The sequence below is a fragment of the Eretmochelys imbricata genome, chromosome 11 (assembly GCF_965152235.1).
Source record: "Eretmochelys imbricata isolate rEreImb1 chromosome 11, rEreImb1.hap1, whole genome shotgun sequence".
In the NCBI taxonomy this organism is placed as follows: Eukaryota; Metazoa; Chordata; order Testudines; family Cheloniidae; genus Eretmochelys; species Eretmochelys imbricata.
Window position 1 is genome coordinate 18,550,783 of NC_135582.1, and position 232,191 is coordinate 18,782,973.

Below are 232,191 nucleotides of genomic sequence, written 5' to 3' on the forward strand. Positions count from 1 at the left end.
TGAACTTAAATTTGTGTCTTTATTCTGGTTCCAAGAATGTATTGTAACTAGTGATTTTTCAAGTAATGCTAATAGTCATGATGCCATGGAATATAAATCTAATTTAAGCTGTAAAAAAAGCTTTCAACCACAAAACTATAGAAGTCTGATGTCTTAACTGAAGCTGTTTTATCCATGCAGAAAATTCTTTCCAGACCTTCAACAGATTTGTTACTATAACCTTAAACAGCTGAAACAGTGCAGCTCATCCGTGTGTCCAGTCTAGTCTCACCAATTTCCATAAACCAAACTATATTGACACATGATTTAATTGACACAATGGTAAATATGCCAGAAGTTGCCAGAGCTTTGCCTACCCTAGGGCTTCCACTAGTGCAGCAGAATGGTAGTAGCACTAGATGGACTTTTTTTAAAATGTCCCTTACATAGACAAGGCCTGCTTAGACTGAAGCAATTTTTTTTCACCTGTTACACTGTAGTTAGGCCTCACTTACAATGAGTGGTCAAACTATTGTTACCCAGTTTGCCCACACTGTGTGTAAAAAAATTTTTTTGTTTTTTCCCTGTAGGTAGAACTACCCTATATGTATTATTCTGCAGCGCTTGGAGAACTATGTGAGTATATTCCTATTTGGACTATTTACATGAATACCGTGAAGAGGATTTGGCCCAAAGTATATTTCAAAGTGTACGTGGGGTAGGATATGGGGAAAAAAATGAGCTCAAAGAATATGCTGTGTGTTGATATCCAAATAAATGCACAAACTTACCCAATTCCACAGAAACAATTAGTGGTTATTTGCATGCACTATGTGCTCATTTGTATGCAATAATTTAAAAATAGTGCTGGTGTCTGTCCCATTGGGCAAACCAAGGTTTGACTGTGCTGGTGTGAGGAACAATTTCTATACTTTAAAATTCAGAATTTTGGCACGCTCTTTCTTCTTTTAGCCTGCACATCTTTTATCTGGATTGTTTGATTTATCCCAACTCTTGTGGCTCTAGAGGTCAGTATAACCTAAGGGATGAAATAAAATTAATAGTTAATCCACACTGAGTCTGAACAAATTATCTCCTTAAATATCTTCTGTAATTTGAATTGTTCCTTTTCAAAGCACTTTTTACTTTTATTCTTTCATGCCTTGTGAAATGATTCAGTATAAAATTTGTTTCTAGGTTCCTTACTGTTTCCCAGCATCAATTTATAAACAGTCTTGATATGTTTAGCACTATGAAAAGAGGTCCGTATGAAGAGAGACTGAAAAGGCTGGAACTGCTTAGTTTACAGAGCAGAAGAATAATAAAAGAGATGGTATACATATACAAAATAATGAGTGGTAAAAAAGGTAAGTCATGCTTCTCCTTACCTTTTCTCATAATAAACCAAAACAAGCAGAGAGTGAAGGAAATTGAAAGACAAATTCAAAATGATAAACAAATACTTTTAACACAATGCATAGTTTACCTGTGGAACTCATTGCCACTAAATATAATGTAAGGCCAAGAACTTTGCAGTCTTCAAAAAGGATTGGATATTTATAAGAAAAATGGAGAATAGCCACAGTGATATTCAATAGGGCTGAAATAATATTTAGAAGGGATATAACCCTTCAAGTTTCAAGGCATTAAAACCATCACTAATTGATAAGGGTTAGGAGGAAACTTTTCCCTATGGACAGCTTATTCCATAATTCTCCATTATAGGTTCTCTTGCACCTTCCTCTAAAGTATCTGGTATTGGAGTAGATGGAGCACAGGTCTGACTCAGTATGACAATTCCTATGTGGTGACTGCTATTAATGCATACACATAAACAGCAGATTCTCTTTTTCTTGGATACAGTGTACTTTATCTGTCTAAAGCATTGGAAGCTGCATGGAATGTGAATGATATGATTCCTGTCTAACAAGTAAAGTGTGGCTATGATTAGAAAAGCAAGCAAAAAATGTTTATACTATTTCCTGTTCACAATTCATCATGAATTTCCACATTAAATCCGCTTAGTAGTTTGCAAGACTTTTTTTTTCTAGTCGCTAGCACTATAAGCTCAACCAGTTATCTGAAAATCAAGATGTATTCTCCATGGTTTGCTTGCTTTCAATTTTAAATTGCTATACAAACTAGAAAAATAAGTGCTGATTCTAGAAAAAGCACCAGGTAAATTGGAGGTTTAATATCCAGCGTGTACATACTTGAAATGCTTACATACACAGCTTTTTAAAGGTTCCACACCTTTCTATGTCACAAAAAAAATCTGACATAACTTAGCTGGCAATTTTGTTTCTGCAGAAACCATTGTGTAATAGAGCTGGCAATTCTTATTATACTGGGAAAGCTGAGCAGAGAGCAGATACATGTACTGTAGTTTTTCCACGAATAGTTGCACTTTAGTTTTGTTACTGCACTGTACTGCACTTAGGTATGAGCTATCATTTCAAATTTAGAAATAATGTGAAATTTGGAAGACAGTATTCAATTTAATATTTAATGTCACATAAAATTACATCTCACCTCAGTTCTCTTGTTGTTGTGCTTTAGATCAGATCTATTTAACCCTTAATCAAAACAAATGAAATGTTAACAGGATGTTACGAACCATTAGGAAAGGGATAGATAATAAGACAGAAAATATCATAATGCCACTATATATACCCATGGAACAACCACACCTTGAATACTGCATGCAGTTCTGGTTGTCCCCATCTCAAAAAAGCAATTTTAGAATTGGAACTCTAGCCATGCCTACACCTAGGAGCCGAGGCACATGTTGTTGCTTCTAGGACCTGCGCAGAGCCAGGTAGGAAGCCTGCTGATTGGAGCCCGCCAGGGTCCCTTTTCAACCGGGTGTTCCAGTCGAAAACTGGACACCTGGCAACCCTAGTATAGAGAAGGGAAACAAAAATGATTAGGGGTAAAGAACAGCTTCCAAATGAAGAGCAATTAAAAGACTGGGACTTGTCAGCTTGGAAAAGAAATGACTAAGGGGAAAGATGATCGACCAATCAACCACACACCTCATTGGGAGCCAGAAGTACACAATCAGGCAGCAGCAGAGACCGAAGGTTTTTTAAAAAAAAAAAAGATTTGACAAGGTAAGGAAACTGTTTCTGTGTTTGTTTCACTTACACTAAGATGGTTAAAAGGAGAATTTTTTCTTCTGCATAGTAAAGTTTCAAAGCTGTATTAAGTCATATTAAGCCAATGTTCAGTTGTAAACTTTTGAAAGAATAGCCACATTGTTTTGTTCAAAGTTACGAACATTTCAAAGTTATGAACAACCTCCATTACCGAGGTGTTCGTAGCTCTGAGGTTCTACTGTAAAATCATGAATGATTTTGAGAAACTGAATAAGGAGATGTTATTTACTCTTTCACATAACACAAGAACCAGGGGTCACCCAATGCAATGAACAGGCAGCAGGTTGAAAACAAGTAAAAGGAAGTATTTCTTCATACAATACACAGTCAACCTGTGGAACTCGTTGACAGGGGATGTTGTGAGGACCAAAAATATAACTGGGTTCAAAAAAGAATTAGATAAGTTCATGGAGGATAAGTTCATCAATGGCTATTAGCCAAGATGGTCAGCGATGCAACCAGGTGTTCCTAACCTCTGACTGCCAGAAGCTGGGAGTGGATGACAGGGGATGGATCATTTGATGATGGCCTGTTCTGTTCTTTCCCTCTGGGGCACTTGGCATTGGCCACTGTCAGAAGACAGGATCCTGGGCTAGATGGATCATTGGTCTGACCCAGTAAGGCCATTGTTATGTCCTTATGTCCTTTGTTGTGGCTAAACTGACCAATTAGAATTGATAATGCAAGGGGAAATAAAACAAAGGATTTAAGTCCTGACCCCACTCAAGTCAATGGGAATTTTACTCTTGACTTCAGTAGGGCCAGGATTTCACCCAAAGATTGACCACATTGACTAAACACGAAAAAAGATGAAAAACCTAATTCTCCCTTGTTTCTTTTTTGTGTTTGACTATCATTGCTCCTCTTTGTCTCTTTCATTCACAGATACACTACCCACAAAAAGACAGAGGGATGGTGGTCTGACTAAAGAATACTGAACATGAAGAAGGCAGCAAGCAAACCGGAAGAAGACCAAATATAAATTTGACAACAAAAGGCTAATTTTGAGGCTTAGCCACTTGACTGGATCCTGTTTGTGTAGTCTATATTATAGAAATACATAACTTTACTGTAAAAGTAATAACTTTTAAAATGTAACTTACTTTGCTGAATCTGTACTTTTATTTTTTGAAGGGCAGCTAATCCTATAAGGGACTTCAAAATGTTAGATTCTGAGCAAGTTCCTTGCACCAGAAGGTTGAGCTCAAAATCATGCAGGTGTCTTATGTTTTCCTCTTTCTTCAAGAAAAAAGGTAATGACGTATACTGATTAATCTTGAATTCTGTCTTTCATTTGGAAAAGAAGCAGATTGTTCATTTGGCCGTAGTCTGGACACTGATGCTACCTGCCTAAAAGGCAAAACCAAAGTAACTGTTTAAACTCCTTAGAAAAGGGCCTTTGCCTTCATGTCTTAGCACACTCTTGGTACTGTACTAAGAACTTCACACAAAACCTCTTCCTCAATTTCCCCAATGGAGTCTTTCTGTATCTACAGAGAGATGCAATAAGTACATTGTCTGGCCACTAATTTTCATTTTCATCCAGGCATTTAGATTCGTTGGGGTGAGCTCACAAATTTTATTTCCACCAACATGTACCCCACTGCACACATTCCTTTTCTCCTATCATCTGATATCAAACAAGTCATTTCCAAACCTACTGCTGTTAGCTATATAATAGGGCAAGGCTCTTTTCTCAGCTCCACATAAAGTTAAGTATTACCTTTACAATATTCCCAAACAGAGAGGAAGGGAGAATTTTTGCAACATAGGAAAGTTCAAAGTCTTTTTTCTCTATGCACATTTCTCTGCTACCCAGATTGTCCTGTGGTCATTGTCTCCCTTCCACTCCTCTCAAAAAAAAAAAAAAAAAAAGGGGGGGGGGGACACACCTCCCACCCCTCAGACGCATCTGTGAAACAAACATAGCTATCCCTCTTGAAATATCTCTGACAACAATTTTACCAAAATTTCTGGATTCCTTCCCCCCACCCCTCTTTAAGAAATTATATTCTTGGCTAGATGTGAGGAGGATCTAATAGTATGCAATTGGGAAAAGGCACAGATTCAGATACTCTATAGATTACAGATGTTGCACAGAGTTGAAACTATGGACCAATTAGGAGAGAGATAATGATTTACTGTGCTATACCTGAATGACCTGGGATTTCTTAAAGATAAAGGCAGAACTTGACTATAGAGTGGTAACTGAATCCTGCTGAAACTGATTCTCTGCTCTCAATTGGTATACAGTGGCTTGAGACATGACATACTGGGAATATTGTGTGCAGAAAGTCTTCCCTGTTGAATACTCCTGTTTTTCCTCTGATTTTGACACCTCTGACAAGTTTTTCATTTGGCATCACAGGAAAAAGCTGGCAAGAAAAGGAATGGATCTTGCATTACACCCTGTTTCCTTTTAGGAGGAAAGAACGAAAGGCAAGTTTGTCAGTGTCTAATGGGGGCATTACAGACAGTGCCAACAGAGCTAAGAATTCCTGCGGTGAGGGACAAAAAGGAGGTTCCATGCAGTGCTATGATTCCTCTGGGTAGAATAAGATTCCATGGTAAGTGAAGCTTGTTTAACCCTGTACAAAACGAGGACGCCACTGTAAATAATAGCCAAGGCTTTAGGAAAGGATAGGTTGTAAGATTAAGAACCTTCAGGAACTTTATGTAGGGCAGTGGCTGCAGGCAAGGCCTTTTGCAGCAGTTTGGTCACAGACATTGTTGGTGTCAAATGTACCCACCATTGCATTCCCATTATTCAGGAAATTAAGAAGGACCTGACATATGGCTGGTTGCATATCCAGGTTGGATATCCCAGGTTGCATATCATCTGACCCAGGTGAGCAGGTGTTCTGTGGCACCTTTGACATGAGTTTCAGGATATACTATAAACACAGCTGTTGCTCAGCGTTATGACCGCAGCCTTCAGATGAAAGTCATAGGAAGAAGAGTTTTACTTATTTTATGTATTGTATGTATTGCAGTAGGGTCTTGAGGCCTCAGATCCATTGTGCTAGGCACTGGACATATACATAACAAAAAGACAGTCGCTACCTGGAAGAGCTTCCACCTTATAATAGAAGGGTATTTTTACAGGATAAAGGTAGGTGGTAAGATGCTGTTTTGGTCCAACAATCAGGTGGTTGATGGATATTGTGAACAAGCAGTTTGCAAAATTAAAGACTGTGAAAAAGCTGAGTCATCTTTCTATTATATGGATCTGATGATTACGTGGCCATCTATGCCCTCTGGTAATGGTTGGCAATGGTGCCAGTGGATTGGCTATTAGTAGAAGTTCATGAGGCTATGGACAAGCCACCATGGGCATGAGAGACCATACTGCCCAGGATGCACAAACAATGCATTTTCCCTTTGAATTCTGTCCATTGTCTGTGTTCCCCATCTCAGTCTCCATTTGCTGTCTCTAGCACACTTTTTTATGAACCATTGTATAAAAGCATGGAAGGGTCTGATAAAAGCCAAAGGAAAATCTGTGCCTTACAGAGTGCACCATATTCTAAAGAATTGCCACAGAGAATAGCTACTATCTGGACCAGAAAGATGCTGCTGTCATCTCACCCTGAAGAGTGAGAAATGCAAAATGATAAAAAAAAACAATGAAACCAACTGAATCTGAGTCTAGAAAAATATAGTTCTACATTAATCCCAAAGTCATATGTTGATCAATGGCATGATAGTTGTCTGTTTTCAATTGTACAGAAGGCTGAAATAAAAAGATTTTGTCATATGAGATCAAATCATTTGTCTATCCAGTGCAGTATCCTGCCTCCAACAATGTCCAATATTTGATGCTTCAGAAAGATGAAGAAACACACATAGTTGTACAATAATGCACCTGTCACTGAGTGAAAGGAATCCTTTTCTACCCAACAGACTATTAGCTAGTTCTTGCTTTACTCTCATTTTTGGTTACTTGATTATAACATAAGTATTAATACTGTAAAGAAGATTACTTGTTTGTTTCTTTCTTTCTAGAATTTTGTATGACTGATTCATTTCTTTCAGTATCTTATCTGCATTTTGAAAAGCTACAAGAGTTTCACAACTTGCAACAATACATATTTATTGTAATAATACAAAGCAATATAGTTCAGTGACCAATAATACAAAATTCATATTTATTTCTCTTTTTAAAACTGCCATTGTATAGTTGTTCACAAATTAGGACTTTATCTTTAATAAAATCACTATGAATTTATCTTTAATAGCATTGTGTTTTGTATATATATCACCTTCTAGGGATTTAAAGTGCTTGAAAAACATTTTTTCAAAACATACTATGAAAATAGTATTCCTGATTACAAGTTATGACTGTGAGACAAAACAGAATTAAAACCACTTTTCTGCTTGAATTGCCTATATAAATCTTTCATAAATTAAAAAGTCTATATTAAATTCAGAATTTAATATAACCTACCACAAAGGAAAACTCAATATATTTCTCTCCTTTTAATCAACAAATCTTTTGTACAGCAGTTAAATATCATAAAATAATGTACACTTCATAAAGTTAATGCAGACCACCTGAAAAAAGCTGACACTACAGTTATCAGAAATTACAGTACTGACATAAAGCAATACATAAAATAACTGTTGGTGCAAAAGTGTATATTTTAGACATAGAAATCAATATTTTATATGTGGGGAGTTATCTCTAGGCTTCATCGAGTCTGCCTGGTAAAGTGCTGGCAGAGACGAACATGGGGAAAAAAAACCCAAACCACAAGCCTACAGGTGTTCACTGAAAAAAATAGCCAAGTATTCAAAAACAGTCCCTTGTAAGGCGACAAAGGTATGGCAGGGGATTTAGCAGGGTGATTACAGGGCAATTATTGGGCCAACACCGAGACCAGGACTTCCCACCTAGGGAGGGGGAGGGCAGATGATTACAATAAAGGGGAAACACAAGAGAACCACTGAGCTCGATCCTCGGAATATGTGGGAAGGAAATGAGTGTGGTATAGCTATGCTTCTGCAGGGTGTAGCTGAGCTTCTGCTACAATAAACGCTACCCATAACCAAAGACTCCAGTCTCTGTGTGTGTTCCTGTGAGTGTGTTGGTTGTGCCTGAAATACATAAGGGACTCCCCAGCATTATATTTTGTCATTTCAGCATCAGAAACTAGGCTACTGCAAAAGTGTTACCCACATTTTAACAAAACATAAGTGGATGTAAAAGAGATTCCATGTAACTTAATATCTTATGGCCTGACTCTGCAAAATATGTTGGAATTCTGCACAAGGTACTGAGAATAGAACATCCTCTCCCAAACTCCAGAACCAATATTCCATGTAGTATGGAAGCCCCAATGTATGACTTGTTGAATGAGGCTATTAAAAAGTCAGTATTGTTTTGTTGGTATCCTTTTCATCTCTGGTCCAGAAATCAAAGGTTTAAATCTGTTCACGAAATGTGGTTCATACCTGTTGCTGACAGTTCAGTACAGTTCTGGGAGGAATGCTGTTATCTTTCTGATGAAACATTCAAGTCTTTGTCTATTGCTGTCTTTCCAGGTGCATGTTACTGTACAGCGATGGAAATGTTCTAAAAGAGATAACCCTGGTGCCTGATAGTCTTTAAGGTGCCACCAGACTCCCTGGTGCCTGAGCCAACACTGTCTCTCGGTAAAATAGGGTCTAAGTCCAAAACTTTATGTGAGCTGGTGCTGAACACACAATAGCTAATATACTTACTACATCATCATTTACAGCCTGATCCAAAAGCCTATTGTCATCAATAGGAGTCTTTCCTCTGGATCAGGCATTTCATTCATTGACTTTAGGAAGCAGTTTGAATACCTTGAGTAGAAAAGGATCTACAACAAGACCAATTTCTTTTTAACCATAGGTTCAAAGCTTTGTTGAGCATGTTTCATAACAGAGCAACAGATATTAAGTTAATAAACACTCAAGATGAAATCCTGGCTTCACTGAAAACAATGGTAAAACTCCCATTGACTTCAGTAGCGGCAGGATATCAACCTCCATCTACTTTATCATAAATTCACAATTTAATGATATTTTTACAAGCAGTGTTATTTTGTAACATTCCTGCTTTTGAAGATACATTCGTGGATGTAAATTCTCTGTTTATTGTGCTATTTCTTTATAAAATTGTAACTGTTCAAAAGTTACTAGTCATTATATCAGTTGCTATTTGATCTCTGACTTTGGCATTCTGTGCCCGCCATCTGTCTGAACACAATATGCCTGGTAGTTATTAATCAAGACACAGATGCCACACTCTTCCAGTCTGTTCACATACTAACAGTAAACTTTTGTTTTCCAGTGAAGGTTTGGACGGTTCAATCTATTAATTCACATATAGTATATTTACAAGAATGTTCATTTTCTGTCTGCAGTATCACAAAACGCCAAAAAAAATGCATTTCTAAAGTTTGTTCCAGACTAAAAAGAAAACAACTTAATATTAAAAAATGTATTTGCTGCTGATGCTACCTGAAATCTATTTCTTTTATTGCAATATCAAATGAAATCCCTAAGTTTCACATATAATGAATAAGTGGTACCTTTCTGTGAACATACTTAGTAACTCAGATTAAAATTCACCGTTTTAAATAATATTCAATGCTGTAATGTGTTCATAAAAACAAAACACTGTAAAGCTTGGGTTAAACTATCATTGCAATAACTCATCTATTTTTAACTCTTTTTAAATATATGGCAATATAAAGCACCACTGTAGAGCCCTGCATTGTACAGAGTACAATATAAAATTATATTTTACATTTGGAAATATCAGATAAATTAACTGAAATACATTTTAGACATACTTAAATAGCTGCTGTTGCTTGTATTCAGGTTTATGAGAAATATATTTCTATTCAATATAAAATTGATAATTTATTTTATCAAGATCATTTTATGGAAAACATAATTAATATTTGTTCTCCTGCATATACTTATTTCACTGCTGAATAAAATAATTTTGATAAAGTTAGACTGGCCTGAAAAAGTATTTTCTATCCTTTTTCTTATAACATGAACAAACTATGATGAAAAAAAGCCCTATGTTTTCATAAAGGGCAACCTGTAAAATACAGTAGCTATTTTTAAAGCTATTTCTATAATAGTTCATCAATAAATTCTTACTTTCTTGATTTTTAGAAAAAATCCTACCAAAAAATTAATCTTTAAAAGACCCAGTTTCCATTTTTCTATTCTCTTTTTTCCATTGAGATACAATTTAAGTGTGAGGCACCTTACCTCACAGCTTCTGATACTCTGACAGATTATGTTCTGTGTTTCAGTGGTGGCCAGTGTTCTGGATAAAGGAATCTTTGTATTATAACAAAAATCAATGAATGATTCAGCTTGTATTTCTGCAAAAGGAAACCCTAACTCATCTTTAATAGCTTATTAAAAGATATCAGACTTTAACTGTAAGTTAGAAAGAATAAACTCAATGATATCTAATGACCAGAAATATTTATTATATTTTATCTAAATATGTGACTAATACATAGACTAATATCTAATACAAAGTCTAGAAATACTATGCAAAGTTATGTTCTATAAAGTTTAGATGCAAACTAGCATGCTCAAAGATGCTACAAATTTCAGTTTTTCAGATTTTATTTTGCTATTACTTGGACTCTTGCATATAAAGAAAGTACAGCATCTTAAGGTACAAACAAACACCTGTTAAAATGAGAATTCAAAGTATAAGTTTGCAGCTCTTATTTTGCTAGGTTTTGCAGGTGCTCAGTACTTAACGGCCCCCATTTGCTCCCATCAAGGTCTACAGGGACATTTGACATTGTCTTAATAGGAGTAAAATTTGACATTACATTTAAGAGTCTATTCCAAAGCCCAGTGATGTCTATCAGAATTTTTCCATTGACTTCAGTGGGCTTTGGATCAAGTCCTAAGTGAATTTTTTGCTTGTGAAAGTGAGAGACAACTAGCACTAATATATAAGCTAGGCATTGTGCGAATTTCTTCATATTACTCTGACAGTGCATCTTAGTCATGATTTACAGCATGTAGCTGCTATCCCAATGCTGGCACTTGAGTGAGGAGAGATTGGCTGTTGTATGGTGGCTTTGTGAAGTGAGCAAACAGTAGCCAAGATGAGATCACCATATTTATTTTCAGTCCTCACTGAGCTAGAATTTGAGTTCTGGTCTTCAGAAAGTGTTTGTGCATTCCTCTTCCTAAAAGTAGTATAGTGGTAACAAATAATTTGTCATTAATGGGGTACATATAAGTTTGGGTCTCCAACCCCTTACCAGACAATACATGGAGCACCAAAACTTACAGCCTTGAATGACATGGAGGAAATCTTTGTCCATTGAGGTCTACGGCAAAACTGTCATTGACTTCAATAGAGCTAGGATTTCATTGCAAAATGTAGAGCAGCTGCAAAATATGGGAGCAGCAAAACCCTCCAACCACACCACAATTATATGTGCATCACTCACACTTAAACTCTGGGAGGTTTGCACTGGCCAAAATGTGTTTTTTAAAATAATATCTTTTTTATCTTATGCATTTTTAAAGAACCTCTCATATTATCTGGGTACTATGGGTTGGCTCCTGCTCCCATTCAACTCCATGGAAAAATTCTTATTGGCTTCAAGTGTGCAGGATCAGGTCCTATTAGAATAAAAAAGTACTACTACTAAATAGGGCTATTTATTTCTTTGCTTACTATTTAGAAATAGATTATTCAAAGGTTGCATAATGGAGAGAATCAACTCCTTAGCTGCAGAAAGCTCTCACCCTCTCTTTGAGTCTTTATAAACCCCATGGGGTAGACTAGTTCTCAAAAAACTTTAGTTATTCATTATTGGCAGAGCAGGTAATGCTGTCTGTTATTAAGGTTGCCTGACACTTCTCATTACACGTATGTCTGCGCTGCCAGTGGCAACGAGTCTCCAAATGCAGGTCAACAGACTCAGACTTGTGGGTCTCATGCTACCATGCTAAAAATAGCTGTGTAGCCAGTGCTTTTAGGTTGTGGACTGGGCTGGAGGTTGGGCTCTGAAGCCCACTCCCCTCCCTCAGTCCCAGAGCCTAACTCCAGATCAAACTGAAATGTCTACACAGCTATTTTTGGTGCTGTAATGTAAGACCAAGGATGTCTACCCTGCCTTGGAGGCTCGCGGTCGCTGTCTGTGTAAATGTACCCTATAAGACCCTGTTTTCAGTTACTTATAATTTTGCCAAAATTTAACTGTTTGAGCTGAAATTTTACATGATAAGTGTCTACCTCAGGCTGAAATTGTCTGAAATTTTTTAGCTAAAAAAATTCAGCCATTTCCAAAATTGGCTCAGGAAACATATGTTGTTTTGCCCATGCTAAAAAAATCTGGCAACTTTTCCGTGTAACAGCTCTTGCAACCCCATGCTTGGGAGCCTGAGCTTGGAATTTTGCAGGAGGTAGCCTTTGTGTCAGGGATGTGTCTTTTGCTATCCCTATTTGGCTAATTTATAAGCCATGCAAATTTGGCTAAACTATAAGCTATTGGAAAATCACAATTTGCACATGCTCAGGAGAGACTTGCTAGAGTTTAACAGAAAAGATTTCCAAAGATTCTGTGTACACTGAACTTGCTTCAGATTGCGTGTGTCATCTCTATAGACAGCCCAGGGCTACAGGGGCAAAGCTGGATGTTCCCTGGGATGGCTGCTCCATGTGGAAAGGCTGAGCAGTGGCACCAAAAGCAGGGAGCCTATCTTTCTTGTGCTCTCAATGATGCCCCTTATCGCATCCAAGCAACATGAAGGAAGAAGTTGTTTGATTAAAATGCAGAGGGGGTACAAGCTGGACCACGGGACAGAAAGGAGTAGATTGGGACAAGGAGTCTGGTGAGTCTGGGACTGGAGAGGGGTGGAAAGAAACTTGCACTTGTTGGGCAAAGAGACTGGATGTGGGGAAGGGGAGAGACTAGGAGTGGGAGGACAGATTAGGATTTGGACAGAGAACTTTGAAGGGGAGTCTAGGACAAGCTGGGCAAGGAGAGTGGGATTGGGATCAGAAGCCTGAGGAGTAGAGACTGGGACTGGGTAGATGAAGAAAATGGGATGGGAAAGAGACAGTACTGGTACAAGACAGATTGGGGGTGATGAAGCAAAAGGGGTCAAGCATGTGGGAAATAGGCAGAAGAGTCTGTGCCTACTACAGCCCACATCCCACATCCCACCAGAGCATGGAATGGAATCCAAGATTCCCAAGTCTCACCATTCCCATGCTGTCAGCAAACATCTGTGAAACCCACTGGTAATGTGTGTCTCAAGTCCATCTAATACTGGTCCACATAGAGGATGACACAGTTTAGCACACAGTAAATAAGATATGGAGCCACACACTGATCAGTGAAGAATATAAAAAAATAATCAATATATGCTCATTAAGTGAGCAATGTCCATTGTGTCCACTAAATGAGGCAGATGTCCTGTGGCAAAAATAAATGTGATTACATCATTAAAGACTATCATGCTGCCTACAGACACGGGCAGAATTAAGGTTGCACAGTCTGAAGTTGAATGTCACATAGGACACTCCCTACTGCCACCTCAAGTTATTGCTGAGATAATTGTACTGTGTTTTATGAGCTGTAACTTGTGCACAACTTAGCACAGTATTTGACTTAAAAAACAAAACAAAAAAACTACACTTTTCTTGGTAAGGCAGGAGGATTTATAGGAATGCACACATGGTTGGGAATCAGAACGTTCTAAATTCTTATCATAGCTTTGCTGATTCACTGTATGGTCTTTTCCAACTCACTTTACCTTTCTTAGTTTCCCTGTTTATAAAATGGAGCTAATAATACTTACTCACCTACCTTATTGCTACATTGTGAGGCTTAATTAGTTAATAGCTGCACCATGCTTTTCACTTATAAAGTGCTATAAAAATAGTAAACAATATTGTTAAACGAAACAACTGCACTATCAGCAATGGAAAGTGTAAGAAGAATACTGAGAGCTTTGGTGACAGAATAATAGCTCTGTTTTTGCAGCATTCAGCTTGTGAAAGTTTGCTAAAAGCATCACTCAGACCTGAAGAAAAATGAGATATAACAGTAGTTTAAAGAACTGAAAAACCGATCTATGTGCTAACTGTAGTCTGACTTTGTAGACCCTGGACACGGATACTGCTACCAGCAGGAGCTACAAGAGAGGGCTCAAAAGAGATTCCCCTCAGGAATCCCAAATAATAGCTCTAGATATAATTTGATATTTATAGATCTCAGTGTCACAAGCATGAGTCTTTTCATCATAAAGAGATTAAACCGCGCCTAAGCAACTGTTTCCATATTCTAATTTATGCTGTTACAGTATTTCAAAATTTCATTATGAATTTTGAAAATATGTTTCTTGGTAGGTTATATTTGTTAGTACTTATGAATGATTCGTTAGCAGTTCTTTTAGAAGTTCTACTGGTCTATGGTTTGTTCACATATCAAGATTTTCAAATATATCCACATTTCTCACAGCCAGCATTACAAAAGCCAGACCATGTTGATTTGAAAAATTTATGTCCAGAGACTTTTCAGATGCCTTTAAAACAAAAAATATTATTGTTTCTGTGTGCTTTATAAATGTATTTTCTGTATCTTATTGTACATTTTTATATAAAATTAGGAACAAAGGGCTACATGCTTGTGTAAACTGTTAACAAAGCTTTAAGTTACAGGGGACCAATGTAATGTAACTATTTTAATTACAATGGAACTTAGTACTGTAGATGATACCTCATAGTTTGCAGCAATTATGTATTTACATATTTCTACTCCTGGAACAACTATGTAACTATACTTAGGACTTGTCTACATGATGGGTGATGCGTCTACTTGGGTGTGATTTCTAAAGCACACTAGTGAGTTGCACATTAATTGGTCCATGTGGATCTGCTGGTGCACACTAAAGATTCCTTAGTGCATTTTAACCTCGTACTGTTTGAAACAGCACTATCTTAAAGCTCAACATCTCGGTCTCCTTAGATCAAACACATTCATGTGTGTTTTAGACATCACATCCCAGTAGAGCATTACCAAGCCATGTGGACAAGCCGTTTAGTAGATCCAAAAGAAATGACCAGCAGTGCAGTTTTAGGAGACAAACAAAACTCTAGATTCACAGTTCACATTTGTTACTGTGGCCTAAATGCTGCCTTCATACATGTGTATGTCATTCCCATTGCAGTCAATGCAAACTGCCTGTATGTGCATCTATATATCTGTGTTCTTATACCACAGCTGTGTATATAAAATCATCGGATTGGAAGGGACCTCGAAAGGGCATCTAGTCCAGTCCCCTGCACTCATGGCAGGATAAAATGTTATCTAGAACATATTAGCATGATGGGCTCAATCCTGCAAAGTGCTAAGCATATTGGCCACAATTTGGCAAAGCACATAAGTACACTGTTAACTTTAAGCACATGAGCAGTCTTGCTGATTCATTGAAGTCAGTAGGACTGCTCCCATACTTGAAGTTAAGCATAGGTGCTTAAATATTTTTCTGGATCAGGGCCAGCGTGTTCAGCATCTTGCAGGAGTGAACTCTAAGGTAAGAATTTGGGTTTAGCTAGGCACGACACAGTAACAGGGGAAATATTGATAGAAATCCTGGCCCCAGTGAAGTCAATGGGATTTTTGCCTGTATAAACACGTTAATTTTTGAGTGAATTATTCTGCACATTTTAAATGCCACATCCATTGTCCCTATATTGGGAGTTTCTTTATGGAGAAAATGTTGACTTTTCAATCAGAAATCAAAAGCTGAAAAATTTCATTCAAACACTGAAATATCAATCAAAACTTGGTTTAAACTGAAAATTTTGATTTAGAAATGCTGCCCCTATACCTCATGGGGATTGCAGTTTGGTGCCTCATGCCTCTGTTATTTAAGGGCTGGCTAGACTCACCTCCCATGATCCATGACAGCATAGCTCCCAGGGGCACAAAATAGTCTTAACTAAATGGAGAATCAGAGCCTGTTTTTCCATGAAGAGATATTTGACTAGGCTCATTCACAGGAAGAAAAGTACAATGAAACCTCTACTTAACTAACCAGTAAGTGCTGAAGGAGGTGTAGGTCACCTTGCCATGCTGATTACAATAACTGCATCTGGGGAATATGGACTGTTTACAGTTGACAGACATTTCTCGTGCACATGATGTTTTACCACAGGGACAGCTGTCTCATTGCTATCATTAAAAAGAATATCTGTTCCTTTTGCAAGCAAAATCCAACAATCTACAATGCCATAATAGGGATATGATTACACAAAGATCACAAAAGAAGTTAGAGTTACAAACTGTTAGAGGTGGTGTGAGGATAAATTAAAGCACAATGAAGATGTAAAACCTCATACAAGTGTCTGATTATTAAAATAAAAATAATCTTAATCACAGCAGTGCTACATGGATTTGATTGCAATAGGCTTGATGGTTTCTCTCCGTTTTATTCTCTGAATAATAAATAATTAATGGTATTTCTGTTTATTTTTTCCAAACCTGAAGGATATGGAATGAAATTAAAAGATTACAAGTTAAAATAAATAAAAGAAGATATTGATAGTATTAGTAAATATTATGGGAGTACATCCAAAGGCCCCAATTTAAGCATTATATAATTAGCCCATGGAGCTCACTGCAGCAAGATAGTGAGTCAAATGTACTAGTAAGTTTCCAACAAGTATTAGCTGTGCATAATAAAAATAGACTCCACTTTTTTAATTTTATTTTTAGCACCAACAGTGAGCAAGGTGCAGTAAAGACTAAAATGAAAAGTAATATCTTATCAGAAGAATTTATAATCTACATGGAAAATGTACAAAGAAAGGAAGAGATAAGATGCAATAAAGAACAGAGTGACTGAATAATTAATCTGAACACAGAGTTTGTTCAATTTTTTTTAAGGCTTCTTTGTTTTAAAAAAATGCTATGTTTTAGAGTTAAGAAATTCAATTGTTGGGTTACATAATGCTTGGTGAATTGAAGACTAAAATCTGCAGGCCTTTAGGAAGAGCTGAATTTTGAGGATGATATTGAAGAACATAGTTGAGGCAGGTCATGGTAGGATATACTTAAATGGTTGTAGTAAAATCCACATGCTCCATGATGGTCCGGAAAGAATTTTTCCCATAGTATAGTAATGCACCACTAAGTACATTGTTAACAAGTGTTATAATCTCCTTTGAAGCATCTAGAATTAGTCAGAGACACAAAATATTGAACCAGATTAAACCATTCATCTGTTCCAATAGAGCAACTCCTGTGTTTCTCTACCTAATTGTATAACTCTCCTCATGTATTGTGTGGCAAAACATATCCCCAGACTGTGTCTACCATAGAAAGAGGGATAAAGAAGTTTCCATTTTAACTACTCACCAGGATGAGCACTGAATGTGGAGAGGCAGGGGCACATTCATTTTATTATTGTGAGCACTGACAGTATCTTCCATGCTATACAAGACACAAAGACAACCCTTGCCATGAGGAGCTTACAATCTAAAAGACAGACACAGATAACACAAGACATGCTGGGAGACCTATAAAGAGGTGATAACTTTGGTATGTTTGTTTTTTACTGATTTATTTTGATCTCTCTCCTTTTATATAACATTGGGGAGTAGAAGGCATCTAACAAACCAGAGAAAAAGGGACCTGAATATATGCCTTGATGAAGTCAATATACATTTGCAGTATTGGGTAGTAAATACTTAACTTTAAGATTCTCTTCAGCTGCAGTGATCAGAGTTGTACTTCCAGTTTCAGGGTGCTGAAAATCTAGGTTTCGGAGAAATGATTAAACTTTAGAAATATTGCTGATGATGATCTCCACATCAATCTCTGAAGTTACCTAAAGGAAACCTTGGAATAATTTATTGTTCTCTTTTTTGTCCCATAATATTTTTTTAAGATTAAATTATTCCACTTGTGGTAGAGATTCTTAAGTGCTTGTATTGTTGGTGTTAATAAATTATAATAATAATATTCACAGTGTTCCTTATAAAGTTTTTATCACACTAACTAAGCTCTAATAATTACCTTAAATACAATACATTTTTATAGTATGTTTAAATTTTTCAGCCTAGCTATACACGCAAGAGGTGAGGTGAGGTGAGGTGAGGTGGGGTGGGGAGGACAGGGACTAACCACTAATTAACTGTAACATTGATTTTGTTTTGTTTTACATTATAGATTCCATCATACAAGGTAACACATACCTTTAGCTTAATAAATGTCAAAGTGGCAAAGTAAGAGTTCATTTTCTGCTTCATGCAACTAAGATCTTTTATACATCTCATTATTTTATCTCCCTTTATTTTATTTTCAGATGAGCTCACAGCACAACTGATGGGAATGGAAAAACTGCCTAATGTCACAACATTAAAAAACAAACAAACAACAACAACAACAAAAAAAACCACTGAGAAAATGTTGGGCCCAATCTAACTCCCATTGAATTCAATAAGAATTTTCCTACCGTGTACTGTTAAACATGAGCAGGCTCAGGCCCTTATTCTGTTAACTAACAGGAAAGCATAATTGCTAGAACAAGTGCCACAGCACCCTCTACAGACTTGTTGATAGTTATCCCCAGGGATTTATCTTAGATGAAATTCAACTTTTTATAACAAATTGCACTTTTATATAGCACCTTTCATCCAAGGATCGCATAAAATTTAAAACACAATAATATTAAGTCTCACAACAACCCTGTGGGATAGGCAGGTATTATCCCCATTTTAAACATGGCTAAACATATACCGAGAAGGTGAGTGACTTGCCCAAGGTCCCACAGTGAATCAGTGCAAAGACTGGGATAGAAGTCAAGACTCTTGATTCCCAATCCTCTATGCTAATCACTGCACAACACTTTCTCTTGGTGTACATTAGCATATGCATCCCATTAAACTGATTTATAAGATTATAACTAGATGGTGATCTCAAGATTTTGTCTTTTTACTTTATTGTAAATTACCATGCATAATTGTGGAGCTCCATAAATAATAACTGAAAATAATAGGTTCTGTAAAATATGCTGAAACACTGAGCTTACCTAGAGCTTGTATCAAAGAGCAAGTTTTGAAACAGAGACACCAATCCGAAGAGCAGCTAAATATAATTTTTTAGGTCACAGCTGTCCCTCTTTACTGGATATCAGCTAATTCACACAGTGATTCTGTGTACTTTGATTTTATTTTCTGGGTAAGCTTCAGATTGCGTAGCCAACTGTGTTCCCATTATTAAAGCAAATTCTTCTAGAATAAAATCCTTCAGGCAGCCACTGCTACAAGCAGGCTGTTTAGTTTACAGGCTGTTGCCAAGGCAACTGTCCACTGGGCATTTTGTCTGGAGAATTGTAAGTTGGAGTCTCAGCCTGCTGCTAAGTTGCTTGTAGATGCACTCAGTGACAATTAGCATCTCACTCCCTGGCCCTTTCTCCCCCCATGGCACTGCTGCCAGATTCCTGGCATGACAGTTCCTCCTTAGGCAGCACAGCAACGAGTCGGACCTCAGGTGGCTTCTATACCAAGAGCCAGGTGGGGATGATCTCCTCTTTTAATGCCCTGTGGGACAGCTCCTGCAGAGAATCCAAGCTGGCGTCCACCTCTCTGTGCCGCTGCCCTGGGTGCAGGAATAGGGCTGTCTCTGAGGAGGGGTGTGTGGGGAGGGACGGAGCGGAGGGGCAGGGCTGACTCTCAGGAGGGATGTGTGTGTAGGAATAGGGCTGTCCCTCAGGAGGGGTGTGTGGGGAGGGACGGAGCGGAGGGGCAGGGCTGTCTCTCAGGAGGGATGTGTGTGTAGGAATAGGGCTGTCTCTCAGGAGGGGTGTGTGGGGAGGGACGGAGCGGAGGGGCAGGGCTGTCTCTCAGGAGGGATGTGTGTGTAGGAATAGGGCTGTCTCTCAGGAGGGGTGTGTGGGGAGGGACGGAGCGGAGGGGCAGGGCCGTCTCTCAGGAGGGATGTGTGTGTAGGAATAGGGCTGTCTCTGAGGAGGGCTGTGTGGGGAGGGACGGAGCGGAGGGGCAGGGCCGTCTCTCAGGAAGGATGTGTGTGTTGCGGGGGGGGGGGGTCTGTGTAGGAATAGGGCTGTCCCTCAGGAGGGGTGTAAGGAGAGGGTGGTCTCGGAGCGGGGAAGGGAGGCATCGGACTGGGCTGAGAGCAGCGGGTAGCTCTGTGTGCGAGCCCCAAAGCTGGGGGCATTTCCAAGGGCTCCCTCGCTGCCCTTCCCCGCCGTCCTGCTCCCGCCCTCGCCCTCGCCCTCCTCCCGTGATCCTATGCGCGCTACTGCCCGGTGGCTGCACAAGATGGCGGCCGACAGCGAGGTGAGTCTCCCGGCCCGGTTCCCCGCCGATTCCTTGTAGCCCGTCCGTCCGTCCGCCCGCACTCACTGCCTCTCCCCCTCTCTCCCCGCAGCCCGAGTCCGAGGTGTTTGAGATCACGGACTTCACCACCGCCTCCGAGTGGGAAAGGTACGAGACCGCAGCCCCGGGCTCCGCATCTCTCACCCCTTCCCTGGCTGCGCGTCCTGCCCCCCGCCCTTCCTTGCGGTTAGCGCCCCCGCCCGGCTTTGCACGGTTAGGGGAAGGGGCCCTCGGAGCGGTACCCAGTGTAACCCCCGATGGGATGACTGCACAGCGCGGCGTCGTCCTCCCCCGCCCCGGCAAGCTGTTGCCTGCCCTCAGGAACCCCTGGGAAAGGCAGTATGGCCTCCCGAGTCCCGCTCCTTCCCCAGAGGCCCCGGCGTCGTGACTCCTGTGGTGCGGCCCCACACGCCTTAGCGTTTTTGGGACCAGTTTCCCCCTCCTGTTGTTAACTCCGGAATGGATCTACTTGTGGGTGTGCTGGCGTAGGAAGCTGACAGCATTTTAACCGTCCTGTTGCGTAGGTCTGACCGAATCAGGTCTAAATGATCCCGTGGTAAAATAGCCAGTGGCTTCCTGGAGCCTTCTCCCTCCATGCTTCTCTCAACTGCTGTCACCGCTGAAGGAGAACCAACAGTAGGGTGTCTTCCAGAAAAGCTAACGTAAAGACAGTTCTTCAGAGCAGGAACTGCATTTTTGCGATATTACTACACTGCAAACACGATGTCAGTGTTTAATGTGCACTATGGTATTTCCTGTGTTCCGTTCAGTGCAGAAAGATGTGCTTGTGTGGTTAAATACCATTATCAGTTTTGCCTGGGTAAATATTTGACAGGGAACAATTTATCTTGTTTTGGAGTGTTAGAAATTTAGTCATCTTTTGTTGTTTGCTTATTTAGAATAGTAATCTGGACAGTGCACAGAATGGATTTCTGCAAATGACACAAACTGGGAAGTTGATTGAAGTGCTGGTTTGTTTGTATGCAAATGGAATGAGCACAGAAGAAAATTGACATTTTGTAATTAAGGTTGATTGGATAGTGAGAAGGTGCTGTCCCAACCATAAGAATAATTCTGAGTTGGAATATTGAAATGTTAATAAAGCATACATGAGGCCTAATCCCATTCCCAGTTAAATCAATAGAAGTTGGATTGACCCATCACCAAGTAAAGTACCAGAAAATAGATTATAAAGAACAATCTTACATTATCTACATGATTTTATAGGCCTCTTCCATCTCTAGTTTTCATGATAGAAGCTTAGTCCTCTTTCAAAGTTTTATAGTCTGCTTATGTGTTAAAATCTAAATTTGGGTTGCTATTTGAATAATCCATGGTATGGAATTTTGTTCGTTTAAAGTGAATATTTCTAATTGATTCATAATATTTGGAGGGCTTCTGGTGATTACACTAAGGTTTCAAAGAATGAAGTCTGCCAGGGAAAAAAGTACATACCAGAATCTCTTCCCATTATTTTTAATAATTAGTTTAAGTATGCATTTTCAGCTGTTGGAGACTGAGAACATCATTGTTTGCAGCTAGTGTTGATTTATTGACTCTTGCAGTTGTTGGCTTGGTCATTTGGATTTCTGATATTTCTGAGCAGAATGAAATCAACTGGGGAAAGTGTTTGTTAGCTTGCTGTGAGTTACAAAGTATGAATTCAGTTTCTACTAAAACTCATCCAGAAAGCTCAGTAGACTTTCTAAACTGAGAATAACTTTTGCGGGGTTTATCACTGTCACCAGAATCATAAACTAAAATTACAGCTTTATATCTGTATGGTGTGTTGTGTATATTATTTGTTAATTACAACTTTGAAATACTTGAGAGAGAGAGATTTCCTGCTCAGACTCTAGCCGTCATTCTCTGTTCCATGCTTCTCCTTTTTGTTCAGATACTGGATGCTGTAAGCAGCACTGTATTGTACAGTAAGTAGGTTATTTTAAAATTAACTTTCCAAGTGTATAATTCCTGAGCTGGTCACTAAGAGAGACAAAATCATTCTGTTTACAAATTACTTAAAATTTACAATACTATTTGGGTATGTGTAGGTACATCTTTGCCTCTCTGCTCAATGGAATGTTTGTGCCTATATCCTGTAGATCGGATTGTGAGCCCCTTTATTTTACAGTGGTGGTCAGTGAAATGAAAATCTGAATGAAGTGTAATTTCCCCTGAAATAGAAATACTGAGTGGAACTATGCATGTGAGTAGTTCACCAGTGTAAATAAGAGGCTCACAATCAGGCACTCTGTGAGAGTAAGGCTTAGTATAAATGAAATAGAGAAAAAAGAATAATATAAAATCCTAAAATAAGTTAACCATTTTTTCCCCTTGTAATGAGTTGTACAGTGCTCATTTTTCAGGAATTTCACTGTATTGTACTGTCACTTTTTGCAAAATAAATTCTAATGTAAACTCCGTTTAGGAAATACTAATAATTTTTCTCCCCGCTAGATTTATTTCAAAAGTTGAAGAAGTTTTGAATGACTGGAAACTTATTGGGATTTCTTCAGGCAGGCCTCTAGAAAAGGTCAGTTTAATTGCTTCTGAATTTCTGTTTCATAATTGGAGATGGCATGTAATATATAGTGTGCATTCATATTTACACTTCAAATTTCCTTGTATTTGGCGGACTAAACTTTGAGGTTACTTACAGCAAGAACAGTTTTCAGTGGGAATTTTACTTGAAGAAATGAATCTGTGTGGTCAAAATTAATTGTAAAGTTATGGAGATACTTTTATATTGTTATATATGTTATGTTGGTAATGAGTAGACCTTTGTGTGCTCCAGTGTTCTTGTTCCTGGATTCAGAGTGGGAAGGGCGTTGTCCAGGTTCCCATTTGAGTTCTCAAGGATCTCTGTTTTCCCTTCACTCCATGGCACTTAACCTTTATGATGCACGGATAAAAGTCTCACATGACTCCTCAGAGCTAGTCAATATTTGTCCGTATTTCATTACAGAGGATGCAGTTGTGGCTCAGGCACTCCACTCCCTCAAAGTCGAAAAAATACTTAGGGTATGTCTACAAAAATAGCGGCACAGCTGAGAGCTCTCCCATTGGCATAATAAAACAACCTAGGTGAATGGCAGAAGCTATGTCAGTAAGGGAAGCTCTCCTGACAACATAGTGCTGTGCACATGAGTGCTTATATTGGTGTAACTTGTGTTGCTCAGATGGGTGGTTTATTCACATCCCTGAGCAACATAAGTTATGCCGACATAGGCTGTAGTGTAGACATTGCCATAGTCTTTGCAGCCTTCCTTCTCTGAGTCTAGTACACCAGACAGGAAACTACCCAGATATCTTGCACAGCAATGCAGAGAAATTCTTCTGTACTGAGTGGGCTGGCAGCTACATTTTCAAAGGGAGTTTTATGAAACTAAATTTGGTGTTCAGGACACTGTTTTCAGGGTTAAAACTTGGTTATCTAATCAAATACTTTCAATCTTAACTATTAATATATTCCTACACGTTAAGGTTGAACTTGTCTCTTGAGTTGTGTAGTCCAATAATCTAGTGATAGGAGCCCTATAACAAGTAAGAGGATGGTGCAAATCAAGGAATCCTCTAAATAACTTTGTTTAAGCATTACTATATAGAAAAGTAGAATTGTTGTTAATCATACATATGCAGTGTTACTTAGTGATATTTACAGTCAGCGTTATGCAGATATATTTTAAACAATGGTCTAACTACTGTTTCTTCATCTGAAACTTGATTGATGTTTGTTTTTAATACACAGAACTATTTACAGTTCTCTGAAGAATAGAATTGTGTAATTACTGAGGTCAGATTCAAGATGAATATTAGAAACAGAAAAGTATTTCACACCAAATACTGGAACCAAGCAGTATACAGTAGACATAATCTCCTAAAGGAGCTGTTTTGTCTTTCAGCACAGCACTGGTGAACACTCTGAAATATGTGATTTTGTTGGAGAGGTATACAAATGCCTTTGAATTGCCAGATAATTCTATAGGCTGTTTATTTAGAATAACCAGACCTTTGAAATGAACATGCTTGATCATAGCAAGATTTGTTTTAATATTTTAACTTTGTAAAGCGTTTTGGGACTCCTTTTTTATTAATCTATGTAAAATACGTATTGTCCACACCAGAAAGATTAATTCTGTAGGTAATACTTGCAATATACTTTATTGCTGATCTAAATGCCCTCTAAGCTGTGTGGCCACGCATCAGGCAATCAAGGGCTGCACAGGCTGGTAGAGGTGCCTTTCCCCCAGCCCTGGAGTGGCTGTGGCTGGGGAGAGGGCTGGAGGGAGTCCTCTTTTCCTGCCGCAGTCCCCGGGCAGCCTGCGCCCCTGTTGTGCTATACAAAGCACACAGGGTCTTTTATAAGAGAGAAGGCAAATATGCCATATTTATTGAAAATACAACAGTTAGCATATGCTTTTCAGTCACACAAACACATGCACACAAGTCCTGCATATGGTCTTTATAGTTACCAGTCTGTAGTAGTTCAAGTCAATCTAATAGCCAGTTAGATGGAGTACAAGTGAGGAGCTAGGCTCTGTCGGTCGCGATCTGATGCTCCGCAGGACTGAACCCAGAGTTCCATGGCAAAACACCCCATCTTTATCGTTGTAAATTCCCATTTGAGTCCATGCATTTTGCAATGTCATCCTGTAATCATTAGTCCTTAAGTGGTGTTAATCTTGAGGTTTTCTGCTGTTATCATTTGATGGTTATTGTCGGGCTTCCCATCGTTATCTCCTATTTGTTGTCTCGTCTTCGGCGGTGCCTGCCTCACCTCTGAGGTCGTCAGTGCTGCTAACATGTTTAGCCTCAGATACAATGGATATTTTCTGATGGTCTCCTGGTATTTCCAAGTCTCTCACTTTTTCTTGACCATCTGGACATTTGTGATGGCTTTCACATCTTATCTTTTCCTGATGCATGCATTCCTCATTTACACAAAAAGTCTCTCACAGAAACCTTCAAAGGTGTACAGAATACACTGTAAATTAAGTCTTGCTAAATCTTATAACTAAAACAGTTCACGTTGGGGCTTCAGGCCCTCAACATTTCTCTAACCTGTTTATTATAGACACAATACAAAATCCTGTCATTTACTTACTAAACCTTAAAACAAAGAAATGTATATTTAACTAGAGTGCCTAATTTGTAATACATATAGGAAACCATAGTAGACATTATATCTTATCCTAAAACAAAAGGGTGACCATAATCAGTCATAAGGACTGTTCTGGTCTGTCCCAGCCTTAACATCAGTACAGACACTGGCAGTCTGTCAGATGCATTCCTGCCAATGCTTTCTGCTATTCAAAAAGGGTGGCTGGTAAAATGAAATCAAGACATACATTAGTACCTCTATTCTTATAGTACAATTATAAAATCCTGCTCCTACACCCCAAACCCCGCATTCCTGGCCTCATCCCAGAGCCCGCAGCCCTGTCCAGAGCCCTTACTCCCCCACACACCCCAACCCTCTGCCTCAGCCCTGGGCCTCCTCCTGCACTCCAAACCTCTCATCCCAGCCCCACCCCAGAGCCTGCATCCCCAGCCAGAACCCTAACCCCCCACACCTCAACCCTCTGCCCCGTCCCTGAGTCCCCTCCCACACTCCAAGCCCCTCCTCCCCAGCCCCACCCCGGAGCCCGCACCTGCAGCCAGAGCCCTCACTCCCCCCACACTCCAACCCTCTGCTCAAGCCTTGGGCCTCCTCCCACATGCCGAACCCCTCAGCCCCACCCCACATCACCTCCATATTGATGCACATAAAATTCATTCCACACATGGATGTAAAAAATGGGAACGTTGTTGAAGGTTAACCTAAATCTTCATGACCGAATAATATCGTATCCCTTTTCAATATACAGGGTGTATACACCACTGGAATATGGGAGGAGAAATCAGATGAAATTTCATTTGCTGACTTCAGATTCTCCATTACTCATCATTATCTTGTGCAAGAAGCCAGTGACAAAGATGGGAAAGAGGAGTTGGTAGAAGGTAAATGATTGTTCTTTTAATTGGTATAGGTATAGGGTAGATGGCATTCAGAAATTACTCTTCACTATATCATGATAACGTAGTGTGAAATTTGCAGCACATTAATTTGACTTGTCTAGAAACGTCAGAGGTCTGCAGATTATGCTCTCAAACCACAAGGTGCATGTCTGTTTGTTCAAATATTTTGCAAACTATAGTTTCCATGTAGTATTGTTAGTTCGTTCTCCCCAAAGAACTTGAGTTGTTAGGTTATAAAATTAAAGGTCCTTAAAATTCAGCTGTCTGGCTGTTATCTTGGTATAAAAGGCAAAAATAGCAAGTGTTACAGTTTTAATAAAACTTGTGGATGTTCGGAACAGTGTTGATCACTCTCTTCTTAATATCTCTGGGAGGAAACCTGAATCTTATGTCCAGTTGGGTCTTTTTAAATCTAATGTAAATACTGAATGTTAGCATTTTGCGTTAGTGAAACATTGTGGTAGTGATGAAAGAATATATTGTAGCCTAACAAACATACCAAAGCTTTATAATGGTATGCTTTGTTCACTATAACATTTACTCTTTGACACGTTAACAAATGCTGAAGCAGAATTAAAGCTGACAAACCTACATGGTTTAATTATTTCATTATGAAAAGGACATGAATGTGTGTAAGTGCAGTTTCCAACTACACTGTCCTCTAAAGGTTTCTCATCCCTATGTAAACCTTAAAATCAAAGTACAGTAAATTTAGCTCCTCCCCATTTACCCACCAACTCTAAAATACATGCCTCAGAATTTGAAACTATCAAGAACAAGTAAATTTTCAGTCTCATTATATTAACATCTCAAAGCCCCTGAAGACTTCTCTTCTTTTTCAGACATGCAAATGATAGCCAGTATATGCTTGCATTATTTGATTGTCAATGTCCTTGCATGGACGGTCACTGTTCTAGCTCTCTTTCTGATATATCTTGACTAATGATTAGAAATGGCCATAGCAGGAGCATCTACTATTATGGTGATTTCCTTAATGATGTGTTTCAAAACTGTTACAGATTAAGGCAAGAAATATTTTTTTTCCAAAATATTTGGTAGCTATGCCTTCTCAGTAGAAGAAAGAATGGATTTGTTTCTTAAGAAAGTCCCTTTTAATTTAAAGTTACATTAGTGCTAATGAATGCGCTAGACTGACAGCTGTGAAGGTTGAGATGAGGTATGATGGAGCTGTTGAGTGATGCCATTACAGTACAAACGGGGATAAACAGTGACACCATCAACACGTTAAAATGATCACTTTGAAATATTTGCATTAGTTTCTGTTAGTTTAATGACCCTCTCTTACTATTTCAAAACATAAAGTTGGATTTCTCTGTGACCTTAAAGCATCACAATGACAATCTAAAGGGTAATAATCTAATAATAATTTTGTACAGATATTGAAACGTGATAGCACTGGTGACATTTCTAGTCAACGTTATCACCATCTTGTTCATCATTATGATCTCTGTTGAGGGTGCATGGGTTACCAAATTCTTAATTGTCTTGGCATGTACACAGTTCTCTGCAGGGAAGATTGTTTTGACTACTGACACAGTTGATTGTGCAGTAAACGCTACTGGTACAGGCACAGATAAGGTCTTGTAGAAGTTCAGATGCTGTTGGGTCCTTGAAGAATACAGGAGGTAGTTCATCACCCCCATTTTTCCATCCATGTTGCAATGGTATTCCAATATCTGTTTTACCTGTGTATGAAGACATCCAAATCTTTGTTTGCCAAGGTGCTTTTTTGACATGCTCTTCAAAACTATCCTCACATGGTGGGAGTTTGGCCAATGACTTTTGATGGCTAGATTGAAGTGCAAGCAATTCAGGTCTCTGTGGATCTCCTCTTCTTTCTCGCTGTCGTCATACAGCTCTGCTACCACCTTCTTTGCTGCAGAAATTGTGGCTTGGCCATCACACTCTGCAAATTTGTCAAGGTCTCTGAAGTGATAAGCTCCCTTTGTTTTGACAGTTCTAAACACAGATGCTTTTTTCCCCTTGTACCAAGTAGGGATGATAGTGTCATATCCTGTTAATGAGTGTACAGCACAAAGTATGCTGCAAAAGTCAGGAGTGTGTCACAAATTGCATGTACAGGTATGAAGCATGGTGCCTAATTCCAGTCCATACGTTAAATGTGTTCAATTTTTGGAAAGTAGCAAAGAGCAAGGACCAAAACATCTGTATCAGGTGACCTATTTACTGTGGTTCTTTTAAGATCACAAAACTCAAAAGCCATGTTGGCACATTTCGCATGCAGAAGCATCCTTGTATCTGTTTCCTTTTGAGTACTATACGAGTCCTTGGGCTTCCTCAGCATTTCGATTGGTGATGACTTTGCTGCTTCATCATTGGAAAAGCCTCCAGCAAGGAGGAGTGTTTGTGTTGGGTGTGCCCCTACACTCTCGGGTTCATTTTGACCCCATATATTCAGAGGAATTGTAAAAGTGACTGCTTATTGGATACCACATTTAGAAACTTTTCCATTGAGGCATAAGATGTCCACCAATCATTTGGTATTTCTTGCATCCAATCTTAGATCCTGTCTGGTGCTGTTTCTCTGCAGTTTTCACAGAGCTACTGTTGTCATATATGTCAGAAACTTTGATTACAGAATTAGCTTTGTCAAATCCCTTTAGGGCCTGCCTCATGAACTCAGCAACCAATTAATCAAATGTGTGGAATTTGTCTCCAGACATCATTTGTAAGACAGCCATAGTATCTCTGATATACATGATGGTTTCTTTGTCGCATGCTGTCATAAATATAAAGGGAAGGGTAACCACTTTTCTGTATACAGAACTATAAAATCCCTCCTGGCCAGAGGCAAAATCCCTTCACCTCTAAAGGATTAAGAAGCTAAGATAACCTTGCTGGCACCTGATCAAAATGACCAATGAGGAGACAGGTTTCAGGATACTTTCAAAGCTGGAGGGGGGGTGGGGGAAACAAATGGTCTGTCTGTCTGTGTGATTCTTTTGCTGGGACCAGGTCAGGAATGCTCTTCAGAACTTCTGTTAAGTTAGTAAGTAATCTAGCTAGAAATGTGTTAGATTTCCTTTTGTTTAAATGGCTGGTAAATAAGCTGGGCTGAATGGAATGTATATTCCTGTTTTGTGTCTTTTTGTAACTTAAGGTTTTGCCTAGAGGGATTCTTTGTTTTGAATCTGATTACCCTGTAAGGTTATTTACCATCCTGATTTTACAGAGGTGATTCTTTTACTTTTTCTTTAATTAAAATTCTTCTTTTAAGACCCTGATTGCTTTTTCATTGTTCTTAAGATCCAAGGGTTTGGGTCTGTGTTCACCTATGCAAATTGGTGACTATTTTTTATCAAGCCTTCCCCAAGAATGGGGGTGTAGGGCTTGGGGGGATATTTGGGGGGGAAGATGTCTCCAAGTGGGCTCTTCCCCTGTTCTTTGTTTAACACGCTTGGTGGTGGCAGCATAGGGTTCAAGGACAAGGCAAAGTTTGTACCTTGAGGAAGTTTTTAACCTAAGCTGGTAAGAATAAGCTTGGGGGGGGGGGTGTCTTTCATGCAGGTCCCCACATCTTTACCCTAGAGTTCAGAGTGGGGAAGGATCCTTGACACATGCTCTTAGGTCATGAATCCTTTCAGCTAGAGCTTCCAGATGATGCGCTAATTCGGCTTTGTCTGTTCTTCTCATTGTTCCATCAGCATGGAAGAGGGACATAGGCCCAGGTCCTGTTGGGTGACTTAAGAACATCATCTCTGCATCTTGTTAAGGACAGAGGCTCTGTGGAAGCCAGTTTCTGGACTTGTAGCTGCTCTGATTGTCCATCCCTTGCCAGATATTTGTTCGTTTTGGCCATGTCAGCAAATGTTTTGATGCCAGATTTCTTGATGGGGCTGAAGAAGCTATGTGTCCCATTAGAATCAAGTACACCTCTCACAAATCTTTCCATTTGTTCTTCACCAACATCTACTATTTTCAGTGGAGACTGGTACATCTGATGTTACATGCAGTCCAGTGGATATGTTGATAAGTGCCCGTGGATATGATTCAGGGTAAATGGGATTGTCTTAGTGCTGATGACATAATTGTCAAGAGCAGTAACTGCACTGAAAAGGGACGAAGAGCATGAGGCAAGGACTTGTTTGTGGACTTTGTCTTCACCACTTCTTGTTAGGTCACGTCTTTCTCTCACAGTATTTGCATATTCACAATATGAAGCTGTGTATTGTCACCTCTAACACTAATACTGGCCTGTGTATAAATTCTGAATTGAAAAACTACTTTCTAGAATATTTCAGAGGCTGGTACTGCGTGCATAGACAACTATACATGAAAACATTCTACCAGAGAGGCAAAGTGGATGAAGTTATTTCTTGACCAACTTCTGTTGGTAAAAGTGACAAGATTTTGAGCTCCACGGAGCCCTTCTTCTGGTCTGAGAAAGGTAAACAGAGTGTCACAGCTAAATACAACAGATTGTTTAGCATAAGGAGTTAACACATGTTGCAAGAAACCATTCAAAATGAAGTGGGCAATTAACACCTCTGCAGTCATAGGACAAAGAAGAATAAGGCCTTTTCTACACTACAACGTTTTGTCATCAAAAGCTGCCTTTTGCTGACAAAACGGGAGGTGTACATACTACAAAGCTACTTTTGGTGGCAAAACTCTGCTGTTTCGTCAACAAAACCACTTCAACAAGAAGCATAAAGCTTTTTGCTGCAAAATTAAAGTGTCAGAGCATCAGTGTAGACACTGCTGTTTGTTTTGTCGACAAAACTGGCTTCCACCTGTATCCCACAATACCTGCGGTGACTAGTCTACTCACTGTTTTGATTTCTGCTGCCCTGCAGGCATACGCCCCTCCCCTTTCAAAGCTCTGGGAAGCTGACAGCTGAGCGTGTTTCTCCCTTTGGGGAACAAAGAGCAAATAATTAACATGGAATGCTCCTGTTCGGCTCTGCACTAGGAACACAGTGGTGCTGCTGCGGGCAGACTGCTGCTGCTGGTGGGGGTTGCTTTTGGGTGTATGACTGCTGTGCTGCTTTGACATTCCTCAGCACAGAGAGCTCACAGAACTGGGCAGGGTGCTGCTCCCAGCAGCTGAGGCGGTTGTGGGAGAACTGGGAGGGAATCAAAGAACCGCAGGCAGAGTGGGCTGCTTTGGGAGAGACTGCTGAGCAGAGATGGGGGCTGAAGTGGTGGGGAGGGTGTCCCCCTGCTTCAGGATAGGTCGGTCAGCCTGCTGTCTTCCCTACCCCTCCACCCCCTTCAGTTGAAAAAGCATCTGACAATCTACTAGGATGCCCCTGGAATGATGGGATTGACAAACCTGCATCATGTGACACTTTACCTGCCCCATGAGACATTGCAAACCCTTACCAAAGCACCCTGCAGCCAGTTGCACAGTGGGATAGCTATGCACAGTGCACTGCTCTCTGTGTCGATACAAGACTTGTTAGTGTGGATGCACACTCCCGACACAAGGATCTAGTGTGGAGATGCAACAGCGGTTTTAATTAAAGCGGCATAACTTTTCCGACAAAACTTTTTAGTGTAGACGAGTGGGTTACAGGTTGTAACGAGACATAAAATCAATGTCTCTGTTGAGCGTGATCTTTGGTGTCTAGCAGAATTATGAATTTAAGCTCCTATGCTTGTCTTTTTAACATGTTGTGTAGGTTTCCTTTGAGGACGAGGTCTGAGAGCTCATATATGGAAGTTGTCATTTTGTGAAAAGTGTTCATCCACAGGTGATAGGGTTTTTTTGTCTTACGGTTTTTCTGTATGAGCTCATTAGAAAGTGTAGTGATTGTCTAGTTTCACCCACCTAGTTGTTGGGGTGTGATCTCATCCGGTGCATCAAATGCCCCATCACAATATGTGGTGTTAGGGCCCATGGATCACGAAAGGTATGCTGCGGGGGTACTGATTGTTGTAGCAGTGGAGATATGGCTGCAAGTTTTGCATATGTTGTTTTGGCAAGGTATGGTGCCATTTTGAGTTGGTTTGTCCTGGTCTGTGGGGAGCTTGCTTCTGATGGGGAGCTTGCTTCTGATGATGATCTTGGTGAAGTAGGGGGGTTGTTTGAAGGTCAGAAGAGAGAGTTTTGGAAAGATTTCTTTTGTCACTTTTTTTTTTGTGGAAATTCTTCCTCAAGGTGGCGCATGAAGAGGTTGGCATAAAGGAGAGCCATCCTAGTACCCACGGCTGTTCCCATGTTTTGGAAAAGCGTGTGTTTGTTTAAATGTAAGTTTTTTATGGATATGTGAGGATGAAATGGATGAGTTTGATGTGTTTGGATCGGATATCTGACTGTACATTGTTTGCTACATATGAGGTAGGTAGGTGATGTCTTTGTGACGAGGGATGGTGATGTATAGCAGTGGTTCTCAAACTTTTGTACTGGTGACCCCTTTCACATAGCTAACCTCTGAGTGCGACCTCCCTCCCCCTTATAAATTAAAAACACCTTTAAATATATTTAACACCATTATAAATGCTGGATGCAAAGTGAGGCTTGGGGTGGAGGCTGACAGCTTGTGACTCCCATGTAATAGCTTTGCGACCCCCTGAGGGGTCCTGACCCCGAGGTTAAGAACCTCTGGTATATAAGGAGTTGGTAAGGATGTTATGAGAGAGGTGGTTGATGATGTGGAAGTTGGTTGTGTCCAGGAGGAAACTTGCCCTTTGTGTGGTGAATGGTGTGAGGACGATTTCTGAGAGTCCTGCTATTCCTTAGGTGAGAGTTCTATGGCCAGGTATGATGGGTCTGCCTGGGTTTGTGTATTTTGGGAAGCATGTAGGAGGTCCCTTAGGTGGGTTTGTGGGGGATGAGGTTTGGAGTTGTTTAGGGAAGGCTGTGAATATGGTTGTGGGATCTTCTTTGAGTTCTTTATAGTTGGTGGTGTCAGAGTTGTTGTTTGGCCTCGATGTGGTTAGTTACCATGGTTGAGGATTCTGATGGTATACCCTTTGTCTGCTGGTTTGATCACTGTTGGGTGGTTGGATTTCAGAAACTGTGTAGCTGACCTTTTTGGCAGTGAAGGGATTGTGGTGGATGCAATGCTTAAGGATTTCACAGGTGATTTCCCCCCTTACCTCCACCCTCTACCCCCACCCCCTCTAAAGCAATCAGTGTAATGATCAAGTATGTGGTTTCTTGGGTTGGTGGGTATCCAATCAGATTTTTTTTTCTTATGACTGTTGGTGGGGTCATGGTAGTTGTGGTTGGTGTTGTCTTTGTTGTGAAATAACTCACTGAGGCAGAGTCAGCAAAATAATTCTTCTAGTTGTTCATATGTTAGTATGGTATCAGGTTCGGTGATGGGGCAGAAGTGCAGTCCCTTGGAGAGTAGTTTTGATAAGCTGATGATACTGGGGAGTCATGTACTGTCCATGTGGTGGGCCCTAGTGTAATGGGTTCTCCCAGAAGTGGTATTTTGTGGAGGAGGAGTTGATTCCACTCTTTGTTTTCGTGTTTGTTGTTTTGGATTTCTTGTGTGATTGCCAAGTAGGTTTCTTGAGTTCCACCCCCACCCCTTCCAGGGTGGGAGCATGTGGTGATTTCTTGTTTGAGGTGGTCCCTTCTGGAGTACATGAACTGCAGGAGATGGTTCCTCTTTTTTTTTTTTTTGGAAGTCCTTCTGCAGAACGTTGTCTCCTTACAACAGTCTGTAACATATTAATTTTCCTTTGTCCCATGACTGCAGAGATGTTAATTGCCCATTTTGTTTTGAAGTTCACCATGTGTTATGTTAACTCCTCATGCTTAACAATTTGTTCCATTTATTTAGCTGTGACACTCTGATTACCTTTCTCAGACCTGAAGATTAGCTCTGTGGATCTCAAAAGCTTATTTCTTTCACTGACAGGAATTGGTCCAATTAAAGATATTATCTCACTCACATTATCTCTCTTGTATTCTGGGACCAGCATAGCTACAACAACATTGCTTGCAATCTTCTACCAGGAAGACTAGATGCTACATTGTATGTACAAAAGCTTACAAATGGAAAAGCCGTACTTTTAGGAATTCATCTACATTTATATCTAGTCACTTTACAGCACAAACTATGGGCATGCCATATGCTGATGCACAAACTTCAGTGTGAGACTGATCTGGTCAGCAAATTTTGATTGAAAATACAGAAAACGATTATCACTTCTGAGATACTTTAGCAATTAAAAATATGTGATATGAAAATATTTCATGTAAATATATTACAAAATGTTAATATTTGCCATATACTAAACAGCTTCACCATTTTTGGAAAAAAATACTTGTCTATGCAAATCTAATACAAATCTTTTAATGCATTGTTGTTTGGTAGCTTTGACCAATAAACACCACATTAAAGTGTTGAAATTAACTTAAACAGTAAATACTGTTGTCATAGTCACATTGCAGTGTTTTTGGAACTGTGCAAAAAAAGATACTTTTTCCACTTTGGGTACCATTGTTTCACCTTGCCTACAGGCCTTATGGCACCACTTGACAGCTGCACATTATACCTCATCTAAATGTACATAAAATAAGCTTTCAAATGATTATATGGTTTGTGTAGGGTGGGTACATTAAACTCCAAAAACATGGGCCTTTTTGGACAACTGCCTCACAGCTCCAAGAAACACATACCATTGAGTAGTAACAGTGCAGAGTTGAATGCAGTGAGCTGAATTTTTTTTTTTTTTTTAAATTGAGCATTATTTTTAATGGTCATTGTCAGGGTAACACCACCTAGATTCTGTGGTGATTAGTGCTGGTCTATTTAAAATACATTGATTAATGGGGCCCAAAGTATTGCCTACTTCAAGAAACTTAAGGTTCCACTGTTCTGCCTTCTTGTATGTCTTTCCTTTGATTTTTTTAAAGGAACAAATTGTATTAAACAAACCTTAAAACCTAACATTCCTCTGGCCTTGGACACCCAAAAGGCAATAGACAGACTTTTTGCACATATCTCTTTTTACATGAAGGTATCATGTAGCATGGACAGCTACCTTCAGGAGGTCCTGTGGCTGTGAATGATGGATCCCAGAAATATGTTGGTTACAGTATAGGGCCTCAAAGAGGGAGGAAAAATATGAAAGCAGTAAAAACAGGAAGGCAAGCTCTAGGTCCTTAATAGGGATATGAAGTTTTTATTACTATACTAGGAAGTGAAAAAACATAGAGGTAAAATTGATTTTACTAGAGAAAAGTTTTCTGTTCCAAAGATTCTGTTCTAATATAATGAACCTCAAAGACTTCTTTAAAGAATAAATTCAGTTAGAGAAAATTCTCTTTACTTTCACACACAACAGATTTCCGCTTGACAAGGTAAAAATATACCGACACTTAACTTTATCAAATTGTTTCACAGATGCCCTTCCGTTATCTATGCAAGACTTGTTGTGCATGAACAATGATTTTCCTCCTAGAGCCCATTGTCTTGTGAGATGGTATGTATGCATTCTTTAGTCTGTTTTCTTCTATATTACAAGTAACATTTAAACATATATCATAATTAAGGCCCTACCAAATTCATGGTCCATTTTGGTCAATTTCATGGTCATAAGATTTTTAAAATAGTAAATTTCATGATTTCAGCTATTAAACCTGAAATTTCATGGTATTGTTATTTTAGGTGTCCTGACCCATAAAGGAGGTAGGTGTGTGTGTGTGTGGTGGGGGGATTGCAAGGTTATTGTATGGAGGGTTGTGGTACTGCTACCCTTACCTTTGTGCTGCTGGTGGCGCTGCCTTCAGAGCTGGGCAGCTGGAGAGCGGCGGCGGCGGCTGACTGGGGGCCCAGCTCTGAAGGTAGAGATGCTGCCAGCAGTGGCGCAGAGGTAAGGATGTCATGGTATGGTATTGCCACCCTTACTTCTGTGCTGCTGCTAACAGGACGCTGACTTCTGAGCTGCGTGCCTGGCAAAACCACTGCAGATCTGAAGGCAGTGCAGAAGTAAGGGTGGCAATACTGTGAACCCCCCCCCCCCCAAACTCCCTTTTGGGTCAGGCCCCTCAATTTGAGAAATGCTTGTCTCCTTTGTGAAATCTGTATGTGTCAGGGTAAAAAAAAGCACACACAAGACCAGATTTCATGGTCTGTGGTGTGTTTTTTGTGGCCGTGAATTTGGTAGGGCCCTAATAATAATTTGATTTTCAGTGATCAGATTGGGTATTCATTCAGCGTTCATTGTGTCAAGATTTGAGCCTTACAAAAATAAGCATCACTCAGTATTTGGAACATTTAGCTAATTTAAAATTAGCTAATGGTTTAAATTAAAACGAAAGCGAAACGCTTTCAGTGTTTAAAATCTTCAAATGACACTTAGTGGAATGTGTACTAAAATTCAAGATGGTTAAATACATTTCAGACTGAAGTCTTCCAAGTATTAGTTTCTTTCATATCAGAGCAAGACATAAAATAAAACTTTAAGATGTATTTTTGTCATTCATAATTTTTTGTTTTGTTTGTACTACAGTTAAATAGACACTGTGTTCCTTTTGGTTTCTTCACTCTGTTCTGCAGTGAAGTAGAACTAGTGCTATCACAAGTCTCTTTGTGGCCAGAGTATGATGTTACAAACTCAGGATTATGTCTTGGCTGCAGACTTGGGTAGAAGGAGAATGGCTTTATTTAATTCCAGATCACTTAAAGAATAGAAGTGGAAAACAAAGTTATTGTCAAATAAATTGCTCTTTGCATAAATGTTGTTTATTTACCTTCACAAGAAAGTAATATAGCCTTATGCAAGCTTTTATATGTGACACTAGGAATAAATGAAAAGCATAGCAATCTCTGCCAGAGTGAATAATACATGCTGTCTTCTTTTTTTTTGTTTTTGCTGGCTGAATTTCAGGGTGGAGTACATCACTGCACATGTTGCAGGGTACTTATCAGTTGTCTAATGTATCTTTTATTTAGAGCAGTGGTTCTCAACCTATTTACCATTGTGGGCCGCATCCAATACTACCTGTATGGCCCTGGGAGGATGTCACATGGGCTGTAGCTCTGTGCTGATTGGGCCGCAGGTTGAGAACCACTGATTTAGAATGTAAGTAATGACATATAATGTGCTGTGGTACACTAAGTGTAAAAGTGGTTATATAAGAAGAAGTTTTTAAATGTGTAACTTTTAAAATATTTGAAAAATGAACTGAAAATGCAAAATGCACTTTAATAGTTTGGCTTTTTTTCAGGCCTCTTAAATATTTAAATCCGTGCTAATTAATTGCCACTGAATTACTACCACAATGTGCACTTGTCAAGTAAATTGGTGACAGCTGTACTCTAGTCTACCTAGGACTGCCTCAAGAATACGCAATTATTTGTCACATGTAACTTACTACAAAGGTTATCTTTTTTAGGTATGGCTTACGGGAATTTGTGGTTATTGCTCCAGCAGCAAATAATGATGCAGTTCTTAGTGAATCCAAATGTAACCTTCTTCTGAGTTCAATTTCGATTGCATTGGGGAACACTGGTTGGTAAGTGAATTGCTAAATGATTACATATCCAGATATTACTTTCATTATAATTTGGAAGATGCTTTATAGTAAGGAAAATTGAATTGATAGTAATAACATATACTGTAGACAGTCTGATATTGCCATAGAAAGAAACAAAAAGTTGTGTCTCAGTGGAAACTTGGCCTAACCTTAATAGCACAGGATTCTTTCAAAGATAACTAAGATTTTAATGCACTGAACCATATGTATGACTTCTGTTCCGTAGGCTTTCTTGTTTAATATAAAAAAACATAAGAGTAATTAATTGGTCTGCAAGTCATGATTTTCATAGAAATATAGGGCTGGGAGGGACCTTGAAAGGTCATCTAGTCCAGCTGTGTGTGCTGAGGCAGGACCAGGTATACCTACACCATTCCTGACAAGCGTTTGTCCAACCTGTTCTTAAAAACTTCCAATGATAGGGATTCCAGAACCTCCCTGGGTAATCAATTCTAGTACGTAGCTATCCTTATAAGGCTTTTTCCTAATATCTAATCTAAATCTCCCTTGCTATAGATTAAGCCCTTGTCCTTTGTTCAGTGCACAGAGACAACAATTGATCACTGTCTTCTTTTTAACAGCCTTTTAACATATGTGAAGACTCTTGTCAGGTCGTCCTCCTGTTGCCTTTTTCTCATGACTAAATATACCAATTTTTTTTTATTTTTGTAACCTTTCCTCATAGGTCAGGTTTTCTAAACCTCTTATTTTTCTGGCTATCCTCCAAATTCTCTCCAGTTTATCCACATCTTAATGTGTGACACCCAAAACTGGACACACTTTTCAACTGTGGCCTCACCAGTGCCGAGTACAGTGGGACAGTTATGTCCTATGTCCTTGATAGGGCACTCCTGTTAATACATCCTAGATTGATGTTAGCCTTTTTGTAACTACATCATATTGTTTGCTCTTTGTTTATGATTCACTGTAATTCCCAGATCTTCTTCAGTAGTACTACTGCCTAGGCAGTTATTCCCCTTTTTGTATTTGATTTTTCCTTCCTAAGCATAGTACTTTATTTAACCTTGTTGATGTCAGACCAGTTCTCCAATGTGTCAAGGTCATTTTGAATTCTAATCCTGTCCTGCAAATTACTTGCAACCAATCTCAGCTTTGTGTCATTTTCAGATTGTATAAGTATACTCTCCACTTTATTATCCAAGTAAATAATGAAGCTGAATTTTCTCAGTATTTAATATAAATTTAATAAAAATTTAGTTTATAAAATTATAAATTAGTTTTTTCACAAATCTGGTGGCATAAATCTTCTAAAGCTCCTGGAAATATTCTTACCCTTTATTAAATCTCCCCAAATCAGAGTTTAAGACAAAGTGCTTAGTAAAATGTTACTTATGACATTGCAGATTTGATGACTTTACTACAGTTTGATGTACATTCCACTTAACTATGTTAATGAAAGTTGTATTTTATGACCTATTTTTTAACTTGACCATTTTTAATTTAAACCCAAGTACCAGTACATGGTGGTGGTTTTCTTTATATCTCTCTGTAGAATTGTCTGAAATTGCTTTGAAATACATACTATTAAATAGTTCTGAGGATGTTAGAACAGTGAACATTTTTTAATCTACTGCTTCAATATTTTGCAGTCAGGTACCATTGTTTGTGCAAATACATCATAAATGGCGAAGAATGTATGTTGGAGAATGTCAGGGCCCTGGAGTTCGAACTGACTTCGAAATGGTTCATCTTCGTAAAGTGCCAAATCAATATACTCATTTATCAGGGCTACTGGACATCTTCAAATCCAAGATAGTGAGTATGTTTGTACTAGAAATCATGCCGTTTAACCAAGTGAAATGTAGGCTCTTTTAAAATCAGCTATTTTAAAAAAAACTTAAGGTAATGTAATCATTAAAGGGGAAGAAAAAGGGCCTATGCTTTAATCAACATTGTCTGCCTGTTTTCCTTTTAGTTTAATTAAAAGCTCTATTGTTCTTTTAAAAATAAAGAACAGTCCTACTAAATTGCTAATGTGTGAGTACTGTTTTGAATAATTTTTTCATTAGTTCTTTACTTTCTAATACTATGCCAATTCTGAGGCCTTGTGAGTAACACAAATTTTTTTTTTCTTCTTAGAGCGCTCAAAATTTACTGAGCACTTCACAAATATGTGGTCCTTGCCTTCAAGAAATTACTCTAAATTTGACATTCCATTAGTGAGGGAGAGCGTGGGGGGTCGGGGGGGGGGGGGGGAGGGAGGAGGAGAGATGAAGAGCACCATGACAAGAATAAGGTCACATCATTACTGTAGTAAGGTAGAGACACATCTTGATGGGATTTTTTTAGTGCCTTTTTCCCCCAGCTCTCCTCATAGTGAGACAATGAGTGAGTTTCTATTAGAAATTTTCTTTGAAAGCTTGATAGAAATCACTTAGATCTTTTTGACTATGGTAGGAATGAGGACATATCTATTTTTCTTTTAACACTTTAATAAACTTTTCAGACTTTCTTTGCACTTGGATACACCAGTTCACAAGGAACTGGACTGAGACCAGTTCATTTCACATGGGCCATCAAGCACCAGTCAGACAGTAATGATTTTCATCATTATCTGTGTGTTGGATTTGATCTAGTGCCAAAAGATTAAGAGTAATGTATCCTATTACCAGCCTCCTTCTAGTTTAGTCCCCATTCTTATGTGGATTTGAAATAATTTTCTACTTATTTGTGCACCCACATCATTGATGTCAGTGTAGCTGTCATAGAACCATATTCTTTTGACATTGTTCAGGCAGTAAAAAGAGAAGGAGTACTTGTGGCACTTTTAGACTAACAAATTTATTTGAGCATAAGCTGTAGCTCACTAAAGCTTATGGTCAAATAAATTTGTTCGTCTCTAAGGTGCCACAAGTATTCCTTTTCTTTTTGCGGATACAGACTAACACGACTGCTACTCTGAAACCTGTCATTATTCAGGCAGAGAGTCTCATTGAGGTCAGTAGGATTGCTGACCTGAGTACAAGAAACATGTTCTGGCCCATGTTTTAAAAGTAACCTAATTTGATCAATTTTTATTTGCGAATTTATACTATCTGGCCTATTTTTATACTGTACAATATATTTTTATATATTACAGGGAAAATGTTAAAATTAGGCCAGTTTTTTTTTTTTTTTAAAGCCAAGTGACTGAAGTGGACTGATAAATAGCCTGCTTGGGGTTGAAACTTTCGAAGAGATTGTGCTGAAACAACAATCTCACATAATGTTGAAAACCCATTCTTCACTCTTTTTTTAAACTCAGTATTTTAGTTTCAAATAAGTGAAGAATATTGTTGTAACTCTAGCTGATTTACTTTTAATTCATTTGTAGTGTTCCTTTACATTTATTTTTTTAGGGATGGCCTTTAACTCCACTGCCTCCAGTAAGCATAGCTATTCGACTAACATATGTTCTTCAAGACTGGCAACAGTATTTCTGGCCCCAACAACCACCAGGTAGGAGATTCATGTGTATAGTGTCTTAAGGGCAATTTTAAATTAATGTATGGAAAACAATTTATATATAATATAAAAAACCATTTTCTTTACATTATGTTGCTAAAGGAATTAATACTTGTATGTGAATTAGCAGAATTTTGTAAAACTGTAGTAGCTGTTTACTAAGAGAAGCATATGAATATCTGTGGGTTTAAGAACAATTTTATGACCATGTTTAAATCTGATCAGTGTAGTCTTTTGCTCTTTTGGCTGGAAAACCACTTTGCTTCACTTTTCCCTTTACACACTTTTCCTTGCACTGCAGACTGCTGACAAAATAAGCCCACAAATATATCCACACATATACATGTAAAATAATCAGAGGAAAACAGAGTTGCCCAATCAGACATTATTGGTAGGATAAAATTTTACTGGATTCCTTTAATCTGGCAGTGTTGTAATGCTATAGAAACTTTCTCAGGCTAAGGCAATTTTTCATACAGTCTTCATTTTGTCTGAAAAGATGAATTTATTTATTTTTGCAGTTTTTGGATTCCAAAGTTAAATTATTGGGTTGTTTTGGAATAAGCTTCCCTAAATAAAGATTTTCATTTTATAAGCATTTTGAATAGCAAACCTAGCTCTAATATGTAGGAGAGCGATGAAACTTTCTAGCTTCAGTCATCTCAAATGCACAGTAAACTGAATAAAAGTAAACTGAATAAATGAAGAAAAGTGTTTTTCTTGGACTTTCTTGTTTTGGTAATCCCAAGTGTTACAGAAACAGTAGGTAAAAGTTTAAGACAGAAATTGTGACTTTAAGATGATGTGTCTAAGTTAATTAAAATATAAACACAAAAATGGTACTATGATAGCTATCATTTTTAAATTATTAGGAGATGGGAGAGCAAAACATGTAAAGATGCTTATTTCTCAACCCCATCAGTTAGCTGTTGATTTATGCCCATGACTATTTACATCCCTTAGCATAATGGTTTTTATTATTATCTCTAATGTAACGTTAGATGTTTTTACATATTGGGGAAGCCATGTTGCCCAGTGGATGGAGCACTAGATTGAGATTCTTGGAGACGTGGTTTCTCAGGATTCTTCTGGTATGTGTACGCTGCAGTTAAAAACCTGCAGCTGGCTGATGTCAGTTGACTTGGCCTCAGGCTAAGGGGCTGTTTAATTGTGGTGTAGACCTCTCATGGGGTCTTGAAGCCTGGGCTCCAGCCCATGCCCAATGTCTACACCACAATTAAACAGCCCCTTAGCCTGAGTCAGCTGACACAGGCCAGCCATGGGTTTTTAATTGCAATGTAGGTCCTCCCAGCCCAAACCTTGCCTAGCAGGTAGCAGTCGGTAAACTCCAGCCCTCAAGTTCCTCTGAGATCTCTCTGCAGTGCACAACCCCTATTACTGTACATTCACAGAAGATATTAAGTGTGCTGATCCTTTAAAGAGACAGAAATAGCATCTTGTTATCTTGACTGGAGTTAATCATTTCGATTCAATCAAAGCACTGGGTTGGTTTAGATAAAAAGTAAAACTAGATTGTTTAATTAAGAAGAGTAGGTTTTAAGTGAATTCAAGTATAAAGGATTAAAAATAGAAGGGGTTTCACAAAAGTAAAAATATGCTAATGGCTAAGACCTAACTTAACAAGCTGCAGTCTTTGGTGAGGAAAGTATCTTAAACAATCTTTCCGCAATAGCTGATTAGCTCTTAGTCAGAATCCCCACAGAGTCCAAGGTGCTGGTTTTCCTTATTTCCTTAGGTGAAGGATCACTTGGGGGTTCTCTGCCCCTCTCTTTATAGTTCAGGCTACCTTTGAAAAGTACATCTCTTCAAGTTCATTGACCAGTATAGGCTGTTCCTCCCTGTCAGTCTAAGGGATGCCACACCTCCTTGCTGTTGCGTACCTGTAAAGCTGAGCTCAAAGTGGGAAATTAGCTACACCTAGTGCTCTGGTCCTCTGGTCAGGCAGAACAGTAAGGCAGTCTGAGTCCCAGGCCCTCAGGGTGGGGCAGCAGACAATTAGTAGGCTCTGGCCTGCAATCAGGGCAGAGCAGTTGAGCAGTCTATGAGCCTCAGGCCCAGTCAGGGTGGGGCAGCAAAGTAATGAGTAGAGACTGACCTGCAATCAGGCCAGAGTGGCTAAGCAGTTTAGAAGCCCCAGGTAAGAGTTAGCATCAGTAGTCTAGAGGCTCAGGTCAGGGTGCCTGGGGAGCGAAGGTTTCTGGCCTAAGGAGCAGGAGTACTGCCACCCCCAGAGCCTGCCCAAATCCGCTGCATCACAACCCAGGGCCCTAACAGTGGTGGAGTGGTCCACCACTGGGTGAGCAGGGATTCGCCTGCAACATGCTGACCTTGTATCAGGCTAGCGGTCAATCAGACTGTTGCCTGGTTTCCCAGGGGTGCTTCCTACTCTTCCCCCTTGGGTGTACTTGCGTCTGTTGTCTTGGGGAGCTTTGGCCAGTCCACAGGTGGCAGCCCCAGCAGCTCCTCGGTTGGTCGGTAGTTAAGGAGATCCAGCCAGTCTTCAGGCAGCAGCTCTGACAACTCCTCAGTGTCTTGGTTGGCCAGCAGTCCTGGGAACCCTGGAAGCTCCTCTGTGGGCTTCAGCAGCAGGCAGGATGCATCCATCTCCTGTGGTGGCTCCAGCCCAATTGAGTTGCAGGGCCCACCTTTTGTACTTCCCCTTCCTGTTCTGCCTTGCTGCTTCCAGTGGGGCACAGGTGGTTCAGCCCACCAGGGGGCATGTTGTGGTCTCTCCCTGTCACTCTCTGAGGGAGGCCACGCCTCCTTGCTACTTCAGCTTCAAGAGGCAGTAAGGCTTCCTGGGAGTCCAGTCTCCACCCACCGTTGAGATTAAAAGATCACTTTTTCCCCACATGCTCTCCTGAAGGCTTTATTGACTGGCATGCAAATATGCTTGTCACTGTCTTTGGTTAAACCTTGCTCAATTTACTTGGGAGACACATTCAAGCAGGCTGAACTGCATTCCTTTCTCTAGAAAAAATCTTTATCAACTATCAACTCACCCTGACATGCCTAGTTTAAATACATTTTAGTCATAATTCCAGCACAATTGTATATTCCTTTATAGTTGGCCATAGATACATCATGCAAGAATATTAACGGTCAGTGAGTTTAGTTTTCCAATGACATATTACATGACACCTTTTAGATACAGATTATAACAATAGTGAGTTGGCGTACACTGAGCTGATCAGGCCAGCTGAACCTCTCTGCTAGATTCCAGGGAGCCCCTTGCCTTCTGGCATAGGGATGGTCTTAGGGTCACAATTGCCTGTTTGACCGTGGTCAAACATTGTCAAATATTCAAGCAAGAATGCCAAGATGTTGGTGGTCTACATTTTTGATTAAATCATGGTGCCATTCTTCTATTTTTTTTTTAGAAGTTAATTTCATTGTTTCACATTTCTGAGTTAAAATACTTCAGTTAAGTAATTTGTTTTTTATAATTAGGCATAAGTATCTATCTAAGGCTAAGCCTGTTGGTGACCATGAGGTCTTACTCTTTCTTTGCAATTTTTGTTACGGTTATTGTTACTATTGCTTTAAAATATTTGACCATTCTTGATCATATTTGACCAGTCAGTTGACCAGTTATTTTTGGACTGGTCAAATGCCCAACACTACTCCCTGGTTACTTCAGGAGATCTTTTTAGTTCAGTAGGGATCATATATTTGACATGTTTTGCATTTGTAGTGTGTGTAGAAGGGAATAGTATGAGTGACCTAAGATGTCCTAAGAAATGCATCGATAAATAACAAATATTTGCTGGTAACGTTTATCTTTTAGTTTGGTTTACATCTATATTTAAATAGAGAAATCATGTAAGCACATTTGTTATTCTAATGAAGAAGAAATCACTTAAAAATGTAACTAATAAAAGTAACTTTTCCTCTTCAGTTGCCTTAAAATAACTTTTAGCATATGGAGTATATTGTTGTTAGTAATGTGTATATTTTATGATATCTAAATTTTAACCACTTGTTCCAATAGAAAGATCATGTGCCATGTAAGTCTTGTGTTTAGTAAGCAGTGTGCTATTTATTGCTCTAGCAAACTATCATCATGTTTATATTATGGAAAATGTGTTGTTCTGTCTTCAGATATAGATGCACTAATTGGAGGAGAAGTTGGAGGCCTGGAATTTGGGAAATTACCACTTGGTGCCTGTGAAGATCCTGTTAGGTGAGATTAAGAGTGTAGAAAATTATAAAATAGTGTAAGTACTTCTGAGAAAAAATCAGAACTATAAATCTAATTTTAAAAAGACTTCTTTGTTTTCCAATGATGTATCTGTGTACAGCCATATGCTGCTAACAGAAGGCCTCAGAGTTTTAAGTATTGCATAGGAGTTAAGAGTTAGGAGTTGAGAGACTGTTTTATGAAGTTTACAAACAATACTAGAATATATAGAATAATGCAAAAAGCTATATTTTAGTTTCCAAGTTTTGTGACAGATATTTTTTTGATACATGGGTACTTGATGCAACATAATAGATTATAAACTTTTTCAACTTTGTATTTATCACTCAAACCATAATGCTAAAATGTACCATAGCCACAGATTCTGTGCCCATATGCTGAGTGTCAGATTTAGAACTCGTAATGTTTTAAAAAAAATAAGTTAAGAAAATCAGTTTACTTTTGAAGATGGTTTTATGTTATCAAAAGAACAAAGGCATTTGTAGAAGATGAGTTTCCTTGATCCATAAACAAGTGATATAAATAACTGGGTGTAGATGGTTTACGTTAAATACCTGTAGGATTTTTTTTTTAGATCCAGATTTTTATTTTTTTTAAATTAATCCAGTCTAAACAGATTTTGTCTTGTAGCATGTTCAGTGTTCTAGGTATGCCAAAGCAATTTGCAAATCACCAAAGGGTGTAGCAACTGTGCAGTCTATTAGGGTAGTCATTGTGTATCCTGTAATAACCAGGATTAGTTCTAATAGTACTGCCAAACCTGTATGCATAGTGGCCCTGGATCATGAGTGCCCCACCTTGCCAGAGACTAGTTGAAATTATGCTTGTTTTCCTGTGCCAGAGTTTGGATTATGAGCCTGTTGACTGAGAGTTCTGTGGTGCTAATTTGAGTTCTCCTGGGGGATCTCCATGTCTCTTCCTTAACTGCAGCTCTTCTTAGGGCATGTTGTAGGTTTTCCCCTCCTTTTGTTGAAGAGGAAATGTCCATCCACTGTTCTCCTAATTTCCTCCACCAACATATGCACCCATTCTCAACCTGTTCCCCATTGCCCCTCCCTGTGAAGTTGGACACTTAACATACATACAAAAAAATAAAAAACAAAATGAATAACATTCTCCGCCCCTCCCCCCTGGTAGGGAGAGGAATTGGGGAAAGAACCCTATATGATGGATGTTAGTCACATTGTTTAGTGCACTACTAGAAGGCATGCAGATACTGGATGATGGGCGCAGTACATAAATCAATAGAATAGAAATTAAAAAGGTATAGTCAGTGGAAACATCAACTTGTCTGAGTTAAAATATTTTTAAGTTTTTTTTGCTCCTTTGAGAAATCAACTAATTATCAATTTCACATCATCATGTTCTCAGTGGTAGCTGATGACAGAACAAGGAGTAATGGTCTCAAGTTGCAGTGGGGGAGGTTTAGGTTGGATATTAGGAAAAACTTTTTCACTAGGAGGGTGAAACACTGGAATGCGTTACCTAAGAAGGTGGTGGAATCTCCTTCCTTAGATATTTTTAAGGTCAGGCTTGACAAAGCCCTGGCTGGGATGATTTAGTTGGGGATTGGCCCTGCTTTGAGCAGGGGGTTGGACTAGATGACCTCCTGAGATCCCTTCCAACCCTGATATTCTGTGATTCTATGATATCCCTCATGTGCCCCCCAAAGTTAAAAAATAAAAAATTAAGTCAATACAACTTTTAACAAAAATGCAGTAATAAAATCCTGACATCAAAATACAGTATATATAACATAATAGTAATCGCATGGATCTTATGTCTATATATAAGATCTTATGGATCTTATTCAGTGGTTTAGTGTTCTAGGCCACAAAGGGGGACATTTTGAAAAGCATAAATGGCAGCTAGCTCTCTAACTTCCATTGAATTTCAGTGGGAGCTAGGAAGATTAATGGTCATTTATGATTTTTGAAAATCTCTTCCTGAGCTTTTTAGAAATCAGTCTAGCATCATTTATACCAAGTTTTTGCTGTTTCAGTGAGCTCCATTTAGCAACTACATGGCCTCATCTAACAGAAGGTATCATTGTGGACAATGATGTTTATTCGTAAGTATGTGTATTTGTAAATATATGAATTAATAAACATTTAGTTTTTTTTCATCCATTAACAGCTTGTATCTTTCTAGTGTCACCTAGAGTTTAAAGGTCTAACATTTTTATTTTTAATGCCTTGATGAATGTATAACTCGGCTGTTAAGATGTTTGTATTTCAGAACCAATCATTTTCTTAACAGTTTTTCCCTGTGTGTGCACTGGGAAAGGGCCATTACATACTGATCTCTGTATACATAGTACATGAGCTCCTATCTGTGCATTAATTCTCTTTGTAGTTTCCATTTGGATCTCTTTTATTAATTTATTTAAGTGGGTTGCTGGTCTAGCCTTGAGATGAAGAAAGATGCCTCATAATGAACCTGGTAAGCAAAAGGAGTTACTTAAGCTTATAGCTGTCTTCGCTGAAGAATGGGATGTCATCTCCGCTTTCTGCTCCATCTAGCAAGCATGGTCAGCAATGAGTACTGACCTGTTTTAGAAAAGAATACTAACTCTTTAAGTAATTGTATTAACACATTTGTGGTGTTTGGTTCTAAGTTTTGGAAACTTGAAGAGGAAAATATACATAGACAATTAAATGTTCTTTAAAGACAAATGTTAAACACCAAAATATATTTTGTTTAGCTTTAAATAGTACTTATTTTTTGTATTTCTCTTCCCTGACATTTTTAGACAAATGCATGAAAACAGGATCCTTGTTTTTCAGACTTCCATCTGTTGTTAATTTTTCTCACTTAACTCATGTTCTATTTGATGTCTTGTTTTTCCCCATAGCAACAATTATGATGTGCAAAATGGAACCTATATTATGAGTTTCATAACCTAGCCTGGCTGACTTCTTTGTTTATATACTTAGATCTTACCTTGCAATTCCTAAGAACATTTGATTACTTGTGTGCAAGTAATTGCCCCCTAATACTGGTGTGGACAAAATGAAGCACTTTTTTTTTTAGTGACTTGGATCCGATTCAAGCACCACAGTGGTCTGTGAGAGTCAGAAAAGCAGATAATCCGCAGTGTTTATTAGGTAAGACATCTTTAACTTCTTTTCCATTCTAGACATCAAGAAGATGAAGTTTAGGGCTGACTAGATGACCAGTCTCCTAATCCCCTGTGATACTGCATCTTCTTTATAATTTTCCTTAATTATGAGCACAACCTCTCCTGATTTCTCTTAGGTCTGAATGGACTTCAAATTAGGTTGTCTTTCAAGCCCTTAATTCTTGGGTGGGGGGAGTTTCTGATGTGCAGTTTTGTTAGACCTGTGCTCCCCAGACTTGTCTAGTTTCTGGCTAATATTCATGTGCTGATTTTGTTCTGTAAAGCACTATATTGCTTAGACTCTGTACCTAAGAGATGGCTTCTTCCTAACTATGTCCATCCCTAAATATGAGATCAGGTGAGGCTCACTAGGTGACAGCCCCATGATTTGTAAATCATGGAGGCATGATGTTCTCAATATGGGGCTCTTAACTCTGGAACTCATTTTCCCTGTTGGGCCAACAGCTCCAGAGTTTATTGAACTTGCATGCTACAAAGTTTGAGGAGGTGGATTAACTGGGTATTGGATTTCTTCTTGAAATGGTTATTGTTAGCTTTCTAGTTGGCCTTGATTAACTCTTGTTAAGCTTTAATTTGTAGTTTTGATCCACATATGTGTAAAACATGACCTAGAGATGATAGGAGGTACGTTTCTCAAATTAAAAGTCGAAATAATTACCACTTCTTTCCCTTTCCTCCAAGGACTCCTGCTATGGTAGGAAAGGACTTATGCTATGGTTAATTTATTGTTAGAGGATCTTCACTGACTAAATATTCAGAAAATTATTTTCTTTGTAGGTGACTTTCTTACTGAATTCTTCAAACTTTGTCGTCGGAAGGAATCAACTGATGAGATTCTTGGAAGATCTACATTTGAAGAAGATGGAAAAGGTAGAAATCTTCTTAATTATTCAGTGTCATAATTTGTAAGTATTGCTTTTTTAATTGGATCACTTTCCTATCTTCTACTATCTTGTGTGTTCATGACATCAGCTAGATATATTATTTTACAGCACTAGGGGAAACTTTTAGCTTCTCTTGGCAGGGAATATCACAAGCAAATGCTAACACTTCTTTCCATACTCCAGACCTAGCTTGTCTCTTAGAATAAGTCTACACTGTAGTGTAAGCCTAGGTTTAGTAGAACATGAGTTAGCAAACACTGGGTTTATTAAGCTAGGGTGGGGTGGGCAAACTTTTTGGCCCGAGGGACACATCTGGGTATGGAAATTGTATGGCGGGCCATGAATGCTCACAAAATTGGGGTTGGGGTGTAGGAGGGGGTGAGGGCTCTGGTTGAGGCTGCAGGCTCTGGCGTGGGGCTGGGGATGAGGTGTTTGGGGTGCAGGAGGATGCTCCAGGCTGGGATAGGGGGCTGGGGCACAGGAGGGGGTGAGGGATGCAGGCTCCAGGCGGTGCTTACCTCAAGCAGCTCCTGGAAGCAGCGGCATGTGCCCCCCCGGCTCCTATGTGGAGGCACGGCCACTCCAGGCTCTGCGCACTGCCCTGTCTGCAGGCTCCACCCTGCAGCTTCCATTGGCCACAGTTCCTGGCCAGTGGGAACTGCGGGGGCGGCAATGGGGGCGGGGTCAGCGCATGGAGCCCCCTGGCTGCCTCTACGCGTAGACATGCCACTGCTTCTGGGAGCCATGGCATGTATGCGTGGAGCAGCCCCAAACCTGCTCCCCAGCTGCAGCACGGGAGCGGGGCAAGCCCCAGACCCTACTCCCCAGCGGGACCTTGAGGGCCAGATTAAATTGGCTGGCAGGCCGGATGTGGCCTGTGAGCCGTAGTTTGCCCACCCCGAGCTAGGGCTTCAGTGTCTAACCAGGGATCTCAAATCACCACGAGGGCCACATGAGGACTAGTACATTGGCCTGAGGGCCGCATCACTGAAACCTTTCATACAATGATACAAAAGTACAATCAAAAATGAAAAAAATGAAGAGTAACATAGTATGCTACTAAAAGTCAATGTATTAACTTTTTAAAAACCGTAATGCGAAAAGTCAGTGCTAATTTTGACAGTCATTTCATTTTTGGCCACTTAGCTGACAGCGTTCTGCACCAACCAGTCTTAAGGGCTGTGAAAGAAGGTTAGAAGCCCTGGTAAAATCCCTGCTTCGTTTGCGTTCTTTCCGAATCTTTCCCTCACTGCTGTGCCTGGATTAAGATTTCAGCTAGGCAGTGACAATGAATAGAAGATGCAATTTGCCTACAGACAAATCCTGCTAGGATTGTGCTGCAGGTGAATGTTCAGCTGCTTCAGCTCTTCTCTTAGAATAGATGTTTTTAATTAATTGTATTCCTCTGACTTTTACTCCCTATTACTCTCGTTCGGAGCTACTATCGCTCTTGCAGTAACCTGACCCGAAACTCCTGGGGAGCTGAGCCAGTATGACAGAGAGTACAGATCAGAGCAGTACATTTGCTAAAGGTATCTTAAATACTGATCCAGAAGGAGAGGAAGCATTCTCCAAGAGGGCCTGGCCCTTCACATGAAAATTACCCCACGCAGGGTTTTTCCACTGGCAGCAGAACCACCAAGGAGAAGGGGACAGTCCCCCTGGAGGCAGGGGTGTACCAGCAAACGCCTATGGAGAATGGCAAAGATAGATTGGCGAGGGAGCAGCTCAAATCTCTTTCAGGGAAACCTGCAAATCTCCAGACTGGGATTTACCTTTGACTGTCCTGCGGGAAGCACGTTGATTAAGTCTTGCATTAGGGTTAAGAGATGTAGAGGACTCTCATAGCCTTTTTCTTCATGTGGATTGAGGTAGAGAAAATCCTGCCCTGGATTTCTGGGACAATCTGAAATGGCCTCTAGGGACTGCTGTAGGGTGCAGAATAACTGGATTTCAGAGGCCACTGCATTATGCAAGCCCGAGTCCAGCCACCCACATCCCAGACTTCCTAGCACCCTCCCAAAATGTGGTCACTCTAGTTCTTTGTTTGAGATGCAGTGTGGGAAAAGTTGAGCGTGCACCAGACTTGACTGTCCAGAGGACAAAGAAAGTCGGCTCATGGGATTGTGGGATACTTTTAGTGGACTCCTAGAGCACGAGTCCAGTGGGGCTTTGTCTGTGCTGCAAAGCAATTGGGCTTGAACTGTGAGTTGTGGCTTGACTCACGCTCGGACCCTCCACTGCATGGGGTCGTGGGATGCTGGTTCCAAGGTCTGGGTTAGCATGATTTGTGTGCAGACAGAAGGGGAGTTAGGCTTGAGCCTGAGTTGGAACCCTGGACTTACATAGCAGTGTAGACATATGCTTACAGGATATGGGAACCAAAGTCCTTTCTTGTATTTTGTTTTTTATCAGGAAGTGTTTTTTTCTTTAGTCCCTCTTTACCTTTCTTTTGTTCATCAATCAAATGTTGTACCATTTGATCTTGGATAATCAGTGGGTTTTCACCTACATCATCTTCCTGGGTTCTTTTTAAATTTATTTTTCACTTCCTTTGTTCTCATACAACTAGCTCACTTCTATTTTAATATCTTATTTTGAGGGTAAGACAGTCTGTCTAATTTTTTTGTTGACTTGGGCACTGTAATCATCGTTCTGAATTAGGCAATGCTGATAGCCATTAGCAGCACGGTCAATCCAGTCCTATCTTCAATCTCTAAAAGAGGCAAGGGAGGCTGCTTTGTAAGCTGACTCTGCCATGCAGCTGTGGGGCTAAAATCAGTTAAGTTCAGATATGGGACATAGCATCAGAATTATAGAGCATAGGTTAACAGGTTGGTTAGAATTGTAAATCCTAAATAAACTGAGATGATGGAATAAAACTCTGAACTTATTTTATAACAATTTCTTATTTTATAGAGGTTGCTGATATAACCCATGCTTTGTCAAAGCTCACAGAGCCAGCACCAGTCCCAATCCATAAATTGTCTGTCACAAATATGGTTCACAGTGCAAAGAAAAAAATTCGCAAGCACAGAGGTGTAGATGACTCACCGTTAAATAATGAAGTCCTCAATACTATTATGTTGGTAAGCAAACTGTCAATGCATCATACTGTGTGCATGTGTACATTGTATATAGGTCTTTTGTTTCATGTTTGTGGCTTATAAAATTTTAAAAATATATTGGCTTACTGTGAGAGTGATTAGTTATGACATAATGGCATTAGGTTGTAAGAGTTTGTTCTATCCATAACTAGAGTAATGAAACAGTGATCCCACTATCAAGTAGAATTGCTTTTTCTGGAGACTACCTTTTTTCATTGACTGACAGCTATACCGATTTGTCTGAGATTTGACAAGCCACAATAACTCTAGTGGAATATTCTCATCCATTTTAAGAAAATATCCATTTCAAGTGAATCAAGGCAGAGTAAACAACTTTCACTGTTTGAATAAAACTGTTCCAACTCAAGAAGTTGATCACAGCATATTAGCATAACTATACCAAGAAAAAATAGGCAGAGAAAAAGTGGGGAAAGTGCTAAAAACTGATGTGGTCTATTTCTTCCCCCCTTCCCCCTCAAAAAGTTCTTATTCCCTGATGCTGCTGACAAACTAACAGATGGATCTGAAGCCAGGCCTAGTACTTCAAGAAACAATCCTTCTCCAGAGAGTGAAGAATATGTAAGTTTAATTGAAATTCATAAGAGAAATATATCAAATCAGAGTGATTTCTTAATATCTGGAAAAAGTTTGTCAGAGGATGCTTGCAGAATGTTAGTTTATCTATATGAAGGGCTAAATCCAGGGAGCTTGACTACAGTATATAGCTATTCTTTTCTGTTGCATATTTCTTTAAAAGTTTCCCAGATGGAATACCTTTTGTCCACATTAGTTTCTTTTAAATATGTTCTTTAAAATAGACAGCCTTAAAACCAGCTACGTTCTTGTTTGACCAGCAGGTGTTGCTACTCACCCTTTCTTTTCTCTCAGTCTACTGCAACTCTATCTGTTCTATTACCACTAGAGAATGATTGGAAGAATAGTTGTTTTTAGTGGAGGTTCTACAGAAACTCTCTATTCACCTTTGTCCCTTATTGATGGCTAATACCGTTGCAGACTTGAGTTTTGCTCTCATGTTGACATTCACAGATGATAATTGTGTTTTTAGTGAAATCAAAAGTTTGAAAAAGTCATTTTCTGGATTTTTTTTTTTTTTTTTTTAATTTTTTTCTCATGTAGAATCTTTACAGTCAGTTCAAATCAGCTCCTTCAGATAGTCTGACCTACAAACTGGCTTTATGTCTTTGTATGATCAACTTCTACCATGGAGGGGTAAAAGGAGTAGCACACCTCTGGCAAGAGTTTGTAGTGGAAATGCGCCGCAGATGGGAGAAAAATTACCTAATTCCAGGGTAAGAGTTCCATTGGAATTTGACTGAAAATGTCCATAGGTTGTGACCGATAGGATAACTAGTTACGACTTTAAAATATACTTGGATTTTCAGACTTGCTAAAGTGATTTTAGATGTATATTATTTGAATTAGTACTCTCTGCTTCTCTTCCTCTTCTCTCCCATGAGGGAAAAAAGCATAAGGAGTGGGAAGGAGCATCTGCTGCCTTCCCTAGCTCCACAAAGCTAGAGAACTTAAGGAGAATTTAGAAAGGAATATTTGTGCCAACATTTCTTGGCCCCCACCTCCAATCTCTACATTAAAACCAAGGTATCTGGGAAAGTAAGGGTAAAACACCCCTTACTCTTTTCTCAGCAGAAAAAATGGTAGAATGGGGGGCATCTGCTCCAGATTCCTGGGTTGTTGGCAGAGGTGTTCATCCCCATCTCCCCTTTTGGGCACTTAGGACTTGTCTACATTACCCGCTGGATCGACAGGCAGCGATTAATCCAGCAGGGGGATTGATTTAGCGCGTCTAACTAAATCGACCACTGAGCACTCTCCCGTCGACTCCGGTACTCCACCAGGGCGAGAGGCGCAGGCAGAGTTGACGGGAGAGTGTCAGCCATTGACTTACCGCAGTGAAGACATCGCAGTAAGTAGATCTAAGTACATTGACTTCAGCTATGTTATTAACATAGCTGAAGTTGTGTAATTTAGATCGATTTTCCCCCCCAGTGTAGACCAGGCCTGAGTTACTCTTTTGAGCAGTTGCTGAAGCCTCTGCCCTATGTCTGTCTTAGCAGGACTTTGGCCTGCAAGCTGAAAGAGAGGTGATCAGTATGGAGCTCCTACATATTAACAAATAACAAAAATAAAATACATTTTCAAAAGACCTGGCCTGGTTGTTTATTTGGCGTAGTCATCCTTTTTTGTGAAAGGTGGCATCAGTGAGTAAAATGGGACTTTTTAGTTACCCTTCCATTATAATTTTGCCTTTTAAAATTATTATTAAAGTCTGTCTACTTCTTGTAAAAGTTACTGGATTGGTAGCACTAAAACTGATATCCTTTTAATCCCAGAATGGGTAGAGCATGAGCAGAGACAGTCCAAGCATTCCTGGGCCAGTCTCCCAGTTAGCCTCATCCCTGACCTGAAGGAACAACCTGTAGAGGTGACAGGAGTAGTTCATTTTCTATGCCCTGTTCAGTCCTTGGCCTGTCTGCTGAAACCATAGCCTAACAGAGTAGTTGCAATGATGTGAATGTTTGTCTTTTGGGAACTGTACCCAGAACAGCAACTCACAATATGTACTGGTGTCAGAAGTGCAAATGTTCTGTGATAAAAGTGTAAATTTAACATTTTGCAGGTTAGCTAATGGGCCTCCAGATCTGAGATGCTGTCTACTGCATCAGAAACTTCAGGTAAATATCACAAATTAAGAATGATCTGTTTCTTAATTTTTCTTTTCTCATAGGAATAATCAAGAACAATAAAACATTTTAGTCAATATAGTCTAGAGTCACTATGTGGATAGTGTTAACTCTGATGATCATTACCATGTGGTTTTCCAAACACTGTTAGTTTTCCAATTTCAGTGTAGCTTGTGGTAATTGTCACCTCTCCTAACAGCTGATAAAATCTCTGCATCAGTGCAAATTCTTCCATATTAATTATACTGCTGTCGTTTAGAACTGAGAGCCTTTTAATGCTGTTTTTAATAAGTTCCTCTGTATGGTATAATGGCATTGCTGTCATTATGTAAGTATATTAGTGAACAGTTAGTAATGCATTAGAAATTAGTTGTTAATGTTTTTATCTTTCTAGATGTTAAACTGTTGCATCGAAAGAAAGCAAGCAAGGGATGAGGGGAAAAAACCATATACATCTGATTGTTCCCCTGGTTCTCCTGGTGATACTGGGAAAGCAGTAGACTGTTCAGGTGGAGATTATCAAAAGGAGACTGGAAAGGAAAGAGGAGAGGCTGGGAAATCTTGGGAATCATGGAGTGACAGTGAAGAAGAATTTTTTGAATGCCTTAGTGACACAGAAGAACTGAAAGGAAATGGACAAGAAAATGGAAAGAAAGGAGGAACAAAAGAAGGAATTAAAGAATCTGCAAACTTAAAACCAGAAGGTCGTCTACATCCGCATGGAAAACTGACTTTGCTGCATCCCGGAGAACCTCTCTACATTCCAGTAACACAGGTTAGAAAGTAGTCGCTTAGCAGTGTTTATAGTATGATTTTTATCAACTTGCTTTTATAACCATTTATTGGTAGGTTTGGTAGCACTTCCCATTATAAGACCCTGTTTTCAGTTGCTTAAAACTTTTGCAAACTTTAACCATTAGAGGTAAAATTTTACATGCTGGGTTTCTGCTCCATGCTGAATTTATTGGAAAACTTCAGCCAAGATGGTTCAGCTGTTTCCAAGAACAAAGCTAGGAAAATATGTTATTTTGGCCATGTTAAAAAAATTCTGGCAACATTTCTCTTTGAACAGCTCTAGCACCACCATGCTTTGGAGCAGAGACTTGAAATTTGGCAGGGGGTAGACTTTGTGTCAGGAATGTGCCTCTTGCTGTTGCAAAGACAATCTGACCAAATCTGGCCAATTTACAGGCCTTTGAAAGAATCACAATTTGCATATGCTCTGTAGAGACACACAGATTTTAGTAGCTAAATTCCCTAAAGACTCTGTCCACACTGGGCATAATCTAGCCTGGGACTAAGCAGGATTTTCCTTGCAATTGCAGCTCTGAGCTGTGGAATGTGCTAGGTCCGGGTCCAAGTATCTGAACTGAGAGGAGGGAGCCTGTCTTCCCTGTGGTCTCAATGTTGTTCTGCTCCAGGCAATGTGGGGAAGGAAATGGACTGATTTCAGTGCAGAAGGGACAAGAGGCAGACCTGTGGGGGAAGTAGATTGGGACAAGGAGGTGGAGAAGTTACTGAGTGTGAAGTCTGGCAGGGGTAAGGAGAGGAAAATTGGGACTGTGAAATGGGATAGAGATGAGACTAGGATTGGCTGGCCAAGGAGACTGGGAGCCAGTAGGTGGGTGGGGAGACTGAGGCTATATCTACATTTGCAAGTTTTTTCACCAAAAGTTACACCACTTTTATTAAAGCGCTTTAATTAAAACTGCCATTGCATGTTCACACTAGTAGCTCTTCCAATGACACAGAGAGCAGTGCACTGTAGTAGCTATCCCACCATGCAACTGGCCGCAGGATGCTTTGGGAAGGGTTTGTAATGCCTCAAGAGGCATGTACAGCATCACATGATGCAGGTTTCTCAATCCTATTGTTCCATGGGCATCTTCTAGATCACTGGTTTTCAAACTTTTTTCTGGGGACCCAATTGAAGAAAACTGATGCCCATGACCCAACGGAGCTGGGGATGAGAGGTTTGGGGTACAGGAAGGGGTTCCGGGTTTGTGGGGGCTCAGGGCTGGGGCAGGGGATTGGGGTGCAGACTTGCCTCCAGTGGCTCCTGGTCGGCAGTGCAGCTGGGGTGCAGAGGCAGGCTTCTCACTTGTCTTGGCGCCACCGTCCACGTGGCGCCCCGGAAGCATCCAGCAACAAGTCCGACTCCTGGGTGGAGGTGCGCAAGTGGCTTCGTCTAACTCTCACCTGCAGGCACCGCCCCCACATCCAGTTCCCATTGGCCGGGAGTATGGAGCCGGTACTCGGGGTGGGGATACCGCGCAGAGCTCTGTGGTCCCCCTGCCTAGAAGCCAGATCCGCTGCTGGCCACTTCCGGGGTGCAGCACAGTGTCGAAACTGGTAGGCACTAGCCTGCCTTAGCTGGATAGCACCGCCGACAGGACTTTTAACGTCCTGGTCAGTGGTGCTGACCAGAGTGACCCAGTGCCTGACATGCCGTGACCCAGTACTGGGTTGTGACCCGAAGTTTGAAAAACGCTGTTCTAGATTGCCAGCTGCTTTTCAACTGAAGTGTGTGGGGGAACTATACTCAGAGCAGCAACTCACAATATGTACTAGTGTCAGAAGCGCAAATGTTCTATGGTAAAAGTGTAAATTTAACATTCTGCATTGGAGTTTCTCCTGAGACACGGCAGTGCAGAAGGAACTGAGAGGGTGGGTCACCCACACAGCCTGATATAGCCGTGGTGTGGGGTACAAGGATATCAATGGCACATGTGCAGGCCAAATGGACACTGTTAATGAAAATCTCTGATCAAGTGTGCATGGGGTACATGCACATTAAGAGTGGAGCACTCATAGGGACACACATCTTGAGGAACTACAGTTATTGCACAGGATGAGTAACCATTTCTTTCGTGAATCAGCTGATATACACTGAAAAGTTACATTGGCATAGCTGCATCTCTCAGGAGTATGAAAAATCCACACCCCTGAGAGACGAGGTGAAGCCGACCTAACCCCTGGTGTACACAGTGCTTAAGTCAGTGAAAGAATACTTCCGGTGACCTAGCTCCTTGCCCTCAGGGAGGTGAATTACCTCAGTTACAGGAGAACCTCTCCCGTCACTGTAATAAGGGTCTGCACTGAAGCACTCCAGTTGTACAGCTGCAACAGCATTGCAATTGTAGACACAGCCTAAGTCCTTTTGTGAATCTAGCCCTTTGTCTTTTTCAACATTACAGGAACCAGCACCCATGACGGAAGATCTGCTGGAAGAACAGTCTGAAGTATTGGCTAAACTGGGAACATCAGCAGAAGGAGCTCACCTTCGGGCACGCATGCAGAGTGCTTGCTTACTCTCAGATATGGAGTCTTTTAAGGTATATGCTGCTTGCAGAGTTCTCTGGGGCTATTTTGACATGAGCAAGCTGGGATAATTGGTCAAGATGACTAATTTTGAAGGATCTCCTGACAGCTGTTTTCTTCCCTTGCTATCTGTTTTAAACCTTGCTATTTTCCTAAATGAAAATTTCAGGGTACATTTAAAAATTCTCTGTTTATAATTCTTCTAAAGCTTAAATTTAAAATCTGTTTAAAAAAACAAAAACCCTCATAGTAGGTATGTGTACCACACTACTTAGAGATGCAACACTGCATAGTAACTTTTCTAGCACAAGCTGTTTTGAAAACCTAAAGTAGCAATGTAAAATATGACTTAAAGGAAGGTGGGGAACATTCAGTTTGGCAAATTTTTACTGTGTGGACAACCATGCCTTCTTCAGTTTCAGCCTTCTGGTGACAATATAGGAGCAGAAACCAATTGTGCCATTGTTAAATGAGGCTTTTTAACTTACTGGGAGCGTTTGATTTGTAACATAAAAGTTAATAGGCTACTCCCATTTAATGATTTGGTACAAAAAATGAAGTTGGTTGGCAAGCAGGCATCAGCACTTTTATTGGCATTAAAACAAGTGTTTGCCACCTGCTTCAGTAACCAGTATAAAGCTTAGTTTAGAAAGTATTTTAGTGCAGCCTATGACTTTTTCAGGCACTGAGTGATGACAGCGTGATTTTTATTTTCCATCTCCAGTTTTCTTACAGTCACAACAATTAGTTATAAATCTCCTTTTCTCATGCTAATTGGAATCGCATGTGTTAAACCTCTTTTGCATCATTGACAAGGCAAACGCCTAATTTTGAGCTTGCTTGAAATAACTGGTAAACCTGTACTGATTTGTATAAGAGGATGCATTTTTTTATTGCGTTATCTTTCCATTGCTGTATACCATTTAATAATGTGAATGTTCGGTGCTTTTCTAGTGCCCCTTTTCTAGTGCTGACACAGTGAGTTGGTGGTTTGTGATTAGAACTCAGGAATTCCTGGCTCCTAGCCCTTAGCTCAGTCCATGAAACCACATTTCCCTGTTAACCAGATGGTATATAGAGAAACTCTATTAAAAATTTAATAAATATATTTTATCTTATTTTTTTTCTTCCATTCTAGGCAGCTAACCCTGGCTGTTGCCTGGAAGATTTTGTGAGGTGGTACTCACCTCGAGATTACATTGAAGAGGAAGTGGTTGATGAAGAGGGGAATAGAGTACTTAAGGGTGAACTGAGTGCCCGAATGAAGATTCCCAGCAACATGTGGGTAGAGGCGTGGGAAACAGCAAAGCCAGTTCCAGCCCGGAGGCAGAGGCGACTGTTTGATGACACTAGAGAGGCCGAGAAGGTAAAAAGCTCTGTGTTGTGGTAGTCTGTTCTGTGATTCCTAGTAAACATGTAATGGTCTATTATGAAAGATTTAACGTAACTTGTAATTGGACTGCTTTTTTGCCAGTATAACTGTTCTTAGAACAACTTTCTGAAATTTGAATAAATAATGCAGTTGCCTTTTGAAAACCTGTCCAACTGTAACTTGGTAAGTTGTGTTACTTAGGGACTTATTTGCATTTCTAATAAATGAAATGAAGATTTTGATTACATTCAGTGTTCTAATTTCTTGAAACTTTCATTATTTGCAGTTTCTTTACTTACTGTTGTAGTGGAATTAGAATCACAAATTACAGATGAGAAAGACTTAAGTCCCATCTCCCTGCAGAATATTTTCTGGAGCTTTGTTATAGAGCTTTCATCATGAGGACTAACATCACAGCATACTTTTGAGGCTAATGATTCTTGTATCTATCTCATTAATGTTGTAGTGGGTGAAGTGCAGCTTAATGTTCCATTTTTGCAATTTAAGGATTGGTGCTCATCAGTCATAGTTAATCTTATTTTTGTTAAATGAATTTTGTCATTAATGTATTAATTTTGTGACATACCATAGGTGCTTCACTATCTTGCAGTTCAGAAACCAGCTGACCTTGCAAGGCATCTTTTGCCTTGTGTCATCCATGCAGCTGTACTAAAGGTAAAGGAAGAAGGTAAATAACATATAATAAGTAATTAAAATGTTTTTAAGAGCAGTGATGATACTATGACTAAAGTTGCGTTGTCTTTTAGAAACGCTGGAAGATATCGCTTCAGTTAAGAAGATTATTAAGCAGATAGTATCTCATTCCAGTAAAGTTCTAAGATTTCCAAACCCAGAGGACAAAAAATTGGAAGTAAGCCTGTCATGTTAGCCAGGGATAAAAACTTTGCAGATCTCAGTACTGTCTATAGTTTGTGTTTAAAGTGCTGATTTTTTTTTCTTCTCCTTCCCCTGTTCAAAAAAAAAAATCACCCTTATACAGGAAATAATTGCTCAAATTATGAGTGCAGAAGCTATCATTGCCAGGGCAAGGTCACTGAAAGCAAAATTTGGGATAGAGAAATGTGACCAGGAGGAGGAAAAAGAAGATCTGGAAAGGTGACTGATACTTTATTAGTTTACTCTCTTTGGTGCTTCTCCCCATATTTTTCTAGGTTCCACAGCTTCATAGATTCATCGATACTTAGGTCAGAAGGGACCATTATGATCATCTAGTCTGACCTCCTGCACAACGCAGGCCACAGAATTTCACCCACCACTCCTGCAAAAAACCTCTCACCTATGTCTGTGTTATTGAAGTCCTCAAATCGTGGTTTAAAGACTTCAAGGAGCAGAGAATCCTCCAGCAAGTGACCCGTGCTCCATGCTACAGAGGAAGGCGAAAAACCTCCAGGGCCTCTTCCAATCTTCCCTGCAGGAAAATTCCTTCCCGACCCCAAATATGGCGATCAGCTAAACCCTGAGCATATGGGCAAGATTCATCAGCCAGATACTACAGAAAATTCTTTTCTGGGTAACTCAGATCCCACCCCATCTAATATCCCATCACAGGCGATTGGGCCTATTTACCATGAATATTTAATTACCAAAACCATGTTATCCCATCATCCCATCTCCTCCATAAACTTATCGAGTTTAATCTTAAAGCCAGATAGATCTTTTGCTCCCACTGCTTCCCTTGGAAGGCTGTTCCAAAACTTCACTCCTCTGATGGTTAGAAACCTTTGTCTAATTTCTAGTCTAAATTTCCTTGTCGGCAGTTATATCCATTTGTTCTTGTGTCCACATTGGTACTGAGCTTAAATAATTCCTCTCCCTCTCCGGTATTTATCCCTCTGATATATTTATAGAGAGCAATCATATCTCCCCTCAACCTTCTTTTAGTTAGGCTAAACAAGCCAAGCTCCTTGAGTCTCCTTTCATAAGACAAGTTTTCCATTCCTCGGATCATCCTAGTAGCCCTTCTCTGTACCTGTTCCAGTTTGAATTCATCCTTGTTAAACAGGGGAGACGAGAACTGCACATAGTATTCTAGGTGAGGTCTCACTAGTGCCTTGTATAACGGTACTAAAGCCTTCTTATCCCTACTGGAAATACCTCTCCTGATGCATCCCAAGACCGCATTAGCTTTTTTCATGGCCATATCACGTTGGCGGCTCCCAGTCATCCTATGATCAACCAATACTCCAAAGTCTTTCTCCTCCTCTGTTACTTCTAATTGATGCAGCCCCAGCTTATAACTAAAATTCTTGTTATTAATCCCTAAATGCATGACCTTACACTTCTCACTATTAAATTTCATCCTAGTACTATTACTCCAGTTTACAAGGTCATCCAGATCCTCCTGTAGGATATCCCTGTCCTTCTCTAAATTGGCAATACCTCCCAGCTTTGTATCATCCGCAGACTTTATTAGCACACTCCCACTTTTTGTGTCGAGGTCAGTAATAAAAAGATTGGTCCCAAAACCGATCCTTGAGGAACTCCACTGGTAACCTCCCTCCAGCCTGACAGTTCACCTTTCAGTAGGACCCCTTGTAGTCTCCCCTTTAACCAGTTCCTTATCCACCTTTCAGTTTTCCTATTGATCCCCATCTTACCCAATTTAACTAATAAATCCCCATGTGGCATGGTATCAAACACCTTACTGAAATCTAGGTAAATTAGATCCACTGCGTTTCCTTTGTCTAAAAAAATCTGTTACTTTCTCAAAGAAGGAGATCAGGTTGGTTTGGCACGATCTACCTTTTGTAAAACCATGTTGTATTTTGTCCCATTTACTGTTGACTTGGGACAGCTTAGACAATTGCTGATGGGGAGTAGTAATGATAATGCAGATTGCCAAGAAGCCACAACACACGAGACAGACACTTCAAAGAATGACGTTTATAACTCTTCATAGTTGGAAACATTTCTAGAGGGTTCCTGTCCTACGTATTGGGGATGCCTAATGTAATGTAATGTAATCTATCCATCTCTTCGAAAACATTGTGCTATGTGGCCTTAATTTAATGCAGTTGACCTTTTATGTAAATGTGATAAGAGTATCTAGTGTGTCTGTTGCCTGTTCTGTGCGTGTGAAAGTGCACAAGTTGAACTCCCTATGTTGTTTGGGACCTACGGATGAGAAATGTTATATAAGAACCATGTATTTTATTTTATTTTATTTATTACTGTCCTGTGCATGATGTAGAATGAAATATCCAAAAGAACCATTTTTCCCATTATTCTCCTTAGTAACATAAAGTGCTGTATTGGGGCACTTCAAGAAAACTAGTGAATAGGAGCCAGTTAGCCAAAGATTTTTTTTCTGTTCACCACCACAGTGTGACTGACTATTCCTTAGTCTGGCTAAACATGTGAATGTTAAAAAGTTGAATATTGGAATAGGCTAAATTCTTAGGGCTAAGGTGGTTGGTGTGCTAGGATGAGAGCGGTTCCTTCACTCTTGGTGCTGGGACTCTTTGGAGGAGCCATTCCTGACTAGGATCACCACTCCCTGCTAGAAATTCTCCTAATTTCCGTCCTGTGTTCTTAATGGGCTCACTTCCCCCAACTGCAGATTCTTGATTCCTCCCTGAAATTGGGAGCCATCAGGGGGAAGATTGGACACATTGGTCAGGGGGTGGTTAAGAGCCAATAAACTGTTCTAATATGAGGCAGCTAGAAGCTGAGTCAGCAGCACAGGAGGTGAGTAAACATAGGCTGGGTTGCCTTTTCCAGCCCTGGGGGAGGGATTAGGAGTGGAGATAAGAGTTGCAGTCCCTGTTGGGATGGAGTGAAAGAAGTAGAGGGACAGATGTGTATACCACAGATGAGGGATCCAAGAGTTAAGACTTCGAAAAAATCCTGGTAATGTAATGTAACGTCATGTGTAATAGTGGAAAAATAGTAAGTTTCTAAACTGGGCGTTCAGATTTAATTTTGAACGTACGTCTTCCTAGTAGTGCTCTTAGTGCTGGAACTGTTTTTACACTCAAGCTAGATGGGGAGTTTTTGTAGTTCTTACAGGAAAGAGTTTTGAAGATGTCATGTGAAAATAATTAAGAACTGATACAGTTAAGAACTTGGATGCTCACCTTTTCCTTCCTTTCATTATTTTGTGCTTCCAGGTTTGTAAATTGTCTTCTGGAGCAGCCAGAAGTATCAGTCATTGGTGCAGGAAGAGGACCTGCTGGTAGTATCATCCACAAGTTATTTGTGAATGCGCAGAGGGTAAGATAGAATTTTCAATTGATTCGCTGATACCTTTCAGTTAGACAGTATGAGGCAACAACTTTCCATGTGATGCTGATTTCTTCTATCTATAAATAGGCATGCATTTTTTTTATAAATAGGCATGAGGTTTTTTTTTTTTTTGTTTTCCTTCTTCCAATGAAAACAATTTTGGCAATAGTAGAACTTTAACTACATGAAGAAAGGAGAACAAAAGCCATGGGATATTATAAGACTGTGAATGCGGCTAGGTAGACAGCCATCTAAGTGATCTTAAAGTGAAGATCACTTTTAAATATGACTAACAATGCCATTGTGTGATTCTGCATTTGTATCTAGCTTTCCTGATCAAATGTGCTCAGTTTATAAATAAAGATTTTTTACTTCCAGCCCTGCAAACTCTTCTGGGTTCTGAGTTAAAATGTTTTTTTACTTTATCACTGGTAATAACGGTTTTGCAGGCCAAAATCTGCTCTTTGTGACTTTTCTGCAGTTCTGTTGCCTCAGTGGATTGGCACAAGTATTTCTGATTGAGACTTTGCTTAGTAAACAGTTATGTTGATGATGCAAAAGAATGAAGAGCCCCACTCTCTCTTCCGTAGCTGTGTTGGCTTTGCAGAGCTTAACACAAAAAAAGCGGTACAAATGTATTTTTGTCAATAAAAGAAGTGGATATGACTCAGTATATACAGGGAGCAGATCTGATAGGTACACTGCTACTATTTTTAAGTAGTAACTTTCAGAGTAGACTTGCACTTTGAGCCTGCAATAATATGCTCTGCAATATGTGGGCCCAAAAAACAAAAGTTCAAAAAATCTAGCCTGGTATCTTTGACTATTTGATCTTGCCCTTGTGATTTACAAGAAGAGAGAATACTCAGTAGTTTAGCCCATTCCTTTTTCCACCTCCTCAGTCTCTCTCTCTCGTCCCCCCCCCCGGGGTGGGGGTGGGGAGGAACCATTCAGTTCTAATTAATTCCAGTTGCTCCCCTTCTTTTGCTAACATGGTAATGGTTTTTAAAATATGATGAGCGAAACTTGATCTTATTCAGTATTCTGAGGACAGTTGTGGCTGTTGCATTGTTACAACTGTGCCCTAGCGATAGTGAGTTCTTTTGGCAGAACACTTTCACAAAATTCAAGAGCATATAGAATTTTGCTATTTCATTAATGTTGAAATTGTGCATCGTTGCAATCAAGGGTGTCACTTCTTTTTAAACTATAAAAGGACATTGAATATTTGTATTGAGACTAGTAAACTTGCTTCTGACTCTTGACCAATTATATTTGAAGTGTGCTGAAAGGTGCAATTGCACGTTGATATCCATAGCCTTGTTCCTACTTTATATTTTTTTCATTTTCAGGATTTTTACTGACTGCAGTGTTTACCACCTGGATAGCCCTACTGGCCTCTTTGTATCAAACCTTTTCCAGTTTGCCAGTTGTTTCCTTGTTGGGCATAAACTAATTTAATGTCAAACAGATACTAAACTTCCTACTAATCTTCTCACACTAAAGTTCCTTCTAAACTTCTCCCAATTTTTTAAAATGCAGTGGTACATATTGGACAATAGTATTCGTATTCAGTAGGAGTAACTCTAGTTAGAAGCAGGTTGTATTCACAGGTGCAATCCTGGAATTCTCAAAGGTAAAGCTGTCTCTTCCTGTTGTTCAGTGTTCTTAAGAATAAAGGTTTGTTTTGATTCTTCTTTAGCAATACTACCAAGCATTCAGCAACTCTTATGTTGCCAGCCACATACTGATCTTGTCAGCTGTGGCAATTTTAACTTTTTTCCCCCAAGTCAGAGTGGTGTAACAGATGTTCTGTTCTTGTTCTCAAATATGTTATTGAAAGATTTCTTATCCAGTGAACTGGGATTATAGAAATGGGCTTTTACTAATTTAACTGATGAAAATAAATCTCTACTTTAACAGGCTGAGATTTGCTAAAAGGATTTTAACTTCCTTGTATCTAATTTTCCCTATGCAGCTGAATTCTGCTGCAGATACAACAAATGTAACACTACCCCATCCTGTGGTCCCCGTCCCCCCCCAACTTTTAATCAAAGGCTTCTTTGTTCTATTTACAGTTTTTTTCTTTGAGAAAGGCCCACCTATATATAATGTTGCAAAATGCAATATGGCTACAAAGCATACATATATCCTGTAATATTCAGCTCTGCCCCTTGCTGATAGACTTCTGATTAAGTGCAGCATTCAGTAGTTCCAAAACTTCAGCAGAAGTTTCTAATGTTTGTAGAAGTTTAATGCTGAAGATATACATAAATTTCAGGCTTTGACTTCTTTCAGGCAGAAATAATCAAGCTATCTTCCAGCTCTATCTCCCTATGGGGGCATTACTAGTTGAAAAGTTCTTATTGATGGGACAAAAATGTAGCTTGCTATTAAATAGCAAGTTTCATTTCCAAAAATTATTTCAGCAGCGACTTGTTGGGTAAATAGAACCTGATTGACAGACTTATTATTTACTAAGTTCTGACCCTGGACTCCTGTGCATAAATTGTGTAACAATGTGTATTATATCTGCTGTGTTCTCAAAATACATGTTTGTCACAACAGCTCTCCTGACTTCAGTGTATGCTGTCTTTAAAACAATCTTAAAATCTCTGTCTAACCTTTATAAGTTATCTGACTTGCGTTTGTTTCTATCTTTCATCACTGGTTCTCTTCTCATCCCTCTCAAGATGACTGAATCTTCTGATGAGGTAACTAGCTTTTGTCCCTTGTTTTCTGCTCATCTTCCTAGCTTCATGTAAGGGAATAGAGAATAGCTTTTGAGTAGATATAGTACAACAGTTTCATAGGATTTGTACATATCACATATCTTAAGCATAAAAATTATTCTCTCTCCACTTTCAAACTGGCTTCTGCTCATCCACGTATTTTTGAAATGTAACAAGATGTGAAAAAACAGAGTTTGTAAAAACACTAAACATCTCATGTAATGAAGTTTAAATATGAGAAGTTAATTCTTTATGAAGCAGAGGCTTTTCACAGTGCATCCTGTTTTCATCTGTTAGAAATATCGTGGATATTGCCATCGTACTGCACATAAACATTATGTTGTTCACTGGTTGGGATCAGCAACATAAAAGTGCTAGCTGTACTGTCTCATTTGCTCTGCCATGGTAGATCACAGTTACCCCTCTTCTTAGCCAGTAAAAATCTGATATATTGCAGAGAGTTCTCATTGGGTATGTCTACACAGTAAAGAGCCCTGCCCCCACCTGTAGGGTCCCGGAGCTTGGGGTCCAGTCTGAGCCCAGCAGTCTAGATAGCAATGAAACAGTCCGAGCCCAAGACGGCTGGCATGGCCAGCCGCAGATTTTTGTTGTTGCTGTGCAGACATGCCTGAGTCTGGAAATGAAGGACAGGGCAATGATTTGAGTGCACTGTAGGACTTGACCTGTGTAATGGCCCTAATACTTCAAGGGGATACTGTCTTTAGACTTTTGTAGCCCCTCTCAGACATGCCTGGATAATAAGGGAAGTATTGTGAGCCCTAACTGAAGAATTAAGCATTTTTCCTATTCATCTCTTGTCTCCCATGGTGTCAAAAGTTAAAGTGAAAGATGGACTAGCTTTACCAGCTGCATGTATAAGGTTCTTACATCTGAGTGTGTGCAATGCTATTCCTTGGTGTCTTACTATGTGCCTACATGTAGCCTTTTGGTGTGTAAATTACCACATTTTGTTTTTTCTCTTTCAAAATAATTTCTGATATTGGTGTTAAGAATAACCTGCCCTTAAGTGACGCTTCTGGTTCTGTTTAAGGTTGCCACAATGACTTCACTTGATGATGAACTGAAGAGGTCAGGCTCATCAGATGAACGGAGACTGAATTTAGGAGCAGTTGCAGATTTCCCACCGCCTGCAGGCCGGGAGCTCATTTTACGCATAACTGTACCTCGACCTGCACCTTACTCTAAACCACTGCCTCAGCGTATGTACAGTGTAATCACAAAAGAGGATTTTCGACTTGCTGGTGCCTTTTCAGCTGATACAACATTCTTCTGATGTCACTAGCTTTTAGTTACCTTGTATGTCTTCACAAGTGGAACACTATTTCTCTCTCTCTCTCCACGGAAATAAACACTATGGACCATGCCAATCTGTGGACAAGGAGAGGGAGGGGTAATTAGTGATCAAGAATAACTTTTCCTTAAGGAGTCGAATCAGCATCTCCAAGCGATGCCTGCATCAACCCTTATTTCTGATATTTGGGACAGCTCTACAAGTTACTAGACACTTCAACTGTCTAAAAATCTCCCCTCTGTCCAAAGAGTTGTACATTTTTGCATTAGCTAGTTTAACAATGGATACTTCACTGGGCTTCGTACAAATACTTCATGTTGAAATTACAGTGCAGTACATGCTGCTTTTCAGTTTCTAATCTAGTCCTACTAAAGTTGTGTTAGGCAGTCTATTTGAAGTGTAAACCTTAAATAGTTGTATTTATTATCATATATAAAAAATATAATCTTAAATTTTTCACTGAATTCCAATGGCTGATTTTAAAATGCTATTAGTTTGAGCAAAATGTATCTAGAGAAAATTCAATCTTGTGCTAAACTCTTAACATGAAGTATTTGCCTAAAAAAGCCCTGGATTACATGAATTGGGTATCTTTTTTTCTCTGAACTGCTGAAATGGATATTTTTGGCTATAACCGGGTATTAAGCCTAAAAATCAACCAGCCTTTAAATTGATCATTTACAAGCTTTTATGTTCTCCTTTCTTGGAAGGAAGCATGTTTCCAACTGCAGTATAGACAGACACTCATTAGCTCTCCTTCAGCTAGTGTGCTAAAAATAGCAGTGGGGCCATGGTGCCTCAGGCTAGCTGCCAGAATACAATCAGTCCTGACTCCCTGGGCACCTATTTGGGCGGCTAATCTGAGGCATTGTGGCCACACTGCTTTTTTAAGTGCACTAGGTCAAACAGAGCCAATGTGTCTGTCTACTCACGCTAGGGAGCATACTCACAGCTACAGTAAAGAAATACCTTAAATGTGAGACAGCTGGGCCAAAACTATATGTAAATCATGATTACTTAAGCAACTTATTGATGCTTATAGGTAGCCTACAGCATGCATCTGTGTTCCTGTTGATCTGGTAATAAAAATATTATGAAAGAAATATGAATCACATGCTGTAAACTGCTTGTCAAATACCATACAAACAGTATGATTTTAATGTGTGTGTTGATGATTTAAAATAATCCTTATTACAACAACTTGTGTTGGTCTGAATCAGCAAAGGATCATAGCTGCATTGTAAATACATGTCAAAATGGCTGTGAAACACAGTTTTGTTGCTTGCACTTATTTGTCTTTGGACACAATACAATAAATCTTAATGTAATTGGCTATTGAAATTGTTCACTTTACTTGTTCAGTTAAAGTGGTAGTACCTCAGGCAATACATGTGGTAGGTATTAATGTACAAGTTGATTCTGGAACACGATCACTTGCAGTAACAGCTTAAAATTTTGACAAATAGGGAAGATGCCCATCTTTTCTCTTCATGACAATGTGTGAACATCCAGAGGTTTGGGATCTTGACTACTTTTGAAAATTGCACCTCAAGTAGCAAAAGTGCCTAAGGCCCAGATCCTCAAAGGTATTTAGGTGCCTAACTCCCATTCATTTTGTTGTACATAAATACTGTTTGAGCATCTGTACCTAAGCACACTTTAACCTTTTACTCTGTACCTATTAGAACATTTTATGGCATGGAAAATTAGATCATGACATTCCTTTTTTGTGAGTATTATTGTAAAACTTAGTTTGTTGTATTAGGAACAGGTGTCCCACTGTGCTTAGATCTTATCACAGTAGAAGTGGGATCTAATAGAACCATACGTGAGTAGACCAAATAAGCAACCACATTCCAAGGAATGATGGACAGAAACCCTTACGAATTATTCCAGAGCTGGCACTGGACCAGGTTCGTATTTGAGAGGGTAACTAGCCAAACTCCATATTTAGAGGCGAGGAAAGTCTTTCACAGGCCAGTTTTGTGATATAACTTTAACTGATTTTCCATTCCTCTCCCATTTTCCAGGTGCAAGGACCTACTGAGTTAAGAAATCTTGGTGTGAACTTTTGTACTATACCTTTCCCATATTTTTAAACCAATTCACATTGCCATGGTACCTGCAAAGTATAGCTAACTTCCTTTTAGGGGGAAAAAAAAGGCAAAACCCCTCCATTTGTGTTTGTATAGTAGTCTCTGGTATCATGTCCTTTTTAAATTTTATTCCTAGCATAGACATCACTGCATTCTGTTCCCCTGAAGGATTTTGTATAAAGCTAGTGTTGAGCAATTACCGTTTTTGTTTTTTTTTTTGTTCAGTGACGGTTCTGGAAAAGGGGCGAGGAATTTCTTTGACTCAAAATGAATTTTAAAAAAAAATTGTAAAAAATTTTGATGAATTTCAGGTTGAACAGATTGATCCAGAATGGAGGAGTGGTGACATCCTTTAACTTTTAGCTTAGTAGTTACAGCACTTAGCTGGGCTATATTTTCCCCTCTGCCTGCTATGTAGAAGGTATTTGAACCTCCTACGTGACTAGAGAATGCCCTAGCTATTCCACGGTTGTTAAATGATTAGAGCAGGGACTAGAACAGAGGTGGGCAAACTATGGCCTGCAGGATCGTCCTGTCCGGCCCCTGAGCTCCTGGTCTGGGAGGCTAGCCCCTGGTCCCTCCCCCACAGCCTCAGCATGCTGCGCTGCTGGCCCGGGAGAGGGCTGCACTGTGTGGGCAGGGGGGCTCACCTGCAGCCTCAGGAGAAGCATTGGGCGGCTGCGCAGCTGGCTTCTGTCTGGCTACGCGGCTGCCCCTGCTCCTCCTGAGTCCGCCCATGTTCGCAGGGCTGTATTCTGAAAGAGGCTTTAGAGGGGGACTTGTCAGGGGGTGTGGGGTGTAGATAGGGAGCTGGAGGGGGTGGTCAGGGGAGTTAGATGGGTTGGGGGTTCTGAGGGGCACAGTCAGGGGATGGGAAGTGGGAGGGGATGGATAGGGTTAGGGGAGGCAAGGCCTTCCCTATCCAGCCCTCCATACAGTTTTGGAACCCCGATATGGCCCTCAGGCCAAAAAGTGTGCCCACCCCTGGACTAGAACATGGGTCTCCCACCTCCAGAGTGAGTGCCCTAATTCAGGGGCTCTCAACATCTCCAGGCTACTGTACCCCTTTCAGGAGTCTGATTTGTCTTGTGTACCTCAGGTTTCAACCCACTTAAAAGATAAAAATACTACAGCACACTATTACTGAAAAATTGCTTACTTTTTCATTATTACCATATAATTATAAAACAAATTAATTGGAATATAAATATTGTACTTACATTTCAGTGTATAGTATATAGAGCAGTATAAACAAGTCATTGTCTATACGAGATTTTAGTTTGTATTGAATGTTAGTGCTTTTTATGTTGCCTGTTATAAAACTAAGCAAATATCTAAATGAGTTGATGTATCCTCTACGTACCCCTGCCTTAATCAACAGACTAGAGTCATTCTCATGCGTTCCCTGGCCCACTGACTATCCACTGTGATATGTAGTGGCAATTCATAGTCATTCATAATTTATACATGGTGGAACAGCTTCAAAAGAAGAGATTGAGAGATTCACACCAGAATTTCCCCAGAGGCCTGCAGTGAAGGCACTATTTTGGGGGGAGGGAGACTTAAGTGTCACAGGTTCCCACTAGGGTGCCACCTGGAACTGGGGTACCACTAAGCCCCTGACTCACCAGCCTGGGCTCCTTCTCTCACTGCACAGCTGTGAGAAGCTGCACTTTCACCAGCATTCATACAGGTAGGGACACACCCAGCTGTAGTTACATGCGAGCTCTCTAACCACCAGCTTCCCAAGCTGGGACCCCAGTACTGTCCTGCCCTGGTCAAATCTGGCCAGTATACGGGTTTAATACCTGGTCTGCCTCTCCATCAATGGGAAAAGAACAATGCACACTTGTTGTAACCAAGCAGAGATTTTCCCCAAGCACTTGAGTGAAAGATCACTGGTTTAGATTAAAACATAAAATAAGTTTAACTAGAGAAGGATGGATTTTAAGTGATAGCAAACAGATCAAAGCAGATTACTTAGTAAATAAACTGAGTTTAAGATATGGTGATAAACAGGCTGGCAGATTCTTAAGGCTGCCTTGGCTCTGCAGGTTGGGTTTTCTAGATTTTCATCTACAGGTTTGAAATCCCTCTACCCTGGGACCATCACTTGTCACAGTTCAGTCCTTGTTCCTTAGGTGTTTCTAGGTGTGTTTTAGGGAGAGTGAGGTCCCCTCATGATGTATTTCCCCCCCCCCCCCATATCTTCTTCCCACTTGCTAGAAAGCTCTTTTGCTGTGACCTGGGTCAAACAGTTCCCATTGTGTAGTGCTATCTCTGAGAGGTTTCTGTTGTACACATTCCCTGGGGTAATCGTTATGCTTGTGTGCATTTCCTCAATAGGCCATTAACATTGTTTTTACAATTGTACCTGTGAGGCAGCTTGTGGGTGTTTTCAACTTCACAACATGTTTCAATAACACATACATAGTCAAACTTCACATACGACAATAGCACATGCAATCCAACGAGATATTAATGTCTAGCAGCTCAAGACTTTTAGAATGATACCTCACATCGCATACTTTGTACAAAACATATCCTAATTACATGACAGTGGTGAACATTGGGGTGCCATGGTGCCATACCAATTTCACTTCCTTCCCCACATCAAGCAAAGGGGTGAAAATCTGGCTTTTTGCTTTAGAACACCTCATTCCCTGTCTCCAGTAGCCTGATTTCATTTTAGTAGCTTTTTGGTGCACATTTCCACCTGCAGGAGCATCTGCACTCCTGACCAGCTCTTTGAAATAGTCCAATACCAGCTATTAAGCCTAAACCTGTAGGACTTATTCCCTATCGGACACATCCCCTCTTTCGTCCTCCATACTCACCCTCATTCCCTGAAATGGTGGCCTCATTTTATCTCACTTTAAATATATAGTGTGAGTATATTGCAGAGAATTCTCATTTGGATGTCTACACAGCAAAGAAAAACCCAAGGCTGGCCCATGCTGTTTAATTGCCGTGTAGACTTCTGGGCTTGGGCTGGAACCAAAGATTGTACTGAAGTAAATCTTTAACATACGCTAGTTCAGTATCCTTACTTGGCATAGCCTCTTCTGCATTAATGTTCTGTTTATCTTTTTACAGGCACCTTCTGCATATCATGTTTTAATCTACTCTAGCAGCTCCCACCACTACCATGCTTTCTGAATTAGATTAATCTTCTTACAGCATAGAAGCAAAAGCTTTTTGTAAAAAATCAGATTGCAATATAGAGTATGTGCATTACTTTTCTTGTGATAATTTGCCAACTCCATGCAATTTTTTTAAGCTGCATAAATGAGTGCTACATGATTTTTTTGAAATGTGCTTTAGCCAGTCACGCATGATCATCTTACCATAAATTGGCAAAACTTTTGTTGCTCAGGGGTGTGGAAAAAAAAATCCCCCTGAGCGACATAAATATCTTGGGGGGAGATGCTCGCCTGCTGACATAGCTACCGCCACTTGAGCTGGTTGTATGATGATGGGAGAGCTCTCTCCCATCAGTATAACGTGGCAACATGAGCGCTGTTACAGCTGTGCTGCTGTAAGCTTGCAAGTGTAGACATGGCCTTAGTTTGTACTGACTTCTCTAATGCTTTTTAGGTAGCCTGTTGTAAACCTAGAGAAATATCTGGATGAGTTGATGTACCCCCAGAAGTACAGGTACCCCTGGTTGAGAACCACTGCACCAGAGGCAGGGATGAGCCTGCATAAGTGACATTGTTTAATGCTGCAACATAAGAGGCAAGCAATATGAAATGCTAATAAGCTGGAAAAGCACTTACTCAGGATTTATTTTTCTATCTTGACATCAGCAGTAGTTCTCTATCCATACTCTTGAGTAGGCTGAAAGGTCTGTGGAGAGAGTTTTAGACTATAGAGGAGTATTCCATCTTATCAAGGACCTGCCACTAAGATAGAGCAGAGGTCCCTGCGTCGGCTTCACTCAGTCACAGCTCCATGGCTGCTTTCCTTTTTTATCATTTGAATCGCTCTTCCTACTAGAGGAGTGGCGAAAGCACAGAGAAGGCAATTTGGTCAGGCGCAAGTATTTGTTTCCAGTGATATAAGGTCTCAATCTGTGAAGAGTCCCATCTTTGTTTTGACTGCATGAGAAGTGGTCCAACTGGGGTGACTTAGTTCTTTGGTCATCACATGGAATGTGTCTTGGTTCAATGGGGTGTTCTGAATTGCCTATAGCAGCTTTTGTGTTCACTCTCCCCTTTATGCAGATCAGAATGCTTAAGGTTAGGTAAGCTTCTGCTCAGGAGAGCATCTATACCACTTCAGTGTATAGACCTGAGCTCCCTTTGTGATTTGTGTATGCCAAAGTCATTGTGCTGATTGCACTAGAATGTGGTCTTTTCTCAGGTCATCCTGGTAACATAGGACAGCCAACCTGATTGTTCATTTCAAGGAGGCTGATATGTAGGACTCTTTCAACTTGACCACATACCCTTTGCATTATGGTGTTTCAGGGGCACTTTCCTTCCTGATAGGCTGGCATCTATGGTTAAGATTTTGCAGTCCAGACTGTAAATGGAGTATTCTACAATTATGGGTGGTTTCCTGGTTTCCACCAGCAGATCACTGTTGATGGTATCCTCACTTATGTCTACAAAAGAATTTCTTGCTGCAAAAGGATTCCAAGTCTTTGAGAATCCTTGGAGCTCACTTATGTACAGTCTCTCTGCATAAGGACCAGGAGACCTACAAGCCATAACTAAAAATGCAGGTAAGTTTTGCTCAGGTCCACTGGCATAGGAGGGTCCCTGGGGTTGACTGCAGAGTTTCCATCCTGAATTTCATTATCTTGGTTCATTCTGGTTTTTTTTATCTTATGGATGAAGAAGATGGGGGTAGAGCCTCGAGCACCATTTTTTCTTGAGGGATAGATAGATGTGAGATCGGTTTCAGAGTAGTTTGATTCAAAGTTGGAGAGGGAATGGAAAAGGGATGTGAAGGAGCCTGTAGCAATATTCCTGAGGAGTCAGGGCTCCAAGAATGGGATATCCTATTCCTATTTCTGGACAGAGGCAGGTCTGCTTGGACAGGAAGGAAGGATTGGGCCCATTCATTGATCTGGACTTTCCTTTGGTGTATCAAGGTCCTAGCTCCTGGAATAAAGGGAGTCCTTCTCTGGTACTTTTTTGTTTGAAGTAGAAATGAAAGAAGTTCCTGCCCTTATATAAGGGCTTCTTGAAGTTTGCTGGGTCAAATGCTTCAGTTTAACCACTTTATTTGGGTACAACCTTATGAAGCCTTCGTTCAAACAGGATTTCATCCTAGAATTTTGAGGCACAGATAATTTACTATGCGTAATAAGGCACTTCTTGGCATTCTGCCACTCTGTTTGGTTGCCTCCACCATACTTCCAGAGGGAAGTACAAGGGGAGAGGAAGGAACTTGGCAGGTGATCCTCTTTGGTGAATGATCCCCAAAAAGTCATCCCCCTAGGTTGGGGGAGGGGGTCAAAGAATATTACTCACTGCTATTGCCCACATATTTGGCTTTAAAAAGCTAGAGAGATAGCACATCATTTCAGCACTGCTGCTTTGTTTGCTAGTAATTGAAAGCTCAATTAAGCTGCAGAGAAGACAAAATTCCAGCATTTGATAAACAAGGCAGTTTCTACACCAGCCAAACGTTTATCTTCTGTGCCACACTTTCTGAATTAGATTAATCTTATTACACAGAAGCAACAGCTTTTGTAACACTCAAATTTCAACAGTGTATTAACCAATTCTTTTTTCTCTACTGGTAATTTACAGAGGCTATGTAGTTCTTGTTTATGCTGTGTAACATGACAGCAACTTAGCACCCCACTATCACCAAACTTTTATGTGTGAACAATAAAAGAAAACAAGTCTCTCAAACTTCAAACTGAAATATTTTTATTGTATTTTAACGATGAATATCCCTGTGTCCTTTCTAAGCATCTCTGGCTGTAACACAAGACAGCCTCTTGCAAAGGCTCCTCCATACCAGAACCTAATTTTCAGTCAGGTACTTGATGTTATTGATGGTCTCTCCCTCTCTCTGATGGTAGTATCTTCCTTCTTTGGCATTTTAAACTTCACTTGGGTCTGGGCTAGAGTTTGATTTTTGCTATAACTAGTTCTGTTTGACATAGTCATTTTCCCTGGATCAGAGTGCTGTTTTTCTCTCCATGTATCAGTCTTCCATTACTTTACTGCTTCAGATTTTTTCCTCCATATTGTTTATTGGCTATGCTAAGCAGTTTTTGTTATACTCTCAGGTATTTGCAGGAAGAGAGGTGCAACCCAAATGTCTCACACAGGGACAGAGGTCATGATCCAGATGTTTTTTCTCTCAATTGGGTACTGTGACTGGTTTTATGGCAAAGTATAAGTTTACCTGTGCACAAATGAACTTATTGTGGCAAACCAATTTTAAAAAGAAATGCCACACTATTATATTATTCTCTGCTGACTGACTACCGTTTCTAAGATGGGTGGCTCAGTACTGGGACTTGTCCCGGCTTCACCCTCTTCTCTCATTCTACAGTACATGCCCTGCTGTTACTGAGAAAAGGACGAAATATATCATTTCATGAGGCTCATGAATAGCTTCCACAGTGGCAATTTACTCAGCTTTTGCTCCTTGTGCTACACAATCAGACCCATCTCTTCTCCCTCTCATCTTCCCCCTAACCATGGAAGCTGTGCATGTGCAGTGATCTTCCACCCATGTGAAAGAACCTTAGACAGCAGCCAATCTGAAACAGGAACCACTTCTGCCTGTGGTCACGCTGCCATAATACAAGTCTCTGAGGAGGCTGAACACATTTCTGAGGGCTTTAAGTATGGTGAGGACCTTCATAAAACCATCAGGAATGTTGCAATGATGCATTGTGACTATGACACCAGCTGCTTCCAGCAGTGTGTGTGTGTGAGATTTCCAAACAGCTGACTGAAGAGAGAGGTTTTTAACCCTTACCACAGACTATCTGACTACATACCCAAGTACTTCTCCCTTTCCCACCAAACTACAGCCCCCATCTCCCTCAAATAAAATGGAATTCTTCACAGGTGGTCTAGCAGACTGACAACCTTATTTTTCCCCCTCCCCACCTCCTCTACTACTTTCTGCGCAGGGAAAGGAAGGAGTAGTTCTGTTGTTTCAGTAACAGCGAAGCAGCAGAGGCAAGAAAGGCAGACTGGCTTTCTCAGAGCACAATTTGAAACACTCTGTTGTTCCAAAATTCAATAAAATGTCAAGTGAGATTCAACTGAGGAGGTGTTTTATGGCTTCCTTATCCATTATATGTTAGAACTAGGCTTTAAATTATTCTGAGTTTTCAGATACTGTGGCCAGCTTCACTTTAATATGAGAAACTGGTGGCCTTGTTTGACTCATTGCCCTCCCTTGTTGGGCTATGATACTAGGCAGAGAGGCTGATTTTCTCTTTGGGTAAATACCAGAATTACTACACTAAAACCAGTTTGCCCCACCTTTATTTAATAAAAAAATCCTGTAACGTGATACTATTGTATACCCTCCCCAAGACTGATTGCTACCCATAAGCCTGACAAGCTAAACCTTTACAGATTAGAGAACATTCAGTTAATTTTTGATAAGTATAGTATTAAAGTTGATATTAAAAAGAAGTGCAAGCAGCTGAACAGCTAGGTAGGATTTAATTCTATAGCTTTAAGTCTCACAATATTGCCTGTGGCTCACAGACTGGATATTAAATAACTGAATTCTAAGATAGGGAACAAAACCCCTGCTTTTGTGTCTACCTCAGTTATTTGTCCCCTTTTGCTAGCAGTTTCTGGTGGTCTAAAATTTAATCTGTTACAGCTTGTGCTATGGGTCTGAAAGGAGACTAAGAATTTTGGCTTTCAGTAAGTCCCCTTCTCCTAGATAAAATAAAGGTCTAGCCAGGAGCTGTTCACTTGCACTGGTTTTGTTTTCCAGGAATGAATGGGGAGACTGTCACAACAGCACAAACCCTAAGCAGTTTATAGATAATGACCTGGCAGTTAGATTTGTAATATATTCAAGCTTCCCTAGGGCTAGTTTTACCCAGCTTTGGGAACAGTCTCATCCATGGTTTTACACTTTAGTGCACACATATGGAAGTCTTTCCACTCCCTTCCCTCTACTTCCTCACCATTCATGAACTTCACTCTATATCCAACCAACAATGGCCAGATTTTAGACAGAGGCACTACATGACTGTCTCTTGGCAGGGGCACATAAAACCACCTTCACAATGCTCCCAGCAGTTCATAGTGGGCCAGAGTTCAGCTGCCCATGTGTGACACTTCCCAGGGTACAGCCTAAAGTGCTGTATTTCCTCAGCTCAGCAGTCTGCAGTGCCTTTTACACTGCTTTATTGTGAACAGCCACTACTCCTGGTCCTACTCATACACAGCCACTAGCATGTAAAATCACTCCCAGCTGAATACATGAATGCTCTCCCAACCACTCCTGAATTACATACAGAGTAGCACCTGCAAATTCTTAGTCCCAGTCTTGTTCCCCAGAAATGTGCATCTCGCACTGCTCCATATTCTCCTGGTCAGTGCAAGCTCATTGATAGTCCAGCATTCCAATATTGGGAAATGATTAGGCATAAGCCCTACTTAACTCATGATATTGTGGAAATTGTGGATCCTGCAACATTAGGCTTCCACTGCAGTTTGGACAAGGGCAGACCCGCTGTGCACAGGGCTGACAATGGGAGCCCAGCCATCCCTGAGCTGAGAAAAGGAACCCTTGCTCTCAGGCCCAGGCAGCCAACAGCAGAAAATCACAGAAAAGTAATAATGGACCTCATTAACACAAATAATAAGGTCCATTGTTTCTTTTTCACTGTTTTCCATGGCTTCTCTGCAACTCATCTGCAATTTTTGAACAATCATCCCATGATTCAAGTAGTACCTTAATTATACACCAGGTTTGTATTCTCAAGTAGAGGTTCCCCAACACTTAATCCAAACAAGTCTCTTCCCCTAAGATGCAACAATTCATAGGCTAGATTTCCTTTTCAGCCAGGCACCTCTCCCCCAATTCAATGTTCTTCAGGTATTCGTTGATGCCGTGAGCAGAGAGATTGGACGAGGAGAGAAAAGGGTTGTGTGAAAGTCATGGTCTCTCATTTTTGTACCTTCCTCTCTTTGAGGATTATCGCCCCTCACCGGGGTGTGGATGAACAGTCCCTGGTGTACATGAGATTTGAATGGTCTCTGGGATGAAATGTAAATTTCTTGTTTACACCTTCCCCCCCTACTGCTGAATGGACCGTTAAGCAGGTAATGACCCCATAGCACCTTGCTGGCATGTTAATATGTCTATCTCTGAGAAATTGGTTTGTAGGCATTACCCAGAACTAGAACATATTTCAGTAACAATCATATAGAAAAATCTCATAATTTTACATGGCAGTGTTGTTACACACACTTCAACGGGATAATAATATTCAGCAGATTATGAGTTTTCAAATGATACCTCAAAAGGCATGCTTTGTACAAAATGTATCATAAACATATAAAAGTGATTAACAGGATGTCACAACATGTCACTGCTCTACTTCATCACCAGACTGACCCAGCCCAAAGGCTCATTTTAAACAGTAGATTTTCTAACTCAACATTGCATTTAGCATACAACCTCTCCTTCCCCACCTCATCCCTTATTTAAAATAGTTTAGCAGCCTCAGAAAATTGTTCCTATAACTAAGATGCGCAGTTATCTGTTAGTCACAATTCAATATATTTTTCAAAATTAGTACAGAGAACAAAAAACGCACCAGCATGAATTTGCTGGCAGAGTCATCAATTACAATTATTTGCTACGTTCCAACAATGTTGATTTCAGAAGAAAAAATAGCCAGAGATAGTAACTATAAAATGACTTATGTCTTCAGCAACCTTAACCTGCCACTAGGAAAGAGGATGTGTTTCCCCTCGAGTTGCTGACAGTAGCACTAAATCTTCACAAGAAGATTTTCTTTTATCACTTGTTGCCTCCCCAACAGTTAAAAACAAACAATACCTTGCATTTCTTGTTATAGAACTGCCTAAGCCACACATGGGTGAGTCAAAATAGGTTCCACTAATTGTCTTATGCTTTGGCTTGTTTAGGAAAAGTGGTTGAATTTAAGTCTGGTTTAGCTAGTAACCAACCTAAATGCAACCACTTTTCCTAGTTTGGCAATCATTTTAGTGTCTGCACCTGATTATTGAATGCAGCTCTATTTAATGAGCTGGCATACAAGTAGGCCACAAACGCACTCATACCTTGTAAACACTTCCCAGGGATACGAAAACGATATCCAGGGTCTCTGCGATGCACCAAATGAAGTCCTGCAACACCTTGAAGTCACCCACTCAGACTGATGTAGAAGGGTTCACTGCTTCATCAGGGGAGGATGGAGAGATTGCATTAGAGACTAGTATTTTTTACCCTTTGCAGGTGATATCCTCCTTCCTCAGTTTCCTCTTCTTGCTTCTACAGTATTTGAGTCTACATTACTTGGCCTAATCTGTGTCTCTTGTGGGGGGATCCAGCTCTGGAGACAGTAGGTGATGCAGACCTTTTAGAGCAGGGATGGGCAAACTTTTTGGCCCAAGGGCCACATCGGGGTGCAAAACTGTATGGAGCTCACAGGGCCTGCCAGCAGCCCCGACCCTGAACTCATGCCACATGGATGAGCTGGCAGCTCTGCCCCTGCCCCTGCTGCGCTGGATGGCAGGGCAGCCCGGCCACACCCCTCCACACTGGGCAGCTGGGAACCCGGGGGATGGCTTTTAGCACACAGCTGAGCTGGGCCGCAGCTGTGTGCTAACTGGGCCGCATGCGGCCTGTGGGTGGAGAACTGCTGGCTTAGAGAAAGATCCAAACATAGAGCATTGCTCTGAAGTATGTCCCTACTCCTACAGAGTAGGCAGTGGAAGCGCCTGTCATTAACAGATGGACAGGGCTTGAATTCTAGAGATTTAGCTTCTGCCATAGTGCTATTGCCCCTTTACAAAGAGGAAGGGGATTGGGTCTAGCCCAAATGAAAATATCTAAGCAAAACTTTTTTTCAGGTTTTTATTAGCTAACGGGCAATAACTAAGGCTAAGATTTAGTCATGGGTATTTTTAGTAAAAGTAATGGACAGATCACAGGGCAATAAGCAAAAATTCACGGCCCTGTGACCCGTCCATGACTTGTATTATAAAGCCCTGACTAAATCTAGGGTGTTCTGGGGGCGCCACTAGCTCTGGGAGGGTGTATGGGGGCCTCCGGGGCACCTGCTGGTGCTCGTGGGAGGGCTCTGGAGAGCCTGCTGGTGCTTGGGGGGTTGCTCCAGGGCACCCGCTGGTGCCCTGGGATGCCTGCTGATACTTTGGAGGAGGGGACTCCAGGGAGCCTGTTGTTGCTGAGGTGGGTGGCCCAGAACCACTGCTGCCACTGCTGGATGCGGGGGGGGGGCAGCCTGGGACGACCACTGTTGCTGGGGGTGTCAGTGGGGCTGGCCTCAGGGCCGCCCGAGCTGCTCTGGCAGCCCTGGGGTCAGGTACACCAGCAGGCTGCAGAAGTCACGGAGGTCCTGGAAAGTCACGGAATCCGTGACCTCTGTGACAGACTTGCAGCCTAAGCACTAGCTACTTAACTATAACAACTAACTACTAATTAGCTAACACTTGCCAGTGCGCGGAGAAGATGGACACTGCAGGGGCTCTTTTTTTGCTGCCACTGTGGTAAGAAAGAATTGAGGGATGGTTGGGCCTGCTCATCCCTTTATGCTCTGGGAAGGGGTGTGTGAAAGCACATGTAGGGCACAGGCGTGCCTGCAACTGACAATGCTGGCCAAAAGAATCAAATCTTATGGGGTACATGCCTGGGGTCCATGCTCATCGAGAGTGGAATCCATGCAAACAATCACTAGAAGAAGCATATTGTTACATCATCATCAAAATATAATGGACGAAGGGAATAAGTAAGAGCAGCTGAACTTGCAAAAAATATATCCTGTTTTCATGCAAATATCTTAGTTCAGAGTTTCTCAAATGTGGCCACCAGCAGATTTTTTTGAGGTCATGACAGCCTCCAAAACGCCCCAACAATCGCTGAGATGTTAAGTATTAAAGTTACCTTAAAAACCCCATAAATCATAATGTATACTCATTCCCTTCTAAATATTATGGTATGGTACAGTGCAGGCAGAGCTGAACTACATAGGTGTGGTATTCTTTCAAGTCACAAAGCGTATTCATTGGTTAATCACTATGTTTACATCTCATGCCACTATAGCTCCGTAAGCAGCTACTGGCCAACGTCATCATCAGCAAGATCACTACGTGGTGTTTGGGTAGGTTGACACTGTTCATGGCAGAAAGTGAAAGAGTTAAAAATGCAAACGGATATCAGAAAAGTTTTTCAAAATATCAGTGCCAGAAAAGGACCTTGTATATGATACAGAGATGGTCTCAGAAGAGCCACATGCTGCTAAGAAAAGCAGAACATGGAAGGAAGAAAAACAAACATTTCAGGACCAGTGTGAAACGCAGCTGCTTGTGTTTCTGACGCCATCTGATTCAATTTCCGAGCAAGTTGCAGTGTGCGCTTTTTGTAAGAAAGAAATTAATCAAATTAAAATTTATGCAATGCAACGTCATTATAGCACTCATGCAGGGAAAGTTGAACAGAATGACCATGGTGAGTTTCACAGACGCAAGCTGTTAAATGATTAAAAAAACGAGCTCAAAAGACAACAGTGAGGGCTCAGAGATTTTTTTTAATAAAGTGGATTAGATAAGGGTGGCTACTTTTAAAGTTGCACTACTTTTAGGGAAAGCAAGAAAACCATTCAGCGACAGAGAACTCGAAGAAAAGTGTTCTGGCCGTACAACCAGAAAATACGCGTCAGAGATATACTACTGAGCAACAACATGTGACAGAGGAGCACAAGCGATCTGCTGAATTTTCTAGAAAAAGAAATAGCTAAAAAAAAGTCAGAGTGAGCCCTTTCTACAACCTTTGCTCCTATGATAGCCTTGTCACAAGGAATCCCAAGGTAATTGTATGCGTTCGCATTTTTGACTGTGATTGCCATTGTTTGTCTGAAGGTGTTTTATATCAGGTGAGTCTCAGTGATTGGCCAACTGGCAAACCCATTTTTGAATGTGTTCAGGCAAGAATGGAATAGTGCCGTGTTAGCTTTGACAGTCTGTGCGGCTTGACAGCTGATGGGGCAGTGGCTCTGCAAGGCGCAAAAATAGGGAAACTGAACTCAGAAACGTTTTGTTTCACGGTTTAGCCCACCAAGAAGTACTTGCCAGCAAGGCTGCAATGAAAAGTATGGATGAGATTGAATCTGTAGTGAAAAAGTACATCAATGCCTGCAGTGTCAATAAGGGGAGATTTGCAACTCGGTGCAAAATGGGCTGAGAGACACATAACGTGCTTCTGAATTACAACCTGGTCTGCTGGCTTAGTTTTAATGACAGAGGCTGTTTGAGCTGCGGGAAGAGCTTGTTGAGGCTTTGAACACAGTTTTACCAGAACTATCCCAAAAGCTACAAAATCCAGAAGTACATGATTTTTTTGCTATTTTTGAAAGAGCTTTTACCAAAGCTTGCTTCCTTGAACTGGAGTTTCAGAAACCTCACCTAATGATATTTGACAGAACTGAAGTAATTAATACATTCAGAATGACTATCACTGACATCATCCAGCACCTACAGGAGGAACAGGACTCTACAGTTTTTTTATCAGCTTAGTCAGTTTCTCAGCTGTCAAGATGAGAATGTGCAGTGAAAGGTCAGCTTAGCTGTAACTGAATACCTGAGTATCCTCTTGGAGGCTCTTGAAAATTGTTTCAGGAAAACTTTTTCCATCAGTACACCTTTGTGACCGACCCACTCAGCAATTCTGGTTCACCTTTTTTGGCTGCAAACAAACTAACTGCCTAGCAAGACAGATCAACTTCCTTTGACACTCTCAAGTACCTCATGCTGCAAATGCGCAATGATGCAAGAATGCAAACATATTTCAGTCAGTCCAGTGTTACAGTACTGGAGGTCTGGAGTAATGTATACCTGTTTGAGGACACCGACAAGCAGAGTTGCTTTTCTTTTCTTGTCCTTGTTTTCTACTATTGTGCTGTGTGAGAGGGCATTTGGTGAACTGCATTTTCTGAAAGAACACATACTGAAACTGCTCACTGATGCTAACCTGGAAACTTCCCTTCTAGTTTCACAGAAGACCTGGGATTCTTCAGACTTTCCATTCAAAGAGCTCCTGAACTTTTGCACATAGTCTGATCCAACCCAGAACTTTACTAAAGTACAATGTAAGAGGATTCTGTTTGTTGTCACTATCATCATTATTATTACTGAATTGGATTGATTTTTTTGCCTACACTTATGTAAGAGAGAAATTTTGGACATATTTGGAGATATGTTTTTAATTATTATTTGGACTTTTATTATGAAAAAGGATTTCTAAATTTAGTTCAGAATTGTACAGACATTGTTTCTCTTGTGTTTAGGTTCAGTAAAGAATATAGACAACTGTACATTATTTTTATTAATTAGTCTTCAAAAAATCCTACATAAATAAATTACAATGATTTGGACATGTGTATGTGCATATGAATTTGTTTTTTTCTACATTTAATTAAGTATTTTAGGAAAAAATCATCAGAGCGGCCACCAGCAAGAGTTGGTAGCCACCAAAAAATGTGTTGTGACAACCCCTGAAGTTAATAAAAAACCCACAGAAATAATTTTTTTTATATTATAAAAGTAATTTTTAAAAAGTTTTCTGAGAGGCATCAAGGATACTTTACCAGCTAATTTTACTTGCTTAAAGAGAAAACAACTAAGAAGAAGTGATTAACCAGTATGTGAAATACCCTGCTGCCATAGTGAGCTAACTTTGGATGTTACCCTTCCAAATTCAAGTAACAAGACTGTGATCACAGTGAGAGGAAGAGATACATGGCTGTCAGCATGAGCTATGCAAATGAGAATATGTTCTGGAGGTACTGAGAACGCAAGTTTTATTTTATCTAATACAACACAAGCTCCTATAGGAAATACAGTGTTCTCTGTCACATGTGTGTTCAATTCAGCTTCAGGTTCAGTTGGATTCAGTCATATTTTGAAACATTGACCATCTAATGTACTATGCAGCCCATGAAAAGAGCAGTCAGTACATTTGTTTTGAAAAATGAAATAGAAATGCAGTTAGCATAGGAAATAACCTTCAAATAATTCTGACAATTAAACTGTTGCCACTTCTCTTTTATTCTATCTGAAATGTAGCCAAAATAATTGCTGAAAATAAACCCAATCCAAACTCAATTCCCGAACAATGACACACACAGTTATCAGTCTAGGTATTCATATGTCAGCTATCACTTTAGTATCAGAACATCTCCCAAGTACTGAAAAATAGAAATAGAAAAATAAAAAACTAAAAACCTTCGTCCCTTACTTCATTTAGGGTACATTTGCCTATTTCTGTATGTTAAAAACAATTTTAATGTTGGAACCAAAGATACCAAATAATTATTTAAGCAAAGACATCTTTACTGTAAGATGTTTGCCCCTAGTATGTCAGAACAATGCAAGGACAATAAAAATTCCAGTAAAGCCTCACCAGTTTCTGACAGGTGGAGTTACAAATAATCTAATTTGGAAACAGAAATAAAGTAGAACAAAATAGGTCCTATAACATATACTGAAACAACATTAAGTTTCTGACTTATGACAACAAAACCCAGGATATAGAGTTTTAAAGCTACTGATCCATCTAGTGAAGAAACTGTCATGGTACATGATGACAATATGATGTTGTGTTGTTCTGACACCCCAGAAATACTGAAACAATTATAAAATAGAATGGTCACTTCTTTCCCTAACCTTGGTTTTAACTGAGTAAGATTTATCAGAAGTTACTCTATTAAAAGAATTAGACTGTAAAGATTCAGAATTCTGCATCAATGCCCAACCAAAACCCATGCACATACATGATAGTTCTGAAATACTAAACAAAACACATTTGCATTTCACATCAGTAGTATATGATGCTATATCCTACTCACATCTTTACAAAAAATTTTGTGATATCAGATCCATATTTTGAAGCTAAAGAATGTCTTTTCATCTGACTTCTTTCCTTGGCTTGTTTAGCAGTTCTCTGAAAAGAAAGATGTGTCTGTGTATATTAAAAATTACTTCGCAACAGTATTCTACATTTGAGTTTACCTTGATTGTTAAAGAATTGGGGTCTCATGTTAGATCAAACGTGTTGTACTACTTATCACATTATCTAAAATATAGATGCTTGTAACAGGGTGACAACTTCCAAGTTCTTGTTGAACTAAAGTCTTCCAATTTGGCACACTCATTTCTTTATGAAGTACTGAGTACAGGAGAGAGATCAAATTTGAACATTGATTTTTCTATTAGATATTACAAGAAGAACATCAGTCTTACTTATTGGAGTAAAACTCTTCATGTGTTTTTTTAAAACTAGAATCTTGAAGTCTGATATACTTGTTGATTGATTACAGAAAAAAAAAAACATATTTGGGCTTTGCTATTTCTACTATAAGTCACCAAAATGTCAGTCTATTTATAAAAGTGTTACATTAATTTCTTCTGCAAGGCGCTCATATGGTAGAATGAGGCAACCAATTTGGAGAAATGATGATAATTTAAATTCACAAGTTCTATTTAAGGGATTTTAGACAGCTAACTGTTGAAGGTGACTATTGAAGTATGTTGCAGGCCCTGATGTTCATAACCCTGTCCACCAGAAGGGTGCATTGCCGTCAACTAGTACTTAATATTTAGCAGTCAGGTAGCACTGTACATCGATGCTGTGCAAATAAATGTTCTTATAGGGAGTTTTGTGAGGACTGATAACATGTATTATTTCTTTCCCAACATGGATAAACAGACATAGGACAAATGGCTAGCACCAAGTCACACGGCAAGTCAGTGGGAGAGCCAGGATTAGAACACCATAATATATGGCTCCAAGGGGGATTAGAGAATCACTTTACATACATCTTATGTTTTTAAAGTGGATCTATGCCTGTATCTTACTTTTTATTCATAGTTCACCTGCATTAGTGGAAGAGACTCATTTACCTTAAAAGGCAGCATCTTTTAAAGCTTTTTCTAAAATTACTACCATTTGATGGTTATTTACTTACCTGTGCAAAATAAGTTTGATAGTCCTAGTCCAATTCTTAGTATACAAGTGTCTACATTAAAAACACCACTGCAATTGGCAGTAACAAACATCCTTATTGTCTTTCTCAGCAGTGGTGCCAAAAATGAAACAGGTTGCTTTGAAGTTTACTAACATTACATTATTACATGATCCTTTCATCCCCACTGATACTCTCCTCCCTTCAGGTTAGGTAGAACTGAGATACGTTAACAACACAGCATGCAGAAGCTTCCAATGGTGTTATTCATTCTGTACACAAACAATGAGAAATATCCTATCTGGTAATTTTCTGCTAGCAGCTTCTCTCCTCGTTCATAACAAATGGATAATGTCTTTCATTGGTGGACTTTGCAGGTAGTCCAGTGTTGTTGCTGGAGGCTCGAGGACTAAGCTCAACTCTTCAGTTCAAGTCACCAGCAGAGTTCTTCCAAAATTTTAGCCACACTTCAGCAACTGATTATTAGCACTAGGGCAACAACTTGCAGTGATATCAACTAACTTTAAGGTAATTATATGCTTAAGTCTCTTTTCAGAGAATTTTTTCAATTTGTTACAAACTGTATTGCAGTAATTTATCAATCAGGGTGGGCTGAATGAGGAGAGAAGTTGTATCAGAAAGAAAATGATCAGGTAAGAAATTTCTCATTCTGTTACAGAGCTTCTCTCCTCGTTCAAAATAACTGGGAATTAGTGAGCAGTGAATCACAGACTTACAGAGAGGAAGGATAAGCAGAATTATTATTATTACTGGAGAACAACAGGCAGAAATAGACATACTCCCCATTACAAGAGCTTTGTAATTTAAGGAATTATTTCGGAACCAACCCACTAGCACTTTCCTACCAAAGGATGCCTCTGTAGAAGACTGGAAATTCTGTTGCAATCTTCTTAGGATGGGGGTTCACACACTTTCTTCCTATGATACCACAAAGGACCTTGTAGAGGAAGCCTTGATTCCCTCACTCCATGGTTTCCCAGATGCCTAGCATGCTAACTGGTGCAGGATTTTCACATCTTGCTTGCAGCATCTTTGAGGTTCTAAGGCCTTGGCATTTTGTATAGGATGAGATGAACAGGGAACAACTGGTGTGTGGACTTTATATGTTGGAGATTCTGAAATCTGTATGGTATCCTCACTCTTATGGCCTATGAGATCTTTTGGAAGGAAGTCCCCATCTGAAAAGGTGACTGTTTTTTTCACTCGGGGTTAACTTAAGGGGGAAGTTAAGTTTTAGGAACTTAAGGTAGAGAGCGGTTGATGAAGTTGTGTGGGACATTCAGACTTTCTGTGCCTCTGGTGTGGATACAGGCTGCCTAACAAACTCTCCTAATACTTTAATGTGGAGCCAACTCATGGAGAGGAAGAGAGACATAAAGAAACCACTTCTCGCCTTTCAGATTCTTGGAAGACCGAGAGTCTGTGACTGAAAGCCAGACAGGCACAATTCCCATTACACTTGCCCGAGAAAGGGCTTCACAGAAATCACAGGTATCTCATCCCAGATATGCTGAACACATGTGTCTCTTACAGTAATCATGATACAGAGCACTGTTAGATCCCCTGTATAAGTGGAGCGCCCAAGCAAACACACACTCATTGGTAGGAAGTCAAAGGAGAAATAATTTAAATCTGTATTTTTGTGTCATTGCTCACTAATAATACAGATTAATTCCTCATGAATGAATACGTGCTTTTGTCCTTTTGGGACCTGGAGCCTCTGGAGTTTGCAAGACTTGGCCCCGAGCAGGCTGTGAGGGGTCCTGGTCTCCCTGGAAATCTTCATGTTCCTGGTCATGCCTTCCATGGTGGAGTTACAGCTTTGGGTAGGGAGTGTGGCCCGAGCATGCCAGTCTGACTCAAAGCCCCTTGTCCTGCCAGAGCAAGGGCTGATGGCTTATGGCAGTAGAGCAGAGCTTGCTTTCTCAAACATGTAACCCTGGCAAAGGAAAGGTCAGTGGCTTGCAGCAGCAGGGAACAACTCACCCTCTGAGGCTCCTGAAAAACTGCCTATAAACTCCTCAGACTTGGCTTGATGTTTGTAGGGCTTCTTTGCTGTCATAGTGGTGGTGGGGAGGGCAAAGGAGCTCACTAGAGGTACCGTTCCAGACAAACCCGTTTGTTAGAGACTCGGTTAGAGACTCAGTGGATTCCACAAGCTCAGGAGAATGAGCTGAAATGAAGTTGCTGTTCCATACAAATGAATAAAAATTCAAGTTATAAAACAAAATGGTCAGGAGAAACTGAACTACCAGCTTGTTCCGCTGCTGGAGGAAGAAATTTTGGTGACCTGAGCTGAAGGGCAGGGCTTAATCTTGGAGCTTCCAGCAACAACAACACTGGACCATCTCTGAATTCAATAGATGTGAGGTATTACCCATTAGTGACAAATGAAGAGAGAAGCAGTGCAGCAGAAAGAATTTCAGCTTCAGTCTCCACTGGTAAAAACCTAGCAACAACTTTCACATGCACTGAATGTACCATGTATATGCTGCTGCTGTACAACCCAGCACTGCACAACCTTGGAGCATGTATGCTGACTATAGTGGCACAGTCCGTTCCCAAACCCAAACTGGGAATTTTTGTAATGCTTTCTTTTTACAATTTATTTTACACTTAATACTGGGGAAAGTCTGTTACCCCTAAAGGAAGTCTGCATAGTCCAACCTGTTCAAATGTGGTTGCAAGATCACTTGCAGAGTACCTGCTGGTGTGACACCTTGAGTATATACCAGCAACCTCTAGGAAGCTGCACTTCAAGAAGCTACTAAAGGAGTGAAAAAGACAACTTAAATTAACATGATAACTATACTGAAATCCACCCATACCTCTTTATTGGGGGAAATCAGTGTCTAGCACTGAGGATATAGTATTTCAGGTGTAATATTTTTATTTTTGCAGATTATTGTTTGTAGTACCAGGAACCCTAGTAATGGACCACGACCCCACTGTGCTAGTCACTGTACACACATATTTTACTTTCTAAAGAACAGGATAACCAAATTATTTATTATTTTGACTATTCATAGCACATAGGTCTTTAGCACATAGTATTTTTTGTCCAACTTTTACAATCTTAATAGCATTATTTGCAAAGAAAACAAAAAAGAAAACTCCTAACCTTTGGATAAAAATTGGGGTTTTTATTGTGTTCCTGAAAACTTAAATTTACTACTCCCAACAGAGAGTGTATCTAAGGCTACCACTATAAATCAAACTAAGTAAGGGTTACTAATTATGATTACTACTGTTGATTATTATTGCCTTTGACAGTTCATTTTACTTATATTTGTAAAGAACAATGAAACTTGTTTCATTCAGTCTATTTAGTGACCTGATCCTGTCATATTTTCCAATGTACTATGTTCACTGGTTGCAAGGTCAGCTAAGTTACAGGTTACACAGAAACAGGAAATGTGGGTTGATGCTTTAAGGGGAGGTGATGAGAGGGCCAGGAACACCTCTGTACATCTTACATAACATCATCTGACTTCAGTGGGGCTCTACACAGGCACAAGGATGCACCCACCCAGATACAACTGTAGGATAATGTCCTTAGATGGAAGGCCCACTGATAGCTTTTTATTTTAAATTAGTCAAAAAAGATAGGAAAAAATAAATTGTAAGTGTACATAACTGAAATTAACTGCATTAACTGATATTTAAATGAGCTCTGCCTTATATACTTCCCAAGTTTAAACTCTGCAAGACTGCAGAAAGTATGACTGTAACTAGCTGCACGATAGAGATAAAAAAATCTTTTATTTTAACGGTCATAAGTGTAAAATAATCAGGATGCTGTAAAATCCTAGTGCCTAAAATTACAAATATTACTTTCTAATCTATTTGTGCTGTTTGGCCCGGAACTCCTCCTCTGTTGAGAGCTAGCATGAATATAAATAGTAGCATAGCCATGGTAGCACGGACCGTGGCAGTGGAGGCATAGCTTAGCCATGCCAAGTGCAAACTCATTTGTAACTGGTGTGTCTGTACTTGGCATGGCTAAGCCATTGCCACTCCCTGTGCTACTGTGGTTACACTACTATTTATACTGGCATCAGCTCAATGAGAGCTAGTGCAAGCACATATACGAGAGCAGGGGAATCATACTCCTCGCTCGCAGTGCAGACATAGCCTGAATTATCACTTACGCCTAAAGTATCCTATTAAGTCCTCCTCAAGAGGTAAAGAAAGAAGCAGCTTCTACTGTACCCGTTATGGAGAACTTATATAAAGTAATGCTTTCAGTAGTTTTATATCAAGAAGTTTCAACAAACAGGATTTGAACCCATTGCACATCATATCAGGGGATCAGGTGGGACTATATTATAGCATATATGTAGTGCTTATACACTTGAGCCGATATTCTGAACAGCAATTAGCAATTTTGGGAGCACAACTGAGACATTTATAAAAAAAGACTGGTTTTCAGCAAATGCTGAGCACCCAATCCTCAGAAAATCAGGCCCCTTTAAAGTGTATCAAGTTTGGTGACCAAGAAGTCGTCGAGTTATTTTTGAAAATTATGGCTGTAGAATTTTTCATTGACACTTCCATAAATTATCTATTTACTTAAACATACAGGGGATTATGAGTTCTGATTTATACTGACCTCCTTATGACAAACTGTACACAGAGTCTGAAGATTTTCCAGAGAGCACTGTCCTCCTCCGCTATAAACTGGTTTGATATGATCCACCTGCCAGAACTGGCCTTCTGCTGGGTTTGTTATAATTTCATTTAACTGTAGTAAACAAAGGACATAGCATCAGAAGTTATAGCATTAAACAGTCAACTCTGAACAGACGAAACTGTGTCATACATTCTTCAATCATGTTTATACAGGCAACCAGGAGTTATATTTTTAGAAAGCTTATTTTCACCAAATGCACAGTAGTTTGATACATTAGAGCAAGTGCTAAAATGCAGGACCCAAGAGGAATATCCTAATGCATCTGTGTTCATTTACAGAATTATAAAAACGAAAACTGAGAAAAGATGCAGAACAGAAATTAAGATTTTTGTTTCTGAATGACACAAGCAATATGTCCTTAATGTCTATTATTTTATTAATGGCAGGTGTCAGTACTAAAAACAAATGTCAGAGTAAGAAAAAGTGATGCACCTTCAATCTTGTCACTTACAAAATAAAAAAGTCAAAATACCATCATAAACTTGGCAATTCACAAATAAGCAGATATTGACTGTGACTGTTTAATGTTTCTACTATATTTAGATATAAAGTTTCAGTTTTGTTGATGGGTCTTCTAGTGAAGAGCACAGTGAAACATTATAACCCCAAGAAAGCTTTCAAAAAGGCTAAGAACTATTGTAATTTAAACATAACGTGGAGGTGAACAGTAAACAACATAGTAGTGTTTGTATAAAGGATGTAAAGAAAAGAGACTCCTTGGTCTTTGTGGTTTGAACTCACTTATTTTACTATTTATATCTTAAAATGCTGATGGCTAATGCCAAATGTTACTATTTGTTTCTAAGTTTTTCATAAGTTTGAATGGGCACTGGTAGGGTTCACCACATATAAACTTTGATCTCTGAAGTGGTGTTTATTCAGTAGGTGCCAAATGGCACTATTCCCTCCGAATCAATGCAGAAGCAATGACCCATCATGAAAATGGAGGAAGGCTGTTATTATAAGTGTATTTTGAGGAGATGCAGAAATGACATCCCATTGCCATTAAGACTTTAATGAACATTTTGAAATAATAGGAGACATCTGAACTAGTGTCTTGGCCAAGGTCCAGTAGGGTTCAACTATACCTAATCTTTTGTTGCTTTAATTGGATGTGGCATTCTTCACTTCCTGTCATAAACTAACTGTGCGTTGCTGCTGTTGCCATGTTGTAAGCTAAAAATAGCTGCATTTCAGTGGTGAATGAAGCTCTCTTTATTATATAACTAGATGACACATGTAATGCAATGCTCTGCTTTTTAAAACACACCTAGTTTTTCTTTACTGTTAAGCAGTTCTAATCGGACAGATACTGTACTTGCATCTAAAGAATGTTGATTTATTTTCAGTTTGTAAATATATTTTTCGTATAAGAGTTATTTGTTAAGTGGCAGCCAATCAAAATGAACACAGATTATTTTACTGAAAATAAATATATGTGTTAAACTTCTAAATCTAGATGGAAGAATAATCATTATTTCAGCAGTTCATGGTAAGTCATTTGTTTTTAATGCTACAATTTCCATTTTAGTCTACAAATTAATAAAAGTTATGAAATTATTTTAAAGAGGTAAAACAATAATATTTCTGCTGTATTTAAAACCTTATATTCTTTGTAGGAAAATCTGATGCCCAAAGTTTTGTCAGTTGGTGCTCAAAGCTTCTCAGGCTACAGGGCTTTTGGAGCGTCACATACAGAGCTTTGAGTCACAACCTGAGGAAGCTGGAGTGTAGGTTAGAGCTTACTCATCAGGCATGTTCTGTTTTAAACAGATGAGATGTGACTATTTGACTGACTCTACTGCTATACTACCCAGCTAATTCCTCTCTCCAGCTCTTTAGTCTTTAGCCCTGAGTTCTCATCCTGTGCATGTATGCAAGTTACATTTTGAAAAAAAGAGCAAATTCCCACACAAAACAACTTAGCTTAGAGTTAAGAATGCTCACATGTACTTCCTCACAAGGCAAAGATTCAAAAGGAAAATATAAGTTAAAGCAAAATTCACAGCTAACAACAGCAGTCTCTAAGCATTAGCCCACTACCATCATGATAATCTACACCAGTGGTTCTCCAACTATGGGATGGGCCTCCCAAGAGAGGCGTGGGAATGTGTCAAATACAGTACAGTTCTGTATTAAATAAACAACTAAAGAAATAAAGGGAAGGGAAAGTTTAAAAAAAAGATGTGACAAAGTAAGGAAATTGTTTCTGTGCTTGTTTCATTTAAATTAAGATGGTTAAAAGCACCATTTTTCTTCTGTATAATAAAGTTTCAAAGCTCTATTAAGTCAATGTTCAGTTGTAAACTTTTGAAAGAATAACCAAAATGTTCATAACTCTGAGGTTCTACTGTATTAACGAACTGAAACACTAAGTTAAAGAATTTTTTTGTATGCTAGAAGTAATAACCAGTAAACTCTTACATCTTACTGCATTAGTTATTAAATGGAATTTAAAAGTATCTACCTATCTTAGGGTTTTTAGAATATCACTCATTACTGTACTACAGCACCTTTCATGTAAAATCTATAGCAACAGTCAAGTCCCTAGTGGACTTCATGGAATCATCTGGTACTTCTCCCTTTTTGGGATAAAAATTCTGCTTGGGGTAGGGTTTTTTGTTTTTAGGACCTTTTTTTTTTTTTTTTAAACTATTACCTCTTTTTTTGTTGCTGTGAGGGATGATGGGGTAGAAGTGTCCACCTCAAGTAGTTCATTTGTTGTACATTTTTCTACTCTGTTGATTGATAAACATTTGTTTTCAGCCATTTACCTTTTAAAATGACTTAAGGAGCATAACCACCACCTGCCACAGAAATACATTGATTTACGTTACTGCTTAAATACCATTGCCATTACCTGTCCTAATGGAAGCTGAGACATCCAAGAACTCTCCAGAAGATTCTTACGTTGATTCTTAGGTGCATTTTTGATGCTAAGGTAGAGCTCCTGGGCATTGAGATTGCAAAGCTGACAAACACCATGTTCGACTTCAAATACTTTACTCCTCAGGTAACTCTGACTAGAGCGAATTAAGAAGTCTTCCTGGCATTTAAGAGAACAAAATCGTGTTTCCCAAGCAATAGATTTGCAATGTTGGTCGAGATGAACTGTTGGTTGTTGGCAGCTAAGACAAAGTGGATTTCCTTTATCATCTACAGCCTGTAAATATCCTTTGTATATGGCAGGATCTTCAACAACTTCAGCCTGAACTGAATCTGCATTAAGAACAGGGGAATCTTTCCCGTCTTTTAAAAGTAACCTGTGATAAGGACAAGAAGCAATTATTTAATAAGACTGGACTTCATCAGGGTCATTATACAATACTTATATACTCAATATCAACTATTAAGTTTCTTTTATCATGAAAAAGTACAACTCCAATGAAAACTCATGCTGCTTTGGTTGGTCACTGCACAATGCAAACATCCCACTTGAATTAAATTTTTTATGACCAGAATTCTAAAAGGCCACACTTTTTTTTGCATATGCAAACTTGGTAAACACCCATTTGTACATTAAATTATTATACTCATACATATTTAATTATTAGCTGGAGTTTCCCAGTCTTCCAGTGGAAATGCGAGTTTACACATGCATAAAAAAGGTGCATTCTTAACATGTATATACAGAAAAAAGAAGGCTATAAAATTTTACCCTTCAAGTCTATAATAGAAAGTAAGTTGTAAAAGGGGATTAAATTCTTTTGAGGAAAAATTGTGAGAACTTCCTGTTTGTTTAGATATCTTTCATGGCTATCTTGTAAATATCTTGACTTAATCAAGGTTCTATATCCTCTATTTTCTCCTGAAGTAGAGAAGTGGCTGACAGAGAAAAAGCAGGCATAGAGGTCCTTTCCAGATAGTTTTAGACACTCTCTCCCCCACATCTATTACATTTTAAATAAATTAGGAGTTTGTGTGTGTCTATACTTCCAGCTGGGATCCGACTCCAAGCTCAAGGAGACATACATACCTGTCTTAGATCTGACTGAGCTAGCATGCTAAAAATAGTGGTAGCTGAGACAGCACGGGCAGCAGGAAGGGCTAGCTGCCCTGAGTACATACCCACCTGAGGTGCTAGGCACATCATCAGGGCTGCAAGCCCTTCCTGCTACTCTTGCTGCCTCAGCTACCACTATTTTTAGCGTGCTAGCTCAATCAGAACTAATACTAGTATGTCTCCTTGAGATGCGAATCACACCCCTAGCTCAAAGTGCAGACATACTCTTTGTGTCTCTGTTTGCTGTGAACCTCACAGGCTTGTTTGTGTGTAAGCTCTCCATTTCCGTGATCAAACAATTTTTTTCTTCTTTCCTATTAGGAAACACAGTTGTCCACTGACAAATGTGCTCGCTAACACACATAACATAAATCATTATAGGAAATAAGGTTTAGTTCATCAGCACAAGGTAAATGCCTTTGATCTTAAGCAATGCATCATATTAACATAAGCCCTTGTACCCTATAATTTCATTACATAAAGTAAAAATAATTTGGGGAAAAACTAGTTTAATTACTGCATTCTGGCTATTTTGTCTTTTTTATTGACATTAACAAACTTACTTTGTGGAATGGCCATCTGTTTTTCCAGCAGAAGTACCTTCGTTTTTCAAGTAAAACGCAGCTTTCTTTGTGACCAAGCATACGCTGCCCCCACTGCTGTTAGCTTTGCTGAGTGAGGCTACAGCAACATCCTCTTTTGTCACATATCTGGAATTATTACAAGATGTTTCAGTATTCTTTTTTCTCCTGAACTGTACTGCAGACAACTGAATACTTCTCTAAAGAACATTCATGTCACTCGCAGCAATACTGATGTAGAAAATCCCATCCAAATATTTTTTACTTCGTAAACCTGGCATGAGTAGCGTTTGGAAAATGTATTTTACTCGTTCAGTTTTTCCACATTAGGTAAGATTTCTTTTAAAAAAAAAAATAGCCACCTCTCTGTTGTGCTGCCAACAGATAATGAGTTATTTTCCATGACAAGTAATTATAAAAAGTGATACAAAAACAATGGAAAGCTTGTTTCACTTGAGTGAAACATCACTGATATTCCAGGGTTTTTTGTTTTTATTTGTTCTGTAAAAGGTACTATTTGGTAGAGAATATGAGAAGTGCTGAAGCCATGAAAGAGTTCTGGCAAAATTAGTTTATCTTCGAATTTGCTCAATTTCCTTTGTATTTTTTATTCTAAGATCATCCCTATTCTTCTAAATTAAGCTCTGTTAAAATTCAATAGCCCCCCATGCTTTGGTCACTCTTAAGATATAATTATTGATCAACCTAACTAGCTAATGGTCGGGGCAAGGCATTAGGCAAGCATACACTTCTGGGCCCCTCTAATGGCCAGCCAGGAGATGCTTCTGTGGTAGGGATGCATTTAAATTAACCCTGTCCTGGCCAGCACAGCTGCACTAGTAATCTGTTCACCCAAGCAAGTCCACCTCTCGCAGCATGGATGTTGCTTAATTAACCATCTTCTATTCAGGTCAGTCAGTGACTGGCTTCTGCTGCATGGACACTGCCCTATTAGCCATCTCATGTCTGCCCCTGCACAGCTCCCTGCCACCCCTCTCTTGGCTGGCTCCCTGTACTTTTAGCAGGTCTCGAGACTGTTGCTGAATGAGTCTTGCAGGCAAAGTGGAGAGGACATGGGCTGCTGAAAGCAGGGTGAGGTCAGGCAGGCACATGGAGGTTGGGGGAATCCTGATGCAGGAGCAGCACTAGCCACCCCACTGCCCACTCAGGTTTGGCTTGGCTGCCCCTCTCTCAGAAGCGGGGAGGCGCAGAGGTCAGCCGGGCCAAATCTGAATGAGTGGCATTGCAACCTGGTGCATGGGGTTGCAGTGCTGCTCAGGCTGGGCTTTAGACATGTGCCTAGTTTGCCTGTGCTTTAATATGGCCCTGTTTATGCTAATACCCAATCACATTAATCCCCACTCACCATCTCTATACATCAATAAATGCCATCCTGGTTATTCTAAAACAGTGAAGAATTCCTTTTAGAGTCCTCTTTTACATGTTATATAATGAAACAATCCTGTGCCAGGTTAAAAAATACAACACTCTACTTATTACTACTATTTGCTGATTTATACTTGTTTTGCAAGCCTGAAATTACAAACTGCTCTAAATACTTACAGGAATTCCTACTGACCATCACAATACAGCCAATCCTGCTGGTGGAGGGGGGAGGATTTAGCAGTAGATCAAGAGAAGACAACAAGTTTTAGATATATGTTGTAGAACAATGTTGCTGAGAGAGCCCGGATGTATGTATGAGAAAAGTTTAATTACAACACTTAGGTTATGAGCCCCATGACAATGTTATCAGAGACTGAGGCTATGTCCACACTGCAATCAGAGGTGTAATTTGCAGTTCATGTGGACATACTGGCTCTAGCTTTAATCTAGATAGCTTGCTAAAAACAGATATGTGGATGTGGCAACACGCGCTTCACCACGGGCTAGCAATGTGAGTAGATACCATGACAGGTCGGGTGGACTTGTACAATCTGTGCCACTGCATCCTCACCGCTATTTTTAGTGAGATGAAAAAGCTAGTGCTGGCACGTTTACGTGAGCTGCAAATGATACCTCTGGTTAAAGTGTATATGAAGCCCAAGAAAGGAGGCAAAGGAGAGGTAAATTTCGATTCTACCACTGACTGAGCACCTGACACATAAGGAAAGAAAGCAATAATAAATACTGAAAAAACCTAGCATTCGAGGAGGATAGGAAATCAACTAAGGAAGAGGTGAGGCTGAGAAAGTGTAGAAGGAGATTCTGCATTGTGAAATAAATATAAGTAATAATTTATTCCTGCTTCTAACCTGAAGAAACAAGATGATGTATTTTGGACTTACTGAAATCGGGACTACTGGGACCAAGAGACAATAAAGGAGGGATTTACAAGAGGGAAGACGAGAGATGAAGGCACAAATATTATTTTGTTGAAATGTTAAATGAGGACAGAAGGAGATGAAAAAAATGGAGGAGGGGAATAGTTCCTTTGGGCAGAGAGACATTCCCTTCTAGCAGGAAATGAAAAATTTTAAAGAGCCCAGACTACAGTTTTACAGTGGATTCTTTGATTTGACCTACTGCCAAATAGAAAAAGAAAAGTTAGGTAACATATGAAGAGTTTTCAGCTGATTTGGTTACTGTTAGGTACCTTTTCATATGGCCCTTCAAGAAGAAATGCTATGTCTACAAGGAACAAGACTGAAAGCAAGAAAGGCATAAAACCAACTCCTTCTACAAAACCCTGGCTTATGTCAACAACAAAATAAAAACCAACCAATCAACTAAAAAAAATAAAAATAAAAAATACTATTATTCACACATTGCCAAAACACTAACATAAGTAAATAAATAAATACTTGAGGATAGAAACTTGTCTCCCAGCATATTTTGTATCATCTAAACAGACTGTAATCTCTTCAGTAGAATAGCTATGCCTTCTGATGTGCCTTTTAAAGCTCTAAGCACACAGCTGGTGCTTAAATAAATAATAATAATAATAATACAAATGAGATGTGGAAGCCAATAGATGGTATTTTAATAATATGAATGAAAGATTTTTCTCAGGAATCTCTAGCAGTTTCTGGATGTTTAAAGCTGCAGAAACCTTCAGAGACAGAATATGTGCTGAACTGGACTCACAGTGATAGAGAATCAGGCAATATGTTCTGTTCTAACAGATTTGCACAAATGCACACAAAATGCCTAATTTATTCCTATAAGACAAGTTATCACTAAATGTTCAGTTTATTATCTCAACATGATTCCACTGAACGTTACATAAAAAAGCCTTGGACTTCCTGCATACAAAAGAGGAAGGAATGAAAAGTAAAAACACATACCTTTTGGTGCTGCTCAGCCTGGCCTGCTGTTTAGAAATCTCTTCTGCAGCAAGAATAGGGCTACAAAAAGTGTGGCCGCTTTTTCTGATAATTTTTTGCTTCATGGCCGTTAGACTACTCCATTCTCTCACAAACCTCAGAATCTGGCAGAGAGAAGGTCAAGTGGTCAACAGCACAAGTATTAAACAAAAATCTTTAATTAAACTGAAATGTTTTAGATTATTATATTTAAAATTATTTTGTCAACTGGAAAAAAGTTTGCTTGCTTTAAGATGTTCTTTTCTGGGATGTAATCATTTCTCATGTGAGCTTCAAAGGTTCTGCTGAAACTTTAAGATTTGGGCCTGATCTAAACTAATATTTGCCTATATAGCTATGTCAGTTAGGAGGGAGGTTGGGGGAAAGAGAGGAAAAAAAAAATCACACACTTAATCAATGTAGCTATGCTGGCAAAGCCCACATATAGACACAGATGTGCTGGCACAAAATTCTTTTGCTGATATAGGTTATTTTGTTTAGGGAACAGGTTTTAACTGCTTTTGCCAATATAACTGCATCTCCACTACAAGGGTTTCCTGGTATAGCTATACTGGCAAACTCTTCCTAGGGTAGCATAAAAATATAGACAAATGTTTGAACACGGACGACTCTGTTCAGCCTTTCTTATTCAAGCAAAACTTCCATAGCTCTCAATAGGAATTGTGGCTCAGTAAAGCGAGCTGAATAAAGTCTGTAATCAGGTTCACAGATACAACTCATGTCTCACTTAAAAAAACCCCAGCAGTGCTAGATCTGTGATGCAGATTGCCTAGTTTCAGTACTAGAGGTGAATGGCATAACTATAAACAAGTTGAAAGAGCATTTTGTACTAAACCATGAGCTGGTTATGCTATGCGAAAAAACATCCACTTTGGGGACTAGATTATTCCAGGTGTGACTTAAGCCTTATGCAGAAACAGTCCTTCAGAACCGAAAAAGTAAGCTATCATAATGATTTCCCTTTCCTCCTAATTTCCTTCCCTCATCCTTATTTTTGTGAATAAATGAAAATGAGTACATCAGGATTTCTCTCCCACTGAGCTGGAGCAGCATGGAAAAAGGCAATGAAATTGGACATTTCAGTAGAGATGTGAATCAATGTATTTTTTTTATTTATTTTGTTAACATTTTACAGAATGTGTCTCCCTCAGTTCATACTCAGATGATGAAGGAGCAGAAGAGGACAGGAGAAGAAGGGTCTAGCACTAGAAACACATTCCCCTCCAGAACCTGAAACTGAATCCAGGATTCTTGAGTTTCAACACTCCTCTACTGTCTAGTGAATAGCTCTGAAAAGCACTGACAAAATGTCTCTCTCTTCCTTCCCAATAGCTGATCCACATGGATAATAGAGCCTTCTACTGCTACCAGTTACACAGTTAGCTCAATTGGTTGAGGTCTGTGCTGTAGATTTAAAGGTCCCAGCATTGTGATAAACCAGGAGGGAATCAATAGGATTAAACATGATAAAATTTGTTATTTTTAATTTGCCTTTTTAAGAAGATAGGAAATTGTATTAAAAAACCTAGCTTAAAAAAATTAAGGTTCCAATGTTGCAGAGCAAACTTAATACTGGCATTTTCTAAATTCTGAGGACTTGACTTTGAACCTAAAAGTTCTAATGTCATGTTTTGGATATAATCTTCATTATAGAGATAGAATTCATGGAGACTACAAGTCTCAGCATGTCATGCTCCACATTGATTTGAACACTCTTGCTGAGAGAGGAGGGTGACCATAGAGCACACTGAGAACTCTGCGGCCTACACACATCACAAGTGTGACGCAGTCAAGCATATTTTCTCGACTCACAGTATGCCACTCTTAAAACATAACCTTTATGATATGTAATTTTGATAACTTATGAACATCACTTACTAATCCTGTAAATGAGAAACTAATTGATGTGATGATGATTCTATCTACAGAAATGGTAACAGGAGGCGTGATAATTTGCCAAAGTAACAGAATGCACATTTATTATTCATATCCACATTTATAAAATCTGGCTGCATTGAGGAAATGTAATCAACAACTGAAACTTGAAGCAGGGTAACAAAATAGTCTCCATTTATAAAAATTAAAGAGGTCCAAATTAAACATTATGTTATTTTCATAGTAACATTTTAAAGATTGTTCTTACCAATGAACGATTTTGTTTTTGCTGAAAACTATCTGGTAAATCCTCCCAATTATCCAATTTTATATCCAATGGAATAAAATTACAGTTCAGTGATTTTCCATCCTGGAGATGCAATACAGACAATTTAGTTAAACCCACTAAATCCCGAAGGAATCCAAGTCTTTTAATTTTGTTTACAGTTGTAATGTAATACAATATAGAAAAAGTACCGATTTTTTTCAGTGGCTACCCAAACAATCTTGTTTCCTAATATTAGAAGAAATTCAAAAGGTATTTGCACGGTGGATGTAAAACCATAGTAAGACTACCAATTCAGGAAATCTGATTCATAGTACTGCATTATACTGCAACTAAAGAGGATTGCAATTTTACCTGTAAGCATCAATTTCACCTATATATATCATCTTTGAATAGATCTGAAGCACCAACTTCACTAAATTAAACAACATAGAGAGCTATTAACTCAACTAGAAAAGGAGTACTTGTGGCACCTTAGAGACTAACCAATTTATTTGAGCATAAGCTTTCGTGAGCTACAGCTCACTTCATCGGATGCATACTGTGGAAACTGCAGAAGACATTATATACACAGAGACCATGAAACAATACCTCCTCCCACCCCACTCTCCTGCTGGTAATAGCTTATCTATAGTGATCACTCTCCTTACAATGTGTATGATAATCAAGTTGGGCCATTTCCAGCACAAATCCAGGTTTTCTCACCCTCCGCCCCCCATAAACTCACTCTCCTGCTGGTAACAGCTTATCCAAAGTGACCACTCTCCTTACAATGTGTATGATAATCAAGTTGGGCCATTTCCAGCACAAATCCAGGTTTTCTCACCCCCCCCCTCCCAAAACACACACACACAAACTCACTCTCCTGCTGGTAATAGCTTATCCAAAGTGACCACTCTCCCTACAATGTGCACGATAATCCCACCTCAACCTCAGCCTGGTCCAGTCCACACAAGAGATCCACTTCCTGGACACTACAGTGCTAACAAACAATGGTCACATAAACACCACCCTATACCGGAAACCTACTGACCGCTATTCCTACCTACATGCCTCCAGCTTTCACCCTGACCACACCACACGATCCATCGTCTACAGCCAAGCTCTGCGATACAACCGCATTTGCTCCAACCCCTCAGACAGAGACAAACACCTACAAGATCTCTATCAAACATTCTTACAACTACAATACCCACCTGCGGAAGTGAAGAAACAGATTGAGCCAGAAGAGTTCCCAGAAGTCACCTACTACAGGACAGGCCTAACAAAGAAAATAACAGAATGCCACTAGCCGTCACCTTCAGCCCCCAACTAAAACCCCTCCAACGCATTATTAAGGATCTACAACCTATCCTGAAGGATGACCCAACACTCTCACAAATCTTGGGAGACAGGCCAGTCCTTGCCTACAGACAGCACCCCAACCTGAAGCAAATACTCACCAACAACCACATACCACACAACAGAACCACAAACCCAGGAACCTACCCTTGCAACAAAGCCCGTTGCCAACTGTGCCCACATATCTATTCAGGGGACACCATCACAGGGCCTAATAACATCAGCCACACTATCAGAGGCTCGTTCACCTGCACATCCACCAATGTGATATATGCCATCATGTGCCAGCAATGCCCCTCTGCCATGTACATTGGTCAAACTGGACAGTCTCTACAGAAAAGAATAAATGGACACATATCAGATGTCAAGAATTATAACATTCATAAACCAGTCGGAGAACACTTCAATCTCTCTGGTCACGCAATTACAGACATGAAGGTCGCTATCTTACAACAAAAAAAACTTCAAATCCAGACTCCAGCGAGAAACTGCTGAATTGGAATTGATTTGCAAATTGGATACTATTAATTTAGGCTTAAATAGAGACTGGGAGTGGCTAAGTCATTATGCAAGGTAGCCTATTTCCCCTTGTCTTTTCCTACCCCCCCCCGGACGTTCTGGTTAAACTTGGATTTATGCTGAAAATGGCCCACCTTGATTATCATAGAGTGGTCAGTTTGGATGAGCTATTGCCAGCAGGAGAGTGAGTTTGTGTGTGTGTGTGTGGGGGGTGGGGTGAGAAAACCTGGATTTGTGCTGGAAATGGCCCACCTTGATTATCATGCACATTGTAGGGAGAGTGGTCACTTTGGATGAGCTATTACCAGCAGGAGAGTGAGTTTGTGTGTGTATGGGGGTGGGGGGGTTAGAAAACCTCGATTTGTGCTGGAAATGGCCCACCTTGATTATCATACACATTGTAAAGAGAGTGGTCACTTTGGATGGGCTATTACCAGCAGGAGAGTGAATTTGGGACGGGGGGGGGCGGAGGGTGAGAAAACCTGGATTTGTGCTGGAAATGGCCCAACTTGATTATCATACACATTGTAAGGAGAGTGATCACTTTAGATAAGCTATTACCGGCAGGAGAATGGGGTGGGAGGAGGTACTGTTTCATGGTCTCTGTGTATATAATGTCTTCTTCAGTTTCCACAGTATGCATCCGATGAAGTGGCCTGTAGCTCACGAAAGCTTATGCTCAAATAAATTGGTTAGTCTCTAAGGTGCCACAAGTACTCCTTTTCTTTTTGCAAATACAGACTAACACGGCTGTTACTCTGAAACCTGTCATTAACTCAACTGTGCTGCATAGCACAGGGGACGACTGCAGAATTTTTACTTGAGTGGAGAAAATGACTCTATTCCACTTTAAATCACGTGACAGGACATGCTGTGGTGAAGTGTGCTCAGTGCCTCCTTTGTGCTCTGAGCAAATTCTTTCTCAGATGACTGTCAACAAGTGAGCCGCCATATAAAGTCCATGAAGGCCAAAGCCTTGTTCATGACTGACTGATCAGAAAAAGAGCTCTGTTGGGGAAAAATGAAGGCAGACCTCTAAAGTATGTCACAGTACACGAGAGAGAGACTTTTGGCTTAGGAGAAGACCCACTAATCTGGGAACCAGCAGACTAGCAGGCTATGAGCTCTAATCTTACCTCTTTTACTGATTGTTGTTTATATTCTGTGTATTTCAAACTGAGTATGGCCTCATACCATTCACTCTAGGAGTGAGGCAAATATTATTATCTGCATTTTATAAATAAAGCAACTGAGAGCTTCACATGCACAAGGTCATTTCCGGCAGAATTGGCACTGGAACCCAGATCTTGAATATAAATGACCCATGGGCCAAGTATGTGTTGCTTTTAGTGACAGCTCCACACAGTGGATAACACTCATTTCTACAGCTCCAGCAATAGAGGTCTGTGGTGGAGATGTAAAGGTTTTTGGTTCAAACGCTGCTGCAGAGCCATGTGGGTCATATGAAGGAATTTGTTTTCCCAGTTCATTTAAACAAGTGGTTTATTTAATTAACAGAGTAGAAAACTTTCCCTCCTTATGAGACTTGCAACAGAACCCAGGTGTTCCACATTTCAGTTGCTTCTGAAACACAAGGCTGGTTTGAAGATTGATAGGTTTTTATGAAAAGGTCCATTAAACTAAAGATGTCTCCCTCCCAAAACCAGCAGAAAGTTGGAATGAAACAGTGACAGCAATGCCCCAAATGACAACTGAAAATAAGTTTACCAATATATTGTTTTTTGGACTCCCAACATCTTTGGATACCAGTGGGAGTTTTTTTAATTTGTTTTGTTCAGAAAGTAATCTGACATCACATATATGCAGGGGTGAAAGTAACATTTATCTCTTACCGGTACAAGGGTGGCCAGCTTTTCCCCCCACCCCACCGGAAGGGGCTGGGCCTCGGGCGGAAGGGGCAGGGCTGGGGGGGGGAGTCAGCATCCCCCAGCCAGCCCATTTGCGCTGCCTGGCCTGTGCCGCCCAGAGCTCCAGCAGTGATTTAAAGGGCCCAGGGCTCCGGCCACTGCTGCTACCCTTTTAAATTGCCAGCCCTGGGGCAGCTGCTCCTTTTGCCCCACCCCCGGCAGCGGCCAGGTGTGGGGGCAAAAGGGGCAAGGTCCTTTGCCGCTGCAGTGCTTTAACATCGCTGCCCCTTTTGCGCCCCCCCGTCCCCTGTCAGTGGCCCTGCCGCTAGGGACCTGGCAGGGCCGCCGATGTGGGGCACAAAAGGAGCAGCAATGTTAAAGCGCTGCTGTGGCAGCGCTTTAAAGTCAGTTGTACTGGCGGCCACTTTTTACTGGTACGCCGTACCAGCCCGTACCGCCTTAATTTCACCCCTGCATATATGGCACCAGTTGCTTAGTTTTCTGAAACTTGGGAGAAAACAATATTATGTTTGCAGGTTGAAATGATGCACTGTCATAATTTTTACTGACATTTAGAATGTTTCCCAAGGGTCAATGGTGGATTCTTCAACACTTCAATTTTTAAATCAATATTGGATGTTTTTCTAAAAGATATGATTTTATGCAGGAATTATTTTGGGAAGCCTGTGTTATACTAGGTCAGACTAGATGATCACAATGGTCCCTTCTAGTTCTGGAATCTAGGAATGTTCTGCCAATACAAACATTTTTATTATCCTTTTGAACATTTTAAAGAATACCCTTGACTACAACTTTGATCCAATACTTACTGGTGGACAGGAGCTGTTATTATTTTATTTAACTGAAAGATTGGTAAGTTATTGTAAACCATTTACAAACCAAACCACAGCCATACATAAAAATTTAATTATATATATTCCCAAAATGATTGAAAAATTGAATAGAAAATATTTTTCTTCTAATTTTCACCAAGGAAGATGGCTTAGTTACGTAAGTAAATACAATTTCAAGTCCAACTAGGGACATTCATTTTTCACCCTGGAAGAGTTTGGTGCTGGACTGTGGTAGTGGTGGTTCCTGATCATAGTTGAGGTTTTTGGTAAAACAATTCTCAAAGAGCACATGCTAGCATATAAAACTGTTACTAACCTTCTGTAACTGTTGTTCTTCGAGATGTGTTGCTCATGTCGATTCCACGTCAGGTGTGCGCACGCCGCATGCACCATTGACGGAGACTTTTTTCCCAGCAGTATCTGTAGGACCGGCTCTATTGCCCACTGGAGGCTCGTGCTTATGCACCAGTATGCCGCTGCCGGTCCTGCGCCCTCTCAGTTCCTTCTTACTGTCAACTCTGGCCATGGGAGGGAGGGCAGGCCATGGAATGGACATGAGCAAGACATCTCGAAGAACAACAATTATGGAGGGTTAGTAACTGTTTTTTCTTCTTCAAGTGCTTGCTCATGTCCATTCCATGTCAGGTGACTCACACGCAGTGCCCTCAGAGGTGGGCTAGGAGTTTACAGGTGAGTGGATTGTAACACAGCTCTGCCAAAATTGGCATCATCCCTGGCTTGCTGGGCGATGGCATAATGGGCCACAAACATGTGGACCGAGGACCACACTGCACCTCTGCAAATGTCCTGAATCAGGACCTGTGCCAGGAAGTCTGCAGAAGATGTCTGTGCCCTTGTCAAATGGGCCTTTACCATGGGCGACGGGTGAATGAGCCGTTGGGAGAGACTAGCCTGCGGCCCCTCCCCCCCCGCCTTGTCCCTCCCCCCTGCAGCCCAGGGTGCACACCCCCCCTCTCCATGGCCCCCAGTCCCTCATGCACCCCCAGTCCCAGAGCACCGTGCGGAAGAGGGCCTGCACCTCCTGGACGAGAAGTTGCTCATGAGAAGGACCCTGAAGAGGGACAGGGAAGGGGTGTGTGGTGGAGGAATGGAAATAAACTGGAGGATATATCCCAGGATGATGGTGCTGAGCACCCAGTGGTCTGATGTTACTGCTGCCCAAGTGAGGAGATAGGAGGAAAGGTGATCTAAAAATAAAGGGTGAGGGGGTTTCCAGATCTAGAAGGGAGACTGGTAGTCCATCCCTCTGAGCGCCTTCAAAAGGCCTGCCTAGGCCTGCTCAGCGCATTGCTAGTACTCTGCTGGGAGGAAGAAGAGGCTGGTAGGCTCTGGCAGTGCCTGTAACCTCTCCCTTTGCGCTAGTTGGTCTTGTGCCTGGCTGGACCTGAGAAATGGGGCTGCTGAGGCCTAAAACGTCTGCAAGAAGCTGCTGATGTATAAAGGCCCAGGGATCTTAATGTGGCTCTGGAGTCTTTAACTCCATGCAGCTTCATGTCCGTCTGGTCTGAGAATAGCGAGGACCCTTCGAATGGAAAGTCCCGCACTAATTGCTGGACCTCTGGTGACAGCCCTGGTGATGGCAACCATGAGCCCCTCCTCATGGCGACTGCCGACGCCATCGACCTGGATGCCAAGTCCGCCGCATCCAGGGCAGACTGGAGGGAGGTCCTCGCCATGGTCTTTCCCTCTTCCGCAATGGTCCCGAACTCCTGCTGCACTTCTTGGGGCAGTGACCATTTGGAGACCCAAACGACGAAGCTGTATCGCCCTAGAAGCAGTTGTTGGTTTACGATATGCAGCTGGAGGCTTTCAGTAGAATAAACTTTTCTACTGAACAGGTCCAAGCGTTTGTGATGGGTTCCCCCTGGGGTGCCACCGGGAAACCCTCCCCGTTCAGTCTTTGTTCCTCAGATGTTTCCAGGAGTCTTCTTGTGTGGGGAGTGAAGATCTGGGAGCAGGTCTGCAGCTCGTCACAGGAGCACAGTGAGAGAGGGAGCCCAGGATGGTGTGTCAGAGGGCTCAGTGGTACTCCAGTTCCAGGTGGCACCCTGGGGGGAACCCATCACATAGTTTTGCCTCCTTGTTTTTTGAGGTAGCACTGGCCTGGGCCCTGCCTATCCCACTCATTGGCAGCAGCAACCAACAGGGAACCAGGAGGGGGGTGGGAGTATATATAATCGTAGCCCTTTGCAGGCACGTAATACTTCTCTGCCCTCTTGGAAGTTGAGAGCAAAGAAGTGGGGGTCTGCCAGAGTGCCTTTACCACCTTGAGCACCTCCTGGTGCATGGGAAGAGCCACCTTGCAGCTGCAGCTGTCAAAATATCAAAAATGGGGTCTGCAGGTTGTTTGAGCTCCTCCACCTCCAGGCCCAGATTGGAGGCGATTTTCTTAAGAAGCTCCTGGTGGTGTTTGAGATCACTGGGGGGGTACAGGGTTAGCAGGCCCCATGAGTGCCTCATCAGGGAAAGACGAGGAGGAAGCCACCGCAGGGGAGGAGCTGGGTCCTTGATCTGTCCTGGGGCCCCTTCAATTGGCGGTATGATGGGGATCTCGGTGCTGTGGTCCGAGTCCAAAGCCAGTTTTGGCATGGGCTGAGGTGGGGCCACAGTGCTCCTTTCAGAGGTCATTACTGAAGGGGAGTGCAAAAAGTGACCCAGTACCACTGGTAACCCCCACGGCTTCCAGTACTGCCAATGGACTGGCCATTGACCCAGGGTCTATGGGCCCATGGATGGAACGGCACCAACATCTGTCTGGTAAGCCGGATGGTGGTGCCTCTTTAGAGGCAGCGCTGATTCCTCTTTGGAGCCCAATGAAGATTCTTCATAGGATGACCCAGGCAGTGCTGTCGCACCCTCTAGTCAACTCTGATGGGGGTCCGGAGAGCAAGGCCTCAGTACTGGGGAATGACTGCGAGGACTTGAAGATCGGTGCAGATATTCCAATGACTGGTGCCAGCGTTCTGGCAACTGGTGCCAGGAGTCACGTGAGTGGCGCTGCGGTTCAGTAGACCAACACCGGGCCTCTGGGGACTGGTGCCACGGTGCCAGAGAACGATGTCAGGTATCTGGTGACCAACACCTGGGATTCGGTGATCAGCGCCTAGGCTGAGGCGACCAGTGTCTAGGTGATGGAGACTGGGGCTGGCAAGCTGGGGATGGGCACGTCGATGCCCAAGACCTGGCCAAAGACAGAGACTGGTGATGGGCTGGGGACCAACGAGGGGGTCCCAACTTGGGTTTCCCTCTTGAGACAACGGCCTTAGGTGGTTCTCCCGCCACAGGCTGGCGATCCCTTGGCCTGGGCAGGATTGAAAGGGCCATTATGTCTTTGGCAGCCTGAAAGCCTTTGGATGTGGACAGTGCCCTCATGTGCTCCATGCCTCTGCTCGTGCCCAGCATACTCGGGGGATCCCTCAGCGGGCTGGGTACCACAGGTTCTGTAAGTTCCCCAGCCGTACACCTTTGAGGGGATGGTGACATGGGTCACATCTTCCCCCCCAAGGGCTTCTCTGCTCTTCTTGAGGCATACGGGAGCGCCCTCTGTTGGCATGCTTCCTGTGCCGCTTTGCCTGTACTGGAGAGGTTGAGCGGTACCGGAAGGGACCCGATGCTGGAGGAGCACTGCACACAGAGGTGGAGGTTCTCAGTGCTGAGTCCGATCTGCCTGGCTTGGAGGCTGATCTCAGCCTGGCTTCCATAAGCAGGGCTTTCAGTTTGATGTCCCTGTCATTTTGCGTGTGGGGTCTGAAACTCCTGCAGATCCGACACTTGTCTTTTACATGAGTTTCCCCCAAGCACTTTAAACAGCTGGAGTAAGGATCAGTCACAGGCATAGGCTTTGTGCAAGTTGCACAAGGCTTGAACCTCGGGGACAGGGGCAGGTCCCGTCCCAGGAACAAAGTCCCTTATGGGGACTAACAACTAACTCTAAAAAACTACTTAAACAACTAAAAACTATCAACTACATACAACGAGAGTTCAGAAAAACACCGGGAGAAGTCTTGTCGAAGGAAGAGCAAGAGCATTCCAGTAACCGTCATGGGTACTAAGAAGGGATTGAGAGGGCGCAGAGCCGACAGCGCCCCTTATATTGGTGCATATGTGCAGGCCTCCAAGGGGCACTAGAGCCGGCCCTACAGATACCGGTAGGAGAAAACTCTCCGACAACGGTGCACACGGCGTGCACACATCTGACATGGAATGGACATGAGCAAGCACTCGAAGAAGAATCAAAAGTTATCTGACAGTACTTTAACAGAAAACATCTGTTATTATGTTGCACACTATTGTCTTCTAGATTAAACACCATTTTCAAGAGCCTATATATATCACCATATATCAAATCCCCTTGATTTTAATTTTGGATAAGGCCCTGTAAGAGCACTTTCACAAGATGACAATGATTATCTCTTTCTTCAGCTCATTTTAGCAATAATTGGAAAGGCAAGATTTTTACAACCAAGAAAGGAAAAAGTCTACCTCCTTAATAACTAAGTGTTATGAAACTCCTATTTTACAGCAAAGAACCCTCATAAACCACTAACATTTGTACCTCAATAGATAACCCAATTTATCAGCCTTCTAAAATATATCCATTGAGAAAACATTTGTAAGCTAGGAGAAAAATTATCTTGTCTAGAGAACTATTATTAATTGGCGGAAAAGAACAAGAAGATAAATTGCCTAATTTTTGTACATCTCAGTTAATAAAAAAGAAAGCTTTGGTATGAAATAAGAAAATTAAAATATAAATGCATATGTGTTGTAAAGCTTTCATTATTACAAAGTAAAATGTTGCCCTACAATAAGCATACTGGTATGTGAAACCTGTAGAGATTGAGTGCATTGTAATGTTTACCTTTGTATAGAGGTGAATTCTATCAGTATTCCTACTTGCACAGAAGTTCAGCACATCATACACTGGAAAAGTATCTGAATTATCAACACATCCTATAAAAAAATAATACAAGTTTTTTTTTTTTTAAATCTAATCTTCATTACTTGGAACAAAGATGGAAAATGAGCATACCTGCCACAGAAAAAGGTTAACTAGATCTAAAAGTCATAAGATAAGAGCCTCACATTGCTCTTTCAATGCATATTAGGCTTTGCTTCACTTCTAAAATGGTGTCTTTTGGAGAAGCTAAAAAAAAGTATTTGATATTTCGTTTGGAACTTAGAATTAAAACTTAGGGTTCTAACAACTTAAGCAATATCATTCTAATAAACTTTTCTCTAATGATGTTTCTAATGGTATAATATACACAAGCTACTACCTCTGTTTTGTACCAGTTCTGTCTGTTCTAGCATGTGACATCCTTCTAATATTGTATTTTTTATCCTTAGGCTGTAAGGTCTTGGCTGCAGGGACAGTATTTTTGTATGTGTTTGTATCAGACCTACCCCAAGAGGGCCTCAATTCTGACTGGAGCATCTGAATACTATTCTTATATAAATAATATTTCATTACAAGTTTGTATTTAAAGTATCACAGCAACACATCATACCTCTATCCTTACCTAATTCAAACCAGTCCAAGATGAAAGTCTGTACACTCCGAGTAGTTCAGGGAAGACAGCAGTAGGGTTGGTGAAAATCCATACCTTAACTGCTCGCTATAGGGCTTGGGACTGGAACCCAGAGTAGAGGGTAGGCCTTGGCTTCCTTGCCATCCACTACAGAATGGCATTGCTGGGGGCAGTGAACAAGACGACTACCTGATTTACTGTGGCAGTGACACGGTCAGGGCAGTGGATGAGAGGATTGTCTGACGCTGCTTGTGCACAGAGACTTGGAAAAACTCCCCCTGGAAGCAGAAAATCACAGGGTGACCTGGCCAGAGGGCCAAGTCAGGAAGCAACCATAGTATGACTCTGTGAGCAGGACAGCTGCACGGTGGAAGACCAGAAACGGGACTCTGAACCAGGCACAGTTAATTCCCAGAGTCGCCAGAAAGCGATGCCACCCAGTGGTGAGTAAAACACCCTGTGATAGTGTGCTTACAAGAAGGTGTTATTGTTGTTACATGAAGACTTGGAAGCATCTTTTACTTAAGTTTAAAAAAGTTAGACACATTCTGGTGTTGCTTAAGAAACTGAATGAGAATGAATAAAGAATATGCATAATTTTATAGTGACAAAAATCGTATCCATAAGAATGAACATGAATATCAGGCATTCTACGTATCACAGAGATTCTGTAACTAATTGCTGCCTAGGATAACAGCTCAATATGACCAGAGAAACCTGTACTAGCAGGCCAACGGACAACAAGGATGCGCACTGCAAAATTCACTGCAGCCTGCCGCCCACAAATGAAGCAACAAAGTAGAAGAAACCTATTGGAATGAGGGGCAGGAGAAAATTAAAGAAAAAAGGAGGGAAATTAAAAGGACCTTTGTATTTTTACCCCATATGTGTTTCTCATTAAACATTAAAATGTATCTACGTTGTGTACAATATAACCACAGACGAGTATCTGCAGCCACAAAATTCAATAAAATGACTGTACATGGAACAACAACCTGCTAACTGGCAGCTGCTCATAGGGCATATTTGTCACACAACCCAAAAGCAAACTGTGAACATTACTATGTATATCTGTGGTTCTGCCACAGTTGGATGAAAATGCTGGGTTCAGCCCACCTGACAATTCAACTGGCTGTCCTATGGTGAAACACAGAAACCCAGTGGTCATTCTGCATGTGTCGGCTTTTCTGTGTTTCAAATATGTGGTTTCCAAATGAATCTGCATCCCAGTGTTTATGTTTAATGCAATTCTGCAGAACTGCTATGGTAAATTGGCTCTACTAGGAACTCTATTTTTCTTTACCTTCTTGAGGCTTTTGCTCAAATTCTTCAGATCCATTTTCAACAGCATTAGCGACTTCTCCCCCAATCTCATCAGATGATTCAGTTGCTGTTTGTACTAAATCCTTTCTCTCATTGTCTGCATTGCATATTGCTATACCTTTGATTTTTCTAGAGTCCTGTGATGCATTTTCTCCTTCACTCAGAGTAGAGGGAAGATCATTCATTTGATTTGTATTCTGTTTATCTATAGTTAAAGAAATAGGAAAGTGATCAATTTTACTTTGCGTCTATAAAAATAATTAAGTAAATAAGATAAATATTAGGCAGTAATATTAATTTATATTTGAAACAAAGTATCATAAAATGTATTTTGGTTATAAGAATCCAGTAGTTAATTCTGAAAGAACAGCTGTGCCATAAATGAAATGAAATTAATTTTAGACTTGCTGAATAGTAACAGATAGTTTTAAACAATTAAACACCTGAAAACTGTAATGTTTAAATTTAAACTTCAATTTTAAAAATATTTTAAATTGCATGATGTTGAAAATTACATATTATTCAGCATATTATTCCTAATGTTGAACAATACTAATATTAATACATTTAAATACAATTTTTAAAGTTCTACTTATACAGTATTTATTATTTATCTGAGGAAAATGTTACAGACCAATTGCTTCTCTCTCTACCCCACAGCAAACATATTTTATTTTAGAAACTAGAGCTTAATGTCTGTGAAATCAATTAGAACCAATATAATTATATTTGTTTCTATTATTTTTCTTAAATGAATTTTAGTGCTTATGAGATGAGCCAGGTTGATGACATAGGAAACAAAAGTCCTCTATGGCATAGGTATTGCACAGGCACTGCTTACCGATGTGTGTCAGCCAGTGAGTTAAACAGTTCAGAGTCCATGACACAATCTAGCCTTGGTCTCCACTACTGAAACTGTCAACAATGCTACCAACTATGGTGGTGGCTTTTATTTTATAGCTATTTGTCACCCAAGAACTGGAAGAAGTCCACTAACTCAGGTCCCTGGAGCAAATTAATATGATCCTCTCACATCCTAATAGTTAGTATTAAAGAGGTACAAGCAGTATGTTATACATACAACTTACTTTCAAAATACAAAACAGTAGATATTGTGGCGAATAAAGTATGGACATTGTACAATAAGCACATCAGGATCAGTAATTTCCTAAGGGTAATTTTCTGTTTGAAATATGAAGTTTAAAATATGTCCGTTAGTTGATTATGCTATTTCAAAAAGAAAATATACAAGGCTAATAGCTCTTATTATTTGTGTTTAAACAGCTTTTTAAAAAATGCCTACTCATCTTTTCTCCACAATTTAGATGACAGTGATACCAAAATGCATATACCATGGAGACAGATAGTTAGGACTTTATAAAAATCTTTTGGCTATTTTAAAACACAAACTTACTATGAACATTCCAATTTTTATTCTTTGAGGGGAGAAATTTAAATATTTACAAATTTAAAAACTTTTCATGTCTTAAAATGTTAGCTCTTGTGACAATTACATACTTGTTTAACTAAGTAAAGCATTGACACTGCATCATTTGGCTGTGAAAAGATAGGAAAAAAAAAATCTATAATTTCATTGGCTTGTTGATAATGATAAATCCTCTGAAGGGAAAGAAAGCAGCAGGGCTCTGACTGTAGAGCATGCTTGCTGCCATGGAAACAATTTCTGCTGCTGCTCATTGAATTTACATCCTACTGACTTTAAACAGGTATCCATTTTTGCTAATTAATGTCATATCACAGGAACTTTCTGAAATAAGTTCCTGACCAAAATTAGGAGACAATTTCAAAAATTCCACCTCATGTGACGATTTTATTCTTCATATTTTGTCTGAATTTGTAAATACTTATGTATTCGAGTATAAAAACACTATAATCTTTAAAGAAAAACAAGATAGGAATATGCCTATTCAGTTACAATGTGCAGCATGGGTTACTCACCATCACTACCACGAGGACATTCACAGATTTCACAATAAGGTAATAACGAATTATTAGTGTAAGTGCAAAGACTACAACACCAGACTTTGGCTAAAGGTGATTTTTTCCTTGAATTAGACAGAGAGCCACCAGAAAGACCATGATCAGTTTCTTTGGTACACAAAGTGTTTGTTTTTCCAGGCAAAATTTTTCTTTTTTTCTCACTGGAGCTGCTTTGGGTGGGTGAACTTATAGCTCTTGGTCTTTTAGCTTCAGGCCCACAGCCATTTTCATAACAAATTGCATCCACATCAATTATTTCTCTGGCGTCCAAATGCCTGCTGCCCTCCTCTATGTCCTTTCCCGGTGTGACTTTAGAATCTCCTGAAGTAAAGTTCAGTGATTTATCCCAAGAATCAATTTTGCGTTTTTTCTCAGCAGATGGTTTTGGTGAAAAGAAGGCACGAATGTCATGTTGTTTTTCTTTTTCAAACTAGGAAAGAGAAACAAACTTTATCAAACATACAGATCCAAAATTCCTTCAGTAGATATAGTCCACTTGTCTAAAGTTGTAACATTTTTTTCTCAATTACGGGTCTTTTGTACTTTCTAATTTGAGGTATTTTTAAAAATGTTAATTAGTAGATAGAAAATGACAGACATTCTCTTTTAATTATATAAACTCAATTTAAAAGTAATTTAAAGCTATTTCTCTACCAGGAAATTTTTAATATTCCAGTCAAAATTTTAAATCAGCATAAGCATAGAACAAATTTACAGAATTGTTAGCGTGGTACATTTTAAAACAAAATAATGATATACAACAGAATGAGAGAGATTTAATATCACTTTAGAATAATTCTGTATATACATACTGGATGTTTACAGATGTAGTAAGTTAACACAACTGCAAAACCAGCCAAACTCCCAGTTTCCTTGAGGTTTTGTACTATAGGTCTATCTTTTAGGCCATGTCTAGCACAAGGAAAAAATGCATACTTTTAACACGTCATGTGTAGACAAGGCAGTTGTAGTTTTAAGAAACGTTAGCAGGTTCCCTGGGGAAATCCTAATATTTTTACATTGTATTTCAACACATTAGTTAATACATGTTAAAACTTTCCCCCTCCCACTGATGACAAGGTCTTAGAGGTAACAGTGTGACTTGTCATAAAGCAGAATAATGTCCTGTGTTTTCTAGGTATTTTGACTTTCATGTCTCCATTTGTAAATGTCAAGTAATTAATTACTATAGGCTAAGTGCTATACGTGTATTAGTAAGGGAGTTTTTGAACCATAATATATTGGCTGGAATGTCTTATTGTAATTTTTTTTCTTTTAACAAAGTAATACTTTAAAAACTCAACCATGACAGTGTAATTACTGGTTTCAGAGTAGCAGCCGTGTTAGTCTGTATCAGCAAAAAGAACAGGAGTACTTGTGGCACCTTAGAGATGAACAAATTTATTTGAGCATAAATAGTGTAACTGAGTGTAATTACTGTGACACTGTATCATATATCCTTCCACAGTGAAAAGCAGTACGAAAAATGTTGGAGAGTAATCAGATTCTTTTCCTCATCTATTTAACCGAACAAGAGAAGTTGTAGCTCTCTGAGAGAGGCAGTGTTTATAAAGTCAAAACTGAGAGCCAGGAGACTTGCATTCTAATCCCAACTCTCACTGTGATTCTCTGTGTGAGTTTGGGTAAATCACATATCCTCTCTGTACCTCAGCTTCTCCATTTAGAAAATGGAGATAATCCTTATCTATATTTTGAAACTGTCATGGCTTAAGCTAAATCCATTATTTATTAAATTAATTTGTACAGTCAAGCTGTAAAGAGTTAACATTTGGAAAGAATTAATACTCCATCCAGTGAATTATTACATATTGGCAACACTAAGGATGTAAAATGATGAATGAACATTTAAATCAGTGCTGTAATTGCATCAGTTGAAAAGCTCATCTTTTGTTTTACAGAACTATGGGGAATTATTTTAGGCAAAATTCTGGCTCCATGAAATAAATGGCAAAAGTTTCATTGACCCTAATGTCTATTTATCTTAAGAACTCACATGGCCCTTCTTTCTATAGCATCTGAGCACCTCCCAATTATGACTGGCCTTGTGGCTGGGAGGAAGCAGTAGGCATGATATATCTTGATTTTAGTAAAGCTTTTGACGCAGTCCCATATGAGAGTCTTATAAGCAAAACAGGGAAATGTGGTCTAGATGAAATTACAATAAGGTGGGTGCACAACTGGTTGAAAAATTATACTCAAGAGTAAATTACCAGTGGATCACTGTCTAAATGGGAGGGCATATTTAGTGAGGTCAACAAGGGTCAGTCTTGGGTTCGGTACTATTCAATCATGAATAATAACAGAAAAAGTGGAAATGACAGAAGAGCTAAATGACATTTTTGTTTCAGTTTTCACCAAAAAGATTAGTAGTGATTGGATGTCTAACATAGTGAATGCCAGTGAAAATGAGGTAGGATATGAGGCTAAAATAGGGAAAAAACAAGTTAAAAATTACTTAGACAAGTTCGATGTCTTCAGGGCCTAATGATATACATCCTAGAATACTCAAGGAGCTGACTGAGGAGATATCTGAGCCATTAGTGATTATCTCTGAAAAGTCATGAAAGATGGGAGAGATTCCAGAGGACTGGAAAAGGGAAAATATAGTGCCAATCTATAAAAAGAGAAATAAGGACAACTGGGGAATTACAGACTGGTCAGCTTAACTTCAGTACCTAGAAAGATAATGGGAGCAAATAATTAAGCAATCAATTTGCAAACACCTAAAAGATAATAAGGTGCTAAGTAACAACCAGCATGGATTTGTCAAGAACAAATCCTGTCAAACCAACCTAATAGCTTTCTTTGACAGAGTAACAAGCCTTGTGGATAGGGAGGAAGCGGCAGAAATGGTATATCTTGACTTTAGTAATGCTTGATACTGTCTTGCATGACCTTCTCATAAACAAACTAAGAAAATACAACCTAGATGGAGCTACTGTAAGATGGGTGCATATGTGGCTGGAAACCCATTGCCAAAGAGTACTTATCAGTGGTTCACAGGCAAGCTGGAAGAGCACATCAAGTGGGGTTCCGCAGTTCTGGGTCCAGTTCTGTTCAATATCTTCATCAGTGATTTAGATAATGGCATAGAGAGTATACCTATAAAGTTTGCAGACAATACCAAGCTGGAAGGGGTTGCAAGCAATGTTCCCTCTAATGTTTTACATCCATGTGCGGAATTAATTTTGTTATGTGCACCAATATGGAGGTGATGTGTGGCGGGGATGGGGCCAAAGGGTTAGGAGTGTGGAAGGATGCTCAGAGCTGGGGCAGAGAGTTGGGGTGTGGGGGTCTGAGGGCTCTGGCTGGGGGTGTGGGCTCGGGATGAGGGGTTTGGGGTGCAGGCTCTGGGGTGGAGCCAGGGATGAGGGGTTCAGGGCGTGGGAGGGGGCTCAGGGCTGGGGCAGAAGGTTGGGGTGCGGAGGGTGAGGGCTCCGGTGGGGGTTGCGGGCTCTAAGGTGGGGCCGGGGATGAGAGGTTTGGGGTGCAGGTTGCTCCGGGGCTGCGGCGGGGAAGAGAGGTGCCTCTCCAGTACAGGCTCTTCGGGTTGCGTGCCTGCATGGCCCTTGATAACCTGCAGTGTGGCTGCGCAGCTTAGAGGGAAATTTAGGTTGTAAGTGCTTTGGAGGATATGATTAAAATTCAAAATGATCTGGAGAAATGATCTGAAGTAAACAGGATGCAATTCAATAAGGACAAATGCAAAGTACTCCACTTAGGAAGGAACCATCACAAATACAATGCACAATGTACAAATACAAAATGGGAAATGAGTGCCTCGGAAGGAGTACTGCAGAAAGGGATCTGGGGATCATAGTGGATCACAAGTTAAACAGTGTAACACTGTTGCCAAAAAAGAAAAAAAAAGCGAACACCATTCTTGGCTGTATTAGCAGAAGTGTTGTAAGCAAGACACAAGAAGTAATTTGTCCACTGTACTCCATGCTGATTAGGCCTCAACTGGAGTATTGTGTCCAGTTCTGGGTGCCACATTTCAGGAAAGATGTGGACAAATTGGAGAAAGTCCAGAGAAGAGCAACAAAAATGATTAAGGGTCTGGAAAACATGACCTATGAGGGAAGACTGAAAAAACTGTGTTTGTTTCGGAGAAAAGAAGACTGAGAGGGGACATGACAACGGTTTTCAAGTATATATATATATATACACACACACCGATATAACGTGACCTGATATAACACGAATTCGGATATAATGTGGTAAAGCAGAGCTCTGGGTGGCGGGGCTGCACACTCCGGCATATCAGTGTGTCAGGCTCTGACATGCTGCTCCGAGCGGCGTGTTAAAGGTGCTGGGCCAGGGCTGAGGGGTTGGATAAGGGGCAGAGGGTCTCCGGGGGTGGTCACAGGACAAGGAGCAGGCGGGGTTGGATGGTTCAGAGGTTCTGAGGGCAAGATGGTCAGGAGAGGGGGTGTGTGGATGGGGTCTGGGCAGTCAGGGGACAGGGAGCGGAGGGGGGGTGTTGGATGGGTCTGGGGGGTTCTGAGGGGTCAGGCCAGGGGGCGGGAAGTGACTATTAATAACGGAAATGCTCGAGGCCAAAGCAAGTTTGATATAACGCGGTTTCACCTATAACGTAGTAAGATTTTTTGGCTCCTGAGGACCATGTAATATAGGGGTAGAGGTGTACATAAAAAAGTTGTTACAAGGAAGAGAGAGAAAAATTGTTCTCCTTAACCTCTCAGGTTAGGACAAGCAATGGGCTTAAATTTGCAGCAAGGACGGTTTAGGCTGGATATTAGCAAAAATGTCCTCACTGTCAGGGTAGTTAAGCACTGGAATAAACTGCTTAGAGAGGTTGCGGAATCTCCATCATTAGAGATTTTTAAGAGCAGGTTAGACAAATAACTGTCAGGGATGGTCTAAATAATAGTCCTGCCATGAGTGCAGGGGACTGGACTAGATGACCTCTCAAGGTCCCTTCCAGTCCTATGGTTCTATGAATTGGTCTGAAATCAACAAGATGAAATTCAGTAGAGATAAGTGAAAGGTACTACCCTGAGGAAGGAAAAATCAAAGGCATAACTACAAAATCAGGAATAACTAGCTAGTGGTAGTATTGGTTAAAAGGATCTGGGCATTATAGGTGATCACAAATGGAACATGAGTCAACAATGTGATGCAGTTGTGAAAAAGACTTCATGTCATTCTGGGGTGTAGTAATCATGTCATATGTAAGACATAGGAACTAACTGTCCTGCTCTACGTAGCACAGGTGAGGCCTCACCTAGATTCATAGATACTAAGGTCAGAAGGGACCACTATGATGATCTAGTCTGACCTCCTGTACAGCGCAGGCCACAGAATCTCACCCACCCACTCCTGCGAGAAACCTCTCACCTATGTCTGAGCTATTAAAGTCCTCAAATCGTGGTTTAAAGACTTCAAGGAGCAGAGAATCCTCTGGCAAGTGACCCGTGCCCCATGCTACAGAGGAAGGCGAAAAACCTCCAGGGCCTCTGCCAATCTGCCCTGGAGGAAAATTCCTTCCTGACCCCAAATATGGCGATCAGCTAAACCCTGAGCATATGGGCAAGATTCATCAGCCAGATACCCAGGAAAGAATTTTCTGTAGTAACTCAGATCCCACCCCATCTAACATCCCATCACAGGCCACTGGGCCTATTTACCATGAATATTTAAAGATCAATTAATTACCAAAATCATGTTATCCCATCATACCATCTCCTCCATAAACTTATCGAGTTTAATCTTAAAGCCAGATAGGTCTTTTGCCCCCTGAAGTATTGTGTCCATTTCTGGATGCCACACTTTAGGAAAGATGTGGACAAATTGGAGAGTCCAGAGGAAAGCAGCAGAAATGATAAAAGGTTTAGATAACCTGACCTATGAAGAAAGTTTAAAGAAACTGGGCATATTTAGTCTTAAGAACAGAAGTCAGAGGGGGCATCTGATAACAGTCTTCAAATATGTTAAGAGCTGTTTTATAGAGAACAGTCATCAATTGTTCTCCATGTCCACTCAAGGTAAGGACAAGAAGTAATGGGCTTAATTTGCAGCATGGCAAATTGAGATTAGACATTAGGAAAAGATTTCTATCTATAAGGATAATTAAGTTCTGGAACAGGCTTCCAAGGAAGGTTGTGGAATCCCCGTCATTCGAGGTTTTTAAGAATAGGCCGGACAAACAGCTGTCAAGAATAGTCTAGATTTACCTTGTTCCGCCTCAGTGCAGGGGACTGGATCTGATGATGTGTCGAGGTCCTTTCCAGACCTACATTTCTATGATTCTGTCCTCACCATACCCCTGTGATATAAGGAAGTACTAGTATCCCTATTTTACAGATGGGAGATGAGGCAGAGAGAGACTAAATATGTATGGTCATACAGGAAGACTGTGGCAGAACTAGGAACTGAACCCCAGTCTCCCAAGTTCCAGGACAGCATTCTAAACACTGGACAATCCTTCCACTGAAGGGGCCAGCATCACCCCTTGACAGGTGGTAAAAGTAGCTCAATACAAGGTCTCAAGAAATGTACCTCTAAGATGAGAGGCCTTTTTGGTCAGGGTGGAAGCATTTCACCTAACAACAACATATGAACCCATGAAAAGAAGAAGTCTCTCACCCTGTTCAGTATCTGTGGTTCTTTGACATCTGTGTTCCTATGGGTGCTCCACTTCAGGTGTGCATGTGCTTCACAAGCCCTTAATTGGAGATTTTATGTTAGCAGCATCCATTCAGCCCATGCATGTGTGATATATAACCTCATGCCACACACTGAAGGGTATATAGGGCTGTGTGTGCAAACCATCCTCAGTTCCTTCTCTGAAAATACAGCAGTGAGAAGGAATTGGAGACATGGACAGTCCATCCTACCCTTTATCACCTTGGACAAAACCATGAGGCAATATAGAAGAGTGCATGCATGTAATGCTGAGCAACGTTACTTTGAAAAGCTCCGGCTCCGGGCATATGGTGCATTCACATAACCCTCAGTGGAATACAACAGGGACCATCACTTGAGGAAGAACCACAGTTACTGAACAGAGTGAGTATCCTCTTCTTCTTCTTTGAATAGCGTCCCTATGGGTGCTCCACTTCAGGTGACTCCCAAGCAGTTTCTCTACTGCAGAATGTCCAGGAGCTTTTGTGAGTCTTTAACCTCCTCAAAAGGTATCTAAAAGGCGACAGCTGCCCACTTCACGAAGTCCAGGAATCGGCAAAAATTGTTGGCCACTGATGGCTATGACTGCCTCGTCCGAAGATGAGGATGAAATAAGAGTTTGAGGGGCGGCCTCCTTAACCACCCTAGTCTCCTGTTCTTCAAAGGCCTCCTTGTGTTGGGGGTTTGGTAGAGGAGACTGTGTCACCCTTGCCTCTCAGTGCAATGGAGCTGGAGGTCTTGCAAATTGTTGCCAATATTTTGCCCAAGAAACCCAGTATAGCCATTGGGGGTGGGCCAATATGGGAGAGAGGGTGGCACTCAGGCCTGATCCCACCATCCCTGTCATGGATGAGGATCCTGGCTGAAGTATGGCTTCCAGTATGGATGTGGAGGGGAATCCTGCACTGGTAAAGGGGAGATTGATCAAATGTTTCCTTCATCCTCCTCAATGTCCTCCAATGGGGAGTATAAAAAGTCTGAGAAGTTTGCAGTACCAGGAAGCAATGGTAATCCAGAGACTGGAGTCTCAGTACCAAGAGTCATCCGATACCCCTAAGGAGTGCTCAGCACTTCTGAAAGTCAGATCAAGTGTATTTACTTGTTTGAGATTTATTTTGACAAAACTCTTTATAATCATAAACACTATCAAAAATCCTGAGCCATTGAAATTAGTATCTCAAAGCATTTTTACCAAACTAAATATGCAGTGAAAATTGCTTATATACCCACTGATTTAAAATATCTCCCCCCCCCACCCCAATGTTTAAATATACTTTTTTCATGCTGGAGTACATTTTGAAGACTGGCAGCAATGAATGATTACACCAGAGACAGAATCTTATTAGTCTCTAAGGATCCGCATGGCATGTACTGGGTTTCAGCAACTATAGCTGTACTACTTGAGGCAACTTGCTGTTGAAGACACACAGAGTGATAAACTGAGACTGAGCCAGATAACATCGCAAAGCCAGTTTTTGCACTATAAAATGATACAGCACAAGTACAGTCTCAGTAAGAGAGGTGATAGATCAGGCAGATGCAATGGCCCAACTGACACCCTGACAGCTGCATAAGACAGCGATGAATGAAGAACCAGGATAATAACATCATGAGTAATATCCTGGTGCTTAACTCGAACTTACACATAACCCAGGCACTGCTGCTGCCTGAAGCAATAAAGCACAGAAAGTACAAGGCTCCTCTCTGAGGCCACACATCAGCTACCTGACATTTATCAAGTAAGTTTTTTGATATCTAGCCCTAAACAAGCACAGTTCAAGAAGTCTCATGATTCAAAGGCAGATGTACATCAAGGAAGACTTCCTGTGAAGTACATGGACAAATCTCTTTGATATTGGCCTAGATCAATGTTTAAAAATTGGTCAATGGCTTCACGATCAAACCTTATCAATGGAACCAAAAACATTAAGACCCTTTAATCTACTAGAATGAAAATAAACAAACATGGCCAACTTTGAAGGTGGTAGCCAAAATCCACAGTATAATTTGGGTTGGATAGTAGTATTGCTCTATGGTACAGACCAGTGGACAGAACATAACTTTTAAAGATGATCTTCCAAAGAAAAAGAACAGCTGTTAAATTGTCTTTTAGGGCTGCTCAATATTTGTGTTACTGTCAGGACTAAAAACATAATGAAAGAAATAGAACAGAGAAGAAAGAAATCTAGTAAAACTAATAGAACTATGACAAAGATTAGACAGAAGAGCAGTAAACAATAACAAGCACCAATCAAAACATAACCCTTATCTCAACTGATAACTCTGCAAGGAGCTCATTAATACTTTATAACATCAATCCTAAACTTCAAAATAAATGAATTTCAGAGAAGAGGAATAAAAAGCACTGCATGCTGAAGTGAGTCACTGAGAAATCTGTTACACAGTTATAAGAAGCTAAATGAAGAGAAGCTTGAATAACACCATAGCTGATGAAAACCTGAATAATCAAAAATGACTTAGATGAATTAACACTAGTGATGCCAGAAATTAAAATTCAAAACATGAATAAGAAAATCACCTTTCCCTATGCTCTTTGGCAAACATTATTAAACAGGGCAACTAGGACTGAAATAGTGTTGCATTTTTGTTGTCCTGAATTAATCACTAGTTTTTTTTTAAATACTGAATGGCTAGCAAAAATCAGTTGGACGTGGAGTTTATACAAGTTTATAGCTAAAGTTATAAAAGCCTCAAGTGTAACACTGAAACACATTCAGGACAAACAGCCCTGTACTTGAGACATTTAAACTTATTACCAAACATAGGCCAGTTTCTGAAGGACATTTGTTGATAGTCTGAAAAACACTCAGAGCAGTATCATAACAGCCAATTAGTTAACAGTTTAAAGTCTGAACAGCAGGAAGGGATATAATTCAAGTTTATTAAATGAAATGACCCAACCTCAGCTATCTGGATTATTCTGGGCAATCCAGAAGGGGGTGATTATTGATATATTAGATAAATAATAACCAGATAGTGAATAAAGCACTTGTTGAGTACTGATGCACTGAGGAATTTTGGCTATTTTGCAAAAATATTGAGCTTTGAAAACAATTCTGTTTATATATTATAATAATAAATAACATTTATATGGAGTTTCATATCTTCACATATTAGTAAATAAATTATTAATTCTAATTCCTGCAGATGTCTTCCTGCCTGTATAACTAAGGACACTTGTGAGAGTACAAGGTCTTGGGTCATTTCCAGAACAACTGTCTGTGATGTCAAAAAGAAGATTATATTTTAGGTTCATTTGGAATTATTAGACAAAAAATATCTTGTTTTCAAGAAGAAGTGTATCACACTGAAGGCCAGAGTAAGAGAAATATAGAGAAATATAACATATCAAACTGGTGTGGGTAGACAACATTTTTTAAAGTTTTCCATAAAGCACAGCTACTCTTCAACATAGCTTCTATTTTCACATTATCCTATGATAATTATATTTTCACAGTAGTCATGAGCCCACTGCTATTTACTATATTTAAAAAGTTATTTTCTTGGCTTGCAGATGCACCACCTTGGGCTATGAACTTATCACAATTCATAGGCTAAGAAGGGTTGGATTTAGACAGAATCTAGAGTTCTCCCAAGTAATGGGTGCTGCAGTAAGTTGTGTCGGTGATTCAGCAGGAGGAAACTCTTTCCTCTGAATCAGTGATTCTTAACCTATTTACCATTGTGGGCAACATATGCAGCTCTCCCTGTGTTATTTGGGCCACATCCACACAATATATATACTACTTGTATGGCCCTGAGAATGTCACATGGGCCGCACAGTTGTGCTAATTGGGCTGCAAGTGTTCCACGGGCTGCAGGGTGAGCACCACTGAACTGATCAAGGTTCCTGAATGTTGTTAGATCAACCCTGTACTGCAGGAGATGCCATCTTCTGGTTATTAAAACACTCTTTGCACTTTTCACAAGGGTAGATGTATTAGCTCTGGTTTCCTAGCAAGAGTCAATGTGGGCAATTACATTCTGCCAGTCTAAACTCCAGTTTCAATTTCATATAGTAATTTTTTACTTCCTGTTCAAAAGTCTTGTGTACTGTTGATTGGTATGAACACCTGATTTGAAAACTCCATTGCAGAGATGGCTGCATTTCAGTGTTAGGTGAAGTAATTTCAGTATATTTAAAGAGCAAGATTTGCAAAGGCGACTGTTGTTTCTGGGTGCCCAACTTGAGACACCTTCAAGAAACCTGATTGTCCAGGAGCGCTGTACACCCATCCTCTAAGAAACAGGCCCCTTGAAGGTGTTTCAAATTAAGTACACAAAAGAATGGAGTATCCCAATATCACTAGTCAAGTTTGAAAATCTTCACCAAAGGGCTCTGGGAATACTTTGGAATGTGAAAGCAGTGAACAAATATAAAGCACAAAGGAAGTGTGTATTCATCATAATGGGGAGGTCCCAATTTTATCTCCTATCAGGTGGTCAACTGTTTGCAACAATTGGCTTGTACATTTTGTGAGAGACTCTCTCAACCAATCACTCACTGAAAGAAAGATCAACAGGAAAATTATGTAGTTGGTCCACATATAGAAGAACTCAGCAAAAATCTTAAATACTCTAGAAACTTGATATTTGTAGTAACTGAGATACATGGATTTTTTGTTATATTAAATGATAGCAGATAAAAATCTTAACAGGACAGCAAAGCTACTTGCATGCTTTAGTCATATAATTTTCACTGGAGAGCTATAATAAAATTGTGAAATCTTAGAAAACCTCAAACTATTGATCTGTACATACAAGCTTCTTCTATTGTTTGAGAAACTCTAAAACTTTTCTTCTTCAATACAAACTTCTCATTAAATCAACTACAGTCTTTGGGAAGATTTACTTTGCCTTCATCTCCCTTCAACTAGCACTGGGAAAGTTAAGATATACTGTTTTATGGTATATATGACACACACATATATTTCTTAGAAGGCAATTGGGTTATTTGCATGCATTATTTCTTTGTTCACAAAATTAATAAATTTATCCGTTTGCTTTTAACAACAAATGCAAATGTTAAGATGTTTTAGTTGGTAGTAGGATGGTATACTTTCATCCCTACTATCATGCTCTTTTATGAGTTCCCAGATCAATGTCATTTAGCATCACCCCAATTTTTCACTGAGCCAGACTGAACATACAATATACAGCATATTAGATACATATGAATGAAACACCATGTTGCGATAATTTAAAGGACACAATGGATTACAGAGCAAGACCCTTTATTGTAGAGATGTACTTTGGTCAGTTTTAACTGTAATTATAACATGCAACTCAGCATTAAGCTATAAACTAAAAGTGCTTGTAACCATTAGAATGTTCCTTGAGATCAGCGCTAGAAAAAGGCTTGTGAACAGTCCTGCACTGGTAGGAATGGACAACATGACTCAACAGAATATTCTTGAGCGCTTTCTACAGACTAGTTTTAAATGTCTTTTGTGATGGTGCTTCTACTACTTCCCTAGAGAGGTCATTCTACAGTCTAATAATTTCACTGGTTCACTAAGACAGCATACCTAATGAGGCTGGACAAGCAAATAGGTACCTGTACAGCCCCACATCAACCCATTCTAAAAAGGAGAAATGGCAGCATAATGAGCAAGAAAAGATTGATACCAAAAGAGGAAGCAGTGGATGGGGACGAGAGAGAGAGAGAGAGAGAAGGACAAGTAATAATCTAAAAGGCTGTTTCCCAGACTTCATTCTTTTCAAATAGGAGCAGTTTAACATTTAATTTGAAGCACAGTTAATGACTAGGTATTGGAATTATTTTAGAAAAGAAGAGCATAGAAGAAGATATATATATCCATCTTGTCTTACATGAGTGAATAAAACTTCATTCTTGACCTCTTCAAGACTTTCGTTCGGGGTCCAGGCTTCAGCAAAACTCAAGAAATCCCACTTCTCCTTATCACCTTCTTCAGCCTGCAATTTCTCCTTCTTCCCATTCAACGTGCTGCCTGTAACTTTGGCCTGCAGACAGATGAAGTTAATCATTTCACACTTCAGAGTAAACTTAGTTGCTTAAGTTTACTAAGCATTACTTCCCTTTCAAACATAACTCAGCAACTGTAAAAGTGCAGAACACAATTTAGTAGTTCAAAGTAAAAAATGTTTTAAATAACTGACTGAAGATCTATAAGGCTACCATCTGATACTCCTTCAAATCCTCTATCAAGATTCACTAGTGCCACAATGCCAAGGTGAAATCTACTACTGTATGATGACTTGGCAATGGGACAGTTGGGGGAAGTCAATATTTATCGATTTATGTTACTACAAAACTTAAATAATATATGTCCCTTTTACAAAGCCTTTATATGTTTGCGACGCTTCTCGGGATAGCTAGAGTTGAGAGGCACCTTGCTAATACCTGCCCTTAGTGTGAGGAAGCCTGCAAGGGTCAGCTCTCTGATTCTCCCAGCCACAGGAAACACCTAGTGCTTTTTACAATCTGCCTTACCCATTCCAATGGCCACAGGGCAATAGAATAAAAACAAATACAAAATAATAAAGGAGAGATGGGAGCAAATTCCATACCCTAGTGACCACTGAAGTAAAAGCACAGTTAATTGCTGACTTCAGATGCTGTGGTGGAATCCTTAAGTGGCAGGTGGTGTCTGAATATTGAGATCCATCTCTACAATGCTCAAGGAGCCAGGTCTTGAATGTAGCCAAGGCAATATTAATGTTGGGATTTTCAAAGAAGCCTAAGGAAGTTAGGCATACAACTCTCATTGTATTGTAATGGGATTCAGGTACTTAGCTTCCTTAGACTCCTTTGTAAATCCCAACTTAGAACTTTGAAAACCACATGTCTTTCTAGGTATGACATATTGGAAAGCAACTGTAAACATACCAACAACACATACTAGTTTCCAAAACATCACATGGATCAGGCATATTAAAAGCTACTGAAAGATCCAGCGTGACCAAAATAATCAGCTGATTTTGATCAGCCAGAAGAAAATCAATCATGAATCTGAGATGAGCAGCCTCTGCTTCAAAAGAAAGCCAAACACAGAGTGGAACTAATCAAGGATGCTGGGTATCCAAATATGCCTGGAATTGAACAGCCATCACCTTCTCAGTCACTCTTCCAAAAAAGACTGAGCAGTTACTGACAAGCGTATCAGCAACAAGAGATGATTTCTTGGATTGGTGTCTGGGAAATTAACCTGTGTGTTTAAGAATGTTCAGCAGCCTTTCTGACCAAAAAAAGACTAAATAGTGCACATCAGCTCGTACATGTCCATTTGTCATACTAGCATGTCTCTGAAGCTATCGTCTTGTACTCTAGAGTCCCAGGTGGTTGTTGTTTTTTTAAGTAAATCTCAAATTGTTATGGTTGCAAAGAAAACCACAGCAATGTGAAAAGAGTAAATGAAGCTTAGATGAGCCTGCAGATAGCTTGAAACAATAGACCTGATAGGTGTGAAGTGCCAATGAGGGGTTAATTCAGATGCCCATTGACGATAATTTAAATGTCAACATTGCAAATTATTTTATTCCTCCTGTATAAAAAGAGAGTGACTGCTACAGATCTGCACAATTTACTGTGAGTTGCATCTAATTTTGATGTCACAAGTAAATGGTGTTTGAGAGATATCACCACTGATTTCCCCCGACCCAACCCAGTCAAGGAGGAGCCAAGCCCAAGAACCTAGCAGAGCCCAGGGTCATATTCAAATCCCACTAAGTGGGAGCCAGTATTTGCACAATCTATTAAGAGCAGCATCTCATTTTGGTGAGTCATATAAGTGGAGTTTATTCTGTGGGCACAGCTAGTGCTCATCAGTAATGGCACTACAGCTAATCGATTTACCCTGAATAAAGCCCAGAAAAACACTGACATCACAAACAAAATACAAATCAAACACAACCAATGGATAACAATAATATTCCTTTAAGGGGCTAAATTTTTAGTGTCACGCATTAGAATTTTAGTGTACAATCTTTCTTAATGCGAATGTCTATTTTGCAGATGAAGACCGCCAACCAATGCAATCGTAGTCATTTTAGTATTTTCCCTTAATTAAGTCAGGTTTAGAGGACAGTGGTTACTTGCAGCATCCTTCCTTCATGTCTTCTTTCCAGTCCTTTGATACCTGTCATAAGTAAGGAGTTTTTAAGCTATCACAATTAGCTGTTAACTCTCTTTCCAAACTTTGATGTGAATATTTCTAAAACTATCATCTTTTCAAATGTCAATTTCTATAGTTTTCTAATAGAAGCTTCAGTTAATATTTTCGAGGATGAAAAGCAGTTGTCTCAAAAACAACCTCATCCAAGCCATCCCAATTTCACAATTGTTAGTGGAAAGACAGAAATTAAATGTTTTGTGATGTTAATCTTGTCTACCACTACATAAACCTGCTGAATCTTACTGGATCCTTTAATGATCTTTTCTTCCCTATTTGCATCTTAAAAAACAAAACATGTTTATCTTTGCCTCTTACGAAAGGATAGCAGAAAAGATAAAAGTTAGTTCTGAATAAAAGTTGTCATTCTGGTCCCCTGCAATTGTACATATATTGGTTGCTTTAATATCCTGAGATTAGGACAATGCCCCTCTACAGAATCCTCCACAGCAAACATCCTTGAATACTGTGGATTCCAGACACACATCAAACACTTCGTTGATTACTTTGTTTTATTTCAATACATACCTTGCGATTCAACATTGCCCACATAAGAGGATCTAAAGTTCCTTTTGCAATAAGGTAGTGGATATTTACAGAACTGCATTGTCCAATTCGATGTGCTCTGTCTTCTGCTTGCTTCATGTGTCCAGGGTCCCAGTATAACTCAGCAAACACAACGTGAGTGGCAGCAGTAAAAGTTAAACCCTAAACAAAATTAGTAAAAGCAGTGTTGATTCACTGATTAATCAAATGCTAGACAGAGAAGATATGACTCTATAAACACACAAGTACATTTCACTGAATGACTGAACATCAGAAGGGAACTACTACAAATAATGTAAAATATTTTTATAATGGCAATAAGATACTGGAGACACAAGGTGGATGAGCCAATATCTTTTATTGGACCAACTTCTGTTGCTGAGAGAGAGAAAGACAAGCTTTTGAACTTACACAGAACTCTTCTTCAGATACTGGGTGACCTGGACAGCAGATGGTTCATAGACAGATACATGTTGGGTTTTTTTCTAAGGTGAGTCAAGGCATTTTGCTTCTTGTTGCAAGCAAAACAGGATTATTAATTTTATGGTTGCTCCATTGAAGAGTAACCCACACCAACTATACTGCAGTATTGATTTAAGCATTGAAAATGGATATGACAATTATTAATGCTTCTGAAGTATTTGTGCCCATAACAACATGAAATAGTGACAGCTGGAAATGTCAGTAAGATATAGATAAACCGCAGTATTATGTAACTGCCACCACATTGCTTCCCCAGCAAACAACAGTGAAAAGTGATGTTTGCTTCTTATTACATTGGTGCTTTTAGAAATGAGTGAACTCACACCAACATCCTATTTAAGTACAGGCTGACACTTTCCTTGCTTTGGTTCTGTAGAAATAATTTCAACTTAAATTCAGTACCGATTATATGGTTGGTGCTAAATTGGTTGCTGAATGCAAAAGCCTCATGATATAGGTCACTTATAGTAAGACATCATATGTGTATGCTTTGTCTTTTTAAATTTTATACTTCAAATTGCATTGTCCAATATCTACTTTTTTTTTTTTTAATCTTACCTGACCAGCAGCCTGAATGCTCAGGATGGCCACACGAGTATCAGGATCCTTCTGAAACTGATGGACAAGATGGATTCTTTCTACTGAAGGAACACTTCCATCTATCCGAATGTAACGTGCCTATAACATCCCAAGATAATGGCAAATTTACATAATGATTCCCATAATTTACATAAAAGGAATTTTTTTTTGGACAACTATCAAAAAACTGGGAATCAGAATAGCTTTGTTCTACTCCTAACTCAGGACCATAGGACCTCTGTGTTTCAGTCTTTTCTATCTGTAAAATAGGGATAATCATCTCACCTACCACATGGGAGTTCAATGAGGCTTAATTCATTTATTAATGTTTGTAAAGCAACACGGAATCTTTAAATGGAAGGTGTTACAGAAGAAAATTATTTCACTGTGAGGATTATTTATTAATATTCTCTTTAATTCCAACTACCATTTTTTGAGCTATTATAGTACACTGAAACAGTACACTATTTTAGCAATGACCTAAAGGACTTACTCTACAATAGTATAATGGCAAGGAATCTGGCATTTATTGTTCCAGATACAAGTGTTTACATTATTTCCCAAAACTATTCTACAACCAAGATCTTTTCAATACTGACTGTGGCCCTGATTCCACAAACACTCACATGAATTACTGAGAACTCAAGGAGCTATGCAAGTGCCTCAGTGTTTGCAGGATTGGGGCCTAATAATATAATCTTTGGAAGAGGTCATTTTTAAACTCTATGAAGAGCATTTAAAATTACCTTGTTTTCTATGGCTGCCTCTGTACAAGCTTGGAGCATGCTTAAGTGGTGAGCAAAAACCAGAAATTTAAGTTTGTCATTCTCAAGCATCATTTTGATATAGTCCTTTACTGCTCCTGCCTAGAACACAAGAAATGGTGAAATTTTATTAGTTCTACAGACTATACAAAAAATTCAGACAGTGATGGTTTCTGTTTTAATACCTTTTGTGATGTAGACTTTATTAGGAGGACAGAAAGTTAACCATTTTTTAAATCGTATGAGTCATGTTCTAACAGAGAAAAGCCTTTCCAGATACTGCCTTCATGATTTTAATGATCCGCTGTTCCTTTACAAGTTTCTCTTAACTTCAAAGGATTTGATACTTTTGTGGTGCTTGTTAAGGATTAAAATGCAATTTTTAAACTCCCTTTAGCTAAAATAATGACAACTCAGATTGATTATTTAATATGCTGACAATCTAATGAATATCAATTGATTTCTGTCCTAGAGATATTTAAAGGGACACCAACAAAAAAAAATGCATTAAAAAAAATCTGCACCTGTGTCCCTAACACCACTGATTAAAACTGAAAGAATAATCTAATTCACTTTTTCCTATTTCTACTCACGTTAGGCTTGCAAAATATTTTAAAAACTTAGCAAACTAGAGTCATTTAAAATGATTAATATGATATTGGTATTGATATGGTATCAATGGAAGATTATTCCTGTTAAGTATTTGATACAGAAGGCTATACTCTTTGACCTTAATATCATTAATATAAAGGTTAATTTGTTACCTAATTAAGTGGCTCTTTTAGTAATGAATGATACGATCACAGAAAATTTCCAAAGTTTTCTCCATCAAAGTTTAGTCTATCACACTTGTGCAAAGCATTGGTTAGTTATGAATTATTTGTATTACAGTAATAATTAGAAGACACAGACAAGTTGGGGCCCCACTGTGCTGAGCACTATACAGGCATATATTAAGACACTTCCTGTCCCAAAAATGTTACAATCTTAGTTTAAGACAACATGCAGCTCATAAAACAAACAAATGGCAGGAGAGAGGGAAGGTTAAGAGTGGAATTTGGGGAAACAGTAATACGAGCATGTTATGGACACACGGGACTAAATAGTACATAGTTTGTTTTGGTTTGTAAGGAGAGATTTGAAGGAGCGTGCAGTAGTGGCTTTGCGGATTGTTTGGAGGGAATGCATTTGATGCATTTGAGAATAGGGTGTCAGCGGAGGGACTCATAGGGCCAAGAAGATAATTTTGAGGGAGGTAAACTTGCAGTAGTAAAAATGCAAATCTCAACTCTCACTGAACTCTGAAGTCTGCAGATTCAGGCACTGAACCATTTGAAGTTAGGCAACAATAAAGTTACCTGCGAACGGACAAAAGAGTGGCTCAGTAACTGGTGATTTGATTAGCAACAGTCATTTCCAGTAGATTTTTTTTACATCTTAAGACCTAAGGAAACAGATGTGGCTTTATATAAAAATTTTATTATTGGGCTTTTGTTGAGATTTCAGATGAGTCTCCCCTGACCCTAATGTATTTAAAGAAAGTCAATGGATTTAATTTATTTTAAAAAGCAATTCTGAAAGTTTCTTTCAATTATTTGGTCCAAATGTTTTTACTGTTCACTGCTATAAACAATATTTAACTCAAGATTTTTTTTTTGATTTTCAACAACAGAAAATACCGATGAGTAAATATAATTTTTATAAATATTCAATGTGATGCAAAAGCATAACAGTGTTATGAAAGTTTTCAAATATTTTGCAACTGGATCTCAAGTTTCCCTAAAGATAAAGTAAAGAGCACTCAGTTAAGCTTCAGCTATGTTGCCATAGCAAATAGACTAAGTCACAGAACTTTTAATACAGTTTCTTTTGGCCTAAGTAGCATATCTATTATGATTTACCTTTTCAAAGTATTTACAGCAGTAAACGCCTACATTGTTTTTTAAGAGCTTCACATATAAGGTTAACTTACAATTATTGTAATACTTATTTGAATTCTCTTTCCATATTTGGCAAAGGTAACTATATGCTGCTTTTGACAGTAGTTTAACAAGTCTGAAGATACCCGCACAGTAGTTCTGCTAAGCACTTTTCCACAAAAAGAATGTGGTTTTTAAAAGGGCCTACCAGTATGCAAATTAACCTAGAAAAATATTTCTTTTGTGCCATGTAACTCTTGCTTTTTGATTTTTTTAAAAACCAGGAGAGAGAGCAAGAGAAAGGAAAGTGAAATACAGTAAATAACCTTACATTGGCACAGAAGGAAGGCAAATTATTTTCCCCTTGCTAATTTGTTTTGTGTCTCAGTTGAAACAGCTTAGTCAGTGTAGAGTTCCTCCTCTTTATTTGCTTTGACAGGCAGGATGACTATCAACCACTGTGCAGGGTTTTCCCAGTATATCTGCCTCATCAAGTTAGATTTCTTTTTATCTTAAAAAAAAAAAAAGAAAAAAATCTGTTAATCCATTCTAGCTCCTAACCTAAGAAGGTGAGTCTGGAGGCAAAATCTGCACTATTCCCACATTCACAAAAAACACATTAGCCAGAAGGTGATTAGGTAAGGGCTTGTCTACACTACCCCTTGGGGTCGATTTAAGATACACAACTTCAGCTAGGTGAATAGTGTAGCTGAAGTCGACACACTTAGATCGACTTACCCTGGTGTTTTCACTGCGATAAGTCAACAGCTGACGCTCTCCTGTTGACTCCACTTGCGCTTCTCGTTCTGGTGGAGTGCTGGAGTCGACGGGAGAGTGCTCAGAGGTCGATTTATCGCATGTGTACTAGACGTATACTAGATGACCCCTGCTGCATCAATTGCTGCCCGCCAATCCGGCGGGTAGTGTAGACAAGCCCTTAGATGTGAGGGAAGTTTGGTTTTGGAAAGGGAAGAAAAGAAAGCCTTGTCTTGCGATAGCTTTAACAGTCCGCAAATAACAGCCTAGGCATAAGACGATTAGATAGCTGCTGAAAAAAGCTTGGAACTTTGTTACAACCGTCATCAGATTAGTGTACAAGGATTCACCCACTGGATATCACCTGCTCTTTGGCTTCTGGGTCTGAGCAGAATCTAAGCACTGTCTCAGGCTTTGGACCTCTGGGCACACTTCTGGGGACACATCCTCTAACTAGCACCCAACCCAGAGAGAGAAAACTTTTTACCTGCCCAACTGCCCAGGCCCTGCAACTTGTGCCAGCTGTCCCAAGCAGCTCTTGCACATTCCCAAAGTTTCACTGAAGCTGTTGATCCTCTAACTTACTGTTACCCCCGTTAGGGATAATGTGACATTGAATGCAAGAGTCAAAAAGACAGTGCAAAGGAATTTCTAAAATAATTACCCTTTACTCATAGAAAACACACAAAAGCTATACAGATCTATGGAAAAATAGCAAAAACCTGCATGCAAACCCCTCTCTCAGTTTCCTCACCACTCAGAGTCCATTTGGCTTTGGTCAGTCCTTTCAGGGTTCCAAGACCCTCCTTTGCTACTGCCCAGCCTTGCCTTCTGGGCCTGGGTCTCCTCTCTCTCTAAAATTGCCTGTAAGGAAGTCCTCCTTTTATAAAGGTTCCCACTTAAGGTGACTTTCCTCAGTGTCTTCAAGTCCCTCATTAGAGAATCCATTCCTTGGGTATAAGTCCCCTGAAAAGAAGTTACCTATCCTCCAGTAATCATGGCTGATCAAGACATTTAGTCAGTGCTGATTCCACTGTTGGTGCCCACCTCATGTGCATGAGATTTTTTTTTTTTTAATAGTAGTGTGCAGTAGGGCCATGCATGAGCCCTGTGCCTTCTTGTAGTCCCATACAAGGGCATTAGGGGCAGGGCATCCAAGATCCACCTTTATTTCCCCTGCAATTTGAAACTCAAAAAGCAGGAATAGAGGACAGGTCATGGGATCACACTGACTACCTCTCGAAGACAGACAATTAAAATGTAAGTAACTGTTCTTTCTTGAGTATGTGTCACTGTGAATACCATTGTAGGTGACTGGCGGGCAGTCAGGATGGTGGTAATGAGGAGTTTCAGCTATGTGCGTTGAACAGTGATGAATTTGGCATCAGCTCTGGAAGATGAGTCCAATGCATAAGTCTTGACAAAGGTCAGTGGGACACTCCATGTTGCCGTTTTGCAGATATTGGAAATTGGTACATTTCTGAACCAGGCAGAGGATGTTGCTTGAGCTCTGATGGAGTGAGCCTCGATGTTTATTGGGATTATTACATCAGCTAACACATTTGTAAACCATTCCCAGTATCCTCTGTGAGGAGAGGGTTTGAACTTGAGAACACGTGCCCATGACTATAAATAGATGGAGCAACAATCTGAACAATTTGGTCCTATCAGTGTAATAAAGCAATGGTCTTGGATATATCTGGTGTCTTTAATTTATTTTCCTTTGATGCCAAGTATGCCATCAGAAAGAAAACAGGCAGACTGATTGACTGGTTTAGATGAAATTCTAAAGCCACCTTAGGAATGAACTTTGGATAAGGTCCTAGCAACACTTCATCCCTATGGAATTTTGTATAGGAACTCAGGCTTAGCCATAATTGCCTAACACTTAGTCTCCTGGCTAAAGTGTTATCCACTAGGAAGATCATCTTCAGATGTGGTGCAGGGAGTAGGTTTGAATGGAAACTCCATCAGTGTCAGGACTAAATTGAAGTCCCAAGTCGGAGCAGGTTCTCTGACCAGTGGGGAAGTGTGTAACAGCCCTTTAAGAAACTTTGATACCATGAGAAAAGACTGAGCATGACTATACAGGTGGATGCTAAGCTGAGATTGCTATGAAATATACCTTAGTAGAGATGAACAAGAGGCTATCCTGTATAAGTGCAATAGATAAGGATCTGTGATATTGAGCCTGGATCTGGTCAAGACCACGATGGGCTGGCCATATAAGAACATAAAAACGGCCCTACTGGGTCAGACCAAAGGTCCATCTAGCCCAGTATCATGTCTTCTGACAGTGGCCAGTGCCAGGTGCCCCAGAGGGAATGAACAGAACAGGTAATCACCACATGATCCATCCCGTCACTCATTCCCAGCTTCTGGCAAACAGAGGCTAGGGACACCATTCCGGCCGATCCTGGCTAATAGCCATTGATGGACCTATCCTCCATTAATATATCTAGTTCTTTTTTGAACCCTGTTATGGTCTTCACCTTCACAACATCCTCTGGCAAGGAGTTCCACAGGTTGACTGTGTGTTGTGTGAAGAAATACTTCCTTTTGTTTTAAACCTGCTGCCTATTAATTTCATTTGGTGACCCCTAGTTCTTGTGTTATGAGTAGTAGTGAATAACACTTTCTTATCTTCTTTCTCTACACCAGTCATGATTTTATAGACCTCCATCATATCTCCTCTTAGTCATATCTTTTCCAAGCTGAAAAGTTCCAGTCTTATTAATCTCTCCTCATACAGAAGCCGTTCCATACCCCTAATAATTTTTGTTGCTCTTTTTTTCTTGCCCTTAACATGAACTTCCTCTATTTAAATGGATATATTCTACTGGTGGATACTTTCCTGCTCTGTGCCAGGATTTCTTGGACCTATAGGAAGCAATCTTGGTCAATGGTATTCAATCAGCCAAAAGCCATGCTCTGAGGTCCAGTGACTTCGAGTTCACATGGAGTATCTGGCCATGGTGTTGTGAGGTCAGGTCCACGCAGTCTGGGAGGTAGATCAGAGACAGATGGACATGTAGTAGGTCTGTCAGCCAAAACTGCCTTGGCCAATAAGGAGCTACAAGAAATATTGTGGCTTTGTCGCCTTTGATTTTGGAAATCACCCTGGGGATTGGTGGAAAGGCATACAAGAGGTCTTGAAGACATTGCACAAGGAAGGTGTCCACTAACAACCTCAGATTCATACCCCTTTGGAATAAAAGTTCTTGCAGTTGGTGTTCATGATGATGGCAAACAGGTCTGTCACCAGAGCCCCTCAAAGACTACTTGTGAGTGGTAAACAAGTGTCTCCTCAGGAAGTCTGCCAGGTTGTTGTTGATATCCGGGAAGTGAAGAGCCCTCTGGGTTATCCTATGCTAGTGGCATCACATCCAGAGCTTGATGATTTTCAGGCGCAGTGATGATGAATATGTGCCTCCTTGCCCATTTATGTAGTGCACTGTGGAAGGACTGTCCATCAAGATCTGTAGAGTTTAGAAGAACAGTTAGGAAGGCCATGCAAGTTAGCCTGAAGGCTCTGAGCTCCAGGAGAAATATAAATAAAGGAAAGGAATTATTTAAATTCAAAAGATGTTAGGACAAGGAGCAACAGCCTACTGTAAACATAATATTGGGGGGGAACTTAGTAGTGAGAGCAAATTGGCAGTGAAACTGACTCCCAAGATTGGTCAAAGCACAAGCATTGTCATTGTTGGCATCTAAGAAGACAGATAAGATATTCAATGCAGAATGTCAGACTGAAAGTTCAAATAATCTCTTCTTGCTAAACATCTGATAATGCTGTTCAGAATTCTGAGACTGAAGAAGTCATGCAAAAGTGCTTTGCCAATTTATTACTCTGCCAGATAGTTTTAGTTTGTGCTTATTATACCAGAGATACCACAAATCATCAAAAACATTTCACATAATTAACTATCCACCTCTAAAAAAATATGGGAAGTTTTGGTGACCGAAGATCACCCAAATGCCCAGCTGTCCCAATTCTGTGAAGAAGCATGAAGAGTCCACTAGTTAGGTGATTACACACTGGAAGCACACCATATAAAAATAGTAGAAAAAGAGATAATTAAAACATATGATTGAATACATATTTAAAATAAAACTATAAAAAGATTTCATTACCTTGGCAATGGCAGTTTGTTTATACATGCGTGTAATCAGACCCATAACTTGAACAAAGTGGCTTTCAGCGACATCTGAATTTGGAGCCCTCATTAATTTCTCCCACTCTTCAAAGCTGGTATTCAGTTCCTGAATGGGGGAAGAAAAATGTTTAGAGGTACAATATAAATGGCAGAACAATTACTGCTTCTGTGAATCATGTCCTACCTTCCTACCAAAAGGAACGGTAAGGAAGGAGATTATATTCAAAGATGCCAGTTTTTTCATAGAAAAACATCAGTACAGCAGCAAGTCAGTCACATGTTCCTACCAATAATAGAAACTTGTGACAAGCTGCGGGCGAAAATAAAGCTCACTCTGTTAACATTATGAATCAAACACTAAGCACTTTTTATTAAGAAGAAGTACTGAACAAGCAAAAAGAATTCTAATTATATATGAAAGTGGAGCATCAGGAAAATATAATCATGTAACAAAGAACATTAATGGTAAGATTTAGTTTTAGTCAATCAGCCAAGATGACCTGATGAAACTTATTTAAATAAAAATACAATGTAATCAGCTATCAAACCTTCACAATATTTTCCTTTGTTACAAATAACTAAACAAAAACATTAATTCTACTTGATTGATCTAATGCCATTTATGCTGATTTTCATGTGCTGTTAAATACTTAACAGATATAACTATTTGGTACTCTGGTCACAAGGTCTGGGCACCTTTAAACGTAAGATAGACTCTTGGCCCAGATTACCTCCCCCAATGTAGATGTTAATTCTTGTAGGGCATGGGTATTCCATCTTATCCCTTTTAGCATCCAGATGTGAGCCCAGGGTAGGGAGAGACAGACACACTTGTGAGAGTTGCATTAGAGGTGGGTGTTTGAGGCCTTCTGACACTCATTCCCTAGAACTCTTGCTCCCAATCCTACAACATGCACAAACTGCAATGTGACCTGGGGAAGGGGTCTTATGGGAGGGAATGACTGTGTGTAAGGAAGGAATGGGGTGGACTTATGGACGGAGAGCAGGGGAATGGGAATTTAACTTTTAATTGAGAGTGGAAGAAAATTTAAAAAAAAAACAAAACAACAACTGAATAAATTAAAAGGATGTATAAAACAGGAATGTAAAATCTTAACCGGTTAGCATTAGTCTTAATGGTTAACTCACCTTAACCATTAACTCCCAGGCCAGCTGGGAGGCTGGCCGATCGCAGCAGCCCTGCGCCCGCTGAAGCGGCCCCAGCTGCGCCGCCCAGCCCCAGCCGCATCTCCCAGCCAGAGGAGCACCACCCAGATGGAGCAGCACCACCCAGCCGCACCGGTCAGCCCCTTAATCGGTTAACCATTTAAACGAAATATTTTTAAATAAATTAAACAGTTAACTTTTAAAATGGTATTTACATCCCTAATATAAAATGGAATATACTTATAAAACAACGGTGAATAGACCAGGGTTGGGGATGAGTAGTCATTTTAATAATTTGATGGGAAAGAAATGGAGACAAAACTTTTAAAAGGGGAAAAATATTTGCTACCTTTGTTACTATTATGATAAAAGCCAAACCAAAATCAGAAACAGTGAAGAAATTAACACACTTAATATAATACCCCATTATTTTCTTCTAATACAATAATATCATATTTATTTATTTATCTAATATCATAATTTTTGAGAAACGGACAATTTTAATGGGGTTTATTTCATGTCCTCAAACTCACTTGAGTGATTGGGCTACACAAACTGTTTACATGTAAATGTGTAGCATGAAAAACGTAATTCCAGAGTATACAAAATCTTCCATTGGGAACTTTGGTACAGTACAACAGTTATCATGAGACTAGGGTCTGAAAGCAAACTACCTCAACCACAACCCAAATAAGTCTGAGATAGAATCATACAACCATAGGACTGGAAGGGACCTCGAGAGGTCATCTAGTCCAGTCTCCTGGTCCAGTCCCCTGCACTCATGGCAGGACTATTATCTAGACCAGACTTGACAGGTGTTTGTCTAACCTGCTCTTACAAATCTTCAATGATGGAGATTCTGCAAACTCCCTAGGTAGTTTATTCCAGTGCTTAACCACCCTGACAGTTAGGAAGTTTTTCCTAATGTCCAACCTAAACCATCCTTGCTGCAATTTAAGCCCATTGCTTCTTGTCCTAGCCTCAGAGATTAAGGAGAACAATTTTTCTCCCTCCCCCTTGTAACAGCCTTTTATGTACTTGAAAACTGCTATCATGTCCCCTCTCAGTCTTCTCCTCTCCAGACTAAACCTAATTTTTTCAGTCTTCCCTCATAGGTCTTGTTTTCTAAACCTTTAATCATTTTTGTTGCTCTTCTCTGGACTTTCTCCAATTTGTCCACATTCTTCCTGAAATGTGGTGCCCAGAACTGGACATAATACTCCAGTTTAGGCCTAATCAGCATGAAGTAGAGCAGAAGAATTACTTCTCGTGTCTCGCTTACAACACTCCTGCCTAAACCTTCCAGAGGATGTTTTTCACAATAGTGTTACACTGTTGACTCATATTTAATTTATTTGATCCACATATTTGATCCACTATGACTCCCTGATCCCTTTGTGCAGTATTCCTTTCTATGCAGTCACTTCCCATTTTGTACGTGCAGTCACTTCCCATTTTGCTCTTCTCTGGACTTTCTCCAATTTGTCCACATTCTTCCTGAAATGTGGTGCCCAGAACTGGACATAATACTCCAGTTTAGGCCTAATCAGCATGAAGTAGAGCAGAAGAATTACTTCTCGTGTCTCGCTTACAACACTCCTGCCTAAACCTTCCAGAGGATGTTTTTCACAATAGTGTTACACTGTTGACTCATATTTAATTTATTTGATCCACATATTTGATCCACTATGACTCCCTGATCCCTTTGTGCAGTATTCCTTTCTATGCAGTCACTTCCCATTTTGTACGTGTGCAACTGATTGTTCCTTCCTAAGTGGAGTGTTTTGCATTTGTCCTTATTGAATTTCATTCTATTTACTTCAGACCATTTCTCCAGTTTGTCCAGATCATTTTGAATTTTAATCCTATCCTCCAAAGCACTTGCAACCCCTCCCAGCTAGGTATCATCCATAAACTTTATAAGTGTACTCTCTATGCTATTATCTAAATCACTGATTAAGATATTGAACAGAACTGGACCCAGAACTGATCCCTGCAGGATCCCACTTGACTGTGAATCACTGATAACTACTCTCTGGGAATGGTTTTCCAATCAGTTGTGCACCCACCTCATTGTAGCTCCAGCTAGATTGTATTTTCCTAATTTGTTTATGAGAAGGTCATGTGAGACAGTATCAAAAGCCTTACTAAAATCAAAATACACCAAATCTACCGCTTCCCCTCTATCCACAAGGCTTATTACTCTATCAAAGCTATTAGGTTGATTTGACATAATTTGTTCTTGACAAATCCATGCTGACTGTTATCCCATTATCTTTTAGGTGTTTGCAAATTGATTGCTTAATTATTTGCTCCATTATCTTTCTGGATACTGAAGTTAAGCTGACCGGTTTGTAATTCCCCAGGTTGTCATTTCCCTTTTTATAGATTGGCACTATATTTGCCCTTTTGCAGTGCTCTGGAATCTCTCCCATCTTCCATGACTTTTCAGAGATCATCGCTAATGGCTGAGATATCTCCTCAGTCAGCTCCTTGAGTATTTTAGGATGTATTTCATCAGGCCTGATGCAGCCAGAGCCCTGGGACCCTCCCACCCCACAGGGTTCTAGAACCTGAGCTCCAGCCCTACTCCAGAAGTCTACACAGCAGTGAAACAGCCCCACAGCTGGAACTCTGCAAGCCCAAGTCAGCTGGCGTGGGCCAGCCACAGGTTTTTCTTTGCTGTGTAGACATACCCTGTAAGGCCCTTTCCCTAATTTTGTCAGCTCTGTTAACTGTCAGTCAGTCTCCCAGAACCCATTACGCTAGCTGTTCTATCCCAGTCTCTGCTGGTCCCACCCTAACCTTGCGTTATACACTCTCCACAAAGTTAAAAGAAAACCCAGTTGATGGATCATACTGAAAATCCTTTCATGGGTTATACATTAAGGTTGGGGAAAGTTATTAGAAAGGACAGCAGAGATTATACCGACAGCTCTAACTGTATTTTTAAATCTAAATGTGTACTTAGATGCGCAGGTAGCAGCTACAAAGCCAAGAGCACTTTAGTTTATAAACAGCAAGAAGAGTCTTTTTCTTTTTGATGCACATTTTCCTATAGTTTACTCACATGTATGTCAACTCAAGATTACTTTACTGCAACACACTGTACTGTTTGAGAGTACTCTGAAACTGAAATTGAATGTGACTGTCCCCTTATTAAGTTGTGCACCCTCACGCAGAGAACACAGACACCAGAGCACTGGTTGTGCAAGAAGAGAGAGTGGGGAGGCATTTTCTGTTGAAGAATTGTCAGGTTTGGAATGCTCTCACCTCTTGGTCTGCTAGAACCCAGATTTGTTAGCTTTCGGGGAACACCACAAAACTCGTATTTATTCTTGGGAATTAGAGGAATGTTGGGATGCGTATACTTGGTCTTTGGATGGGCTGCTATTAAGGAGACATGCTTTTTTGTTATAATTATTGGTTGTCCCATAGATGTATTAAAGAACTTATTGGTTTAACTTTAATAAAGTTCCTGACAGATTAGAATGTACACTAAAAAGAGACAAAATACTAAACCCTGGGCAAGTTACTGAAGTTTATAATTTTAGATCAGAATATTTGATTATGTGTAAAATGCGAGATTTTGAAAAAGACTACAACTCTTGCTGGTGAATACAAAAACACTAGTCATGAACTAATTGTGTATGAAATTTCTTTCAGTGAACTACCCAATAAACACTGCAATTAAATGTATTACTGTACTTTTAAGTGTTGTAGTCATTGCAAATGTGCAGATTAAATTTCTTGTACTGAGGGTTTATTCAATTTTTGTAACATAACTTAATTTGGCAAAATATAGGCGAGACAGAGAATTAAAACAACCAATGTGTGCTAATAAGTGTAATTAGACGATTTTGTAAGGTAATCTATAAGAGACATTTCAAATTAATACAAATGAACCCTTAACTGCAGTTACTTCAATATATTCTCCTATATATACTCCTCTTATAGTGAAGTTTAATTTTTTGTTTGTTTGTTTTTATAATGAACATTTAGAGTTCAAGTATTCTTTTGGAATGCAGTACCTGTTACCTACTGGTACCAGATAGTGTTAATCCACTTAAAATGCAGCATTTGTCACCTCTCTCTTTGGGGAAAGTATGAGTAAAAATCCCTGGCTCAGGGTTTTGCTGCAAATATTCCCAATAGGGAGAGAAGATGCAGTCTTGTTCTCTGTTCTTCAGGGAGTGAAGATACAGCCTTGTAGTGTCCCCACCCTCCACACCAGACATTCTGAGGTTGAAGAGGATGGGATCTTTTCTGTACCTCTAATACTGGTAAAATTCTGCTTATAAAGTGAAGCGTTTCTGTGGAAGGGAAACCCTTCACTATGAGTTTTGGGTCCTGCACCATTTCAGGTGATGAAAACTTTGCTATTGACTTCAGTGGAGCTGGATCAGGTCCTGTAAGAGAGAGGTGAGTATGCACATGTATTTTATTATATGATACCAACAATTTATTTAAAATCCTAACACATTCTAATGTAGTTACTGTATGTGGTAGACTACATCATAGTGTATTATGTATGGCTCTTTTGGGGCAAGCTTCACAGATCGCTTGTGGATTCACCACCCATGGTAATGCAGTCACCTCATACCCATGGTGATAAAACCTATGCCCCATTATTTTATTTTTATGTGTATGTGTAACATAAACATACACTATATATAAATTCATGTTCCTTATATACAAAAATATATTCCAAATAATTCAGATAAAAAAGGATAGTAAACACAGTTAGATATTACTGCTAGCACCAAGTTTGTTAAATATTTAAAAATATTGAATGAGAGTCATTTCACCTTAGCTGCAGCTTTTGGGAGATCAAATGGAATGCGTTGTCTAATTTTGGGAGGCAACTGGGTTAGAACTTCATTCTTCAAGCGTCTGATCATTATGTTACTTAACAACTGATGTAATTCACCTAAGTTTGAAGCCCCTCTGCAGTCCCATAGAGTTCTTTTACCAAAAAACCTGAGAATGAGAAGGTGAGAGGGGTGATGAAACTTGTTCTGCTAACTTGAATCAACAATTTCTTTCATACACATTTGATTTATAACATGGGGCAAGATACCCATGTGTGTCAGAGCCGTACTCAGTGTACCTGGGTGTGAGGCACAGGTGGCTCTCCATTTCATTTCTGCCTCTCCACAATCCTAGAGGCTGGCAGGAACCAAAGTGGCCAAGAACAAGTTAGAGCAGTCTAGGGGCTGCTTTAATTTGCACCAGCAGATAAGGAGCCTCTCCACCAGCCAGGAGTATATTAAACTCTGGCCCTGCCAAGGCTGGAGGTCCACACTGAGCAGCCACCGAGCAGCATGTCTAGGCTAGAGCATTTCAGCTTTGTGCATTGCATCACGTGGGGTAAAGGTTTCTGGCACCTCTGGAGGTGGGGGAAGGGATTGTTCTTTGTTTTGTTTCACTACTGCTGTTGAATTGCCGTATGCCCCCCACCCCTTTCAGCCCATTGGTTTGTACCCATTCCCTTACCTAATATTCTTTTGTATAAATGATCTCAGAACTCCTCTGTGTACAATTGGGTTTTTGTGTCAGGGGGTTCCGGATCTGCATAAGCAAAAGGGTGGGTGGTGGTGTCTAGGTCTGACCCAAAGAGAAACAGCTGCTACCAGCACATGTGCCAGTGCAGAGATGGGGAGGGGGTAGTTTGGTACAGTTCTTTCCTGATTGCCAGTGCAGCACAGCCAATACAGAGGATGATCACTGTTTTGGCTCTGTTGCTATAAATGTCCTAAGAAATGCTGAAGGCAGGCCAAAGATTGAGAAAGTCTTACTTTTGTTTCAAGAATTTTAACAACCCGCTTTCCTCCTTAAGAGTCTCTCTTCCCTGAGTGAATGATTAAGTGTCACCCCAACTGCCAGGTAACCTTTGAGCCCCCCACATTCCATCTGAACACTCCCCTCTTTTGAACCCCTCTTAGTGCTATTTAACCAGCAGGGAAGATGGAAAGGGTCTTGCACACTGCCCCCCTTTCTGTTTTTAGCTTTTTTCTCACTCCTTTTCTATCATACTGGCCAGCAGATTAGCGGCACAAGTAGCATGACAAATTCCATCAAGATTTCATCAATTCTGAAGAGCTGCCCAACAAACACCTGCCCAGGATAGAAGTATATTGGAAACATCTGAAAGAATTTACAGTTCAGCAGCATTTTACTCTGCTGTCTAGAATCAACTTAGGAAGGGACACAGAGACTCATTTCTGAGCTGGTGAAGTATGATCATACTGTGAGGATGATGTATTCAGGAGGAAGATGCTGGCTACACCACTATTTAGAATCATAGAATATCAGGGTTGGAAGGGACCACAGGAGGTCATCTAGTCCAACCCCCTGCTCAAAAGCAGGACCAATCCCCAATTAAATCATCCCAGCCAGGGCTTTGCACACTTCCTGTCCCGCTCCCCCATATTTATTTACTGAGTACTATATATACAATCCCCAGAAGACACTTTTTCTGTCCTAATTAGAGTCAAGGTGCTACCATTTTATTCATGTAAGTGAGAGAGGGGAAAGTTAAGAAATGGTAGGCAAAAAATTCAGACTCCCTCCAGACCTTTTACCTTCAGAAAAAGGTGACCTTGAATATCCAAGTCGAAAGATATGCTTGGAAAATACAGCATAAAAATGTTAAATCAAGCTTAAACATCATAGAACATTTTTATTTCAGCCCAATCATAAAGACAAAGTTATTTATTTTGAGCATGGCAGACCATCACTCAGTTTGATTTTTTGCACATTTATGGTATTCCAAAAATAAAATCATTATCCAGAATTGAATAGCTAACCACACTGTACATCCCACACACATTTGTGGTGTGAAAATTTCACATTCTCACAGTCAAAACACCTTAGAAAAAACAAAGTTACTCTGTCTGGATATCAGACAAAACTGTTTCATGGCATCTCAAATGCTAAAAAATTCATAAGCCAGGGGGTAAAACAAAAAATTGTTTTGGGAAAATGGAACCTTAGAATATGAATTTTTATAAGAATACCATCCAAGTGAAAGTCAAGTTATCTGGCAAAATGAATTCCGTTAAGTAACAGAAATGTGTCTTCCCAAGTCTGAGGTTCCAGAAACGTACATAAAGTTGAGAGCTAACATAACCACACCAGTGATAAAGATAACCATTAAGAATGACACAAAATGCATTTGTGGTATAACAAGGTTTTATAGATTAAGTTCTGAAAAAAACAATTATTTAAACCACAGTTTCTTAGCAAATCTGTTTCTGAGCAACTCCTCTTTCTTTTCTACTTTTAGAATACATCTAGAGAAACTGATTCTTAAATGAGAGAGAGAGAGAGAAATGTCTAGGGCACTGGACTGGAACTCAGGATACCTAGGTTCAATTCTCAGCTCAGCTACAGATACCCCACGTGAGCCTGGGCAAGACACTGTGTCTCAGTTCCTCATCTGTAAATTAGGGCAATGCTTCCTTATCTCACACGGGTATTGTGAGAATACAATACATTAGTGGTTATGAGATGATCAGTGATGAGGGAAATAAATAGCTGGACAGGTAGTCTAGCACAGGACTGGGGTGCCTGGACCGCCCAAGTTTTAAAGCTAGCTTTAAAACTAACTCAAAATATTTACTTTCTTCACTCCCCTGAATGGATAATTTACTTCTGGGGGAATTCTGTGCCACTGCACATGCACAGAATTTATGTCCCCGCAGATTTCTTTGCTTCCCCGCAGAAAAATGACTTTCTGATGGGCAAGCAAATGAAAGCCAGCAGTATTTTTCGGGTGCCCAGGGCAGCCAGCAGGTAAATCACTGTGGGGCAGGGTGCAGGACTAGGGAAAATCCATCTGGTGGCTCCTAACCAGCTGTTAGCCCCGGCTGGGCTGGGGAAGGACGGGACTTCCTCTTCCCCTGCATGGCATCTGGGGCTGCGTCAGACCCACCCTCTGATTTCTCCCCCAGCTGTAGGAAGCTCTGCAAACTCCCTCTGACCCCATGCTTCCTGTACCCATTGCTCCTCAGCTGCAGGGGGAGAGATCCGCCATCTGCCCAACCCCCGTGCATCCAGACTCATCATACCTAGACTCTCCCGCTGAGCCTCATCCCCTCCCCATCCCGCACCCAGAACCCCCCTCCCCCCTGATGAGCCTCACTCCCCGTGCACCTGGACCACCCCGATGAGCCACCCGGCATCTGGATCCCCACTGTACCAAGCCCCAATCAACTGCACCTGGATCCCCACCCTACTGAGTCCCACTTCCCCAGCATCTGGACCCCACCACTGAACCCCCCACACTCAGACCCCCCTGCCGAGCTCTATCCCCCTCCACCCCAACACCCCTACTGCTGAGCCCCAACTACCTTCATCTGGACCCCCCTATGGAGTCCCATTATGGTTGCACCCAGAACCCCCCAACAAGCCCCTGTACATCTAGATCTCCCCCCACACCCGGATCCCCCACTCAGCCGCCCATACCCAGATTGCCCCACACCTCTCAACCCACACCTGGATTTCCCCACACTAAGTCCCCTCCACAGTTCAATCCTGTCTTGCTGAGCCTGCAAGACTCTCAACCCACACCTGGTGCACCTTGCACAGAGGAGCATGCCCTGGGGTGTTTCTGGGGCAGGCCCAGTCCTTGCGCTGTGTCAGGGTTGGGTGCAGCCTCACTGCTGAGTGAGTGTCCCGGGAGGAGGCTGCACAGTTATCTCCCACCGCTGTGCAGCCAGTGGTCTGTGCACTCCAATGCCATGCTAGAGCTTCCACATGTATTTGACAAATAAAATTTGCAGAATTTTAAAATATTGTGTGCAGAATTTTTATTTTTTTGGTGCAGAATTTTTAATTTTTTGGCACAGAATGCCCTCAGGAGTAATAATTTGTTTATAAAGCACTTTGAAGTAGTATTATTACTATTAGAGCTGCCCAAGGCTCAGGAATTACAGGTGAAAAAAGGTTGTCTACCTGTTCTGTAACTGTTGTTCTTCAAGAAGTGGATGCAGATTTGTATTTTACTCAAATGCGTTCACACCTAACACATAGGAGCAAGAGACTTTCCTGCAGCAGTGCCTGTCGGGGCAGTGAGAATCCCCTACGCCTCCTTGTGACCCCTCCTGAAGCTATAGAAGGGCAACGCTGCCCCAAATCCCCTCAATTTCTTTGCACTGGAGAAAAAGCTAAGGGTATATCTACACTGCAATAAAAGACCTGTGGCACTGAGTCTCAGAGCCCGGGTCAAATTAACTGGGATCTTGTGCTGCAGAGCTAAAACTAGCAGTGTAGGCATCCAGGCTCAGGATGGTCCTGAGGCTCTGAAACCCTCTGTGACATTGAGCCAGAAACGATTAAGCAATTCGCAAGCTAAATGACCCACATTCAACCTTTAGAGACATGAGAAAAGCATGTCACTGGTAATTAGGGACATTTCATAATGTTAGATAGACTAGAGTTTTGAAATGCAAATCTGTATCGTAAGAGAATTAGAGGTAATACTAATTGTACGTGTTTACTAACAACTTGTTAGATGTTAACCATGTAAACAGACAGTTCCTGTCTGTTACTACTATTGATTCAAGGATCAAAAAGGGAATATTAATATCTAGATGAAACCTGAATGTAATAATATCATTATCTATATTTTTCTTTTAAGTTTGTAGTAAACTGTCTTTGAACTACTCAATGGATAATTACCTTATGTTGATGAATGCAACTAGTTACCACATAGGAAATAGGAGGTTCTACTTCAAAGCCACAATGCTGCACCCAAGTAAAGCTATAAAAAGGACTCTGGTGCCCTGATCCTGTATCTCAAATCTGCTTAAGATTCATCAGGGGAAGTCTGAGACATAAGAACATAGGAATGGCCATACTGGGTCAGACCAAAGGTCCATCAAGCCCAGTATCCTGTCCTCTGACAGTGGCCAATGGCAGGTGCCCCAAAGGGAATGAACAGACAGGTTATCATCAAGTGATCCATGCCCTGCCATCCAATCCCAGCTTTGGGCAAACAAGAGACACAAGACTGAGGTCCCCAGCTCCAGTCTGGGTAACCCTGATATTCGACATTGGACTATAACCTATGGAACTAATTCTGAAAGAACTTTTGCAACTTTGAAGCTCACCATCTCTACTACGAAACTGCCTTAAGAACTTTATTTATATCTGTATGTATCGGGGTGGGCAAACTTTTTGGCCCGAGGGCCACATCTGGGTATGGAAATTGTATGGCAGGTCCTGAATGCTTACAAAATTGGGTTTGGGGTGCAGGAGAGGGGGAGGACTCTGGCTGGGGGTGCGGGCTCTGGGGTGGGGCCAGAAATGAGGAGTTCAGGGTGTGAAAGGGGGCTCCGGGCTGGGGCTGGGGCAGGGGGTTGAGGTGTGTGTGTGGAGGGGGGGAGGGCTCCAGCTGGGGGTGTAGGCTCTGGGGTGGGGCTGGGGATAAGGGGTTTGGGGTGCAGAAGGGTGCTCTGGGCTGGGATCGAGGGGTTCGGAGTGCAGGAGGGGGATCAGGGCTGGGGCAGGGGCGCAGGAGGGGCTTAAGGGTGCAGGCTCCGGGTGGTGCTTACCTTAAGCAGCTCCTGGAAGCAGCGGCATGTTCCCCCTCTGGCTCCGGCAGGTGCTTACCTCAAGCAGCTCCCGGAAGCAGTGGCACGTCCCCTCTCTGGCTCCTATGCAGAGGCGTGGCCAGGAGGCTCTGTGCACTGCCTTGTCCACAGGCACCACCCCCACAGGCCACAGTTCCCGGCCAACAGGAGCTGCGGAGGCAGCGGTTGGGGCGGGGGCAGCATGTGGAACCCCCTGGCTGCCCCTAAACATAGGAGCTGGAAGGGGGACATGCCACTGCTTCCGGGAGCCGTGGCCACTCCCTAGCAGGAGCTCGAGGGCTGGATTAAATTGGCTGGTGGGCCGGATGTGGCCCACGGGCCGTAGTTTGACCACCCCTGGTATGTATAATGATCTTTTAATGTATACTCACCCTCTTTTCTTTTTTAATAAATCTTAGTTTAGTTAATAAGAATTGGCTGTACGCGTGTATTTGGGTAAGATCTGAAATATTCATTGACCTGGTGGGTAATGTGTCCGATCCTTTGGGATTGGTAGAACTTTTTACATGATGAACAAGATTTTCAGTTATCCTCATCATATTTGATTTGGCTTTCTGGGTGGAAGCCCAAGAATGGATTGTGTTAAGAGAACTGTATTTTTGTCTTCTGGGTAACCAATAAGGTATTAGGGAAGCTGTTTTATTGCTGGCTTGGTGAATCTAATTATTAGAATAACCACCAGTTTTGGGGACTGTCTGCCCCATTCTTTTCAGTTTGCCCTGACTGAACAGTCTCAGCGTGGCCCCCTGGAACCTTAGTCACACCCTCTCCCCACACTGGGTTTCAGAGCACTGGGCTCCTGAGCCTATACATCTACACTGCTATGTTTAGCTCCAGAGCCCAAGGCTGAGCCAGCAGACCTGCGCTCTGAGATTTGGCGCTGAGGATTTTTCTTTGGAGTATAGACATACCCTAAGATTCTGATGGAGAAGGGATAGAGGGCGGGTTATGGAATACATCTTGAAGAACGTAATCGTTTTTTCTTCTTCACATGGCTGTAGACATGTATTCCACTCAGGTGACTCACAAGTAGTACAGTATGGTGGGAGATAATGAGTCCATTTAAATAGTGATTGCAACAACACTTTCCAAAATTTGCATCAAATCTCAAAGTGGTGATTGCATAATGATGAGCAAAAGTATGAAAATAAGGTGTGAATTTTTGACAGTGAGGGTAATTAATTACAGGAATAATTTACTAAGGATTGTGTTTGATTCTCCACCACAGACAATTTTAAAATCAAGATTGAATGCTTTTCTAAAAGATATGTGCTAGGAACTATTTTGGGGAAGTTCTATGGCCTGTGACATACATGAGGTTAGACTAGATGATCAGAATGGTCCCTTCAGGCCTTAGAATCTATAAATTTATGCATTAATAGATAAACTGCCGGATGACACAAAAAAAAGAGTTAAGGGCTTTCTTAACAGATCGTCAGATGGCTGCAGCTCACTCTAATCTGCCCTCGACGTCGCAGCTGTTTCCTCCATTGCAATGGCCTCTGCAATATAGTGCCAGATATTCAACAGTTTATGGAAGGCTTACCCTTTAATGGACAATCTTTGTTTCAAATAAGACATACAAGGTGTTGTACCCTTTTAAAAATTCACACACTACTCTCTGCTCCCTGGGAGCATGCACTCCAGCAGCTCGGAAGCACCAATGTAATCTTCCACAGCAAATATTCTCAGCATGTCAGAGACAGCTCTTCTATCCACTGAGGCAACTTAACACCTTCAGGAAGAGACAGAAACCTGTCAGAAGAGGAGGTCATCTAACTCCCGCTCTAACCACCTGTTTTGCCCTCAACCTCCTGTAGGGAAACAAACCTTTTGATTTCTTCTTCAAGGACAGCAATGCAACTAGCAGCAATCTTCTCGTTCCTTCCTTTTCAGGAATAGACCATCTTACTTCCTCAGTATTTGGGAGATATAACCTTGGACAGAATCCACCACAACCCTTGGTACATTGCTCCAATAGCTAATTAGCCAGTTAAAAAAGAATGCCTTATATCCAATCTGAATTTGTTATACCTTTCTCTGCTATACTGAAGAACCCATTATTACATTTTTCCTCATGTAGTTATTTATAGACTAATCAAGTCACCCCTTAACCTTCTCTTTGTTAAGATAGATGGAAGGAGCTCTATTGGTTTATCATTGTAAGGCATATTTTCTATCCTTTAATCATTCTTCTCTGAATCCTCTCCAATTTATAAATATCATTCTTGAATTGTGAGCACCAGAACTAGACACAGTATTCCAGCAACAGTTGCACCAGTGCCAAATACAGAAGTAAAATAATCTCTTTATTCCTACTCAAGATTCTGGTTTATACATCCCAGGATCTCATTAGCTCTTTTGGCCACAGTGTCACACTGGGAGTTCATGTTCAGCTAAAGATTCAAACTTCCCACCCCCCAAATCTTTTTCAGAGTCACTGCTTCCCAGGATAGATTCCCTAATCCTTTAAGTATTGGCCTCTATTCTTTGTTCTCAGATGTATACATTTACATTAGCCATATTAAAACATATATTGTATTCATGCGCCCAGTTTACCAAGTGATTTAGATCACTCTGAATCAGTGACCCATCCTCTTCATTATTTACCACTCTCCCAATTTCTGGGTCATCTGCAAACTTTAACATTGATGATTTCATGTTTTCTTCAGGTCATTAATAAAAAATTTGAATATCATAGGGCCAAGAACTGATCCCTGCGGGACCACACTGGAAACAGACCCACTCGATGACGATTTCCTGTTTACAGTTACATTTTGAGACCTATCAGTTAGCCAATTTTTAACCCATTGAATGTGTACCATGTAATTTTATATTATTCTAGTTTTTTAATCAAAATGTCATGCAGTACCAAGTCAAATGCCTTACAGAAGTCTAAATATATTATGACAGGTTTCAGAGTAACAGCCTTGTTAGTCTGTATTCGCAAAAAGAAAAGGAGTACTTGTGGCACCTTAGAGACTAACCAATTTATTTGAGCATAAGCTTTCGTGAGCTACAGCTCACTTCATCGGATGCATACTATGTATGCATACTATGTATGCATCCGATGAAGTGAGCTGTAGCTCCCGATGAAGTGAGCTGTAGCTCACGAAAGCTTATGCTCAAATAAATTGGTTAGTCTCTAAGGTGCCACAAGTACTCCTTTTCTTTTTTTGTAAATATATTATGTCATAGAATATCAGGGTTGGAAGGGACCACAGGAGGTCATCTAGTCCAACCCCCTGCTCAAAGTAGAGCCAATCCCCAATTTTTGCCCCAGATCCCTAAATGGCTTCCTCAAAGATTGAACTCACAACCTTGGGTTTAGCAGGCCAGTGCTCAAACCCCTGAGCTATCCCTCTCCGCCCCCACCATGTAATGTCAATACTATTACCTTTACCAATCAAACTTGTCATCTCTTCAAAAAAGATAGCAAGTTAGTTTGATAGGATCGATTTTCCATAAATCTATGTTGATTTGCACTAATTACATTACCCCTCTTTAGCTCTTTATTGAGTTCTGTGTCTGCAGCTCCATTATCTTGCCCAGGATTGATGTCAGGCTGACAGGCCTATAATTACCCATGTCAACCCGTTTACCCTTTTAAAAAATTGGCACACCATTAGCTTTCTTCCAGGCTTCTGGAAGTTTCCCAGTGTTTCAAGACTAATTGAAAATCAACATTAATGGTCCAGTCACCTCTTTTAAAACTCCTGAATGCAAGTTATCTGGACATGCTGATTTAAAAATGTCTGATTTTAGTAGCTTCTGTTTAACATCCTCCAGAGACACCAGTGGAATGGAAAGAGTGTTATTACCATATGTTGAGACTGTACCATCTGTTTTTTCACCAAATACAGAACAGAAATACTTGTTGAACACTTCTCCCTATTCTGCATTATTATTGATAATTCTCCCATTTCCATCTAGTAATTTAGACATTGCTTCCCAGATGAGGATATCATACTTCACTAGGAGAGCTTGTTGGTTTGCTGTTCTCATCTGGAGGAAAGTAGTAGAATAAATCTTTCTTGCTAAGCAGTCCAGTCTTTCTTTGGGGTCAACTTAATTCTCCCCTGCTGCAATCTCTTTTAATGGCTATGATGATGAGGGAGGTGGGTTGGAACAAAACATTCAAAGCCTTGCAATGGTACATGGTATCGTTTATCTATATGTTTGACTGTCGGGGCTAGCAACACTGGTGTAAGACAAAAGGCTTTCACTGGCTGTCAGAGAGTGTTATTAATCAGCAGGGCTACTCTTCCTGGAGCTGTTGCCTGAAAGATGTCTAATAACTTGTGTGTATTTTCCTTTACCAGTTCAGCTTGTGTACCTAGACAAGCAACCATTCTCCTAAGTAAGTCCTGATAGAATTTTAAATCTTCTGGCGGGTGGAGAAGATGAACTTCAGACCACTGGGTCATCTAGGGGAGATGAGCACAGAATTGCTGGAGGTGATGTTAATTTCTTGAGGCTAAGGTTGATTCTCTGGCAAAGACTCCTCCAACAGCGGTGGTTCGAGAGGACAGGCATTGTCCAGTACCTGTATCACAGGCCATTCTGGGAGCTGGTCCACTCAATAAGGGGTTCTCCCTTCCACTGTGTAGTGATTTAGATCTATGTGAACAAGGGGCACCCCACAGTGCCCAGGGAAGCCACTGCAAGATGGCATAAGGCACAGGAGGCCAATACATACATTTCCAAGAAGGTGTGTCCTTGTTATAAGAGCAACTGTGCTCTTGGTGCTGATCTTTTCCCTCAGTTGGGTGTGTGGAGGATATAAAGGGCTGCTTTCACCAAGGTGATAATGGAGATGAACTGAAGGACTCTGAATCAGAGTGGGTGGAACCCTCTGAATAGTCAGTGAGCATCAGTAGTGTCTGACGTGGTTTGTCCATAGTCCAACAGGGGAGGGGGAAATGTCAGTACTGGAGGAGGAACTGTGGTTGGTATAGCAAAGGCATCCCAAGAAGCAGAAGACCTTAAAGAGGGATCCAGTATTGAGAAGGTGTCCACTATTGGGGCCAAAGAACAAGATGGAATTGGTCCCAATTCTGAGGGATACTTTAGTACTGAGTTTGCTAACACTGAGGTTGAGGATTTCGATGGTACTAAGAACAATACTGGCCCAGCAGCCATCTTTGTCAATCCCAAAGTTGTCAGTGATAGTAGTCTCTGTCCTGGAGTTAGAAATGCACCGATGTCCTGTAATAATAGAGAGGAGCGTACTGACAAACAGAGCAAATCTGTTGCTGCCACACAGGCATAAGAGACTGTCAGTACAGAAAGCAGCAGAGCCACTGTGATATCCATAAGTATCAAAGTCAACAGCTTGTACCACTGACGGTTCTGGAGTCAATGGTATGGTACTGGGATCCTCTCACCTCAGTACCAGGGAGACACAAGTTGACGGTCCAGCTCTACCCCAGGTATCTGAGTCTTGTGGACACTGTGAGACTGTTTTTGCCACAAATGGGGAATGAACATCTTCGATTTTGGATGGCTCTGATCCATTTTATGGATCCTTTCATGAGGGACCTTGGGAGATGATGGATTGACTCTTCCCTTTCTCAGGGAAGAATCAGAGTTCAGAGACTATCGGCAACTACCACAGAGGTAGAGAATGCCTGAGGAAGGCTGGCCAATGATCCAAAGAGGGTCCTGGTGCCAAGACACCTCATAGCCTGTTCTATCACATGCTGTTTCAGGTAAAGATCTCTAGATACCCGTGTTCTCTTTTTAAAAGAATGACAGATATTACAGAAAAGTGTAATATATTGCTTACTGTACTTAACTAAAGGAAATGTGTGGGGGACAGTGCTGGGGACCCCACAAAACAGGCAGTGCTTGAAACCCAGGGAATGCTGCATAACCTACGGTGCTGAGAATCACAACATTATAAAACTAACTAAACTAACAACTACACTAAACTACAGGCACTAGTTGCTACTATTTACAGTAGTGAAATCTCAGCAACAAATTGTGATACAAAGAGAAAACAATGAGGAGAAAACCCCTCAAAGGGAGGACTAAGGTAATTGACAATAAGAAGAAAATGAGGGAGGACTGGGGTAGACTCGCCCTTATATAGCCTTGGGGGGGCCATGAGGAGGCACAGGACACATGTGCCACCCCGAGTACTGCTGTGAGAAAATAATCTCCATCTCCAGTACAGTAGGCACGAACATGCCAAGTAGAATACATGTCTACAACCACTCAAAGAAGAATATTGTTGACTTTTTTCCTGCCTATTTGCATTTTTAATTCTTCTAACACACTGGCTAACAGTTTGACCAAATTGGCATCATCAGGACTTACATTATATATATAAAAAATCCAATAAGTGCGAAAATATCTAATGAGAAAACAGTCTAGGTCTGTCCAAAGCAATAATTTACAAATAGCAGCAGCAGATTGCTGGTCCCTATGACTTTCACAGAACACAAGAAAGAACAGTGCAATCCTCCTTCTGCCTTTCACGGCATCTCACATCTCCAGTGCTCCTTAGCAGTGCTTAATTTGTAATGAAAGAGATGCCAGGGCTCAAGCAATTTTTTTATATTCATAACTCATGCAGCAAGCCCGGAGATGCAGGGGTTATGAATTGCCAAGTCTAGAAGTGCCGGGCTCAGCCCTGACACAAATTAAGCACTGCCCATTAGCCTCCCTTGCCTATAGGCTCTAGGCTGTTTCTGAACGTATAGCTGCAGCATGGCAACCAACCTATTACAGTATGTTTTACTTTTAATTATTTTCTTATTAGGATTTCTCATTTATCACAACATAAAAAACAAGATGTTAACAGAGAAATAAAAAGGCAAGAACCTGACACGAGCATTGCAGTATTTTTTTGCATATTCATTCCAGGTTCCAAATCTTCTTGGAAAAAGTGCCTCAATCTGCATGAAAAGCTGTAAACAAAGACACCAATATAAATAATAAAATGTGAGGGGTCCATACCATACAAATGATCTTTAAATACATTTTTCTCCATACCCTTAGCTCCACCAAAACTATTTAAAAATAATCTTCATTTAATAAATCATTCATCTGTCTCTATTTTCTACAGGCTACATTACATAAATACAAAACTTGAAACAAATAAATAACATTACATAGGAATTTTATGTCCCCCTAGGAGAGAACATCTGTGGAAAGACCTTGAAGGGGAGTTTATGGGTGGTATATCAGTAACCTGAAAAAATGTAACTGATGGCCTCACACAGACAAGGGCGGGGGAGGGGAGAGAAATAATCCAAGATATTCAGTATCAGAAGCTGGGCCCACTCTTCCTAACCCTTTGCCAGGGAAATAAGGATGAAACTAGAAAAGATGTGCTTTCAGTGCTTGGAACATTATTTATTAAATGTAATTAACCTATTAGCCAGATTAGTTTTTGCTGCATTTCAGATTAGATATGTTATGCATACTGTTTGGTATTTTTGCCTGAGCAGGAATTTCTTTATTTAGACTGGGAATTTCATGCACATCATATCCCAGAAAAGTGGAACAATGGAACAACTTTCGATCTCTAAAAGGAGGTAATGAAGAAAGGGGGTGTGGAGACCATCCAGGATTCTCTGTCAGAAGTATCCACTCATAAACTTTGTTACTTTCGAGGCCCTCCACGTACACAGGAAGTACCCTCTGAGACATTGTAGGTATGACTACACTTCCAGCTGAGTGTACAATTTCCAGCTTAAGGAAACATACTCAAATGGCTCTGAATGAGCTAGCTGTCTAAAAATAGAGTGTAGCTGTGGCAGCATGAGTGGCAGGCGAGGCTAGCCAACTGAAACAATAGGTATGTACTCAGGTCAGCTAGCACCTAATCGAGGCTGCCAAGGCTACACTCTATTTTTAGCACATTAGCATGATCAGAGCTAGCATGAGTATGTTTCCTTGAGCTGGGAATCACCTGCAGCTCAAAGTATAGGCATTCCCTCAGTTTAAGGGGCATAAGACAAAATTTATGCACAGCCCTCCAGCAATTCCATTTACTCTGCTGCCCCCTCAAATCCTCCCATATCACCTGTATTATTTCAGTGTTTCTAAGCCCACACATGATTTGTCCTGATCCCACACCAGGAATTAGACACCTCTCAGTGTCTTTTCCCTTCCCCAAAGGCTTATTTCAAGACAGCAGGTGGAAGAGATGCTACTATTTTGGGCCAGATTTTACAGTTTCTAGGCCAGGAGCATTTTACCCTTATTTACCTGCTACAAATCAACAATGCAATGCATTTCTGCCACACCTTCAGAGGATTTCACAGCAAAATATTTTACTCCTCGGGGAATAACGTGTCACTGCGGTTCAGCAGAAAAATGCCCCCGCGGAGACTCTCTTTGCTTCCTTGCAGAAAATAGTTTATGTGGGGAAGCAAAGAGAAGCTGCACCAGTGCTCACTCACCCCACCCCAGCAGCTCAGATGTATCTGTTCAGACAGCTACGAGAGAGGTAAATCATTGGGGGCAGGGAGGTCTGGGGATGTCCCAGCTGCCCACGGATGTTAGTCCCAGCTGGGCCGGGTGTGGGGAAGGAGGAAAACGGAGACAGAGTCTACCCTTCCCTGCACAGAGCAGCCAGGGCTGGGTCAGATCAAACCCCAGAAACTTCTCCTGGCTGCAGGGGAAAGGGGGATGGGGGGGTGGGGGCGGGCTTTGTGGGGAAGCGTCTGGGGGCAGGTGTGATGAAGCTCAGTGGGGGAGTTTGGGTGTACGGGGGTCCGGATGCACAGGGGTTGGACAGACAGGGGGAGCAGCTCCCTGTATAGTTCCCCCTCTCCACACCCGGAACCTCCCCCAAGAGAGCCCCTCCCCCCCCATCAGGAGTTCCCACATCCAGAACCTCCTCACTGAGCCCCCAAACCCCTATCCCGCTAAGATTCACCCCTGCATCAGGAGCCTCCCACACCCAGACTCCCACCTCACCAAGCCCCACTCCCCCAGCCCCCTCCCACTGAGCCCTAACAATCTTCACCTGGACACCCCTGCAGAGTCCCATTTCCCCTGCACCCAAACCCCACATCTAGCCCCTGTGCATCTAGATTCCCCCCGCACTCAGACCCCCGCACGAAACTGCCTGCACCCCGATTGCGCCACACAGAACCTTGGTACTCTTGGGGGAATTCTGCACCAAAACATTAAAAATTTTAAAATTATGCACATTTCTGCATATTTTATTTGTCAAAATAACAGAAACACAACAATATAACCACACCATTTTAAATTATTTTGGTAATTCATTTCAAAATATTTGTTAGTAAATAACTGAAAATGGTGTGATTATATAGTGTTATTTTGACAAATAAAATATGCAGCATTCTGCAGAATTTTTAAATACTGTGCACAGAATTCATTTTTTGATGCAGAATTTTTCATTTTTTTGCACTGAATTCCCTCAGGAATATTATATAATGTAGTTTTTACAACAGGGATAATTTGCTTATTTGCCTCCCAGCCACTGGCATCCTACTTCTTCTTCGGCCAATAGTTAAGACAAACAAGTTTGTTTACATTTACGGGAGATAATGCTACCCTAGTAGATACTGTTCTGATCCCATTGGTAATGTTGAAGAAATGGGACTTGAATCATACTATTTGTTGCTACCCTAGAACAGAATTCTTGATGGGTAATTGTATTAATACTTTTGTGTCATGATCTGAGAAATTTCAGGGATTCATAGAGCTTTTTTCCCAGTTTTTATTAGAGCATTCCCAACACTAAATAATGTTCGGTGAAAATATTAAGTAAAAATGATCATACCTACTTGATTTTCACACGTTGGGAAGATAAATCAATTATTGAGAACTTGTTAACTGAATAAAAACCATTATTTCACACTGAATTCAAGATGAATCAACTAATCTTATCAAATATTGGTATTAGTTAAGCACAGAAATTATATATAATAGATTAGTTTTCCTTGAAAGGCTACTCTCTGGTGTCATCTTTCTGACTGTTGATATGCTTGAAACAGTAAATACGAAAATACAAATATATTTTATAAAATCCCAATATAACCAACACAAAATTAAGCAACCTCTTCTGGTTTCGGATACTCACATTTCATATTGTAATAAGTGCATAAAGTAACAGAATGTCCCAGTGCATGTAACTGTATAGATCTACAGGCTTTATAAAATGATATACTTCATAAATGAACCATCATCCCTTTAAAAAAGAACAATACTTTTAATACCTCTTCAGGTCTTCCTAGAGCAGGAGTTCCAGTAAGAAGAATTGCTCGTGCAGCATTCTGCACAATTGGCAATAAAATCTTGCTGCGGGTTGCATTCCTGGATTTCATATAGTGAGACTCATCAACCAAAACTATCTTAAAGTTTTGTTTGTACAAAGTGTCTACTAAAGTCTGTGCATCTGTAGCTAGTAGGCCATAACCCAAAACTGTCACTTTGCTGGTCGATATTCTCCTAGAAAAGAAAATCCAGGGGTTTGGTTATTCATTTATCATAACAGGACTAACTCACAAAGGAAGAAAGAAAAGTGAATACGCTGAAAAAGTGTTACAGAAACAATCTCCATTAAGAAAAGGAGTACTTGTGGCACCTTAGAGACTAACCAATTTATTTGAGCATGAGCTTTCGTGAGCTACAGCTCACTTCATCGGATGCATACTGTGGAAACTGCAGCAGACTTTATATACACACAGAGATCATGAAACAATACCTCCTCCCACCCCACTGTCCTGCTGGTAATAGCTTATCTAAAGTGATCATCAAGTTGGGCCATTTCCAGTTTCCACGGTATGCATCCGATGAAGTGAGCTGTAGCTCACGAAAGCTCATGCTCAAATAAATTGGTTAGTCTCTAAGGTGCCACAAGTACTCCTTTTCTTTTTGCGAATACAGACTAACACGGCTGTTACTCTGAAATCTCCATTAAGAAAGTGTGCATGAGGCCAAATACAACTGCTATACCTATTGGTTTAAATGCCAAAATTCTCTAATATCAACTGTTCAAGCATCTGCAACACTGGCAAACTACACACAAAAGTACTGTAAACACTTCACATTCCCAGAACAGATATATTACACATAACATTATAGACTGATGCATGAGAATGCATCAAGGATGTCAATGACTGAATCAGAAGCTCCCAATGTACTTCTGATGAATTCTGTACACCCCAAACATGTGGGTAGCTCCATACAAACTCGATGCTAAGATAACTATTTGACTAGCAAGATATGCTACAACTGCAGGCAGCTACTTAAAGTTAATTAAGATGAGATTGGTGAAGCACACACAGAAACTTTATGACTGTTAGTTAATATGGACAAATATAATTGACATCACAGAAAAATCTATACATCTAAGATAAATATAATAAAGTGGTTTCCTGCACTGTTCATACTTACAGTCTTACATTGTGCATACTTACAACCTTATGGAGACCATTAGAAACAAAAGATGGAAAAAACAGTCAGTGGAGCACACCAAAAGAGGAGATGACAGTTTTGGGAGTCGCTTACTCTGTCATTCTCAATTTCCCAACTAGGCATAGGTTTCACAACCTTTTATACACTTTTTTCATTCCACCCACATATATCTGAAACCAAATCTGATCAAGTCTCAGCCCCCTATTCATATCTGGTATTGTGGGAGAGGGTTATGATTGTTCATATGTGGTATTCTGATTTAGCATAATTACATTTCTGACAGTTAACCATTTGCATCAGTCCATTTCCCAATAATTTTAATACGTTAGTGTGGTTAGTTCTTATTCCAAAAAGTCCCTAAGATGTGTTGTGATAACTGGGCCTTCAAATTTACTCTGATTATGTGCTCAACTGTAAAAAGTAAGTGAAATTTCATAAGATGTCACAATAACCTATGTCACAAATGCTAAGGTGAAAAGGTAAAAAAGGGAGACAGAAAGACTGAATTAGTCCAAACAAAAAGGCTTACTAATATAACTCAAGGACTGTGTTAAGAACATGCTTAGCAAACAAGAAAAGTGGGGAGCCAGAAATCAATGAACCAAAATTGATGCATCAGAAACTAGGCCTAACTGGTGGACAAAATAATGAGGGGATGGGATATTCTGTCTACCACTCCCTTTTGTGGGTCCTTAAAGAAAGAGACTTTGGGGAGGAAAAACTGGCTACTGGAGTGAGCTTCACCATCATGGCTGCCACCCCCGGCATCTCCTGGGACCCCCTGAGCCTTTGTCATCCTGATCCTGAGAGATGTCCTGACCAGACCAGACCAGAGAGAGGGACCCAGATGATATCACCACCTCTACTGGCTCCAACTGAACCCCAGGCACAGCTGCGATGAAACAGAATTGGACTTCAACAACAGCAGTGACAAAAGTAGCTTCAGCCCATCTCAATTAACGTCTTCTCTTTTACCCCCAAAGGACAGTTATTACCGTCTTTGATACCATCTAAGAGACTGCCAAAGAAGGGAGGTTTCCCTTCTAAAAACTCTCTCCAGCTAAATGGAACGGGAACAAGGGATGCTGTTAAAATGAAAGTAATATTTAATACTTTATGTTTCAAATGGGTTAACTGTTTTTCTTTTTTAATCTTTAATAAAAGGTTAAGAAGATTTTTAATGATATATTTGCTATGGTATTAAAGCAAGCTGAAGTGTCTATATACCAAACCCCGAAACTTGTTTATCACTGTTTAATGTTGGACAGTGACTGGGTTATATTAACCACCTAAAGTAACACAACAACTGTGACAAAGTTCCTCCTCTGCCTTGGTGGGTCCTGCACTTATTGGCGGATTTGCTCGCCTCAGAGGTTCACAGCAGCCCTCAGTTTGGCCACTTTTGTGGCTCAAATCTGCCATTCGCTCAGTTAGCCTCATCACTGGCCAGTATGGGGAAAGGAAGAAGAACAATCCCCGCAGTCTCTGCTGATCCACCTAGTGGATCGGGGAACAGGCCAGAGACCTTCCCCTCTGGTGGAAGCCACAGTCCAGTTCAACTCCTCCGGTATCAAGTAGGGAGTTGGAGGGATGGAGGGAACCCAGGCCCGCTCTCTACTCCAGGCCAGGGCCCTATGGATTGCCGCTGTCTACAGTGACTCCTGTAACAGCTGTGTGACAGCTACAACTCCCTGGCCTACTTCCCCATGACCTCCTCCCAACACTTTCTTTATTCTCACCACAGAACCTTCCTCCTGATGTCTGATAATGCTTGTACTTCTCAGTCTCCCAGTAGTATGCTTTCTCACTTTCAGCTTCTTGTAACTCTTGCTCCCAACTCCTCACATGTGCACCACAAACTGAAGTGAGCTCCTTTTTAAACCCAGGTGCCCTGATTAGCCTGCCTTAATTGAGTCTAGAAGCTTCTTGATTGGCTGCAGGTGTTCTAATCAGCCTGTCTGCCTTAATTGTTTCCAGAAAGTTCCTGATTGTTCTGGAACCTTCCCTGTTACCTTACCCAGGGGAAAGGGACCTACTTAACCTGGGGCTAATACATCTGCCTTCTATCACTCTCCTCTAGCCATCTGGCCCGACCCTGTCCACCTAAATTAATACAACAGATGCTACCATCTGTTTGCTTGTGGTTCACCTGGCTACCACAAGATGCATTATTAAACTATTACAAAATGCATATTAATAAGTTTTATAACCTTAGGCGAAGAACGTATAATTTCAGAACCTTTGGTCATGCACATGCTAACTTCCACCACACCTCACTCTAAGCCTTTAGCAGTTAAAACCTGCAGCAAAGCTTATTTTTAATAAATATATTTTGGCTTTTTTACTTGCTATTACAGCTTCAATAATGTCCATTATTATTTCCATAAGCGTATTTAAGAAATAGATTACATTTTACTCAAAACTATAGACTCTCCAAGTTCAGATCAAGGGTCAACAGCATCCTGAACTTTGAGATGTGACTTAGTGCAAAAACTAAGCTGGGTTTGACCTATTTTGGTCAAGAGTTGGGAGACAGATGAGGCATGGTTTGAGTTGAACATGGTATCTTCAACCTGAACTTCAAGATAGGCTTGGTTTGAACTTCACCCTCAGAATTGATGATCTGAGTTATCCCTGAACTAGAGTCTGATAAAGGCACATGCAGTGATTAGTTATTCCTGTGCTAGCCTCTGGCCAATCCACAACCTAGGAGCTGGTTTAGAGACTCTATAAGTCTCAAAAGAGAAACAGCAGCTCAGTCTGCCCGACGCCATTTTATGGCTTGGCACTCTCCCCTGCCTGATAGCAGCGACAGACTTCACCGCCCTCAGCCCGCTCCAGCCCTGTTCCCAGCCCTACGCTTGCTTTGTTCTGAATGTGCGCTTGAATCCTTATTCTGGTTCCAACCTTTGGCTCTGATTCCTGGCCTGGCTACCACCATGATGACTACTAGGCCAGACCCTCCACATCTTGGTTTCTGATAGATACTAAGCACCAACAAGGCATTGCAATGAAGCACAGAGTGCTTCAACGCCTTTGCAAATGAAATAGCTCAACTCAGAGTCAAAGCACAGCTTTTGAGACCATTCTTGCTGATCTCAGTTGATTGTCAGTATCAACTGTCTCTTAACATTGAATGGTAATTTTTTTCCCGGCACTTTCAAATATTTCCAGGCTATTTTTATGTTGGAGTTATTTGGTCATCGCAAAGAAGGGTACAAATGTTTTGAATAATTCCAAGTGGACTCTACCTGCAGTAGATGTCTCTATCAGTAGTCAAGTCATTTGCTGGCATTCCTCAGACATCAGAAAGAGCAATTTTCCTTGTCCAAGAAAGACATTTTATAAGTCCATCCAGACATTACTGTAAATCGCTATGTTGCTTTTGAGATTAAAAACTGGCTTAAACTGAAAATCTTGGCCTAAATTTTAAAATCACTCCTCTGAGATAAGGAAGCATTACAGCTTGCATTTAATGGCGAAACTAAAGTTAAGAAGTTAAGTTTCTTTCTTTAGGTCACATGAGAATTCTGGTATAGCCTGAATAAAACCCATGTTGCCTAACTCCCAGTCTTGTGCACAAGTCCATCATTTGCTCTTCTAGATGTTGGGCTGTGTGAATTTAATTTAATTTGCAGGTGTTCACTGAACAAATCGCAACAGACTTTTGTGGAGAATAAGAAACTTCACTCACCCAATGTCAGTTTTGTTCTGAATGATGCTGATATCATCTGGACAGAGTTCTGGAATCCATTTTTCCATCTCATCAATCCAAGGGTACTTCAGAGATGAAGGGACTACTATTAAGAGAGGCCATTCCTTTTTATAGTAGTAGGAAATGGCAATTGCTTGGATTGTCTTCCCCAGCCCCATCTAAGAAAGACACACAGAAAAAGTAAAGGCATTATCAGCATTTGAAAGGTGAGCATAACCTGTACGCCTTTCAAAACGGCCCAAAGTAGATGGGTTAAAAAAAAATTGAGGGAGAGAAGACCAGTAGAAGGGAGAAATGAGTAGAAGGGGCAAGCTAATGTGTTGTGGAAAGAAGCTGCAAAGCATGGTTTTCAATTAAATTCAAAATAAACTGGTCAAAAGTTCTTGGGGCCTGATCCAAAGCCCATTAAAACTGATAGAAATGCTCCAGTTGACTTCAGTAGGCTTTGGAGCAAGCACATAATGAATGTAGTAGGGGCGGGGAGGCCAAAAATCTTCACCTCCTTGAGCTCCCAAAGGCCCACAGAAAAAACATTCAGCCATTGGACAATTCTTTCAGATGTTTAATTTCAACTTATAGCAATCTTTTTTCTACTAAATTATACTCAAATTGTATCGGATTATTTTACATTGAATAGTATCCAGTTTGTATGCAGATAAAGAGTCAATTTAAAAAAACTGTAAAAATTATAAGATGTAATGTGAAGGAAAAAAGTTTTATGACCAAACTATATTTAAGAGAAATGAATTTAAGAGAGTTTACAAAATACATTTTCAAATTTGATAATTTTTTGCATCAAACAACTAGAAATATGCATTTCTTGCATACATTTTAGATTAACAGTATAACTGTCTGGGCTTTTATTTAGATTTATTTATCCCATCAATACCCTAGAACTTTACAAAAACATTTTAAAGTGACCATTTAAAAATCTCCTTTGACTAGCTGGCTATGAAAATGTACTCCCATTTTGTAGATCACAATACATCTTTCTAGATGATGAACTGATTTATGGCTCAGCAAGTAATTCTGTGAAAACAAAATTCCAACCTTGGCACTGCCGTTAATGAGAACTGCATCTTTCTGTAGCAGCTCTGTAATACGAGTTTGGGGCAATGCCTCTGGAGTTCACAAGAAACGTCTTATTAATTCTGGAGTAATGTCAGAAAAGGGAAAGGAGTACTTGTGGCACCTTAGAGACTAACCAATTTATTTGAGCATAAGCTTTCGTGAGCTACAGCTCACTTCATCGGATGCTGTAGCTCACGAAAGCTTATGCTCAAATAAATTGGTTAGTCTCTAAGGTGCCACAAGTACTCCTTTTCTTTTTGCGAATACAGACTAACACGGCTGTTACTCTGAAACCTGTCAGAAAAGGGAGAATTATATGTCTTTAATTCAATTTGTTGAAGTCCTTCCTCTTCTGTCATCCCACAAAGGAACAGTCCATAATAGCAAGCATTTTAGCTCCACCTACTGGAAGCAAGTTCACACAGAGCAGACTGCAAACTCCCAGATGGTATATAAACCCACCCTCCATACCTCATAGCCCTGAGTCAAGGAAGAAGTAGAGAATATTCCAAATTAAGAAACTGTAAGAAAAAGAGAGGAATACAGGATTGAAGAACAGAAAGATAAAGTTACCACTAAGTAATGTTCCTTTCTCAAATGTCCTGTCTTCTCCCACAAAAAAAACCAAAACAAAACACAAAAAAAACCAGTTCAAAAACAACAAGCTGAAGTATGTAGTGAAGTGGGCTTACTTGATGAGCCTAGCACAACCTCCTTTGGTCAAGAGCCATTAAGAGAGGGTGAGGTAAGTAACAGAGGGATGGATCCATCAGATGATGATTGATGAAGGAGTGAAGAGAGGATCAAGTGCTATATTCCTCATGATATCATCTCAGCCCTAACTTCCCAGAAGGGAGCCCATATCACTTCTATAATGGCCCCAGTCATCTAAGGAAGGTTTTCTTGCTTGCTAGTATGCCTTACAAATATAGCCCTTAATTCAATGGAAGAAGGTGGTTTTAGTGGCCTACAATCCTCTTTTAGGATCCAAGAAATAAGTTCTTAGGCCATCAGTACTTTTGAGTGTAAGTGAAATATAATGTGAAACCTCTCCTGGAGGAGAAACACTGATTGGTAACGATGATAAGCAGACTCAACATTTTATTAACATGAAATTATTGTTTTTTTGACAGAAGTTAGAGGTAAATGTAATGCCAGATAAACTTAAACATAAGGAGAATCAAAACTGAAAATTCAGTCTTGACATAGCAAGCCAACAAAATAGAAAGTGTTACTTTCACCAACAGAGGCTGAGAGGTACCATTCCTATACCACAGATTCAAAAAGAGGCCAATATAACTCTAGGTAGGTAACCTTTGATAGGGTGGAAAGGTAAAGGCTCAATGTTTGGGCCTTTAATGAAAAAGCACAAAAAGCATGGCAATATAAGGATAAGAATCCCTCTCAAATGGGCCACCAACATTGGAGATAATAATAATAAATAATAATAATACCACCACCTATTTGTCATATAGTACTTTACATCAGTAGATCTCAAAGTACATTACAAAGGAGGTAAGAGATGGCAGATATGAACTCTTAAGGTCTTGAATTTAAGACTCCTGTTAAAAATGCTAACATAGCTGAATATTCCTAGAAGGAACAACTAAGGCTGGGAACCTACCCTTCAGATTCCTGATAAGATCTTTTGAACTACTAAAGAAGAGGCAGGCCCCAAATAATTCTGCTTGGATATCCCATGGAGTCTAGTGCATTCTGGAACAAGACTTTGGAAACTTAATCAGTGCTGTGTGAATACTCACAGTAAAGACATGATCAGCTCAGATATGTGTCTCAGTATAGTATCTTAGTGACTTCATTTAAGGAGATCTCAATAACTAGTCAACACAGTTAAGGCTCCGCCCCAGGCACCACTGGGAGATCTCATAGCAATGACACTAAGATGTAGACAAATCTACTGATATTGGGAAGAAAAAAAAAAAAGAATTGGTGGTGGTAGACTCTTTAGAAAGAAAAGATTAAATTTTTAGAGAGAAGTGTATATAGATACACCACCCCACCGCCACGAATATTGAGAGTCCTAAGGCAACAGTACACTGGCTGTTAATTTGGAATGCAATATGGTAGCAAAAATGGAATGAAATTTGGAGTTACATATATAGACACAGAAAAGGGAGATGATAATCCCTCACTTCCAATTCTGGTGATATTACAAATGGAATAACCACATTATTTCTGGGCACCTCAACACTAAAAAGATATGAACAAGCAGAAGAGAAAATAGAGAGGAGCAACAGAAGGGACTGGCACATCTGAGGGACTGACTTATGAGGAAAGTTTATAATATTCATAGTAGGGCTTGGCCAAATGACAATTAAGAGGGCAGAGGAATATTATAATCTTTTACAAGTATTTGAAGGGTGAAGATACTTAACACTTACAAGCATTTTTCATCTTAAACACTGGACAAAAGTTTAAAATCAATCCTCAATACTTATGTGATGTAGAGAAGTTTTATAACCCTTATTTTATGCATGGGAAAACTGAACAAGAGAGGGTAGCCCATGGAATATAATATAACTAGGAAAATCAGGATGAGATATGCAATAAACAAATGAATAAATAAATTAGACTGAACATCGCGAAACATTTTCTATTGATAAGAATTATTTTGCTATGGAATAGTCTTCATATGTAAATGATGGGAGTACCATTTCTTGAGTTATTTAAAAATTAATTAGACAAATCACTTGAGAGTATACTGTTGGGAACATTCCTACATTAGCAGACAGACATGGTTCTTTGGAGTTGATATTTGATATGAAAAATAGTTATTGGATAAAATATGTATTTATGCCTTTTTCTGCAATGAAAATATTTCTGAAATAGGTTATAGACAAGAAGAATGGTTTAAGTGGTTTGATGAAAATCCACAACAAAAATATGTAATGCAGACAACTGATTGGTGTAAAATCCTACCAAAAAGCTAAGAATATATTTTTTTGGACTGGAGTCCATTTGGGAGCTTGTGGAAATGAAAGGCAGCATGGGAACAATGAAGATATTTTAATGGGAAAGCACTTTCTTCAGTTATCAATGGGGCCCTACCAAATTCACGGTCCATTTTGGTCAATTTCATGGTCACAGGATTTTAAAAATTGTAAATGTCCTAATTTCAGCTATTTAAATCTGAAATTTCACGGTGCTGTAGTTGTAGGAGTCCTGACCCAAAAAGAAGTTCTGGAGGGGTCGCAAAGTTATTGTAGGACGGGTGGGGGGAGGGCTTGCTATACTGCTACCCTTACTTCTGCACTGCCTTCAGAGCTGGGCAGCTGGAGAGTGCTGGCTGCTGGCTGGGAGCCCTGCTCTGAAGGCAGAGCCGCCACCAGCAGCAGTGCAGAAGTAAGGATGGCATGGAATGGTATTGCCACCCTTACTTCTGTCCTGCTGCCTGCAGAGCTGCGCCCTCAGTCAGCAGCTGGGACTCTCCAGCTGTCCAGTTCTGAAGACAGCAGCGCAGAAGTAAGGGTGGCATGGTATGGTATTCCCACCCTTGCGTCTCCACTGCTGCTGGCAGGGCACTGCCTTCAGAGCTGGGCGCCCGGCTAACAGCCGCCTCTCTCTGGCTGCCCAGCTCTGAAAGCAGCGCAGAAGTAAGGGTGGCAATACCGCAACCCCCTAAAATAACCTTGCGACCCCCCCTTGCAACTCCCTTTTGGGTCAGGCCTCCCAATTTGAGAAAAGCTGGTCTCCCCCATGAAATCTGTATAGTGTAGGGTAAAAGCACAAAAGACCAGATTTCACGATCCGTGACGTGTTTTTCATGGCCATGAATTTGGCAGGGCCCTAGTAATCAATGTAGATTTTTCAGCACTGACCGTAAAAGTAGAACAATAGCTAATCACAGTGCTTTCAGATTGCAAATCTTTCTAGGCAGGAATATTTTTGGTATCTAACTTTCTACACTATTTCAATTTATGGATAATACAAATGGATAATAATTCTCTATTAAATGAAGTATTGAATGCACAATTTATGAAGTGTGTACCGAGGATGAAAAATTAATAGTAGTGTTAATTATAAACATTATTATATTTTAACCGACTGAAGTAGATGGAAATTAAAATTAAATTAATAAGGAATATTATAAACATTTTATGAAGAACAGTACAACAACTGAAATACAGAGCTATGATTCAGTTCATTATAACTACAGGATAATTAATACAAATCACAGATAATCCCCTCATTGCAATTTTGAGTTAGTAATCATTTTATTTACAGTAGATGGTGCACATAATCTTAAATAGGCTGAGCACCCCAAAAGAAGTCAATAAAAAGATAAATACAGAGGAGGAGGTGAGCGAGTCAACTGGTTCACAGCCTAAAGAAGAAAATCATCACTGAGAGATAAAATACTGAGCTACAGGTAAAGAAGAAACTGATATGTTTAAAATAATATAGCAACTTCAAAATATATTTCTTAAAATGGTTTCTTCTTGAGTTTTTAATCGACCAGTAGTACTTAATTCAACATGCCAAAAAAACAAAACAAACCAAAAACCACACACAAGCCTCAAACTACTTTTTAACCTGGAAGACTAGTTTCTATAGACTCTGATTCATGCATCTTGAATTCTAAATGGTTTTGGACCTGGTTATCGGATCGCCTCTTCCCAGAAAACAAGGTTGCAGCTGAGATTAGTAGAAGTGCTTGAGCTGGAGCTCCCTCAATATAAAGGAGGAAGAGCTGTTGAGAGTAAACTCACTCTGCGAAGTACATTCTGGATCCAAAAGGCCACAGAACCCTATGGGCCCCTGACTCACTTTGCCTTGATACTATATGGTACTTTGGTTACACAGCACAGTCAAAGGTACCATGCTGTATCATACAAAGAATTTACATTTCCCTAAGAAATCAAAGAATCATTGTTTCACTCTCTGAGAATCATGTATTACTTTATTAAGTACACTTGCGCTGTTGCATTGCATAGATTCACATTTGCAACTATCTGTTTAAAACAGGTTTCAGAGTAGCAGCCGTGTTAGTCTCTATCTGCAAAAAGAAAAGGAGGACTTGTGGCACCTTAGAGACTAACAAATTTATTTGAGCATTAGCTTTCGTGAGCCACTGCTCACTTCATCGGATGCATTCAGTGGAAAATACAGTGGGGAGATTTATACACACAGAGAACATGAAACAATGGGTGTTACCATACACACGGTAACGAGAGTGATCATGGGTAGCATATGGAATACCCATGGTCAGAGTTCCAGGTGTGTCTGTGCGGATTTGTTCTTGTGCTTTTTCAGGGAGTTTCTTGACTACACCATTTGCTCAAGAAACTCCCTGAAAAAGCACAAGAACAAATCTGCACAGACACACCCCTGGAACCCCGACCAGAGGTATTCTATCTGGAAATCCTGGACGCCCCATCATCTCAGGCATTGGCACCTTGACAGCAGGATTGTCTGGCTATGTAGACTCCCTCCTCAGGCCCTACGCTACCAGCACTCCCAGCTATCTTCGAGACACCACTGACTTCCTGAGGAAACTACAATCCATCGGTGATCTTCCTGAAAACACCATCCTAGCCACTATGGATGTAGAAGCCCTCTACACCAACATTCCACATAAAGATGGACTACAAGCCGTCAGAAACAGTATCCCCGATAATGTCACAGCTAACCTGGTGGCTGAACTTTGTGACTTTGTCCTCACCCATAACTATTTCACATTTGGGGACAATGTATACCTTCAAATCAGTGGCACTGCCATGGGTACCTGCATGGCTCCACAGTATGCCAACATTTTTATGGCTGACTTAGAACCACGCTTCCTCAGCTCTTGTCCCCTAATGCCCCTACTCTACTTGCGCTACACTGATGACATCTTCATCATCTGGACCCATGGAAAAGAAGCCCTTGAGGAGTTCCACCATGATTTCAACAATTTCCATCCCACCATCAATCTCAGCCTGGACCAGTCCACACAAGAGATCCACATCCTGGACACTACAGTGCTAATAAGCGATGGTCACATAAACACCACCCTATACTGGAAACCTACTGACCGCTATGCCTACCTACATGCTTCCAGCTTTCATCCAGAGCACACCACACAATCCATCGTCTACATCCAAGCTCTACGATACAACCGCATTTGCTCCAACCCCTCAGACAGAGACAAACACCTACAAGATCTCTATCAAGCATTCTTACAACTACAGTACCCACCTGCTGAAGTGAAGAAACAGATTGACAGAGCCAGAAGAGTACCCAGAAGTTACCTACTACAGGACAGGCCCAACAAAGAACAGAACGCCACTAGCCATCACCTTCTGCCCCCAAATAAATTTGTTAGTCTCTAAGGTGCCACAAGTCCTCCTTTTATTTTTGTTTAAAACAGGTGTCACTTCAGTTTAAGATTGTTTATTTGTGGCTTAAAAATAGCAATCTACACAGTGACAGAATTCTTAAAACTAATGTATAAGTAAAGTTAATATTTTAAGGATTTTTCAGGAGAGGAGCTTTAACATCCATAATAAGCAATTAAAATAGATCTTTAAAAACAAGTTGTTCAAATCTGCTTTTAAACCAGGCAGTCACAATCTCAACTTTCACTTCCTTACTTAGATAGCTTCATTGAATCTAATGAGCATTATAATAATGTCTCTCTCATTCCTAGCCCACCCCTCCCCTTCCCCCAAAAAAGAGACATTCTCAACAAAGTCAACAGTAATATAAATGATATTAGATAGGAAGATGGAAAATAACTTACCTCATCAGCTATCATACACCTAGATGCAAAAAAGGGAAATGTTTCAGTAAATGCAACAGATAAAATAATTAAAATTGCATTTATCTACAGATTCATTTTAATGATTAAAACACAGACTAAAAGCTTGATAGATTAAGAACAAAAGCTAGTTTTATTGTCATCTGCATTATGATTGAAACTCACCAGAAATAGATTGAATACTGTAATAAATACTACCAGAATGTTAACTCTTCTAAAAACATATTTATGCTAGAGTTTAGAACAAGGTATTAAATCAGGTCCAATCTAGCATTACATTAAATGTGATATCCATCTACATGTTCATCAGAAGCTTTGTATCTTCTATTGTACCGTTTTTCACGGAGGATGAAGCAATGTTATCCACCTCTTCAGCTACATATTATATATCTAGCTGTCAGAAAAATCAGATAGCTGTGAATAGGAGTAATTACTTGTTCTGAAGTTTCCTCCAGCCACTTTTACAGTAGAAACAGAAGTTGACTTCTACTTTCATCTTCCACAAACAAATCTTATCTTTATACATGTTATAATGTATATCAACTGGAATTTTTCCATTTCAGAATTTATCCGTCTAGTGTTATTCTCAGAAAGACCAGTACTAGCTTCCAGATTGCAGTGAGAAACAGTACATCCTACAATATTTGTTCGGAATATATGCATGTTGTTGCAATCCCAGGTTGTGTGTGATAGTACACAGCAATTTCAGATTTTGAGACATATAGTACAAAATAATGAATGATAAAATTACAGCTATTTCATATTGCTCTCAATTGACACATTGGCCAATGTCCTTAACTGCCTCTACCCATCATGTTTGACAGAGATGTCTGATGTTAGTTACTTCACTAAACTGATTGTTTGTTTGCTTATAATATTAAATGATATGCTACTATTAGGACTGTGTCCATATATAATTTACCTGTCTTGGAATGTCCACTCCCTATGTGCCTGCCAAGCATGGGGGGACTAAGATAACTAAATTCTGCAAAATTAAATTTCATTTAACAAGTGAAAATAAGTCACGGCGGCAGAGATAACTTTCAGATGTGATGAAATACAGCTGCATCTTTCCAAGACTGGAGAAAGATTGCCCCAGCATCTCTGTGGATTCTCAGGGTTTTTCCAAGCCACAGAATGAAATTAACAACACTGGTCGGTTTCACAGTTCACTATTGTGAACCATGTTTGAAAATAAACAAGAATTCTATCAGTTTCACATGGTTGTTGTAAAATACTATGAGCAGTTGCAAAGGAAGGCACTGGAGCTGAAACAAAGGCTAAGAAGGACTCTTTACTTTCTTAGTTTACTGAGGGCTTGCCTACACTTAAAATGCTACAGTTCAGACACTACCTACCCTGATGAGAGGGATTCTCCCATCTGCACAGATAATCCACCTCCCCAAGAGGTGGTAGCTAGGTCAATGGAAGAATTCTTCCATGGACCTTGCACTATCTATATGGAGACTAAGGTCAGTTTAACAATGCTGACCAGGGATATGGATTTTTCATACCCCTGACTAATGCAGTTAAACTGATCTAATTTTCTAGTGTAGAACAGGCCTTAGGTTCTCTCACAACAGCTAACAGGAGGGGGAGAGTGTCCTGGAAACTATCCCCTCCCTCCATCTTCATAATAAAATTCCAGGATTGTCACTCTGTCTGTGTGTCACTCTGAAACCTAAAATGTCTGCTGAGTCAGTGTGAAGCAATGGAAATAGCTACAAGCATGGGTGAGAGTTCTTGTTACTTAGAATATCACCAGGTTCAATATTCACTGGAATTTGTGGTCTGTTACCACCCAATTTTTAAGTTCTCAGCCATTTTCAACTTTTTTACACTTTACGAATTACACCTGTGTGACAAGTATGGGTTTTCATCTTGTATATGTGTAATAATCAGGAGACTGGTTTCAGAGGGGTAGCCATGTTAGTCTGTATCAGTAAAAACAATGAGGAGTCCTTGTGGCACCTTAGAGACTAACAAATTTATTTGGGCATAAGCTTTTGTGGGATATAACCCACTTCATCAGATGCAGGTGGAAAATACAGTAAGCAGGTATAAATATACAGCCCATGAAAAGGTGGGAGTTGCCTTACCAAGTGGGGGATCAGTGCTAATGAGGCCAATTCAGTTAGGGTGGAGGTAGCCCATTCCCAACAGTTGAAAAGAAGGGGTGAATATCAACAGAGGGAAAATTACTTTTGTAGTGCTAACGAGGCCAATTCAATCAAAGTGGATGCGGCCCATTCCCAACTGTTGACAAGAAGGTGTGAGTATCAACAGAGGGAAAAATTATTTTTTGTAGTGACCCAGCCACTCCCAATCTTTATTCAGGCCTAATTTGATGGTGTCAAGTTTGCAAATTAATACCAGTTCTGCAGTTTCTCGCTGAAGTCTGTTTTTGAAGTTTTGTTGTTGAAGAATGGTGACTTAAGTCTGTTATTGAGAGTGTCCAGAGAGACTGAAGTGCTCTCTTACTGATTTTTGAATGTTACAATTCTTGATGTCTGATTTGTGTCCATTTATTCTTTTGCATAGAGACTGTCTGCTCTGCCAATGTACATGGCAGAGGGGCATTGCTGGCACATGATGGCATATATCACATTGGTAGATGTGCAGGTGAACGAGCCCTTGATGGTGTGGCTGATGTGGTTGGGTCCTATAATGGTGTCCCTTGAATAGATATACAGACAGAGTTGGCAATGGGTTTGTTGCAGGGGTTGGTCAGGAGACTCTCTACACAAGGGAGAAGAGACAAACTTTCTGTCCTGCAGAAGCACTGAAGGTGGTGGAGCTTTCGATTTATCAAAACACCTCTGCACCACAGATCAGTCTGGAAGATGAAGGCCCCAAGCAGGCTCTGCAGCAACATCCTGGTATAAATATCAGCACACTCTGAATTCCTAGAAGTTATTAGGATTAGGGATGTAAAATATTAAGCAGTTAAACGATTACCCGGTAAACATCAGTCTTACCGTTAACCACCCTAACCGTTAACCCACAGCCCCGTGCCAGCTGGCCAGAGCAGCCCCAGCCCCATTCTCTTTAATCAGTTAACCAGTTAACTGACAATTTTAATTGTTTAAATGGTTAACTTTTTAAACAATATTTACATCCCTAATTAGGATTGACAAATAGTTGCACCTGGACCTCAGTGGTGGGGCCTCTGACTTTTGGGCTTTTGTTATCTGACAATTAGATTTGGTTGTCCAACTAATATACAGTTAGTAAATTTTTCAGGCATTGTGTGTAATTTTAGGGTTTTTAGAAGTGAACTGAACCACACACCCCAGAAATTCCAAGTAGCATGCTAATGATACTCACATGGGTCATTGGCAGAGCTGGAACCTAGTGCCAAGCTACTCCCTAGGCCCCCTTTGTCCCAGCTGTTCTTCCCTCTGCATTTTAACTGTGCAGCTGCCTCCTCCAGGCTGCCTGGTTGAACACTGAGGGCACAGGAGAGACAGGCTGCCTGCTCGCAGGTCTGGTGCCTGATTCCAGACTGACTCAAAGCAGCAATTGCAGGGAAAGTTTTGTACAGCATCCAGCAGCCCTAGACTGTAGCATGCCCAATGGGGACAGACTCTTTGGGGAATTTAACTGCCAATCTCTAGCCAGTCTGTACTGAGCATGTGTAAACTGTGATTTTTTTCAAAGGGTTATAATTGAGCCAAATTGGTCAGATTTTCATGGCAATGGCAAAAGGCATATTATCTCTGATGCAAAGACTACTCTTCTGTAAAATGTAAGCCCCTGTTCCAACTCCTGGGGGTGCTAGAGATTTCCAAAGAAAAAACTGACACTTTTTTTTTTTTAAAAACCATGAGGAAAACATACTTTTCCCTCACCTTGCTCTCAGAAATGGCTAAAACCATGTTGGATGAAAACCTTCCCCCTCTTACCCCCCATCCTCAAAATCAATCAATCAGCCAGAAGACACCCCATCTGGAAAATTTCAGCCTGAACAGTTAAAGGTTGTCAGAGTTGTATGTAATTGAAAACAATCGTATAATGGGAACTGTTGGGTAACATTAATAGGTGGTGCTGTTAACCCCGCTTATAATGCATATACACACAAAACTTGTTGATAGATTATAACCCAAAGTTTCAATTCAGTTCCTGGTTCCATTTCTCATAAATGATATTTTCCAGTAACTGATGCCTACACACTGGTAAATGTGTGTCTAATACTTGATATCAAGTTTTAGAAAGCTTACGTTTTCTAAGGAAATCTCCCATATTACTACACTCTCCTGATTTGGAACTCAGGAGTATTAATTAAGAGGGTACTGATTCTATACAAAGATGTGTATCCACTCGGGTTGCCAACTCTGACTGAAGCTATTCCGAGAGATATTTTTTTCCCCCAACATGACGTAATGTCATTTTCTTTAAATATCCTATTAAAATCTCCTGGGTTGCTTTCAATAGGCACCAGGAGATCAATGCCAATTCTGGGAGACTCCAGGCCAATCTTGGAGAATTGGCAACCCTAGTAGCCACGCTATTTTTTTTATTTTTGTGTTTCATATTTGAATGCAATACTCAGGGCTTGTCTACACAGTATTGGCAAAATGTACTGGAGCACTTTACAAATCACACCTCTCTAACAGCCCCACATAAACTCTGCTGGCATGCTCTAAAATGGTACCTAGTTTGTGTTAAAGGCCAGCAAGATCTATATGGGGTAGTTATAGCACTTTCCAAAGCACACCCCTCTAATGCACTTTGCCAGTTCAGACAAGCCCTCAGAAGGATTTTTGAATATTCTTCATGTGCACGTATCATAAGCAATCTTGAGGCTCAGAATGAATGTAGAATGCATTATTGAGAAATATGCACATTCTATACTAGGATATTGAAACCCTCTTTTTAAAATGCAAACCTAGTCTTAAGTGTCAGGTATGTTTCAATTACATACAACTCTGACAACCTTGAGGGAACTGGCATCAGAAGCACATTCTTTCTGCACATTAAACAGTCACCATTCTACCTTTAAACGACTAATGATCCTGGCAGTCCCACTGACTTACAAGTTTCTTTAATGCACAATAAGATGCACCCTGCCAACGTAGAATTCAGCTCCATTACTTTTCTTAGAGCCATCAACAGAAATATATTGTCTAAGCAGTGTTTAAAGATTTTTCATGTTGAGCAAGCAATATACCAGTCATAGCTTTGGAAAAAATTTGATTTTAACTGCTGGACATGTCTACGGGCCTTAAAGATTTTTCATTTTATACATTAAATATAGAGTAACAAAAACTGAGGCTAGGAGAGAATCTTTTGTTTTAATAGAAGTTCACTGTCTGCCCAATAGAGTATTTAATATGCACTTAGAAAGCATGTTTATTTGCTTGTCAGCTAATACACAGTTCTGTCTTAAATGTTAACATCAGTTCAGTTTTCATTCACTTAAAAATTAGTGATTAATGTTGTCCATATCATATTGATTGTTAATTGCTTGGTCTGAAGTTTATGTAGTTTGACCATAGGATTTATAAAGTAAATCTTCATTTTAATAACTTCTTTCCAAAATTGCTTCTGTACATTAATCATCGATTTATAAGACCAGTACACACATTCTAATTAATTCTCATGCTGTGGCAGTCTCTGTTGGGCAACTCTGATTTTTTTTTTATACTGACTACATGGATTCAGAAAATGAGCAAAACAATTAGTTGCAGAACAAGCATGCATTCTGAAACAACTAGCCATTTCAAATCTCAGTGAACAATATCTTGCACCTATATAGTATATTTCATTGTAAAAGATATCAAAATTTTATAACCCACATACACCAGGAGAGGAATGATCCACTAATTAACAGTGGAATCTAGAGCAGAACAAGAAACGTGTTTATGAATGCACAGTAGTGCTACACAACAGAACAACAGAATTTAGCTAATAACCTGCATTAATGATTCAGTACAGTTTATCAACTCTTATGAATTATTAACCAAATGTAATAAAGAAAATTTATGATACTACACCAAAAAAACTGTTCCTTACCCATTTATGCTGACAAGTGCAGTATAGTAATTTTACAATACTCCACAGTATAGTATTCAGAGTAACAGCCGTGTTAGTCTGTATTCGTAAAAAGAAAAGGAGGACTTGTGGCACCTTAGAGACTAACCAATTTATTTGAGCATAAGCTTTTGTGAGCTACAGCTCACTTCATCGGATGCATACTGTGGACAGCACAGAAGATCTTTTTATACACACAAAGCATGAAAAAATGGGTGTTTACCACTACAAAAGGTTTTCTCTCCCCCCACCCCACTCTCCTGCTGGTAATAGCTTATCTAAAGTGATCACTCTCCTTACAATGTGTATGATAATCAAGTTGGGCCATTTCCAGCACAAATACAGGTCGTCCCCCCCCCCACACACAAACCCACTCTCCTGTTGGTAATAGCTGATCTAAAGTGATCACTCTCCTTACAATGTGTATGATAATCAACGTGCATGATAGCCACACTATCAGAGGCTCGTTCACCTGCACATCCACCAATGTGATATATGCCATCATGTGCCAGCAATGCCCCTCTGCCATGTACATTGGTCAAAGTCGACAGTCTCTACGTAAAAGAATAAATGGACACAAATCAGATGTCAAGAATTATAACATTCATAAACCAGTCGGAGAACACTTCAATCTCTGTGGTCACGCAATTACAGACATGAAAGTTGCGATATTACAACAAAAAAACTTCAAAACCAGACTCCAGTGAGAGACTGTTGAATTGGAATTCATTTGCAAATTGGATACAATTAACTTAGGCTTGAATAGAGACTGGGAGTGGCTAAGTCATTATGCAAGGTAACCTATTTCCCCTTGTTTTTTTCTACCCCCCCTCCGCAGACGTTCTTGTTAAACCCTGGATTTGTCCTGGAAAAGGCCCACTTGATTATCATACACATTGTAAGGAGAGTGATCACTTTAGATAAGCTATTACCAGCAGGAGAGTGGGGTGGGGGGAGAGAAAACCTTTTGTAGTGGTAAACACCCATTTTTTCATGCTTTGTGTGTATAAAAAGATCTTCTATACTTTCCACAGTGTGCATCCGATGAAGTGAGCTGTAGCTCACAAAACTTATGCTCAAATAAATTGGTTAGTCTCTAAGGTGCCACAAGTACTCCTTTTCTTTTCACAGTATAGTAGATACTATACTATAAATGTGAGGGTAATGAAATTTTAATAATGCAGTGTTAATAATATGAGACCTCTATATAGCATATTTAATAGCATAGCATGAGACACCGGTAAGGACCACAGGTTTCTGGAGCAAATGTTCCTTAATCCCGTCTTCTCCAGTGTGGGGTTTGTATAACCTATCATACAGACCTCATACAGAATCCTGCTGCAAATGTTTGTGGTTTTACAATGACATATTCCTATTTTGCTAAAGCTCTCTCTCTCTCTTTTTGTGTCTCTCTCTTTTTTTAATGTCACATGTAATTTGGTTTTGTCCTCCTGTGTTTGCACTAGCAATCTACTTTTGGAGTCATCTGCATATTTGACCAAAGACACACTGGCCGAAGAATAGCATGAACCTGGTGCACAAGAGTGCTTCTCTAAACCCTGGTTAATGGCTCAGAAAAGTGTTTAAATCCCTGAATGCTGCATTAGGCTACAAATAACAGGATGCATCACTGCTTGAATATGAACAGGTGCAGATCCACAAGTCACCAGTAGGTTGCTGATTTTGAAAACTACAGTAGAATCTCAGAGTTATGAACACCAGAGTTACGAACTGACTGGTCAACCAACACCTCATTTGGAACTGGAAGTATGCAATCAGGCAGCAGCAGAGACCTTTTTTTTTTTAAAAGGCAAATACAGTACAGTACTGTATTAAATGAAAATACTACTAAAAAAATAAAGAGAAAGTTTAAAAAAGATTTGACAAGATAAGGAAACTGTTTCTGTGCTTGTTTCATTTAAATTAAGATGGTTCAAAAGCAGCATTTTTCTTCTGCATAGTAAAGTTTCAAATCTCTATTAAGTCAATGTTCAGGTGTAAACTTTTTGAAAGAACAACCATAACATTTTATTCAGAGAGTTACGAAGATTTCAGAGTTATGAACAACCTCCATTCCTGAGGGTATTTATAACTCTGAGATTCTACTGTAGTCTGAAAACTGCTGATTTAGGCTCAATCTTAAATTGAAGTTTTGATCTGACACTTCAGATGAGATTCTAAAAGAGAGAGGAAAATAGATAACCATATATTATGAGAAATCTAATTTTCTAGCATTGAACTAATAAAAGATTGGGAACAGAATATATTTTGATTAGATTACAGCTAAAAATAATTTAAAGCAGGCGTTCTCACCTTTTTTCTTTTTGAGGCCCCCGTCAACATGCTATAAAAACCTCCATGACCCACGTGTGCCACAACAACTGTTTTTTCTGCATATTTTGCTAAGGCCAGCATTATGGGGTAGCAAACAGGGCAACTGCCTGGGGCCCCACACCACACGGGGCCCCCATGAAGCTACATTGCTCAGGCTTCGACTTCAACCCTGGATGATGGGCCCCAGGGCTTCAGACCCATGCAGTGGGGCTTTGGCTTTCCGCTCTGGGCCCCAGCAAGTTTAATGCTGGGCCTGCTTGATAGACCCCCGAAGCCTGCTTGCAGCGCCTCGGGGGTTCCAGACAAAGGATTCAACCCCAATACACTGTTCATTGTTCCACAATCAGAATTTTAAATTTGTGCACAGCTAATATAGCAACAACAGTTTGAGATCTCTAGATCTGAGAAATGATTTTGTCCAGTAGAGACTGGGACAAGGAAAGTTAAGCCATGCTGTGGAAGTCATGTATACTGAATGCTTTGTACTGAAACTCCTCCAATTTATGATCACTTGGAGTGATATTGGAAAATATAGCCACTCACCTGTCATTGTAGACTGAATATATAGAATTCATAAGACACACAAATCATAGCTTTATGACTTAAAGACCTCTATTTAGTATTACATAATCTTTTTAAAGGGAAATCTCTGTTTAAGCTAAAAGCTTTCACTTCACTATCTCCTACGTTAATGTATTCAGACTAGCTGCCAACACTCGAATCAAAATTTCATGCTAAATAGGAGAAACAGATCTTCAGATATATGTGAAGGTACAAATCTGTATTTCTACTTCACATATTTTGACTGCAAGAAGACAGACTTCTTGTTCTTTGAAGTTCAATTAGTCATTTCCTCTGCACTGGTAGTTACTCAATCCAGGCTTCATCATTCATATCCCATCTGTTCATATGACACCTTAATAATAACGATATCCAAGAACGCAAATCCAAGCTATGAGTCACTCAGTTTCATATCCTGTTATAGGATCAGCCCACATGACCAAAAGTTTCAGGAAAGTAGGAAGAACAATATTAGAGGTCTTGGACACACATCTTCTTTAGTAATACAGTCCAACCATTTTGAGAACATTATGGTCAATGATAAATAACTTCAGTGTCTTTTAAGAAAAAAAGGAAGATTTTTTTATTATTATTTTTAAGGCTGTATCTGCTTTCATAGAGATTCAGTGACTAGTGCTGGAATCTCTGTGCACGTGTCTGAGAAGTTGGCTGTTATTCCAACAACAAGCATTAGAATCTCACTCCAACCTACTGCACATGCTGGTGTACCATTGTAATGGTAGGATAAGCAACGGCTCCATACACAGTGATGTCACTCAGGAATTCAGTTAATAAAAGAAGGCATGCAGAGTGATTTGGGGGACAACGGTGTTATTTTTGTTTAATGTGTTTACTTTAGAATAATAAAGCAAAGTCTGAAGTCCACCATTAAAATACAGACACCAAAAGTTAAAAAGGAAGATCTGCCTGATCAGGTAGCATGGCAAGTGTACACGTATGTGGGGAAAAGAGAGAGGTGCACAAGGACATTGAAGTCTCAAGTGCATACATAGGTACTATAACTAAGGTTAATCTCTCTCCTCACAAACTCATTTAAATGTTTCCTTCCCTTAAGGTTTCTCTAAGCTCCATCACTGTGCGTTTGAAACCCTGCTCTAAGTACATGCAACAATATAGTTTAAGGGGTCATGCTAAACCACATGACCAGCGCCCTTATTAGGCTATGAAACCAGATAATCCAGGATTATCTTGCAATACTAAAAAGGTTTCTTACAAACTTTAAGAATGTCATGCTTTCTTGCCAACTAGAGAGAGATTACTCTCCCAACACAGGCATCTGGTGTCCCTTTTCATAGTATCATTCTTAGATTCCAAGATACTAAGGTAGGAACCTTGTCTACTTTCATGCTCTGTATGATGCTCTAGCACATTACAAATGCTTAAATATTTCTAATTATATGGTTTCTTAGGAGAAGACAGACACCCTCTACAATAAGGGTGATCCAGTGAATGGCTTAACCTACAAAGGCCAAAAACAGGACTTTACACTGAGCATGGAATCATGAATTTTCCCCTACCCAAGTGGAAGAATGCCACACAATTTACAAAATATACCTTTCATCAATTTATCTCCAGAAGCAGACTGAAGACTTGTCTTCACTGCATTGTGAGCAGGAGCTATAACTCGAGTTTTTCCCCTAACCCAACTCTCATCCACACACAAAAATCTCTACCATGAGTTCAGTGGTGCTGAAAGCTCAAGCTAGCTGGCCTGCCAGGGGATATGGTTGAAGCTTGAAGACTGCTGATATAATGTAGTAGGGATGCAGTAACTCTCCATCTGCTAATCCAATCATTCTGTGCTGCTTGAGTGTCGTTTCAGAGCGTGGTTGCTGTCATACAAGCTAGGCTTGTTGAGTGGAGTAAGTCACGTGTACTAACGGTTGAAACACTAAGCAAAGTTGCACATTTTTGGCTGTGCTGGCCTGTGTATGGAGACTACATTTCAAAATAGAGATGGCCCACCTTTCCGCAGGCAGAGTACACCACACTATTTGTAAGTTTAGAGCTCTGGGAGTTCCCTTGAGAAGAAAGAACAGAAGAAATGGGAAGGCAGGAAGACATACAGAAAAAAGAGGAATGTTCACATTAAAATAGTAAAGCCCTAAAATAAGGTTTCATTTGCAGTGGAAATCAGAGTACCTAAATTTATTAAAATTAAGATGTCCATATTTTAGAATTACCCCTTACATGCTATAGTGATCCGGTAGATTAACAGTAAGAGGTCCTTCAGACATTTTAATCTGGCCCTTGAGCTCCTGCTGGGGAGCGGGGTCGGGGGCTTGCCCTGCTCCACGTGTGCCATGGCTGTGTGCGGCTCCCGGAAGCAGCAGCATGTTCCCCCTTCAGCTCCTACGCGTAGGGGCAGCCAGAAGGCTCCGCATGCTGCCCCCGCCCCAAGTGCTGCCCCTGCAGCTCCCAGTGGCCAGGAACTGCAGCCAATGGGAGCTACAGGGACGGCACCTGCGGACAGTGCAGCGCGGAGAACCACCTGGCCACGCTTCCGCACAGGAGCCGGAGCGGCAACATACCACTGCTTCCAGGAGCTGCTTGAGGGAAGTACCGCCCAGAGCCTGCACCCCTGACCCCCTCCCACGCCCCAACCCCCTTTCCTGATCCCCCTCCCACCCTCCAAACCTCTCAGTCCCAGCCTGGAGCACTCTCCTGTACTCCCAACCTCTCATCCCCAGCAATAGCCCTCACCCCCAACCCCAACCCGGAGCCCCCTCCTGCACCCTGAACGCCTCACTTCTGGCCCCACCCCAGAGCCCTTACCCCCCCCCCCCGCACTCCAACCCCCAATTTTGTGAGCATTCATGGCCCGCCATACAATTTCCATACCTAGATGTGGCCCTCGGGCCAAAAGTTTGCCCATCCCTGTCCTACAGCCTTATTGCATTATAATATGGCTCAGTGGGGAAAGAAATGAGAATTTCATGCTCATATTTTCTTTGTATATGTAACAGAGTAGTCTATCCCCTTTAGAAACAGTTGTAGTCCAGTGTTAGCCAGTCCTGTTGCAAGACTCTGAGCCTGTAAGACCAGGTATTTTGGGTGTTGAATTCCCTAGAAGGATCACGTGACCAAGCTGAAGCAAACCCTGATGGGAAATGGGGAGAGGGAAAGTCAGTTGACAGTCATGTGACAAGGCTATAGGATAAAAGGGGAGCATGTAGCTCAATCTGAAGAGCCAAGAAGATGGCAGCATGCCAGGATTTAGGCTGTTCCCTGTGAGGAGTGACCAGAGGTGAAAGCAAGCCAGTAGCCCCAGTACGGCATACTGGTAAGAGCCGGTGCACCGTAACGGGACCGGCTTTCCCAGATGGCAATTTAAAGCCCTGGGTTAGTGGTGGCGGGGCTGTGGCAGGGATTTAAAGGGCCCTGGAGCTCCAGCTGCCGCTACTGCCCCAGCCCTTTAAATACTCACTGGAGCCCTGCTACCGAAGCCCTAGGGTAGCAGCAGGAGGTTCCGGGGGGATTTAAAGGGCCTGGGCAGTAGCGGCTGCTGGAGCCCCAAGCCCTTTAAATCTCTGCCTGAGCCCTGCTGCCGCAGCCCTGGGGTAGAGGTGGCGGGGCTCTGGCGGGGATTTAAAGGGCCCTGGAGCTCCAGCTGCCACTACCACAGATGGAGCCCTGCGCCCTTTAAATCAAGATTTAAAGGGCCTGGGGATTTAAGGCCCTGCCTCTTCCGGTTAAGGCTGCACCTTTTCCGGTTGAGGCCACGTCCCCTGCTCAGGACTCCAGCGTATCGGTAAGTCCTCTAACTTACTTTCACCCCTGGGAGTGACCTGCACAAAACAGGAAGTGCTGGCAGGCTGTCCAGACATTGAATCCTGGAGAGAACTGGATTGGGCTTGGGATCAATCAAGCAGGTGGTAGGAACAGGGAAGGAATCTACAACCTAGCTCTGTGACCTCAGGGGCAGAAAAGGCCTGAGTATGAAAAGGCAAAGGGAATTATTTCTGAAGTCTTGCTAATCAGGGAAGCAACTGCTGGTACTCAAGGGGGCCAAACCAACTATTTATGTTAAAGAACTATTTATGTTAAAGAATGGCTTACTACAGCAGACACCAAAAAGGCAATGATATTTTGAAACTCCTGGGCATGTGTGTGAGTTAACTAGAGACCCAGTAGCCACATTGCCACACTGGACTGTACCTTACAACAGCATACATCAAATGTAGTCTCATAAATGTGAGCATTGTGAAAACAGATTGGGTGGCAAAGATGCCAGATACATAGGTATCTTAACATCTGCAGGTTAGTAGGTAGTTATAGGAATTTAACCTATTTACGGCACTCTGGCCTGTTAACGTTATGCCTCAAATGCACGAGTCTTTTCTTTTCTTTTTTCTTAAATAGAGCAGTTTCTGTTTTTGGCACCACACAATGTCTGTCCCTGCAGGTTTACAATCAAAATTAGATAATACAGTACAACCTGTATCTAGTTAACTGTACAATTTATCATATTATAAGCATACGAATAATTATATTGGTGTAGACTTGTGGTCCATCTAGCCCTATCTGACAGTGGCTAGATCCTGATGCAACAGGGGATACTGCGAGAATCCCCATAATATACAACTGCAGAGTAACACACTTATGAAGGAAGTTTCTTTCTAAACCTGGACAGTTAGCTTCTGTCCCCTTGATAAATGAATGTTTATAGCCTTTACCAAGTTTTAACCTAATGTAGCTATTTATACAGCCAAATTAAGCTTCTGATTAATTTTAGTACTTTATTTACTGAATTTTTTTTTAAAAAAAATCAAGAGCTTCATGTAACTTTGGGAGAACAGAAGCCCTACACTTGTATGTATTGTGACAAAGTTCCTGCTTTACCTTGGTGGGTCTTGCACTTATTGGCGGATTTGCTCGCCTTGGAGCTTCACGGCAGCCCTCAGCTTGGCCGTTTTTCTGAATTCACAGTCCAGGTTGACACGACTCTTGTGTCTGACCAAGAGTTGGGAGGATTTGGGGGGAACCCGGGCCCGCCCTCTACTTTGGGTTCCAGCCCAGGGCCCTGTGAAATGCAGCTGTCTAGAGTGCCTCCTGGAACAGCTGTGTGACAGCTACAATTCCCTGGGCTACTTCCCCATGGCCTCCTCCCAACACCTTCTTTATCCTCACCATAGGACCTTCCTCCTGGTGTCTGATAATGCTTGTACACCTCAGTCCTCCAACAGTCTGCGTTCAAACGCTCAGCTCCTAGTGCCTCTTGCTCCCAGCTCCTCACACGCACACCACAAACTGAAGTGACCTCCTTTTTAAAACCCAGGTGCCCTGATTAGCTTGCCTTAATTGATTCTAGCAGCTTCTTGATTGGCTGCAGGTGTTCTAATCAGCCTATCTTAATTGTCTCCAGAAGGTTCCTGATTGTTCTGGAACCTTCCCTGTTACCTTATCCAGGGAAAAGGGGCCATCTGGCCCCACCCTGTCACAGGATATTTCTGAAAGAAAAGCTGTTAAAGCAAAAGCACTTTAACAAGTTCTAGTAGTAAACTGATTTTTCACCAAGGTTATGAAAAAATAATGCAGTTTTCTTTAATAAACACAAGCCTTATGCAATCTGTTGGAAACATACTGTACAGAGGAAGCTCACATGTTGCCTTCACTCGTGTGGGTGTCCTGATATTCTTGGGATTCTCACCCACTCATGTGAGTCAGTTTTATATAACACTACAACATATAATTTGCCTCCTACTCACAAGTCAACACTTTAGTACTAATATCTTACCCATGATTATTTAAAGTATGTGAATTGAATATATTTTTATGTAGAAGTGTGCAAGCAGCCATTACATTTGTGTCAGTAATCACAGTATGCAGTCATAAAACTAAAACAAAGTGAGAGGACTTCTTTGCATAAATAACCTGGGCTACTCCACTAAAAATAGAGTCCCAAATGATTTAAATTAGGCATTGTTTACTCTTGATTTACATAGGTATTTTAAAAGTGAATTTAGCACACATCACATGTTCCAGATTGGCAGCATTGGAGACATGCCACATTCACAGAAGAGCTACAGCACAGACAGACAGTGGTTGTGCAATATCATACACTGACTCTCCAATGTTCCTCAACCTCAGTCTGGAGACACTGCCTCCACAGCCTCATGTGTTAGTTAGAATACGATCATCTAATATTCTAAAAGCCTAGTGTAGACAAGGCAGCGTATACTAACGTGCTAAACTGGTCAAATTGAAGCCTAGGCTTAGCATGTGACAAAGTCTACACTAGGCTTCAGAATGTTAGCTAACAACACATCTTTAAACCCTACTCAAGATTAAGCTTTAATAGCAAGAGTTAACAGTTCATTCTCTACACCCATTCAATCCGTGGTTTCTGAGACTATGTAGTTCACCAAGTGGGGTAATTTTTATGAAGTAGACTTGCATAAGAAGTGGACCAATATCCACTTATTTCACATACGTTATGACTGTTGGGTGACCTATCTTTTGATGTGGAAACTAGTGGATTCAGACCAGTGATCTAGAAACTAGAAATTTAGCAGTCATGATCATCATGTCTATGGAGTTCTTCATAAACATGTAGGAAGACTAAAAGAAAAGACAGTCCCTCCAGAAAGAAGAACTGATGATTGAGATAGCCAGGGATTGAAGCCTAAGGAAAAATAGGGATCATGTACAGGAAACTATGAGAGAGAACGCAAGACAGATTCATACCAACACCAGGAAGAGAGGTCTATGTGATCAGGGACTCCATATTCAGAAGAATTCACAGGCCTGACATCAAACCAGATCCAGAGAACAGAAAAGTGGGCTGTCTGCCAGGAACAAGGATATGAGATGTGAACATGAGGCTGAAGAGGAGTCTGATGGGAGGAGGGAAAAATACACTGATTGTGCTGCATGTTGGGATGAATGACAATGCTAGATTTCCTCTGGAACGGTCAAGAATGACTAAGCTCAGCAGGGAAAGATGCTTAAAAGAAGTGGAAGGTCGGGTGATTTTCAGGATACTTCCAGTCCCTACAGAAGGCAGATGCAGGTGTGACAAGATAACAAATATCAACAGACGGCTCAAGGATTGGTGCTATGAGGAAGGTTTCAAGATGACTGATCGTTGGGAGGCACTCTCAGGAAGAAGAATCTTCTTGACTTATGGACTCCACTTGAGGAACTGGGGTATTAACCTCCCAGGATCAAGTCTGGCACAATTCATAAAAAAAGACTTTAAAACTACGAGATGAGGGGAGAAGGTTGAAAGGGACTCATGAAATCTCCAAGCATGGCTTCAATACACAGAAACAAGTAAATCAGCTAAATGAAGAGACAGTAAGGGATAATGGAACACCACAAGCTAGAAAACTGGGTGAGATCTGAGGGAAACAACTGAAATGCTTGTACACAAACACAAGGAGTCTGGGTAACACAACGGAGAAACAAACTACGAGTGCAGGAGGTTAAACCTCATAGTATAGGGATTACAGAAACATGGTAGAATAGCATTCATGACTAGAAAAGGAGTCCTTGTGGCACCTTAGAGACTAACCAATTTATTTTGAGCATGAGCTTTCGTGAGCTACAGCTCACTTCATCAGATGCATACCGTGGAAACTGCAGCAGACTTTATATATACACAGAGAATATGAAACAATACCTCCTCCCACCCCACTGTCCTGCTGGTAATAGCTTATCTAAAGTGAGCATCAGGTTAGGCCATTTCCAGCACAAATCCAGGACAAATCCAGGTTTTCTCACCCTCCACCCCCCCACACAAATTCACTCTCCTGCTGGTGATAGCCCATCCAAAGTGACAACTCTTTACACAATGTGCATGATAATGAAGTTAGGCCATTTCCTGCACAAATCCAGGTTCTCTCACTCCCTCACCCCCCTCCAAAAACCCACCCCCATACACACACAGACTCACTCTCCTGCTGGTAATAGCTCATCCAAACTGACCACTCTCCAAGTTTAAAACCAAGTTAAACCAGAACATCTGGGGGGGGGGGGGTAGGAAAAAACAAGAGGAAATAGGCTACCTTGCATAATGACTTAGCCACTCCCAGTCTCTATTTAAGCCTAAATTAATAGTATCCAATTTGCAAATCAATTCCAATTCAGCAGTTTCTCGCTGGAGTCTGGATTTGAAGTTTCTTTGTTTTAAGATAGCGACCTTCATGTCTGTGATTGCGTGACCAGAGAGATTGAAGTGTTCTCCGACTGGTTTATGTATGTTATAATTCTTGACAGCTGATTTGTGTCCATTTATTCTTTTACGTAGAGACTGTCCAGTTTGACCAATGTACATGGCAGAGGGGCATTGCTGGCACATGATGGCATAAATCACATTGGTGGATGTGCAGGTGAACGAGCCTCTGATAGTGTGGCTGATGTTATTAGGCCCTGTGATGGTGTCCCCTGAATAGACATGTGGGCACAATTGGCAACGGGCTTTGTTGCAAGGATAAGTTCCTGGGTTAGTGGTTCTGTTGTGTGGTATGTGGTTGTTGGTGAGTATTTGCTTCAGGTTGCGGGGCTGTCTGTAGGCAAGGACTGGCCTGTCTCCCAAGATTTGTGAGAGTGTTGGGTCATCCTTTAGGATAGGTTGTAGATCCTTAATAATGCGTTGGAGGGGTTTTAGTTGGGGGCTGAAGGTGACGGCTAGTGGAGTTCTGTTATTTTCTTTGTTAGGCCTGTCCTGTAGTAGGTAACTTCTGGGAACTCTTCTGGCTCTATCAATCTGTTTCTTTACTTCCGCAGGTGGGTATTGTAGTTGTAAGAAAGCTTGCTCGTTCACCTGCACATCCACCAATGTGATTTATGCCATCATGTGCCAGCAATGCCCCTCTGCCATGTACATTGGTCAAACTGGACAGTCTCTACGTAAAAGAATAAATGGACACAAATCAGATGTCAAGAATTATAACATTCATAAACCAGTCGGAGAACACTTCAATCTCTCTGGTCACGCAATCACAGACATGAAGGTCGCTATCTTAAAACAAAGAAACTTCAAATCCAGACTCCAGCGAGAAACTGCTGAATTGGAATTCATTTGCAAATTGGATACTATTAATTTAGGCTTAAATAGAGACTGGGAGTGGCTAAGTCATTATGCAAGGTAGCCTATTTCCTCTTGTTTTTTCCTACCCCCCCCCCCCAGATGTTCTGGTTTAACTTGGTTTTAAACTTGGAGAGTGGTCAGTTTGGATGAGCTATTACCAGCAGGAGAGTGAGTCTGTGTGTGTATGGGGGTGGGTTTTTGGAGGGGGGTGAGGGAGTGAGAGAACCTGGATTTGTGCAGGAAATGGCTTAACTTCATTATCATGCACATTGTGTAAAGAGTTGTCACTTTGGATGGGCTATCACCAGCAGGAGAGTGAATTTGTGGGGGGGGGGGGGTGGAGGGTGAGAAAACCTGGATTTGTGCTGGAAATGGCCGAACCTGATGCTCACTTTAGATAAGCTATTACCAGCAGGACAGTGGGGTGGGAGGAGGTATTGTTTCATATTCTCTGTGTATATATAAAGTCTGCTGCAGTTTCCACGGTATGCATCTGATGAAGTGAGCTGTAGCTCACGAAAGCTCATGCTCAAATAAATTGGTTAGTCTCTAAGGTGCCACAAGGACTCCTTTTCTTTTTGCGAATACAGACTAACACGGCTGTTACTCTGAAACCATTCATGACTAGAATACAGATATTGAAGTGGATGTGCTGTTTAGGAGAGAGAGGAATAAAGGTGATGGCATAGCACATGACAAAACTATTGTTTGGGTCAAAATCACTTTGGGCAAGGATTGTAAAAAAGGTTGTGATGGTGTTAGGGGTCTGTTATAGATTCCCTAGGGTCAGACTCAGATACAGACAGTAATCTCTAATATTATTAGGAAGATAAGTACTTTGGGGAATTTGTGTCACAGTGGAAGACTAACTTCCCGCTATAGATTGAAGAATAAATGCTACTAAACACTAGTAGGGCCCAGTTATTCTTGGATGTGACAGATGACAGGTTTCTTCATCAAGTTGTCACTGAACCAACAAGAGCCGAGGCAGTCTTATACTTGGTTTTAGTAAGCAGGAGGACATCACAAAACAACTGGTCATAGGAAATAATCTTGGATCAAGTGACCATGATCTGATTCAGTTTAAATTAAATCGAAGGATAATCAAAACCAGGTAATCAACTACGATTTTTTACTTCAAAATGGCAGATTTTGGGAAATACAGGGAATTAATTAAAAAAAGTCACCTGGACTGAAGAGCTCAAGGACTTAAATATGGAGGAGGCTTCAAATTTCTTTGAATCAACTATACAAAAACTATCTGAAATTTACATCTCAAATAAGGGAAAGAAACATGTAGGGAAAGGCTCCAGACTTAGCAGGATGAATAATCATCTCAAAAAGATTACTGGGAGTAAGCACAGAGCCTATAGGAAAAGGAAAAAGGGGCTGATCATCAGAGTTCCCTCTAATTTTTTATGTCCATGTACAGAATGAATTTTGTTATGTGCACCAATATGGAGGTGATGTGTGGAAAGGGTGGGACCGAGGGGTTCAGAGTGTGGGAGGAGGCTCAGGGCTGGGGCAGAGGGTCGGGGGCCTCGCCGCAGCAGCTCGTGGCCAGGGGAGAGGCGCCTCTCCTGGGCCGTGGCAGTTCTGGCGGGGCTGGGCTGGGCCGGGGAGGAGCACTTCTCCCCAGCAGCTCCAGCAGGCCTGGGCTGGGCTGGCCAGGGGAAGGACTCCTCTCCCTGTCAGCTCTGAGGGGCTGTTCTGGGTGTCACATTTCAGGAAAGATGGACAAATTGGAGAAATTCCAGAGAAGAACAACAAAACTGATTAAAGGTCCAGAGAAAACATGACGTACGTGAGAAGATTGAAAAAAATGGGTTTGTTTAGTCTGGAAAAGAGAAGACTGAGAGGGGACATGATAGCAGTTTTCAAGTACATAAAAGGTTGTTACAAGGAGGAGGGAGAAAAATTGTTCGCCTTAACCTCTAAGGATAGGAGATGAAGCAACGGTCTTAAATTGCAACAAGGGCAGTTTAGGTCGTACATTAGGAAAATTTCCTGTCAGGGTGGCTAAGCACTGGAATAAATTGCCTAGGCAGGCTGTGGAATCTTCATTATCAGAGATTTTTAAGAGCAGTTTTTCAGAAATCATAGAATTATTGGAATATACCCGTAATACTTGAAATATATTAATAAAACCATTCCAGGTACAGATACAAGATTGTATTTGTAAGGAACGGTGGTATGCTTGGTGTAGGCTTACTAGTAAGTTTGATATTAGCTGTGCTTAAAGACCCAACGCTGGAAGTTGCTGAACACCATTAAAGCCATAGACATCACTAGACATTGAAGGTGCTCTGTATGATACAGGATCAGGCTCTGATATTTTTCTTATAAAACAACAGTAGGCTTAATCTCAAAATTTAAGAATGAAAGTCAAATGAGTCAGATGTCAAAAATACATACCCCAACATATCATCAAGAAGAAAAAATATGCCTGAAAGTTGCACAGAAACTCTTTTAAAACAGTTTTTATGAATATTTATACTTTTTGCCATATAGATTATACACTGAAAAATTATCAGATTGTTACAATTACACACAATATGTTTACTTGGAATGTCAAGTACTTCATGGTATAGCCACCTCCTACACTTCTGTTTTGTAAGTTAAACCACATACATTAAAGTCTAGCTAATATTAATTGCATATGTTTTTCTTAAATGAAAGTTTAATAATGTGGTTTAAAAACAAAGTGAATGCAATGGCAAAGAAAACTGTTCTAGTTTCCACAGTGACACCTGAGAAGCACTGAGTTAAATGATGTAGTTGGCACTAATAAAGAGGATTTCTTTTTGAAAGCCCAGACCAAGGCAGGTGGTATAATTTTCAGTCACAATATTGATTTCCAGCAACATACAATTCTTCAAATAAATGCCAGGAAACGACACAAAAAAGTAACACGTGCATTTGTGTTCCCTCTTAAGGTATGCACCACCGCACAAGAGGCCATCAAGGGCCACGCACCTGATTAGTGCAGGTGTGCACACAGCGGCATAGCCAGAGGTGCACCTGGAAGACGTGTAGGGTGAGGAGGGGAAACAGAGGGTGGGTGGGGGACGATGATGGGGGAGCTTGGGGCATTCAGGGCTGGGATGGGGCGAGAGGCCTCTTCCCCCCCCCCCACCCCACCCCCAGAGGGAAGAGAGGCCTCTCTCCCCCGCAGCCCCGTGGCCTACACCCCCCTACACCTACAGGACTCCTCCTTCTACAGAGGATAAAATTAAAACAAAATTGTTCTGCCAACCTGTCCATGGGGGAACAAAATAGTAGCATGTCTCTTATACATGCCAATAGGCAAAGCAATGTTAATTAATGATGTTGGTAAATCACAGATTAAAAGTAGCTATCATGAAAACTGTCAATCATGTAGTGAGGTGCTTTGTACATCTTATTAGATAGCACCTACCCACTGACGTTTTTAGATCACACAATACATTTGGATTTGCAATTTAATTTCAGACTGGAAAGGAGGGGAGGGAAGGGAGAAGAAAAGAGAAACCACTTTTTTTCAGAGGAAAGATATATAATAATTGTCTTAGGAGGAAGTTACACTTGAGTTTTCTCGTACCAATCCAGTCAGTGGCAATAACAAAACAGAACAGTAGACAGAAGAACCAAATACAATGCCCATCCTAAAATTAAGCCATTTGCTGCTTTTCCTTCCACCTAGAGTTGTTTTGGCCCCATAGGGTATTTGTACGCTGCACAGTAAACCCAGGCTCTGATTCATATTTGAGCCCAAGCCTAACACACAGGTCAGACTTGAATCAGCAAGCACTCAGGACCCAGGACACTGATGGTGGTGGTTGGATGGTGGTGGGGATGATGAGAGCCCATGTCCAAGCGTGACTTATGGCCAAGGCCTGTGACGCTGCAGCGAGAACAGAGCTCAAGCCGCAGACCTGAGTCAGGAGGTCAGGATAATGCAGAATGGGTGCGCCAGCATGGTTGTGACTTGTGAGAGCTGGGTCTAGCAACTGCAAGCCCAGGATTACAATGCAGTGTGGATGCTCAAGTGGAGGCTTGGACGCAAAGCCCAGGTCCCACAGATGCAGGTTTACAATGCACTGGAAACATACCATTATTACCTCCTCCTCTCAGACACTCTATACTATGGAATCACTAAATAAGAGGAAGAAGCGTTGCTCCCAAGCCACTCTCTACCCCAGACCATCAGTTGCTGACTTCATTAGAGTTTAGGACCTCACTGAGCAGGCTTGCCTCTTCCCTCCCCTGTATCCTGTTCATCTCATAGGGTGGAGAAAGGCAAAGTCTGAAACTATACCTCCTTTTTCAAAGCTCCATTATATGACATCCCAAGATGGAATCCAGAGACATGTGGTCCGGTCACATGTCCTGGTATAGTCGTAGCAGCCGTTACTTACAGGCTGTCTGGAGTGTTCTCAGACAGGCTGACCAGGTGGGAGATAAGCTTCTCCTAAGGCCTATTGTTCTTTCTAATGGCCCATTACCCTGAACAGGCCCTTCCCTACCCAGCTATTTAGACTGAAAACATGTCTAGTGGGCATTACCCAGGTGTAACTACATTTGAAATAGAGATACATAGTCAATATTCATAACTTCAGATACAAAAATGATACATGCATACAAATAGGATGGTCATATTCAGCAAATCATAACTTTTCCAATGATGCCTCACACGACTTATCTTGTACAAAATGCATCGTAATTATGCCATAATAATATCACTCTGAAGAATATGGGGTGCAGTGTCACACCTACACTAAGAGAAAGGTCTATTTTAAAAACACAGTGTAGACAAGTCAAGTTGTAGTTTTAATAGGTGTTATCTTGTGTGAGTATCTGTAAAATGTAGATCCATCCACACAAGATTAAGATTGCATTTTTAGTAGTACAAAGTTTGTCGTAAGGGATGAATGATTCAATATTATTTTATATAATATACTCAGTATGGTAGTTTGCAAATATAAAGCTTGTTTTTCTTCCCATTCTTCCTTATCTCATTTTGGCTATTCAAAAAGCCACTTTTTTCTACTGCTGTGGTTGCCAGCATTCTAACTGATTTGACAAAACATAAGTACTCCAGCCTGTTTGATTTTTGCACAGCACACAAACCACCACTGATATTCTGTATGGTATTAGTTTGTCTTCTTTCTTAATTCTGAAATGCTCCTTCTTTTCGATTACACATTTTGAAATTAAAAATAGCAGTGGGAATAAATTAAGCACAAGCTCCAGTAGAGAATACGTAATAAAGGGTTGCACACGTTTCAGTTGAAGGGAAGAAAAATAGTTGTAGATAGTCTTGCTTCCTGACTGGATGCCAGTCTCTCTCAGCAATCTATGATTTTACATCACCTCAGATTGCTCTACCTTAAGAGTTTACTTCACTTTCACTATATCACTGAGCATATCCTCGCTCTCAAACGCCAAACGATACTGTATTTGTCAGCATACTGATTTCTACTGATTAAACTTAGGCTGAGAAAAAAAACCTCTATAAATCCTACATTACATTATCGACAATATTATATCCGTGTTGAAAAGAAGACCCTATTCCAATAAACCAGAAGAGCATTAGATATTCAGTCTAGGCAAATACTGCATCTAAAAGAAAAAAAACTGGGGGAGACGTTTAGCCGATTATTTAAAATTCTTCTCACTCTATCTTTTATTAGTTTCCTTGAGGCAACTGTGCATCACACATTCAGTATAACAGATTCCAAAAGGCTTATGTTTCCCTCAAATATACACAAGTAACTAATTAACATTAAAGGGAATTACATAATGCACTGAGGGGAAAAAAGAAACAAGTATGATTAATCAGACAGTGTTTTGTAATTTTGAATATCATTTTACTTCAAAGTTATTAGAAATCCATTTAACTGAAATTGCCTTCTTAGCTAGTGACAGCACAGCCCTATTATGAAGCAATGCAATTACATATCTCAAATGCAGTCTATGCTGCCTATGGAAGGCATTCATAGAGCCCAACTACTGTAGTCTGAACACTCATGATTTTTTAATGTGCTTATCCTCACAATACCACTGTGAAATAAGGAAGTACTACTCATTGTCCTCATTTTACAGTTGGGGAACTGAGGAACAGAGATAACAAGGGTATATCTACACTGCAATGTAAGCCCAGGCTCAGGCTCAAGCCTGAGCTCCTTTCCATCTACACACAAATCTGCCTGACTCAGACTGGAAAGCCCTCAGGACCTGGTCTCTTAGATCCACCAAGGAAGGTGGGTCCGAGCCCAATTCCCACTGGCACTCGGGTCTAAACGGCATCATGTTGCATTGTGGATGCAGCTCAGGCCTGGGTCCTAAAACTTGCATTCTGAGAGTCTGCCAACGCTATCCTAAAGTGTTTCTTGGCCTTTCTATCCCAAGGCTAGACAAATGACTCCCAGGAAACAGAAGCAAACCACCTGGGTTCAAGTACAGCTGCTTGGCATTTAACCCTTCCATTTTATTCTGGTGGTGTTCTCATGCACCGTCAACAGAGGGAACGGTCTTCTGCATGAGCTATGGCCACCAACAAGAAGTCCTTTGCCAAGAATGCTGCTGTCTGGTCACAGGACCACAGTCAGATTCTTACAAATCTCTGGTGCAAGACGAGGAAGACCCTGGTAAGAGTACCAGAAATAACCATGTGTACTCAAGAAACAGTTGACAAGCTGGCAAGTGTTGGGAATTAAACAGATTTGTGACCAATGCAAGGAGTGGATTAAGCAGCTTGAATGACTGTCGAAAAGCCAGGGATGAGAACTGCACCTCTGGAAACTCTCCATCATCCTGCCTCTTTTACGAGGCCTTTTATTGGGTGCTGGTCACTGCTTCAAGCCCCCAGGGGGTCACGATAGTCTGATCAGTGGGGATAGTGACGTTCTGACCCCTGATTCTAACACAGTGCCAGGGGGGAGCCAACAGTGGCCTGTTCAGGCTAGCGAAGTGACTCTGGTGCTCATGTCGGTCCCTTAGGAGGCTTTGCTGCAGGACCAGCTTCAGCACATTCTGGATCCATACTCGGAGGAGCTGTTTAACCCCTAGAGGAGCAGCCCACCAAGGAAAGGGCAGCAGAAATGGAAAAGGCAAAAATAGCCGCAGAGCCTGGTAAGTGTCTGATTCCATGTTTGTTATTGATATACAAATGGGGGGATTTCCAGTTTTTGACCCTACGCTATTATTACAAGCTGTGAGTAGCACTGTTTATCGCCTAATGGTGGAATGCATGCCAACGCCTTGTCATTGCTCCCATCCCCACAAACACTATGTGGAATTCAAAATGGATACCAGGAAGCAGTTAAACAAGCATTTACAATGAAATTTTTACTAGATACTTGCACATTCTTTCAGTGACATGCTGGGGTGTTACAATTCAGATCATTAATTTGTCTTCCCTTTTAGTATGGTGCACTGTATAAATCTGCCACACTGTAACAAACCTGCTGTAAACTGTACTGGGGGAGGGGGAAAATGTAGTGTATGGGTGACTAAATCATTGCCTGAAATACAGAGGGTGGGGTGTGTGCAACCCAGAATTGTGCTGGGGAAGCAGGGGTACTCACTACGCAGTTCTCTGGGAGTCAATATTGTCATGAAATTGCATGTAGTCGACAGGCAGCTGGAATCTGAGCAGGCTGTAACGTAAGTCTCGCTGCATCCAGGTAACTGCACAAATGCAGAGAGAGTTTTCAGCCGCTTACAGGGAGTCTCTAATCCATGAGGATGCTAGTACAACATCCTGTTGATTCCCTGATGAATTTTGACCCAATCCCAGGTGTGGATAAGCTGCAAACTCTTCCCATAGTAGGAACACCAGATGAATAGTCAAATTTCAGAGAACTGCATATTTTCCAGGCCATCCTTTGTAGGTCACCAGCCCACCACATTCATAGATGTGCTGCTCAATCGCCATTAGCTTGAAAACCCCTCTGGCACACATGGCTGGCTTGATGCTGGTAGCTTAGAACAGAATGTCCTTTTGCCATTCAGGAACCTCCAGGATTGTAACACCCTCGAGAATGTGAAATGCCTGAAAGGACTGAGAAACCATAGGTAGTAAGCTACGGCAACTGTCCTCCTTCACGAGGCTAAAATGGTCTGCAATTTTTAAACATTTATCATTTGTAGATTTCACCTTACCATTATGTGTGCTCGTTTTACACTCTGGTTAACTTTCATTTGTGTCCATGGAGCATCTGGGAACTTAACTGTTGCTCTGAGAGTATACTGAGACCGAGTTTCACAAAAGATCTCTTTTGGACCTTGAGATTCCAAAGGCACTTTTTCTGATGCTATACTGAACCTTTTTTGAAGCATGGAGCTAGTGATGTACTGTCTGTCTTCAGACGCCTTCACCTCAGCAGTCCAGCAGAAGCCTGGGTTTCACATTGTTATGGAGCAGTCAAAGAGGAAGCATGTCCGTGACGACCTTACAGTGGACATCCTGCACATGGCCAACAAGTAGCTACCAAAGGGAGAAGGATTCACAGCAAGTGGAAAGGCACAGAGGCTGGAGAATATGATGAGAGACTTGCTGTGCAGATTCTGGAGCAGGGAAATTATTTGAGGGGGGAAGATAGAGTGCAGCAGAAAGATCTGTTTGAGAGGCTGCTTGCACTAATGGCAACAAGAGGCTAGGCTCCTACTCCACTTTATTTTATGGTTGGTTTTGGTGTTTTCATGGCCACTGGCCTGCCTGTCAATTCTTTAATACCGTTCTTTGTAATACAGACATCTTAAAAAATAAAGGATTTTGTTTCATTAAGAAAATTTATGACCGTCACTGCTTCACATCGTGTGTGTGTGTGTATCGCAAAGAATAATGATGGACATGAGAAGGCATACTTGGAAAGTTGTATTCAAACAATTTTTCAGTATATCTTTTGAGATTAATCCATAATGAAAATCCAGTTCACAACACACAAACCCCCATTTCCCTCCACTGCATAGGCGGTCATTTCATTCATAAGTAAAATTTCATGACAATCACATCCCCATCCACTCATAGTATACAGCAATACTACATCATTTACTATTGACAATGCTGTATAAATACATTCATAAACATACTTTTCTCCCTCTTCCATTGGTCCATGCTAGTCCATAATGTGGGCACACAAAGAATCCCTGATTTCTGTTGCACATGGTGCATCCTGCTCCATTTGTGACATGTGTACTTTCCCTCTGACTGTACCAGTTCAGCAATCCACTGCTATCGTAGGTCCACTCAAGTGCAAATGACTCTTGTTCAGCTTTACAAAGATTGTGAAGAGCACAGCTAACCACAATAACGTGGACAGCACTGGTGACATGGGAATCCAAATGTTTCTGTAAACAGTGCCAGAGGGATTCCAATTTGCCAAATGCACTGCCACCATTCTGTACCTACTGAGAGTATAATTAAACTGTCTTTTGCCAGGGCCTCTGAGATCAGGATACAGTTTCATAAGCCAAGGCAAAAGTGGTTATGTGTGGTCTCCTAGAGTAACATTTATGACAGTGTCAATTGATGGGACTAGCATCCTGTCCTGTCCATGAAGACAGACTCCTGATTGGTGGAAAACACGGGCATCATGAACTTTTCCAGTGCAGCACATGTTGGTGTCCATAAATTGGCTGCTGTGGCTGACCAGAGCCTGCATAACAATGGAGTAGTAGCCTTTGCAGTCTATGTATTGCAGTCCTTGAAAAGGGCAAACTATGGGCATATGAGTCCCATCAATGGCCCTGGCACAGTTGGGAAACCCCATTCTTTCAAAACTGGCCATTACTTCAAGAACTTTGTTTATGCCCATCACCTTTTTGAGTAAATCACACTACTGATCACCTCAAACCTCCACAACCGCAGCACCCAGAGTCGACTTGCCAACAGCAAACTGGTTGGCAATGGGCCTGAAGCAGTTAGGAGTGGCCAGCTTCTAGACGGTCATAGCAACCCACTTCTGGACAAGCCTGGTTACCATCATGCATATGTCCTGACAGTGCAGGGTCAGGGCAAGCTACTCACAAACCTCCAGAAAAATGGCTTTGTTCGTGTGAAAGTTTTGGACCCACTGCTACTCATACCACATCCACATGCCTATGTGATCCCACCAGTCTCCAATTGTGGCCCTGCTTCAGAAGTGCCAGTCTACACAAGGCCCATTAGTGGCTATACAGAGAGTCAGAGCAGCATTATCCAGTTGAAGTCTGCTACGTCTGTATTGTTCTCCTCCTCCTCCTCCGGGTGCTTTTGATAGGTCAGAAAAGGCCACAGAAACATTCACCAGCATCTCATGGATGCTCTGCCCGTTTCCAGGCATGGGAATGAAGGCTAAGCAGGACAAGTTCTTCAACAGTGACTTCTCCATGTTGCTGGCTCTGGCTGCCAGGAGCATGCAGACACAAAATACAGCTTGGAAGGATGAGTTGGAAGGCTTAGACAACTTCCAGTAAAGTACCAGGAGATGCCAAGTTTTCCCACAGTGCACCACAAACAGAAGGGCTAGAGAGGCTGCAGGTGGGAAGAGCAGTAGGAAGCCTAAGATAGGCTGGTTTGACTTGAGTCTGTGTACTGCAATGTGGACACGTGAGCAGGGGTCAGAGACCCAGGTCCAGAAATTCCAAATCTATGGTCAATATTCAGTGCCTGAGCGTTTGAGTCCACCGACCCAGGATTACATTGCAATGTACCCTTACGCCAAGTGGCTTGCCTAAGGAAGGACACAGGAAGTCTGTGGTAGAGCAGAGAACTGTAGCTGGATCTCTCAAGTACCAGGCTAGCACCCTAATTACTGGACTGTCCTTCCTCCTTGCTGCCTGGCGCAAATCTATTTTGCCAGATGCACAGTATTAAGATGAAGAATTTCAGAGAGAGCTTGACCCAAGCAAAGGTTCCATGTCATGGTAAACTTTGAGGACAAAGACTAAAAATGGAAAACTGGAGAGAGATTAGGGGAGAAAGCGCACACTTTCCCCTCCACAAAAAAACTAAATGGTTTCTAAGCACTCCTTAGAACTTAAGGCACTACTATATTTGTGCTGTTCTGTTTTAGGTTTAAAGCAAGATTGAACTTTAAAAATTCTTACTCATGGGCTTTTTTAAACAAAACATGCTGCAACACTACGTTCAGAATGTTACTTTGTTTCACTTAAAAAAAAAAAAAATAGTTATGCCACTTCTTTGAGCACTGAAATTCTCGGTATCCCTGTGCCTGTCATGTTATTTGGGGTATGTGGGACAGAACATCTCACAAAAATGTCCAGTGATCTTCCAAGCTGTCAGCTTTCATTTTTCTTCTGTACTGTAAGTCATCATAGCAAATTAGCATGGGGTATTTTTCCACTAATTCTTTCCACAAACATACTTGTTACACTGACACATTATATACATAGCATATGGATCTCTGTGGCAATAAGAAGCACTTAATAGCTCTAATGATCATACAACATTGTAGTCAGTCCTGACTCAGAGTTTACTTCTAGACAAAATTCAAAGTGTTCATTTTAAACTATATAGCTTTGGCTCCAACTACCTTAGTATCACCTCCCTCACAATGGATTATCATAGACATGATTCAAGATATGAATAAAATGGCAGTAATCTCCTAGACTCCACCTCCAACCTATCCTGAAGTATCCTTTTCAAGTAGATTGCACAGATCTTCATAATATGATCAGTCTTCTTTAATGTATGCTTTGATCAGCAGTACAGCATTACCAATTATTTGACTCTTAAATTACCATAATTATGCTTCAGAGTTAACACTCCATCAAAATAAAGAGGAGCTGCTCAGAACCACTGTTGTAGCCCATCTGAAAATTCAGGCAGACTTTACTTCACCAATTTACAATATCTTAAAGGTTAATTTTACAAAAATACAGGCAAAGCCTTAATTCCTCACTTCCTCCCCACAAAAAAGAATTTAGACTGTAGCATAGGATAGTAGACATAACAGAAAAGTACTAATTCGTAAGTCACCACAAGCCTGCTTAAACCAACCCCAAATGAATGCAGTTGAAATGGTCACACATTTGTTAGTAGCCATTATTCAACAAAATCTCTCTACCTTTCAACTGCTCAAGCAGTTTTTCTCTTGAACACTCTCAGCTATGCCCTTAACCCCCCAAAAAAACTATAGAAACGAGTAAATAATCAGTTTTTGAGAACCCAGTAGAAGTATAAAACAAACTTTCTGTCCTTACTGATTTTTACCTTCATATAGACACTGGTTTGGTATTGCAGGGTTGCTCAAGAATACAGCATTATTAGTATCTACTTACTCTTTAAGAAAATTAAAATTTGTTTTTAAGCCATATAGAATTACTAATAAATAATGCAAGTTATGTTTTACAAACTTATCACTTGTTTTTATAAGGCTTTTGTAATTGTTCCAGAAACAGATTTCTAAAACAGAATTACTACTTTCAGCATACCATGAGATAAACACTTTACCTGCCGCTTCTCTGAAGTGCAAACAAAATGCCTTTCTTCTGAAAAGGAAGCAATCTTTCCCTTAGTTTTTCAGGTAGGAAGGATAGCTTAGTATCAGCATCTTCAGAACAAGAAGTTCCAGCTGTAAAAGTTTCTTGGATTATGTTTGACATGTTGGCCCTGCAAGAAACAAACAAGAGGTTAGGAATTGGGTACTGAATACTCTAATACAATACAAGTTATAGCTATATACAGCAATAATTAATGGTCCTATCACGAAATGATTAACTGCTAAATGATATAGATGTTGATTTGTACTACTTTCTCAACAGGTGTTAGTTTAGACAATTAACTCTTGGTTTGCAGTTCAAGCTTTCTCATCATTTAACTAAGAAGGCTGGTTTAGAACATGTTGAATGATACATTTATCAGATAAACATGATATTTATCAGATGCATTTAGTTACCCTTTGCCTGTGACTTAAACGTGATAAGACTAAACACAAAATCAAGGATTAACAAAAAGTTTAAATTGAAACAAAGGGCACATATATTCCTAAAAAGTTTACCACCAACTTGGGCATAAGATCAGATCAGCTCTAGTTTACCTAACCCATACTGTCCTCCTGCCCCTCATAAAACTCACATGATAACTCAAAGAAAAACAATGAACCCTAAGACTAAATGAAAAAAGCTCTTATCCTTTGTATCACAGACTAACATCTTAAGAATTTCACAGATTTACAAAAAATAGATGAGTTTACAGGCAAAGTGCACAACTTTAAGAAATAAAAATCACAACCATCTACAACAGAGCATAGAAAGAACTGTTACTTACCCTACAGTAAATGTGGTTCTCTGAAATGTTTTAGTCAGCATGGATCCCACTCTCTGTGCATGAAATCAGATTCTTCTGAATAGCAATATTTGTCAGGGATGCACATGCATCCTGTGCCCCGTGTGAGGACATGAAGGAGAGTTACAGCCATCCTGACCTTTACTTCCCTCACAATTCAAAGCCCATGATAAGAGGACTCTGAAAAGTGCTGATAGAATACAGGTCATGGGATCCACAGACAATATCTCAAAGAACCACAGTCTTCGAGGCTGTATCAGTGTTGCTCCCACCGCTGGTGACTGACAAGTAGTATCCCCTCCAAATGGTATGAGGAGGAGTCTCAGCTACATCAGTCAAAGAGATATTGCAGTACACCTCCCCCAAACTTGGCACCTGACCTGGTGGATAAGCCCCAAGGCATAATGTTTTACAAATGTCAGTGGGTTACTCCATGTTGCCACCTTGCAGATCTTGGAAACTGAAACATTTCTGAAGACGACATAGAATGTTGCTTGTGTTCTGACGTGCAGTGATGTTCAGTGGGAGAGGCACACCAGCCAACAATAGTAAAGTGAGATACACTGTATTATCCATTTCAATAGCTTCCAAGATGAGATGACCTGACCTTAGGACTGGCCGACCACATCAGGAACAAAGCAGGAAACAGCGTGAATGGTTTGGTTCCATCAACATAATAAAAGCAAGGTCCCCAATAACATTTAGTGTGCAATTGCTTCTATCTTGGTACAGTGTGTGGTTTAGGAAAGAAGACAGGTAGATTGATTCAGAAGTCACACTGGAAATGAATTTCAGGTAAGGATTCAGCACCACCTTATTCTTATAGAATGTTGTGTGGCGAGGTTCAGCCATAAGCACCTGAAGCTCACTCATTTTTCTGTCTAAAATGACAACAACTAGGAAAACCGGTTCCAGAGTGAGATGATGTAAGCAGCACTCGGAACGAGGTTCAAAGGGAGGCTCTGTGAGCCCCTGCAGGATTAAGTTGAGGTCCCAGGCAAGTAAGAGTCCTTTGAAAAACCTCTATGCCATCAAGTGAGAAAAAACTGAACACAATTGCACCAGGATGACAAGCCAAGATTGCGGTGAGGCTGACCCTGAAATCAATAAGTGTTTGAGGATCTTTGGTATTGATGTCTGCTCTGGGTCTAGCCCAGGCTGGGCTGCCCATATCAAGAACTTTTTCTTTCTAGCGGAAGTTTTCCTGCTCTTAATATTTTCCAGACCTAACAGTCTCTATCCGTGGTGCTTAACCAGCCAAAAGCCACAATACCAGTTGCAGTGACTTAAGGTCTGGATGCAGTATCTGACCGTGGTGCTGCAAGACCATATTGCTCAGATCTGAGAGAGGGATAAGCAATTCAAAGGATGTGCAGCAGGTCTGTCTCTCAAAATTTCCATGGCCTGTAGAAAGCAATGAGAATGATCTTGGCTCTGTCTCATTTTATCTTGGAAATCACCCTGAGGATCAGGGGAATTGGTCAAAAGGCCGGAAGAGGCCTTAGGACCACTGCAGAAGGAAAATAAATGGTAGCAACCCTGGACTCCTGTAGTACAGGGGGCACAGGATTCTGGCACTTGGTATTGACAGCAGTGGCAAAAAGGTTTATTATCAGAAGTCCCCTGCAAAGGAATATCTACTCTACTATGGACCTCTGCAGGAACCATTTGTGACTGGCAACCAGTTGCCTGCTCAGGAAGTCCACCAAGTTGTTACTGACCCCTCAGAGTAGAACAAGCATTGGATTATCCCATGTCAGAGGCACCATATCCAGAGCTCAATAGTCTCCAGGCAGAGGGGACACGAACATACACCTCCTTGCTAGTTTATGTAGTACATTCTGGAAATGTTGTCCACTGGGATCTGCACTGTGGAGTTTTGGAGAACCATTAGAAAGGTCATGCAGGCTTCCAGGACGCTGATGTGGAGTTGCAAGTGGGCTCCACCACCTGTCCTTGAAACATCTATGATTAAAGTAATTGCTGGAGAAAGGGGTAGGAACAATATCCCACCATATATGTTCTTGTGTTCCCACCACCATCTCTGTTCTGACAGGACACAAAATAGGACCACGACTGTTATTCATTCTGTGAACAGACAGATCTGAGCTGGAGTTGCAGGGGCTGCAAGTTAAGTCTGACAAGCAGAATCTCGTACGTACATGCTGACATTTTACTTAACAGTCCCAGACACATCCATACCATCGTACTTGAGTTTGGCTGTATCCCAAGTACCATCAACTGCATCAAGAATCTGTCCTCAGGAAGATAGACTTGCACATATCTGGAGTCAAAGCTCCTATGAAGTTTCATCTGTAATGGGATAAGACACAATTTTTCTTAAAACAGGAGGGCCATATGACAACAGGAAGAGGGCATATTCCAGGCTTGCCACCATTTCTTGCTGGAATATCCCATTGATCAGCCAGTCATTCAGGTAGGGGGTAGACATAGATGCCCCTCATTCCGAGATCGGCATCCTGTAGAGACTTTTAATGCCGTGGAGAGTCCAAATGACATTACCTTATACTGGCAGCAACTGGGCCCCAACATGAATTCTAAGTACTTTCTGTGGACTATGTGAAGGCCATGCAGAAGTACATGTCCTGAAATACAAGAACTATAAAACAATCTTGAGCCTCTGGAAACACAATGGAGGCAATTATTACCATCTTAAATCTGAAGCAGCATATGTATTTATTCAGTCTCCTCGGTCTGAGATAAGACCAAGATAGTCCCCCTTTCTTCTCTATGATAAGGAAATATCTGGGTAGAAAGCTCTGGATTATAAGTAGCTCCCCTATGGCTCCCAGACAAAACAACGAGGCCAATTCTGTTTGTGACAGATTCTTCTCACAAGAACAAGGGTGGGAAAGGGGGATGGTCAGGGGCAAGGAGTGGAAATTTTTAAATAGAGTAGCCATGAGCAATAACATTTAATGACAATTTTTCAGCTTCAGTAGCCAACCAGTTCCAACAGAAAGGAGTAAGGCAGTTCCCAAAAGCAGTGACTGACTGTGGATTGGATCCAGTGACCCCTGACATTCCCAAACTTGCTGCCTCAGAAAAGGTGCCAGGCACATGACTGTAGCGGCAAAAAAATGGGCAACCCCTAGAGTATCTGGCCCTTTTCCTCTGTGGGTATCAGGCTGTCAACCCTAAGTGTGGAACAGTATTCTCTGCCCCTGCTTGGGGCTGGTTCTGATATGGTTTCTGGTAGGGTTGTAAATATCATGTAAAAAGTTAACTGTTTAAACAATTAAAATTATATGGTTTAACCAGTTAACTGAGGTCACATGTGCCATCTGTAAAATTCATATGTGGTACTCACCTTCATCAAGGACTTTGAGATCCTCTGATTGTTAGAGAGCTTATTCCTTCACTCTCCCACTTCCCTGGTCCTTCTCGCATGAACAGAGAGCAACAATACCCGAAGTCCGAAGGTGCAAACAATTTGATGTTTATTGGGGTGAACTTCCAGCAAGCTTAAATACAAGTTCCTTTTTCCTTATTTTCGAATCCCAACTTACTTCCTGTTTGCCCCTAATTTATATAGTAATATTCTTAGCTATACCTTAACCAATCATCCTACCGAAATTTAACTAACCAATCCTAACATATTGTTACATGATTAGCTAACCAATTATATCCCACCACCTTAATTAGTTTACACCCAGCAAAATTAATTATACAGCAGACAGAAACAATCACAGAACCAGACAGAGACCATGCCAATAAACAATAGCAAAGTGGGAACTATAATGACAAAACAATACAGAAGTGAGGATTTCACAACAACATCTATAAAGACATAAGAGTTTCCCAGCGGTGTCTATTGATAAGTGAGTTCTTACCAGACAGAAAACTAACAACCTCAATTTCCTTTTACATCTTCTAGGCACTTCCCTTTCTCTGGAGGTGATAGGCACTATCAGGACAGGATTGTATTCCTAACAGCCCAATAGCACCTTCTTTCAATGTGACTACTTTGGAATGTGAGGATGTGACTGGTCTCTTCCCAGCTTATGGCTGCCTCTGTCACTTAGCCAAAGGCCTTAGCCTAAGAACAGGGCCTCCGACTGTCACAGTAAGAGAAGGACCTTACACTGGCAGACAGTGATTTTGATTCTTTCTTTTATACCTCTAACTAGCCAAGTGATAAGAATACACCTAAATTCTTAAAGTACAGGCCTTTACAGACAGGCCTGAATATCTATATCCTAACACTGATAAGAGCAGTGTATGATGATTGAACATATTCAATAGCAAGAAAAGATGAGAGAGTAACTTCTGAAGCATTCATATAAATAAATGTTTATTATCTGAAAATATAACTGAGTTCTGTTGGATATAAAACAAAGGTCATTTACAGGGAGAGAATTTTCAAAATTTTGGAACATTTCTCTAATTTCTCATTTGCTGAATAAGACCAAGGGAAAATTTAGAGGCCTTCTGATTCACTGAGCTTTGACAAATGAACAATGGAGAAACTCCATAATTGCTAGGGAAGGTATACGTGGGGATTACTGATACATAGATATAAAATTACATTATTTGGAACCATGAGGTTGTACTCTTTACTAGCCTATTAAGAGAGCAGTCTGACTATATTTACCCTCATCCTCCTTTCCCACCAAATGTTTTATTCTCTTGTTACATCTTATTTTAAAATAGGCTGAAAGCTTTCAAGACAGGAACCTTGTTTTACTACGTGTTTATTATAGCACCTAGCACCATAACATCTTGATCCCGACTGTGGCCTTTTGGTGCTACCTCAAGCACAAAAAAGAAAATGCTTTGGCTAAAGCTCTCGTTGACATCTATGGTAAAATTTATAATATTTTCTTAAAGAAACACTCAACTTAAGATGTAAGTTTTAAGAAGTTAATTAAAAGTAGTTTCAAAGACCACTTTTTCTTTCTTACAAAATTGCATTTCTAATCCTGTTCTTCTCCTAGCCTGTATATTGATTTATTAGTAGTTTTATTGATTGTATAGACATTCTTTATAAGCATTTATTTAAAAAAAATTATTATTCTTATTCCCAGATCTTTGACAATATTTCTGAATTAAGCAATGATGATGAAAAGCCCACATTCTGCAAATATGAGTTTATACTCATTTCACAGCACCCAAAATTGTGCCAAGCACTTCACAGATGAGAGACAATCTCTTTGCCCCTTAAAACTTATGTAAGACAATAACTTGGATAGCTACCTAGCATATCTACACTTGTAATGTTTTTGCCCACTGGCAAAATTACTTTTTCCTAATTTTTTTCATTATTACTTTTTCCTTACTATAGGATGGAGTGCAGACACCGCATTGGACTGGGATATAAGAAACCTGGGTTCTATGCTCAGCAATGCCAGTGTCCAGGTCAGCGACCTTAGACAAGTCACTTTCACCACTCTGCTTCAGTTTCCCCATCAGTAAAACAGGGATACTTGACCTACCACGGGGAGGGGGGGACCTAGGCTTCAGTCCTGGGGTGGTTGGGCAGCAGGGTTGGGCGGTAGGACTTAGGGAGCCTGGCTGCATGGACCAGGGCTCCAACCATGGGGATTTGGCACCAACACTTGGCTCCAGCTGTGGTATTTCAGGCACCGACTCCCCAGCTCTGGCCACTTAGCGCTGGCCTTCGGCCACACAGCTTCAGGCTCCAACCTCTGGTTGTATGCAGGTGGACTCCGATCCCTGGCTTTGTCTGCGTGGCACCAATCCCTGGTGGCAGCTGCTGACCCCCAGCCGCTCGCTCCAACCCCTAACCCTGGCCACTGACCCCAGGCGCTAGCCTTGGACACCAACCACCAGCCCCGGCCTGGGCTCTGGCAGGTGCTGGCCCTGGGCACCAATCTCTGACCATGGGGCAGCAGGCACCAGCCCGGGCGCCGATCCCTAGTCCCGGCAGAGTGGCAGCAGGCACCAATCCCCAGCCGCCGACCTCCAGCTCTGGCTGCCAGTAGCAGGCACTGATCTCCAGTCCTGGCCGCTGACCACGGCCACCAACCCCTGGTCCTGGCTGTTTGGCAGGCACCAGACCCAAGTGCAGATCCTCAATGCCAGCTGCGTGGCAGTCGGTGCAGATCCCTGGCGGCAGGTGCTGAACTCCAGCCGGGTGGCGGCCAGCTCCAATCCCCAGCTCTGGACACTGACCCCAGGCACTGGCCATACTGCAGCAGCTGCTAGCCCCAGGCATTGATTCCCAGCCGCCACAGCTGCCAACTCCCGGTTCCGGCTGTTCAGCAGCAGGTGCGGAACCTAGGCGACAGAGGCGCCAGACCCAGGTGCTGGTCCCAACCACATGGCAGCGGGTGCAGATCCCCGGTGCTGGGCTCCAAACCATGCCACTGGATGCCGACAGGCTCCTTACCACGGCGCTGGACGCTTATCCTAGGCACTGGCCATGCAACAGTGGCCGCTGGGCCCAGGCACTGATCCCCAGCCCTAGCCACAGAGCAGCAGACTCCGACCCTGGGCTCTGGTGGGTGTTGGCCCCAGGCACCAACCCTGGCCCTGGCTGTGCAGAGACAGACGCTAGACCTGGGCTCTAGCTGTGCGGCAGTGGGCTCTTACCCTGGGTGCCTCCCGCCAGCTCTAGTCGCACCCCATCACACCTAACCCCAGCTGCCTCCCCAAGCCTGGCATCCATCCCCTAGGGCCCTGCTGCCTCCCCTCCACTTCTCCCATCCAGGGCTTGTTCTGGGGCTTGCTGAGAAGCAATATTAAGAAACATGCATATATCACTTTTCACAGCAGACTAACTGGCTACCTGGGAGGCTGTAAAATGTGATACTTGTATGTTTGTTAATATCACTTATCACAGGCTCCCAGGTAGCTATTAAGTGTCCTGTGAAAAGTGATATTAACACACACACACAAATATAACTTCTCCCAGCATTATTATTATTGAGACTGTAAAAAAAATAAACGTACATAAATAAATTACAATGATTTGGATGTATATATGTGCATATTTATTTATTTTTCCTAAAGTTAATAAAGTATTTTAGGAAAAAGTGTCAGTGCGGTCATCAGCAAGAGTTCGTGTCCACAATTTCAGGCCACCAAAATATTTGTGGTGAGAACCCCCGTCCTAGACCATTCGACTGTTTCCTGCACAGCTGTGAAGTTTAACTTCTCTCTACATGTTGGAGGGTTTCTCATTTGAAGTAGGGTTCTATAGTCAGATGCTTGCCATCCCAAATCATTTTGGGGATGGAACTAACAAATACTGTGTGGATATTAATTACTTTGAGTTGCTAGATTCCTAGACTTCTAGGTTTCTGTTGACATGACACAGTTGCAATGTTTTCTAAAGGGTCACTGGCCACTGGGTGGTCACGGATCTACATCCCTCAGATGAATCCACAAGAGAAACAGAGGTCTCAGGCGTGGTTCTGAGATGAGGATCTTCCTCAAGACAAGAACAAGTCGATCTAGCCTCATGTCCCCCTACATAGATGAACTCCCACACAGCGCAATCACAGCCGCCACAGTTAAGCAAACCGCTCAATAGGGGTACAGCTTCCACCCTAGACACAACCTGGGGAGCCACGGCGAGCATCATTAAGGGGGGAAGAGAGCCAGACAGTGGTATGCGGCGTTAGACAGCCGCTGAAGCTCCACTGAACACGGCCCTGCCACACACCGCAGCCCTGACCCTAGGGCGCGCTAGCCCACAGCCCGACCGGGGGCGGGGAGAAGGGAATAATCGCGGCTCCCCACCATGCAAGGCGCCGCCAGCCCCGCAATCCGTAGGGGGCCAGGAAGGAAAAAGCCGAGAGCAGCCTCGCCTCCACTGACTAACTCACACCTACCACTACTGCCGCTGCAGCAGCCGCCACCAAACTTCCCCAGAACGACGCCGGTTTCACGCGGGCTCGCTCCCGCTCAGCCCCGGCGCCGGAAGTGACCTCTGGCGGGAGCGGGAACCGCCGTGAGCCCAAACACCTCCCGCCACTGGGGGGGGAGGGGGGGGAACCCGCCAATAAGTGGCCGAGGGCGCACGAGCGGCGCTTCCGCGGGGATCCTACTGGGATCCGGGAAGTAGCTGAGACGCAGGAGGGTTGTTCTTACCACGCGCTGGACCAACCGACTCACTCATCCCTTCCCGCTGGTTGGGGAGGGCGGGTTTGTGATCGCGAGTCCTGATCCGCCTCGCTCTCGTCTCCTCCCCTTTGTCCAGAGGGTGCGCGGGAATATGAGCGGGAGGGGCAGCGCCGCGACAGGGAGTTTGAGGGACGGGGTGCGGGGCGACAGCACGGATGGGGAGGCTGTGGGAGCTACGCAGGGGTGCGCTACGCGGGGGGGCGGGGGGGTGAAGCTGTGGGAGCTACGCAGGGGTGCGCTACTCGGGGGGGCGGGGTGAAGCTGTGGGAGCTACGCAGGGGTGCGCTACTCGGGGGGGGGCGGGGTGAAGCTGTGGGAGCTACGCAGGGGTGCGCTACTCGGGGGGGCCGGGGTGAAGCTGTGGGAGCTACGCAGGGGTGCGCTACTCCGGGGGCGGCGGGGTGAAGCTGTGGGAGATACGCAGGGGTGCGCTACTCGGGGGGGGGCGGGGTGAAGCTGTGGGAGCTACGCAGGGGTGCGCTACTCCGGGGCGGCGGGGTGAAGCTGTGGGAGCTACGCAGGGGTGCGCTACTCGGGGGGGGCGGGGTGAAGCTGTGGGAGATACGCAGGGGTGCGCTACTCCAGGGGGGCGGGGTGAAGCTGTGGGAGATACGCAGGGGTGCGCTACTCCGGGGGGGCGGGATGAAGCTGGGGGACCTACGCAGGGGTGCGCTACTCGGGGGGGCGAGGTGAAACTGGGAGCTACGCAGGGGTGTGCTACTCGGGGGGGCGGGTTGAAACTGTGGGAGTTACGTAGGGGTGCGCTACTCGGGGGGGGCGGGGTGAAGCTGTGGGAGATACGCAGCGGGCGCCACACAGTGGGGTGGGAGTTATGTAGGGGTGTGTGGGAGCTATGCGGGGGGGCGCTACATAGGGGGGTGGGGGAGCGACGCGGGATGGAAGCTATGGTGGGGCGTGGGGCTGTCTGAATGGGAAGGCTCCATGGGGGGAAGGGGTAGGACGAGCTGTGTGGGAAGGACTCCAGCGATTGTGGGGAGAGAGAGGCATTGCAGTTACCATAGGAGATGGGGGGAGCTGTGCTGAAGGGGTGTATGGTGCCGAGTGACGGTGCGACGAGCCCAGAGAGCAATGGGTGGGGCTGCAGAGTGCTGAGGACTGTACGGAAGGCGGCGGCGGCAGAACTCCTTTCCCCCTATAAATAAGTGAGGTGGAGGGTGAGGATAAGAAGCATTACTGAATCCGGTGCTCTCCGACTGGCCAGTTGGTAAACAGGCTCCTGGGGGCAAGCAATGAGCATGATAATACAAGAGACTACAATTCCCAGGATGCCTTGCGCTGGCGAACACGGGCTGCGCTATACTTTAGGGATACGATCGCGAACTGTTGTCTTCGGAGGGTTAGGCGGATGGGGAGACGCTCGCTGCTGATAAGGGAGGGAGTTCCCAGCGAGCTGGTCCTTCTAGTTGGGCGCAGTGCCAGAGCTCATGGGGAAAGGGGTTATATTATCACTACGGGAACAAGTACCGACTTCATTGTCATTAGTGGTGAAAACCGTCTGTCAGCGCAACGCCGCGATTCCACTGGTTGTTGGTACTTACAGAGGTGGGGCTCTGTGTGGCTGTCCACCAGCTTCCTATTGGTAATTAGGGCCGTCATTCAGTCAAACCACCGGTTACGATTGGCAAGAGGCCCCTTAGTGGGCGAGTTTATGCGCAAGTGGTATGTGCACCACAGGGGCAGTTCTGGAGGCGGATGCTGGACTGTAAATGGCTACGGCTGACGTCGGTCAGCGGGATTGTGCGTTGCCGTTCGCAGGCACTGGCGGGGGGGCGGGTCTCTGTCCCCGCCGCGGCAGTAGGAGGAACCGGAGCTGCTGTCGGGGGCTGGTGATGGGGTCAATTCTCCCTCGTGTGTGAAACTCCGTCACCGAGCCGGCCCCGTCGCCGCCCTTATCCGCCCGGCTGTGTTAGCGCCATCGCGGTAAGGAGCGCGCCTCCCTTTATAACCTTCACCCGCCGCCCTGCGAAGGGGAGGGGAGCTTGTTCCAGGGCTCCCGCGCCGCGTGAGGGGTCCGCGACGGTGTTGCCCGGCCCCAAGGGCTGCTGGAGTACTGCACTCCTGTGGGGGAGTGGCTGGTCCCTGGGCGCAGCTGCACCCTGCAGGGGGGCCCGGCACTGGGGTGGGAGCAGCGGCACCCTGGAGGGGGCGGTCCCGGCACTGGGGTGGGGGGGAGCTCTATGGGGGGGTGTCCTTGCACTGCTCTGGGGGCAGCTGCTTCAGGGGGTCTGCACTGGCATGGCGGGCACGGGGGGGGGGTTACTGCATTGGGGTGGGGCACTGGGGCCCCTGGGGTGAGCTGCACTGGCATGTGGGCCCTTGCACTGGGGTGGGGAGCCCTGGGGGAAGCTGAGCCCGGGGTGGTTGGGAGTGGTGGCTGCATCTGGGGGGAGGCCCCTGTGTTGGGGTGTGGGCGGTAGTACCCTGGGGATCGGGGGCAGTCCGCATGCTGAGATGCCCTTAGAAGCTGGCTGTACCTAAGGATTCTTAAGGGGCTTTCAGTGTAGCTGCACTCTGGGATCCTGCACTGGGCTTGTTGTACCCCAAAGATCTTTTTTACGGGCTGCATCTGTGCAGGGTGGCTTTATAATTAGATTGAGGCAGAAGCATTTGCGGAGGTGGTATCAGAAGAGAGAGAACCAGTGGAGAAACTGGTGTGACTATAACATGTTGCCCCTGTAAAGAAGTAGTGAATCTTTCAAATTTCCCCAATTATAAAGGATGGGGTATGGAGCTGCTTACAAACTGTCTCCCTGATGCTAGATTAGCAAAACTGGAGTTGGCATTTAATGATGCTGGCAAGAGAAAGGAGTGTTTCCAAAGTTCTGAATGTATCTGCATATAGGTATAATAGGCTAATTCAATGTAAATGGGTCAGTGTTGGTACAAGGGGATGTGAAGCTTTTTGCTTGTTTTAAAATAAGGTAGTCCCATGTTTCATCCCATTAATCCTAACCTTAATTCCTCTGTGGTCTCATGTCTGAACCAATTCTGCATTGGTTCATGTCATATGTTTTTGCTACAAAAATAGGGTTGTGTTATGTGTTAGTGTAGCATTGGTATTTTTTAAAAAAAGAAACTTTAAAGGGAGGTGAGTTGCTTGGGCAAATCATTTCTCTGCCTTTAAGTCAAGGAACTTAACTGTTGTGAGGCTTAATTAATTAAGGGCTCTTAAATTGCTTTGAAGCTCTTCAAATGAAAGGTGCTATAAAAGTGCAATGTACTGCTGGTATAGACACAGTACTACTAATTACTTAATTGCTCAGACTTAATATATATTTAAAAATCCTGCTAAGAAACTATACTGTGCAAATTTGCTGTATTGATTTGGGCTAACATGGGTTCCATTTTTTAAATCTTTCTTCACTCTGGATGGAGGAAATATTATAACTGTTGGCTCTGACACTGGAAGATGGTTGTACACAATGTATTCTGGACAATTGTCTTGAATGTAGTTGTATCTAGCACAGTGTAATCCAAAGTGTAGATAGAAAAGCTACATCACTTTTGTACTTTTGGTTACAAAAGAAAAACTAAAAAATGAATGGAATGTAATCATCTTAAGATACCTGTTATATTGAAGACTTGATTTTGTTGTTGTTGTAAGCAGGCTTTATAAGCTGGATTTCCATGATAAACACATTCTGTGCAATTTCTTTACTTATAGTTCTAATTATGGATAGTGTGATTAGGCAGATTGCAGCTGTGTGTTTTCTACTTTGTATATTTTGTGATATATATAAAGTGGGTGGGGTGGAGGCAAAAGATCTGTTCCTAGAATCATAGAAATGTAGAATTGGAAGAGACCTCAATAGAGGACCTCATCTAGTCCAATGCCTTGCACTGAGGCAGGACTAAGCATTATCTAAACCATCCCTGAGAAGTGTTTGTCTAACCTCCTTAAAAATCTCCAATGACGGAGATTTCACAACCACCTTAGGTAACTTGTTCCGCTTAACTACCCTGACAGTTAAGAAGTTTTTCTTAATATCTAACCTAAATCTAACTTTTACTGCAGTTTAAGCCCACTACTACTTGTCCTGTCCTCAGTGGTTAAGGTAAACAATTTATTGCCCTTCACTTTACAACAATCTTCTATGTACTTGAAGACTGTTGTTCTGTCTCTTCCGCGCCCCTCCTCCCTCAGTTGTTTAGTCTGGAAAAGAGACAAACTCAGTTTTTTCAATCTTTCCTCTTAGGTCATGTTTTCTAGACATTTCATCATTTTTGTTGCTCTCTTCTGGCCTTTCACTGATCTGTCCACATCTTTCCCAAAGTGTGGTGGCCAGAAGTGGACATTATACTCCAGTTGAGGCCTGATCAGTGCTGAGTAGAGTGGAAAAATTACGACTTGTGTTTAGCGTACAATGCGCCTGCTAATACATCCCAGAATGATGTTCACGCTTAGAAAGTGAATGTATTTAGAAAATAAAGTTTGCAAAAGCTTTATGCCTCTACATGGTAATAGATCATAATGGAACCTTGAACTTAGAAAGGATCTTGTATTTTAAATACACAAACACTTATTTTTAACCTGTTTCTTAACAAAAGTGTCCCAAACTAAGGCCTTAGCATCAGTTCACAATGAATAATCAATTTGTAATTCTTTTCATGTAGAATAAAGTTTAAAGACAAAGTAGTTGAAAATAAAGTGTTTTTTCTCTTTAGGCCACAGGTAGCTGCAAGGTTCTTGACTGAATGCTAAAGCAAATACTGTGTGCCAACACTTTTATAATCCAGTGTTGTTGTTAGATTGCAGAAATAGGATTTTGCATTTCCTGTTTTAATGAAGGGGGTGGTGGGGGGGTGGGAAATACTTTTCCAAGGTCTTTATTTAAACATTCTGCCATTCTAGGAGATGAATAATTCTGGTGTAGGCATACTTCATATGACATAGTCCATCACTTTTGTCACATGGGACATTCTTTGGAAACACTGGCAATAAGAATTGAAAATAGGAATTTTCTCTTATGGTAGGTTCTGTAATTGTGACTGTATTAGGGAATGATGGTTATATAATTGCTATAAATTGCAATCATGTTAAAGTTTCTGTGCTAATCTGTCATTGTAGTAGGTCTTGGTTGGTGGACTCTTCTGCTGCTCAAGTAACTTCTAGCAGAATGTTCATACATTTTATTATTTAAATCACTTTCTGTTTTTCTGTAAAAACATAATAGCAAATTCCTGTCAAGTCTGACCCTAATGTTCTGTCCAGTTATGAGGAACGCTGGTGAATATACCCAAATACCAATTGTTGGTGAAAGGAGTGTGATGTATTAGAATGGGATTCCTTAGCAGTTTTCCAAAAATTTATTCATTAAGTTTTCACAACCCTCTAGAAAGCATAGACTACTTAATTCTGTTCAAACTCAGGCCTATGTGACCCTTTACCTCTTCCTCCCCTTCCCTTCGGCTCTTTCCTCCTTCCCTTTTTGCTGGCTCACAAGCTTGCTTCTCCGCTCATTCTGCTTATGGCTTTCCCCCCTCCACTGAATTTTTTATTGTCTAATTCTTTTACCCTTCTTCCCCATTATGACAAAAAGGATTTGTCTTTTGTGACCTGGAGTTTTCTCTACCTAAAGGCAGGGTAGTTAACCTCCTGCAAGGAAATTCACAAGTTCTTCACAGACCTGAAGAGGTGTGTGTGTGTGTTGTGTTTTTTTTTTTTTTAAAGCTAAGAGCAACTAGAGGTTTTTTCTGTCTATTGTCCTGGAGACGAAGGTATTGGTGTTTTCTTTTTGTTTTTTTTAAAGGATTTTTCTGTAGGCTGACAATCACTATCAGACAACATAGGTATCCGGTTACAGCACAACCTATTTTTTTTTGACAAGCCAAGTTTTTCTTTGTTTGTCTTTTATTTCTAACTCTGGGGTGTAAAGTTAGTTAAAAACAGAGAGGCAAACATGACAGCCCAAGGCAGAAAAAACCAAAGAGGCTTCCCACAGGAGAGCTATGGAGGCAAGGGAAAAAGAAATGGAGGAGAAGAAAAAAGAGAGGAAGCATACACTGGAGATGGAGAAGGCAAGGGCTGAGCAGAATCTACTGGATAACCCTAACCATCCTTCCCCAACAATCCACAAACGGGAGCGACTATGTCCACATTATGATGAATCCAGTGATACTGCTGAATATTTTCTCACCATTGAGAGACTGTGCACACTCCATAAAATTCCTGAAGCTCACAAGATGACCACATTGGTCGCAAAATTGACTGGAAGAGCTCGGGACATATTCAGTAAGATGCCTCTTGTTAAGGCTTCTGACTATAATAAGTTCAAGGATTTGGTTTTAAAGCAATTTCAAATTACATCTGAAACGTACAGAGTAAAATTTCGAACCCTTAAGAGAGGGCCGGGACTAAGTAATGTGGCGTATCTAAATCAGATGAAGGATCTGTTAGATAAATGGGTCCAAGGAAGGGGGGTCACCAGCTTTGAAGGAATGTGTGATTTGATAGCTCAGGAGCAATTCCTGAACTTGTCCAAGGAGGAAATAAAACAATGCTTATAGGATAAGGAAATGGACTCAGCAGAAAGTCTTGCTTCTTATGCTGATCGATATGAGCAGTCCCAGACTGCCAGAGAGGCGGGGCAAGCTGGAACGAAATGGGTGGAGGGAGGAGAGAGGAACAGCCCTGGTCGCAGATGGAGCAGATACCAGAAGGGACACCCTCAGACCACACCCTACTACTGGGGGCAGCCCAAGGCCCCAACTACACACCAGGGAATACTTACCAGACACCTTATCGTCCTGCCACACCGTTCTCCAGCAACCCAACTTGCCCCAGTGACCCGTCAGCTGGATGATGTTTTAAATGTAATGAGCCAGGGCATGTAAAGGCCAACTGCCTCAAGAACCCCAACAGATTACAGTTCATTGCACCAGAATCACACCAGAGGTCCTCGGGTCCAGATACCTCCCAGATACCCTCGGAGCGGAGGGAACATGTGAGTGTGGGCGGGAAGAAGGTCACCGCGTGGAGGGACACCAGAGTGCAGGTGTTGGCTATCCATGCTTCCTTAGTGGACCCTAATTTAATTGACCCAGAGATCCAAGTGACAATTCAACCCTTCAAGTCCAACTCTTTCAATTTGCCTACAGCCAAGTTGCCTGTCCAGTACAAGGGCTGGTCCGAAACGTGGAACATACTGGAACAAACGTGGAACATACTGACTTTCATGGATTTTGCCACCCTTTGGCCGGAAGCAGTAGCTCTAAGCAACACCAGGGCTAAAAGTGTGTGCCAGGCACTAGCAGACATTTTTGCCAGGGTAGGTTGGCCCTCTGACATCCTCACAGATGCAGGAACTAATTTCCTGGCAGGAACTATGGAAAGCCTTTGGGAAGCTCATGGGGTAAATTACTTGGTTGATGGTGGTAAGGAGTGGCAAACAAATGGCATGGTGGAGAAGATTAATGGAACTTTGGGGGCCATGATACATACATTCGTAAATGAGCACTCCAATGATTGGGACCTGGTGTTGCAGCAGTTGCTCTTTGCCTACAGAGCTGTACCACATCCCAGTTTAGGGTTTTCCCCATTTGAACTTATATATGGTCACGAGGTTAAAGGGCCATTATAATTGGTGAAGCAGCAATGGGAGGGATTTACACCTTCTCCAGGAACTAACATTCTGGACTTTGTAACAAACCTACGAAACACCCTCCGAACCTCTCTAGCCCTTGCTAAAGAAAACCTACAGGATGCTCAAAAAGAGCAAAAAGTCTGGTATGATAAACATTCCAGAGAGCGTTCCTTCAAAGTAGGGGACCAGGTCATGGTCTTAAAGGCGCTCCAGGCCCATAAAATGGAAGCGTCGTGGGAAGGGCCATTCACGGTCCAGGAGCGCCTGGGAGCTGCTAATTTATCTCATAGCATTCCCCACCTCCAACTGAAAGCCTAAGGTATACAATATTAATTCTTTAAAGCCCTTTTATTCCAGAGAATTAAAGGTTTGTCAGTTTACAGCCCAAGGAGGAGACGACGCTGAGTGGCCTGAAGGTGTCTGCTACAAAGGGAAAAGTGCTGGTGGCGTGGAAGAGGTGAACCTCTCCATGACCCTTGGGCGTATGCAGCGACAGCAGATCCAGGAGCTGTGCACTAGCTACGCGCCGATGTTCTCAGCCACCCCAGGACTGACTGAATGGGCATACCACTCCATTGACACAGGTAATGCTCACCCAATTAAAGTACAACCTTTCCGGGTGTCTCCTTAAGCTAAAACTGCTATCGAATGGGAGATCCAGGATATGCTACAGAAGGGTGTTATCCGCCCGTCTGACAGTGCATGGGCATCTCCAGTGCTTCTAGTTCCCAAACCAGATGGGAAGATACATTTTTGCGTGGACTGCCATAAGCTGAATGCTGTAACTCGCCCAGACAACTATCCAGTGCCACGCACAGATGAACTATTAGAGAAACTGGGACGGGCCCAGTTCATCTCTACCTTGGACTTAACCAAGGGGTACTGTCAGGTACCGCTAGATGAATCCACCAAAGAAAGGTCAGCCTTCACCACCCATGTCGGGCTGTATGAATTTAATGTACTCCCTTTCGGGCTGGGGAATGCACCCACCACCTTCCAAAGACTTGTAGTTGGTCTCCTAGTGGGATTAGGAGAATATGCAGTCGCCTATCTTGACGATGTGGCCATATTTTTGGATTCCTGGGCAGAACACCTGGAACATCTACAAAAACCCTTTGAGTGCATAAGGGAGGTAGGACAAACTGTGAAGGCTAAGAAGTGTCAAATAGGCCTAAACAGAGTAAGGAACTATCAGCCCCCTACAGGCCAAAGTGGATGCTATCCAAAAGTGGCCTGTCCCAAAGTCAAAGAAACAGGTCCAATCCTTCTTAGGCTTGGCCGGATATTACAGGCGATTTGTACCACAATACAGCCAAATCGCCACCCCACTGACAGACCTAATCAAAAAGAAACAGCCAGATGCTGTTCAGTGGACCGAAGAGTGTCAGAAGGCCTTTAACCAGCTTAAAGCGACACTCATGTCTGACCCTGTACTAAGGGCCCCAGACTTTGAAAAACTGTTCCTAGTAACCACAGATGCGTCCGAGTGTGGTGTGGGAGCAGTTTTAACGAAGGAAGGACCGGATCAAGAATTCCATCCTGTAGTGTTTCTTAGTAAGAAGTTGTCTGAGAGGGAAAGCAACTGGTCAGTCAGTGAAAAAGAATGTTACGCCATTGTCTACGCTCTGGAAAAGCTATGCCCATATGTTTGGGGACGGCGTTTCCACCTGCAAACCGACCATGCTGCGCTACAGTGGCTTCATGCCGCCACGGGAAATAACAATAAACTTATTCGGTGGAGTTTAGCTCTCCAAGATTTTGATTTTGACATTCAACACATCTCAGGAGCTTCTAACAAAGTGGCTGATGCACTCTCCCATGAAAGTTTCCCAGAATCAACTGGTTAAAATCATCCTTGAGATGTGGAAAATATTGTTAGTCTTTGTATACTTGGTAGTATATTTAGAGGTGCATGTGTCTTATTAACTTTGTTTTCTCCTAGAGCTCCAGGATGAAATCCCAGCCAGCGTTTCACCCTATCTGTGATTTGGGGTGTGTGTCATAAATATAAAGGGAAGGGTAAACACCTTTAAATCCCTCCTGGCCAGAGGATAAACCCTTTCACCTGTAAAGGGTTAAGGAGCTAAGATAACCTCGCTGGCACCTGACCAAAATGACCAATGAGGAGACAAGATACTTTCAAAGCTGGGGGGGACAAAGGCTCTGTCTGTGTGATGCTTTTGCCGGGATCAGAGCAGGAATGCAGGTCAGAACTCCTGTAAAGAGTTAGTAAGAAATCTAGTTAGATACGCGTTAGATTCTGTTTTGTTTAAATGGCTGATTAAATAAGTTGTGCTGAATGGAATGTATATTCCTCGTTTTGTGTCTTTTTGTAACTTAAGGTTTTGCCTAGAGGGATTCTCTATGTTTTGAATCTGATTACCCTATAAGGTATTTACCATCCTCATTTTACAGAGGTGATTCTTTTACTTTTTCTTTAATTAAAATTCTTCTTTTAAGAACCTGATTGCTTTTTTCATTGCTCTTAAGATCCAAGGGTTTGGGTCTGTGTTCACCTCTGCAAATTGGTGAGGATTTTTATCAAGCCTTTTCCAGGAAAGGGGTGTGGTGCTTGGGGGGATATTTTGGGGGGGGGGGGGAGACATTTCCAAGTGGGCACTTCCCCTGTTGTTTTTGTTAGATACTTTGGTGGTGGAAGCATAAGGTCCAGGGACAAAAGTAAAACAGTTTGTACCTAGGGGAAGCTTTAACCTAAGCTGGTAAAAATAAACTTAGGAGGTTTTCATGCAGGTACCACATCTGTACCCTAGAGTTCAGAGTGGGGAAGGAACCTTGACACTGCTCCACTGAATTTTTTATTGTCTAATTCTTTTACCCTTCTTCCCCATTATTTTCTTATCTTTGGCCTTGTTTTCCACTCCCACTCACCCTTCAGTCTTATTGCTGCTGGCTTTCCCAGCCTCATTCATCTTAAACACTGATTGCTTTTAAGCTTCTCTTCTCTGTATGTTTCAGATCCACTTGGGCATTTTAGGATTTAAAAAAAAAAAAACTGCTTAATTGTACCACAAGCAGCTTTGTAAAGCAAGTCTTTTTCTTGTATTTAACTTTGCCTGTATTAAGGTAAAAGGTGCCAGTGCTCCAGTGATCTTATAAGCAGGAGAATGGGGCAAATTTCCATATTTTTTTTCCTTTCATCTCTTTGATCTAATTTACTCCCCCTCTCCTCTACTCTCCCATTCAAATGCTCACACAGTTATCGCTGTCAAACAACTTGTGATGCAACATGCTTTAAATAATATGAGATATTTCAGTTTTTAATGTAGTTTATGACACAGCACCTGTTGGCTCCAGAGTAGTTTGTACAATTACATTTATTGATCTTTTTACTTGGGATTGTATGTGGATAGTATATAAATAAGTTTTGATACCTTAGAGTACTGTTCTAGAATGGTATGCGAAATAACTTTTTGATGGAGAAATAAGACTTAGGTCGGTTTGCAGTATGGCATAGATTTAATTCTTTTAAAAGTAGTAAAGTATATTGAAAATGTTCCTTAAAACTGAGAGAACTAGATTGTGCTCTGTGCAATTACACTATCACTCCTAGAAATGAGGATTATTTATGGTATCTAAGATTTGATGTAAGTACTTTATTGGCTAATAGGTCTGGAGGCTTCTGATAAGATTTATTAAATCCTGACTTCCCCAATGTATTTTAAAGCTGATGTATTTATGTAATTCATGGATTTCCAATATAATTAACTGATGGGGAGTACAAACAAACTTGTAATTTGTGGGTATGACTTCTTGGAAGCTTTTATAAGGGTTGTCTTATCAAATTACCTTCCCTGTAGGAAACTTGGTTTCATGTCCTAGTCTTGTAATCCTGATACCATTGGGACTGGGAGTATTGCTGAAGTATGTAGCTTATATTGGGTCACTCAAACAAGGTTTGTACTGGTATTTTCTCAGTTATTCCCTGGGGGTGGGTGGGGAGGACACTTAATGTAATTTAGCAAAAGTGCTTGGGTGCACTAAATATTTCCAGAATCAAGCCTTTTAATTAAAATGGGAAGTTGAATGGTTCAGCCATGTGAGAGGTAAAATACATGGCCATACCCACAAGTCATTGTTTTGTTTTTTGGTTTTTTTTGGTGGGGAAATAAGTTGTTTGAGGGAAGAAGCAGGACAATAAAGGACAAAGGAGAAGAAGTAATCTTATTGAAAATGATTTTGAAACTAAGTTCAAAGGAATGAAGGAGAGAAATGGAGGAAGAAACTTTTTTATTTTTCTACCCAATTATATAGAAAGAATCTATAAACGAACTATAAAGGAAAAACTGACAACTGAAAGGCTATAAATACATCAAGATGAGATAATAAAACTGCTAATACTATCTTGATTTTTATATTCACTCTATAATTCATGTACCTACCACACTGACAATGCAGATATATTTTATGTACCGGGTCACAGTACATACCATCATGTCCTCAACCTTCTTAGAAAAGTAAAATATTCATGTTTCTTTAGGTGTGTGACACTTTAAAAATCTGAGCTCCTCAGTGGAGTCTTCCACTAATAGTGCATCTAGCATGTTGTATGTCTGTTTTTTCTTGGCAGCTACTTTAATGATCATTGGCAACATATTTTCAACCCTATGTCCTCATACTCCTTCCTCTCCTCCTTATCCTGCCATTTTCCCTGCATCAGAAACCAGATGGTTTGGTTGGGGGAAACTTTTAAATGAGAGATACCTGTCTTGGAGTGCTGCAGACTCACTACAACTTCTTGTGGTTTAGGTCGTTGAATACCCCATTAGATAATTGAAATTCTTGTCCTTGCCTCTACCACACAGTTCCAGTGTGATTCTGGCCATGTCACTTAAACAAAAATTTCTCAAAGGTGGCCATTAATTCTGTGTTTTTCATTTTTTGGGTGTATGAGACACCGGGGGTCATATTTGCTGAAGTACTGAGCACTTGCAACTGAAGTCAGTGGGAGTACTGAACATAAATAGCTATAAAATGCTAAGTACACTGAAAAGTCAGGCACTAGGCACCCAAAATTAGTGGACACCTAACAATTTAGGCTTCAATTTCTCTACCTTAATTGTTCATCTGTATGTCACAGGGGTGTTGTGAAGACAAGTTAATGTTTGCAAAGCACTTGTATTATGATGAGCATGGTAGAAAAGCCCATGAGGAAATTAATAATTCCATATTTAGTGCTCGGTTTGGATAGTGTGTAGTAAGTAATGCATGAGGTCAGACATAGAGTATAAAAAGAAATATTGAGTAGATACCCATTCAGGGAGCACCATCCATCCTGTGCACTGAATGAGGCAGAGTCCCTGTGGCACAAATAATATCTGATCTTTTAGTTAACTTCTATGTATCATAATGCATATACACAAGGGGGAGAATTAAGGTTGCATGGGCAACCTGGGTTCTTGCATTTTCTAACTTTTGAGTGCTTGACATTGCAAGCTTAAATATTCTTTTTAATATAGCTTTTTGTGTATGTAATTAAAGTTAAGTGTGTGGTATTAATATCAGTCAATAGAAGAATGAGTCTAGAACTGTTCTCCTGGTTCCTATTTATTTGTATTATAGTATTGCTTTCAGGGGCCTACAGTCCTTGCCCTGGGAAATGGCGAAGCTTCTGCCCTATTGTATGCCATCAGAGAGGAGGCTGGTCTGCTGGGTCTAGGAGGTGGGAGGACAGGAGCTCCAGCTGAGTGCTTTCTCTCACCCTGTAAACTCAGCTGCTGCAGGTGGGCTGAGTCTTGTCCAGGGCTTCTTATCACACCCTCTGGAGGAGGAGGAGCAACTGACTTTAGGGGTACTCTCAAAGAAGGGGATGGCCAAGGAGAGGGGTAGCAGTGGAAGACTGCCCTTGCACTCTCCCTGCCCTTGAAAAGTTTGCAAGAGTCTTTTATAGTGGATGGTGCTTAAGCAATCTAAATTTGGGGGTTGCTGCCAGCGTTCCCTGTAATGGGCCTCAGTGCTGCAGAATAAGTGCTTCTGATTCACCAAGGAACTTAGCAAGGCTTAAGTTGCTCTGGGGATGTTGCAGAGGCTTTGTAAAGGCAGTTAATATTGTGACACTCAAGTTGTTTGCAAGGCTTTGAGCTTGCATATATAATATATCCCTTTGACTACTTGCAGTATTTAATTGCACATATAGTGTCTGCTAGTAAGTCCATATTCTGATGATATGGGGATAGAGTTCACCTATGCTGCTGATTCTTGATGGTTACTAAATAAAATTCTAATTATTGAAATCAGACTTTAATCTGCTAAATTTTCCCGACTGGCATTTACAGATTAAGGGAACCTGGGGCCCAAGGCACACCCCAACTTGTGCCCTGTGACTTCACCCCTCATGCCCAGCTCCTTCTCTGGGGTTCCATCACCTTCCCCACCTGGAGTGATAGTGAAAGGTGGGGGCCTCCTTTCCCTTTCAGAGAGGCAGGTTCCACAAAAAAGTTGGCAGCATGGGTTCCCAAAACCCTGGAAGAGGCAGGTGTGGCAGCAGTGGGCACCGCAATACTTTCTCAGATACCAGGTGCTCCTAGTTTTATTCCCTCTTACCGCTTAAGTGCGTTGGATTGATCTGCTCCTCTTCTTTCCTGCTATACACACAATCCTCTGCTGAGATGGTCGGGTGGAGTCTCTCAGTGATGTGACTCTTTAACACCCCATTGAAATGCATGGGTCAGTTCATAGCCTGAAAAAATAGTTCAGAAGTATCTGCAGACTTAGGACCTCTCTAAGCATGAAATGCTACAGCACCACAGGTGCAGATGTGCCGCTGTAGTACTCAGTGTAGACACTGCCTACACTGTTGGAAGGGGTTCTTCTGTCAGTGTAAGTAATTCACCTCCCCCAGGGGCAGTAGGTAGGTCGATGGAAGAATTCCACTGACGTAGTGCTGTCTATGCCAGGGCTTAATTTTCACACTCAGGATGTGGATTTTTCACACCTCTGAGTGATGTAGCTGGATCAGTCTAACTTTTTAGCATAGACCAGGCTTCAGGCAGATGTCCTTGCATTGGTTACATTCAGGTCACATTTTCAAGCTTTTCTTCACAACTATGTGGGCTAGAAATGTTAATGAAAAGTGAGTCATGCACTCAAGTGACTTGAGGGCCTTGGCATTGGCCTATAGTACCTATGCCTTAAGTCCCCAGGTTTGGACACTCATTTCGGGGAGTCCAGTAAAGTAGGCTTTATCTCTTTTTCGGGGTTTTATTATGCGAAGTGGTCATAGAAATTGCAGCATTGTTGAACACTTCTATTAAAGGATCACAAATCAGTAACAGATTCTGGTTCACTTAAAATATTGCAGAGAAAATTCTACCTCCTTGGGCTCAGATATAATCTAATTTTGAGACTGGTTTTTTGGAGGGTGCAGTACAAAATTGGGCTTACAATGGAAACTCAGAGGCACTTTTAATTATGGAACAGCTACCATTGATTCTCTCTGCATGCAGTTTAGACTCGCATAATGCTGCATGCATTCACAAAGGAGAGATTATACAGTTAACTGTTCATTTGTGACCCTTCCTTGACAGGGTAACTAGTGAATTGGCAGAGGGAAGCAATAGACATGATTATATCTTGATTTTTAGTAAAGCTTTTGACACAATGCCACATGACAGTCTCATAAGCAAACAGGAAATGTGGTGTAGATGAAATTACTGTAAGGTGGGTGTACAAATAGTTGAAAGACTATTCAGAGTAGTTGTCAATGGCTTGCTGTCAAACTAAGAGGGTGTGTCTGGTGGAGTCCTGCAGGGGTCAGCTCTCGATTCGGTACTATTCAATAATGGAGTAGAGAGTGTGCTTATAAAATTTGCGAATGATGCCAAGCTGGGAGGGGTTGCAAGTACCTTTAGAGGGTAGGATTAGAATTCAAAAGGATTTTAAACAATTGGAGAGTTGGCCTGAAATCAACAAGATGAAATTCAGTAAAGTGCAAAGTACTTCACTTAGGAAGGAAAAATCAAATTTTTGCAGGGTCATGAAAATGGCACTGTGTTCGTTTCCATTTGAAGGTTACCTTTGCAAATCAAAGTGGTAGAAATGCAATTCCTTTTTCAAATGTATGCTTAATTTCGGCAAAAACTGATGGGTTAGCCCTCTTTCTGTTTCTTTCTTTCTTTCAGATTCTTACCCCAAACCTCATTTTGATAGAATTAAGAGGCACGACTATCTTCTACCAGGGACGAGAGAGTGGATTTTATTTTCCCCAAAACCCTTCTGCAAACTTCTGTTAGTGGAGTCCATTTTGTTTCACAGATCAACTTTGCAATATGCCAAGGTTCAGAAGGGCAGTGCATTGAAGCAATTTTTGCTTTTAACTCTACTTCATAATAGTCTTATTTTAGAGTTCACAATAAACAGGATTGTTGGTCTCTGTCTGTGAAATGTGAAACGGACAAGTTTGTCAAATGAGGTTCCACTATAATATATTAATTACTGAGGGTTGTAAGCTTTTTCATGACAAACATCTTAAGCACCTTCAAAGCTCTGGGTGGTAGGTAGCATAGTGGGAGTGCAGTATTTCCTTATTTTGAAAATATGGATTGAGATCACTTGGATCACAAGGAAAAATAAGTTTGTTGTGGGCATAAGTGTGGTAAGGAAAACCATTGTCAAATCTGGCATAATTGGCACTTCTTCAACAGTAAAGGCCCAAGGTTAGAAAAGTGAATTGTTGCAGATGAAACTTAGGGTATGTTTTCACTGCAGAGTTAACTTCAGTGAACAACCACACTGCAAAATCATACTTGTATGCATCTATTCCACTGCATCTACATTGGTGATGGACTCAGTCCTTTGAGGCATTAAGACTTCTAGGGTTCCTGTGGGGTGTAATGCTAAACTGCTCTGATCCCACCCCCACCCCCCCATGGAAGAACTTGTCTGTCCTTCTGGACACATGGGGTATTGTAGTAAGGTGTTGGAGGACAATCAATACTTGAATGGTTTAGCCAGCATTCACACTGCAAAGTGGGTAGAGTGTCAGGTGGGGTGTAAGCAAAACTTGAGGTTTATATCCAAGAATGGGCCACTTAACTTGGGTGTAAAGCATCGGGTGAGAGGTTTTTGTGTGTGGATGGGAGCCAGGTTAGAGGCAAGTAAGAGCCTGAGTTAACTCTGCAGTGAAGACAAGCCCTTAGGATAAAATAATAGCTGTAGCCACAAGAGAGAATTTGCTTTATGCCTATCTCTAGTCAATATGGTTGGATCTCTACTTTCCTAAGTACCATTTTTGCCGAAAGGATTTAAACTAAAAACCTTCAAGAATGAGCAAATTAAGAACTCCTGGAAAAGATACTCACACAAATATGAAAGGCCTAATATAAAACTAAATAAGTTTGCTGTTAATTTTAAAACTATAAACATAGTGGTGCTTCTTGGGCCCTCCTGAATATATTGTAGTAGTTTTATATAGTGCTCCAAAAGATTTAATTCTCACAACATCCCTCTGAGGTAGGTATTTATAACTATATAATTCACTTTTTTTTAACTCTTATTATTATTTATCATATAGGGTAGGCTAAATACTATAACAAAGACCCAAAACAATCCTAACTGTTCTGATAAGATGTATAATTTAAAATAGTGACATCCCAACCAATAAGCTGTCTGTATAATCAATCTGTTCAGAACAACACTCCTCTCTGCTGCATAAACTTTCAATCTGTAATTGAAAAAGCACGCTTGAAAGTTCAAGTACTTTCAACTATATGTGGTGGTGTGATTTCAATGCAATGAGAGGTTCAGGTTAATCATTATAAAAGGTCTGAGCACATAGGCCCTAACAGCCAGGGCGCAACAAGTTAACTTAACTCACATCCAACCTGTGCAAATACTGCAACATTAAGAAATAAAATAGCAATGTATTTTGGATGATATTTAATTTCAACACATTGACAATCAGCATTCATATATAATACATTTTGCAAATGTAACTTACATCTTTTTTTCTTCCTGGTTTCACCCCACTCTTTTTCACCAGTATACATCAGAGTGTATTTTTTCCTGAGTTCTCCTCAATGTCAGTTTCTTCTTCCCTCCCTTACTCTACCCAATTATCTTTCCCCTTTTCTATTTTAATTCTTTTATTTTCTTTATCTCCTTGCTTCTCTTCCCCAGATTCTTTTCCTGTAATTTTCTTCTATTTTCTAATTTCTACCATCATTCTCTCCTGTCCACCCCCTTACACCAGTCGGTGCACATATGTCTTGGAAATTTTACTAGCCACCTAATAACCAGAAGATGAAACTTCCTAACCAAAGGCTGACAGGATAGGGTCCTCCATTCACTGGGGCAGTGTGCAGGTGAGAAGTTAACCTCCAAGATGCTGGCAAAGGGGAAGGTTGTGGGATTTCAAACAGGTAT

At 41.0% G+C, this 232,191-nt stretch overlaps 3 protein-coding genes and 1 long non-coding RNA gene across 9 annotated transcripts; 2 read left to right on the forward strand and 2 right to left on the reverse strand.

Moving 5' to 3' along the window:
- The first annotated feature begins 20,441 nt into the window (after nucleotides 1-20,441).
- Nucleotides 20,442-69,892, forward strand: RAB3GAP1 (RAB3 GTPase activating protein catalytic subunit 1). 5 transcript variants are annotated; one of them, XM_077830573.1, is made up of 25 exons: nucleotides 20,444-20,481; nucleotides 20,573-20,628; nucleotides 22,981-23,056; nucleotides 26,391-26,523; nucleotides 35,892-35,970; nucleotides 37,886-38,005; nucleotides 39,637-39,802; nucleotides 41,386-41,485; nucleotides 45,614-45,695; nucleotides 47,716-47,784; nucleotides 48,747-48,820; nucleotides 49,633-49,725; nucleotides 52,659-52,828; nucleotides 53,330-53,425; nucleotides 53,984-54,156; nucleotides 55,506-55,560; nucleotides 55,964-56,344; nucleotides 58,767-58,904; nucleotides 60,029-60,256; nucleotides 60,854-60,950; nucleotides 61,030-61,133; nucleotides 61,263-61,378; nucleotides 64,393-64,495; nucleotides 67,201-67,221; nucleotides 68,291-69,892. In XM_077830573.1, exons 1-25 carry the CDS (start codon nucleotides 20,464-20,466, stop codon nucleotides 68,531-68,533), a joined length of 2,991 nt encoding a protein of 996 aa, XP_077686699.1. In that variant the 5' UTR covers nucleotides 20,444-20,463; the 3' UTR covers nucleotides 68,534-69,892. The 5 variants fall into 5 exon arrangements, 3 of the variants coding, with proteins under 3 accessions (XP_077686701.1, XP_077686699.1, XP_077686700.1); XM_077830574.1 differs by lacking the exon at nucleotides 67,201-67,221; XR_013347569.1 differs by lacking the exons at nucleotides 67,201-67,221; nucleotides 68,291-69,892 and having other exon boundaries at nucleotides 20,442-20,481; nucleotides 60,854-60,937; nucleotides 61,030-61,378; nucleotides 64,393-64,425.
- On the reverse strand, nucleotides 24,881-60,904 carry LOC144272488 (uncharacterized). The gene is made up of 2 exons (XR_013347570.1): nucleotides 60,849-60,904; nucleotides 24,881-25,485 (listed from the first exon to the last, which is right to left on the reverse strand). It is a non-coding gene; the product is annotated as an uncharacterized LOC144272488 (long non-coding RNA).
- Nucleotides 69,893-85,514: 15,622 nt separating the features above from the next.
- ZRANB3 (zinc finger RANBP2-type containing 3) lies at nucleotides 85,515-214,295 on the reverse strand. Of its 2 annotated transcripts, none has more exons than XM_077830450.1 (21): nucleotides 214,175-214,295; nucleotides 205,262-205,420; nucleotides 174,822-174,840; nucleotides 166,988-167,166; nucleotides 162,093-162,324; nucleotides 158,716-158,801; nucleotides 146,098-146,269; nucleotides 140,100-140,228; nucleotides 133,270-133,389; nucleotides 132,503-132,622; nucleotides 131,444-131,623; nucleotides 128,595-128,747; nucleotides 116,031-116,502; nucleotides 114,052-114,276; nucleotides 112,079-112,170; nucleotides 102,597-102,698; nucleotides 100,415-100,557; nucleotides 97,110-97,256; nucleotides 95,404-95,806; nucleotides 92,463-92,594; nucleotides 85,515-86,808 (listed from the first exon to the last, which is right to left on the reverse strand). In XM_077830450.1, the coding sequence occupies exons 2-21, from the start codon at nucleotides 205,411-205,413 to the stop codon at nucleotides 86,710-86,712; spliced, it is 3,357 nt and encodes a 1,118-aa protein (XP_077686576.1). In that variant the 5' UTR covers nucleotides 205,414-205,420; nucleotides 214,175-214,295; the 3' UTR covers nucleotides 85,515-86,709. The 2 variants fall into 2 exon arrangements, with proteins under 2 accessions (XP_077686576.1, XP_077686575.1); XM_077830449.1 differs by lacking the exon at nucleotides 214,175-214,295 and adding an exon at nucleotides 213,916-214,069.
- Nucleotides 214,296-215,573: 1,278 nt separating this feature from the next.
- LOC144272373 (uncharacterized) lies at nucleotides 215,574-224,120 on the forward strand. The gene is made up of 4 exons (XM_077830373.1): nucleotides 215,574-215,930; nucleotides 216,027-216,148; nucleotides 222,169-222,395; nucleotides 223,754-224,120. The coding sequence occupies exons 1-4, from the start codon at nucleotides 215,574-215,576 to the stop codon at nucleotides 223,795-223,797; spliced, it is 750 nt and encodes a 249-aa protein (XP_077686499.1). The 3' UTR covers nucleotides 223,798-224,120.
- Nucleotides 224,121-232,191: the final 8,071 nt, after the last annotated feature.

Coding starts and splice junctions, on each gene's coding strand:
- RAB3GAP1 (XM_077830573.1), top strand. Junction 39,803..41,385: donor ACATCTTCAAATCCAAGATA/GTGAGTATGTTT, acceptor TTATTTTTTTAG/GGATGGCCTTTAACTCCACT. Junction 56,345..58,766: donor TCTACATTCCAGTAACACAG/GTTAGAAAGTAG, acceptor TCAACATTACAG/GAACCAGCACCCATGACGGA.
- ZRANB3 (XM_077830450.1), bottom strand. CDS start 205,413: ATGTCAAACATAATCCAAGAAACTTTTACAGCTGGAACTTCTTGTTCT. Junction 131,624..132,502: donor GCATTCAGGCTGCTGGTCAG/GTAAGATTAAAA, acceptor AATTTTGTTTAG/GGTTTAACTTTTACTGCTGC. Junction 116,503..128,594: donor ATGAAGTTTTATTCACTCAT/GTAAGACAAGAT, acceptor TCTCTTTCCTAG/TTTGAAAAAGAAAAACAACA.
- LOC144272373 (XM_077830373.1), top strand. CDS start 215,574: ATGGGGAGACGCTCGCTGCTGATAAGGGAGGGAGTTCCCAGCGAGCTG. Junction 215,931..216,026: donor CTGGAGGCGGATGCTGGACT/GTAAATGGCTAC, acceptor CCGCGGCAGTAG/GAGGAACCGGAGCTGCTGTC. Junction 222,396..223,753: donor ATACCACTCCATTGACACAG/GTAATGCTCACC, acceptor GTTTTCTCCTAG/AGCTCCAGGATGAAATCCCA.